General features: G+C 46.6%; 4 protein-coding genes, 5 long non-coding RNA genes, 244 other non-coding genes and 1 pseudogene across 265 annotated transcripts; 249 read left to right on the top strand and 5 right to left on the bottom strand.

Moving 5' to 3' along the window:
* The first annotated feature begins 905 nt into the window (after positions 1–905).
* Positions 906–8,215, top strand: LOC146288702 (uncharacterized). Its single transcript, XR_014755193.1, has 2 exons — positions 906–2,050; positions 7,705–8,215. It is a non-coding gene; the product is annotated as an uncharacterized LOC146288702 (long non-coding RNA).
* A 44,096-nt stretch (positions 8,216–52,311) lies between these two features.
* lig3 (ligase III, DNA, ATP-dependent) lies at positions 52,312–60,789 on the top strand. 5 transcript variants are annotated; one of them, XM_084698319.1, is made up of 21 exons: positions 52,312–52,330; positions 53,212–53,781; positions 53,963–54,091; positions 54,310–54,519; positions 54,717–54,868; positions 55,145–55,311; positions 55,454–55,531; positions 55,742–55,910; positions 56,142–56,297; positions 56,621–56,752; positions 56,855–56,934; positions 57,197–57,284; positions 57,662–57,739; positions 57,948–58,071; positions 58,313–58,455; positions 58,578–58,652; positions 58,961–59,107; positions 59,371–59,515; positions 59,775–59,893; positions 60,066–60,149; positions 60,286–60,789. In XM_084698319.1, the coding sequence occupies exons 2-21, from the start codon at positions 53,241–53,243 to the stop codon at positions 60,514–60,516; spliced, it is 3,048 nt and encodes a 1,015-aa protein (XP_084554445.1). In that variant the 5' UTR covers positions 52,312–52,330; positions 53,212–53,240; the 3' UTR covers positions 60,517–60,789. The 5 variants fall into 5 exon arrangements, with proteins under 5 accessions (XP_084554445.1, XP_084554444.1, XP_084554446.1 ...); XM_084698318.1 differs by lacking the exon at positions 52,312–52,330 and adding an exon at positions 52,469–52,590; XM_084698320.1 differs by lacking the exon at positions 52,312–52,330 and adding an exon at positions 52,485–52,636 and having other exon boundaries at positions 59,796–59,893.
* A 155-nt stretch (positions 60,790–60,944) lies between these two features.
* Positions 60,945–64,286, bottom strand: rad51d (RAD51 paralog D). Of its 2 annotated transcripts, none has more exons than XM_084698323.1 (10): positions 63,886–64,286; positions 63,718–63,779; positions 63,373–63,491; positions 63,155–63,236; positions 62,828–62,962; positions 62,625–62,720; positions 62,272–62,362; positions 61,925–61,995; positions 61,682–61,846; positions 60,945–61,470 (listed from the first exon to the last, which is right to left on the bottom strand). In XM_084698323.1, the coding sequence occupies exons 1-10, from the start codon at positions 63,965–63,967 to the stop codon at positions 61,378–61,380; spliced, it is 996 nt and encodes a 331-aa protein (XP_084554449.1). In that variant the 5' UTR covers positions 63,968–64,286; the 3' UTR covers positions 60,945–61,377. The 2 variants fall into 2 exon arrangements, with proteins under 2 accessions (XP_084554449.1, XP_084554448.1); XM_084698322.1 differs by having other exon boundaries at positions 61,925–62,010; positions 63,886–64,278.
* Positions 64,287–75,439: 11,153 nt separating this feature from the next.
* Positions 75,440–75,511, top strand: trnah-gug (transfer RNA histidin (anticodon GUG)). The gene has a single exon. It is a non-coding gene; the product is annotated as a tRNA-His (tRNA).
* Positions 75,512–75,746: 235 nt separating this feature from the next.
* trnar-acg (transfer RNA arginine (anticodon ACG)) lies at positions 75,747–75,819 on the top strand. Its single transcript has one exon. It is a non-coding gene; the product is annotated as a tRNA-Arg (tRNA).
* A 528-nt stretch (positions 75,820–76,347) lies between these two features.
* Positions 76,348–76,419, top strand: trnah-gug (transfer RNA histidin (anticodon GUG)). Its single transcript has one exon. It is a non-coding gene; the product is annotated as a tRNA-His (tRNA).
* A 235-nt stretch (positions 76,420–76,654) lies between these two features.
* trnar-acg (transfer RNA arginine (anticodon ACG)) lies at positions 76,655–76,727 on the top strand. The gene has a single exon. It is a non-coding gene; the product is annotated as a tRNA-Arg (tRNA).
* Positions 76,728–77,256: 529 nt separating this feature from the next.
* On the top strand, positions 77,257–77,328 carry trnah-gug (transfer RNA histidin (anticodon GUG)). Its single transcript has one exon. It is a non-coding gene; the product is annotated as a tRNA-His (tRNA).
* A 235-nt stretch (positions 77,329–77,563) lies between these two features.
* Positions 77,564–77,636, top strand: trnar-acg (transfer RNA arginine (anticodon ACG)). Its single transcript has one exon. It is a non-coding gene; the product is annotated as a tRNA-Arg (tRNA).
* A 528-nt stretch (positions 77,637–78,164) lies between these two features.
* trnah-gug (transfer RNA histidin (anticodon GUG)) lies at positions 78,165–78,236 on the top strand. Its single transcript has one exon. It is a non-coding gene; the product is annotated as a tRNA-His (tRNA).
* Positions 78,237–78,471: 235 nt separating this feature from the next.
* Positions 78,472–78,544, top strand: trnar-acg (transfer RNA arginine (anticodon ACG)). Its single transcript has one exon. It is a non-coding gene; the product is annotated as a tRNA-Arg (tRNA).
* Positions 78,545–79,094: 550 nt separating this feature from the next.
* trnah-gug (transfer RNA histidin (anticodon GUG)) lies at positions 79,095–79,166 on the top strand. The gene has a single exon. It is a non-coding gene; the product is annotated as a tRNA-His (tRNA).
* A 235-nt stretch (positions 79,167–79,401) lies between these two features.
* trnar-acg (transfer RNA arginine (anticodon ACG)) lies at positions 79,402–79,474 on the top strand. The gene has a single exon. It is a non-coding gene; the product is annotated as a tRNA-Arg (tRNA).
* Positions 79,475–80,023: 549 nt separating this feature from the next.
* Positions 80,024–80,095, top strand: trnah-gug (transfer RNA histidin (anticodon GUG)). Its single transcript has one exon. It is a non-coding gene; the product is annotated as a tRNA-His (tRNA).
* A 235-nt stretch (positions 80,096–80,330) lies between these two features.
* Positions 80,331–80,403, top strand: trnar-acg (transfer RNA arginine (anticodon ACG)). The gene has a single exon. It is a non-coding gene; the product is annotated as a tRNA-Arg (tRNA).
* A 550-nt stretch (positions 80,404–80,953) lies between these two features.
* Positions 80,954–81,025, top strand: trnah-gug (transfer RNA histidin (anticodon GUG)). Its single transcript has one exon. It is a non-coding gene; the product is annotated as a tRNA-His (tRNA).
* Positions 81,026–81,260: 235 nt separating this feature from the next.
* Positions 81,261–81,333, top strand: trnar-acg (transfer RNA arginine (anticodon ACG)). Its single transcript has one exon. It is a non-coding gene; the product is annotated as a tRNA-Arg (tRNA).
* Positions 81,334–81,883: 550 nt separating this feature from the next.
* On the top strand, positions 81,884–81,955 carry trnah-gug (transfer RNA histidin (anticodon GUG)). The gene has a single exon. It is a non-coding gene; the product is annotated as a tRNA-His (tRNA).
* A 235-nt stretch (positions 81,956–82,190) lies between these two features.
* Positions 82,191–82,263, top strand: trnar-acg (transfer RNA arginine (anticodon ACG)). Its single transcript has one exon. It is a non-coding gene; the product is annotated as a tRNA-Arg (tRNA).
* An 857-nt stretch (positions 82,264–83,120) lies between these two features.
* On the top strand, positions 83,121–83,193 carry trnar-acg (transfer RNA arginine (anticodon ACG)). The gene has a single exon. It is a non-coding gene; the product is annotated as a tRNA-Arg (tRNA).
* Positions 83,194–84,050: 857 nt separating this feature from the next.
* On the top strand, positions 84,051–84,123 carry trnar-acg (transfer RNA arginine (anticodon ACG)). Its single transcript has one exon. It is a non-coding gene; the product is annotated as a tRNA-Arg (tRNA).
* A 529-nt stretch (positions 84,124–84,652) lies between these two features.
* trnah-gug (transfer RNA histidin (anticodon GUG)) lies at positions 84,653–84,724 on the top strand. The gene has a single exon. It is a non-coding gene; the product is annotated as a tRNA-His (tRNA).
* A 235-nt stretch (positions 84,725–84,959) lies between these two features.
* On the top strand, positions 84,960–85,032 carry trnar-acg (transfer RNA arginine (anticodon ACG)). Its single transcript has one exon. It is a non-coding gene; the product is annotated as a tRNA-Arg (tRNA).
* A 528-nt stretch (positions 85,033–85,560) lies between these two features.
* On the top strand, positions 85,561–85,632 carry trnah-gug (transfer RNA histidin (anticodon GUG)). Its single transcript has one exon. It is a non-coding gene; the product is annotated as a tRNA-His (tRNA).
* Positions 85,633–85,867: 235 nt separating this feature from the next.
* On the top strand, positions 85,868–85,940 carry trnar-acg (transfer RNA arginine (anticodon ACG)). Its single transcript has one exon. It is a non-coding gene; the product is annotated as a tRNA-Arg (tRNA).
* A 550-nt stretch (positions 85,941–86,490) lies between these two features.
* On the top strand, positions 86,491–86,562 carry trnah-gug (transfer RNA histidin (anticodon GUG)). The gene has a single exon. It is a non-coding gene; the product is annotated as a tRNA-His (tRNA).
* Positions 86,563–86,797: 235 nt separating this feature from the next.
* trnar-acg (transfer RNA arginine (anticodon ACG)) lies at positions 86,798–86,870 on the top strand. The gene has a single exon. It is a non-coding gene; the product is annotated as a tRNA-Arg (tRNA).
* An 857-nt stretch (positions 86,871–87,727) lies between these two features.
* Positions 87,728–87,800, top strand: trnar-acg (transfer RNA arginine (anticodon ACG)). The gene has a single exon. It is a non-coding gene; the product is annotated as a tRNA-Arg (tRNA).
* An 857-nt stretch (positions 87,801–88,657) lies between these two features.
* Positions 88,658–88,730, top strand: trnar-acg (transfer RNA arginine (anticodon ACG)). The gene has a single exon. It is a non-coding gene; the product is annotated as a tRNA-Arg (tRNA).
* Positions 88,731–89,259: 529 nt separating this feature from the next.
* On the top strand, positions 89,260–89,331 carry trnah-gug (transfer RNA histidin (anticodon GUG)). Its single transcript has one exon. It is a non-coding gene; the product is annotated as a tRNA-His (tRNA).
* Positions 89,332–89,566: 235 nt separating this feature from the next.
* Positions 89,567–89,639, top strand: trnar-acg (transfer RNA arginine (anticodon ACG)). Its single transcript has one exon. It is a non-coding gene; the product is annotated as a tRNA-Arg (tRNA).
* A 529-nt stretch (positions 89,640–90,168) lies between these two features.
* trnah-gug (transfer RNA histidin (anticodon GUG)) lies at positions 90,169–90,240 on the top strand. Its single transcript has one exon. It is a non-coding gene; the product is annotated as a tRNA-His (tRNA).
* A 235-nt stretch (positions 90,241–90,475) lies between these two features.
* Positions 90,476–90,548, top strand: trnar-acg (transfer RNA arginine (anticodon ACG)). Its single transcript has one exon. It is a non-coding gene; the product is annotated as a tRNA-Arg (tRNA).
* A 550-nt stretch (positions 90,549–91,098) lies between these two features.
* trnah-gug (transfer RNA histidin (anticodon GUG)) lies at positions 91,099–91,170 on the top strand. Its single transcript has one exon. It is a non-coding gene; the product is annotated as a tRNA-His (tRNA).
* Positions 91,171–91,406: 236 nt separating this feature from the next.
* On the top strand, positions 91,407–91,479 carry trnar-acg (transfer RNA arginine (anticodon ACG)). Its single transcript has one exon. It is a non-coding gene; the product is annotated as a tRNA-Arg (tRNA).
* Positions 91,480–92,029: 550 nt separating this feature from the next.
* trnah-gug (transfer RNA histidin (anticodon GUG)) lies at positions 92,030–92,101 on the top strand. Its single transcript has one exon. It is a non-coding gene; the product is annotated as a tRNA-His (tRNA).
* A 236-nt stretch (positions 92,102–92,337) lies between these two features.
* On the top strand, positions 92,338–92,410 carry trnar-acg (transfer RNA arginine (anticodon ACG)). Its single transcript has one exon. It is a non-coding gene; the product is annotated as a tRNA-Arg (tRNA).
* A 550-nt stretch (positions 92,411–92,960) lies between these two features.
* On the top strand, positions 92,961–93,032 carry trnah-gug (transfer RNA histidin (anticodon GUG)). The gene has a single exon. It is a non-coding gene; the product is annotated as a tRNA-His (tRNA).
* Positions 93,033–93,268: 236 nt separating this feature from the next.
* On the top strand, positions 93,269–93,341 carry trnar-acg (transfer RNA arginine (anticodon ACG)). The gene has a single exon. It is a non-coding gene; the product is annotated as a tRNA-Arg (tRNA).
* Positions 93,342–93,891: 550 nt separating this feature from the next.
* Positions 93,892–93,963, top strand: trnah-gug (transfer RNA histidin (anticodon GUG)). The gene has a single exon. It is a non-coding gene; the product is annotated as a tRNA-His (tRNA).
* A 236-nt stretch (positions 93,964–94,199) lies between these two features.
* Positions 94,200–94,272, top strand: trnar-acg (transfer RNA arginine (anticodon ACG)). The gene has a single exon. It is a non-coding gene; the product is annotated as a tRNA-Arg (tRNA).
* Positions 94,273–94,822: 550 nt separating this feature from the next.
* Positions 94,823–94,894, top strand: trnah-gug (transfer RNA histidin (anticodon GUG)). The gene has a single exon. It is a non-coding gene; the product is annotated as a tRNA-His (tRNA).
* A 236-nt stretch (positions 94,895–95,130) lies between these two features.
* On the top strand, positions 95,131–95,203 carry trnar-acg (transfer RNA arginine (anticodon ACG)). The gene has a single exon. It is a non-coding gene; the product is annotated as a tRNA-Arg (tRNA).
* Positions 95,204–95,753: 550 nt separating this feature from the next.
* On the top strand, positions 95,754–95,825 carry trnah-gug (transfer RNA histidin (anticodon GUG)). The gene has a single exon. It is a non-coding gene; the product is annotated as a tRNA-His (tRNA).
* Positions 95,826–96,060: 235 nt separating this feature from the next.
* trnar-acg (transfer RNA arginine (anticodon ACG)) lies at positions 96,061–96,133 on the top strand. The gene has a single exon. It is a non-coding gene; the product is annotated as a tRNA-Arg (tRNA).
* A 550-nt stretch (positions 96,134–96,683) lies between these two features.
* On the top strand, positions 96,684–96,755 carry trnah-gug (transfer RNA histidin (anticodon GUG)). Its single transcript has one exon. It is a non-coding gene; the product is annotated as a tRNA-His (tRNA).
* A 235-nt stretch (positions 96,756–96,990) lies between these two features.
* Positions 96,991–97,063, top strand: trnar-acg (transfer RNA arginine (anticodon ACG)). Its single transcript has one exon. It is a non-coding gene; the product is annotated as a tRNA-Arg (tRNA).
* An 849-nt stretch (positions 97,064–97,912) lies between these two features.
* On the top strand, positions 97,913–97,985 carry trnar-acg (transfer RNA arginine (anticodon ACG)). The gene has a single exon. It is a non-coding gene; the product is annotated as a tRNA-Arg (tRNA).
* Positions 97,986–98,842: 857 nt separating this feature from the next.
* On the top strand, positions 98,843–98,915 carry trnar-acg (transfer RNA arginine (anticodon ACG)). The gene has a single exon. It is a non-coding gene; the product is annotated as a tRNA-Arg (tRNA).
* A 550-nt stretch (positions 98,916–99,465) lies between these two features.
* On the top strand, positions 99,466–99,537 carry trnah-gug (transfer RNA histidin (anticodon GUG)). Its single transcript has one exon. It is a non-coding gene; the product is annotated as a tRNA-His (tRNA).
* Positions 99,538–99,771: 234 nt separating this feature from the next.
* trnar-acg (transfer RNA arginine (anticodon ACG)) lies at positions 99,772–99,844 on the top strand. Its single transcript has one exon. It is a non-coding gene; the product is annotated as a tRNA-Arg (tRNA).
* Positions 99,845–100,394: 550 nt separating this feature from the next.
* Positions 100,395–100,466, top strand: trnah-gug (transfer RNA histidin (anticodon GUG)). The gene has a single exon. It is a non-coding gene; the product is annotated as a tRNA-His (tRNA).
* A 235-nt stretch (positions 100,467–100,701) lies between these two features.
* trnar-acg (transfer RNA arginine (anticodon ACG)) lies at positions 100,702–100,774 on the top strand. The gene has a single exon. It is a non-coding gene; the product is annotated as a tRNA-Arg (tRNA).
* Positions 100,775–101,316: 542 nt separating this feature from the next.
* Positions 101,317–101,388, top strand: trnah-gug (transfer RNA histidin (anticodon GUG)). The gene has a single exon. It is a non-coding gene; the product is annotated as a tRNA-His (tRNA).
* Positions 101,389–101,623: 235 nt separating this feature from the next.
* On the top strand, positions 101,624–101,696 carry trnar-acg (transfer RNA arginine (anticodon ACG)). Its single transcript has one exon. It is a non-coding gene; the product is annotated as a tRNA-Arg (tRNA).
* A 550-nt stretch (positions 101,697–102,246) lies between these two features.
* On the top strand, positions 102,247–102,318 carry trnah-gug (transfer RNA histidin (anticodon GUG)). Its single transcript has one exon. It is a non-coding gene; the product is annotated as a tRNA-His (tRNA).
* A 235-nt stretch (positions 102,319–102,553) lies between these two features.
* trnar-acg (transfer RNA arginine (anticodon ACG)) lies at positions 102,554–102,626 on the top strand. Its single transcript has one exon. It is a non-coding gene; the product is annotated as a tRNA-Arg (tRNA).
* A 542-nt stretch (positions 102,627–103,168) lies between these two features.
* trnah-gug (transfer RNA histidin (anticodon GUG)) lies at positions 103,169–103,240 on the top strand. Its single transcript has one exon. It is a non-coding gene; the product is annotated as a tRNA-His (tRNA).
* A 235-nt stretch (positions 103,241–103,475) lies between these two features.
* On the top strand, positions 103,476–103,548 carry trnar-acg (transfer RNA arginine (anticodon ACG)). Its single transcript has one exon. It is a non-coding gene; the product is annotated as a tRNA-Arg (tRNA).
* Positions 103,549–104,096: 548 nt separating this feature from the next.
* On the top strand, positions 104,097–104,168 carry trnah-gug (transfer RNA histidin (anticodon GUG)). Its single transcript has one exon. It is a non-coding gene; the product is annotated as a tRNA-His (tRNA).
* Positions 104,169–104,404: 236 nt separating this feature from the next.
* Positions 104,405–104,477, top strand: trnar-acg (transfer RNA arginine (anticodon ACG)). The gene has a single exon. It is a non-coding gene; the product is annotated as a tRNA-Arg (tRNA).
* Positions 104,478–105,334: 857 nt separating this feature from the next.
* On the top strand, positions 105,335–105,407 carry trnar-acg (transfer RNA arginine (anticodon ACG)). Its single transcript has one exon. It is a non-coding gene; the product is annotated as a tRNA-Arg (tRNA).
* A 550-nt stretch (positions 105,408–105,957) lies between these two features.
* On the top strand, positions 105,958–106,029 carry trnah-gug (transfer RNA histidin (anticodon GUG)). The gene has a single exon. It is a non-coding gene; the product is annotated as a tRNA-His (tRNA).
* A 234-nt stretch (positions 106,030–106,263) lies between these two features.
* Positions 106,264–106,336, top strand: trnar-acg (transfer RNA arginine (anticodon ACG)). Its single transcript has one exon. It is a non-coding gene; the product is annotated as a tRNA-Arg (tRNA).
* A 550-nt stretch (positions 106,337–106,886) lies between these two features.
* trnah-gug (transfer RNA histidin (anticodon GUG)) lies at positions 106,887–106,958 on the top strand. The gene has a single exon. It is a non-coding gene; the product is annotated as a tRNA-His (tRNA).
* A 236-nt stretch (positions 106,959–107,194) lies between these two features.
* On the top strand, positions 107,195–107,267 carry trnar-acg (transfer RNA arginine (anticodon ACG)). The gene has a single exon. It is a non-coding gene; the product is annotated as a tRNA-Arg (tRNA).
* Positions 107,268–107,817: 550 nt separating this feature from the next.
* Positions 107,818–107,889, top strand: trnah-gug (transfer RNA histidin (anticodon GUG)). Its single transcript has one exon. It is a non-coding gene; the product is annotated as a tRNA-His (tRNA).
* A 235-nt stretch (positions 107,890–108,124) lies between these two features.
* Positions 108,125–108,197, top strand: trnar-acg (transfer RNA arginine (anticodon ACG)). The gene has a single exon. It is a non-coding gene; the product is annotated as a tRNA-Arg (tRNA).
* A 550-nt stretch (positions 108,198–108,747) lies between these two features.
* trnah-gug (transfer RNA histidin (anticodon GUG)) lies at positions 108,748–108,819 on the top strand. The gene has a single exon. It is a non-coding gene; the product is annotated as a tRNA-His (tRNA).
* A 235-nt stretch (positions 108,820–109,054) lies between these two features.
* Positions 109,055–109,127, top strand: trnar-acg (transfer RNA arginine (anticodon ACG)). The gene has a single exon. It is a non-coding gene; the product is annotated as a tRNA-Arg (tRNA).
* A 550-nt stretch (positions 109,128–109,677) lies between these two features.
* trnah-gug (transfer RNA histidin (anticodon GUG)) lies at positions 109,678–109,749 on the top strand. Its single transcript has one exon. It is a non-coding gene; the product is annotated as a tRNA-His (tRNA).
* A 235-nt stretch (positions 109,750–109,984) lies between these two features.
* trnar-acg (transfer RNA arginine (anticodon ACG)) lies at positions 109,985–110,057 on the top strand. Its single transcript has one exon. It is a non-coding gene; the product is annotated as a tRNA-Arg (tRNA).
* A 549-nt stretch (positions 110,058–110,606) lies between these two features.
* trnah-gug (transfer RNA histidin (anticodon GUG)) lies at positions 110,607–110,678 on the top strand. Its single transcript has one exon. It is a non-coding gene; the product is annotated as a tRNA-His (tRNA).
* A 235-nt stretch (positions 110,679–110,913) lies between these two features.
* Positions 110,914–110,986, top strand: trnar-acg (transfer RNA arginine (anticodon ACG)). The gene has a single exon. It is a non-coding gene; the product is annotated as a tRNA-Arg (tRNA).
* Positions 110,987–111,528: 542 nt separating this feature from the next.
* Positions 111,529–111,600, top strand: trnah-gug (transfer RNA histidin (anticodon GUG)). Its single transcript has one exon. It is a non-coding gene; the product is annotated as a tRNA-His (tRNA).
* Positions 111,601–111,835: 235 nt separating this feature from the next.
* On the top strand, positions 111,836–111,908 carry trnar-acg (transfer RNA arginine (anticodon ACG)). The gene has a single exon. It is a non-coding gene; the product is annotated as a tRNA-Arg (tRNA).
* A 537-nt stretch (positions 111,909–112,445) lies between these two features.
* Positions 112,446–112,517, top strand: trnah-gug (transfer RNA histidin (anticodon GUG)). The gene has a single exon. It is a non-coding gene; the product is annotated as a tRNA-His (tRNA).
* A 235-nt stretch (positions 112,518–112,752) lies between these two features.
* Positions 112,753–112,825, top strand: trnar-acg (transfer RNA arginine (anticodon ACG)). Its single transcript has one exon. It is a non-coding gene; the product is annotated as a tRNA-Arg (tRNA).
* A 550-nt stretch (positions 112,826–113,375) lies between these two features.
* Positions 113,376–113,447, top strand: trnah-gug (transfer RNA histidin (anticodon GUG)). Its single transcript has one exon. It is a non-coding gene; the product is annotated as a tRNA-His (tRNA).
* Positions 113,448–113,682: 235 nt separating this feature from the next.
* trnar-acg (transfer RNA arginine (anticodon ACG)) lies at positions 113,683–113,755 on the top strand. The gene has a single exon. It is a non-coding gene; the product is annotated as a tRNA-Arg (tRNA).
* Positions 113,756–114,305: 550 nt separating this feature from the next.
* On the top strand, positions 114,306–114,377 carry trnah-gug (transfer RNA histidin (anticodon GUG)). Its single transcript has one exon. It is a non-coding gene; the product is annotated as a tRNA-His (tRNA).
* Positions 114,378–114,612: 235 nt separating this feature from the next.
* trnar-acg (transfer RNA arginine (anticodon ACG)) lies at positions 114,613–114,685 on the top strand. Its single transcript has one exon. It is a non-coding gene; the product is annotated as a tRNA-Arg (tRNA).
* Positions 114,686–115,222: 537 nt separating this feature from the next.
* Positions 115,223–115,294, top strand: trnah-gug (transfer RNA histidin (anticodon GUG)). The gene has a single exon. It is a non-coding gene; the product is annotated as a tRNA-His (tRNA).
* Positions 115,295–115,529: 235 nt separating this feature from the next.
* On the top strand, positions 115,530–115,602 carry trnar-acg (transfer RNA arginine (anticodon ACG)). The gene has a single exon. It is a non-coding gene; the product is annotated as a tRNA-Arg (tRNA).
* An 846-nt stretch (positions 115,603–116,448) lies between these two features.
* trnar-acg (transfer RNA arginine (anticodon ACG)) lies at positions 116,449–116,521 on the top strand. The gene has a single exon. It is a non-coding gene; the product is annotated as a tRNA-Arg (tRNA).
* A 550-nt stretch (positions 116,522–117,071) lies between these two features.
* Positions 117,072–117,143, top strand: trnah-gug (transfer RNA histidin (anticodon GUG)). The gene has a single exon. It is a non-coding gene; the product is annotated as a tRNA-His (tRNA).
* A 235-nt stretch (positions 117,144–117,378) lies between these two features.
* On the top strand, positions 117,379–117,451 carry trnar-acg (transfer RNA arginine (anticodon ACG)). Its single transcript has one exon. It is a non-coding gene; the product is annotated as a tRNA-Arg (tRNA).
* A 549-nt stretch (positions 117,452–118,000) lies between these two features.
* On the top strand, positions 118,001–118,072 carry trnah-gug (transfer RNA histidin (anticodon GUG)). The gene has a single exon. It is a non-coding gene; the product is annotated as a tRNA-His (tRNA).
* Positions 118,073–118,307: 235 nt separating this feature from the next.
* trnar-acg (transfer RNA arginine (anticodon ACG)) lies at positions 118,308–118,380 on the top strand. Its single transcript has one exon. It is a non-coding gene; the product is annotated as a tRNA-Arg (tRNA).
* A 550-nt stretch (positions 118,381–118,930) lies between these two features.
* trnah-gug (transfer RNA histidin (anticodon GUG)) lies at positions 118,931–119,002 on the top strand. The gene has a single exon. It is a non-coding gene; the product is annotated as a tRNA-His (tRNA).
* A 235-nt stretch (positions 119,003–119,237) lies between these two features.
* Positions 119,238–119,310, top strand: trnar-acg (transfer RNA arginine (anticodon ACG)). Its single transcript has one exon. It is a non-coding gene; the product is annotated as a tRNA-Arg (tRNA).
* A 550-nt stretch (positions 119,311–119,860) lies between these two features.
* On the top strand, positions 119,861–119,932 carry trnah-gug (transfer RNA histidin (anticodon GUG)). The gene has a single exon. It is a non-coding gene; the product is annotated as a tRNA-His (tRNA).
* Positions 119,933–120,167: 235 nt separating this feature from the next.
* On the top strand, positions 120,168–120,240 carry trnar-acg (transfer RNA arginine (anticodon ACG)). The gene has a single exon. It is a non-coding gene; the product is annotated as a tRNA-Arg (tRNA).
* Positions 120,241–121,170: 930 nt separating this feature from the next.
* On the top strand, positions 121,171–128,085 carry LOC146288609 (uncharacterized). Of its 2 annotated transcripts, XM_084698634.1 has the most exons (13): positions 121,171–121,350; positions 122,088–122,237; positions 122,392–122,478; positions 122,575–122,679; positions 122,765–123,052; positions 123,159–123,634; positions 123,739–124,066; positions 124,165–124,966; positions 125,089–125,298; positions 125,509–126,005; positions 126,093–126,197; positions 126,298–126,675; positions 126,836–127,029. In XM_084698634.1, exons 1-13 carry the CDS (start codon positions 121,216–121,218, stop codon positions 126,887–126,889), a joined length of 3,615 nt encoding a protein of 1,204 aa, XP_084554760.1. In that variant the 5' UTR covers positions 121,171–121,215; the 3' UTR covers positions 126,890–127,029. The 2 variants fall into 2 exon arrangements, with proteins under 2 accessions (XP_084554760.1, XP_084554759.1); XM_084698633.1 differs by having other exon boundaries at positions 121,173–121,350; positions 126,298–128,085.
* A 522-nt stretch (positions 128,086–128,607) lies between these two features.
* On the top strand, positions 128,608–135,520 carry LOC146288608 (uncharacterized). Of its 2 annotated transcripts, XM_084698645.1 has the most exons (13): positions 128,608–128,787; positions 129,525–129,674; positions 129,829–129,915; positions 130,011–130,115; positions 130,201–130,488; positions 130,595–131,070; positions 131,175–131,502; positions 131,601–132,402; positions 132,524–132,733; positions 132,944–133,440; positions 133,528–133,632; positions 133,733–134,110; positions 134,271–134,464. In XM_084698645.1, exons 1-13 carry the CDS (start codon positions 128,653–128,655, stop codon positions 134,322–134,324), a joined length of 3,615 nt encoding a protein of 1,204 aa, XP_084554771.1. In that variant the 5' UTR covers positions 128,608–128,652; the 3' UTR covers positions 134,325–134,464. The 2 variants fall into 2 exon arrangements, with proteins under 2 accessions (XP_084554771.1, XP_084554770.1); XM_084698644.1 differs by having other exon boundaries at positions 128,610–128,787; positions 133,733–135,520.
* Positions 135,521–136,888: 1,368 nt separating this feature from the next.
* Positions 136,889–136,961, top strand: trnar-acg (transfer RNA arginine (anticodon ACG)). The gene has a single exon. It is a non-coding gene; the product is annotated as a tRNA-Arg (tRNA).
* A 550-nt stretch (positions 136,962–137,511) lies between these two features.
* Positions 137,512–137,583, top strand: trnah-gug (transfer RNA histidin (anticodon GUG)). Its single transcript has one exon. It is a non-coding gene; the product is annotated as a tRNA-His (tRNA).
* Positions 137,584–137,818: 235 nt separating this feature from the next.
* trnar-acg (transfer RNA arginine (anticodon ACG)) lies at positions 137,819–137,891 on the top strand. Its single transcript has one exon. It is a non-coding gene; the product is annotated as a tRNA-Arg (tRNA).
* Positions 137,892–138,441: 550 nt separating this feature from the next.
* Positions 138,442–138,513, top strand: trnah-gug (transfer RNA histidin (anticodon GUG)). The gene has a single exon. It is a non-coding gene; the product is annotated as a tRNA-His (tRNA).
* A 235-nt stretch (positions 138,514–138,748) lies between these two features.
* Positions 138,749–138,821, top strand: trnar-acg (transfer RNA arginine (anticodon ACG)). Its single transcript has one exon. It is a non-coding gene; the product is annotated as a tRNA-Arg (tRNA).
* Positions 138,822–139,371: 550 nt separating this feature from the next.
* On the top strand, positions 139,372–139,443 carry trnah-gug (transfer RNA histidin (anticodon GUG)). Its single transcript has one exon. It is a non-coding gene; the product is annotated as a tRNA-His (tRNA).
* Positions 139,444–139,678: 235 nt separating this feature from the next.
* Positions 139,679–139,751, top strand: trnar-acg (transfer RNA arginine (anticodon ACG)). Its single transcript has one exon. It is a non-coding gene; the product is annotated as a tRNA-Arg (tRNA).
* Positions 139,752–140,301: 550 nt separating this feature from the next.
* Positions 140,302–140,373, top strand: trnah-gug (transfer RNA histidin (anticodon GUG)). The gene has a single exon. It is a non-coding gene; the product is annotated as a tRNA-His (tRNA).
* Positions 140,374–140,608: 235 nt separating this feature from the next.
* trnar-acg (transfer RNA arginine (anticodon ACG)) lies at positions 140,609–140,681 on the top strand. The gene has a single exon. It is a non-coding gene; the product is annotated as a tRNA-Arg (tRNA).
* Positions 140,682–141,231: 550 nt separating this feature from the next.
* On the top strand, positions 141,232–141,303 carry trnah-gug (transfer RNA histidin (anticodon GUG)). The gene has a single exon. It is a non-coding gene; the product is annotated as a tRNA-His (tRNA).
* A 235-nt stretch (positions 141,304–141,538) lies between these two features.
* trnar-acg (transfer RNA arginine (anticodon ACG)) lies at positions 141,539–141,611 on the top strand. Its single transcript has one exon. It is a non-coding gene; the product is annotated as a tRNA-Arg (tRNA).
* Positions 141,612–142,161: 550 nt separating this feature from the next.
* Positions 142,162–142,233, top strand: trnah-gug (transfer RNA histidin (anticodon GUG)). The gene has a single exon. It is a non-coding gene; the product is annotated as a tRNA-His (tRNA).
* A 235-nt stretch (positions 142,234–142,468) lies between these two features.
* On the top strand, positions 142,469–142,541 carry trnar-acg (transfer RNA arginine (anticodon ACG)). Its single transcript has one exon. It is a non-coding gene; the product is annotated as a tRNA-Arg (tRNA).
* Positions 142,542–143,398: 857 nt separating this feature from the next.
* Positions 143,399–143,471, top strand: trnar-acg (transfer RNA arginine (anticodon ACG)). The gene has a single exon. It is a non-coding gene; the product is annotated as a tRNA-Arg (tRNA).
* A 550-nt stretch (positions 143,472–144,021) lies between these two features.
* trnah-gug (transfer RNA histidin (anticodon GUG)) lies at positions 144,022–144,093 on the top strand. The gene has a single exon. It is a non-coding gene; the product is annotated as a tRNA-His (tRNA).
* Positions 144,094–144,328: 235 nt separating this feature from the next.
* trnar-acg (transfer RNA arginine (anticodon ACG)) lies at positions 144,329–144,401 on the top strand. The gene has a single exon. It is a non-coding gene; the product is annotated as a tRNA-Arg (tRNA).
* Positions 144,402–144,930: 529 nt separating this feature from the next.
* On the top strand, positions 144,931–145,002 carry trnah-gug (transfer RNA histidin (anticodon GUG)). The gene has a single exon. It is a non-coding gene; the product is annotated as a tRNA-His (tRNA).
* Positions 145,003–145,237: 235 nt separating this feature from the next.
* trnar-acg (transfer RNA arginine (anticodon ACG)) lies at positions 145,238–145,310 on the top strand. The gene has a single exon. It is a non-coding gene; the product is annotated as a tRNA-Arg (tRNA).
* Positions 145,311–145,860: 550 nt separating this feature from the next.
* On the top strand, positions 145,861–145,932 carry trnah-gug (transfer RNA histidin (anticodon GUG)). The gene has a single exon. It is a non-coding gene; the product is annotated as a tRNA-His (tRNA).
* A 235-nt stretch (positions 145,933–146,167) lies between these two features.
* Positions 146,168–146,240, top strand: trnar-acg (transfer RNA arginine (anticodon ACG)). Its single transcript has one exon. It is a non-coding gene; the product is annotated as a tRNA-Arg (tRNA).
* A 550-nt stretch (positions 146,241–146,790) lies between these two features.
* Positions 146,791–146,862, top strand: trnah-gug (transfer RNA histidin (anticodon GUG)). Its single transcript has one exon. It is a non-coding gene; the product is annotated as a tRNA-His (tRNA).
* A 235-nt stretch (positions 146,863–147,097) lies between these two features.
* trnar-acg (transfer RNA arginine (anticodon ACG)) lies at positions 147,098–147,170 on the top strand. The gene has a single exon. It is a non-coding gene; the product is annotated as a tRNA-Arg (tRNA).
* Positions 147,171–147,699: 529 nt separating this feature from the next.
* Positions 147,700–147,771, top strand: trnah-gug (transfer RNA histidin (anticodon GUG)). Its single transcript has one exon. It is a non-coding gene; the product is annotated as a tRNA-His (tRNA).
* Positions 147,772–148,006: 235 nt separating this feature from the next.
* On the top strand, positions 148,007–148,079 carry trnar-acg (transfer RNA arginine (anticodon ACG)). Its single transcript has one exon. It is a non-coding gene; the product is annotated as a tRNA-Arg (tRNA).
* An 836-nt stretch (positions 148,080–148,915) lies between these two features.
* Positions 148,916–148,988, top strand: trnar-acg (transfer RNA arginine (anticodon ACG)). Its single transcript has one exon. It is a non-coding gene; the product is annotated as a tRNA-Arg (tRNA).
* Positions 148,989–149,832: 844 nt separating this feature from the next.
* trnar-acg (transfer RNA arginine (anticodon ACG)) lies at positions 149,833–149,905 on the top strand. Its single transcript has one exon. It is a non-coding gene; the product is annotated as a tRNA-Arg (tRNA).
* A 550-nt stretch (positions 149,906–150,455) lies between these two features.
* On the top strand, positions 150,456–150,527 carry trnah-gug (transfer RNA histidin (anticodon GUG)). The gene has a single exon. It is a non-coding gene; the product is annotated as a tRNA-His (tRNA).
* A 235-nt stretch (positions 150,528–150,762) lies between these two features.
* On the top strand, positions 150,763–150,835 carry trnar-acg (transfer RNA arginine (anticodon ACG)). Its single transcript has one exon. It is a non-coding gene; the product is annotated as a tRNA-Arg (tRNA).
* Positions 150,836–151,364: 529 nt separating this feature from the next.
* On the top strand, positions 151,365–151,436 carry trnah-gug (transfer RNA histidin (anticodon GUG)). Its single transcript has one exon. It is a non-coding gene; the product is annotated as a tRNA-His (tRNA).
* A 235-nt stretch (positions 151,437–151,671) lies between these two features.
* Positions 151,672–151,744, top strand: trnar-acg (transfer RNA arginine (anticodon ACG)). Its single transcript has one exon. It is a non-coding gene; the product is annotated as a tRNA-Arg (tRNA).
* Positions 151,745–152,273: 529 nt separating this feature from the next.
* trnah-gug (transfer RNA histidin (anticodon GUG)) lies at positions 152,274–152,345 on the top strand. Its single transcript has one exon. It is a non-coding gene; the product is annotated as a tRNA-His (tRNA).
* Positions 152,346–152,580: 235 nt separating this feature from the next.
* trnar-acg (transfer RNA arginine (anticodon ACG)) lies at positions 152,581–152,653 on the top strand. The gene has a single exon. It is a non-coding gene; the product is annotated as a tRNA-Arg (tRNA).
* An 836-nt stretch (positions 152,654–153,489) lies between these two features.
* On the top strand, positions 153,490–153,562 carry trnar-acg (transfer RNA arginine (anticodon ACG)). Its single transcript has one exon. It is a non-coding gene; the product is annotated as a tRNA-Arg (tRNA).
* Positions 153,563–154,406: 844 nt separating this feature from the next.
* On the top strand, positions 154,407–154,479 carry trnar-acg (transfer RNA arginine (anticodon ACG)). Its single transcript has one exon. It is a non-coding gene; the product is annotated as a tRNA-Arg (tRNA).
* Positions 154,480–155,029: 550 nt separating this feature from the next.
* On the top strand, positions 155,030–155,101 carry trnah-gug (transfer RNA histidin (anticodon GUG)). The gene has a single exon. It is a non-coding gene; the product is annotated as a tRNA-His (tRNA).
* Positions 155,102–155,336: 235 nt separating this feature from the next.
* Positions 155,337–155,409, top strand: trnar-acg (transfer RNA arginine (anticodon ACG)). The gene has a single exon. It is a non-coding gene; the product is annotated as a tRNA-Arg (tRNA).
* Positions 155,410–156,245: 836 nt separating this feature from the next.
* trnar-acg (transfer RNA arginine (anticodon ACG)) lies at positions 156,246–156,318 on the top strand. Its single transcript has one exon. It is a non-coding gene; the product is annotated as a tRNA-Arg (tRNA).
* Positions 156,319–156,847: 529 nt separating this feature from the next.
* Positions 156,848–156,919, top strand: trnah-gug (transfer RNA histidin (anticodon GUG)). Its single transcript has one exon. It is a non-coding gene; the product is annotated as a tRNA-His (tRNA).
* A 235-nt stretch (positions 156,920–157,154) lies between these two features.
* trnar-acg (transfer RNA arginine (anticodon ACG)) lies at positions 157,155–157,227 on the top strand. Its single transcript has one exon. It is a non-coding gene; the product is annotated as a tRNA-Arg (tRNA).
* Positions 157,228–157,756: 529 nt separating this feature from the next.
* trnah-gug (transfer RNA histidin (anticodon GUG)) lies at positions 157,757–157,828 on the top strand. The gene has a single exon. It is a non-coding gene; the product is annotated as a tRNA-His (tRNA).
* A 235-nt stretch (positions 157,829–158,063) lies between these two features.
* Positions 158,064–158,136, top strand: trnar-acg (transfer RNA arginine (anticodon ACG)). Its single transcript has one exon. It is a non-coding gene; the product is annotated as a tRNA-Arg (tRNA).
* A 529-nt stretch (positions 158,137–158,665) lies between these two features.
* Positions 158,666–158,737, top strand: trnah-gug (transfer RNA histidin (anticodon GUG)). Its single transcript has one exon. It is a non-coding gene; the product is annotated as a tRNA-His (tRNA).
* A 235-nt stretch (positions 158,738–158,972) lies between these two features.
* trnar-acg (transfer RNA arginine (anticodon ACG)) lies at positions 158,973–159,045 on the top strand. Its single transcript has one exon. It is a non-coding gene; the product is annotated as a tRNA-Arg (tRNA).
* Positions 159,046–159,574: 529 nt separating this feature from the next.
* trnah-gug (transfer RNA histidin (anticodon GUG)) lies at positions 159,575–159,646 on the top strand. Its single transcript has one exon. It is a non-coding gene; the product is annotated as a tRNA-His (tRNA).
* Positions 159,647–159,881: 235 nt separating this feature from the next.
* trnar-acg (transfer RNA arginine (anticodon ACG)) lies at positions 159,882–159,954 on the top strand. The gene has a single exon. It is a non-coding gene; the product is annotated as a tRNA-Arg (tRNA).
* Positions 159,955–160,483: 529 nt separating this feature from the next.
* Positions 160,484–160,555, top strand: trnah-gug (transfer RNA histidin (anticodon GUG)). Its single transcript has one exon. It is a non-coding gene; the product is annotated as a tRNA-His (tRNA).
* Positions 160,556–160,790: 235 nt separating this feature from the next.
* Positions 160,791–160,863, top strand: trnar-acg (transfer RNA arginine (anticodon ACG)). The gene has a single exon. It is a non-coding gene; the product is annotated as a tRNA-Arg (tRNA).
* A 550-nt stretch (positions 160,864–161,413) lies between these two features.
* trnah-gug (transfer RNA histidin (anticodon GUG)) lies at positions 161,414–161,485 on the top strand. The gene has a single exon. It is a non-coding gene; the product is annotated as a tRNA-His (tRNA).
* A 235-nt stretch (positions 161,486–161,720) lies between these two features.
* On the top strand, positions 161,721–161,793 carry trnar-acg (transfer RNA arginine (anticodon ACG)). The gene has a single exon. It is a non-coding gene; the product is annotated as a tRNA-Arg (tRNA).
* Positions 161,794–162,639: 846 nt separating this feature from the next.
* Positions 162,640–162,712, top strand: trnar-acg (transfer RNA arginine (anticodon ACG)). Its single transcript has one exon. It is a non-coding gene; the product is annotated as a tRNA-Arg (tRNA).
* A 529-nt stretch (positions 162,713–163,241) lies between these two features.
* Positions 163,242–163,313, top strand: trnah-gug (transfer RNA histidin (anticodon GUG)). The gene has a single exon. It is a non-coding gene; the product is annotated as a tRNA-His (tRNA).
* Positions 163,314–163,548: 235 nt separating this feature from the next.
* trnar-acg (transfer RNA arginine (anticodon ACG)) lies at positions 163,549–163,621 on the top strand. Its single transcript has one exon. It is a non-coding gene; the product is annotated as a tRNA-Arg (tRNA).
* Positions 163,622–164,150: 529 nt separating this feature from the next.
* Positions 164,151–164,222, top strand: trnah-gug (transfer RNA histidin (anticodon GUG)). The gene has a single exon. It is a non-coding gene; the product is annotated as a tRNA-His (tRNA).
* Positions 164,223–164,457: 235 nt separating this feature from the next.
* Positions 164,458–164,530, top strand: trnar-acg (transfer RNA arginine (anticodon ACG)). The gene has a single exon. It is a non-coding gene; the product is annotated as a tRNA-Arg (tRNA).
* A 529-nt stretch (positions 164,531–165,059) lies between these two features.
* On the top strand, positions 165,060–165,131 carry trnah-gug (transfer RNA histidin (anticodon GUG)). The gene has a single exon. It is a non-coding gene; the product is annotated as a tRNA-His (tRNA).
* Positions 165,132–165,366: 235 nt separating this feature from the next.
* trnar-acg (transfer RNA arginine (anticodon ACG)) lies at positions 165,367–165,439 on the top strand. Its single transcript has one exon. It is a non-coding gene; the product is annotated as a tRNA-Arg (tRNA).
* An 836-nt stretch (positions 165,440–166,275) lies between these two features.
* trnar-acg (transfer RNA arginine (anticodon ACG)) lies at positions 166,276–166,348 on the top strand. Its single transcript has one exon. It is a non-coding gene; the product is annotated as a tRNA-Arg (tRNA).
* Positions 166,349–167,205: 857 nt separating this feature from the next.
* On the top strand, positions 167,206–167,278 carry trnar-acg (transfer RNA arginine (anticodon ACG)). Its single transcript has one exon. It is a non-coding gene; the product is annotated as a tRNA-Arg (tRNA).
* An 857-nt stretch (positions 167,279–168,135) lies between these two features.
* On the top strand, positions 168,136–168,208 carry trnar-acg (transfer RNA arginine (anticodon ACG)). The gene has a single exon. It is a non-coding gene; the product is annotated as a tRNA-Arg (tRNA).
* Positions 168,209–169,065: 857 nt separating this feature from the next.
* trnar-acg (transfer RNA arginine (anticodon ACG)) lies at positions 169,066–169,138 on the top strand. Its single transcript has one exon. It is a non-coding gene; the product is annotated as a tRNA-Arg (tRNA).
* An 848-nt stretch (positions 169,139–169,986) lies between these two features.
* Positions 169,987–170,059, top strand: trnar-acg (transfer RNA arginine (anticodon ACG)). The gene has a single exon. It is a non-coding gene; the product is annotated as a tRNA-Arg (tRNA).
* Positions 170,060–170,908: 849 nt separating this feature from the next.
* On the top strand, positions 170,909–170,981 carry trnar-acg (transfer RNA arginine (anticodon ACG)). Its single transcript has one exon. It is a non-coding gene; the product is annotated as a tRNA-Arg (tRNA).
* A 550-nt stretch (positions 170,982–171,531) lies between these two features.
* trnah-gug (transfer RNA histidin (anticodon GUG)) lies at positions 171,532–171,603 on the top strand. The gene has a single exon. It is a non-coding gene; the product is annotated as a tRNA-His (tRNA).
* A 235-nt stretch (positions 171,604–171,838) lies between these two features.
* trnar-acg (transfer RNA arginine (anticodon ACG)) lies at positions 171,839–171,911 on the top strand. Its single transcript has one exon. It is a non-coding gene; the product is annotated as a tRNA-Arg (tRNA).
* A 550-nt stretch (positions 171,912–172,461) lies between these two features.
* Positions 172,462–172,533, top strand: trnah-gug (transfer RNA histidin (anticodon GUG)). The gene has a single exon. It is a non-coding gene; the product is annotated as a tRNA-His (tRNA).
* A 235-nt stretch (positions 172,534–172,768) lies between these two features.
* On the top strand, positions 172,769–172,841 carry trnar-acg (transfer RNA arginine (anticodon ACG)). Its single transcript has one exon. It is a non-coding gene; the product is annotated as a tRNA-Arg (tRNA).
* An 856-nt stretch (positions 172,842–173,697) lies between these two features.
* On the top strand, positions 173,698–173,770 carry trnar-acg (transfer RNA arginine (anticodon ACG)). The gene has a single exon. It is a non-coding gene; the product is annotated as a tRNA-Arg (tRNA).
* Positions 173,771–174,312: 542 nt separating this feature from the next.
* trnah-gug (transfer RNA histidin (anticodon GUG)) lies at positions 174,313–174,384 on the top strand. The gene has a single exon. It is a non-coding gene; the product is annotated as a tRNA-His (tRNA).
* A 235-nt stretch (positions 174,385–174,619) lies between these two features.
* trnar-acg (transfer RNA arginine (anticodon ACG)) lies at positions 174,620–174,692 on the top strand. Its single transcript has one exon. It is a non-coding gene; the product is annotated as a tRNA-Arg (tRNA).
* A 550-nt stretch (positions 174,693–175,242) lies between these two features.
* Positions 175,243–175,314, top strand: trnah-gug (transfer RNA histidin (anticodon GUG)). The gene has a single exon. It is a non-coding gene; the product is annotated as a tRNA-His (tRNA).
* A 235-nt stretch (positions 175,315–175,549) lies between these two features.
* On the top strand, positions 175,550–175,622 carry trnar-acg (transfer RNA arginine (anticodon ACG)). Its single transcript has one exon. It is a non-coding gene; the product is annotated as a tRNA-Arg (tRNA).
* A 550-nt stretch (positions 175,623–176,172) lies between these two features.
* On the top strand, positions 176,173–176,244 carry trnah-gug (transfer RNA histidin (anticodon GUG)). Its single transcript has one exon. It is a non-coding gene; the product is annotated as a tRNA-His (tRNA).
* A 235-nt stretch (positions 176,245–176,479) lies between these two features.
* Positions 176,480–176,552, top strand: trnar-acg (transfer RNA arginine (anticodon ACG)). The gene has a single exon. It is a non-coding gene; the product is annotated as a tRNA-Arg (tRNA).
* A 537-nt stretch (positions 176,553–177,089) lies between these two features.
* On the top strand, positions 177,090–177,161 carry trnah-gug (transfer RNA histidin (anticodon GUG)). The gene has a single exon. It is a non-coding gene; the product is annotated as a tRNA-His (tRNA).
* Positions 177,162–177,388: 227 nt separating this feature from the next.
* trnar-acg (transfer RNA arginine (anticodon ACG)) lies at positions 177,389–177,461 on the top strand. Its single transcript has one exon. It is a non-coding gene; the product is annotated as a tRNA-Arg (tRNA).
* A 529-nt stretch (positions 177,462–177,990) lies between these two features.
* On the top strand, positions 177,991–178,062 carry trnah-gug (transfer RNA histidin (anticodon GUG)). The gene has a single exon. It is a non-coding gene; the product is annotated as a tRNA-His (tRNA).
* Positions 178,063–178,297: 235 nt separating this feature from the next.
* Positions 178,298–178,370, top strand: trnar-acg (transfer RNA arginine (anticodon ACG)). Its single transcript has one exon. It is a non-coding gene; the product is annotated as a tRNA-Arg (tRNA).
* A 537-nt stretch (positions 178,371–178,907) lies between these two features.
* trnah-gug (transfer RNA histidin (anticodon GUG)) lies at positions 178,908–178,979 on the top strand. The gene has a single exon. It is a non-coding gene; the product is annotated as a tRNA-His (tRNA).
* A 227-nt stretch (positions 178,980–179,206) lies between these two features.
* Positions 179,207–179,279, top strand: trnar-acg (transfer RNA arginine (anticodon ACG)). Its single transcript has one exon. It is a non-coding gene; the product is annotated as a tRNA-Arg (tRNA).
* Positions 179,280–180,115: 836 nt separating this feature from the next.
* Positions 180,116–180,188, top strand: trnar-acg (transfer RNA arginine (anticodon ACG)). The gene has a single exon. It is a non-coding gene; the product is annotated as a tRNA-Arg (tRNA).
* An 857-nt stretch (positions 180,189–181,045) lies between these two features.
* On the top strand, positions 181,046–181,118 carry trnar-acg (transfer RNA arginine (anticodon ACG)). The gene has a single exon. It is a non-coding gene; the product is annotated as a tRNA-Arg (tRNA).
* Positions 181,119–181,666: 548 nt separating this feature from the next.
* trnah-gug (transfer RNA histidin (anticodon GUG)) lies at positions 181,667–181,738 on the top strand. Its single transcript has one exon. It is a non-coding gene; the product is annotated as a tRNA-His (tRNA).
* Positions 181,739–181,973: 235 nt separating this feature from the next.
* Positions 181,974–182,046, top strand: trnar-acg (transfer RNA arginine (anticodon ACG)). Its single transcript has one exon. It is a non-coding gene; the product is annotated as a tRNA-Arg (tRNA).
* A 550-nt stretch (positions 182,047–182,596) lies between these two features.
* Positions 182,597–182,668, top strand: trnah-gug (transfer RNA histidin (anticodon GUG)). Its single transcript has one exon. It is a non-coding gene; the product is annotated as a tRNA-His (tRNA).
* A 235-nt stretch (positions 182,669–182,903) lies between these two features.
* Positions 182,904–182,976, top strand: trnar-acg (transfer RNA arginine (anticodon ACG)). Its single transcript has one exon. It is a non-coding gene; the product is annotated as a tRNA-Arg (tRNA).
* Positions 182,977–183,832: 856 nt separating this feature from the next.
* trnar-acg (transfer RNA arginine (anticodon ACG)) lies at positions 183,833–183,905 on the top strand. The gene has a single exon. It is a non-coding gene; the product is annotated as a tRNA-Arg (tRNA).
* Positions 183,906–184,761: 856 nt separating this feature from the next.
* trnar-acg (transfer RNA arginine (anticodon ACG)) lies at positions 184,762–184,834 on the top strand. The gene has a single exon. It is a non-coding gene; the product is annotated as a tRNA-Arg (tRNA).
* An 849-nt stretch (positions 184,835–185,683) lies between these two features.
* trnar-acg (transfer RNA arginine (anticodon ACG)) lies at positions 185,684–185,756 on the top strand. The gene has a single exon. It is a non-coding gene; the product is annotated as a tRNA-Arg (tRNA).
* Positions 185,757–186,306: 550 nt separating this feature from the next.
* trnah-gug (transfer RNA histidin (anticodon GUG)) lies at positions 186,307–186,378 on the top strand. Its single transcript has one exon. It is a non-coding gene; the product is annotated as a tRNA-His (tRNA).
* A 235-nt stretch (positions 186,379–186,613) lies between these two features.
* On the top strand, positions 186,614–186,686 carry trnar-acg (transfer RNA arginine (anticodon ACG)). Its single transcript has one exon. It is a non-coding gene; the product is annotated as a tRNA-Arg (tRNA).
* An 844-nt stretch (positions 186,687–187,530) lies between these two features.
* Positions 187,531–187,603, top strand: trnar-acg (transfer RNA arginine (anticodon ACG)). The gene has a single exon. It is a non-coding gene; the product is annotated as a tRNA-Arg (tRNA).
* Positions 187,604–188,153: 550 nt separating this feature from the next.
* trnah-gug (transfer RNA histidin (anticodon GUG)) lies at positions 188,154–188,225 on the top strand. The gene has a single exon. It is a non-coding gene; the product is annotated as a tRNA-His (tRNA).
* Positions 188,226–188,460: 235 nt separating this feature from the next.
* Positions 188,461–188,533, top strand: trnar-acg (transfer RNA arginine (anticodon ACG)). Its single transcript has one exon. It is a non-coding gene; the product is annotated as a tRNA-Arg (tRNA).
* A 537-nt stretch (positions 188,534–189,070) lies between these two features.
* trnah-gug (transfer RNA histidin (anticodon GUG)) lies at positions 189,071–189,142 on the top strand. The gene has a single exon. It is a non-coding gene; the product is annotated as a tRNA-His (tRNA).
* A 227-nt stretch (positions 189,143–189,369) lies between these two features.
* trnar-acg (transfer RNA arginine (anticodon ACG)) lies at positions 189,370–189,442 on the top strand. The gene has a single exon. It is a non-coding gene; the product is annotated as a tRNA-Arg (tRNA).
* A 542-nt stretch (positions 189,443–189,984) lies between these two features.
* On the top strand, positions 189,985–190,056 carry trnah-gug (transfer RNA histidin (anticodon GUG)). Its single transcript has one exon. It is a non-coding gene; the product is annotated as a tRNA-His (tRNA).
* A 235-nt stretch (positions 190,057–190,291) lies between these two features.
* On the top strand, positions 190,292–190,364 carry trnar-acg (transfer RNA arginine (anticodon ACG)). Its single transcript has one exon. It is a non-coding gene; the product is annotated as a tRNA-Arg (tRNA).
* Positions 190,365–191,220: 856 nt separating this feature from the next.
* Positions 191,221–191,293, top strand: trnar-acg (transfer RNA arginine (anticodon ACG)). The gene has a single exon. It is a non-coding gene; the product is annotated as a tRNA-Arg (tRNA).
* Positions 191,294–192,142: 849 nt separating this feature from the next.
* On the top strand, positions 192,143–192,215 carry trnar-acg (transfer RNA arginine (anticodon ACG)). Its single transcript has one exon. It is a non-coding gene; the product is annotated as a tRNA-Arg (tRNA).
* A 550-nt stretch (positions 192,216–192,765) lies between these two features.
* trnah-gug (transfer RNA histidin (anticodon GUG)) lies at positions 192,766–192,837 on the top strand. The gene has a single exon. It is a non-coding gene; the product is annotated as a tRNA-His (tRNA).
* A 227-nt stretch (positions 192,838–193,064) lies between these two features.
* On the top strand, positions 193,065–193,137 carry trnar-acg (transfer RNA arginine (anticodon ACG)). Its single transcript has one exon. It is a non-coding gene; the product is annotated as a tRNA-Arg (tRNA).
* Positions 193,138–193,679: 542 nt separating this feature from the next.
* On the top strand, positions 193,680–193,751 carry trnah-gug (transfer RNA histidin (anticodon GUG)). The gene has a single exon. It is a non-coding gene; the product is annotated as a tRNA-His (tRNA).
* Positions 193,752–193,986: 235 nt separating this feature from the next.
* Positions 193,987–194,059, top strand: trnar-acg (transfer RNA arginine (anticodon ACG)). The gene has a single exon. It is a non-coding gene; the product is annotated as a tRNA-Arg (tRNA).
* An 856-nt stretch (positions 194,060–194,915) lies between these two features.
* Positions 194,916–194,988, top strand: trnar-acg (transfer RNA arginine (anticodon ACG)). The gene has a single exon. It is a non-coding gene; the product is annotated as a tRNA-Arg (tRNA).
* Positions 194,989–195,837: 849 nt separating this feature from the next.
* Positions 195,838–195,910, top strand: trnar-acg (transfer RNA arginine (anticodon ACG)). Its single transcript has one exon. It is a non-coding gene; the product is annotated as a tRNA-Arg (tRNA).
* A 550-nt stretch (positions 195,911–196,460) lies between these two features.
* Positions 196,461–196,532, top strand: trnah-gug (transfer RNA histidin (anticodon GUG)). Its single transcript has one exon. It is a non-coding gene; the product is annotated as a tRNA-His (tRNA).
* Positions 196,533–196,767: 235 nt separating this feature from the next.
* trnar-acg (transfer RNA arginine (anticodon ACG)) lies at positions 196,768–196,840 on the top strand. The gene has a single exon. It is a non-coding gene; the product is annotated as a tRNA-Arg (tRNA).
* Positions 196,841–197,377: 537 nt separating this feature from the next.
* On the top strand, positions 197,378–197,449 carry trnah-gug (transfer RNA histidin (anticodon GUG)). Its single transcript has one exon. It is a non-coding gene; the product is annotated as a tRNA-His (tRNA).
* Positions 197,450–197,684: 235 nt separating this feature from the next.
* trnar-acg (transfer RNA arginine (anticodon ACG)) lies at positions 197,685–197,757 on the top strand. Its single transcript has one exon. It is a non-coding gene; the product is annotated as a tRNA-Arg (tRNA).
* Positions 197,758–198,307: 550 nt separating this feature from the next.
* On the top strand, positions 198,308–198,379 carry trnah-gug (transfer RNA histidin (anticodon GUG)). The gene has a single exon. It is a non-coding gene; the product is annotated as a tRNA-His (tRNA).
* A 235-nt stretch (positions 198,380–198,614) lies between these two features.
* trnar-acg (transfer RNA arginine (anticodon ACG)) lies at positions 198,615–198,687 on the top strand. Its single transcript has one exon. It is a non-coding gene; the product is annotated as a tRNA-Arg (tRNA).
* A 535-nt stretch (positions 198,688–199,222) lies between these two features.
* On the top strand, positions 199,223–199,294 carry trnah-gug (transfer RNA histidin (anticodon GUG)). Its single transcript has one exon. It is a non-coding gene; the product is annotated as a tRNA-His (tRNA).
* A 235-nt stretch (positions 199,295–199,529) lies between these two features.
* On the top strand, positions 199,530–199,602 carry trnar-acg (transfer RNA arginine (anticodon ACG)). The gene has a single exon. It is a non-coding gene; the product is annotated as a tRNA-Arg (tRNA).
* A 550-nt stretch (positions 199,603–200,152) lies between these two features.
* trnah-gug (transfer RNA histidin (anticodon GUG)) lies at positions 200,153–200,224 on the top strand. Its single transcript has one exon. It is a non-coding gene; the product is annotated as a tRNA-His (tRNA).
* A 235-nt stretch (positions 200,225–200,459) lies between these two features.
* On the top strand, positions 200,460–200,532 carry trnar-acg (transfer RNA arginine (anticodon ACG)). Its single transcript has one exon. It is a non-coding gene; the product is annotated as a tRNA-Arg (tRNA).
* A 537-nt stretch (positions 200,533–201,069) lies between these two features.
* trnah-gug (transfer RNA histidin (anticodon GUG)) lies at positions 201,070–201,141 on the top strand. Its single transcript has one exon. It is a non-coding gene; the product is annotated as a tRNA-His (tRNA).
* A 235-nt stretch (positions 201,142–201,376) lies between these two features.
* trnar-acg (transfer RNA arginine (anticodon ACG)) lies at positions 201,377–201,449 on the top strand. The gene has a single exon. It is a non-coding gene; the product is annotated as a tRNA-Arg (tRNA).
* A 536-nt stretch (positions 201,450–201,985) lies between these two features.
* On the top strand, positions 201,986–202,057 carry trnah-gug (transfer RNA histidin (anticodon GUG)). The gene has a single exon. It is a non-coding gene; the product is annotated as a tRNA-His (tRNA).
* Positions 202,058–202,284: 227 nt separating this feature from the next.
* trnar-acg (transfer RNA arginine (anticodon ACG)) lies at positions 202,285–202,357 on the top strand. Its single transcript has one exon. It is a non-coding gene; the product is annotated as a tRNA-Arg (tRNA).
* Positions 202,358–203,206: 849 nt separating this feature from the next.
* On the top strand, positions 203,207–203,279 carry trnar-acg (transfer RNA arginine (anticodon ACG)). Its single transcript has one exon. It is a non-coding gene; the product is annotated as a tRNA-Arg (tRNA).
* A 537-nt stretch (positions 203,280–203,816) lies between these two features.
* trnah-gug (transfer RNA histidin (anticodon GUG)) lies at positions 203,817–203,888 on the top strand. Its single transcript has one exon. It is a non-coding gene; the product is annotated as a tRNA-His (tRNA).
* Positions 203,889–204,123: 235 nt separating this feature from the next.
* On the top strand, positions 204,124–204,196 carry trnar-acg (transfer RNA arginine (anticodon ACG)). Its single transcript has one exon. It is a non-coding gene; the product is annotated as a tRNA-Arg (tRNA).
* Positions 204,197–204,733: 537 nt separating this feature from the next.
* Positions 204,734–204,805, top strand: trnah-gug (transfer RNA histidin (anticodon GUG)). The gene has a single exon. It is a non-coding gene; the product is annotated as a tRNA-His (tRNA).
* Positions 204,806–205,039: 234 nt separating this feature from the next.
* On the top strand, positions 205,040–205,112 carry trnar-acg (transfer RNA arginine (anticodon ACG)). Its single transcript has one exon. It is a non-coding gene; the product is annotated as a tRNA-Arg (tRNA).
* Positions 205,113–205,649: 537 nt separating this feature from the next.
* Positions 205,650–205,721, top strand: trnah-gug (transfer RNA histidin (anticodon GUG)). Its single transcript has one exon. It is a non-coding gene; the product is annotated as a tRNA-His (tRNA).
* Positions 205,722–205,955: 234 nt separating this feature from the next.
* On the top strand, positions 205,956–206,028 carry trnar-acg (transfer RNA arginine (anticodon ACG)). The gene has a single exon. It is a non-coding gene; the product is annotated as a tRNA-Arg (tRNA).
* Positions 206,029–206,565: 537 nt separating this feature from the next.
* Positions 206,566–206,637, top strand: trnah-gug (transfer RNA histidin (anticodon GUG)). The gene has a single exon. It is a non-coding gene; the product is annotated as a tRNA-His (tRNA).
* Positions 206,638–206,871: 234 nt separating this feature from the next.
* Positions 206,872–206,944, top strand: trnar-acg (transfer RNA arginine (anticodon ACG)). The gene has a single exon. It is a non-coding gene; the product is annotated as a tRNA-Arg (tRNA).
* A 542-nt stretch (positions 206,945–207,486) lies between these two features.
* Positions 207,487–207,558, top strand: trnah-gug (transfer RNA histidin (anticodon GUG)). The gene has a single exon. It is a non-coding gene; the product is annotated as a tRNA-His (tRNA).
* Positions 207,559–207,793: 235 nt separating this feature from the next.
* Positions 207,794–207,866, top strand: trnar-acg (transfer RNA arginine (anticodon ACG)). Its single transcript has one exon. It is a non-coding gene; the product is annotated as a tRNA-Arg (tRNA).
* A 550-nt stretch (positions 207,867–208,416) lies between these two features.
* On the top strand, positions 208,417–208,488 carry trnah-gug (transfer RNA histidin (anticodon GUG)). Its single transcript has one exon. It is a non-coding gene; the product is annotated as a tRNA-His (tRNA).
* Positions 208,489–208,723: 235 nt separating this feature from the next.
* On the top strand, positions 208,724–208,796 carry trnar-acg (transfer RNA arginine (anticodon ACG)). The gene has a single exon. It is a non-coding gene; the product is annotated as a tRNA-Arg (tRNA).
* Positions 208,797–209,333: 537 nt separating this feature from the next.
* trnah-gug (transfer RNA histidin (anticodon GUG)) lies at positions 209,334–209,405 on the top strand. The gene has a single exon. It is a non-coding gene; the product is annotated as a tRNA-His (tRNA).
* A 235-nt stretch (positions 209,406–209,640) lies between these two features.
* trnar-acg (transfer RNA arginine (anticodon ACG)) lies at positions 209,641–209,713 on the top strand. Its single transcript has one exon. It is a non-coding gene; the product is annotated as a tRNA-Arg (tRNA).
* Positions 209,714–210,543: 830 nt separating this feature from the next.
* Positions 210,544–210,616, top strand: trnar-acg (transfer RNA arginine (anticodon ACG)). Its single transcript has one exon. It is a non-coding gene; the product is annotated as a tRNA-Arg (tRNA).
* A 550-nt stretch (positions 210,617–211,166) lies between these two features.
* Positions 211,167–211,238, top strand: trnah-gug (transfer RNA histidin (anticodon GUG)). The gene has a single exon. It is a non-coding gene; the product is annotated as a tRNA-His (tRNA).
* A 227-nt stretch (positions 211,239–211,465) lies between these two features.
* On the top strand, positions 211,466–211,538 carry trnar-acg (transfer RNA arginine (anticodon ACG)). The gene has a single exon. It is a non-coding gene; the product is annotated as a tRNA-Arg (tRNA).
* Positions 211,539–212,387: 849 nt separating this feature from the next.
* Positions 212,388–212,460, top strand: trnar-acg (transfer RNA arginine (anticodon ACG)). Its single transcript has one exon. It is a non-coding gene; the product is annotated as a tRNA-Arg (tRNA).
* Positions 212,461–213,296: 836 nt separating this feature from the next.
* Positions 213,297–213,369, top strand: trnar-acg (transfer RNA arginine (anticodon ACG)). The gene has a single exon. It is a non-coding gene; the product is annotated as a tRNA-Arg (tRNA).
* Positions 213,370–214,204: 835 nt separating this feature from the next.
* Positions 214,205–214,277, top strand: trnar-acg (transfer RNA arginine (anticodon ACG)). Its single transcript has one exon. It is a non-coding gene; the product is annotated as a tRNA-Arg (tRNA).
* A 537-nt stretch (positions 214,278–214,814) lies between these two features.
* trnah-gug (transfer RNA histidin (anticodon GUG)) lies at positions 214,815–214,886 on the top strand. Its single transcript has one exon. It is a non-coding gene; the product is annotated as a tRNA-His (tRNA).
* Positions 214,887–215,120: 234 nt separating this feature from the next.
* trnar-acg (transfer RNA arginine (anticodon ACG)) lies at positions 215,121–215,193 on the top strand. The gene has a single exon. It is a non-coding gene; the product is annotated as a tRNA-Arg (tRNA).
* Positions 215,194–215,730: 537 nt separating this feature from the next.
* trnah-gug (transfer RNA histidin (anticodon GUG)) lies at positions 215,731–215,802 on the top strand. Its single transcript has one exon. It is a non-coding gene; the product is annotated as a tRNA-His (tRNA).
* Positions 215,803–216,036: 234 nt separating this feature from the next.
* Positions 216,037–216,109, top strand: trnar-acg (transfer RNA arginine (anticodon ACG)). Its single transcript has one exon. It is a non-coding gene; the product is annotated as a tRNA-Arg (tRNA).
* Positions 216,110–216,646: 537 nt separating this feature from the next.
* Positions 216,647–216,718, top strand: trnah-gug (transfer RNA histidin (anticodon GUG)). Its single transcript has one exon. It is a non-coding gene; the product is annotated as a tRNA-His (tRNA).
* Positions 216,719–216,952: 234 nt separating this feature from the next.
* Positions 216,953–217,025, top strand: trnar-acg (transfer RNA arginine (anticodon ACG)). Its single transcript has one exon. It is a non-coding gene; the product is annotated as a tRNA-Arg (tRNA).
* A 542-nt stretch (positions 217,026–217,567) lies between these two features.
* trnah-gug (transfer RNA histidin (anticodon GUG)) lies at positions 217,568–217,639 on the top strand. The gene has a single exon. It is a non-coding gene; the product is annotated as a tRNA-His (tRNA).
* A 235-nt stretch (positions 217,640–217,874) lies between these two features.
* Positions 217,875–217,947, top strand: trnar-acg (transfer RNA arginine (anticodon ACG)). Its single transcript has one exon. It is a non-coding gene; the product is annotated as a tRNA-Arg (tRNA).
* A 542-nt stretch (positions 217,948–218,489) lies between these two features.
* On the top strand, positions 218,490–218,561 carry trnah-gug (transfer RNA histidin (anticodon GUG)). The gene has a single exon. It is a non-coding gene; the product is annotated as a tRNA-His (tRNA).
* A 235-nt stretch (positions 218,562–218,796) lies between these two features.
* On the top strand, positions 218,797–218,869 carry trnar-acg (transfer RNA arginine (anticodon ACG)). Its single transcript has one exon. It is a non-coding gene; the product is annotated as a tRNA-Arg (tRNA).
* Positions 218,870–219,419: 550 nt separating this feature from the next.
* trnah-gug (transfer RNA histidin (anticodon GUG)) lies at positions 219,420–219,491 on the top strand. The gene has a single exon. It is a non-coding gene; the product is annotated as a tRNA-His (tRNA).
* A 235-nt stretch (positions 219,492–219,726) lies between these two features.
* trnal-aag (transfer RNA leucine (anticodon AAG)) lies at positions 219,727–219,799 on the top strand. Its single transcript has one exon. It is a non-coding gene; the product is annotated as a tRNA-Leu (tRNA).
* A 550-nt stretch (positions 219,800–220,349) lies between these two features.
* On the top strand, positions 220,350–220,421 carry trnah-gug (transfer RNA histidin (anticodon GUG)). The gene has a single exon. It is a non-coding gene; the product is annotated as a tRNA-His (tRNA).
* A 235-nt stretch (positions 220,422–220,656) lies between these two features.
* On the top strand, positions 220,657–220,729 carry trnar-acg (transfer RNA arginine (anticodon ACG)). Its single transcript has one exon. It is a non-coding gene; the product is annotated as a tRNA-Arg (tRNA).
* A 2,481-nt stretch (positions 220,730–223,210) lies between these two features.
* Positions 223,211–225,768, bottom strand: LOC146288453 (uncharacterized). The gene is made up of 3 exons (XR_014755202.1): positions 225,498–225,768; positions 224,189–224,376; positions 223,211–224,043 (listed from the first exon to the last, which is right to left on the bottom strand). It is a non-coding gene; the product is annotated as an uncharacterized LOC146288453 (long non-coding RNA).
* Positions 225,769–230,787: 5,019 nt separating this feature from the next.
* LOC146288452 (uncharacterized) lies at positions 230,788–231,936 on the bottom strand. Of its 3 annotated transcripts, XR_014755213.1 has the most exons (4): positions 231,897–231,936; positions 231,748–231,807; positions 231,121–231,642; positions 230,788–230,966 (listed from the first exon to the last, which is right to left on the bottom strand). It is a non-coding gene; the product is annotated as an uncharacterized LOC146288452 (long non-coding RNA). The 3 variants fall into 3 exon arrangements; XR_014755212.1 differs by having other exon boundaries at positions 231,748–231,929; XR_014755211.1 differs by having other exon boundaries at positions 231,121–231,929.
* A 5,521-nt stretch (positions 231,937–237,457) lies between these two features.
* Positions 237,458–239,934, bottom strand: LOC146288451 (uncharacterized; annotated as a pseudogene). The gene is made up of 6 exons (XR_014755210.1): positions 239,434–239,934; positions 239,210–239,348; positions 238,450–239,129; positions 238,152–238,347; positions 237,899–238,066; positions 237,458–237,596 (listed from the first exon to the last, which is right to left on the bottom strand). The product of XR_014755210.1 is annotated as an uncharacterized LOC146288451 (transcript).
* Positions 239,935–240,555: 621 nt separating this feature from the next.
* Positions 240,556–242,025, bottom strand: LOC146288450 (uncharacterized). Its single transcript, XR_014755214.1, has 4 exons — positions 241,725–242,025; positions 241,380–241,497; positions 241,242–241,274; positions 240,556–240,907 (listed from the first exon to the last, which is right to left on the bottom strand). It is a non-coding gene; the product is annotated as an uncharacterized LOC146288450 (long non-coding RNA).
* A 5,795-nt stretch (positions 242,026–247,820) lies between these two features.
* On the top strand, positions 247,821–251,934 carry LOC146288449 (uncharacterized). Of its 3 annotated transcripts, none has more exons than XR_014755135.1 (3): positions 247,821–247,984; positions 249,349–249,888; positions 250,170–251,934. It is a non-coding gene; the product is annotated as an uncharacterized LOC146288449 (long non-coding RNA). The 3 variants fall into 3 exon arrangements; XR_014755134.1 differs by having other exon boundaries at positions 249,271–249,888; XR_014755133.1 differs by having other exon boundaries at positions 247,821–249,888.
* The last annotated feature ends 3,531 nt before the right edge of the window (positions 251,935–255,465 follow it).

The raw sequence follows: 255,465 nt of genomic DNA, 5'->3' as shown, positions 1-255,465 counted from the left end.
TACATGGTAGTAGTTCATGTAACCTTGACATAAAGTGTCAAATGTAATGTTTTTTTTACTTTACTTCGCTGAATGTGAGCTGAGGTGAGATATATCCTCATTGCTTCATAAAGTGCATTACAAAAATCATCCTATCAAATCATCATCCTAAACATGAGTTAAATACCTTATCATTACCACAACCCTACATGAGTACAATATGAAAAAATATTATATTGCACCTAAAAATTCAAGTTTACTTCAAAATCCCCATCCAAAATATTAAAGTTAACCACCTTAGCCTCTTTCTTCTGTGTTCACTGTTAATTTTGTCTGTTGAAGGGGGGTGACAAAGCCCATGCGGTGAAGCATTTCTAATGGAGTGACCAGACAGCCTGCTGCACCAGTGTGTTTACTCTGATGTGCTGGGAGGAAGTTCAATAGTAAAGTGGTGGACAAGCTCTGGGGAGTTGTGTTTACAGATGGAGATAATTACTTGCACAGAGGCAGTGCCGCAAATGATGAAATACCTTAGGGTGCTTGGCAGTAAATCTTTTAAGCCTGGAGTTTGAGGCCCTGCATGCATCTGTATCAACTCTGAGAGCATAATGGGAGAGCTAATAAAATACTGCGAAGCTCTGCCAAAGGACAAAATGTTGAAAAAACACAAAAAAACTATTGACTACTCAAAATGACCTTTTCACAAGTGGTATGGAGAAAGGACGATAGTTGTTGTTCCTTGGAACTAGACTTGAGGGATGGTCTGGAAATGTCTTAAGACAGCCATGAGGATCTTAAGGTTTTGTGCCTTTTGTACTGTTTTTGCTCTTTCCAGCACATACTATTTAAACCTGGGGAGTGTTCCAGAATTCGGGTTTAACAAACTGTAAGCCTAACCCTGAACTCTGAGTTGATGTGACAGGTGGGAGGGGGATAAACCAGGGAGCCATTTGGTTCACCTGGTTCTGTCACATGACCACCTTAATTTCAATTAAATGCAGGTAGATGGCATACCACAGTTAGTGTTGTTTTCAATCAGAGCTGGCCGGCGGTGATAAATTGGAAGCGGGTAAGGACAAGCGTCACCACGTAACCCATGTTTACAAATGTTTGTGTTTTAATTGAGATTTTAAGACAGTAAATGTGAGGTGAATTAAACAGAGTAAATTGTGGGAGTAAATGAGTAATGTTTATACTGTTGTATTGATTATGCATTGATTGTTGTTGTAGTGTCCTGTGCTAGAAACGCATGGTTCCCATCTGAAATCGGACCTCAGCACAGACGTAAAGGTATTAATTGACCAGTGTAATATTATGTAAAACCTGTATGTTTTGATACACAAGTGGCTAAAATAATGTCTGCTATTTTCAGGGATCATTAGTAGCCACTGTTTTTCCCACCGTAGAATTTCAACTAGTTAAAACATTCGCTGTTCCCCAGCCTAATGCCTATTACAGGACAGCAGTTCAGGGCTTGCAGTTTGCCGTTGAGTGCCTTTGTTATGTAAACCACCTCCAAGTTTTGTGTGTCATTTATTTTATTGGACGGGCGTTATTCTGTCCTTTTTGTTTCTTTGCAGTGAGAGTGCCCCCCTTGTGTTTGGATTGATTTAATTATATTAGTTTGATTTGACTTTATGTAACAGGCAACGTAATAAGATCGCAGCCTTGGTGCAGCTTGTTGTGCTAGTGGCTCGAGGGAACACCAACTGTACCATAAATAAAGTGCATTATTTTTGTACGCCGCCTCCTCCCCTTTTCATTTAATTGAACACACCTTCGTGATAACTACTGTTCTAGCTTACCGCTGGCTCTTGGTGAAGAGCCAGTAGGGTGTAGGTTACATTTGGCGCTGCGAGTAGGGTTGGAGGTGGTGTGAAATTTTGCCTGGCTACTTGTGTATATTTTGTTGTTTGTTAGATACATATATTTATTTCCTTTGTGGAGGTGGTTATTTTAAAAGGCATTAGATTGGTGGGGAAAACAGTGGTTACCACGAGGAAGATTCATCACACTTCGCTCTCAAGGTTGGCTCCTCATCATCAACATGTCTGATACCTTGGAGGAACAGGTTAGGGCTTTGACAGAGCTGGTTAAACAGCTTCAAGCTGATAACCAGCAACTTAGAGGACAGGCAGGTCCTTCAAATATATCAGACTCTGACCAGGATTCTCTCAACAATCCTACTAGGCGAACCTCTGTTGAGCGTCTGTTATGTCTACCTAGAGAAAGAAAATGTCCAAGGTTTTCTGGTAAAATGTCTGTTGACAATATGTCTGTAGAAGACTGGTTTGAGGAGGCAAAGCGGTCATTGGCGGTCCGTCCTATGCCTGGACTTGAGCAGGCTTTGTTTCTGTATGATTTATTGGATGGAGAGGCTAAGCGGGAAATTAAGTTTAGTCCAGCAGCTGATCGCAATGACCCACAGAGAATTTTTGCCATTTTGAAAAATAACTTTCGTTGCTCCAAATCTCTTAATGCTTTACACCGCCAGTTTTATCACCGCCGGCAGTTTGAAAGTGAATCTGTGAGGGAATATTCCCATGTTTTAATGGAGTTAATGGAACAGATTAAGGAGAGGGATGATGATTTAGAGCATTCGGATCGCGTCCTCCGTGACCAGTTTGTCGAAGGTCTCCGTAATGATAAACTGCAGGGTGACTTGCTGGATAAAATCTCAGCTAACCAGCGGTTACTTTTTAGGGATATACGAAATGAAGCCCTCGATTGGCTTAATAGGCGTACACAAACCACCCCCCGAGCCCGTGCATATTCCTGCAATTCCTATGAGGCAGACACTAATGCCGTTACAGCCAGTCCCTCCTCTGAGTTTACAGAACTGAAGGAGTGCCTTCGCAAACAACAGTCTCAGCTTGATGTAATTTTAGCCCAACTAGGACAGTCACGCAGTCTTACCAGTTCCACTCACAGACCGGCAGCAGCTCAGCCTAGGCCCTACAAGTTCCAGGCAGATGGGAAGCCCATATGCTTACGTTGTAACCAAGCTGGCCATATAGCTAGAATGTGCAGGGTTTTCATTCCAGGAGGTCAGGGGGTAGCAACACGGAGTGACTACCCTGGCGGGGTGCAGACTACGGTAACCACCAACAGTGTGATGCAGCCGGAAAACTAGCGCCCTCTGGTGTTGGGAGCTTGACACCGGGGGGGGGTTTGATGGGCTCAAAACAGAAGACTTCCTCTACTAACACCCGTCTTATCGGAAGTTGTCCAGTCATTGACATTCGTCTTGGGGGTGTACTTACACGCTGCCTCCTCGATACTGGCTCCATGGTAACAACGGTGACTGAGAGTTTTTTTCGGCAGCATGTACAACCTCAGACCACTGAAGCGATGCAGCCATGTGATTGGCTACAGCTTAAAGCAGCTAATGGGATAGCCATTCCCTACCTGGGTTATCTTGAGCTTGACTTAGAGGTGCTGGGCAAAGCCCTCCCAAAAATAGGAGTGTTGGTGGTTAGAGATGCACTGGACCCCACCACGCGGCAACAGAAGTTGGCTGTACCAGGCTTGCTGGGAATGAACGCTATTAGTCCCTGCTACCAAGAACTGTTCAAGGAACATGGGCAGGATCTCTTCCATTGCCCGCCAGTACAGGCCGCGGAGAATGGATGGAAACAAGCGTTATCTGAATGCCAAAGCTTGGAGCGCATCTCTGGCTCTGGGTGCATTGGGAAGGCAGTAGTACAGCCAGGTCCCACTCTTCGTATACCGGCTGGGTGCCTTAAGTTTGTGCAGGCCACTTGCTCGCTTGTCCCAGGCTCTATTGTGTCATGCTTCCTCGAGCCCCTACCCTATGGAGAAGGGCAGTTGCCTGTGCATCTCCTTATCTCGTCTGCCTTATTGCCCATTACTCAGGGCAAAGTGAATGTACCAGTGGTTAACGTAGGGATAGAAGACCAGTGGCTCCAACCCCGCAGTATACTGGGAACCCTTCACATAGTAGACTCCACCTCTGGTGATGGTACAGGTAACGAGCAGGTAGCTCTTGTTCAAGCAGCAGGGGCTAGCACCATAGCCCCGGTAGATTTCGGGGGGGTACCTTGGCCAAACCTTTCATGTTCACAACAGCAGGAAGCTAGGGCCCTTCTAGAGCAGTACCGAAGGGTATTCAGTGAACACGACGGGGACTTGGGTTGTACAGCACTAGTCCAACATGAGATACACTTAGTAGAAACAACCCCAGTACGGCAACGTTACCGGCGTCTGCCTCCATCTCAGTTTGCACAAGTCAAGGCTCATGTACATGAACTGGTAGGGAAGGGGATAGTTCAACCTAGTTGTAGTCCATACGCTTCACCTATCGTAGTGGTCCAAAAGAAAGATGGTACAATCCGCCTTTGTGTGGACTATAGACAACTTAATGCCAAAACAAGAAAGGACGCATACCCTCTTCCAAGAATAGAGGAATCCTTGGATGCACTAACGGGGGCCACACTGTTTTCGACTCTAGATCTGGCCTCTGGATACCATCAAGTTCCCATGGCTGAAAAGGATAAAGATAAGACTGCCTTCTGTACACCCTTTGGGTTATTTGAATTTAATCGCATGCCCTTTGGCCTATGTAATGCCCCGAGTACATTCCAGCGCCTGATGGAAAGAATCTTTGGCGACCAAAGTTTCCACTCATTGTTGTTGTACTTGGATGATATTGTGATTTTTTCATCCTCGTTTCAACAGCATTTACAACGATTACAAGTGGTATTGGGTAGACTCGAGGAACACAACTTAAAACTTAAATTGAGCAAATGCCATTTTTTCCAAGAGGAAGTACAATATTTAGGACATGTAATATCAGCTCGTGGAGTGGCAACTGACCCAGATAAGATCCGGACTGTCCTGCAGTGGAAACGCCCTTCCACCCTGACTGACCTGCGTTCATTTTTGGGGTTTGCCTCTTATTACCGCAGGTTCGTGGCAGGCTTTGCCAGGCATGCAGGGCCTTTACACAAGCTCGTTGCAGCAGTCCAAGGGAAAGGAAAGAAAAGGGGTGGATCTAACGCTATGCTGGGGAATCTCTGGAATGACCACTGTGAACAAGCATTCGAAACACTGAAACAGAAACTTGTAAGTGCCCCAGTTCTCAAGTATGCAGACTTCTCAAAGCCATTTATCCTTGAGATTGATGCCAGTCACCAGGGCCTGGGTGGGGTCCTGTCTCAGGAAGTGGACGGAAAGAGACGTCCCAGTGCCTTTGCCAGTAGAACCTTGCGACCATCTGAAAGAAACATGTCGAACTACAGTTCGATGAAGCTAGAGTTTCTGGCATTGAAATGGGCGGTGACGGAGAGGTTCAGGGAATATTTGCTCGGGGCCAAATTTATTGTCTATACAGACAACAATCCCTTAAGCCACCTGCAGACTGCCAAGTTAGCTGCAGTTGAACAGAGGTGGGCCTCCCAGTTGGCAAGTTTTGACTTTCAGCTGAAATATCGCCCTGGTACAGCAAACCAGAATGCCGACGCCCTGTCACGTCAAAATCGTGATTTGTCTCCACAGCTTGTCACAGCAGTCGTCTCTGGCATCACGGTCCCAATGGAGTTGAGGGTGCCCGAGGTACTAACGGAACACCTGACACGACAAGCAGTGATCGCCACCATCGATGCAGCTCCCATCCGCTTGCCAGCAGACCTACGAGCACTCCAGGCAAAAGACGTGGTGATTGGGGCCTTTTTGGCGTACTGGAGGAGGGCCCGGCCGCCAAATAGACAGGAGAGACCACAGGAAGCCACGATGGTACTGGAGCTAGCTCGTCAGTGGCGCAGAATCCGAGAGCAGGATGGCATCTTGTATCGTGAGATTCAACGACCCCCAGCGCGGAACCTTAAACTACAGCTACTACTACCAAAAGTTCTGCTCAAGGAGGTATTAACAAGCTTGCATGACAATCATGGCCACCAAGGGGTGGAAAGAACTACTGAACTAGTCCGTCAGAGGTGTTACTGGCCTAGGATGCGTCGGGACATTGAGCAGTGGTGCAAAGAATGTGAGCGGTGTTCTCTAGCCAAGGGAGTGGTTCCTACTGCACGCACCTATGCAGGCCACCTGTTGGCCACCAAACCACTGGAAGTTGTCGCTATTGACTTCTCAACCATGGAAAAAGCAAGTAATGGCTATGAAAATGTTTTAATTGTTACAGATGTGTTTTCCAAATTCACCCAAGCTTATCCAACTGCTAATCAGCAGGCAGAGACTGTGGCCAAGGTCCTTACGGAAAAGTGGTTCTACTCCTTTGGGGTGCCAAAAAGAATCCACTCAGACCAAGGCCGGTCCTTTGAGGGAGAATTGCTGAAGCGTTTGTGCAAGTTGTACGGGATCAACAAAAGCAGAACCACTCCCTATCATCCGCAGGGAAACGGGCAATGTGAACGTTTTAATCGCACACTCCATGACCTTTTGCGGACCCTGCCCCCTGAGAAGAAGAAAAGGTGGCCCCAAGCCCTCCCACACTTGCTGTTTGCATACAACACATCTGTGCATCAGACCACGGGTCATTCCCCATACGAACTCATGTTTGGGCAGAAGCCCCAACTTCCGGTGGATTTCTTGCTGGGGCTGGGAGCAGCAGATCCAGATGATACACCCCCAGCCGATTGGGTCACTACCCACCAAGAACACCTTGCTGAAATTTACGCTGACGCCAAGAGCCGTCTGGAGGCAGCAGCGGCCACTAGAGAACGTTACAGTCACCTCCCACCCCTTATCCCAGTGAATACCAGGGTGTATCGTAGAAGCCATCCACTCGGCCGGCACAAAATCCAAGATTTTTGGGATCCAAGAATATACAGAGTGGTGAAATGCCGGGACGACAAGGGTCTCGTGTACCATCTTACACCTGAAGATGGGTTGGGTCCAGACATGAATGTCCACCGCTCCGAGTTGCAAGCTCTGCCAAGCCAGGATAAACCACCGGTGGATGCTCCTTGGGACATGCTATGTGGCACACCAGAAAATGAGAGACAAAATATTAATGAAGAGGATGAGGATGAGGTGTGGTTTCAAGCTCTACCTATTCTGCCAGATGCAAGGCCAGGCTGCGAAGTTGGACAAGATGGGACAGTGACTGGACCACAACTGGACAACAACTGCCCGCCACAAGTTGACCAGGCAACCCCAATGACAACAGTAGTTGGCACAGGTAGCTCCTCTCCAGAGGTGGAGTCAGACCCACCCCAAGAAATGATGCCGTTGGGAGAAGACCCAGTGAGACGCCCAAGACGGGCACGAGCAGGCCAACACTCCAACCCCTTCCGGTTGCCACAGTCAGTTACCCAACACCTAGAAGCCCAACAAAACGCCATTCGGTCAGTAAACCTTACCCCCAGCTACTATTTTAGGCCATGGCATTAGAAAGAATAGATCAACGGCACCGGGACGGTGACCTTTTAAAGTGGGGGAAATATGTGACAGGTGGGAGGGGGATAAACCAGGGAGCCATTTGGTTCACCTGGTTCTGTCACATGACCACCTTAATTTCAATTAAATGCAGGTAGATGGCATACCACAGTTAGTGTTGTTTTATCCGGCGGTGATAAATTGGAAGCGGGTAAGGACAAGCGTCACCACGTAACCCATGTTTACAAATGTTTGTGTTTTAATTGAGATTTTAAGACAGTAAATGTGAGGTGAATTAAACAGAGTAAATTGTGGGAGTAAATGAGTAATGTTTATACTGTTGTATTGATTATGCATTGATTGTTGTTGTAGTGTCCTGTGCTAGAAACGCATGGTTCCCATCTGAAATCGGACCTCAGCACAGACGTAAAGGTATTAATTGACCAGTGTAATATTATGTAAAACCTGTATGTTTTGATACACAAGTGGCTAAAATAATGTCTGCTATTTTCAGGGATCATTAGTAGCCACTGTTTTTCCCACCGTAGAATTTCAACTAGTTAAAACATTCGCTGTTCCCCAGCCTAATGCCTATTACAGGACAGCAGTTCAGGGCTTGCAGTTTGCCGTTGAGTGCCTTTGTTATGTAAACCACCTCCAAGTTTTGTGTGTCATTTATTTTATTGGACGGGCGTTATTCTGTCCTTTTTGTTTCTTTGCAGTGAGAGTGCCCCCCTTGTGTTTGGATTGATTTAATTATATTAGTTTGATTTGACTTTATGTAACAGGCAACGTAATAAGATCGCAGCCTTGGTGCAGCTTGTTGTGCTAGTGGCTCGAGGGAACACCAACTGTACCATAAATAAAGTGCATTATTTTTGTACGCCGCCTCCTCCCCTTTTCATTTAATTGAACACACCTTCGTGATAACTACTGTTCTAGCTTACCGCTGGCTCTTGGTGAAGAGCCAGTAGGGTGTAGGTTACATTGATTTACCCTAAAATGGGATACCAGAACATAACTATTTGAATTAGTTAAAATAGTGCACAGTGTCCGTGATGCAGTCGGTGATTAAGATGTCAGGTGAAATACACAAATACAGATTCCTTGAATTATATATAGTACATAGTGGCTGTGATTAAATTGGTGGCACACACACACACAGATTTCTGGAATTATAGAGGGCACAGTGCCCTCAATGATGCTGGTGACACATACACATTTCTGGAATTGTAGAAAGATAGTGCAGTGCCTGTGATGTAGCAGGTGATGAGAGTTCTTGTCAGTGGTTTTTGTACCTATATTTTTCAGATCACAATTGAAATTCTCTGTCAGCTGTAAAGTACTTGTTCAACTTGTTCGATTTTTCACATCTTTTCTAGTCAAATTGGCTGTGGTAGCCTACATTCATGCAAATGATTATGTAGCCTTAATTTGTCTGCTGTTTCCTACATTATAAATTGCTCATGTTATGTTGATCAAAATGTACTAGGCTAGGTTCACTGTTAAATTGTCTTACCACCACAAACATTTAGTTCATGACAGAAGTAATTACATGCACAATGGTTGAGCCAGTTGTCATAATTGTAGGCCAATTCAGCGCTTGTACATTTGCAATGTGCTGGCAATTTTGACATCAGTAAACACATTTATTTATGTAGCCTAACAAAATTCACTGATCTATACTAAAAGTAAATCCACTTTATATTGCCGTTCTGTTCGCTAGCCAGCCCATTTGAAAGCAGACGATTATCGGTTGTAAAAGCAAATTTGCTTCAAACTAACGAAACAGAATTTCCCTATTTTCCTTACAAGGCTAGCTTAGTTTCATTTAATTGCAAATGCTTTTGTTAATCGCATTAGTTCAATCGTGGTAGGCAACCTTGGCAGTTTTTACATCCGTAAACACATTAATTTATGTAACAAAATTATCTGATCGATACTGAAAGAAAATCACCCACTAGAGGACACTATTTAAAAGGATATTTTCTAAACATTTGATCTGGGGGAACATGCCCCCAGACCCCCCTATTTTGCTGGGTCACAGGAAAAATAATAGGTTTTATCAAGGGGCTTAGCCCCCCCAAAAGTGGGAACCTAGATTTGCCCCTATTAACTGGTTTATTCTGTTTATTGTGTTTACCTAACAGCAGCAGTTGTTGTCATTCGGTTAGCCGGACCAGAGCCATATAGAAAGTTAAAATTGTGTATATCTTTTTTATTGGCTCTGAGCCGGCCCATTTGAAAGCAGCTGATATGTTGTAAAACTGAATTGCTACCCAAGTCGATGCCTACATTTGATGTTCACGTAGGTGCATCCCACAGGCGCAAAGCGCCATTGGCAGCTGCTTAAATTGAAACATAAAAACATACTACGAACAGGTAATGTATACTTTGCTTTGGTCTATGACCTTGTGATTGTAGCCTACATTACATTGTTTTTTAAATTATATTTTACATGATAGAAAACAAATATCATTTAGTGCCTATTTCAACTCATAGGCTACTAGCTGGAACCCCATAAAATGTAGAGCTTAGGTGAATTGAAGGGAAGGAATATTGGTCACAACCATTTTAACAGCCGTATGAAAATGTCTTATCTTACTCACTTCGGACAGCATGGACAGCAATCTATCTAGATAACCTTCACAATCAGGGTGACTACGACTACTCAAATCATCCAAACTAACAGACCATAACGTTATACATATCAAAACGTAATAAACACAACAATAGAAACTCTAATAACGCTCATCTAACTAACTCTCTAAAATAAGTCGCCTTTCCAGCTTGCCGCAGGGCATTCTGGGTACCGAGGGCATTGTCGCTACAGTATTCTTTTCATCACAGTATGATGATTAGGATGATAAAGAGACTTTGACTGCTGCCACAGAGAGGGGTGCAGAGAGGCCTACTTGTATGGTAGCTACTGGTAGCTCTCCCCCCATGTAGACCTACTTTTATTTACAATCTTGTGTGGAATTGTTAGTTTTAAATGTGCACTGAAATAATGAGAACAATGAATAGAAAAATGATCAGCACATTCTGATCCTTTTGAACATGGCATGGATGGGCTTTTCCAGAAAAGGTGGTCCTCCTCCACTGTGTGCAGCCGGCATATCTGCATGTAGATGTGTGGATTTTTATGTAATCTAATGTATTCCTAGTCTTTGTAAATACCTCAGAATATATATTTAGGGGCACTGTAGGCGTATCCTCCCCTCTTTTTGGGTGGAACTCCCACTTTCCCCATGACCCTCCCACGAACGCATATTGAAAGCGCAACTTGCTTGTTCTGGTTCATGTGGCAGGCATCTGTGATTTGACCCAAGTGCGCCCTGTTTGTAAATAGCCCGCATTGTTAAGTCAGTCTTTGCAAACAATTAACGCCTGGAAAAAGGCGCAAACGGCTTGATAAATGAGGCCCTCAGGATTTTCACTAAACCTGCTTACTGGAATACTCCCCAGGTGGAAAGATTATCTTTTTTATATGCTATTTTGTTTATTTTCAGGAATCATTGTCAGAAGGCAATTCTGTCAATATTTTTCTTGGAAGGTTTACAATAGATTAGGTTCACATTTCAAACATTAGAATTTCATATGCTATCATCACATTGTATCTTAACCAATATTCTCTGACTATGTCATCTACATTTATACTGTGGTTTCTGGTTTGGGTTGGTATTTTTTTGGGACATTTCATTAGATATAGCATACTATATATGGCAGTGCATAGCCTGACGTTGTCATATTCATAATTCTAGTCAGAATATGAGTCTGATAGGGGAGACTGGGTATGGTTGAAACACTTTTTTCTTCAACACTTAAAACTACCTTTTTTCTTTGCTACATATCTGACACTTTTAGGCAAAGTACCCATATTTGTCTACTACAAATGGCAACAATTTAAATGTTCTTCAACTATATCACAGACTTGTGAGATGATGACAAATACAAGGTGGTTCCTTGTTACAACCAACCTCACTACCGGGGTAAGTTGTAACACATACTGGGGAACAGCTCCTGTTCGGACATACTTTTTCTCAAAACTAGCGACCCAGACCCAACTTCCCGACCCAATTTTTTGTAGGCGAGACTAAGTTGGGCTGGCAGCCAGGCAAGGCAGTGCAAACATTTTGCAATTTACAAATCAGACACATCAAATTAGACATATTTGGTAAGCTTATGTAAGTAAGTCAAGCTATGGAGACAGTCTGAACTGACTATATATAATTCATATATAATTCTTAGTTGGAGCCAGTGATCTCCTGGCCCTTGGCATGGCCACGCAAAGCCTGGTCAACCACATGCCTCCCAGATGGCAAGGCACCACGGGTCAGCCTTAACAGTGTGCCTCATTACCACAAGTCCATCATGTCGTCTGCACCTTTTAAACAAGACTTATGCGTGGACCACCTCTCCTTGTCTACGACGCCTTCTCAGCAGTGGCCTCTGCCTCACACAGAGACAGCAGAGTGTTCCACTCAGCACCGGTGGTGACAAGGTGGCAGATGTGTGCCACAGAGAACAGCTTGGCCCATCTTGGCCAGTAATTACTCCCCAAACTGGCACTGCTGGAGGGCGTCATTTGTTGATGCTGGCAGTGACTAGCGCCTTATGGGAGGAAGTTTTAATTAAGGGAGCGACATAAACAAGAGGTGGAGACGTCAATAATATGCGGCGGGCGACACATGGCTTGATTGGTGGTCAATTTTTTGTTTAATCTAGGTTGCTGATCTATTTGATCTGAGGTGCCCATGCCAATTAAGGCGGGTTGCAATCAACGGGATAGCACATAGCTAGACACCATGACATCCTTTTGTTAGAGATTTGGAAGAAGCCTGTTTTTCCCAAACAGCCCTCAGAAAGGATGGCTGCCTTCTAGTGTGTTGTCTCATTGGTGACACCAGTTACTTTGTTGGGTTAAAGGTTTCATGTATCTGATGTTAATCATTAAAATTAAGGATGAGCAATGTATATAAATAAATAACAAGCTGTATTTAAAGAGGTTAGTTCTTCATTGTGCAACTGGAGATTCAAATAATTTGCAGAGTGGGACTAACAAGACCAAGTTATTTGTTAATTATTTAAAAAAAAACACATGTGTATCCCAGTTTGGTACAGTATATCTAATATGCCCACACAAAATAATGAATCTTCATATTCAGCCATGGAATAAAACTCTGTGACCTTCCACTGGACGGTAGTGCATCTACCTTAACACATAAACAAGATCTAGCACACACAGACCCAGGTGCACCAGATAATTGAGGAGAAAAAACCCAGCAGGGCAGCAGCTGAAGTCAACATGGTGCTGTTTTGGAGTCAGTACATAGGAGACAAACAGAGAAGGCACTTGTTCATTGAGGTCACAAAGCCCTGTAAGTAAAGAGTTTTGTATGCACCAGGCTGCTCAGTGCTCAGTGGGTTGAAACTATCAGCACTGAGCACTCTTATCATTTGTTCCCCCAGGAGGTGCTCTGGTCAGTCTCCAGCTCATCTGTTGCAGTTAAAGGCTTCACTGCAGCCATTTATAATTCATACTCATGCAAGGCCCTAAAATAAGTCCCATCAGCAGCCCACTGTAAGTGGTGATTTTATTTATCATCTGGTGATCAAAATGGTGAGCAATGCTCACCATTTTACAAGTTTTATAGGTTTCAGGTGTTTAGGAAAGTGTACTGACTTTAAAATAACACTGCAAAGTTTCCGAAGCACCTAATCTTTTTTTCTTTCCATAGTTTAATGTAGTGGTAACCTTTTTGATCAAAGTTTTATTTGAAAATATAACAACATGTCACATTCATTGGCAGCTCATACACATTCTTAAGTAGAATACTGTTTTCACAGAAATAATTCTGATTTGTTTCCATTACATTTACATTTATGCATTTAGCAGACGCTTTTATCCAAAGCGACTTCCAAGAGAGAGTTTTACAAAAGTGCATAGGTCACTGCTCATAATAACGAGATTACAAACATTGCGGGTAGCCAAACATGAAGCATACATTGTGAAACCAAATAAGTCCCAAAGGGAAGAACAACAAGAGCATGTAGTTAGACAAGAACCTCAAAAGTGGAAGAGTGTACCTGTGGAAAAAGCAAGCAACAATAATATATTTCACAGGGAGTACAATAATTTTAAGACAGTTACAACAACCAACAGGAGCAACACGTCTCTCAATAAGAGTCATTGTGATTCTGGGGGAAACTAACATCAGGTCCAGCCAATAATTCCTTCTGTAAACATGGGGAGGTAGTTAAAGAGTACTGGCTATAGAATGCTGTGGCAAAAGAGATAGGAATTGGACCAGAGCTGACAAACTTATTTAAGAGGTTAATGAAGAGGTTACAGACATATTGGTTGGAATAAATCCCACCAATGTAGACGTCTCAAGGGTGATGATAAAGCTCCTGTGTGACTTGACCTCACTTGACTCTTTATCGTGTGCCTCCGTCAGACTGTGGTTGATACAGCAACTCTAGGCTTACTTAATTGGCTTGGTTTGGAGGGGAATTTGCTGTCTTCAATGAAATATTCAAAATGCAGGTTTGCAGACAGGACTCCATAATTTATGGGTGTAAAATGGAATGCTAAAATACAACAGACCAGCTGCAGAGGTCTAGCGCTTATTTTTTATTCATTTAAAAAATATCCTTAATTATTAAATATGCCCACGTATTTGTCACCAATGAAGTAGCACTGACCATAAAAGTGCAAATGAGTGACACAGCAGTTTTCTGTATCTAATTTATGTATTCACTTCAATTCCCTTCATTTTACTTCAAGCCATTTCCAAAGTCATTCAAAAGTCACTGTAATGTTTTTTGTGTGTTTGGCAGATGTTTCATATAGAGTTGTAGCGCTGTCAAATACTGTCACCACACCCAATAAAAATCTTAATTAGTATGCCATTGTTTATTCCAATTAGTCACATTGTAGTGCGTCTCTCTGAACAGTTTACTGACAATTTGGTTTATCTGGTGTGGTGATACAGTAGTGGATATCCATCCTCATTCAGAAACCCAAAACAAACTCTAAGCAGATCAATTGACCAACAAGTGTTAGAACTTGTAAAGACATTAGAAAATGGGTCCTAATTGTGTTTCAGAACAATTTACTAGTGAACCGTACCAGATGTACCAGATGATCAAAGACAAGTCAACCATAATCAGCATGCCTTGTGTCATTTTTGGTGGGAAGCTGATTATCATTAGATTAGGTTGATTTTCAGATGTGTTTTACCACACAGAAGCCTGGAGTAGTGTTTTTCAGGAACCAATTATAAGGTTTCAGTTTGATTCAGATGAAATGATAATGTTGCTAAATTCACACTGGAAGATTTAGTACTGAGCATTCCCCACAAATATCCACAAGCAAAGTTTTATACTGCATAATAGAAGCAAGTATAAATAAAATATATATTGATGTGTTCATCAGCATGTTGAGTTCTTTTGGATGTCTAATCTCTGTAACCAACCACTTGGTTAACACTTAATTCAAGTTTCACCACTCTATTGTGCAATCAAAATTTTATCATAATACATATCAAAGACATAAACACAAACCCATTGACATCATCACAGATAGGTGAGCATATACAAGGACTTCCTGTAACAGAGGAAGTGGTGAAAACTGAACAGAATGGGCAGCACCTGTTCTCTGTTCGTCCTCCAGGAAGGTGGCAGCCTGTCTTGTCATGTATAATGAATGGATTCAATGTGCTGGAAAATGACAAAGCCCAACCCAGTGTTCACTTTCAACCCTCTCACAGATGGAGAAAAGACAGAACTGATGGGTTAGGTGAACAGAAAGGAGGCTGCTGTGTATGACATGTTTGCAGTTCTTCATGGAAAAGTTTTAAGTGGAACTGAATGACTAGAATTATCAAGTGGCAGATCATCTTTGGCTTCAATAGTGTAATTGCCATTAACACAAATCTGTTATGATTAAATTACTAGGCAACATATTACTTTAAGGTTACATGAACTACTATGTAATTGAGTAGTAATACATTCAGTAAAAGCAATTTCTATGTAAATGAGTATAAGGGGCAGTTGAACGTTGTCACCATAGCATCCACTTACCCAACTTCCCCCATGCAAAGAGTCACTTATGCATTTATTTGTACCACAAAAAAACTTAAAGAAGCGTCACTACAAAGCAGTTCCTATATAACTACAATGCTATAGGTTTTGCTATGTAGTTACACAGTAGAACCTTAATGTAAAGCAATTTAAAGTCACCCCTTTCATCCAGGCAAGCTCAGAAATTACTCTTTGGTTGAGAAACCCCCTTAAGCATTTACGACTGTACCTTGATATGGTTTTGCTCTTTTGAGTGTTTCGTAAATACACAAAATCTTCCCCTTTTGAAGTATCCATAAAGCGTTGTTGATGCATGATCAGTTCTTCCTATTCTTTCTAATTGCAAGAATATATTTATTTAGATATTAGATATTAATAATTATTTAGATCATTATTTTCAAGTGGGGAATGGAAAGAATGTGAGTTTGTGTCAAATTCAGCAGGCAGTGAGCTCACTTAATATTGTAGAAGAGAAAATTAGATGTACATAATTCATGGTAATGGCTGTGTACTCAAGAAGTGTGAAATGATCAAAACAGCATCTAATGAGAAATAAAGAACACAAAAAAAAATCTTTCCAGATGACAAATGTGTTTATACACATTGATCTAAATAAAACCCAAAGCATCTATCAACACTGTTGTCTTCAATTTGTTGATATGTCATTTAAGCTTTAAGGTTGCATATACTGTATATTATTGCACATTTGGTGTATTTTTTCCAATAGGCTACTGAGAACATAGCTCCAGTGAATGAAATATATCCTATGCACTCTAAAGTTCCATGTTAAAAGGCTTAGGATCACAGTATTTATTGTATTGCCATTTTGTGTTAAAGCTGTTTTGTTGTTTTCTTAGAGAAATAATTACATTGTGGACAATCTGCTTACAGCCATGGTCTTTATACAGTATTTTAAAATTGGTTGTTCCCATCCTTGATTGTGATTGGCTATATCGCGTTCCATGCCGTTGTAAAATCCAGCATAACCTCACAGGTTGTCCTCATAACATTCTTTAACGTTCCATATTACTGCGCATCGAATATTTCAAATTGAAAAAGACGGCAAAGATGTCCATCTGGCTGTTGCGTGGCAACGATTTATGTAGGAACTATACTTTGTAGTAGCGGAAGAATGACGGTTTATTATTAAACTATTTAGTTTTAATTGTTTTTATTGATGAAACCATATCAAATATTTGTAGTTACAGTTTTAGAAAAGCAATAAGCCCCAAGAGGCCGTGGTTTACGCTGATTTTAGAACAGGTAAGGGGAGTTGTTAGGCACGACGCGAAGCGGACCGCTTCGCGTCGTGCCTAACAACTCCCCTTACCTGTTCTAAAATCAGCGTAAACCACGGCCTCTTGGGGCTTATTGCTTAATTATACAGTGCTCTGCATCATATGGATCATAAGTCATGAAGTGCAAAGAGGGAACAACACTGATTTGTGTGCTAAAAGGTGCAAGAATATTAAAAGTTATTCGGCCTAATTGTTGCAGCATATGGAAATTAGCCTCTATGTTACCCAAGAATATTACATGGACAGAATCTACAAGAACTATTTGACCAATGGTTATCAAGACTATAACTAACGGCCATTACTGCCCCCAACCGCCCCTCAAGCGGGGACCCCAATCTTATACTTTGATATTAGGATAATGTGTTTTTTATACGAAGTCTATGCAGCTGTCATGCAGCTTGGCACAGAGACAAATGTATTCTTTAATAATCATTCAAATTGTAACAGAGCTACTGATGTTCTTTGTCCAGACAGAATGAAAATCTGTGATTGAACAAAAAAGAGTTTACTGAGTAACTCACAAAGGTTGTAACTAGCCATTTGACTTGAAGGTCGTGCTCAAGCCACCCTCGTTCCCAAATAGCAGTGTAATTAATTTTGCTCCAGATGTTTAGGGCAAATAATTGGTTTCTACTGTAAATGCTTAGGTTATTCCAATTTAGTGCAAAAAACTACAAACCAAACCATTTTATATAAAAAACTTCCGAAGATTCCGAAAAAAATATTTGCACAAATTTGCAAAACTCGTTTGTATTATTGTTAGTCGCCCAGAAAAGTGAAAACTACATTTCCAAGTTAACCAATGCGCCCTCGAGCCTGCAAGACAAGATGATGTCATTTAATTGGCTGAAGTGGCAGAGTCAGAATCAATTCGTGAATTTTGACTTGCAGAAAGAGAGCTGTCAGTAGTCTGACATGGTAAACTACTAAATACGACAGGAAACAATAAAGCCTCATATTAGTATTTTGTTTGGTCTCAGCATTGATATACTTTTGTGCTTTGTCACCCAAAAAATCAAAGCTGAGACCAAACCTTCGCCCTTGGGTCTTTGATTTATATCTTGATGCACTGTGCCATTAACAAAAACTTGGAAACTAACAATTTCAGCACAATCATTGATTCTCCATATTCAGGATCAAAGCAAGCTTGACTGTCTTCCCCTCATTATATCACAGCAAAAGGTTTCTCTTATGAGAGACATGTGATAAAGAGAGGACATTGTTTGCCGTAGGATTTTCAAAGTATATAATTGAGACTGGTTCTCTTATAGAGCTGCAAAAATGGTTCAGACATGTCCCAGACAATCTCCACAAATTGACTTTATTCATCAGAGTAATATAAACCATAGGAAAAAACAGGGAATATCCTAATTCACAGTGGACCACAGCTGAAAACAGGCACACTGTCAAATTAAGACACTTGTTACAGAATGAGTAATCCTGAGTGTCTTTGCAAAGGTAAATACTAATCAGAGCTGAAAGGACTCCCCTCAAAATGAACATTAGCTCCCTCACCAAGAAAGCACAACAGAGGATGTACTTCCTGCGGCAGCTGAAGAAATTCAACCTGCCAAAGACAAGGATGGTGCACTTCTACACAGCCATCATTGAGTCCATCCTCACCTCCTCCATCACCACCTGGTGCGCTGCTGCCACTGCCAAGGACAAGAGCAGGCTGCAGCGTATCATCCGCACTGCAGAGAAGGTGATTGGCTGCAATCAACCTTCCCTCGAGGACCTGCACACCTCGAGGTCCCTGAGACGAGCGAGGAAGATTGTGGCGGACTCCTCCCACCCTGGACACTCCCTGTTTCCCAAATTCCTTGTCTGTGCAAACATTCATGGCGAATAAATCAATTTCTGATTCTGATTCTGATAAACAGACTATTAAATATTCTGTATTCGCAAATGGATTACGTTAAGCCTTTGAGTAATTGAATGAGTATGAGCAAGAAATCTGGGTGGGGAGCAGTGACGGTCCTAGCACATTTTGCGCTCAGGGCGAGTTTGTAGTATTATTAAGTTGTTACAGACAGTTTTTGGTGCCCACAAGCCAAAAAGTCCCTCGGAAAATTGGGTAACACTTTAGAATAATGGTCCGTTGTTAACGAGTAGCTATGCAGGAAGTAATAAGTATACTACAGTAACACCAAACTTAATACTATTAACTAATATGGAACCAAGATTAACTAAGCAGTAAGTAATAGCAAATTTAGTACAAAGGTAGTTCCTTGGTAGGTATTTGATTATTACTTAGTGTTACCGAAAATTGTGTAGCCTACAGCTAGCATCAATCCACAACTTATGTGCAACAAGTTACTCAACATCTTTCAGGATGAGAGCAGGAGGAGGACTCAAATGCCGAGGAAGGCAGGCAAGGCAGGATCAAAGAACAATATTTTTTAGTCCAACTTGGTCTGAAGATAACCACGTCCCTCTCGTTTGCATGTGAGATTGGAAAATGGATTCAGCGGTAAATGGATATAATAATATGCTATATTTATATATTTATTGCCATCTTTTTTTATTTCAGAGTTTATTTCAATGCCATATTTATTTATATATGTATTTATCTATTTATTTATTTAATTTTAACTAACTCGGCGTTCCATAAAGTTCAGCCTGTAATGTGATATTACAGATATATCTCATACATTAGGTACTGGAAATTACAATCATTTTACGGTTAATTGATGTTAATGAAAAACCGTAATTTTTTCACCGTAATTTCATGGGTCTAATCTGGCGTCCCATCTGCCAGTTGATTTAAATCTGGTCAAATTGTCCCCCCCAATATATTAATATAAAAATATAAATGAAATATAAATGTGCTACGGTACGACAGGCAACCACACATGCTGTCCGAAATGATCATTAGAAAATGTAATCATGTTCATAACTAAATGTAAAAATTGCAATTTTATAACTACTAGTATTACTGATACCGGTGGTAGCAGATTTTGTCCCCCCCAATGTTGACTGCGTGGCTACGGCCTTGCAATACAGAAAGACCAGGGGCCTGTACCACAAATCAAGATCAACATGCTCTGGATTACTTTCAATACCTTACCGGCTACGCAAAGCCTAACAATCGCAATCACGATAAGTGGTACTACGACGGCGGTTATCAATTCTCTAACTCAACCCAGATCTTTCCAATCTGGAGACGTGCGCGTTCACATAAAGGGCGGTGTTTGCACCGTATGTCCAATCGCAAAGATGGACGAAACAAGAGCCGCATATTTCACGCAGGAGGAGCAGAAAACAATCTTACAAACTTTGTCTCTTCCTCTCTTCCTGCCTGAAATATTGTAATACAAGCATATAAGGAATACAGGAGGAGCTGGCCCTCTCCAGCTATCAGGGTCACCCTTTGATGGAAAGAGTGGAAGGGGGCATTTCTTCAGACCCTGGTGGCAGCAGGTTGGAAGCCCAGGCATATGTATGTTTCAAGTAATCTATGTGACCATGTTCATTCAACAATTATTTATGAATATTGTAGGAGTGAAATGTATTACTGTTCTCTGCAGTGATAGGAAATACAGTGGTGTTGCTGCCACCACCCACTGTCGTCCCACTCTGCCATACAGAGGTAACAGTGAAACTAATAGTCATACGCCAGTATGTATGCCATGTGTGGTTGCTGAATATTGATCAAATATACCATTTACTTTCTCAAGTGGAGGTCCTAGATGATCAGGAAACTATGTCTGCGTGCTCATTTCGGGTGTACACTTTTGAGGTTTTTTTACCACTTGCATCACAGATAGTGAGAGTGTGTGAATGTGTGGCTGTGATTTAAGTGTCTGTAATGACTTACTAATGGTGGTGGTCTCAACATAAAACAAAAGTCCTTAAAGTGCTCATTTCAAATATGACTCAATTGATTAAATTGCTATGGTGTTAAACTCAGCAGGAAGAGGAACTTCTTCCTCCCATTGAGCCGAGGGCCTCCACTTCAAGGCCAAGACAAAGACACAAGGTATAAGCAATGAACCTTGAAACACAGTAGTCAAATGGACACCTTCAACTTTCTCCAAATGTGCCTTGCAAAGGGACAATGTTCTTAATTTTTTTCAGGTTGGAGCAGACAATGTGAGGGCCCTGTATAAAAGAACCCTGGAGCTCGATTATAAGAGGCTTTTATTTTAAAAAACAAGGCTGGAGACAGACTGACAAACTGGAATATGAGAAGAGATAGTACATGACTGAATGAATGACACTAAACTTAGTTACACTGACATATTTTTCTGTGTTCCTAGGGAAGGGAGAACACCAGGATGTATTTGTTAAACTTTTTTCTACGTTTTGGTCTTTTTATACCTTTTTGTGGCTTTTTTGTTATGCCTTTTGAATCTTTTGTGGGGGGTTTCACCACTTCTCTCTTTCAATGTCATATTTACTATATTTGAAAAATGCTATCAAAGTGAATGAAACATCAAATGAAAGTAGTGAAATGATCATTTATATATCACTTGTGAAGAGCTTTGTACAGATACCCATTGCTCTTTTTGGTTTGAAAGGTTTTGGTTGAAAGAAACCCCAATTTCTGATATGGAAATTATTAGAAAATGGGTCAAAGCAACCCAAGGACAAAAGGGTAGAGGGGAGACACACCAGTGAACAGGGATAACATATCAACATGAAATCACCCCAGTTACATTACATTTAGTAGATGCTCTTATCCAGAGCGACTTACAGTGAGAACAGGGACATTCCCTTGGAGCAAGTAGGGTGATAGTAGGTCAAAATAATGTTTTCATTGTTAGTTTCCTGTAAATGTATGTTTAAATAAGCAAAGGATTAAGTTGTAAAATATGATATTATTTGCATACATTTCCAGAACGGAAATCAGAACATTGAGTGAAAAACCTTGTTTCATTTTGTCAACATATTAGAGTCCAAGGTTTTTACAAAGGGCACTTTGGATATCTCTTTTTCATCACTCCATTAATCAGAATATGGTGGCGACAGCCATTAAAAAAATCCGTTGCAAATTGCGCTGCAGACCCTGTTCTTGCTCAGGTTCTCCGTATCACCCACACTATAGAAGTACCCATAGCGAAAAGCTATGCATACACTCTGTGGGACTGTGACTGCACAGTTTCAATGTGTCGCAGACATCCCAACCTGCAGAGACTCATTCCCCCCCCCCCCCGGGACGCAATGCACACGCGTGATGTACTCCCTCAGCCAGCACGTACCACCACCCCCCCACCCCATTGCACAGTCCCCCACCCCCCCCTGGCCATTGCACAGTCTCACGCTCGCTCTAAATACAAAATCCGCGAATTCCGGGAGATTGTATAGCGTTTGCGGGTGTCCGGGAGCCGCTATTGAAATGCGGGAAACTCCCGGAACTTCCGGGACACTTGGGATGTCTGGTGTTGCATTGGCAACATACGGCTCAAGAAGCTGTCAATATACGTAATTCCCTCTGCTAAGAATCCATATCTTTCAGAAAGATATGTTACGGAGCCTAGTTGATAGGTAATCAACTAGCTGGACTGTTCCCCCGGACTCCGCGTGTAGGGACTTGTACAATGTTGGAACACGGCTTGTGAACTTGACATTGGTGTATGTCTTTATTCATACATTCAAAACATCATACTGAAACATGGTATCAGAAGTGGCTCGACAACCACACGTTTGTTACTTTTTGTAGCTAAGTACGGTGGGCGCAGTTACGTTCCATGTGAGAACAGGCCGTTTCAGGGTTCAATTCGTTGTTAGCTGGCTAGCTAGCATCACTACATACATCGATGGCTGAAGGCAAGGAAATCTCATATTCCATCGCTATGGCAGCCAACATTCAGCCACCAAATCCCATGGTTCTCACAGGGGACTGGAATACTAATTGGGACAACTTCAGGGATGAATTCGAGGACTATGCGCTGACAACCGGTCTACATGAGAAACCTAACGAAGTACAGGCGGCAACTCTGAGGACTTTAATGGGCAGCGATTGCAGGCATATCTACCGGCATAATGTCACCCTCACAGCACGAAAACAGTGTGATGCAAAGGCTATATTGGATGCATTGGACAATTACTTTAAACCCGCCATTTTACCGCTACTTGTGAATATGCGTCTACTGAGAGAGAGAGGCTTAACATTAGTAATTGCCATTGAAATGTGCCGCACTGCAGAAGTCACTGACATGAGAATGAGAGCAATGGAAATCGAAACCTCGCGCTCCGATGTTGATGCTATTCACGCTGTTGCCAGGCAGCCATTCAGACATAATCAATCGAGGCCGAGCAGTTCACCACGAACGGTGACCTCAGAGAGCCCCATAGCATGTAAATACTGTGGGACTACACACTCCCGTGGCAAAGAGCACTGCCCTGCCTATGGAAAACCATGCAAAGCTTGTGGGACTAATAATCACTTTGCAAAAGTGTGTCTCAAAAGCAGAAGGAGGGTGAGTGAGGGCAAGATTCACTGTGTTGATGATGTCACTCAATGCTCAGAGCAGAACCGTGAAAGTGACATTTACATGCATGAATCCATTGGGGCTGTACACTCAAGAGGGAAGAAATGGTTTGTGACACTACGATTACGCAACAAGCAACAGCAATGTCAACTGGATTCCGGTGCTACATGCAACGTAATGAGTTACAAAGACAAAATCAATCTGGCACCTGATACACACCTATTCAGCTATACATGTCCATAAAGCCTGGAGAATTTCCACATGCAATGGAAAAATGTGTTTCCGGGTTGAGAACTTGGATGACAGCAAATTTCCTTCTTCTTAATTCGGATAAAACCGAGGTTCAAATTTTCGGCCCTAAAAAATACAGAAATAATTAATCCAATCTGACCTTAAACTTAGATGGTGTCAAAGTATCTCAAAGCCAGTTGGTAAAAAATTTAGGAGTCACATTGGACCCAGACCTTTCGTTTGAGTACCATATTAAACAAATCACCAGAACTGCATTTTTCCATCTACGTAATATTGCCAAAATACGAAAATTCCTCTCAAAGGATGATGCTGAAAAACTAATACATGCTTTTGTTACGTCCCGATTGGACTACTGCAATGTGTTGTTCTCTGGCCTCCCAATTACCTACTTGAAAAATTTACAGCGGGTACAAAATGCTGCTGCTAGACTATTGACAAAAACAAGAAAGTTTGATCATATAACATCTACTCTTATCTCTTTACACTGGCTCCCTATCCAAGCCAGAGCTGATTTCAAAGTTTTACTACTAACTTACAAATCTTTACATGGATTGGCACCACTGTACCTCTCCGGTCTCCTTGCACCCTATTGCCCTGCAAGGACTTTAAGATCTCAAGATGCCGGCTATCTGGTAATACCCAAAATTAAGAAAAAACTGCTGGAGGTAGGGCGTTCTCATATAGAGCACCTCTTCTCTGGAACAAATTACCTGTCTCAATTAGGGAGGCTGATACTGTTTCGACATTTAAAACTAGATTAAAAACGTTCCTGTTTAGTCAATCCTATGATTGTTAAATGTGTGTACTTTCTATGTAAACCTGGGGTGTGCGTTTGCCTATGTGTGTATCACATGTAACTTTTAAATTGTAATTTTAGCTTATGTTCACACTGCCCATTTAAATGTTACAAATAAAGTAAACCTGTTATTGTATATTGTTACTTTAATAGTTCCGTTGCTGTATATTTTAATTGTTATAGTTTACTAGTTGGAGACAACGGGGGGCTGGTTGTTTTCATCCTTATTCGTATAAATATAACCTATTTTAGAGTTGTTTCCCCTGGAACAGATTTCATGTTCCAACCAAGGGGGGCTGTCGCTGTCTTGGTGTGTGGGGCTGCATCAAATACCCTCTTAGCTTTGTTAAATTGCTGCACTAGTCCACACTTGACCGGTGGGGATCTCATTCTATTACGACTGAAACTGTTAGCTGCTCCTGGCATTCTCTAATCCCTGTTCTCCTCTCTGTCCCCCCCACACATCCCTTGTGGTGTGGGGGGTCTGAGCTGTCAGGACCTGCCTGGTCGTCGGTCTACCAACGCTGGACCAGGTCGTCAACCGGAAACCAGCCTCCATGACGGCCAACAGCGAGTTTCCAGGTCCCATCCAACGTCTATAAAGCCAAACAATGGATTTTTGGTGTTTCAAAACCCATTGACACTGTATGACTATGTTTAGCTTGTGTTCTGCTCCTCTCTCTTGCCAACCGTCTCTGGAGGAGGGGATCCCTCTCTGAATTGCTCCTCCCAAGGTTTCTTCCATTTTTTCTCCCGTTGGGAGTTTTTCTGGGAGTTTTTCCTTGTCTTCCTTGAGGGGTTTAGGTTGGTTGAGGGGCAGTTCTATGGGCGTATGTGAAGCCCTCTGTGACATGCTTGCGTGTAAAAAGGGCTATACAAATAAATTTGATTTGATTTGATTTGACCTATTGCCCAGCGACACTAAACTGAAGCTGTACTCAGGAGAGCAAATGAGCTCTATGGGCACCTTTGAGACTGAATGTGTCATTCGGGGACGTAAACACAAGCTGGAATTTGAGATTGTGAAAACCAGTCAACATCCTCTCCTCTCCGGCTCTACATGTGAACCCCTGGGCCTGATGCAGTTCACTGTACCAAATGACCTGCATATTATGGAGCATGTCCAGCATGGACCCCTGCCCAAAGAACAACTACTCATTAAATATGACGATGTATTCAACTGGCCCGTTGAATCAGTGCCTGGGGAGGTACACTTTGAATTGGATGAGAGCATCACTCCGGTTCAGTGCGCTCCTCGCAATGTGCCCATTGCAATGAGAGTGGCTGTGAAGGCTCAGCTTGACAAGTATGAGGCAGAAGGTCACATGATACCTGTGACTGAACCAACTGATTGGATCAGCAATATGGTCATAGTAAAGAAACCAGACAAGTTGAGGGTCTGCATTGACCCAAAGCATCTGAACTAAGCACTAAAACGATCCCACTACATCATGACAACACTAGAGGATGTCCTCTACAAGCTTCCCAAAGCCAGGATTTTCACTTTGGTGGATGCCCGAGATGCATTTCTTCAATGCAAACTGGATGAAGAAAGCAGCTTCATGAATACCTTCAGGACCCCTTGGGATCGAAAACGCTGGCTCAAGCTCCCGTTTGGTGTCTCGGTGGCGCCTGAGGTATACCAACGCAAGCAGCATGAGTTACTGTCTGGCCTCAAGGGTATTGAACCCATTGCTGATGATGTCCTGATCGTAGGCTGTGGTGACACAGACGAGGAAGCGGAACGCGACCACAATGTGAAGCTCCTGGTACTGATGGAGCGCTGCTGATCAGTGAAGCTTCGTCTTGGCCTGAAGAAGCTACAGTTCAAGGTGAAAGACGTCCACTTCCTCGAGAGCGCTCTACACCACGGAACAAAACTATGCGCAAATTGAGAAAGAGTGCCTCAGCATCGTCTTCTCCTGCCAGCGCTTCCATCACTACTTATATGGTCGAGACCTGGTCACCGCTGAAACTAACCATAAAACACTCATTTCCATATTCAGTAAGCCTCTCCTCAATGTGCCCAAGAGGCTTCAAAGCATGCTCCTGACTCTGCAGAACTACAGCCTGAAGGTCATTTACAAGCCGGGACCAGAGATGTACAGGCAGAGACACTGCCTATCGGCGGCATGCCACCTGTTCGCTACAGCAGGAACAACAAGATGTTCAACAGATCAATCAGGCAGACCACTTAAACGTCACAGATCACCGCCTAGCCCAGATCAAGCAGCACACTGACAAGGACGAACACCTACAGTCACTGAAGTCCATGGCTCTCGCAGGTTGGCCACACCTGAAAGAGGAGACACCTTTCACAGTGACAGAATACTGGACCTTTCGAGATGAGATCAGCATACAAAATGGCGTCTTGTTCAGAAGTCAGAAGGTCATTATTCCCAAATCGCTACGTCCAGAGATGCTTACTCGCATACACTCCAGTCATGTTGGAGGTGACGCATGCTACCGCCAGGCTTGTGAAACATTATGCTGGCCAAACGTGCAGGCAGAAATTAAGGACTTTGTCAGCAGCTGTACCACATGCAACGAGTACGCTATGAACAGCAAAAGGAAACCATGATGTCACACAAACTGCCCCCAAGGGACTGGCAAATCGTCAGCATTGACTTGTTCAACCACAGACAAAAGGACTATCTCCTCCTAGTTGATCACTACTCTGACTTTTGGGAAATTTAACTGCTCCCTGACTTGTCGGCAGAGACAGTCATAAAGCGCTGCAAGGCACAGTTTGCTAGGCAAGGTCAGCTGTGTCAGATTCAGCTGTGAGTCAGCTGTGAAGATTGCAAAAAAACCTGTTAAGCAGGGCCTTGCGTGACAGCAACGACCCATCGAAAATGATCTTACAGTGGAGGAACACGCCCACCGAAAACCTGGACAGCAGCCCGGCACAACGCCTTCTGTCCAGGCGTCTGAAGACTACCATCCCCGTAGCTAACAAGCTGCTTGAGCCTTGCGTTGTGGTTGGCGTCACGGACAAACTGCATCACAGAAAGCAGCTTGCTAGTCCTTCTATGACCGCTGCTCGAGACCTACCAGAGCTGGAGGTGGGTGAAGCGATACGGATGAAACTGCTGCCTGGAGACCACACAGGACACGAGGCTGGGCACCTGCCTACAGAGGGTTGCACCACGTTCTTACCTGGTGGATGTTGGTGGCTCCCTCTATCATCCCAATCGGGTGGATCTGCGCGTAGCCGAGCAGACAACCCAGAACACACTACACTCTCACCTAGTGAAGCTGGATGACGGTCCAGGCGTAAGGGTAAGGGGCGCAGAATTGGTACATGAGCCAACTGAAGGTGAGGCTTCTGCCCCACCAAGCTCTCCGGCTCGTGCCCCTAATCCTACCCCTGTCAGAGCCAATACTTACTCACGGGGGGTCGGCTTTGCAGGCCACCGGACAGGCAAGAGACTGTGTTAACTTGTCCTCTGTTTATATATATATATATATATATATATATATATATAGTCTTAACAATTGAAAAGCATAACATTTTCTTTTTTTATATATTGTAATTATATATTTTTATATGTATATATATATATATATACATAAAAGATTATAATTATAATATGAAGAAAAAAAAAATGTTATGCTTTTCAATTGTTAAGACTTGACTGTTAAGAACTTAATGTTATGCCATTATGTTTGCACCTTCTATTAAAAAGGATGATGTTACGGAGCCTAGTTGATAGGTAATCAACTAGCCGGACTGTTCCCCGGACTCCGCGGGTAGGGACTTGTACAATGTTGGAACACGGCTTGTGAACTTGACATTGGTGTCTGTCTTTATTCATACATTCAAAACATCATACTGAAACAAGATACTCATGAGGGAATGCAACCCAACCAGGTTAGCCGTTCAGCACGTGTTACCATGGCGATCTACCCTGGTAACAAGTGATCCTCCATTGCAGTACAGAAAACCCTGGGTTAAACCTGAAGTTACCTCGTTAACGCCAAATCTTGATTCGTAGTACAGGCCTCTGGATGAGTAAAGGGATGTTTATTTACAGAATGATAAATGTACTACAAGTGTTTGGAGCCCATGGGGAAATATAGTTTTTTACAATCACTTTGACACTAATTTCAGAACCTTGATGTCCTTTTTCAAAACTCTAGATACAAAACTCGAAACAGTTATTACTTGTATACACACACCTTCGCATGTTCAAAGCATAGCATTGTATGTTTATATCTTTAAAGACACCTTGCGCATGCAGAATCATTTGTTCAAAAAACTAAACATTGATCATGAAATACCATTGGAACATTCACTTAGATCATCCGCACACAAGATACCCATAGTTTCACCATGTAGTTGTTTGTACAATCATTAAATATTGTAATACAAAATATGTAAAACATGTTTCATAAGATACTACATCAACATAAATGGACTAAGAGAGAATACTACAGACAGTGTAATCATCAAGCAAAATCAGATTTTTTTGATGAAATACAATCAAATTACAACATTTCTTAGTGTTTTTGTATCAAAGCAAACATAATTAGCTACAAAAAAAACTTTGCTACAGTATGTAAAATACGTACAGCAATGTTCCTCACCTGGCTCAAAAAACAAACAAACAAAGGATTTACAGTTTTTTTACAATCACTTTGACATACATTTCAGAACCTTGATGTCCTTTTACAAAATTCTAGACACAAAACTCACAACTGATGATCACAATGCACATTTTTCAAAACGCTAATGCAATTTTCAATTTCTTGGATACAATACACATTCACCTTAGATCATTTGTTCATTGAACTATATTCATCTGTTCAAAATGACACAACTAAACACAGGGCCGGCCTAAGGCATAAGCGAACTAAGCGGCTGCTTAGGGCCCCCATGACCACCAGGGGGCCCCCAAGAGCACTTAAAGTTACAGTTTAATTTTTAATTTATATTATGTTAATGGTAATTATACAAATTTGCAATAAACTCAATATTATGTTTACCGGCTGGCAAGGAAGATAATAGCCTACTACTACTGTCAGCACTCATAAGCAACAACATTGTCGATTGTTCAAGAACAGAAAAGATCAGTCAGCAATCACAATCTGACACAGCAAAAAGCAATGTCACAAAAAAATACATTCCTCTGGTGCAGAGAAAAGAAAACATAGGAAGAGAAAAAACAGCAAGATCAAGGAATGTTTGCATGATTAATTCGTTTTTAACCATAAACATTTACTGTCTAGAGATACATGTGTCAAACAAGCCTTCAACGTTAGCTAGAGCTAGCTAGCTATCATTTTAGTGTAACACTTAGACTAGCTAGCTAACAAAATATAACAATAAAAGCTAGATCCCCCCGTTAAAACTGGCTTTTCCTTTGCTAGTATGCATTCACCTAGGTGGATTTACTTAGGCTAATGCATACTAGCTAAATACATTTCAAAATAAATTTTGATTGCCATTGAACTTTGCTATAAGGTAGGTTTGCTAACTAGGCTACGTTGTGAGCTAACGTAAACTGGCTAGTTGACAGTTAAGCACGCCAACAAAGCTAAGCTAGAGTAACTTGACCTAGATCCTACCCTTTTGGGGTCATTGTTATAATATTTCAATATCATTATGCCTCAATTAGCTAGTTAATTAGTTATAGATTAAGAGTTGTGCTTTCAAGTGTACAGATGGCTTGCTGCTGTGTAAAATCATTTATGTTGTTAAATGAATGGTCTGATCCGTCTACTATGTACTCATATAAATCTTCCCTAGGAGCACTGTTGAAATATTTTGGAGCTGGGCCACAACCAACGCCTCCTGCCCAGAAGTGCCAGTGCTACAGTTGATGATACAGCAGGTCCGTTTTCAACAATCCCAGATTAGTATATTATGGTGGCCCTGAAGTGCAAAACACACCCCGTAATATGAGTACATGTACATCCCCCAAATGAAAACACTCCCCCCGAATATGAGTCAACTATCCCCAAATCGGATGACTTGTTCACCTCCCCCCAATACAAAAACACGCTCCCCCAAATGAAAAACGACATTACATTAACTCAAAAACACATTATATTAACTCTGAAAGGAAAGGGTAGGTACTACACTTTAGCGCTAATTCGATGCAGTAGGCCAACTAACAAGACATGAAATTGATCGACAGAAGTAGGCTACAAAATGCAATAGCCTGGCAGAGTTACGTGCACCAGAACATTTGTTTGGCTATCGAAGAATGTAGCAAATAGTAGGCCACTTAGGCAAAAGTATTTCGTATTAAATGTAAAAATCGATAGCCAATCAACTATCCTGGTCCACGTTACTCGCTACACCCCTTACAAAAAAGAAGTATACTTCAAGTTTATTTTGTAAGTATACTTAGTATAAAAAAGTATACTATTATCATGTTACTTAAAGTATACTAGCAGTGCACTTATTTATATACTTTTTTTGTACTAAGTAAACTGAATTGGCCCACTTTTTAGGTCATTTAGTACACTTTAAAGTACACTTGTAGTGTATTTTAAGGTTTACTTTTGAATACTGCAAAGTAGCCTGTGTAGTGCACTTTCAGTTCATCAAGTATACTTCCTCAAGTACTTCAAAGTATACTTTGGAATACTCTAAAGTAACCTGTGTAGTGCACTTTGAGTTCATGAAGTATACTTCCTGAAGAACCTCAAAGTATACTTCGCAATACTTTCAAGTGCACTTTCATTTAATGCATGTACGTCAACAAGTAAACTTATAAATGTAATTTTACTATTATTTACCAATGTTAAAATGTTTATGGGCCCCTCAAACGCCTCAGATCTTCAGTCACTTGGTGAGAACGGGGCCCTTGTAACAATTTGCTGCAGATTCGCAGCTCTTCACTGCATACTCAATGACGATCTAAGAATCCAGCTGTTCTTATCAAATGTAACAGTCATATAACTCATGGTTACAATGGTAAACCAGCACAACAATGACAATTACCACGCAACAAAACTCTACATTCTAAGCAGACATATTTAAAAAACGAAATTCATGAAGTTACATTTGTATTTCGAACAAACGGCAAACTTATCAGCAAATTTTAACACTATTTACCGCCTTGCATCATGGGAATTGACAAGCCAATGAGCCACACTATCTTCATTATTTTACGTTGTTATTTCGTTCTTCAGTCAGTTTGACAGTATAACCTTCAAATTCTCAAGTAGCTTTTTCGTTTTTTTCCATTAATACTCCAATTGATAATTATAAGTATAAGAGTATAGGGTTTCAGAATGTTTTAGCAGTAATTAAGGTTACAGCTTCAGTAACAAAAAAAGATTCAATGTGCAATGCATTAGATTTTCATAGACATGAATAATTAGAATGAGATGGATCTAAAAAATGTAACCTGTAATGTACTTTAAATTTATAATAGTAAAATTACATTTAGAAGTTTACTTGTTGACGTACTTACATTAAATGAAAGTGCACTTGAAAGTATTGCAAAGTATACTTTGAGGTACTTTGAAGTACTTGAGGAAGTATACTTGGTGAACTGAAAGTGCACTACACAGGCTACTTTGCAGTATTCAAAAGTGAACTATTTTCAAAGCATACTTAAAAGTATATTAAAAGTAAACTATGTTCTAAGTATGCTTCTTAAAAGTATATTAAAAGTGAACTATTTTCTAAGCATACTTCTTAAAAGTATATCAAAAGTGAACTAAAAGTGCACTATCCATATTTTAGTATACTTATAGTATACTTTAATATACTTCTTTTTTGTAAGGGACGCTACTGTCATTGTGGCATTTCGTTCTTCTGTAGTGGACTATTAGTTTTTTCTTCTGAAAAGTCTTGCTTCCTTCGACTGCGTTTTAGCGTGCGCACCTACTCATATTGTGAAACGTTAACAGCATATCTAAGATTAGTTCATAGGAATGACCCTGATTAAAATAAAGAGTAGTGTCATGACTCTGAATTGTTAACTCAAATGTTTCCTCTTTCCTTCCAAACAAAACGATTAAGTTCATGATAATGACAAGAGTTACGTGGACTAGTTGTTTGGCTATCGATGTTTACGTTTAACACGCAATTTATGCTTTTGCATACGTAGCCTATGCTACATGCTTCAATACCCAAATACATGTCCTGGTGCACGTAACTCTGTCAGCCTATTGCATTTTGTACTTCTGTTGATCAATTTCTTATTTCTTGTTAGTTAGCCTACTGCATCCAATCAGCGCTGTTTTTGAGTTAATGTAATATTGTTTTCCATTTGGGGGAGCGTGTTTTTGTATTAGGGGGAGGTGAACAAGTCATCCGATTTGGGGGAGTTGACTCGTATTGGGGGGGGGGGGGGTAGGAGTGTTTTCATTTGGGGGATGTACTCAAATTAGGGGGGGTGTTTTGCACTTCAGGGCCACCATAGTATATATTGTAGGTATTTAATTTAATATCAGTTTTGTAAGAAATAAGAAAATACTGTATCTTAAAGTTATTTGGAGTTGAATGTTTTGCACATTGCTAGTTTAAACCATAAGCTATTAAAGTGGTTAACTTGTTAAAATTAGAAACTGTATAAGGGCGAAATAAATCTATGTTATCATGTAAGCAACATAACTAATAACATTGCTAATTAGTGCATTAGATTAATAGTGTGCGAATAATCAAGCATTAAAATTAATCAATAATATTTGCGTCACAGGGGGGCTCCTAAATCAATTCTGCTTAAGGCCCCATAAAGGCTTGGGCCGGCCCTGACTAAACATCAAAGTATCACCATTTCAAAATGCAAATTCACACATTACATCTGAAATGTCTGTAATTTCTTTACATTACAATGATCGGTCAATTGATACTACTACTCAAAATGATAAGGAACTGTTGCATAACTCTTACAGTTTTTTACAGTCGCTAGGACACATTTATCAATACTTAGGTCACTTTTTCAAAACTCTTCACACAGTTCTCCTAACCAACTTTCAGCTCGACACAGCAGTTAATTTCACATTCAAAATGCACTAAAACTACTAAATCACTTCATACATGTCTCAAATCAACTCATTCTTCCATAACACTAGCAAAGGTTGACAGCCAACAAACATACTTTGTCACCCACAAAACAATGACCTAAAAATCAGGTAGCATTATACAAAGTTTTCTTATGTAAAACAAGGACACCTATCTACTGTTTAGAATTCAATGCAATATATGTTACTGGAATGAATCAGACATGATGCAGTATGCTTCAATATGTTGTATATCTTTCTTTTTTTTCTCACTCATTCCAGAATACAATAATTTGTATACACACTGATACAGATACAATAGGAATGGTATTGTAATCTTCTGCATTTAGCCATAGGTTCTTTTCCACATCACATTTTATGTCATCTAGGGCAATACACCTAGGGAAGAATCTTATGGCATGCCTGATCCATCCTTGGCAATGTCCAGGCATTCAGCATTCATTGCATCCAGGAGGGACATTTGATCATGTGGATGGTGGTCATACAGCAAACCTTCCACCTCCATGAGGAAAATGATTATTCTATGGAGTTGAGGAATGGAGAGTAAGGTGGGAAGAAAAGTGACTCCATTCTGGGATGGGCTGCGAACCACTCGGTTACTGCACTGGAGTGGTGAAATGCCACATTGTCCCATACAAATGTTGGCTTTCTTCTCTCTGCATTCTTTTCCTCAACAAGCACAGCCTTTCCGTAGAGATCATTTTACAGCATTGAATTTTTTGATTCAAAATATATTTCATTACAATATAACTGTACAAATGTAGCAAATTTCTGTGTATTCAGTTTTGTATTATGTTATTGTTTTGAACTGAAGTATAACAGTTTTGAAAACAGTATGTAGGCATGTGCAAATTGGCCAGTAGGTACATAGAGTTTTGGCAGTTGTTGTGTCAAAGTGAGAAAAGAATGAATGTAATTTGAAAGATGTAGTCATTGAATGCATTTTGTGCCAAAACAATGATAAAATATAGCTGCAAGCAGCAATGCGGGTTCCTCCGCAAAATGGCAAAATATTATAAACATTTACACTGTAGAAGATCGAGACTTGGACAACAAGAGAGCAAAACTACTTCATGTTTTGCCAACAACAATAGGCTGAACGGGGATTTGAATAAGGTTACAAGTCAGTGTCTTTAGCCTCTCTGCTACACACCAACCACTGAGATTTAATGATTAGTAAGGGCTCATTATTAACTTTCCATAGGATAGTGAAACTCTTCTTGAGTTGATCTCTTTCCAGAAGCTCAGTCAATGCACAACTAAATAAAGTCATGTGGGAAACTGGGCTAGGGCAGCGTTCATTTTCAGCTCCTTGCAAGTATAGCCTGTGACAGTTTAACAGCCGACTCTCTGGTCCCATTAAACTACACAACATACACAATCAGGGTGACCAACAAGATTATATTAACTAACCAACAATAACATTACAAATATCTAACTGAACGAACACAACAACTGAAATCCCTCGCAAGGCTGTTGTAACCAAACTATTTTCCACAAGTGCGTTTTTGGACATGCCACACTGCATGCTGGGTACCCAAGGGTGCTGACGCTGATTATCTAGCTGTGCTCTGACTGCGTGATATGAGTATTAGTTTTTTGTCAGCTTTGGGACAAAGGTTAAGAAACGATTGACATTTCAAGGTTAAATTGCATGAAATTGTGCATGGTATTTCAGAATGATGTCTGCCTGTTTAACTAAACAAATAATCAAAATTATGAAAGGCCAAAAAACAGTGCCTGGATTTGAACCTGTGACCTTATGCTTTGCAGTACAACGAAAATTAGTTACCAATACCATGTTGAGTTATTGTGGTGCAAGGAGAAGAGGAATAATAATAATAACAATAAATATAGCTGCAAGCAGCGATGCGGGTTCCTCCTCAAAATGGCAAAATATTATTAACATGTACACTGCAGAAGATCGAGATTAGGACAACAAGAGAGCAAAACAACTTCATGTTTGGCCAACAACAATTCCAGACTCTCAGTCAATGCACAACTAACTAAATTCATGTGGGCAACTGGGCTTGGGCAGCGTTCATATTCAGCTCCTTGCAAGAATAGCCTGTGACGTTTTAGCAGCCGACTCTCTGGTCCCATTAAAGTCCACAACGTACACAATCAGGGTGACCAACAAGATTTTATTAAAGGGGCAATTGACTGTTTTTTGGGGGTATTTCATACTATTCCTTAAGGTCTCCAAATAGGGTATGTAACATTGGTTGGGTTGAAAATGGCCCGGGTGCTGTTCTATGCCCACTGACAGATCCTCTGAAATGTTCCCTTGAAAAAACACTTGCTTTTCTCCTTTTATTGTATGCTCATTAATATTTAGATGAGCTGCGTGCTGATTGGTTGGTTTTCAACGAGTGAAGCTGGGGAGCAAAAACGCAACACGGCCAACAGCAGCACTCGCTGAAACTGGATTGACTTGGGCGGGTAGAACGTTAGGCTACAGCTTAGCAACCACACCATATCCTGATTCTACTCGGCTTCAGTTAGCTAGCTAGCTCTAAATAACTTGCTGAAAAATAACATGACCAAGATCTGGAAAAACATGCATTGTGAATTGTAGATTTACATTACACAGGTTATTTATTTGAATGAAACACAGTCAGGAACATGAATCAACGTTAGCCCCATTGCCAATAAACTAGGCTAAATGATCACACATTCTACCTATGCTCTTGCGTTAGCAAGCTAAACTTGTTTACATGCCTACAGTCTAGGTGTTACTAGTAACAGTTACTAGCAATGCTACCGTATCCTGTATCAAGCACCTGCCTTTCTCCAGTTCTTTGAAATAGATTATCTAGACAGGCGTTAGCAATAAGCCAAACTGCTGTTTGTTTTCTGGCTATTTTTTGGAAGTTTCCCTTCTAATGCCGACTACAGCTAGTCTAGCTAGAGTCATTTGATGTGTGTAGAAACTTTTTAGCATTCTTCCTGGTATGCTATATTATACAGGAAACATTAGCATTGCTAATAACTGTTAGTATAACATCATACTGTCCTTATATGCGGTTGCAATTAGCATACGGTCGGACCAGCACCTCTTTCCAGGTTCAGCTTCCTAGCAAATCCTGCTTGCAATTGTCCAAGGTTGTCAAAACTGTCTTGGGTGAAATGTTCAGAGCAAATGAATGATTGAGTGTCGAACTTCGCCGGGATCTTCTCATAAGACAACAGCAGCCATACCTGTTGAATGTTTGGCTCCTTGGGAAGACTGTGAGTGTTAGCCTTACCTGTACAGCCTGGAACACAGCATTTACGACCGTGGTCCATTTTCGATATCCTTGTTATAATTCAAAACGTTCTTCTTTGTAATTCCTTATAAGTAGCTTACACACAGCAGCGCGCAGCTAAACTAGTATCGGAGATAGACGCTACCTCGGGCTGGTCTGGATGTAAATTCGGGGGCGTGACAAAGATTCAGACCAGAGCCAATAAGAGGGCGATCACCGGTCCTACGTAGGACCGGTAGCTTTGTTGAAAAGCTAGCGTTTTACAGCCACATTTTTTCTTTTTGAGATTTGAATAGGAAAGATGTGTCAATGGACTTTGATATTCACGGTATGTTAATTTTACCCTCCGAACTGTCGTTATTCAACTATGACAAGGTAAAATCGGTTTTGCAGTCAATTGCCCCTTTAACTAACCAACAATAACATTACAAACATCTAACTGAACGAGCACAACAACTGAAATCTCTCTCAAGGCTGTTGTAACCAAACTATTTTCCACAAGTCTTTGCGTTTTTCGACATACCACACTGCATGCTGGGTACCCAAGGGTGCTGACGCTGATTATCTAGCTGTGCTCTGACTGCGTGATATGAGTATTCGTTTTTTGTCAGCTTTGGGACAAAGGTTAAGAAATGGTTGACATTTCAAGGTTGAATTGCATGAAATTGCGCATGGTATTTCAGAATGATGTCTGCCTGTTTAACTAAACAAGTAATCAAAATTATGACAGGCCAAAAGACTGTGCCTGGATTCGAACCTGTGACCTTGCGCTTTCTAGAACAAGGTTTCAACCCATTGAACTACCCTGAAGGCTGAGAACTTCTGATCAGTTTCTGTAAAAAAAAAAAAAAACGTGGCTTGTTCAATTCGGACAAAGTTTAAAGAGCTGTAATTCAATGATCTTTTGACATATCAAGGTGAAATTGCGCATGGTACTTCAGAACGATGTCATCCTGTTTAACTAAACATATATTCAAATTTAAGACAGACTCAGTGTGGCTGGATTCAAACCTACGATTTTATACTTTGCAGGTCACCAGTCCAGCTCGTTGAGCTATTCTCAGGGCTGAGTATTGGCAAAAAAAAAAAGCTGATTTTCCAATGGTGAGCATTGTCAGATTTGGTCCAAGTTCAAACAGCTGTAATTCAGTCCTATTTTGACATACCAAGGTGAAATTGTGTACGGTAAGAGAGATGTCACCTTAAAGCCTATTAGGTTTGAAAAACCATCATTGAAAATGAAATTTGATTTAGTGACACAAACATAATGAGTTAATGTTGAAATTTACATAAATACACCCCTTTCAGCCATTTTGTACTTGATTCAGTACAATTACGTAACATTTTTCAATACGTCAATGATACACATATGTACCAAATTCCAAGTCAATTAGACTTTTGGTTCAAGAGAAGAGGAATTTTGAATGTTTTCCCAAATTATCACTGTACAGGAAAATCCATCATGGCGGACCTTTTGGGTCTTTGAGGCTTTTTTGTTCCTCATGAAAAATGAGGCATGCACACCAAGTTTCAGAAGAATTGGAGCAATGGGGTGGAAATGCAACCACTCTGAAAAGTGGACATTTGGGCGTCGCCTGTGGCGCCCCCTATGGTCTGATGTGGGCCAGTCTGTGTTTGGGCCGTAGTTGTGGCCATAGTTTCCTCCTTATGGAGGAACCCTAATAATAATACCAACAATCACAATAGGGCCCTTCTTACGGAGGAACCCTAATAAAACTAACAAAAACAATAGGTTTCCTCCTTATGGAGGAACCCTAATAATAATAATAATAATAATGAAACTAACGAAAACAATAGGTTTCCTCCTGACGGAGGAACCCTAATAATAATAATAATAATACCAACAATTACAATAGGGTCCTCCTGACGGAGGAACCCTAATGATCCACAGTTTAGCCCACATGTACTTCTGCTGTGCTCACTGTGTGAAGAGTTTTGAAAACATGACTTAAGTATTGAGAAATGTGTCCTTGCGACTGTAAAAAACTGTAATGCATAGTTTTATAGGAACTGACAAACAATATTCAAAGTTTAGAACATGAAAGTTTCAGTTTAACGAGATCCATTGACACCAATTACTATGAAACATGAAGAAATTGGACTAAACCATAATGTTTTCAGATTTGAAAACCAGCAGCACCTGTTGGTATGCGGGCCTTGTACTGTAATTGCTTTGTCAGTTTATAGCCTTGTACTTGACCCCATACTCTCCCTTCCTCAACCATATTTAGATTTTTTTCTTCACATGGAGGTGTACAATAGGCACTCTCGTGAACAAGTTCCTCTTCTCCAGGCCATGGATGAGGGATACAATTACATCACCGCAGACCAGTGTCAGGCCTGGATTCGCTACGCCTGGAGATTCTTTCATAGATGTTTGTCAAATGAAAACATTTATTGCGATGTTAATGAAAACTTGTGGCCAAATCCACAAGACAGGGGTGATGGAAATGTAGGAGAGTAATAAATCTTTTATTTTGCTTTGTTTGTTTGTTTTTTGAGCCAGGTGAGGAACACGGCAGTACATGTTCACATACTGTAGCATCGTTTTCTTTTGTAGCTAATTATGTTTGCTTTCATACAAAAAAACTCTATATGCTGTATTTTGATTGTATTTAATCAATACATTTCTGATTTTGCTCAATGATTCCACTGTCTGTAGTATTTTCTCTTAGTCCATTTATGGTGATGTAGTGTCTTATGAGTTATGAAATATGTATCACACATTTTGTAGTACAATATTTAATGATTGTACAAACAACTACATGTTGAAACTATGGGTATATTGTGTGTGGATGATCTAAGTGAATGTTCCTATGGCATTTCATGATCAATTCATTTTTTGAACGAATGATTCTGCATGCGCAAGGTATGTTTAAAGATATAAACATACAATGCTATGCTTTGAACATGTGGCAGTGTGTGTTACAAGTAATGACTGTTTCTAGTTATGTATCTAGAGTTTGGAAAAAGGACATCAAGGTTCTGAAATTAGTGTCAAAGTGATTGTAAAAAACAAAAATTCCCCATGGGCTCCAAACACTTGTTTATCATTCTGTAAATAAACATCTTTACTCTTCCAGGGGCCTGTACTACGAATCAAGATTTGGCGTTAACGAGGTAACTTCAGGTTTAACCCAAACTGTATTACTCTCCTACATTTCCATCAACCCTGTCTTGTTTTTTTCATCCACATCGCAATGGATGTTTTCATTTGACAAACATCTCTGAAAGAGTCCAGGCCTGACAGGTCTGCCGTGATGTAATTGCATGCCTCATCCATGTTCTGGAGAAGGGTAACTTGTTCATGAGGATGCCTATCGTACACCTTCCACCTTCATGTGGAAAAGTACAAGGCTGTAAATTGTGGATGGGCCTGAAAGGTGGGAGTAATGGTCCAAATGGCAATGAATGCACTCAACAACACCAATAAGTAACATGATTGTAGTATCACTGATTCATCACAGATTCAAGTATCACTCCCCCCTTTCATTGTATACTTTGTGGGCACAGTAGTGTAGTGGGAGCTTAAAGTGTATGCAGAGATCTCATCAGTAAATCAATAGGTGGGAATGAGGCCACAGATTAGATGAAATTCTTCTCAGTTTTTCTATTTCTATACTATTTGCGTGGCTCTTATTTGAACAACTGAATCATGCTGACAAAGGTTTACTCCAGGCTTATGAATAAACAATTAAAACAAGCCCATTGGTTGCAGTCCTCACAATGCTAATAAAGTTGTAGAGGTAAGGCTATTGTTAAGTTTCCCAAGTGTGTAATTCAGTTCTGGAAACGTAATTTAAGTATGTATTAGCCAAAGCTCGAACATGAGTGTCGCTACCAGACAATAATATCACAGTATGTCGATAATACTGATCTGCTCGTCCTACTGTAGAATAGCTTTAATCAATCATTTAAAATGTTCATTAATTGATATAACTGTATTAATCAGTTATCAGTCAATGGCACATATACTTTCATATCACATGATGACTTGGAGTACTATGGTAAAATTAACATCACCTTCTAATATATTAAAGTTCAATAGGATTTGTGGATATGTTCCACAGTTTGTTTCCATAAGCCATTATGTAACCACATGTTCTGAATTACAATTTGAAATGCATTCACAATTCATCAACATCTATACTCACACAACCTTGTTTTTCTTTTTCCAAATTCACAGTAACTTGAAATGGGGTCAGTAGGCGTATTAATGATTTACCAGTTTTGAATAGAGCTTCTAAATCCATGAGACAGCTGACTTATGGCAAACATTTGATAACATATGTTTACATTGTATTTCGTAAACAGTGTCCAACATAAACAATGTCATCTGCACAATAATGTTACAAAACATCCTTGCTTGACTTACTATATGAACAAAATATCTTACACTTTTTTCATGATCAAACAGTACTTCTATAATATATACCATTATACAACTAGATGTGTGTGTGTTTTTAAGATAATGATATTCTCAGGCACTAGGTAGGCAATACTATATAATTCAAAAACTGGTAGGTCACTTGATCAATTTTTTATGTGGCTGTCTATACAAAGACAGCCACCCATACAGCCAACGACCTGAACCAATTCTACTGTCGCTTTGAAAGACAATTGGACTGTCTTGACCCACACCTGCCTACCTCAAAGGATCTCCTCCTCAGGGTTACGTCCTTTTCCCTCTGCTCTTCTCCCTGTACAGCAACAGCTGCACCTCCAGTCCCCAGTCTGTCAAACTTCTGAAGTTTGCGGATGACACCACCCTCATTGGGCTCATCTCTGGTGGGGATGAGTCTGATTACAGGTGGGAAGTTGACAACGTGGTAACCTGGTGCAGCCAGAGAAACTTGGAGCTAAATGCTCTCAAGACAATGGAGATGGTTGTGGACTTCAGGAAGAACCCAGCCCCCACTCAGCCCCATCACCCTGTGCTGGGCTTCCTTGTCATTATCCTCTCCCAGGACATAAGTGAGAACTGAACATCAGTTCCCTCACCAAAAAGCACTATTAGAGGATGTACTTCCAGCAGCAGCTGAAGAAGTTCAACCTGCCAAAGACAATGATAGTGCACTTCCACACAGCCATTATTGAGTCCATCCTCACCTCCTCCATCACCATCTGGTACACTGCTGCCACTGCCAAGGACAAGGACAGACTTCAGTGTGTCATCCGCGCTGCCGAGAGGGTGATCGGCTGCAATCTCTCTAGGACCTGCAGACCTCTAGGTCCCTGAGGCGAGCAAGAAAGATTGTGGCCGACCCCTCCCATCCTTGACACACGCACTGGTCCAGCCACTCCCGTCCAGCAGGAGGCTGCAGTCCAATAGGACCAAAGCCTCATGCCATAAGAACAGTTTCTTTCCATCCGCAGCTTGCCTCATCAACAAGGCTAAGGACTCCCAACTGTCACTAACACATTTATGAAGTCCATCTGTCACTTTATTGCATGTTGCACAACATTTCTAGTCCTCGTACTTTCTTTCTTATTTAATATCTTGTTTTATATTTTATATTTTACATTGTATAGGATTGTTATTGTTTTAACTCTATAGATTATTTAGACTGTTGTAAATTTTCAACTTTTTATATTTAAGAGACTTATATGTTTATCGTATGCACCTTTCTGTCACAGTAAATTACTTGTTTGTGTAAATAAAGCAGATTCTAATCTGATTCTGATGAAAAAAAAAGTTGTGAAAGAGGGGAATAATTTTTCGATATGTAGGATTTAGATGCAAGCTAAAAAGGAATCTCTTATGAAAAAATAGACTCAATCTATGACTGTTTCACTTTCCTCTCAGCTATACTTGCTCATTAACCTCCACTGCAAATGTGGAACATTTTTATCAGAGATTTCACCTTTTCAACTGACTAATGGCTACTGTAACCAAGAGAACATATAGTACTGTAAGATGCCAGAATGGCCCACCAGGGACCCATTCCAGAAGCCCGGCCAAGCACAGCAGGCCTCCACCCCTCTCTAATTACCATTAATTATTTTCTCCACCTAACTTTATACATTGCTGTAGGTACTTAAACGAGCATATCATGTATTTAATGGCATGAAAAGTTTGCAAGAGGGAATTAGAGAGTGAGTTACAATAGCAGACAGCTGAAAGGGCCATTTGATACTTAATGAACCACAGGGCCTGTACTAAAGGGTGAGATGATGTAATTTGGCGTCTGTGTGACACTTGGACTTTACATTAAATTTAACCATCTTTCCTTTAACACATATCAAAGAACAAAAAGGCTTGCCACGCTAATTAATGGAATTTCTAGCATAACATCTGGAGATTCCTCCCCAGCTTATCAGTGGCCTGGTGCATATTTGTTTCAATCACAGAACACTAAATATGCAGCTGAAATTTTCTAAATTTCATTATTTGCCATAGGACGTAGTGGGTGAACACTGCTGAGTAAACAAAAAAGTCTGCAAAGTCAAGTGTGGGGCTTGCTTACAGGATTCAGTAATACCTGTCAATACTTGTAAAGGAGAGGGCAAATGATACCAAACCACCTGCATCTCAAGAGGATGGAGCACACGGGGTAGCATTTTACCTTTCCTTTATGTAGATGCTAAAGTAAGCTCCTTTTTTGGTAATTTTGTCAGGTTGAGTAAAACGTTTTTGTTTATGTCAAGCACTTTAGTGTCTTGTGCCTTTGCTTCCCTATAGTTTTTGATCTCTTAGTCTCTTAGTCTTAATGTTGATTTAGGTTTGCCTTTTAGGAATCTTTCATTTCACTATGCATTTGTTGTTTATGCTTTTCTTGTCCTTTGCATTCATTTAACCATTAGTGTTTTTGCTTTCTTAGAGAACCACACACTCACACACGTCTACACAGCCTCCACCTGTGAGAGACCACAGTGTGGCATTTCAGAGCCGTTTTGAAATTGTCTACATAAATCATGATGTAAGTGTGCAAGTTATTGCTAGTCAGCCATGGCAAGTGCCTTGCAGAGGAAGTCTGTCAGAGAATATATGTAAAATACTGCATCGTGGGACTATGCACTGTGCATTTCATAGTCCCAGAGGATGTCCTTTTTGTTTCTCTCTATTTGAAGGTAATTATACTACCTTGCCTGTTGAGCAAGCTGTTAAAACACATCAGATAAAATCCCCAAGTGGCAAATCAAACCGTTTGAGAAAAGAGCCATTCGTTCCAAACATTTCAAAAATAGACCCGCATCTATTCAAAATGGGTGTACATGTTTATCAGTTTACCACCTGAATAACACATAATAGCAAGTACTAACCAATACTTTGTTCACTTAGCAAACATTGAATGAGGTATTTACCGGCAGCTGTTTCTTGATAGAGAACAGTGCTCAGAGATGCAAAATACATTTGGTGGTATAATGTTTTCACCATCTCTCTAATAATGCCAGGAATGTATGTATGTATGTATATATGTATGTATCTATGTATCTATGTATCTGTATCTGTATCTATGTATCTATCTATCTATCTATCTATCTATCTATCTATCTATCTATCTATCTATCTATCTGGTTGTGAATCTGTGTGAATGGGATTTTAGGGCAGCGAGTTTCCAACGGTTATCTCACCGGATACTGTACTGACATCATTTCAATTTTGATCTGAGAAGCCACTGAGGAGAACTGTTCTCACCAGCTGCATCATGGCCATTGAACTGTCTATCTATAATTCCAAAATTCTCTGTGTCACCGATATGCACTAGTTTGTTTAAATGCAGCATTCTGGTTAAAACTGCTCGTGAAGACTGCAGAAAAAGCAAGAGTGCAATAAGAGTGGTATAAAAGAAAAGAAATGCATCACGTTCCAACTGTAATCAAACCATTCGGCACTGAGAACCAATTTAATGGCTGGATGATTCTCAACTCAATACTGTGTGTGTGCACGTGTGTGTGTACGTGTGTGTGTGTACGCATTTGTACATCTGGGCATGTGAATGTGTGTGAATGAGTAGACTAGACAATGAAAATAGAAAATTGATCTTCCCAAGGGATTTAAGGATGTGAAGGGTCTTCATGGTTTTTGAGCCTGTAGGTGAGTGGGGTTCTGTGAATCTTGTCTATTTGTGCCACTTTGTTGTTTGTGTTACATTTCTGGGAGCTAAGTTTTTAATGGAATCGGCCAAGAAAAGGTTACACCACTTCACAGTTTGCACACGTTTTCTATTCCTTGCAGCTGCACCAGTTGCTGGGTTTTGACCACAGGGAAAGATCATCAAGGAAGACTGACAATTTACCAGAATGATTTCCACTACACCAGCATCCATTCTTGCTACTTGTCTGGAAAAATTATACTATACATGTTATTCAGCTATCTGCCATCAGCTTTTTATTGCTGAGCAAATTACATGCAGACAAGGGTTGTTTTTTTGGCAAATTTGAAACTGAAAAAGAATGACAGCAACATGGAATTTCATTCATCTAATATTCAGTCAATTGAATCTGATTGACTGAAATACCTTTGAATAAAGGCAAGCTTTCAAGTGAGACATGTAACAGTTTTAAGTATTGTCTTTTTACTTGCTTCACGTGTATCTTTTACCTATTATACATACTGTACCTTATACTGTTACCTTCTAAAATACTCTCCATCAAAATAAAAAGTAAAATCTTGATATAATGGTTTGTTATACTACTTACAATGAAAAACAACTATATTCAATAAACTGTTATTTAAGTGTGATACATTTAGACTTTAATACATTTCTTTATTAGAACATAATGCAACCGAAAGACACATTGTGACTGTGAAGTCTTTTTGGTTGACAGTTTTTTCACTATGAACTTTGTAGCATCACTTTAAGCATTTTATTACGTCAAAAAGGCATTGATAACAGTTTGTTTGTTAATAGTTTGTTTAAATCATCCACAATTCTCCTGGCTCTGACAAGACATTTCTAACTATCAACCATGATAGTTGGTATTTAACTCTAGAGCTAATCAGTCCTCAGCTTTTCTAACTCTTTCTCTGGCAATTTCACGCTATTAATTGTGTCTTGGCTATTTATTCGTTGTCCTTTGTTGACATTGACAATAATCTAAATAACAATCAACTATATTTTTTGTTTAGTCCATGGCCCCACTTAGAAGACAAATTTTCTCCGCCTTCATTCTGTCTCATTCACACACTATGCCCCTGCATGAGATTATCTTCACTCCTTGCACTCATTGTAATCTCTACTCCAATCTCAGATGCTGTATCAGCCGAGTCCCACCATCTGTAATCAAACTTTAATCTCAGGTAATTAGGAAACCATCGATATCCTCCCCTTTCTACATTATTTTAGCTGCAGCTCATCTATCTTCCTTCAATTGTTATTGTTTTTCCCGCCATGTGGAACACATTCTTCTCATGAGTGCTCTCTCTGTAAATAAACTCAACAGGTTAGCACCTTCAAACACTTTACATTCCGTTCCACTGTTCCTAATAAGAAGAGAACACATGAACCATGTGCCTTTTTACACCCTAAACACACAAAAGGAGGGAAGGAAAGAAAATAGATAATTTGGTTGGTATGTTATTTATCTTCACACCACAAATCTTTATATTGTCTGTGTTCACGCAGACAAAGATAGTACTGGTGTACTTGGGGAAACAGCAGTTTCTTCGATTGTATTCATTCCACAATTGGAAGCTAAAAATAGATGGCAAACCCTCTTTTCTCTAATGACTAACCACGTGTTACACAGCAACAGTGTCAGTTTGTCACCTGTCTGTCAATGGGATTAAAGATACCAAGCCCTCAGGTTATCCATGTCTGAGGTTGGTATGTTTTTTTAAGAGACGGAAAATCAGGCTGTGTTGTTATCTCAATTGTAAATGCTTCTCTGTGGATCTTTTATCAACATGGTGTCCTTTTAAAAATAAGGTTCGGTCTCCTGGGGAAAGACAAAAGCAAGGAGCAACTGATGTCATAAAAAGAGGCAAATGTACGCTGCAGGTGAGACTGAACGGTAACAGCAGACAGCTGTCTCTTGCTCTATCATGTTTATACTTCACTAAAGACTTACTTTGGGACCTCAATCCGATTTCTCCTATTTTTTACTTATTTTTATCTTTTCACTCACATAACAAACAAGAGAGGCTTCAGATGTATTTTCACCATGGCTCTTTAACTAACCTTAAAGGTTAGAAACGGCAGTACTACAGATACTTAACTTCCCCATTTTGTCTTTTCCTATAATTACATCTCGTAATTGAGTGCGCCTCAATCACAGCAGAGTGCCAAATGTTGACTTTTTCAAACAGTCCCCTGTTAACCTGCTGTAAAATTCCTTCCAAAATTCCATTATTAGAAGACAAAGATATACAGTAAGGCCATAAGTGTTGTAACAAAAACAATACTTGTTCTAATTTTTTATGTAGCAAATATCAAGTATCTTATTTAATGCTGACATCCAGCCTCAATAAAATATGTTGTCTATGTACAGTATGAAACTGTATGAGAACTGCAGGATTTGAAGGATCTAAACTAGTTAGTGTTCTAAATAACGGTCCTTTGAGCAGGTGTACATCACTTCAATGAAATCACGATATGACCTGTAACAATTACCATGTTGTAAACCTTGACATTGATGACTTAAATTACACTGTACCGAGTGCTCTCTACAAAATAAAAACTTTTCATGTCACAGGAGCATACGACACCGTCATTCTCCCTACTAGAGCTCGTAAGCCTAAATAACCACTGATGACACAAGACCCCGGCAGTTTTCAGTCTTCAGAGTTCATGGAGACTGCGAATCTAGCCTTACTTAAGGGATCTACACCAAAAGGCTCTATTCTATGTCTTTTATCTTACAAGCAATTGAGCTTGTAAGATATATTGAACTAATTGAGAAAATGTCAGTGGTGTCACTGGTTGCATACTTAGCTTACCATTTAGTCTATTCAACATGGAATCTTGACTTGGGTGTACGTAGAGTTGAAAGCATATAGAAAGAATTTAAAGTAAGAGAAAGAAGAAAAAACATAGGAATAATCCAAAATCCCTCACCAAACAACTCATCTTCCTTAAGGCTGGAAACACGAGTGGGGACTTCTGGGGTTGGCTTAGAGTTGTGGAGCTTTCAGAGAGGACCAAAACTGTAGGCCTTCTTATTTCTTTTGTCTTTTATCAAAGTTATTTTACTCACACTCCTTTATCATTCATTGTATTGAAAGATCTCTTCTGCCACATCATTATGTATAAAAACAAAAACAAGACGTTCTTACTTATGCCACAATAAAATGAATGATTGTGAAATGTGATTGTGTAGTCTATCTGATTACAGTAAACAATTCCCAACACATAGTTAATGATTGAGTTGTGCAAGATTATACACAGTCCATCCGTAATAGAATTGCTCAACGTCTCCAACCTAGAATTCAGTACATTCTAACAAGTCAAAATAAGCCTGTCGCTATTTCTACGTCATGTACAAATCTATTACATTATCCACAGTATATTCTTTGTCTTAGCTGGGACTTTGGGTTGGTGACCTGGTATATCATTACACCATGCTTGAATTACTCAACGAGGATAAAACTCAGGAGGGATGGGACAACAGGATGGCTTAATTAGAAATCAAATAACCTAAACAGACAAAGTGAAACAGAGAGCAGAAATTCATTGTGAGTTGCTGTGGGGACATGGCTGGGAAAAAGGCTGGGAAAAACAGTTAACTTTCAAGGCCAATGTCAATTGATGTTGTGTGGAAAAATGCTACAGGGAGTGAGATGAATAGAGGCAGAGCATACTAAATACCAAGGCAGAGCATAGATTAAATGCCCAGCCATTTGAGTGGCCTGGAATCAATGAAAATAATAATGTTATAATGCCCATTTTATTATCTGACGGGAGAGGAAAAAAACCAACAGGCTCATTTTCCATAGATTTTGTCAGAGCAAACCACATGCATGTCCTTCAAACATTTTTAGTTTTTCGTGCTGGATTGATACAATGCCTAAATGACAGTTCCAGCACATTTTATTTTGATGTAGTAAATAGAAAATTATTGAACACAGTAATAATGCATTTGTTAAGAACATGTGTCTTTGTATACCTATTGTCTGTATGCATACTTGTAGTAGAACTAGTAAAGGTGCTGGATCTAAACACTATACATTTAAAACATGTCATCATGGTTAATGAACCCATATGATTCAGTATCTTTTCTCTTTGTCTGTGTATCTGTATTTTCCACAAATATCAATGTTATTTTTGTTTCTATAAGCCTTTGCAATACATGAGTTTAGCTGCAGTATTAGCCCCTCATGAGTCTGATTTCAGTGTTATTTACTTTGTTCTTAATTGTGGCCCAGTGACCATAGAATGCTGAGTCATTTAATTAGTTCCTCCTTGCACTGTCCTGTGGGACCTGTGCCCGCTATCCCGTAATTGAGTTTGGTAGAGCGCTTGGATGCTTTTCACCACATCCAAATGTGAAATTATCAAATGAAACACAAGATTTCAAGGAGGGTTGCATGTTGTCTTTGACTAAGCCAGATTTGTATGCAACAGTCTCATTACTTTAATGTACTGGTAACCACATTAAACCTTTCTACATTCATTTGAAATCCAGGATGTTTGTGTATTCTGCTGTCCGTCACACAGGACCATGTGCAAATTAAAGAAAAAAAAACTGTGTGTTGAGGTGTCCTTAATTGCAATTCAGAGCAAAGCCTAGTGATATGTTAATTTGATTTTGAAGTTATCCTCAACGCAAGCCCTGTATTTATTTCACAGGAAAATTTGTGAAATGCAAATCAACAGGGAGGGTTGTTTCTTCAGGCCATGGTTCTCTTGGGCCCTGTGCACGAGCGACTGAAACACATTTAGACTGCATGACCAGAATTCAACTTGCATACGATTACCTAAATATGGTTGCTGCTGTAAAATTAATTTGACACTGTATTTTAATCCGTCTTAAGTTGACAGATGTTTTTATGGCATGTGGCATGTCACATTCTCACCCATACATAAGACAATTAATCTTTTAAGTATGACAAAGGGATTTGCTAATAAACAGAATGACCAACAAGATCCTGTGGTACTCTGGTTGGAAACAACTGCCTCTAGCTTCCATCCCCCTTGACCTGCAAGCCAGTCTCTGCCAATTGTCAACACATTAAAGTAATTTTTAAAGTAGTTTTATGTTCTCCTTGGTGGGCTGTGTTCTACATCTTACCTTAAGCCAGCTAAAATGTTTAACCGTTTGATTGAACAAGGTATTTTCTCCCTGATGGCTGGCATTATATTTCTTTAGCAGTTGGAAGTCGCAGTATGGGGCCTTGGGTCCCACTGTCTCAAACAGCACTGACACTGCGGTTAAATCAAATTCCCTGGGGCCTCATGTATAAACGTTGCGTACGCACAAAAAGCTTGCGTAAGCTGGTTTACACGCACACTGTGTGTTGTATAAAGATGTACTTGACGTAAGAATGTGTGGGGCTTCACGGAAAGTTTTGAGCAGACGTGAGAAAGTCTTGTCTGGCTCTGTAACATGGCGAATTCTAACTTAAAAGTGCAGAAACTCAACAAACATAACTTACAAAATAAAGTTTCCGCTACTACGTTTATGACGTTGACTATTCAAAAAACTTAAAAATAAAAGTTTGATCATTAATGTTGATGGCCACATCAAAATGCCAAAACTTAAAACGGGAAATGCTATACACCCTTCTGTTTAATCCGCCACCACTTAATAACTTATGTTATACTTGAGGGTGTCAAACGAACGACAAAATCACTCAGGAAATGCATCACTCTAACCCTGCACTGCTGTTACAATGCGCCACCACTCGTTTCTTAATTTCAAGTTTTACATTGAACCATTTCTTCTTAATTTCTGCCATGGTCCGGTTCTCCGAACCAACAGCATTTATGGCCCTATAATAATAATAATGATTTTATTTGTAATGCACTTTACATTGAGCTAAATCTCAAAGTTCTACAGGTTAAAAACAAGAAAGGGCGCAAATAGTGACAGTTTCTCACTCCGCCGACTTTCTTTGGTCGCTAATACCTGATGACAGGCCGCCAAACATGACATTTTCTCGCCTCCACCTCTGTTGTCAGAACCTCAATCTCACAGTCTGTGATTTTTTTTCTTTTTTTGAGTGTTTAGCCATTTTACCGTATTTCTTCGAATAAACGCCGTGGCATTTATTAAATAACGTTCCTTGGTGAGGCGTTTATTTGAAGAAAGACGGTAATTCAGACAAAGAAAAGTTTTTGTTCAAAGAAGGTGGTATTTATGTCATTGATACTATTTTAATGTTTACAGAAGTATTAGTTTCTGAAATAGAGATTACTTTGAATTACATAACGGTGACATCACAGTGTCCTTCATGGTCAGTGAATGTATTAACCTTGATAAGCATAAGGTTGTCAACCTATTTGAGTCTCTTATAATAATTGTCAATCATCAACAGTTATGCTTCTTAGATCAATGCACTACTTATGTATTGGTGATACAATTTGTTTTGGCTCTGGCAGCAAATCTTAATGGGACCAATTATGTTTGTGACATCTGTCAGCAGTGTGTGACGGGGATCAGGGTGTATTGCTTAGGTCAACCTTTTCACCAGCTGCTTCAAGAACAAATGAGATGAATTGATCCTATGTCAAATGAAAGGTTCATTGCATATGGCTTGTGTCAATAAGATCATAAATTAGTGAATTATGTGAGCAAAATTAATATTACTCTTATCAGGAGAATGGTGGAATAGCTGGTTAAATGTGGACATTGTAAAGGTTCTTCAGCGATATACTCTTTAATGTCTCACTGGCTGCCTCTTGCAGCAATTTGATCCAAGCTATATGAAGAGGATTGGTTGTAGGAGTGGTAACACTTGTCCCAGAGTCAGTGCCCACAGCATCTGAGAAGTATTGGTTGTCTTGCTTTTAATCATGTTCCCTTGGGCAAGCAAAACCATTCTGCAAAGTTTATGCGGAAGACATTTTTTGTGGAAGGAATAGGTTTCCCTCTTTACCGCTCACAAATGCTCTATCTCTCAGAATGAAATATCTGTGTCCGTAATCGAGGCCATGCATGAGTTGAAGGAATATGAATGTTGGAACGATGGTTTCTATAGTGCAATTACTTTATTTAATGGCATTACTGCCACCCCTTGTGCATAGATGGAAATGCAAGCTAAATTTAAATGACGCCATAACATTTAGGATGCTATTTGCATTATAATTCCATTGTTTACACTATCCCAGGCCTATTTAATATGTTTACCACACATGAATGAGAAACATAAGAAATCCAATGGCTAACCTAAATCAGGGTTCCCCAAACTTTTCTTTGCGAGGGCCAGATCATTTTTCCTTTCTTTAATGTGGGGCCGGGTCGGTCTGTAACAGAAAATTCCATGGGCCGGAGTGACTACCATTATTATGATGGAGATTTTATTGTGATTTTAAATGTATTTATTATGCTAGATTAATTTATTATTTTGTTATGCACCATACAACCGTACATACGAAACAGATATATAACCTATTGAAAGAGCGTTATTACTACCGTAATGACCTTTTTTCATATTATTTGCTATTGAAATCACAACAGTTACGTATGCATATTAATCAGTGTGAACTGATTGTTTATTTTTATTTTTTTAAATCTTGAAAAAAAATGTATCTGGCATAGTTGAGAGGTCCGGTCCAAATGCGTGGTTGGGCCGTATTCGGCCCGTGGGCCGTAGTTTGGGGACCCCTGGCCTAAATCCGCCAAACGCCAAGAGCTTCTTAGGAGCGTTCTCGAGCGTTCTTAGAACGCTCTTAAGAAGCTCTTAGCGTTAAGAGCTTCTTAACTAATCTGGGACACCCGGCCATTATAATTTAAGACACCTCAACCTAAAGAGACATAGAAGAAAAGGTATTTGATTTAACACAAAATCATTTTTTTGTATAATTGCAGAACACAGATCAACGTTAACGTGAACAGATTTTCTGTCGGCATCATTATAATGTTTGTCAAAAAAGGACATGCGCAGAATACAGGAAATACAAGCAAACAAAGAGGAAGCATGGTAGCATTTAAAGGCATGTGTTTAAAGCGACAATGGACTAACGCTTGTCCATTAACTGAAAACTGAAATAGTTTTGTCATTTTTTAGCAAAGACGCTTATTTACAGGTGATTTTTTCCAAGGCAGATTATTAACTTTATTCGTTTTGTTACGGTAAAGAATATATTACATGAAAATACATATCACACTGACCAGTATTGTTTAGTTTGCTGGTGGAAGCTAGTGTGTTCCAGAGCCATGGCTCTGGTGTGTGCTAGCTAATATAGCCAGTCTAGTTTATGTACCAAAAGATTATACGTAGCTCACTAGCTAAGTAGACTGATATCTTGGCAACTTTGAAGACTTTCAACACACGTATTTGTATCGTATTTTCTGATACGTAATATCTTATGTAATCCTCTAGCTTCTTGTGATGTTACGATTGATTTATCTAACGCTGGCTGATAGTGAACATTGTGAGATTGATAATTGACTGTTTGTGATAGCTAATTTATCTGTAGCTGTCTTGCACTGGCTATCAGTCCTGTAAGGAAGCGCTTAGGTTAGCTTAGCTAGTAGTTGCATGCTAACATTTAGCCTTTCTAGAATCTGCATTTTCGAGTAAATATCTAGCTAGCTAGCTTCCGTGAAGTTTGGCTCGTTAGTTAAGCAAACGGTTTGATACTTTCCAAGTTACCTTTAAGTTTACCATGGAAATCAAACGATCTAATTGAACGTTTTGTTTCTAGGCATCACAAAATCCATCAGATCAGACTGGATGCAGAGATTATGCATTTCATGGACACTTGAGTCTCTTTGCAGAACACATCTAGGACAGGTCTGCAGTGTTCAGCCTCACAGGAGGTTATCGTTTTGGAAATATCCCTTCCAGAATTTACAACTCTTGTTCCGGTCCAAGGACTCATTCCCTTGGAACAGCCAACATTGCAGACAAGCACCCCCAAAACACAAACTCTCCTTAGACTCTCATTTAAAAGTTTTGTGGCATCAGTATTTCACTGACCAGCCAAATATGTCAGAACAGAGATTCTGTGTGGAGTATGCCAAACGTGGCACAGCTGGATGTAAGAAATGTAAGGATAAAATTGCAAAGGGCTTTGTCCGCATCGGAAAGATTGTGCCAAACCCGTTCAGCGAGTCTGCTGGGGAGATGAAGGAGTGGTACCACATGAAATGTATCTTTGAGAAGCTAGAGAGGGCGCGGGCCACCACAAAGAAGATTGAGGACATCACAGACTTGGAGGGCTGGGAGGAGCTGCAGGATGAGGACAAGGAGCTGATCAACAAGCAAGTCTCAGGTAGGATACAACCCCACCTCACTTATTCATCTACAGTAACTTAAGAACACCGAAGCCAGTCAATAGGCTCTGACAGAAATGTGTGGCTTGATCTGTAACTTCCAGATATCGAAAATGTGTTTACTGAGACAATGTCAAAGCACACAGTGTACTACTGTGCGTTTACCCTTATGCTATCCAGAGTTAATGGCCAAGGCTAACGCCAGCCCAAAGAAGAAGGTGCAAACCAAACTGAACACCAGTGGTCAGTTATCATCTCCACCAGCAGACCCGTCCATTAATGCCCCACGGAAATTCTCAGGCTTTACAGGTGAGAAATGATTCCGGTAGTTCAACATTACGCTTCTTTTAAAATATGGAGCACAGTCCTTTAGGCACATATATCTCTTTTATGAAACTGAGTTAAGAAGTATATATTTTGTAATCACTGAATTATCGTGGATGGAGTCAATATACTGTATTTACACACTAAGCTTTCTATAAAATCTATCTGGTGTTGTCAATTCTATCATCGTTTTGATTATTCAGCTACAAAGGCTGGGAGTTCAAGCAGTCCGGGACCCTCTTCAGCCCAACCCAGCCAAGGCAGTGCCCTATCCACCCAGCTGTGTGACCTCACTCATAAAGACTGCCTGCTCAGAGAGTTCCGGAAGCTCTGTGCCATGGTGGCAGACAAGAACAGCTACAATGTCAAGACTTCAATCATCCAGGATTTCCTGAGGAAAGGCTCTGGGGGAGGTGGGTCTGGCAGCATCTCAGTGGACTGCAGGGAATGTGTAGTCCCCAAACTTGTTTTGCCTCTTTGCTGAAAATTGACCAAAGATGGCCTATTATGGTTGAATCTTCTTGATTGCCAATCATGTCTTACAAATCCCCTTTCATAAGGAATTATTTAACCAAGATGGATGACTCACACTGACTTCATGCCCCTCCAGATAAGTTTAGGGGGGACCTGTACTTGACGGTGAAGCTTCTTCTCCCAGGGGTGGTGAAGAGCGTGTACAACCTCAACGACAAACAGATTGTAAAGCTTTTCAGCCGAATCTTCAACTGCAACCACGATGACATGGTGCGAGATCTGGAACAGGTCAGTATTCATAATATTCCATCCTGTTATGGATAAGCCTAATATGACATGGCTCATTGTCGTTTTAGGCATACACAAACATATGTCTTAGCTGTTGTCTTCCTTCCTTATGATCAATATGCTGTTGAGCCTTGTCCATCTTTCCATCAGGTTCCGTTTTGATGCCAGGCAAAGTTTAGCAAATTGGAAGAAGAAAAACAGGAATTAATCTAGTGAACCTTTTTTGAAGAAGAAGAAAAAGACTTGACCTATGTGTTTTTGTTTTTGATGCTGTAGGGGGATGTGTCTGAGACGGTGAGGATGTTTTTTGAGGAGAGCAAGTCTTTCCCACCGGCTGCCAAGAGTCTGTTGACCATCCAGCAGGTAGACTCCTCATTGACCCGCCTGGCTCAGTTAACCAAAGAGGATGAGCAGCAGAAAGAATTGGAAGACATCTCTAGAAAGTGAGACTTTGTGTTGTTGTGTAAAATCTTGGTATAAAGAATGAGCTAACTGTGGAGTGAAATGTTTTTTTTTTCTTTTTTTTTTCTCTTTCATAATTTAAATTTCAGTACTGAACCTCCCTTCCTTCTTTTCTCCCCCCAGATGTACAAGCAACGACTTAAAATGTATCATACGCCTCATAAAGCATGATTTGAAGATGAACTCTGGAGCAAAGCATGTGTAAGTTGCCTCATAATGGGACATAACCGTTTAACAGATTTTTAAACTGAGTCTTGGGGGTGCCCCGGTGGCTCACCGGGTAGAGCGGTAGGCGACGGCCTCACCGCAGGTCCCCTGTATGGTTCCTGAATGTCCTCTCGACATTTCCTGTTCCTCCACACTGTTGATACTGCAGTAAAGCTGAAATGCCGAAAATATATATTTTCACAGCTTGGATGCAGTGGACCCTAATGCCTACGATGCTTTCAAGGCCTCCCGTAACCTGGGAGACGTGGTGGAGCGCGTGTTAAGGAACCAGCAGGAGGCTTCCAACGGCTCGGGCCCCAAGAAGCTCCTGACTGTGGAGGCTTCACTGATGACCCCAGTGCAGCCCATGCTGGTGAGGGGTCTCACACACACATCTGTACACACCTATGCTCTGATGCACAACATGACCTAATTTGGCTACGCTGGTGGAAAATCAAACTTCTCAGTCCATTTATACAATAAATGCCGGTTATTGGCGTTGATAAAAACATTTCTACAGTTTTTTCTAATCTTGGCACCATGCTAGACATGCCTTCTGTTGACATCAGTTGCATTAGTATGTGCCACCATTTCCCTTCTCCAGGCAGAGGCATGCAAGTCCATTGATCAAGCCATGAAAAAGTGTCCAAATGGCATGTTCTCGGAAATTAAGTATGACGGTGAGCGTGTGCAGGTCCACAAAAACGGAGACCACTTCAGCTACTTCAGTCGCAGTCTCAAGCCAGTCCTTCCACACAAGGTCAGTCCACTCGCACACAAATACTCACACACACACTAACACTTACAGTAAATGCTAAACAAAAACGTTATGTATTCACTGAAGCATTGCAAGTCAAAGTGTAAATCCTCTTGTTTATTCTCTTCATGACTGGGCGACAAAGGTGATTTGTTTTTCCAAGGCTGCTGCTTTGGTTATTACCTCAGGAAGGGTGGAGTCGTATCTTTTGTACAAGGGCTACAGTTACTGTAGATTTTTTTTTTTTTTTGGGGGGGGGGGGGTTTCTTAGCGGTTCTTTCTGTTAGGATTTGTTTGCATACCCAACGTGTGTGTTTGTGTTGCAGGTGGCCCATTTTAAAGAGTTCATCCCCCAAGCGTTTGTAGGTGGCCACAGTATGATCCTGGATGCCGAGGTCCTCCTCATTGACACAAACACGAGCAAACCACTGCCTTTCGGGACTTTGGGAGTACACAAAGTGAGGATGGGTCAAGCAATTGGTCCTCCGTAAAATGTTTGCCGTTTGTTTTCGTGTATCATGGAAAATCAATGTCTCTCTCTATCAACCCTCTCATTTTAGAAAGCAGCCTTCCAAGACGCCAAAGTGTGCTTGTTTGTCTTTGACTGCATCTATTTCAACGGCGTGAGCCTGATGGAGAGGTAAGTTGTTTTTGTCAAGGGATACAGGCCTGTGGCCACTATTTTTCTCATCGTGAAGATTTCATTGGATTCATATTGATTAAGCTGTGACAACAGCCAACATGATTGGTCGCCTTAATAATTGATTTCTTGGCGAAGCTTTCTTTATCGAATGTACAGTTTTGTGCTTCTTTTTTCCCCGTCAACGATTCCTGGAAAGAAACCTCAGAGTGTATTTGTAGCGTTGACTAAGACGGATAACATCCTATTATCTCTGTTCCAGGCCATTGAACGAACGAAGGAAATTCCTAAATGACAACATGGTGGAAGTCCCTAACAGAATTCTGTTCTCTGAAATGAAACACGTCACTGTAGGTCTACCAATCACTGATTGTTACTTATCCCCTCATCCTTCTCAGGAAACAGGGTGGTCGGCATGCTAAGGAGTCTTTATATTACACTTCTGTCAATTTTTGCTGCACTGTACAATGCACTTTTACTGAGACATTATTGCATGACTGTATGTGAGGAATTGTGATCTTATTATTGCACTATTCTTTTTCATTCACCAGACAGTAATTAGTTAGTTACTGTAATTGAGATATTGTTGCCCCATATTTTAAATTGAAACTTTATTGTAGTTCTTTTATTATCTTTTTGTTTACCGTGCCTGGTATTGTGTTTTGACCATGTACGGTTGAAGCCGATGTACAGGTTGTGTGTGACAGCTGTGTGCTTTGGCCACCAGAGGGCAGCGGATCTGGCAGAGATGATCACACGGGTCATCAGAGAGGGACTGGAGGGGCTTGTCCTCAAAGACATCAAGGTGAGATTCCAAGAAAACCATCAAACTACTCTGGCCCAACAGATTCCTGGTTTCAAATTAGCTTTGCTTGTTTGGGGAACTTGTTTGGTTTATTTGTTGTTTACTTATTTTTGTTGCTTACTAATTTTTTACATGAAAAAATCCTGTTTATCTGCTAACATATCTGCCTAATGTGTGTTTGACTGGGTCCTGTCATGTGTGCCCTAAGGGAACCTATGAGCCAGGCAAGCGCCACTGGCTGAAGGTGAAGAAGGACTACCTGAACGAGGGGGCCATGGCTGACACTGCTGACCTGGTCGTTCTGGGTGCATTCTATGGGAAAGGTTCAAATGGTCAGTACACCAAAAGTGTCAGCAGCACTACAACATAATAACATGGACTTCCTGTTTAAATATGAAAAAGTTTTATATATAAAAAAAAAAGTTTTATTTTTTGCTACCAAGCTTCTTTTCAGTATGCTGTATTGTGACACGTCCAGTCATTCCTTCAAGACCAGTTTGAATAAAGTTTAATTTGAAAGATTGTTCTTGGGTGAAATACCAGATGTCATTGTGTCCTATTGCCATCCACCAGGTGGGATTATGTCCAGTTTCCTGATGGGCTGCTATGACCCTGATTCAAAGAAATGGTGCACTGTCACTAAGTGCTCTGGAGGATACGATGATGCCACGCTGGCTAGGCTCCAGAAAGAGCTGGACGTGATCAAAATCAGCAAGGTGAGGGGATTGGAACTTCAACACAAGAGTGGAACTTCATAGTTTGTCTGGCTATAGAGAGGGTATATTCTTGTGTGCGAACATATTGTTACAGCATGGGTGTCTCTATATTGTCTCTTCAGGAGCCCAGTAAAATCCCTGGTTGGTTGAAAATCATCAAGAACTATTATCCCGATTTCCTTATACGGGATCCTGAGGTAAGACTTAACTTAATTAAAAAATTCCCTTGTAGCTTTCTCAAGGACAAACTACAGGATTTCTTGAGGATTTTGAAGTTTTAGCTTAACTGATATATTTACTTTGGTAAATATGTTTGAATCTCAAAACCAGCTGCGAGAGAACAATTGATCAAAAATATAAAATAACAATATATGACAAATATAATATATTTATATCTCACTTATCAAATATGACACAATGTCATATATCTATATCTGTGTTAATTTGAACATAGGCTGTTTCTTGTAACTGTGTTCTGATTGATATGATTTATATTGATTATCAGACTGCACCAGTGTGGGAGATCACTGGGGCGGAGTTCTCAAAGTCAGAGATGCACACCGCCGACGGCATCTCCATCCGTTTCCCTCGCTGCACCCGCATTCGAGATGACAAAGACTGGAAGACCGCCACCAACCTCCACCAGCTCAGAGTACGATATCTCTCCTGCCAACTGTGCTCTTATTTGTGACATTCTAATCTGTTTATTAATTGGTTTGGGGATTTAATTCAATCATATTTAATAATCCATATACATTCACATAAAAGCCTTGGACAAGGAGGACATTACCAATAAGAGCACCATTTATTGTTGTGCCTTTACAACACAAATGTATAAACGCACATTTTATTTCAGTGTTCCGTTTACACGGCAGACCATTATACATGTATTTTTGATGTTCTGCGTCTTTCCAGGAGCTGTACCGTATCTCCAAGGAAAATTTTGACTTTGAGGTGACAGCTGGAACCTCCAAAGCCAACGATGATAAGAGTTCCTCTGGAGGCGACAGCAGGAGCGGTTCCCCGCCTTCCACTTCCCACAGACCTCCCAGCAAGCCCAGTGAGTCACTACCAGCTGCCTCCATGCTCACCCAGGATACAAGAACAACTCCCATTTAGCCGTTTACTCATTGTTGACCCAAGGGTCTACCACATTGTGCTCAAATAAGTTCACTTTGACTTGAAATCAGTCAAATTCCACAATGACAATACAGCTGCACCTGAGTTTGATCAAATAACAATCATTCGTGTTTTAAAATGTGCTTCATTCCGGCAGACATATTGTTCTTTATACGTCATTAGTATCTGTTTTTTCTCAGTGACATATTGTACTCTCACAGGCAAGAACAGTGCTCCCAAAGCAAAGACAGTGAAGAAAGAGCCTCCTTCTCCTGCTGCAAAGAGGAAAATGCCTGCCGAGGAGCCAAGTGCCAAGAAGGTAAAAACTAACAAATACCGCCAGGGACAGGTCTGACCTACCAAGTCCTCAGTTGTTTTATGACCATTGTGGCCGGCCTACTATGTTGACATGTACAGAGTACAAAGAGAACAATCATATTTCTTTTTTGTCAACATTTTAATTGCAACATCACAACTTGAATTTACCTCAGGCCAAGAAAACAGAAACTCTGCATAGCAACGGACAAAGCAAGCCAAAGGTTGAATCTCAGTTAGTAGAACCTAGGAACGACAAGGTAGGTGTCTCAGTATGACTGGGATGGTGTCTGACTGCCAAAACTAGTCGGACCAAACAACTGATAATTAATCTGTATAGCATGGTTTTGTGCATCTTCATAAGAACATTTGACACTATGCCCCTCACTCCCCCAGACTTTACTAGACATCTTCAGCGGGGTAAAACTCTTCCTGCCTGACTCGATTCCGGATTACGAGAAGCTGCGGCGCTACTTTGTAGCATACGACGGAGATTTGGTGGCGGAGTACGACGCCGCCTCGGCAACACACACCCTGGCAGATCCAGAGGACGGCCAGGCCCAGAGGGTCACTTCTGACTGGATCTGGGAATGTATCCGCAAGAGAAGAGTGGTCCCTCCCTGCTGATAAGACACACCAGTGTACCCCTCCTTCCCTTCAGCCCTGCTTTTTAACATGCTGCATTAGTGCTTTACTAAAAGCCAATGTATAGCTGACAGTCCAGTATATCTACAATAAGTATTCAACTTCTGAACCACTCAGAATACACAGTGCAACGCTAAACCTTGTGACTTTGGTTGAATGATTGATTGTGATGGACACTGAATCATGTTTCTTGTTTTGTTTTGTGCAACCTGGGGAAAGGTTTGCGTCTCTGCAAGTTGTGTGTCCATGGTGGAACCAGTTCTTTTTTTCTCTTTTATTCAAGCAATGGAATAATGTAGAAGTACTACTTTTTCCTATTAGGGTGAGTTTGTAAATGGTTGAGCGAGCTTAAGTAGTTTTTGTAACATCAATACACCATTTAAGCTTTGGCTCATGAACTCATGAACGACAAGGATATGAAACTACTTTATTTTACATGTGCAGAATGTGTTGGTGAATTTAACACAGCCTTTTTTATGGTTTGCAAAGCCAATGATTTTCCCACGGGAAAAGCTAAATGGATTGGTTTTCAAAGTTAAGGAACAGCCTTGAATTAAAACAATGTTTTTAGGTGCTAATAAAAGGCTTGAATATTCTGTTAAATCATTTTTTTTGTTCTTCATTATAATCCACGTGCGTGGCCTGAAACTTCTTTTAAATCAATACATTTAAGTCACACTTTTGTAACAAAACGCATTACATTTGTAGTATATATAGTATTACATAGCCACTGGGGCCTCGGTTGATTTCCAAACACACATGCGTTCCCTTCTTTCGAAGCTAGAATATATAGTCAACATACAGGCAACTCTGCAAACCTCTTCAGTTTGATATTCAGAATTATTAGTTCTCCAGCTTTCTCTTTCCAGATACAGCAGTCAAATCATCTGGTCTGCCCCAGCATTTTAAATCAAACTCTGTTTTGAGAAGACATGGCTAAGGAGGAAGAACAAGTTCATGAAACTTAACATGCATATTTAACAAATATTTCATTCAGGCCCATTTATTTTTAGTATTATGTCTAGTACATTACACATATAAGATTGAGGTAACTAGCATTTTAAACCTTAGTTTGTCATAGAATGAGGTCCCATGTCTAAGAATTGAATGCAGACATGTGTTCATTGGGGGTCTCAATATTACATACCTGTCTAGAAGACTTAGTTAAAGTTGCAGTGCGTAGGCTAGTACATGAGGAACCAGGCCTCTCCACCCGCTCCAGTAAAACTCTGGTTCTAGGCACATGACTCCAAGATAGACCCAATCCAGGTTTCGGCTGCCCACTGCCATCTCTTGTTGTGTGGTTGGTCACCTAAAAACACGTGATTTTTTGGTTTAAAGAAGATCTTAAATGGGTGGAAAATGATCCATCTGCATATATTTTGCTCACCAAAGCTGCTACATTGAAGTCCTTGGCTATAGTTTTCAGAACTTCAGCAACTTGCATCATTAATGACATGCCTGGAGAGATCTTCACTGTAAGTCAATATAGTGCTTGTGAGGCCCATACACACCATTTAATAAAAACTAGTAATGAACCAGTTGACAGATATAATCTTTGAACATTATCAATATCTTTAACTACCCCTGCCCTCAATAGGCTTATTTTATGAGATGCAACACCACTTGACAGAGAATTGGGCCATATTGATTTATCATAGACATACTATACTTTCACCTGCACCCTCTCTGAGTTGAAAAGGTATGTGATACTGTGCCAACTGATTGCCCTATTACCTTCATTATGTTTGCCTCCCAGTATGGGAGAGATTAAGGCTGACACTGAATCCACTATCACTGCTTTGACTGAGCCCCCACCAAGAGAAGCCTGGAAAGACAGATGAATAGCATATTCACAAATCCTACATTGGCGTATTTAGTTACATTAAGTTGAGATAATGGACTGGATAGGTGGATCATTGTGCTTCCCTAAACAACTGTTGTTGATCCGTGTCATAACATTGATTTCCCCAAGAAGGTAGGATGCATTTTACACAGTTGAACATGGGCCTTAGACATTCAAGTTAATAGTTTATCACAGGTAGAATGTTTACCAACAACAACAAAACAAAAACATGCATCTGTAATACCTGCTGTAGACCACTGCATCGCAGACTATGTAGACAGCCAAGTAAGGAAAATACATCAAACAAGCGGAAAATCTGGATTCTCTGTAGAGCCTCCATCTGAAAAGGGCCATAACAAGTGCCATGTAATAATATACCTGTCAGTAATTGCTTACCATTCTAATAACATAAAATGCCCTGTAGCTCATATGAGTCTCTCAGCTTACCTGTTCCTCCATATTACAGGATTTCGCTTGTAACACCTGAAGTAAGCGGCTAGCAGACATTCCTCCAGTGGAGTCAATATATACCACACTTTGCTTTAGTTGGTAAGATATATTCAATGCTACACTAAAACACACCTGAAAGATACAAACATGGTTGTATGAAGCACAACACTGTGCATTAAACACAGTAAATGCAGATGGAAAATGAATGGCAGCACTGGAAACAGTGGGATTGGATTATTAGGCTAATTTGTAGTCTGGAAAACCAGTCAGACAAATTAAGTGTTATCTTTGTCAATGATGTGTGTTATGGTGGAAAACGTTCACCTGGGTTTTACCACTTCCCGGGCCTCCTGCCAGCTCTGTTAATTCCCCAGTGTACAAACCTGAGTCTAGCATTTTATCAAGACTGGAATAAAACCAAAACACAAACCTTGATTAACCAAGCCAATAACATTATAGTAGGTGCTAAAGCTCAAAGTCAAATTAATCTATTTCTCATTACACAAGTCCCAATGTAGGTTATACATTGTGTAGATACTAACATAGGATTGCCAGTGGACAGGATGGCAGTGGAACTCAGCAGTTCCTCATACAGATCAGCACCTGAGACAGGAAAGGCTGCGTGTTGGGCAAGTAGAACCCTGCGCACAGCCAATAAAGCCTGAAACGCAAATCAATCATACCATAACATTCTTTGTCACCCATGATTTCACTTTTTTCACATTTCTGTTGTGTGTGTGGCATTAGACTCCGAATGCCTGATGTAATTCGTATGGAGAATTCGAAATTGACTTAACATTTTAGTGCTTGACACGAATGACGATCATCACTATTGAATCCTCTGTCAATAAAATCAGACAAATTAAACACTATGGTGCATGCTTTACCTTATAAGACACGGTGCATTTTTGTGACAGATCTTCAGTGTCAGATGACACCAGATCTTCCACTGTAAAAATAACACATGTGAGCACATAGTTTATGGTGTTTTAGCTAATTTTCCAGTAAAATTACTTATCGTGAGTTACACTGTACACGTGAGTAAACAAACACACCGGTTTTGACATCTTCTGCTCGTAGTGCTTGTATCAATTCCTCATCCAATCCAGGACACATGCCATCTCTGAGGACAACCATCGCATCATAAATCGGACGAGGTAACAGCAAAATTGAAAATGTTACAAAAGAAGAAATGTAATAAAAGATCACTTAGCTAACTAGCTATAACGACTGGCTGAGACGCCTCAAAAGGTTAAGGGTTTAATATTTCCCCGCCACAGGTTTGACTGACACTGCATTGTCTTCTTCTTCTAATCAGGTAAACGGCAGATTGACGATCCCACATGTATGAGGTGCATCACCGCCATCTACTGTTCGGGAGTGTAATGCAGTCGCTTAAACCGTAAAATAGTTTTTATGCTTATAGACACCTGCAGCTGACCAGAGGAGCTTCAGAAATAAAGACAGTGCTAAAGCTTTAGAGGGCATGGTGCAAAACCTTCACTGGACATCAGCATGCTTTACAGAGGGAGTTCATGCAGTGGATGGAGGAACATGAGGTGGCAAGTGAGAGCAGAGAGGAGAGAAGGCGACAGAAGGAAAGGGAGCATGAGATGCAGCTGTTCGGCATGCTGGGACAAATGTTGAGGGCAGCCTATTGCATGGTCCTACAGCATATGCATCTTTGTAATTCTATTAAGTTACAACCATCCTTCAGTCTTTTTACCCCGTTGCCTTCTGGCAGGCGATACCGAAGCATTTGGTCTCGCACATGTAGACTGGACAACAGTTTCTTTCCAAGGGCCATCAGGCTTCTGAATGGACATTGATACGGACATTGATACACTTCTCACTAGCCACTTTACACACTGTCACTTTCAGCAACTGGTTGCACTCAGCAATCAGCAATATTGCACTATTTGTACCCCAGTTGTCTTTCGGTTAGTATAGGTTTATAAGGTTAGGTTTAGTATACTGTATTGCATATTGTAATATTTTTTATATTTAGGAGGTTTATTATATTTGAGTTTATCATGGATGGAATCTATGTTCGGAGTACTTATATGTTATTCCAGGTTGCTTTGCGTTGTGTTGTTCTAAGAATTTCAGTGCCCAGTCTGATCTTGTGTTGTTCTGTGCATCTGACAATAAAAGACTGGAACTTGACCATTATTTATGTATCAATTCCTGCTTAATCGCAACACTTAATTGCCTCTATCACCAATCAGTTCTTGGTTAATCTCAACACTTTATCTTTCCATTCATCTCCATTACTTCAAAGTCACGTTAAAGTGGAAGGGTTTTCCCTCTCCTTTACTCGCAGTGCACCAGCGTGAGAATACAAACAATGTCATATGACTGGGGGCAGAGGGCAACGCTGACATTATGGTGGCAAAATACATTAACACAGAACTGGATGATATCGCATGTTAATTTTATTTAACTTTACTAATGATGGGCTTATTATTATTATGCAGCCACAAATAAAAACGTTTATCGAGGCTCTTTCTCCAGAGAGGCAGATCAGCTAATCAGGACAAACGGGCTGTTGCCCGGGCAACAAGCACCTGCCACATGTTTTGGGGCCCTTTGAGAGGTTTGAACGTGTCAGAGTTGAGGAAGCTGCTGCCATCCTGGTGCTGAATTAATGTCTAGTGAGATCAAAAGGGAAATTTAGAGTGTGAAAAATCGTCATATGTCTCGCATCCATAATTCAATTTTAAAAAGATTGCTAATTTCAACTGCTTGACAACCTCATACAAATTTTCAGTTTCAAGTTCAAAACTGGTGTGCACCGGTAACGTATTTTATTTTACTAGTGTAACGTTAACTTCGCTCTACCAATCAGATGCTCCGACTACAGGTGAAAAGTGAAGAATATGAAGCTGGTGATTGGCAAATGGCGATTATTCAAACAGAGCATGATATAGGAAGGTTTGATTTGCTGGATAAACCCGATATCATCTTTGTCTCGCTTTCAAAATAAAAGTTCCAAATGTACAGTTTTTGTACCTGTGGTATAGGCAATTTTTTGGGGTGGGCACATTCAGCATTTTCCAATATCGAGGGGGACACATCCCCCCCGTCTCCTCGGTTCCTACGACAATGGATGTATGATTCCCACCGTTTCATAAGTTAAAATCGAAGACATAATGCAACCACAATCATGACGGCTTATTTTTTGGATGAAGCCAAATGTGTGGGCGGGCCTACTGTTTACTTGAGTCACTCACAGCGATTCCAAATGACAAAGATAAGATGCGTATAATACAGATAACCGTTTAAAGTCCTTAATCAACCAAATGTGTTGCAAAGAAATCCCAGCAACATGCACTTACAAAACAGGAGGACAAATGACGACTGTCAAGTTAGCCTATAATTTGTATAAAATATCCGAGCACTAAGCACTTCGGCATTGAATTTCCCAAAATGTAGGCAGGGTGTCAGGGGAAGACTCATGAGAGGCCATCTGATTGGCCATTATAACGTTCAAGCCAGACCCATGTAAAGAGAGAGTTAAAAGGTCAAAAAATATTGTGTTGTGGTTCACACAGCGTCAAATAGCTCCTAGAAGTTATTTGCAGTCCATTTGAATAGCTTAAAACAGACAGACCAAGATTTTGGGTCATTATTAGTAAATAAATGCATACATTTTCAATATACCACACCAAAATGTGTATGTACAAGAAAACAACATTGGCAACTGGTTTAGGACACAGTCAGCTGCATGCAAGCATGACTTTTGATAGTAAACCAGCCGACTTTCTGTTCTGATTTCAAGGTAAAATTGCGCATGGTATATCAGAATGATGTCATCCTGTTTAACTAAACAGATAATGAAAATTATGACAGGCGAAAAGACTGTGGCTGAATTAGAACCTGTGACCTTGCTCCTTGCAGTGCACTGTCTTAGCCTACTGAGCTCTTCTCAGTGTTGAGAACCATTGTGGTCAGTTACTGTATAGAAAAGTAAGCTATTTGTTTTGTGGCAAGCATTTTGAGATTTGGCTGAAGTTTAAACAGCTGTAATTCAGTGATCTTTTGAGATATCAAGGCAGGGGCAGGCAGGCAGGGCAGGCCAGCTGGATGAAGATGTCTTGGGGTCAGGGCTGAAGAGAAGCCGTCCAGCTAGAGAGGGGAAGTCCAGCAAAGGGTCTGTGTTTCTCTCAGCATCTGTTGCATCCTCTGTTACACTCAGCATTCTCTGTTGTTGCTCTCGGCATGCTCTGTTGCACTCTGTTGAGCAGGCCTCTGCATGACCTGTAAAAGTGAAGAAAGGGTCCATGTCAGTGGTAAAAATGAAGCTTTTTCCATGTACACTTGATACAGACTTCAGTTTTGACTGTAAAATGCAGTGGCAATACTTGAACTTGAATCCAAATGTGTTGGAAACCCACGCAAAGTCACTCAAAACACTGGTTCGATTCCGCGCTCTAGCAAGAATATCTAGCTCTGAACTGGTCAATATACACATCAGACCAAAGACCAGCTCGACCTTTGCCTGTAAACAGTGATTCTGACTGTCAGAGACCTTGACCTTGTGAAATTGGCAAAACTAGCCTAGCTAACATAGGTCTCTTTCTCAGGGCATAGGACGAATGAAACAGGCTCACTTTGAAACATCCAAGATACTGGCTATCTTTAGCATGCTTTTGTCTACAAAAAACAGTCCTTCCTGGCGTTTTTGGAGTAGAATTGAGTGAAATACAAAATTGTTTACACACTGCCAGTGGGCGAGCCGAGTCTGACTCTGAGGCTAACTCGGCTAAGAATTCGCAGAGATATTGCTGCTGCAAAATATTGCAGATTGTTCCCTGAAGAGGGAACACATCTTCCTTGACCATACCGATTTATTTGCAGAGAGGGACGAGTAGGATACCTGTTGGAACGCTTTAGGCTATCAATAGCAGTGCTTGTCGATATGTGTAACAGTCACCTGTTTCTCGGCTTCAATGTTTTTTTGCTAAAGAATTCAGATTAAAGTTAAACCATTTATTTTTTCACTTCATCAGTTCTGCGCACTTCTCCAGATACAGTGTTCACTGCATGAGTAATTGCATTCCATGCATCGGTTTTATTTACTGCTTTGTATCCACAGCTGACTCTTTTAAATATGCCATATCATGCCCTTTTACGGGAATTAACAGGACGTTTACTTATGCTAAATAGGAGCAATGGGGAACGAGCTTTTAACTTACAAAATATTGGGATTCATCATTCTAAGAACACACCTGCAAACAATTCTGCTGTTTAAGGAAACTTTCTTTAATCATACGTAGATTTTTCTTAGGAATTGTCTTAAGAGCAAATTTATGAAATAAATATTGGTGAATGAGGCCCAATGGCCGCCGAAAAAGAATATATATTTGTAACGGCAAGCTGCGATTGAAAGCTAAATGAAACAGGAGCTAAAAACCGAGGGTGGGGGCTTGGTCAGTGTAACGGGTGTGAACCTGTGAAACTCACTCCTCAGGTATGTAATGGGCTACCCGCGTCAACGAATAGCTAGCTTTTCTTTGGCGTAGCTGGTAATGGTCGTGCTTGGCAAGTCAGAGGTTGTGCGTTCGAGCCCAGCGAGTGGCGAACGACGCCTTGTTATGATGGAGCGTGGCCACGTCCGTTACATACTGTCACATTGGTGCCGTGACTCGGATTCACAAGGTTAGCACTAGCTAACCGCCGGAGTGAATTTCAGAGGGGTGAATGTAACGGTTGTGAACCTGTGAAACTCACTCCTCAGGTATGTAACCTTCCCAGCTTTGCTCTGTCTTGTCTTGTCTGCCTCAAGATTCTCTCTCACCATCACTCTCCGAAAATTAGAAGCATGGAATTAATTAGCCGGTCTCTCAATGCAAGTGACACCATCTTCTCGAAGAGAAGCTTGGGTTTGGGGGAACCCAACTGTCCTGACGGGACGTTCGCAGCTGGCTACACGATGGACGCCTGGGCAAATTGGCGTGTTGTGTGTCTAGCGGCGCTTTCCATCGAGGATGTTGAAGACATCTTTATTTTCGGAACCATTATTACAGGCTTTCTGCTGTTTGGAATAGGTGGTTGGCTTGTATATCGGAAAGTCAAGGAAACGGCTGCGGCCATCAAAAGCCCCCTTAGGCTGCCTGACCTGATTGATTTGGTGGGTAGAGCTGTTGGAGCTCTGACTGTGAACTTACAGCGCAATATGGATTACAACAGGGATAAGTTTGCGGCTCTGCAAAGGAGGATCGAGGAGTTGGAGACCTTCCTGAAGGGTGGACATGAAATTTGAGTCGCGTCTACTCGTCTAAACAACTACACCAATCTTATCTACTTTCGGCCCCGTAACCAGCACAGGCCTTGGCCAAGGCCGTTGCTGGAAAACAACTCCCCTGGAGAGCGCTGAAGCGCTTCCCTTCCCCCTCCCACACCATCATCTGTGGCTTGGTCTCTACCAGGGTCATGACCAAGGACGTCTCCTTGCCAACACAATGTGCATAGGGAGACTCGGACTGATTGTGGCCTAGGTCGAGGGCGCCAACCCAGACCTACTCACACATTAACTTTCACCTACTACAGATACCACCACCCCCCCACCCCCATCCAATGCCTTCGACTGCTTGTTTCCCCTGGGTGGCTGGCGGGTCTGTGTCCAGCGCCTATTGTGGCTGCAGGTCCAGCAGTAGCGGAGCCAGAGGGGTGTCCGCCCCAAAATGTAATTCGCTGCTGGCAATTTGATGCTGATTGACATCTCATTTGACCTCTTGTTGAAAGAATCATTTATTTTGTTGTGGTGCTTTATTCAAATCGAAGAGACACGTTTGTTGCTAGATACAGAAGAATAAGAACAGACAGCAGAATAGAGAATGTTTCCACAACTCCACAAGCTCTTCGCGATTGAAAAAGGCATAATATTTGAAGGAAGTTTCAAGGTTTGCATTGGGTTTAGGTTTCCTGAACATTTTTTATGTAGGCTATGTTGATTAGCCTACAGTAGCTGTGTAAGTTAATGTTAGAACTTTGACTCCAATAACAGACAAACTGAGACAGTCAGTAATTGTACTCCGATTTTAGTTACAGTTTTCTTGTGCTTGTGCGTCTTCAATTTTGAAGCAGTTTATTATCCGGTTTTAGAACAAAAAAGTGTCTGTCTCAAGATCAGACCGTGCAGCTAATTTAATGCTCAACACTTAAATGGGGGCTTATTACTTGAAAGAGGAATTATTTAGGCTACTGTGTCATTTCAGTTAACTACACTATCAGGGCTTGGAAATACAGTGACTTGCTAAAGTAGGCAAATGGCTAGTAAAACATAACATTTTATAATTATTTCAGTTAATCAAACAGCTGCAAGACCCAGTGAAATGTTGTAGGCTAGCTATCTCTAGCAAAATAACGCTAGCATCGCTAACAACATTACTAATTAAACTTCGGTAGTGTAACCAAGCTCTTTGTAAGTTCGTTTTAGATCTAATTGTATATGATCCTGTGGACATAAAGACACGGACGCAGTCTCTTTTCAAAACTTGTATTTTACCACTGAGTGCCTTGACTTCATTGGCTTGGTTGGGCACCAAGTTATTTATATTTTTCAAGTCCATTTCTGCTTGATTTCTGCTACCTGTCAGGTCAAATTGCAGTGTTTTTTGGGGGTTTGTAAATTCACTTTGTTTTGTAAATAAACTATGCACTGTGTTATTTCTGTAACACAGAAATGCTATTATAAGTCCCTGGTGCTTGAGCTTTTTTTCCTAAAAATATTTATGATGTTCCAGCACTTATAGACCCAGATTATGCTGCATATATTAACAGTGTACCAAGACTCTGGACTATGGACCCCCTGAAATAGCCTTGGTCACCCCTTGGCCACCCCATGTATAAAACTCTAGTTCCACCACTGATGTCCAGATGCTGCTTGTCTACCCCCCCATTCCCCGTTGCAAGTGCCTTTGTAAATGTTGTGTTGTAAATGTTTGTGGGCTTATGTGCTGAGGTTTTTGCCTGTTCCCACGCTGTACTGCTGTAGGAGCATTGTATGGGGGTTGCCTTTTTCTCTCCTCCTCTCTCCTCATGTTATGCTTTGCTGTAACCTTTCTAGTTGGCGCTGCTAATAGCTGCCTAGGTAGGCTCTCCTGCCAAGGTAAATTCCGTGTCTGTGCAAATTTTCATGGCAAATAAACATCAATTCAATTCACATGACTTAACATTTTGACCACCTTGTTCGTGAATGATGACACAATGACTTTTAATTCTGATGACACTGATATGTTCATTGACATAAATATTTACTTTTGAGAGATGAACTAATGATTTTAAGTGAATTACTAGCTTTTGCAACATATCCATTGTGTAATTCTGTTTGTACAAATTGTTGTAGAAATGCACATACTATTTTGCACGTTAGGGATGACGTAAAAAATGCACCAAAGCAACTGACAAAAACTGTAAGTCTGGAGAGGTGTGCAGCTGACATTGGTTAACTTTGATGTAAGGTAACTTTATATTCATCCTGAGCTTCATAGCTTTATGTGGCCTGGCTCATCATTGTTTATCACAAACAGAAACTGGCAAGCAACTGAAACTAGTGCGCTGAAACATAGGCTATATAACGTATAGGTCGTTAATACTTGCTAAATCTCTTTAGGCAAAGGGGGAAGAGATTTCTGAAGAGTTTTGGTTCAGAGGCAGATAGCGAACGTTAGAGAGCTTTTCTAGCGTCACTTAGCTTACCCTTTTATGTTTTTTTTCTAAATGCCGGTAAAAGCTTGATGTAGTCTCAGCCATCTCAGTAAGTGTCTCTTTGCTGAATTTACACACTGCTGTAAGTTTTCTTTTGGACGCTATTGTAAACTCTTTCTGGTTCAGGTAACCAAATATAATTCAATGGGTGTGTTGTTCTATTAAGAATGCAGTAGGCTTCACCAAAATATATTTTTGTGGGTTTATTTTGTTCTGACACTGAGAAAAGTATTGGAACTAAGACTTACCTTTATTCCTACTCCAAAGCACCCAGACCGCAGGGAAATACGCAGGGACCTCCATATCCATCAGATTAAAATAATTGTATTATTTTAAATATGAAAGCCACTTTCCTCACATACCTTTTACAGACCCCTCCAGTTGGCTACCAAGGGAGGTGGCAACTGCTATCAAAACCCTGGTTCAGAAGGACTTGGAGTCCTTAGGAGGCTTTAGACCTAGACCGGTGAGAAAACATAATCTCAGCACAATAGAACTGCAAGACATTAAAACCTTGGCAGACAATGAGACCTCACCCCCAACCCCGCATAAACAAAAAAACAAAAAAAACCATAACAACCAAACAAAACAATAACAAGAAATAAAAAATAAAAAACACACAAAACCATCCACAGGGACCATTTATACACAAAAACAGGGGCTACATACAGGGGCAGGAAAACAGGGGTACAATACAGACATCTCTGGTCGTAGGCCGCTCACAGGGGCCAAACAATAAAACACAGACAGGGAGACTCTCCCACACAGAAATCAAACACAAACCCACCCAAAATAGCCCCTCACAAAATTCCCAGACCTCCCTTCCACCTCTCCCTGGCCGCGTGCATCCCCCACCGCCGCACGTCTACCCCCACCCTCACCCTTAAACTATCCTCCACCCTCTTGACACAACCCTCCACCCCCCAGTCCACCCCTCGCTGCACCCACTCCTTCCTCGCCTGCCACAACACCCATTTATACAAGCTGATGATCAGCCACAGGAGGAAGCGGTTACGCCCCCCCCCTGACCACCCCACACCCCTCTCCACCCTCACCCATGTGAGCCTAAACCCCGTGACCACCCTACCCAGCAACACCCTGGCCCACACTACCCCAGCAAAAGGACAGTCCCACATGACGTGTCTTATGGACTCGTCACCGCTGCAGGTGGCCCGCGGGCACACCGAGGTCCATGCCAGGCCGTGCCGGTGCATGATCTCACGCACTGGCAGGCCCTTGTGTAGGCACAGGCAATTCAGGTCTTTAAGACCGTTGTCAAGACCGGGCAGTTGTACTGACGACCAGACCGTGGCGGGTATCCCCCCCCCTGCACCAACTCGGCATACAGGGCCCTCTGACTCAGGCCCAGTACCGGGTCCCTGGCCGCAGGGTGCAACCCCATCCACCTGGCCGCCTGGCCAAAGTGCCATGGCAACTGCTCCGCCCGGGGGCCCAGGTTGGACCACTCTATCAGGTGCCTCACCTGATACGAAAAGAAAAACCGTAGGAAGTGCCCAGAAGCACCGGACTGAACAACTCTCCCAAAAGAAAACAAACGAACACGCAGTCAGCGGGAAGTGCGAACTTCACAGAAGACTTGGTGAGGTTGAAAACAACAGTTCTAATCCGGTTCACGGCACATTTTTCGTTTCTGCAGACAAGAGACGTTGCGCGCCGTGCCTATACGCTACACGCGACCAGTGCCATGCGCATAGCTACTCCCGCGCGTCCTCATTATGTTCTGATTGCAGAATATGCTAAAGGGGGGGTTGAGATTAATGGACATTGAAGTTAAACTGAAAGCCATGCGGTTTCAAGACAGTGAAGAAATGTTTGTATGGGGAGCAGGGTCATGGGTCGATGGAGTTTTTTCGCCACTGGGTACATAAGGTTAGTGGTTGTGGGGATTATGGCCTGTTAATGTGTCTGAAGCCAGGGATGTATGTATGGGCACCTGAGTTTTATAAGGAGGTGTTTAGGGCTTGGGGGGAGTTTTTGCTTGGCTTGGGGGGAGTGTTTTTAAATCCTGTGCTGAAATCAAGGGGGAGGCTTTTGGAGAGTAAGGTGTTCATGAAGGCAGGTATGGTGAGGGTTTGGGATTTTAGGTATGAGGTGATCCCAGGGTTCCTGACAGATCAGGCAATCCTGGACACTATCTGGGCAGTGGAGTGGGATATCGGCAGAGGGACAGTGTTAGGGGTCTTTGAGAGGTTAAAGGAGTGCTTCCCTAGGGAGTGGGTTGAGATTCTGGATAGTTCTGTGTGTGTGGGGTATGTGGGAACATTGCCTGACTTAAAGGTGGGGACGGGGGAGTCTAGCCGGGCACTGCACTTTGTCAGGGTAAAAGATATCTACTGGGCTCTGCTATCTGGGAAGGTTAGGGTACCTGCCTCGGAGAAAGTGTGGAGGTGTGTGTTTCTGGGGTTGGATATGGAATGTTTGTGGGGTAATTTAATGGTGAAACTTAATAGTCTTGAATGTACACATTTTGATTTCACGCTTAGGCACAACAGGATTTACACTATGGTGGTGATTCATCAGATCGACAGGTCAGTGTCACGGGTGTGTGAAGAGGAGGATGAAAACCTAATGCACATGATGTTTGAATGCAACTCTGTGTCTGGGTTTTATGTAAGGCTTAAGCTATTTTTGGCGTCATACTGGGGGGTGGAATGGATAGGAAGGTTTGATTGGAGGTGTTTAGTATTGTTTCGAGTGGGGAAGAGAGTGAGGGGTTTAAGTATAGAGTTATTGAACTATGTGTTGTCCCATGCAAGATATGCAGTGTACTTAAGACGGAACTTGGCACGTTTTGAGGCTAAAAGGGTAAAGGTGTGGGATATATTTGTGGGGATGTTAAAAAAGGATGTGGGACTGATATACAAGTATGGACATGGGGACTTTGAGAGGGTGTTTTTGAAGGATTGTAGATTTATAGAGAAAGAAGAGGGGGGGGCTTGGTGTTTAGGTTTTGAGTTTTCTTTTGGTGGACACTCAACTGTTTGTTTTCAGTTTATGGTTGCGTTGAGAGGGAACGTTAAAGCAGGAATTTAACATGTGATCAATCTGGTAAGTTGTACATGATGTTTTGACTGTGCTATATGTACATATATATATGCAATGTAAGCTGAAGTGTAAGCAAATATATGTATTTTTATAATAAAGAGAAAAAAAAACGCCTGATCTCATCTGATCTCGGAAGCTAAGCAGGGTCGGGCCTGGTTAGTACTTGGATGGGAGAATGCAGGGGAATACCAGGTGCGATATGCTCTTTTGCTGAAAAAAAAACATAAAAATGCTTCTGACTACGGATCAGAAGATTCCAGGTTCGACTCCTGGCTGGCTCGAGCATCCATTTAACCAATTCTGTATTTGGGCGATGAGGGAAAGATGTCTGTCAAGCAGTTGAGCGTAGCGCGCCAAAGTAAAACAACAGGCATTATGACGTTTTCACCAAAGCTCCTACTTTGATTCCGCACCGTTGCGCAGATACCCAGAAGGAAGCGCCCGAATGAACGTTTTGCTGCAGCAGGTATCGAAAGAGCCTTGGAAAAGGGAATGCTTTTCTTCACCGGTTTGGAAAAGAAGAAAAAAAGAGAAGAAAAAGCTGGCTGTGGCGTAACCCTACAAGGATTTGACGCAAACGAGAGAAAATGCATGTGCTTCCGCACCGTTCTTGTAAAATGCTCAACAATCTTGTCATAAACACATCAAAAATGGACGCCCCTTGAAATGTGCCAAAGAAAACAAGGTGGAAAATGCCTTGTTTGCAAATTAGGACAGCTTCGACAAAGGAAGAGAGGCTGGCAACTTATGTGTGTAGCTCATTCGTGTGGCACAGCACAGGTCACAACACCCGTGGCCACCACCTCTCGTGTGTCCTGCGACAAGCGGCGAGCCGTGATCGTATAGTGGTTAGTACTCTGCGTTGTGGTCGCAGCAACCCCGGTTCGAATCCGGGTCACGGCACATTTTTCGTTGTGCAGACAAGGGACGTTGCGCGCCGTGCCTGTACGCTACACGCGACCAGTGCCATGCGCATAGCTACTCCCCCTCGTGTCTGTTTAAAAAGAGCCTTTAGATATATGTAGTCTCGGTTAGTAAACCTGTGAAAGAGGAAGACCACTGTCTGCCGTTTCCCCGTCACTTCTTTCGCTCCAAGCGAGTGTCGTGGGTCGGTGACATGGCATGCAGCATACACATCGGGCCAGTGGCGCAATGGATAACGCGTCTGACTACGGATCAGAAGATTCCTGGTTCGACTCCTGGCTGGCTCGAGCATCCATTTAACCAATTCTGTATTTGGGCGATGAGGGAAAGATGTCTGTTGAGCGTAGCGCGCCAAAGTAAAACAACAGGCCTTATGACGTTTTGGCCAAAGCTCCTACTTTGATTCCGCACCGTTGCGCAGATACCCAGAAGGAAGCGCCCGAATGAACGTTTTGCTGCAGCAGGTATCGAAAGAGCCTTGGAAAAGGGAATGCTTTTCTTCACCGGTTTGGAAAAGAAGAAAAAGCTGGCTGTGGCGTAACCCTACAAGGATTTGACGCAAACGAGAGAAATGCATGTGCTTCCGCACCGTTCTTGTAAAATGCTCAACAATCTTGTCATAAACACATCAAAAATGGACGCCCCTTGAAATGTGCCAAAGAAAACAAGGTGGAAAATGCCTTGTTTGCAAATTAGGACAGCTTCGACAAAGGGAGAGAGGCTGGCAACTTATGTGTGTAGCTCATTCGTGTGGCACAGCACAGGTCACAACACCCGTGGCCACCACCTCTCGTGTGTCCTGCGACAAGCGGCGAGCCGTGATCGTATAGTGGTTAGTACTCTGCGTTGTGGTCGCAGCAACCCCGGTTCGAATCCGGGTCACGGCACATTTTTCGTTGTGCAGACAAGGGACGTTGCGCGCCGTGCCTGTACGCTACACGCGACCAGTGCCATGCGCATAGCTACTCCCCCTCGTGTCTGTTTAAAAAGAGCCTTTAGATATATGTAGTCTCGGTTAGTAAACCTGTGAAAGAGGAAGACCACTGTCTGCCGTTTCCCCGTCACTTCTTTCGCTCCAAGCGAGTGTCGTGGGTCGGTGACATGGCATGCAGCATACACATCGGGCCAGTGGCGCAATGGATAACGCGTCTGACTACGGATCAGAAGATTCCAGGTTCGACTCCTGGCTGGCTCGAGCATCCATTTAACCAATTCTGAATTTGGGCGATGAGGGAAAGATGTCCGTTGAGCGTAGCGCGCCAAAGTAAAACAACAGGCCTTATGACGTTTTGGCCAAAGCTCCTACTTTGATTCCGCACCGTTGCGCAGATACCCAGAAGGAAGCGCCCGAATGAACGTTTTGCTGCAGCAGGTATCGAAAGAGCCTTGGAAAAGGGAATGCTTTTCTTCACCGGTTTGGAAAAGAAGAAAAAGCTGGCTGTGGCGTAACCCTACAAGGATTTGACGCAAACGAGAGAAAATGCATGTGCTTCCGCACCGTTCTTGTAAAATGCTCAACAATCTTGTCATAAACACATCAAAAATGGACGCCCCTTGAAATGTGCCAAAGGAAACAAGGTGGAAAATGCCTTGTTTGCAAATTAGGACAGCTTCGACAAAGGGAGAGAGGCTGGCAACTTATGTGTGTAGCTCATTCGTGTGGCACAGCACAGGTCACAACACCTGTGGCCACCACCTCTCGTGTGTCCTGCGACAAGCGGCGAGCCGTGATCGTATAGTGGTTAGTACTCTGCGTTGTGGTCGCAGCAACCCCGGTTCGAATCCGGGTCACGGCACATTTTTCGTTGTGCAGACAAGGGACGTTGCGCGCCGTGCCTGTACGCTACACGCGACCAGTGCCATGCGCATAGCTACTCCCCCTCGTGTCTGTTTAAAAAGAGCCTTTAGATATATGTAGTCTCGGTTAGTAAACCTGTGAAAGAGGAAGACCACTGTCTGCCGTTTCCCCGTCACTTCTTTCGCTCCAAGCGAGTGTCGTGGGTCGGTGACATGGCATGCAGCATACACATCGGGCCAGTGGCGCAATGGATAACGCGTCTGACTACGGATCAGAAGATTCCAGGTTCGACTCCTGGCTGGCTCGAGCATCCATTTAACCAATTCTGAATTTGGGCGATGAGGGAAAGATGTCCGTTGAGCGTAGCGCGCCAAAGTAAAACAACAGGCCTTATGACGTTTTGGCCAAAGCTCCTACTTTGATTCCGCACCGTTGCGCAGATACCCAGAAGGAAGCGCCCGAATGAACGTTTTGCTGCAGCAGGTATCGAAAGAGCCTTGGAAAAGGGAATGCTTTTCTTCACCGGTTTGGAAAAGAAGAAAAAGCTGGCTGTGGCGTAACCCTACAAGGATTTGACGCAAACGAGAGAAATGCATGTGCTTCCGCACCGTTCTTGTAAAATGCTCAACAATCTTGTCATAAACACATCAAAAATGGACGCCCCTTGAAATGTGCCAAAGGAAACAAGGTGGAAAATGCCTTGTTTGCAAATTAGGACAGCTTCGACAAAGGGAGAGAGGCTGGCAACTTATGTGTGTAGCTCATTCGTGTGGCACAGCACAGGTCACAACACCCGTGGCCACCACCTCTCGTGTGTCCTGCGACAAGCGGCGAGCCGTGATCGTATAGTGGTTAGTACTCTGCGTTGTGGTCGCAGCAACCCCGGTTCGAATCCGGGTCACGGCACATTTTTCGTTGTGCAGACAAGGGACGTTGCGCGCCGTGCCTGTACGCTACACGCGACCAGTGCCATGCGCATAGCTACTCCCCCTCGTGTCTGTTTAAAAAGAGCCTTTAGATATATGTAGTCTCGGTTAGTAAACCTGTGAAAGAGGAAGACCACTGTCTGCCGTTTCCCCGTCACTTCTTTCGCTCCAAGCGAGTGTCGTGGGTCGGTGACATGGCATGCAGCATACACATCGGGCCAGTGGCGCAATGGATAACGCGTCTGACTACGGATCAGAAGATTCCAGATTCGACTCCTGGCTGGCTCGAGCATCCATTTAACCAATTCTGTATTTGGGCGATGAGGGAAAGATGTCTGTCAAGCAGTTGAGCGTAGCGCGCCAAAGTAAAACAACAGGCATTATGACGTTTTCACCAAAGCTCCTACTTTGATTCCGCACCGTTGCGCAGATACCCAGAAGGAAGCGCCCGAATGAACGTTTTGCTGCAGCAGGTATCGAAAGAGCCTTGGAAAAGGGAATGCTTTTCTTCACCGGTTTGGAAAAGAAGAAAAAAAGAGAAGAAAAAGCTGGCTGTGGCGTAACCCTACAAGGATTTGACGCAAACGAGAGAAAATGCATGTGCTTCCGCACCGTTCTTGTAAAATGCTCAACAATCTTGTCATAAACACATCAAAAATGGACGCCCCTTGAAATGTGCCAAAGAAAACAAGGTGGAAAATGCCTTGTTTGCAAATTAGGACAGCTTCGACAAAGGGAGAGAGGCTGGCAACTTATGTGTGTAGCTCATTCGTGTGGCACAGCACAGGTCACAACACCCGTGGCCACCACCTCTCGTGTGTCCTGCGACAAGCGGCGAGCCGTGATCGTATAGTGGTTAGTACTCTGCGTTGTGGTCGCAGCAACCCCGGTTCGAATCCGGGTCACGGCACATTTTTCGTTGTGCAGACAAGGGACGTTGCGCGCCGTGCCTGTACGCTACACGCGACCAGTGCCATGCGCATAGCTACTCCCCCTCGTGTCTGTTTAAAAAGAGCCTTTAGATATATGTAGTCTCGGTTAGTAAACCTGTGAAAGAGGAAGACCACTGTCTGCCGTTTCCCCGTCACTTCTTTCGCTCCAAGCGAGTGTCGTGGGTCGGTGACATGGCATGCAGCATACACATCGGGCCAGTGGCGCAATGGATAACGCGTCTGACTACGGATCAGAAGATTCCAGATTCGACTCCTGGCTGGCTCGAGCATCCATTTAACCAATTCTGTATTTGGGCGATGAGGGAAAGATGTCTGTCAAGCAGTTGAGCGTAGCGCGCCAAAGTAAAACAACAGGCGTTATGACGTTTTCACCAAAGCTCCTACTTTGATTCCGCACCGTTGCGCAGATACCCAGAAGGAAGCGCCCGAATGAACGTTTTGCTGCAGCAGGTATCGAAAGAGTCTTGGAAAAGGAAATGCTTTTCTTCACCGGTTTGGAAAAGAAGAAAAAAAGAGAAGAAAAAGCTGGCTGTGGCGTAACCCTACAAGGATTTGACGCAAACGAGAGAAATGCATGTGCTTCCGCACCGTTCTTGTAAAATGCTCAACAATCTTGTCATAAACACATCAAAAATGGACGCCCCTTGAAATGTGCCAAAGGAAACAAGGTGGAAAATGCCTTGTTTGCAAATTAGGACAGCTTCGACAAAGGGAGAGAGGCTGGCAACTTATGTGTGTAGCTCATTCGTGTGGCACAGCACAGGTCACAACACCCGTGGCCACCACCTCTCGTGTGTCCTGCGACAAGCGGCGAGCCGTGATCGTATAGTGGTTAGTACTCTGCGTTGTGGTCGCAGCAACCCCGGTTCGAATCCGGGTCACGGCACATTTTTCGTTGTGCAGACAAGGGACGTTGCGCGCCGTGCCTGTACGCTACACGCGACCAGTGCCATGCGCATAGCTACTCCCCCTCGTGTCTGTTTAAAAAGAGCCTTTAGATATATGTAGTCTCGGTTAGTAAACCTGTGAAAGAGGAAGACCACTGTCTGCCGTTTCCCCGTCACTTCTTTCGCTCCAAGCGAGTGTCGTGGGTCGGTGACATGGCATGCAGCATACACATCGGGCCAGTGGCGCAATGGATAACGCGTCTGACTACGGATCAGAAGATTCCAGGTTCGACTCCTGGCTGGCTCGAGCATCCATTTAACCAATTCTGTATTTGGGCGATGAGGGAAAGATGTCTGTCAAGCAGTTGAGCGTAGCGCGCCAAAGTAAAACAACAGGCATTATGACGTTTTCACCAAAGCTCCTACTTTGATTCCGCACCGTTGCGCAGATACCCAGAAGGAAGCGCCCGAATGAACGTTTTGCTGCAGCAGGTATCGAAAGAGCCTTGGAAAAGGGAATGCTTTTCTTCACCGGTTTGGAAAAGAAGAAAAAAAGAGAAGAAAAAGCTGGCTGTGGCGTAACCCTACAAGGATTTGACGCAAACGAGAGAAAATGCATGTGCTTCCGCACCGTTCTTGTAAAATGCTCAACAATCTTGTCATAAACACATCAAAAATGGACGCCCCTTGAAATGTGCCAAAGAAAACAAGGTGGAAAATGCCTTGTTTGCAAATTAGGACAGCTTCGACAAAGGGAGAGAGGCTGGCAACTTATGTGTGTAGCTCATTCGTGTGGCACAGCACAGGTCACAACACCCGTGGCCACCACCTCTCGTGTGTCCTGCGACAAGCGGCGAGCCGTGATCGTATAGTGGTTAGTACTCTGCGTTGTGGTCGCAGCAACCCCGGTTCGAATCCGGGTCACGGCACATTTTTCGTTGTGCAGACAAGGGACGTTGCGCGCCGTGCCTGTACGCTACACGCGACCAGTGCCATGCGCATAGCTACTCCCCCTCGTGTCTGTTTAAAAAGAGCCTTTAGATATATGTAGTCTCGGTTAGTAAACCTGTGAAAGAGGAAGACCACTGTCTGCCGTTTCCCCGTCACTTCTTTCGCTCCAAGCGAGTGTCGTGGGTCGGTGACATGGCATGCAGCATACACATCGGGCCAGTGGCGCAATGGATAACGCGTCTGACTACGGATCAGAAGATTCCAGGTTCGACTCCTGGCTGGCTCGAGCATCCATTTAACCAATTCTGTATTTGGGCGATGAGGGAAAGATGTCTGTCAAGCAGTTGAGCGTAGCGCGCCAAAGTAAAACAACAGGCATTATGACGTTTTCACCAAAGCTCCTACTTTGATTCCGCACCGTTGCGCAGATACCCAGAAGGAAGCGCCCGAATGAACGTTTTGCTGCAGCAGGTATCGAAAGAGCCTTGGAAAAGGGAATGCTTTTCTTCACCGGTTTGGAAAAGAAGAAAAAAAGAGAAGAAAAAGCTGGCTGTGGCGTAACCCTACAAGGATTTGACGCAAACGAGAGAAAATGCATGTGCTTCCGCACCGTTCTTGTAAAATGCTCAACAATCTTGTCATAAACACATCAAAAATGGACGCCCCTTGAAATGTGCCAAAGAAAACAAGGTGGAAAATGCCTTGTTTGCAAATTAGGACAGCTTCGACAAAGGGAGAGAGGCTGGCAACTTATGTGTGTAGCTCATTCGTGTGGCACAGCACAGGTCACAACACCCGTGGCCACCACCTCTCGTGTGTCCTGCGACAAGCGGCGAGCCGTGATCGTATAGTGGTTAGTACTCTGCGTTGTGGTCGCAGCAACCCCGGTTCGAATCCGGGTCACGGCACATTTTTCGTTGTGCAGACAAGGGACGTTGCGCGCCGTGCCTGTACGCTACACGCGACCAGTGCCATGCGCATAGCTACTCCCCCTCGTGTCTGTTTAAAAAGAGCCTTTAGATATATGTAGTCTCGGTTAGTAAACCTGTGAAAGAGGAAGACCACTGTCTGCCGTTTCCCCGTCACTTCTTTCGCTCCAAGCGAGTGTCGTGGGTCGGTGACATGGCATGCAGCATACACATCGGGCCAGTGGCGCAATGGATAACGCGTCTGACTACGGATCAGAAGATTCCAGATTCGACTCCTGGCTGGCTCGAGCATCCATTTAACCAATTCTGTATTTGGGCGATGAGGGAAAGATGTCTGTCAAGCAGTTGAGCGTAGCGCGCCAAAGTAAAACAACAGGCATTATGACGTTTTCACCAAAGCTCCTACTTTGATTCCGCACCGTTGCGCAGATACCCAGAAGGAAGCGCCCGAATGAACGTTTTGCTGCAGCAGGTATCGAAAGAGCCTTGGAAAAGGGAATGCTTTTCTTCACCGGTTTGGAAAAGAAGAAAAAAAGAGAAGAAAAAGCTGGCTGTGGCGTAACCCTACAAGGATTTGACGCAAACGAGAGAAAATGCATGTGCTTCCGCACCGTTCTTGTAAAATGCTCAACAATCTTGTCATAAACACATCAAAAATGGACGCCCCTTGAAATGTGCCAAAGAAAACAAGGTGGAAAATGCCTTGTTTGCAAATTAGGACAGCTTCGACAAAGGGAGAGAGGCTGGCAACTTATGTGTGTAGCTCATTCGTGTGGCACAGCACAGGTCACAACACCCGTGGCCACCACCTCTCGTGTGTCCTGCGACAAGCGGCGAGCCGTGATCGTATAGTGGTTAGTACTCTGCGTTGTGGTCGCAGCAACCCCGGTTCGAATTTGGGTCACGGCACATTTTTCGTTGTGCAGACAAGGGACGTTGCGCGCCGTGCCTGTACGCTACACGCGACCAGTGCCATGCGCATAGCTACTCCCCCTCGTGTCTGTTTAAAAAGAGCCTTTAGATATATGTAGTCTCGGTTAGTAAACCTGTGAAAGAGGAAGACCACTGTCTGCCGTTTCCCCGTCACTTCTTTCGCTCCAAGCGAGTGTCGTGGGTCGGTGACATGGCATGCAGCATACACCTCGGGCCAGTGGCGCAATGGATAACGCGTCTGACTACGGATCAGAAGATTCCAGGTTCGACTCCTGGCTGGCTCGAGCATCTATTTAACCAATTCTGTATTTGGGCGATGAGGGAAAGATGTCTGTCAAGCAGTTGAGCGTAGCGCGCCAAAGTAAAACAACAGGCGTTATGACGTTTTCACCAAAGCTCCTACTTTGATTCCGCACCGTTGCGCAGATACCCAGAAGGAAGCGCCCGAATGAACGTTTTGCTGCAGCAGGTATCGAAAGAGCCTTGGAAAAGGGAATGCTTTTCTTCACCGGTTTGGAAAAGAAGAAAAAAAGAGAAGAAAAAGCTGGCTGTGGCGTAACCCTACAAGGATTTGACGCAAACGAGAGAAAATGCATGTGCTTCCGCACCGTTCTTGTAAAATGCTCAACAATCTTGTCATAAACACATCAAAAATGGACGCCCCTTGAAATGTGCCAAAGAAAACAAGGTGGAAAATGCCTTGTTTGCAAATTAGGACAGCTTCGACAAAGGGAGAGAGGCTGGCAACTTATGTGTGTAGCTCATTCGTGTGGCACAGCACAGGTCACAACACCCGTGGCCACCACCTCTCGTGTGTCCTGCGACAAGCGGCGAGCCGTGATCGTATAGTGGTTAGTACTCTGCGTTGTGGTCGCAGCAACCCCGGTTCGAATCTGGGTCACGGCACATTTTTCGTTGTGCAGACAAGGGACGTTGCGCGCCGTGCCTGTACGCTACACGCGACCAGTGCCATGCGCATAGCTACTCCCCCTCGTGTCTGTTTAAAAAGAGCCTTTAGATATATGTAGTCTCGGTTAGTAAACCTGTGAAAGAGGAAGACCACTGTCTGCCGTTTCCCCGTCACTTCTTTCGCTCCAAGCGAGTGTCGTGGGTCGGTGACATGGCATGCAGCATACACATCGGGCCAGTGGCGCAATGGATAACGCGTCTGACTACGGATCAGAAGATTCCAGGTTTGACTCCTGGCTGGCTCAAGCATCCATTTAACCAATTCTGAATTTGGGCGATGAGGGAAAGATGTCTGTTGAGCGTAGCGCGCCAAAGTAAAACAACAGGCCTTATGACGTTTTGGCCAAAGCTCCTACTTTGATTCCGCACCGTTGCGCAGATACCCAGAAGGAAGCGCCCGAATGAACGTTTTGCTGCAGCAGGTATCGAAAGAGCCTTGGAAAAGGGAATGCTTTTCTTCACCGGTTTGGAAAAGAAGAAAAAGCTGGCTGTGGCGTAACCCTACAAGGATTTGACGCAAACGAGAGAAAATGCATGTGCTTCCGCACCGTTCTTGTAAAATGCTCAACAATCTTGTCATAAACACATCAAAAATGGACGCCCCTTGAAATGTGCCAAAGAAAACAAGGTGGAAAATGCCTTGTTTGCAAATTAGGACAGCTTCGACAAAGGGAGAGAGGCTGGCAACTTATGTGTGTAGCTCATTCGTGTGGCACAGCACAGGTCACAACACCCGTGGCCACCACCTCTCGTGTGTCCTGCGACAAGCGGCGAGCCGTGATCGTATAGTGGTTAGTACTCTGCGTTGTGGTCGCAGCAACCCCGGTTCGAATCCGGGTCACGGCACATTTTTCGTTGTGCAGACAAGGGACGTTGCGCGCCGTGCCTGTACGCTACGCGCGACCAGTGCCATGCGCATAGCTACTCCCCCTCGTGTCTGTTTAAAAAGAGCCTTTAGATATATGTAGTCTCGGTTAGTAAACCTGTGAAAGAGGAAGACCACTGTCTGCCGTTTCCCCGTCACTTCTTTCGCTCCAAGCGAGTGTCGTGGGTCGGTGACATGGCATGCAGCATACACATCGGGCCAGTGGCGCAATGGATAACGCGTCTGACTACGGATCAGAAGATTCCAGGTTCGACTCCTGGCTGGCTCAAGCATCCATTTAACCAATTCTGAATTTGGGCGATGAGGGAAAGATGTCTGTTGAGCGTAGCGCGCCAAAGTAAAACAACAGGCCTTATGACGTTTTGGCCAAAGCTCCTACTTTGATTCCGCACCGTTGCGCAGATACCCAGAAGGAAGCGCCCGAATGAACGTTTTGCTGCAGCAGGTATCGAAAGAGCCTTGGAAAAGGGAATGCTTTTCTTCACCGGTTTGGAAAAGAAGAAAAAGCTGGCTGTGGCGTAACCCTACAAGGATTTGACGCAAACGAGAGAAATGCATGTGCTTCCGCACCGTTCTTGTAAAATGCTCAACAATCTTGTCATAAACACATCAAAAATGGACGCCCCTTGAAATGTGCCAAAGGAAACAAGGTGGAAAATGCCTTGTTTGCAAATTAGGACAGCTTCGACAAAGGGAGAGAGGCTGGCAACTTATGTGTGTAGCTCATTCGTGTGGCACAGCACAGGTCACAACACCCGTGGCCACCACCTCTCGTGTGTCCTGCGACAAGCGGCGAGCCGTGATCGTATAGTGGTTAGTACTCTGCGTTGTGGTCGCAGCAACCCCGGTTCGAATCCGGGTCACGGCACATTTTTCGTTGTGCAGACAAGGGACGTTGCGCGCCGTGCCTGTACGCTACACGCGACCAGTGCCATGCGCATAGCTACTCCCCCTCGTGTCTGTTTAAAAAGAGCCTTTAGATATATGTAGTCTCGGTTAGTAAACCTGTGAAAGAGGAAGACCACTGTCTGCCGTTTCCCCGTCACTTCTTTCGCTCCAAGCGAGTGTCGTGGGTCGGTGACATGGCATGCAGCATACACATCGGGCCAGTGGCGCAATGGATAACGCGTCTGACTACGGATCAGAAGATTCCAGGTTCGACTCCTGGCTGGCTCGAGCATCCATTTAACCAATTCTGTATTTGGGCGATGAGGGAAAGATGTCTGTCAAGCAGTTGAGCGTAGCGCGCCAAAGTAAAACAACAGGCGTTATGACGTTTTCACCAAAGCTCCTACTTTGATTCCGCACCGTTGCGCAGATACCCAGAAGGAAGCGCCCGAATGAACGTTTTGCTGCAGCAGGTATCGAAAGAGCCTTGGAAAAGGGAATGCTTTTCTTCACCGGTTTGGAAAAGAAGAAAAAAAGAGAAGAAAAAGCTGGCTGTGGCGTAACCCTACAAGGATTTGACGCAAACGAGAGAAAATGCATGTGCTTCCGCACCGTTCTTGTAAAATGCTCAACAATCTTGTCATAAACACATCAAAAATGGACGCCCCTTGAAATGTGCCAAAGAAAACAAGGTGGAAAATGCCTTGTTTGCAAATTAGGACAGCTTCGACAAAGGGAGAGAGGCTGGCAACTTATGTGTGTAGCTCATTCGTGTGGCACAGCACAGGTCACAACACCCGTGGCCACCACCTCTCGTGTGTCCTGCGACAAGCGGCGAGCCGTGATCGTATAGTGGTTAGTACTCTGCGTTGTGGTCGCAGCAACCCCGGTTCGAATCCGGGTCACGGCACATTTTTCGTTGTGCAGACAAGGGACGTTGCGCGCCGTGCCTGTACGCTACACGCGACCAGTGCCATGCGCATAGCTACTCCCCCTCGTGTCTGTTTAAAAAGAGCCTTTAGATATATGTAGTCTCGGTTAGTAAACCTGTGAAAGAGGAAGACCACTGTCTGCCGTTTCCCCGTCACTTCTTTCGCTCCAAGCGAGTGTCGTGGGTCGGTGACATGGCATGCAGCATACACATCGGGCCAGTGGCGCAATGGATAACGCGTCTGACTACGGATCAGAAGATTCCAGATTCGACTCCTGGCTGGCTCGAGCATCCATTTAACCAATTCTGTATTTGGGCGATGAGGGAAAGATGTCTGTCAAGCAGTTGAGCGTAGCGCGCCAAAGTAAAACAACAGGCATTATGACGTTTTCACCAAAGCTCCTACTTTGATTCCGCACCGTTGCGCAGATACCCAGAAGGAAGCGCCCGAATGAACGTTTTGCTGCAGCAGGTATCGAAAGAGCCTTGGAAAAGGGAATGCTTTTCTTCACCGGTTTGGAAAAGAAGAAAAAAAGAGAAGAAAAAGCTGGCTGTGGCGTAACCCTACAAGGATTTGACGCAAACGAGAGAAAATGCATGTGCTTCCGCACCGTTCTTGTAAAATGCTCAACAATCTTGTCATAAACACATCAAAAATGGACGCCCCTTGAAATGTGCCAAAGAAAACAAGGTGGAAAATGCCTTGTTTGCAAATTAGGACAGCTTCGACAAAGGGAGAGAGGCTGGCAACTTATGTGTGTAGCTCATTCGTGTGGCACAGCACAGGTCACAACACCCGTGGCCACCACCTCTCGTGTGTCCTGCGACAAGCGGCGAGCCGTGATCGTATAGTGGTTAGTACTCTGCGTTGTGGTCGCAGCAACCCCGGTTCGAATTTGGGTCACGGCACATTTTTCGTTGTGCAGACAAGGGACGTTGCGCGCCGTGCCTGTACGCTACACGCGACCAGTGCCATGCGCATAGCTACTCCCCCTCGTGTCTGTTTAAAAAGAGCCTTTAGATATATGTAGTCTCGGTTAGTAAACCTGTGAAAGAGGAAGACCACTGTCTGCCGTTTCCCCGTCACTTCTTTCGCTCCAAGCGAGTGTCGTGGGTCGGTGACATGGCATGCAGCATACACCTCGGGCCAGTGGCGCAATGGATAACGCGTCTGACTACGGATCAGAAGATTCCAGGTTCGACTCCTGGCTGGCTCGAGCATCTATTTAACCAATTCTGTATTTGGGCGATGAGGGAAAGATGTCTGTCAAGCAGTTGAGCGTAGCGCGCCAAAGTAAAACAACAGGCGTTATGACGTTTTCACCAAAGCTCCTACTTTGATTCCGCACCGTTGCGCAGATACCCAGAAGGAAGCGCCCGAATGAACGTTTTGCTGCAGCAGGTATCGAAAGAGCCTTGGAAAAGGGAATGCTTTTCTTCACCGGTTTGGAAAAGAAGAAAAAAAGAGAAGAAAAAGCTGGCTGTGGCGTAACCCTACAAGGATTTGACGCAAACGAGAGAAAATGCATGTGCTTCCGCACCGTTCTTGTAAAATGCTCAACAATCTTGTCATAAACACATCAAAAATGGACGCCCCTTGAAATGTGCCAAAGAAAACAAGGTGGAAAATGCCTTGTTTGCAAATTAGGACAGCTTCGACAAAGGGAGAGAGGCTGGCAACTTATGTGTGTAGCTCATTCGTGTGGCACAGCACAGGTCACAACACCCGTGGCCACCACCTCTCGTGTGTCCTGCGACAAGCGGCGAGCCGTGATCGTATAGTGGTTAGTACTCTGCGTTGTGGTCGCAGCAACCCCGGTTCGAATCTGGGTCACGGCACATTTTTCGTTGTGCAGACAAGGGACGTTGCGCGCCGTGCCTGTACGCTACACGCGACCAGTGCCATGCGCATAGCTACTCCCCCTCGTGTCTGTTTAAAAAGAGCCTTTAGATATATGTAGTCTCGGTTAGTAAACCTGTGAAAGAGGAAGACCACTGTCTGCCGTTTCCCCGTCACTTCTTTCGCTCCAAGCGAGTGTCGTGGGTCGGTGACATGGCATGCAGCATACACATCGGGCCAGTGGCGCAATGGATAACGCGTCTGACTACGGATCAGAAGATTCCAGGTTTGACTCCTGGCTGGCTCAAGCATCCATTTAACCAATTCTGAATTTGGGCGATGAGGGAAAGATGTCTGTTGAGCGTAGCGCGCCAAAGTAAAACAACAGGCCTTATGACGTTTTGGCCAAAGCTCCTACTTTGATTCCGCACCGTTGCGCAGATACCCAGAAGGAAGCGCCCGAATGAACGTTTTGCTGCAGCAGGTATCGAAAGAGCCTTGGAAAAGGGAATGCTTTTCTTCACCGGTTTGGAAAAGAAGAAAAAGCTGGCTGTGGCGTAACCCTACAAGGATTTGACGCAAACGAGAGAAAATGCATGTGCTTCCGCACCGTTCTTGTAAAATGCTCAACAATCTTGTCATAAACACATCAAAAATGGACGCCCCTTGAAATGTGCCAAAGAAAACAAGGTGGAAAATGCCTTGTTTGCAAATTAGGACAACTTCGACAAAGGGAGAGAGGCTGGCAACTTATGTGTGTAGCTCATTCGTGTGGCACAGCACAGGTCACAACACCCGTGGCCACCACCTCTCGTGTGTCCTGCGACAAGCGGCGAGCCGTGATCGTATAGTGGTTAGTACTCTGCGTTGTGGTCGCAGCAACCCCGGTTCGAATCCGGGTCACGGCACATTTTTCGTTGTGCAGACAAGGGACGTTGCGCGCCGTGCCTGTACGCTACGCGCGACCAGTGCCATGCGCATAGCTACTCCCCCTCGTGTCTGTTTAAAAAGAGCCTTTAGATATATGTAGTCTCGGTTAGTAAACCTGTGAAAGAGGAAGACCACTGTCTGCCGTTTCCCCGTCACTTCTTTCGCTCCAAGCGAGTGTCGTGGGTCGGTGACATGGCATGCAGCATACACATCGGGCCAGTGGCGCAATGGATAACGCGTCTGACTACGGATCAGAAGATTCCAGGTTCGACTCCTGGCTGGCTCAAGCATCCATTTAACCAATTCTGAATTTGGGCGATGAGGGAAAGATGTCTGTTGAGCGTAGCGCGCCAAAGTAAAACAACAGGCCTTATGACGTTTTGGCCAAAGCTCCTACTTTGATTCCGCACCGTTGCGCAGATACCCAGAAGGAAGCGCCCGAATGAACGTTTTGCTGCAGCAGGTATCGAAAGAGCCTTGGAAAAGGGAATGCTTTTCTTCACCGGTTTGGAAAAGAAGAAAAAGCTGGCTGTGGCGTAACCCTACAAGGATTTGACGCAAACGAGAGAAAATGCATGTGCTTCCGCACCGTTCTTGTAAAATGCTCAACAATCTTGTCATAAACACATCAAAAATGGACGCCCCTTGAAATGTGCCAAAGGAAACAAGGTGGAAAATGCCTTGTTTGCAAATTAGGACAGCTTCGACAAAGGGAGAGAGGCTGGCAACTTATGTGTGTAGCTCATTCGTGTGGCACAGCACAGGTCACAACACCCGTGGCCACCACCTCTCGTGTGTCCTGCGACAAGCGGCGAGCCGTGATCGTATAGTGGTTAGTACTCTGCGTTGTGGTCGCAGCAACCCCGGTTCGAATCCGGGTCACGGCACATTTTTCGTTGTGCAGACAAGGGACGTTGCGCGCCGTGCCTGTACGCTACACGCGACCAGTGCCATGCGCATAGCTACTCCCCCTCGTGTCTGTTTAAAAAGAGCCTTTAGATATATGTAGTCTCGGTTAGTAAACCTGTGAAAGAGGAAGACCACTGTCTGCCGTTTCCCCGTCACTTCTTTCGCTCCAAGCGAGTGTCGTGGGTCGGTGACATGGCATGCAGCATACACATCGGGCCAGTGGCGCAATGGATAACGCGTCTGACTACGGATCAGAAGATTCCAGGTTCGACTCCTGGCTGGCTCGAGCATCCATTTAACCAATTCTGTATTTGGGCGATGAGGGAAAGATGTCTGTCAAGCAGTTGAGCGTAGCGCGCCAAAGTAAAACAACAGGCGTTATGACGTTTTCACCAAAGCTCCTACTTTGATTCCGCACCGTTGCGCAGATACCCAGAAGGAAGCGCCCGAATGAACGTTTTGCTGCAGCAGGTATCGAAAGAGCCTTGGAAAAGGGAATGCTTTTCTTCACCGGTTTGGAAAAGAAGAAAAAAAGAGAAGAAAAAGCTGGCTGTGGCGTAACCCTACAAGGATTTGACGCAAACGAGAGAAAATGCATGTGCTTCCGCACCGTTCTTGTAAAATGCTCAACAATCTTGTCATAAACACATCAAAAATGGACGCCCCTTGAAATGTGCCAAAGAAAACAAGGTGGAAAATGCCTTGTTTGCAAATTAGGACAGCTTCGACAAAGGGAGAGAGGCTGGCAACTTATGTGTGTAGCTCATTCGTGTGGCACAGCACAGGTCACAACACCCGTGGCCACCATCTCTCGTGTGTCCTGCGACAAGCGGCGAGCCGTGATCGTATAGTGGTTAGTACTCTGCGTTGTGGTCGCAGCAACCCCGGTTCGAATCCGGGTCACGGCACATTTTTCGTTGTGCAGACAAGGGACGTTGCGCGCCGTGCCTGTACGCTACACGCGACCAGTGCCATGCGCATAGCTACTCCCCCTCGTGTCTGTTTAAAAAGAGCCTTTAGATATATGTAGTCTCGGTTAGTAAACCTGTGAAAGAGGAAGACCACTGTCTGCCGTTTCCCCGTCACTTCTTTCGCTCCAAGCGAGTCGTCGTGGGTCGGTCACATGGCATGCAGCATACACCTCGGGCCAGTGGCGCAATGGATAACGCGTCTGACTACGGATCAGAAGATTCCAGGTTCGACTCCTGGCTGGCTCGAGCATCCATTTAACCAATTCTGTATTTGGGCGATGAGGGAAAGATGTCTGTCAAGCAGTTGAGCGTAGCGCGCCAAAGTAAAACAACAGGCGTTATGACGTTTTCACCAAAGCTCCTACTTTGATTCCGCACCGTTGCGCAGATACCCAGAAGGAAGCGCCCGAATGAACGTTTTGCTGCAGCAGGTATCGAAAGAGCCTTGGAAAAGGAAATGCTTTTCTTCACCGGTTTGGAAAAGAAGAAAAAAAGAGAAGAAAAAGCTGGCTGTGGCGTAACCCTACAAGGATTTGACGCAAACGAGAGAAAATGCATGTGCTTCCGCACCGTTCTTGTAAAATGCTCAACAATCTTGTCATAAACACATCAAAAATGGACGCCCCTTGAAATGTGCCAAAGGAAACAAGGTGGAAAATGCCTTGTTTGCAAATTAGGACAGCTTCGACAAAGGGAGAGAGGCTGGCAACTTATGTGTGTAGCTCATTCGTGTGGCACAGCACAGGTCACAACACCCGTGGCCACCACCTCTCGTGTGTCCTGCGACAAGCGGCGAGCTGTGATCGTATAGTGGTTAGTACTCTGCGTTGTGGTCGCAGCAACCCCGGTTCGAATCCGGGTCACGGCACATTTTTCGTTGTGCAGACAAGGGACGTTGCGCGCCGTGCCTGTACGCTACACGCGACCAGTGCCATGCGCATAGCTACTCCCCCTCGTGTCTGTTTAAAAAGAGCCTTTAAATATATGTAGTCTCGGTTAGTAAACCTGTGAAAGAGGAAGACCACTGTCTGCCGTTTCCCCGTCACTTCTTTCGCTCCAAGCGAGTCGTCGTGGGTCGGTCACATGGCATGCAGCATACACCTCGGGCCAGTGGCGCAATGGATAACGCGTCTGACTACGGATCAGAAGATTCCAGGTTCGACTCCTGGCTGGCTCGAGCATCCATTTAACCAATTCTGTATTTGGGCGATGAGGGAAAGATGTCTGTCAAGCAGTTGAGCGTAGCGCGCCAAAGTAAAACAACAGGCGTTATGACGTTTTCACCAAAGCTCCTACTTTGATTCCGCACCGTTGCGCAGATACCCAGAAGGAAGCGCCCGAATGAACGTTTTGCTGCAGCAGGTATCGAAAGAGCCTTGGAAAAGGAAATGCTTTTCTTCACCGGTTTGGAAAAGAAGAAAAAAAGAGAAGAAAAAGCTGGCTGTGGCGTAACCCTACAAGGATTTGACGCAAACGAGAGAAAATGCATGTGCTTCCGCACCGTTCTTGTAAAATGCTCAACAATCTTGTCATAAACACATCAAAAATGGACGCCCCTTGAAATGTGCCAAAGGAAACAAGGTGGAAAATGCCTTGTTTGCAAATTAGGACAGCTTCGACAAAGGGAGAGAGGCTGGCAACTTATGTGTGTAGCTCATTCGTGTGGCACAGCACAGGTCACAACACCCGTGGCCACCACCTCTCGTGTGTCCTGCGACAAGCGGCGAGCCGTGATCGTATAGTGGTTAGTACTCTGCGTTGTGGTCGCAGCAACCCCGGTTCGAATCCGGGTCACGGCACATTTTTCGTTGTGCAGACAAGGGACGTTGCGCGCCGTGCCTGTACGCTACACGCGACCAGTGCCATGCGCATAGCTACTCCCCCTCGTGTCTGTTTAAAAAGAGCCTTTAAATATATGTAGTCTCGGTTAGTAAACCTGTGAAAGAGGAAGACCACTGTCTGCCGTTTCCCCGTCACTTCTTTCGCTCCAAGCGAGTCGTCGTGGGTCGGTCACATGGCATGCAGCATACACCTCGGGCCAGTGGCGCAATGGATAACGCGTCTGACTACGGATCAGAAGATTCCAGGTTCGACTCCTGGCTGGCTCGAGCATCCATTTAACCAATTCTGTATTTGGGCGATGAGGGAAAGATGTCTGTCAAGCAGTTGAGCGTAGCGCGCCAAAGTAAAACAACAGGCGTTATGATGTTTTCACCAAAGCTCCTACTTTGATTCCGCACCGTTGCGCAGATACCCAGAAGGAAGCGCCCGAATGAACGTTTTGCTGCAGCAGGTATCGAAAGAGCCTTGGAAAAGGAAATGCTTTTCTTCACCGGTTTGGAAAAGAAGAAAAAAAGAGAAGAAAAAGCTGGCTGTGGCGTAACCCTACAAGGATTTGACGCAAACGAGAGAAAATGCATGTGCTTCCGCACCGTTCTTGTAAAATGCTCAACAATCTTGTCATAAACACATCAAAAATGGACGCCCCTTGAAATGTGCCAAAGAAAACAAGGTGGAAAATGCCTTGTTTGCAAATTAGGACAGCTTCGACAAAGGGAGAGAGGCTGGCAACTTATGTGTGTAGCTCATTCGTGTGGCACAGCACAGGTCACAACACCCGTGGCCACCACCTCTCGTGAGTCCTGCGACAAGCGGCGAGCCGTGATCGTATAGTGGTTAGTACTCTGCGTTGTGGTCGCAGCAACCCCGGTTCGAATCCGGGTCACGGCACATTTTTCGTTGTGCAGACAAGGGACGTTGCGCGCCGTGCCTGTACGCTACACGCGACCAGTGCCATGCGCATAGCTACTCCCCCTCGTGTCTGTTTAAAAAGAGCCTTTAGATATATGTAGTCTCGGTTAGTAAACCTGTGAAAGAGGAAGACCACTGTCTGCCGTTTCCCCGTCACTTCTTTCGCTCCAAGCGAGTCGTCGTGGGTCGGTCACATGGCATGCAGCATACACCTCGGGCCAGTGGCGCAATGGATAACGCGTCTGACTACGGATCAGAAGATTCCAGGTTCGACTCCTGGCTGGCTCGAGCATCCATTTAACCAATTCTGTATTTGGGCGATGAGGGAAAGATGTCTGTCAAGCAGTTGAGCGTAGCGCGCCAAAGTAAAACAACAGGCGTTATGACGTTTTCACCAAAGCTCCTACTTTGATTCCGCACCGTTGCGCAGATACCCAGAAGGAAGCGCCCGAATGAACGTTTTGCTGCAGCAGGTATCGAAAGAGCCTTGGAAAAGGGAATGCTTTTCTTCACCGGTTTGGAAAAGAAGAAAAAAAGAGAAGAAAAAGCTGGCTGTGGCGTAACCCTACAAGGATTTGACGCAAACGAGAGAAAATGCATGTGCTTCCGCACCGTTCTTGTAAAATGCTCAACAATCTTGTCATAAACACATCAAAAATGGACGCCCCTTGAAATGTGCCAAAGAAAACAAGGTGGAAAATGCCTTGTTTGCAAATTAGGACAGCTTCGACAAAGGGAGAGAGGCTGGCAACTTATGTGTGTAGCTCATTCGTGTGGCACAGCACAGGTCACAACACCCGTGGCCACCATCTCTCGTGTGTCCTGCGACAAGCGGCGAGCCGTGATCGTATAGTGGTTAGTACTCTGCGTTGTGGTCGCAGCAACCCCGGTTCGAATCCGGGTCACGGCACATTTTTCGTTGTGCAGACAAGGGACGTTGCGCGCCGTGCCTGTACGCTACACGCGACCAGTGCCATGCGCATAGCTACTCCCCCTCGTGTCTGTTTAAAAAGAGCCTTTAGATATATGTAGTCTCGGTTAGTAAACCTGTGAAAGAGGAAGACCACTGTCTGCCGTTTCCCCGTCACTTCTTTCGCTCCAAGCGAGTCGTCGTGGGTCGGTCACATGGCATGCAGCATACACCTCGGGCCAGTGGCGCAATGGATAACGCGTCTGACTACGGATCAGAAGATTCCAGGTTCGACTCCTGGCTGGCTCGAGCATCCATTTAACCAATTCTGTATTTGGGCGATGAGGGAAAGATGTCTGTCAAGCAGTTGAGCGTAGCGCGCCAAAGTAAAACAACAGGCGTTATGACGTTTTCACCAAAGCTCCTACTTTGATTCCGCACCGTTGCGCAGATACCCAGAAGGAAGCGCCCGAATGAACGTTTTGCTGCAGCAGGTATCGAAAGAGCCTTGGAAAAGGAAATGCTTTTCTTCACCGGTTTGGAAAAGAAGAAAAAAAGAGAAGAAAAAGCTGGCTGTGGCGTAACCCTACAAGGATTTGACGCAAACGAGAGAAAATGCATGTGCTTCCGCACCGTTCTTGTAAAATGCTCAACAATCTTGTCATAAACACATCAAAAATGGACGCCCCTTGAAATGTGCCAAAGGAAACAAGGTGGAAAATGCCTTGTTTGCAAATTAGGACAGCTTCGACAAAGGGAGAGAGGCTGGCAACTTATGTGTGTAGCTCATTCGTGTGGCACAGCACAGGTCACAACACCCGTGGCCACCACCTCTCGTGTGTCCTGCGACAAGCGGCGAGCCGTGATCGTATAGTGGTTAGTACTCTGCGTTGTGGTCGCAGCAACCCCGGTTCGAATCCGGGTCACGGCACATTTTTCGTTGTGCAGACAAGGGACGTTGCGCGCCGTGCCTGTACGCTACACGCGACCAGTGCCATGCGCATAGCTACTCCCCCTCGTGTCTGTTTAAAAAGAGCCTTTAGATATATGTAGTCTCGGTTAGTAAACCTGTGAAAGAGGAAGACCACTGTCTGCCGTTTCCCCGTCACTTCTTTCGCTCCAAGCGAGTGTCGTGGGTCGGTGACATGGCATGCAGCATACACATCGGGCCAGTGGCGCAATGGATAACGCGTCTGACTACGGATCAGAAGATTCCAGGTTCGACTCCTGGCTGGCTCGAGCATCCATTTAACCAATTCTGTATTTGGGCGATGAGGGAAAGATGTCTGTCAAGCAGTTGAGCGTAGCGCGCCAAAGTAAAACAACAGGCGTTATGACGTTTTCACCAAAGCTCCTACTTTGATTCCGCACCGTTGCGCAGATACCCAGAAGGAAGCGCCCGAATGAACGTTTTGCTGCAGCAGGTATCGAAAGAGCCTTGGAAAAGGGAATGCTTTTCTTCACCGGTTTGGAAAAGAAGAAAAAAAGAGAAGAAAAAGCTGGCTGTGGCGTAACCCTACAAGGATTTGACGCAAACGAGAGAAAATGCATGTGCTTCCGCACCGTTCTTGTAAAATGCTCAACAATCTTGTCATAAACACATCAAAAATGGACGCCCCTTGAAATGTGCCAAAGGAAACAAGGTGGAAAATGCCTTGTTTGCAAATTAGGACAGCTTCGACAAAGGGAGAGAGGCTGGCAACTTATGTGTGTAGCTCATTCGTGTGGCACAGCACAGGTCACAACACCCGTGGCCACCACCTCTCGTGTGTCCTGCGACAAGCGGCGAGCCGTGATCGTATAGTGGTTAGTACTCTGCGTTGTGGTCGCAGCAACCCCGGTTCGAATCCGGGTCACGGCACATTTTTCGTTGTGCAGACAAGGGACGTTGCGCGCCGTGCCTGTACGCTACACGCGACCAGTGCCATGCGCATAGCTACTCCCCCTCGTGTCTGTTTAAAAAGAGCCTTTAGATATATGTAGTCTCGGTTAGTAAACCTGTGAAAGAGGAAGACCACTGTCTGCCGTTTCCCCGTCACTTCTTTCGCTCCAAGCGAGTGTCGTGGGTCGGTGACATGGCATGCAGCATACACATCGGGCCAGTGGCGCAATGGATAACGCGTCTGACTACGGATCAGAAGATTCCAGGTTCGACTCCTGGCTGGCTCGAGCATCCATTTAACCAATTCTGTATTTGGGCGATGAGGGAAAGATGTCTGTTGAGCGTAGCGCGCCATCGTAAAACAACAGGCCTTATGACGTTTTCGCCAGAGCTCCTACTTTGATTCCGCACCGTTGCGCAGATACCCAGAAGGAAGCGCCCGAATGAACGTTTTGCTGCAGCAGGTATCGAAAGAGCCTTGGAAAAGGGAATGCTTTTCTTCACCGGTTTGGAAAAGAAGAAAAAAAGAGAAGAAAAAGCTGGCTGTGGCGTAACCCTACAAGGATTTGACGCAAACGAGAAAAAATGCATGTGCTTCCGCACCGTTCTTGTAAAATGCTCAACAATCTTGTCATAAACACATCAAAAATGGACGCCCCTTGAAATGTGCCAAAGAAAACAAGGTGGAAAATGCCTTGTTTGCAAATTAGGACAGCTTCGACAAAGGGAGAGAGGCTGGCAACTTATGTGTGTAGCTCATTCGTGTGGCACAGCACAGGTCACAACACCCGTGGCCACCATCTCTCGTGTGTCCTGCGACAAGCGGCGAGCCGTGATCGTATAGTGGTTAGTACTCTGCGTTGTGGTCGCAGCAACCCCGGTTCGAATCTGGGTCACGGCACATTTTTCGTTGTGCAGACAAGGGACGTTGCGCGCCGTGCCTGTACGCTACACGCGACCAGTGCCATGCGCATAGCTACTCCCCCTCGTGTCTGTTTAAAAAGAGCCTTTAGATATATGTAGTCTCGGTTAGTAAACCTGTGAAAGAGGAAGACCACTGTCTGCCGTTTCCCCGTCACTTCTTTCGCTCCAAGCGAGTGTCGTGGGTCGGTGACATGGCATGCAGCATACGCATCGGGCCAGTGGCGCAATGGATAACGCGTCTGACTACGGATCAGAAGATTCCAGGTTCGACTCCTGGCTGGCTCGAGCATCCATTTAACCAATTCTGTATTTGGGCGATGAGGGAAAGATGTCTGTCAAGCAGTTGAGCGTAGCGCGCCAAAGTAAAACAACAGGCATTATGACGTTTTCACCAAAGCTCCTACTTTGATTCCGCACCGTTGCGCAGATACCCAGAAGGAAGCGCCCGAATGAACGTTTTGCTGCAGCAGGTATCGAAAGAGCCTTGGAAAAGGGAATGCTTTTCTTCACCGGTTTGGAAAAGAAGAAAAAAAGAGAAGAAAAAGCTGGCTGTGGCGTAACCCTACAAGGATTTGACGCAAACGAGAGAAAATGCATGTGCTTCCGCACCGTTCTTGTAAAATGCTCAACAATCTTGTCATAAACACATCAAAAATGGACGCCCCTTGAAATGTGCCAAAGGAAACAAGGTGGAAAATGCCTTGTTTGCAAATTAGGACAGCTTCGACAAAGGGAGAGAGGCTGGCAACTTATGTGTGTAGCTCATTCGTGTGGCACAGCACAGGTCACAACACCCGTGGCCACCACCTCTCGTGTGTCCTGCGACAAGCGGCGAGCCGTGATCATATAGTGGTTAGTACTCTGCGTTGTGGTCGCAGCAACCCCGGTTCGAATCCGGGTCACGGCACATTTTTCGTTGTGCAGACAAGGGACGTTGCGCGCCGTGCCTGTACGCTACACGCGACCAGTGCCATGCGCATAGCTACTCCCCCTCGTGTCTGTTTAAAAAGAGCCTTTAGATATATGTAGTCTCGGTTAGTAAACCTGTGAAAGAGGAAGACCACTGTCTGCCGTTTCCCCGTCACTTCTTTCGCTCCAAGCGAGTGTCGTGGGTCGGTGACATGGCATGCAGCATACACATCGGGCCAGTGGCGCAATGGATAACGCGTCTGACTACGGATCAGAAGATTCCAGGTTCGACTCCTGGCTGGCTCGAGCATCCATTTAACCAATTCTGTATTTGGGCGATGAGGGAAAGATGTCTGTCAAGCAGTTGAGCGTAGCGCGCCAAAGTAAAACAACAGGCGTTATGACGTTTTCACCAAAGCTCCTACTTTGATTCCGCACCGTTGCGCAGATACCCAGAAGGAAGCGCCCGAATGAACGTTTTGCTGCAGCAGGTATCGAAAGAGCCTTGGAAAAGGGAATGCTTTTCTTCACCGGTTTGGAAAAGAAGAAAAAAAGAGAAGAAAAAGCTGGCTGTGGCGTAACCCTGCAAGGATTTGACGCAAACGAGAGAAAATGCATGTGCTTCCGCACCGTTCTTGTAAAATGCTCAACAATCTTGTCATAAACACATCAAAAATGGACGCCCCTTGAAATGTGCCAAAGAAAACAAGGTGGAAAATGCCTTGTTTGCAAATTAGGACAGCTTCGACAAAGGGAGAGAGGCTGGCAACTTATGTGTGTAGCTCATTCGTGTGGCACAGCACAGGTCACAACACCCGTGGCCACCACCTCTCGTGTGTCCTGCGACAAGCGGCGAGCCGTGATCGTATAGTGGTTAGTACTCTGCGTTGTGGTCGCAGCAACCCCGGTTCGAATCCGGGTCACGGCACATTTTTCGTTGTGCAGACAAGGGACGTTGCGCCCGTGCCTGTACGCTACACGCGACCAGTGCCATGCGCATAGCTACTCCCCCTCGTGTCTGTTTAAAAAGAGCCTTTAGATATATGTAGTCTCGGTTAGTAAACCTGTGAAAGAGGAAGACCACTGTCTGCCGTTTCCCCGTCACTTCTTTCGCTCCAAGCGAGTGTCTTGGGTCGGTGACATTGCATGCAGCATACACCTCGGGCCAGTGGCGCAATGGATAACGCGTCTGACTACGGATCAGAAGATTCCAGGTTCGACTCCTGGCTGGCTCGAGCATCCATTTAACCAATTCTGTATTTGGGCGATGAGGGAAAGATGTCTGTCAAGCAGTTGAGCGTAGCGCGCCAAAGTAAAACAACAGGCGTTATGACGTTTTCACCAAAGCTCCTACTTTGATTCCGCACCGTTGCGCAGATACCCAGAAGGAAGCGCCCGAATGAACGTTTTGCTGCAGCAGGTATCGAAAGAGCCTTGGAAAAGGAAATGCTTTTCTTCACCGGTTTGGAAAAGAAGAAAAAAAGAGAAGAAAAAGCTGGCTGTGGCGTAACCCTACAAGGATTTGACGCAAACGAGAGAAAATGCATGTGCTTCCGCACCGTTCTTGTAAAATGCTCAACAATCTTGTCATAAACACATCAAAAATGGACGCCCCTTGAAATGTGCCAAAGGAAACAAGGTGGAAAATGCCTTGTTTGCAAATTAGGACAGCTTCGACAAAGGGAGAGAGGCTGGCAACTTATGTGTGTAGCTCATTCGTGTGGCACAGCACAGGTCACAACACCCGTGGCCACCACCTCTCGTGTGTCCTGCGACAAGCGGCGAGCCGTGATCGTATAGTGGTTAGTACTCTGCGTTGTGGTCGCAGCAACCCCGGTTCGAATCCGGGTCACGGCACATTTTTCGTTGTGCAGACAAGGGACGTTGCGCGCCGTGCCTGTACGCTACACGCGACCAGTGCCATGCGCATAGCTACTCCCCCTCGTGTCTGTTTAAAAAGAGCCTTTAGATATATGTAGTCTCGGTTAGTAAACCTGTGAAAGAGGAAGACCACTGTCTGCCGTTTCCCCGTCACTTCTTTCGCTCCAAGCGAGTGTCGTGGGTCGGTGACATGGCATGCAGCATACACCTCGGGCCAGTGGCGCAATGGATAACGCGTCTGACTACGGATCAGAAGATTCCAGGTTCGACTCCTGGCTGGCTCGAGCATCCATTTAACCAATTCTGTATTTGGGCGATGAGGGAAAGATGTCTGTTGAGCGTAGCGCGCCATCGTAAAACAACAGGCCTTATGACGTTTTCGCCAGAGCTCCTACTTTGATTCCGCACCGTTGCGCAGATACCCAGAAGGAAGCGCCCGAATGAACGTTTTGCTGCAGCAGGTATCGAAAGAGCCTTGGAAAAGGGAATGCTTTTCTTCACCGGTTTGGAAAAGAAGAAAAAAAGAGAAGAAAAAGCTGGCTGTGGCGTAACCCTACAAGGATTTGACGCAAACGAGAAAAAATGCATGTGCTTCCGCACCGTTCTTGTAAAATGCTCAACAATCTTGTCATAAACACATCAAAAATGGACGCCCCTTGAAATGTGCCAAAGAAAACAAGGTGGAAAATGCCTTGTTTGCAAATTAGGACAGCTTCGACAAAGGGAGAGAGGCTGGCAACTTATGTGTGTAGCTCATTCGTGTGGCACAGCACAGGTCACAACACCCGTGGCCACCATCTCTCGTGTGTCCTGCGACAAGCGGCGAGCCGTGATCGTATAGTGGTTAGTACTCTGCGTTGTGGTCGCAGCAACCCCGGTTCGAATCCGGGTCACGGCACATTTTTCGTTGTGCAGACAAGGGACGTTGCGCGCCGTGCCTGTACGCTACACGCGACCAGTGCCATGCGCATAGCTACTCCCCCTCGTGTCTGTTTAAAAAGAGCCTTTAGATATATGTAGTCTCGGTTAGTAAACCTGTGAAAGAGGAAGACCACTGTCTGCCGTTTCCCCGTCACTTCTTTCGCTCCAAGCGAGTGTCGTGGGTCGGTGACATGGCATGCAGCATACGCATCGGGCCAGTGGCGCAATGGATAACGCGTCTGACTACGGATCAGAAGATTCCAGGTTCGACTCCTGGCTGGCTCGAGCATCCATTTAACCAATTCTGTATTTGGGCGATGAGGGAAAGATGTCTGTCAAGCAGTTGAGCGTAGCGCGCCAAAGTAAAACAACAGGCATTATGACGTTTTCACCAAAGCTCCTACTTTGATTCCGCACCGTTGCGCAGATACCCAGAAGGAAGCGCCCGAATGAACGTTTTGCTGCAGCAGGTATCGAAAGAGCCTTGGAAAAGGGAATGCTTTTCTTCACCGGTTTGGAAAAGAAGAAAAAAAGAGAAGAAAAAGCTGGCTGTGGCGTAACCCTACAAGGATTTGACGCAAACGAGAGAAAATGCATGTGCTTCCGCACCGTTCTTGTAAAATGCTCAACAATCTTGTCATAAACACATCAAAAATGGACGCCCCTTGAAATGTGCCAAAGGAAACAAGGTGGAAAATGCCTTGTTTGCAAATTAGGACAGCTTCGACAAAGGGAGAGAGGCTGGCAACTTATGTGTGTAGCTCATTCGTGTGGCACAGCACAGGTCACAACACCCGTGGCCACCACCTCTCGTGTGTCCTGCGACAAGCGGCGAGCCGTGATCGTATAGTGGTTAGTACTCTGCGTTGTGGTCGCAGCAACCCCGGTTCGAATCCGGGTCACGGCACATTTTTCGTTGTGCAGACAAGGGACGTTGCGCGCCGTGCCTGTACGCTACACGCGACCAGTGCCATGCGCATAGCTACTCCCCCTCGTGTCTGTTTAAAAAGAGCCTTTAGATATATGTAGTCTCGGTTAGTAAACCTGTGAAAGAGGAAGACCACTGTCTGCCGTTTCCCCGTCACTTCTTTCGCTCCAAGCGAGTGTCGTGGGTCGGTGACATGGCATGCAGCATACACCTCGGGCCAGTGGCGCAATGGATAACGCGTCTGACTACGGATCAGAAGATTCCAGGTTCGACTCCTGGCTGGCTCGAGCATCCATTTAACCAATTCTGTATTTGGGCGATGAGGGAAAGATGTCTGTTGAGCGTAGCGCGCCATCGTAAAACAACAGGCCTTATGACGTTTTCGCCAGAGCTCCTACTTTGATTCCGCACCGTTGCGCAGATACCCAGAAGGAAGCGCCCGAATGAACGTTTTGCTGCAGCAGGTATCGAAAGAGCCTTGGAAAAGGGAATGCTTTTCTTCACCGGTTTGGAAAAGAAGAAAAAAAGAGAAGAAAAAGCTGGCTGTGGCGTAACCCTACAAGGATTTGACGCAAACGAGAAAAAATGCATGTGCTTCCGCACCGTTCTTGTAAAATGCTCAACAATCTTGTCATAAACACATCAAAAATGGACGCCCCTTGAAATGTGCCAAAGAAAACAAGGTGGAAAATGCCTTGTTTGCAAATTAGGACAGCTTCGACAAAGGGAGAGAGGCTGGCAACTTATGTGTGTAGCTCATTCGTGTGGCACAGCACAGGTCACAACACCCGTGGCCACCATCTCTCGTGTGTCCTGCGACAAGCGGCGAGCCGTGATCGTATAGTGGTTAGTACTCTGCGTTGTGGTCGCAGCAACCCCGGTTCGAATCCGGGTCACGGCACATTTTTCGTTGTGCAGACAAGGGACGTTGCGCGCCGTGCCTGTACGCTACACGCGACCAGTGCCATGCGCATAGCTACTCCCCCTCGTGTCTGTTTAAAAAGAGCCTTTAGATATATGTAGTCTCGGTTAGTAAACCTGTGAAAGAGGAAGACCACTGTCTGCCGTTTCCCCGTCACTTCTTTCGCTCCAAGCGAGTGTCGTGGGTCGGTGACATGGCATGCAGCATACGCATCGGGCCAGTGGCGCAATGGATAACGCGTCTGACTACGGATCAGAAGATTCCAGGTTCGACTCCTGGCTGGCTCGAGCATCCATTTAACCAATTCTGTATTTGGGCGATGAGGGAAAGATGTCTGTCAAGCAGTTGAGCGTAGCGCGCCAAAGTAAAACAACAGGCATTATGACGTTTTCACCAAAGCTCCTACTTTGATTCCGCACCGTTGCGCAGATACCCAGAAGGAAGCGCCCGAATGAACGTTTTGCTGCAGCAGGTATCGAAAGAGCCTTGGAAAAGGGAATGCTTTTCTTCACCGGTTTGGAAAAGAAGAAAAAGAGAAGAAAAAGCTGGCTGTGGCGTAACCCTACAAGGATTTGACGCAAACGAGAGAAAATGCATGTGCTTCCGCACCGTTCTTGTAAAATGCTCAACAATCTTGTCATAAACACATCAAAAATGGACGCCCCTTGAAATGTGCCAAAGAAAACAAGGTGGAAAATGCCTTGTTTGCAAATTAGGACAGCTTCGACAAAGGGAGAGAGGCTGGCAACTTATGTGTGTAGCTCATTCGTGTGGCACAGCACAGGTCACAACACCCGTGGCCACCACCTCTCGTGAGTCCTGCGACAAGCGGCGAGCCGTGATCGTATAGTGGTTAGTACTCTGCGTTGTGGTCGCAGCAACCCCGGTTCGAATCCGGGTCACGGCACATTTTTCGTTGTGCAGACAAGGGACGTTGCGCGCCGTGCCTGTACGCTACACGCGACCAGTGCCATGCGCATAGCTACTCCCCCTCGTGTCTGTTTAAAAAGAGCCTTTAAATATATGTAGTCTCGGTTAGTAAACCTGTGAAAGAGGAAGACCACTGTCTGCCGTTTCCCCGTCACTTCTTTCGCTCCAAGCGAGTCGTCGTGGGTCGGTCACATGGCATGCAGCATACACCTCGGGCCAGTGGCGCAATGGATAACGCGTCTGACTACGGATCAGAAGATTCCAGGTTCGACTCCTGGCTGGCTCGAGCATCCATTTAACCAATTCTGTATTTGGGCGATGAGGGAAAGATGTCTGTCAAGCAGTTGAGCGTAGCGCGCCAAAGTAAAACAACAGGCGTTATGACGTTTTCACCAAAGCTCCTACTTTGATTCCGCACCGTTGCGCAGATACCCAGAAGGAAGCGCCCGAATGAACGTTTTGCTGCAGCAGGTATCGAAAGAGCCTTGGAAAAGGAAATGCTTTTCTTCACCGGTTTGGAAAAGAAGAAAAAAAGAGAAGAAAAAGCTGGCTGTGGCGTAACCCTACAAGGATTTGACGCAAACGAGAGAAAATGCATGTGCTTCCGCACCGTTCTTGTAAAATGCTCAACAATCTTGTCATAAACACATCAAAAATGGACGCCCCTTGAAATGTGCCAAAGAAAACAAGGTGGAAAATGCCTTGTTTGCAAATTAGGACAGCTTCGACAAAGGGAGAGAGGCTGGCAACTTATGTGTGTAGCTCATTCGTGTGGCACAGCACAGGTCACAACACCCGTGGCCACCACCTCTCGTGTGTCCTGCGACAAGCGGCGAGCCTTGATCGTATAGTGGTTAGTACTCTGCGTTGTGGTCGCAGCAACCCCGGTTCGAATCCGGGTCACGGCACATTTTTCGTTGTGCAGACAAGGGACGTTGCGCGCCGTGCCTGTACGCTACACGCGACCAGTGCCATGCGCATAGCTACTCCCCCTCGTGTCTGTTTAAAAAGAGCCTTTAGATATATGTAGTCTCGGTTAGTAAACCTGTGAAAGAGGAAGACCACTGTCTGCCGTTTCCCCGTCACTTCTTTCGCTCCAAGCGAGTGTCGTGGGTCGGTGACATGGCATGCAGCATACACATCGGGCCAGTGGCGCAATGGATAACGCGTCTGACTACGGATCAGAAGATTCCAGGTTCGACTCCTGGCTGGCTCGAGCATCCATTTAACCAATTCTGTATTTGGGCGATGAGGGAAAGATGTCTGTCAAGCAGTTGAGCGTAGCGCGCCAAAGTAAAACAACAGGCGTTATGACGTTTTCACCAAAGCTCCTACTTTGATTCCGCACCGTTGCGCAGATACCCAGAAGGAAGCGCCCGAATGAACGTTTTGCTGCAGCAGGTATCGAAAGAGCCTTGGAAAAGGAAATGCTTTTCTTCACCGGTTTGGAAAAGAAGAAAAAAAGAGAAGAAAAAGCTGGCTGTGGCGTAACCCTACAAGGATTTGACGCAAACGAGAGAAAATGCATGTGCTTCCGCACCGTTCTTGTAAAATGCTCAACAATCTTGTCATAAACACATCAAAAATGGACGCCCCTTGAAATGTGCCAAAGGAAACAAGGTGGAAAATGCCTTGTTTGCAAATTAGGACAGCTTCGACAAAGGGAGAGAGGCTGGCAACTTATGTGTGTAGCTCATTCGTGTGGCACAGCACAGGTCACAACACCCGTGGCCACCACCTTTCGTGTGTCCTGCGACAAGCGGCGAGCCGTGATCGTATAGTGGTTAGTACTCTGCGTTGTGGTCGCAGCAACCCCGGTTCAAATCCGGGTCACGGCACATTTTTCGTTGTCAGACAAGGGACGTTGCGCGCCGTGCCTGTACGCTACACGCGACCAGTGCCATGCGCATAGCTACTCCCCCTCGTGTCTGTTTAAAAAGAGCCTTTAGATATATGTAGTCTCGGTTAGTAAACCTGTGAACGAGGAAGACCACTGTCTGCCGTTTCCCCGTCACTTCTTTCGCTCCAAGCGAGTGTCGTGGGTCGGTGACATGGCATGCAGCATACACATCGGGCCAGTGGCGCAATGGATAACGCGTCTGACTACGGATCAGAAGATTCCAGGTTCGACTCCTGGCTGGCTCGAGCATCCATTTAACCAATTCTGTATTTGGGCGATGAGGGAAAGATGTCTGTCAAGCAGTTGAGCGTAGCACGCCAAAGTAAAACAACAGGCGTTATGACGTTTTCACCAAAGCTCCTACTTTGATTCCGCACCGTTGCGCGGATACCCAGAAGGAAGCGCCCGAATGAATGTTTTGCTGCAGCAGGTATCGAAAGAGCCTTGGAAAAGGGAATGCTTTTCTTCACCGGTTTGGAAAAGAAGAAAAAAAGAGAAGAAAAAGCTGGCTGTGGCGTAACCCTACAAGGATTTGACGCAAACGAGAAAAAATGCATGTGCTTCCGCACCGTTCTTGTAAAATGCTCAACAATCTTGTCATAAACACATCAAAAATGGACGCCCCTTGAAATGTGCCAAAGGAAACAAGGTGGAAAATGCCTTGTTTGCAAATTAGGACAGCTTCGACAAAGGGAGAGAGGCTGGCAACTTATGTGTGTAGCTCATTCGTGTGGCACAGCACAGGTCACAACACCCGTGGCCACCACCTCTCGTCTGTCCTGCGACAAGCGGCGAGCCGTGATCGTATAGTGGTTAGTACTCTGCGTTGTGGTCGCAGCAACCCCGGTTCGAATCCGGGTCGCGGCACATTTTTCGTTGTGCAGACAAGGGACGTTGCGCGCCGTGCCTGTACGCTACACGCGACCAGTGCCATGCGCATAGCTACTCCCCCTCGTGTCTGTTTAAAAAGAGCCTTTAGATATATGTAGTCTCGGTTAGTAAACCTGTGAAAGAGGAAGACCACTGTCTGCCGTTTCCCCGTCACTTCTTTCGCTCCAAGCGAGTCGTCGTGGGTCGGTCACATGGCATGCAGCATACACCTCGGGCCAGTGGCGCAATGGATAACGCGTCTGACTACGGATCAGAAGATTCCAGGTTCGACTCCTGGCTGGCTCGAGCATCCATTTAACCAATTCTGTATTTGGGCGATGAGGGAAAGATGTCTGTCAAGCAGTTGAGCGTAGCGCGCCAAAGTAAAACAACAGGCGTTATGACGTTTTCACCAAAGCTCCTACTTTGATTCCGCACCGTTGCGCAGATACCCAGAAGGAAGCGCCCGAATGAACGTTTTGCTGCAGCAGGTATCGAAAGAGCCTTGGAAAAGGGAATGCTTTTCTTCACCGGTTTGGAAAAGAAGAAAAAAAGAGAAGAAAAAGCTGGCTGTGGCGTAACCCTACAAGGATTTGACGCAAACGAGAGAAAATGCATGTGCTTCCGCACCGTTCTTGTAAAATGCTCAACAATCTTGTCATAAACACATCAAAAATGGACGCCCCTTGAAATGTGCCAAAGAAAACAAGGTGGAAAATGCCTTGTTTGCAAATTAGGACAGCTTCGACAAAGGGAGAGAGGCTGGCAACTTATGTGTGTAGCTCATTCGTGTGGCACAGCACAGGTCACAACACCCGTGGCCACCATCTCTCGTGTGTCCTGCGACAAGCGGCGAGCCGTGATCGTATAGTGGTTAGTACTCTGCGTTGTGGTCGCAGCAACCCCGGTTCGAATCCGGGTCACGGCACATTTTTCGTTGTGCAGACAAGGGACGTTGCGCGCCGTGCCTGTACGCTACACGCGACCAGTGCCATGCGCATAGCTACTCCCCCTCGTGTCTGTTTAAAAAGAGCCTTTAGATATATGTAGTCTCGGTTAGTAAACCTGTGAAAGAGGAAGACCACTGTCTGCCGTTTCCCCGTCACTTCTTTCGCTCCAAGCGAGTGTCGTGGGTCGGTGACATGGCATGCAGCATACGCATCGGGCCAGTGGCGCAATGGATAACGCGTCTGACTACGGATCAGAAGATTCCAGGTTCGACTCCTGGCTGGCTCGAGCATCCATTTAACCAATTCTGTATTTGGGCGATGAGGGAAAGATGTCTGTCAAGCAGTTGAGCGTAGCACGCCAAAGTAAAACAACAGGCGTTATGACGTTTTCACCAAAGCTCCTACTTTGATTCCGCACCGTTGCGCGGATACCCAGAAGGAAGCGCCCGAATGAACGTTTTGCTGCAGCAGGTATCGAAAGAGCCTTGGAAAAGGGAATGCTTTTCTTCACCGGTTTGGAAAAGAAGAAAAAAAGAGAAGAAAAAGCTGGCTGTGGCGTAACCCTACAAGGATTTGACGCAAACGAGAAAAAATGCATGTGCTTCCGCACCGTTCTTGTAAAATGCTCAACAATCTTGTCATAAACACATCAAAAATGGACGCCCCTTGAAATGTGCCAAAGGAAACAAGGTGGAAAATGCCTTGTTTGCAAATTAGGACAGCTTCGACAAAGGGAGAGAGGCTGGCAACTTATGTGTGTAGCTCATTCGTGTGGCACAGCACAGGTCACAACACCCGTGGCCACCACCTCTCGTGTGTCCTGCGACAAGCGGCGAGCCGTGATCGTATAGTGGTTAGTACTCTGCGTTGTGGTCGCAGCAACCCCGGTTCGAATCCGGGTCGCGGCACATTTTTCGTTGTGCAGACAAGGGACGTTGCGCGCCGTGCCTGTACGCTACACGCGACCAGTGCCATGCGCATAGCTACTCCCCCTCGTGTCTGTTTAAAAAGAGCCTTTAGATATATGTAGTCTCGGTTAGTAAACCTGTGAAAGAGGAAGACCACTGTCTGCCGTTTCCCCGTCACTTCTTTCGCTCCAAGCGAGTGTCGTGGGTCGGTGACATGGCATGCAGCATACACATCGGGCCAGTGGCGCAATGGATAACGCGTCTGACTACGGATCAGAAGATTCCAGGTTCGACTCCTGGCTGGCTCGAGCATCCATTTAACCAATTCTGTATTTGGGCGATGAGGGAAAGATGTCTGTCAAGCAGTTGAGCGTAGCGCGCCAAAGTAAAACAACAGGCGTTATGACGTTTTCACCAAAGCTCCTACTTTGATTCCGCACCGTTGCGCAGATACCCAGAAGGAAGCGCCCGAATGAACGTTTTGCTGCAGCAGGTATCGAAAGAGCCTTGGAAAAGGAAATGCTTTTCTTCACCGGTTTGGAAAAGAAGAAAAAAAGAGAAGAAAAAGCTGGCTGTGGCGTAACCCTACAAGGATTTGACGCAAACGAGAGAAAATGCATGTGCTTCCGCACCGTTCTTGTAAAATGCTCAACAATCTTGTCATAAACACATCAAAAATGGACGCCCCTTGAAATGTGCCAAAGAAAACAAGGTGGAAAATGCCTTGTTTGCAAATTAGGACAGCTTCGACAAAGGGAGAGAGGCTGGCAACTTATGTGTGTAGCTCATTCGTGTGGCACAGCACAGGTCACAACACCCGTGGCCACCATCTCTCGTTTGTCCTGCGACAAGCGGCGAGCCGTGATCGTATAGTGGTTAGTACTCTGCGTTGTGGTCGCAGCAACCCTGGTTCGAATCCGGGTCACGGCACATTTTTCGTTGTGCAGACAAGGGACGTTGCGCGCCGTGCCTGTACGCTACACGCGACCAGTGCCATGCGCATAGCTACTCCCCCTCGTGTCTGTTTAAAAAGAGCCTTTAGATATATGTAGTCTCGGTTAGTAAACCTGTGAAAGAGGAAGACCACTGTCTGCCGTTTCCCCGTCACTTCTTTCGCTCCAAGCGAGTGTCGTGGGTCGGTGACATGGCATGCAGCATACACATCGGGCCAGTGGCGCAATGGATAACGCGTCTGACTACGGATCAGAAGATTCCAGGTTCGACTCCTGGCTGGCTCGAGCATCCATTTAACCAATTCTGTATTTGGGCGATGAGGGAAAGATGTCTGTCAAGCAGTTGAGCGTAGCGCGCCAAAGTAAAACAACAGGCGTTATGACGTTTTCACCAAAGCTCCTACTTTGATTCCGCACCGTTGCGCAGATACCCAGAAGGAAGCGCCCGAATGAACGTTTTGCTGCAGCAGGTATCGAAAGAGCCTTGGAAAAGGAAATGCTTTTCTTCACCGGTTTGGAAAAGAAGAAAAAAAGAGAAGAAAAAGCTGGCTGTGGCGTAACCCTACAAGGATTTGACGCAAACGAGAGAAATGCATGTGCTTCCGCACCGTTCTTGTAAAATGCTCAACAATCTTGTCATAAACACATCAAAAATGGACGCCCCTTGAAATGTGCCAAAGGAAACAAGGTGGAAAATGCCTTGTTTGCAAATTAGGACAGCTTCGACAAAGGGAGAGAGGCTGGCAACTTATGTGTGTAGCTCATTCGTGTGGCACAGCACAGGTCACAACACCCGTGGCCACCACCTCTCGTGTGTCCTGCGACAAGCGGCGAGCCGTGATCGTATAGTGGTTAGTACTCTGCGTTGTGGTCGCAGCAACCCCGGTTCGAATCCGGGTCACGGTACATTTTTCGTTGTGCAGACAAGGGACGTTGCGCGCCGTGCCTGTACGCTACGCGCGACCAGTGCCATGCGCATAGCTACTCCCCCTCGTGTCTGTTTAAAAAGAGCCTTTAGATATATGTAGTCTCGGTTAGTAAACCTGTGAAAGAGGAAGACCACTGTCTGCCGTTTCCCCGTCACTTCTTTCGCTCCAAGCGAGTGTCTTGGGTCGGTGACATGGCATGCAGCATACACATCGGGCCAGTGGCGCAATGGATAACGCGTCTGACTACGGATCAGAAGATTCCAGGTTCGACTCCTGGCTGGCTCGAGCATCCATTTAACCAATTCTGTATTTGGGCGATGAGGGAAAGATGTCTGTTGAGCGTAGCGCGCCATCGTAAAACAACAGGCCTTATGACGTTTTGGCCAAAGCTCCTACTTTGATTCCGCACCGTTGCGCAGATACCCAGAAGGAAGCGCCCGAATGAACGTTTTGCTGCAGCAGGTATCGAAAGAGCCTTGGAAAAGGGAATGCTTTTCTTCACCGGTTTGGAAAAGAAGAAAAAAAGAGAAGAAAAAGCTGGCTGTGGCGTAACCCTACAAGGATTTGACGCAATTGAGAGAAAATGCATGTGCTTCCGCACCGTTCTTGTAAAATGCTCAACAATCTTGTCATAAACACATCAAAAATGGACGCCCCTTGAAATGTGCCAAAGAAAACAAGGTGGAAAATGCCTTGTTTGCAAATTAGGACAGCTTCGACAAAGGGAGAGAGGCTGGCAACTTATGTGTGTAGCTCATTCGTGTGGCACAGCACAGGTCACAACACCCGTGGCCACCACCTCTCGTGTGTCCTGCGACAAGCGGCGAGCCGTGATCGTATAGTGGTTAGTACTCTGCGTTGTGGTCGCAGCAACCCCGGTTCGAATCCGGGTCACGGCACATTTTTCGTTGTGCAGACAAGGGACGTTGCGCGCCGTGCCTGTACGCTACACGCGACCAGTGCCATGCGCATAGCTACTCCCCCTCGTGTCTGTTTAAAAAGAGCCTTTAGATATATGTAGTCTCGGTTAGTAAACCTGTGAAAGAGGAAGACCACTGTCTGCCGTTTCCCCGTCACTTCTTTCGCTCCAAGCGAGTGTCGTGGGTCGGTGACATGGCATGCAGCATACACATCGGGCCAGTGGCGCAATGGATAACGCGTCTGACTACGGATCAGAAGATTCCAGGTTCGACTCCTGGCTGGCTCGAGCATCCATTTAACCAATTCTGTATTTGGGCGATGAGGGAAAGATGTCTGTCAAGCAGTTGAGCGTAGCGCGCCAAAGTAAAACAACAGGCCTTATGACGTTTTGGCCAAAGCTCCTACTTTGATTCCGCACCGTTGCGCAGATACCCAGAAGGAAGCGCCCGAATGAACGTTTGGCTGCAGCAGGTATCGAAAGAGCCTTGGAAAAGGGAATGCTTTTCTTCACCGGTTTGGAAAAGAAGAAAAAGCTGGCTGTGGCGTAACCCTACAAGGATTTGACGCAAACGAGAGAAAATGCATGTGCTTCCGCACCGTTCTTGTAAAATGCTCAACAATCTTGTCATAAACACATCAAAAATGGACGCCCCTTGAAATGTGCCAAAGAAAACAAGGTGGAAAATGCCTTGTTTGCAAATTAGGACAGCTTCGACAAAGGGAGAGAGGCTGGCAACTTATGTGTGTAGCTCATTCGTGTGGCACAGCACAGGTCACAACACCCGTGGCCACCACCTCTCGTGTGTCCTGCAACAAGCGGCGAGCCGTGATCGTATAGTGGTTAGTACTCTGCGTTGTGGTCGCAGCAACCCCGGTTCGAATCCGGGTCACGGCACATTTTTCGTTGTGCAGACAAGGGACGTTGCGCGCCGTGCCTGTACGCTACACGCGACCAGTGCCATGCGCATAGCTACTCCCCCTCGTGTCTGTTTAAAAAGAGCCTTTAGATATATGTAGTCTCGGTTAGTAAACCTGTGAAAGAGGAAGACCACTGTCTGCCGTTTCCCCGTCACTTCTTTCGCTCCAAGCGAGTGTCGTGGGTCGGTGACATGGCATGCAGCATACACATCGGGCCAGTGGCGCAATGGATAACGCGTCTGACTACGGATCAGAAGATTCCAGGTTCGACTCCTGGCTGGCTCGAGCATCCATTTAACCAATTCTGTATTTGGGCGATGAGGGAAAGATGTCTGTCAAGCAGTTGAGCGTAGCGCGCCAAAGTAAAACAACAGGCATTATGACGTTTTCACCAAAGCTCCTACTTTGATTCCGCACCGTTGCGCAGATACCCAGAAGGAAGCGCCCGAATGAACGTTTTGCTGCAGCAGGTATCGAAAGAGCCTTGGAAAAGGGAATGCTTTTCTTCACCGGTTTGGAAAAGAAGAAAAAAAGAGAAGAAAAAGCTGGCTGTGGCGTAACCCTACAAGGATTTGACGCAAACGAGAGAAAATGCATGTGCTTCCGCACCGTTCTTGTAAAATGCTCAACAATCTTGTCATAAACACATCAAAAATGGACGCCCCTTGAAATGTGCCAAAGAAAACAAGGTGGAAAATGCCTTGTTTGCAAATTAGGACAGCTTCGACAAAGGGAGAGAGGCTGGCAACTTATGTGTGTAGCTCATTCGTGTGGCACAGCACAGGTCACAACACCCGTGGCCACCACCTCTCGTGTGTCCTGCGACAAGCGGCGAGCCGTGATCGTATAGTGGTTAGTACTCTGCGTTGTGGTCGCAGCAACCCCGGTTCGAATCCGGGTCACGGCACATTTTTCGTTGTGCAGACAAGGGACGTTGCGCGCCGTGCCTGTACGCTACACGCGACCAGTGCCATGCGCATAGCTACTCCCCCTCGTGTCTGTTTAAAAAGAGCCTTTAGATATATGTAGTCTCGGTTAGTAAACCTGTGAAAGAGGAAGACCACTGTCTGCCGTTTCCCCGTCACTTCTTTCGCTCCAAGCGAGTGTCTTGGGTCGGTGACATTGCATGCAGCATACACCTCGGGCCAGTGGCGCAATGGATAACGCGTCTGACTACGGATCAGAAGATTCCAGGTTCGACTCCTGGCTGGCTCGAGCATCCATTTAACCAATTCTGTATTTGGGCGATGAGGGAAAGATGTCTGTCAAGCAGTTGAGCGTAGCGCGCCAAAGTAAAACAACAGGCGTTATGACGTTTTCACCAAAGCTCCTACTTTGATTCCGCACCGTTGCGCGGATACCCAGAAGGAAGCGCCCGAATGAACGTTTTGCTGCAGCAGGTATCGAAAGAGCCTTGGAAAAGGGAATGCTTTTCTTCACCGGTTTGGAAAAGAAGAAAAAAAGAGAAGAAAAAGCTGGCTGTGGCGTAACCCTACAAGGATTTGACGCAAACGAGAAAAAATGCATGTGCTTCCGCACCGTTCTTGTAAAATGCTCAACAATCTTGTCATAAACACATCAAAAATGGACGCCCCTTGAAATGTGCCAAAGAAAACAAGGTGGAAAATGCCTTGTTTGCAAATTAGGACAGCTTCGACAAAGGGAGAGAGGCTGGCAACTTATGTGTGTAGCTCATTCGTGTGGCACAGCACAGGTCACAACACCCGTGGCCACCACCTCTCGTGTGTCCTGCGACAAGCGGCGAGCCGTGATCGTATAGTGGTTAGTACTCTGCGTTGTGGTCGCAGCAACCCCGGTTCGAATCCGGGTCACGGCACATTTTTCGTTGTGCAGACAAGGGACGTTGCGCGCCGTGCCTGTACGCTACACGCGACCAGTGCCATGCGCATAGCTACTCCCCCTCGTGTCTGTTTAAAAAGAGCCTTTAGATATATGTAGTCTCGGTTAGTAAACCTGTGAAAGAGGAAGACCACTGTCTGCCGTTTCCCCGTCACTTCTTTCGCTCCAAGCGAGTGTCGTGGGTCGGTGACATGGCATGCAGCATACACATCGGGCCAGTGGCGCAATGGATAACGCGTCTGACTACGGATCAGAAGATTCCAGGTTCGACTCCTGGCTGGCTCGAGCATCCATTTAACCAATTCTGTATTTGGGCGATGAGGGAAAGATGTCTGTCAAGCAGTTGAGCGTAGCGCGCCAAAGTAAAACAACAGGCCTTATGACGTTTTGGCCAAAGCTCCTACTTTGATTCCGCACCGTTGCGCAGATACCCAGAAGGAAGCGCCCGAATGAACGTTTGGCTGCAGCAGGTATCGAAAGAGCCTTGGAAAAGGGAATGCTTTTCTTCACCGGTTTGGAAAAGAAGAAAAAGCTGGCTGTGGCGTAACCCTACAAGGATTTGACGCAAACGAGAGAAAATGCATGTGCTTCCGCACCGTTCTTGTAAAATGCTCAACAATCTTGTCATAAACACATCAAAAATGGACGCCCCTTGAAATGTGCCAAAGAAAACAAGGTGGAAAATGCCTTGTTTGCAAATTAGGACAGCTTCGACAAAGGGAGAGAGGCTGGCAACTTATGTGTGTAGCTCATTCGTGTGGCACAGCACAGGTCACAACACCCGTGGCCACCACCTCTCGTGTGTCCTGCAACAAGCGGCGAGCCGTGATCGTATAGTGGTTAGTACTCTGCGTTGTGGTCGCAGCAACCCCGGTTCGAATCCGGGTCACGGCACATTTTTCGTTGTGCAGACAAGGGACGTTGCGCGCCGTGCCTGTACGCTACACGCGACCAGTGCCATGCGCATAGCTACTCCCCCTCGTGTCTGTTTAAAAAGAGCCTTTAGATATATGTAGTCTCGGTTAGTAAACCTGTGAAAGAGGAAGACCACTGTCTGCCGTTTCCCCGTCACTTCTTTCGCTCCAAGCGAGTGTCGTGGGTCGGTGACATGGCATGCAGCATACACATCGGGCCAGTGGCGCAATGGATAACGCGTCTGACTACGGATCAGAAGATTCCAGGTTCGACTCCTGGCTGGCTCGAGCATCCATTTAACCAATTCTGTATTTGGGCGATGAGGGAAAGATGTCTGTCAAGCAGTTGAGCGTAGCGCGCCAAAGTAAAACAACAGGCATTATGACGTTTTCACCAAAGCTCCTACTTTGATTCCGCACCGTTGCGCAGATACCCAGAAGGAAGCGCCCGAATGAACGTTTTGCTGCAGCAGGTATCGAAAGAGCCTTGGAAAAGGGAATGCTTTTCTTCACCGGTTTGGAAAAGAAGAAAAAAAGAGAAGAAAAAGCTGGCTGTGGCGTAACCCTACAAGGATTTGACGCAAACGAGAGAAAATGCATGTGCTTCCGCACCGTTCTTGTAAAATGCTCAACAATCTTGTCATAAACACATCAAAAATGGACGCCCCTTGAAATGTGCCAAAGAAAACAAGGTGGAAAATGCCTTGTTTGCAAATTAGGACAGCTTCGACAAAGGGAGAGAGGCTGGCAACTTATGTGTGTAGCTCATTCGTGTGGCACAGCACAGGTCACAACACCCGTGGCCACCACCTCTCGTGTGTCCTGCGACAAGCGGCGAGCCGTGATCGTATAGTGGTTAGTACTCTGCGTTGTGGTCGCAGCGAATCCGGGTCACGGCACATTTTTCGTTGTGCAGACAAGGGACGTTGCGCGCCGTGCCTGTACGCTACACGCGACCAGTGCCATGCGCATAGCTACTCCCCCTCGTGTCTGTTTAAAAAGAGCCTTTAGATATATGTAGTCTCGGTTAGTAAACCTGTGAAAGAGGAAGACCACTGTCTGCCGTTTCCCCGTCACTTCTTTCGCTCCAAGCGAGTGTCTTGGGTCGGTGACATTGCATGCAGCATACACCTCGGGCCAGTGGCGCAATGGATAACGCGTCTGACTACGGATCAGAAGATTCCAGGTTCGACTCCTGGCTGGCTCGAGCATCCATTTAACCAATTCTGTATTTGGGCGATGAGGGAAAGATGTCTGTCAAGCAGTTGAGCGTAGCGCGCCAAAGTAAAACAACAGGCGTTATGACGTTTTCACCAAAGCTCCTACTTTGATTCCGCACCGTTGCGCGGATACCCAGAAGGAAGCGCCCGAATGAACGTTTTGCTGCAGCAGGTATCGAAAGAGCCTTGGAAAAGGGAATGCTTTTCTTCACCGGTTTGGAAAAGAAGAAAAAAAGAGAAGAAAAAGCTGGCTGTGGCGTAACCCTACAAGGATTTGACGCAAACGAGAAAAAATGCATGTGCTTCCGCACCGTTCTTGTAAAATGCTCAACAATCTTGTCATAAACACATCAAAAATGGACGCCCCTTGAAATGTGCCAAAGGAAACAAGGTGGAAAATGCCTTGTTTGCAAATTAGGACAGCTTCGACAAAGGGAGAGAGGCTGGCAACTTATGTGTGTAGCTCATTCGTGTGGCACAGCACAGGTCACAACACCCGTGGCCACCACCTCTCGTGTGTCCTGCGACAAGCGGCGAGCCGTGATCGTATAGTGGTTAGTACTCTGCGTTGTGGTCGCAGCAACCCCGGTTCGAATCCGGGTCGCGGCACATTTTTCGTTGTGCAGACAAGGGACGTTGCGCGCCGTGCCTGTACGCTACACGCGACCAGTGCCATGCGCATAGCTACTCCCCCTCGTGTCTGTTTAAAAAGAGCCTTTAGATATATGTAGTCTCGGTTAGTAAACCTGTGAAAGAGGAAGACCACTGTCTGCCGTTTCCCCGTCACTTCTTTCGCTCCAAGCGAGTGTCGTGGGTCGGTGACATGGCATGCAGCATACACATCGGGCCAGTGGCGCAATGGATAACGCGTCTGACTACGGATCAGAAGATTCCAGGTTCGACTCCTGGCTGGCTCGAGCATCCATTTAACCAATTCTGTATTTGGGCGATGAGGGAAAGATGTCTGTCAAGCAGTTGAGCGTAGCGCGCCAAAGTAAAACAACAGGCGTTATGACGTTTTCACCAAAGCTCCTACTTTGATTCCGCACCGTTGCGCAGATACCCAGAAGGAAGCGCCCGAATGAACGTTTTGCTGCAGCAGGTATCGAAAGAGCCTTGGAAAAGGAAATGCTTTTCTTCACCGGTTTGGAAAAGAAGAAAAAAAGAGAAGAAAAAGCTGGCTGTGGCGTAACCCTACAAGGATTTGACGCAAACGAGAGAAATGCATGTGCTTCCGCACCGTTCTTGTAAAATGCTCAACAATCTTGTCATAAACACATCAAAAATGGACGCCCCTTGAAATGTGCCAAAGAAAACAAGGTGGAAAATGCCTTGTTTGCAAATTAGGACAGCTTCGACAAAGGGAGAGAGGCTGGCAACTTATGTGTGTAGCTCATTCGTGTGGCACAGCACAGGTCACAACACCCGTGGCCACCATCTCTCGTTTGTCCTGCGACAAGCGGCGAGCCGTGATCGTATAGTGGTTAGTACTCTGCGTTGTGGTCGCAGCAACCCCGGTTCGAATCCGGGTCACGGCACATTTTTCGTTGTGCAGACAAGGGACGTTGCGCGCCGTGCCTGTACGCTACACGCGACCAGTGCCATGCGCATAGCTACTCCCCCTCGTGTCTGTTTAAAAAGAGCCTTTAGATATATGTAGTCTCGGTTAGTAAACCTGTGAAAGAGGAAGACCACTGTCTGCCGTTTCCCCGTCACTTCTTTCGCTCCAAGCGAGTGTCGTGGGTCGGTGACATGGCATGCAGCATACACATCGGGCCAGTGGCGCAATGGATAACGCGTCTGACTACGGATCAGAAGATTCCAGGTTCGACTCCTGGCTGGCTCGAGCATCCATTTAACCAATTCTGTATTTGGGCGATGAGGGAAAGATGTCTGTCAAGCAGTTGAGCGTAGCGCGCCAAAGTAAAACAACAGGCGTTATGACGTTTTCACCAAAGCTCCTACTTTGATTCCGCACCGTTGCGCAGATACCCAGAAGGAAGCGCCCGAATGAACGTTTTGCTGCAGCAGGTATCGAAAGAGCCTTGGAAAAGGGAATGCTTTTCTTCACCGGTTTGGAAAAGAAGAAAAAAAGAGAAGAAAAAGCTGGCTGTGGCGTAACCCTACAAGGATTTGACGCAAACGAGAGAAAATGCATGTGCTTCCGCACCGTTCTTGTAAAATGCTCAACAATCTTGTCATAAACACATCAAAAATGGACGCCCCTTGAAATGTGCCAAAGGAAACAAGGTGGAAAATGCCTTGTTTGCAAATTAGGACAGCTTCGACAAAGGGAGAGAGGCTGGCAACTTATGTGTGTAGCTCATTCGTGTGGCACAGCACAGGTCACAACACCCGTGGCCACCACCTCTCGTGTGTCCTGCGACAAGCGGCGAGCCGTGATCGTATAGTGGTTAGTACTCTGCGTTGTGGTCGCAGCAACCCCGGTTCGAATCCGGGTCACGGCACATTTTTCGTTGTGCAGACAAGGGACGTTGCGCGCCGTGCCTGTACGCTACGCGCGACCAGTGCCATGCGCATAGCTACTCCCCCTCGTGTCTGTTTAAAAAGAGCCTTTAGATATATGTAGTCTCGGTTAGTAAACCTGTGAAAGAGGAAGACCACTGTCTGCCGTTTCCCCGTCACTTCTTTCGCTCCAAGCGAGTGTCGTGGGTCGGTGACATGGCATGCAGCATACACATCGGGCCAGTGGCGCAATGGATAACGCGTCTGACTACGGATCAGAAGATTCCAGGTTCGACTCCTGGCTGGCTCGAGCATCCATTTAACCAATTCTGTATTTGGGCGATGAGGGAAAGATGTCTGTCAAGCAGTTGAGCGTAGCGCGCCAAAGTAAAACAACAGGCGTTATGACGTTTTCACCAAAGCTCCTACTTTGATTCCGCACCGTTGCGCGGATACCCAGAAGGAAGCGCCCGAATGAACGTTTTGCTGCAGCAGGTATCGAAAGAGCCTTGGAAAAGGAAATGCTTTTCTTCACCGGTTTGGAAAAGAAGAAAAAAAGAGAAGAAAAAGCTGGCTGTGGCGTAACCCTACAAGGATTTGACGCAAACGAGAGAAAATGCATGTGCTTCCGCACCGTTCTTGTAAAATGCTCAACAATCTTGTCATAAACACATCAAAAATGGACGCCGCTTGAAATGTGCCAAAGGAAACAAGGTGGAAAATGCCTTGTTTGCAAATTAGGACAGCTTCGACAAAGGGAGAGAGGCTGGCAACTTATGTGTGTAGCTCATTCGTGTGGCACAGCACAGGTCACAACACCCGTGGCCACCACCTCTCGTGTGTCCTGCGACAAGCGGCGAGCCGTGATCGTATAGTGGTTAGTACTCTGCGTTGTGGTCGCAGCAACCCCGGTTCGAATCCGGGTCACGGCACATTTTTCGTTGTGCAGACAAGGGACGTTGCGCGCCGTGCCTGTACGCTACACGCGACCAGTGCCATGCGCATAGCTACTCCCCCTCGTGTCTGTTTAAAAAGAGCCTTTAGATATATGTAGTCTCGGTTAGTAAACCTGTGAAAGAGGAAGACCACTGTCTGCCGTTTCCCCGTCACTTCTTTCGCTCCAAGCGAGTGTCGTGGGTCGGTGACATGGCATGCAGCATACACATCGGGCCAGTGGCGCAATGGATAACGCGTCTGACTACGGATGAGAAGATTCCAGGTTCGACTCCTGGCTGGCTCGAGCATCCATTTAACCAATTCTGTATTTGGGCGATGAGGGAAAGATGTCTGTCAAGCAGTTGAGCGTAGCGCGCCAAAGTAAAACAACAGGCGTTATGACGTTTTCACCAAAGCTCCTACTTTGATTCCGCACCGTTGCGCGGATACCCAGAAGGAAGCGCCCGAATGAACGTTTTGCTGCAGCAGGTATCGAAAGAGCCTTGGAAAAGGGAATGCTTTTCTTCACCGGTTTGGAAAAGAAGAAAAAAAGAGAAGAAAAAGCTGGCTGTGGCGTAACCCTACAAGGATTTGACGCAAACGAGAGAAAATGCATGTGCTTCCGCACCGTTCTTGTAAAATGCTCAACAATCTTGTCATAAACACATCAAAAATGGACGCCCCTTGAAATGTGCCAAAGAAAACAAGGTGGAAAATGCCTTGTTTGCAAATTAGGACAGCTTCGACAAAGGGAGAGAGGCTGGCAACTTATGTGTGTAGCTCATTCGTGTGGCACAGCACAGGTCACAACACCCGTGGCCACCACCTCTCGTGTGTCCTGCGACAAGCGGCGAGCCGTGATCGTATAGTGGTTAGTACTCTGCGTTGTGGTCGCAGCAACCCCGGTTCGTATCCGGGTCACGGCACATTTTTCGTTGTGCAGACAAGGGACGTTGCGCGCCGTGCCTGTACGCTACGCGCGACCAGTGCCATGCGCATAGCTACTCCCCCTCGTGTCTGTTTAAAAAGAGCCTTTAGATATATGTAGTCTCGGTTAGTAAACCTGTGAAAGAGGAAGACCACTGTCTGCCGTTTCCCCGTCACTTCTTTCGCTCCAAGCGAGTGTCGTGGGTCGGTGACATGGCATACAGCATACACATCGGGCCAGTGGCGCTACCTGGGGCAGGATCGGCTACCTAAACTCCAATCTCACCATCCAATCAGGATACTAACTGTCCAATGTGGATTGGATTTAGGCCAATCACGTCATTGAGTGAGAATGGATACAGCCAATCACAGCGCTTCTTTCCATTGTGAGTCCGTTAGAAAACTTTCTGTCAGAAGAAAAGTCCGTTGGCTGTCACTACTACACAAACTGTTTACTGTCGGTACAAACCTACAAGAAAGCATCAAAGTAAGTGAACATTAATTTTATTTTCTACTTAAATAGGAATATATTGTATTACATCCGTCAGGCAAAGTCACGTTAACATGTTGTTGTCCAGTGTCATGTTAAACTTTAGTCACCTTAGCTAATATTAGCAATCGCTACTAGTATTACTGTACTGTACAGTAACGCTAATTTCTAATGTAATCGTGAGAGGAAACAGGCAGGATATATTCGCAATAATTCAAGTTAGTGTTAGTATCAGATTCAGATTAGTTAATTAGTTAACGTGCTATAGCTCTACGTCTATTACGTCTGACAAGCGGAGGTACTGTACAGTAGGTACTGTACTAGTAGCTAGCTACAGTACAGACAGTGCAGTACAGTAACGTACAGTAACCAACATTCAGTATTATAACTTGTCGACATTGCGGGGTCTGCTTACAGTACCTAGTTTAAACTTCTACGGTTTTAGTGTAAATATTAACTAGTCCTTTACTGTAGGCACTTAGCTACTTACATTCATTTAAAGTGGGTCTACCTCCAATGAATAATGGAATTCATAATGATCCTACAGTACCTGAAGCTTTGGTAAGAATGACAGTTGTCAATCATTGTAGATACAGTAAGCTGTTAAAAACTAAACAAAAACCTTTAGCAGTCTAGTTTGCTTATGTTACTGTACTTATGAGCATGCACAAGTTGGTTCAGCACTTCCATACATAGTTGTAACTACAGTTATTAATATGTCTCTGTTATTGTAGATGAGCACCAAGCCTAAGAGCCACAAATCCATGGGAGTTGGAGAGTGGATGGCGAGGCTGAGGGCATTTGCTGGCTCAGGGGTTTGGCCTGCTGGAGGAGGCAATAGACCTGCCCCAAGGCAGCGGAAATGGCATGACCTCTATCAAAAGGTAAAGTACTGCAAAATATGTGCTTATTACTTCTTACAGACATTAGACTGCAGGTCACTTGATGAAAAATGGTCAATACAATGGTGCAGATAATATCAGACAATGGACTGTACACTGAGTGACTCTGGCTGAATAACTATTCTGATTGTTTCAGATTGAGAAATGCCCCATGCAGGCCCGTGGTCAGACTGCCCTTTTTGGAGGGTCCATGGTCTGTAATTGTGGATTCCATGCTGTTAAGGTGATGTATAAAAAAAAAAACATCGACTATCTTGCATCTCATGTCTCTTACAAGGCTGTTGCTGATACATTACATGACATGCTGTTGTTTTAGCAGACTGCCACTCAGCCACCTCAGGCACCACAGTCTGTGGCTTCAGACTTGCCCACTGGTGCTGCAGTCCAGCCTTCTTTCCTGCGGCCCCCTCTGAGTGTGGCAATGGTAAATCTTTTCTTGATTATTCATGTTTTATATAAATCATTTTGTATGTGCTGAATAACAAAATTAACTCTGTTTCTCCTTGCAGTTCACTAAATCACGCTTTGGTGGGTCACAGTCTGCCTCAGTGAAGCCCAATATTGTGGCGAGGAAGACCCCCAGCCCTGCTCCTCCTCCATCCTCTGTGAGGACCCCCAGCCCCGCTCCGCCTCTATCCTCTGTGAGGACCCCCAGCCCCGCTCCTCCTCTATCCTCTGTGAGGACCCCCAGCCCTGCTCCGCCTCTATCCTCTGTGAGGACCCCCAGCCCTGCTCCGCCTCTATCCTCTGTGAGGACCCCCAGCCCTGCTGTTAGCGCCAGCATGGAAGTAGCCACTGTGAGTACAGCGTCTCCTTTTTGTCTTGTTATGTTTCAAGTCATCTTGAGAGTAGCCTTTTTGAACGCAAAAAAAACATTCTTATTTGCTGTTGTCTCTCAAACAGGACGGGGCAGGAGAAATCCATCCAGCTGCTACTGGGGCGACAGCTTCTGTGTGGTTGCCGGGTGAGCTGAGCAAGTCAATCCCTGTGCAAGATCAGAGGTGGATTTCCAACACCCTCTTTCACTCCGGCAAACTGCGGCCAGATTTGAAGCTGTGGTACGAGCCCCCTGTTCCAGCACTGATTTATCATCAGACGCCAACACCCGACCGCTTCTTCACCCATCGGCTGATGGTGTGGATGCCCTACCGCCTGTGGAGGGTGAGGGTGTTCTGCCCAGCTTGTGGGAAGCAGTTGACGGGTGCTGGCATTCACAGGAGAGCTCGGAAGGTCCTTGACATCGACAGGTACTACCTAATGGTGACAGAGACACTCAGGTGCTCTGTGTGTTTCCTGACCACTCTGTCGACCAGTCAGACTGTCAGGGACCAGCTGGACCTGCCACACCAGAATCTGTTCCGGCTCATCCTGACCTGCAAGTGAGTAATGCATTTTTGAAAAGATGGTGATTGTGAAGCCTATAACAACTGACATTACCCTCCAATAAACATGTAACTAATCACTCCAACAATGGGCCTGTCAGGTATGCTTGTGACATTCGTGTCGTTCGGATGCTTCGGGAAAGGACCCTTGGCAACAGTCCAACACGCCTGGTAAAGCAGCTCAAGGAGAACCATGGGGAGGAATGGCTGACCCGGTTGGCACACTATCTTGGGGAGTGTGCTGACTTTGTGGATCGACCCAGTCTTTTCCCAGTGGTCTGCCAAGAGCCCCCTGAGCCCATCGACATTCCCACCAGTCGTTGGCTGTTGTCTGTGTATGGCAGGGACATCCTCTCCCGCATGGACCACATCAAGGCCAGCATCACATCCACGTTTGGCTCCATTTTAAAAATGGATTCAACCAAAAAGGTAATACATCATTTGACTGTGTAATTGTACATTACTGTGTACATTACCATGGATGTAATATATACTCATATAAACAAACAACTTTTGTCACATTCTAGATCACAAAGAAGCTGTCTGGCCATGGCAAGGGGACAGCTCTCTGGGTGACCTCCCTTGGGAACGAGGTTGGACAGATCCTGACCAGTGTCCTGACGGTGCAGGAGGGGCCGGGATTGGATCGCATGGTGTCTGGTGTGATGGAGCGGTACCGCCAGGCAGCTGTTCCACCCCCAGTGCTGCTGTATGTGGACTGTGGCTGCTGCAAAAGTGAGGGGCCGAGCAAGCTGCAGACCAGGTTTGGAGAGTGGCCAGACCTCCACATACGGCTGGACATCTGGCACTTTATGAGGAGGATGGCTATCGGCTGCACCACCGACGCTCACCCACTCTACCCCACCTTTATGGGATCGCTGTCTGCCTGCATCTTTGAGTGGGATTCAGGGGACCTCACTCTGTTGCGGCAGGCAAAGAGAGCACAGCTCAGGCAGGAGGGTGTGCCATCCATAACTGATCTTGTGGTGGACACCAAGATCTCCAAGATGGAGCTGAGCCTCTACTGCCGCAGGAAGACACGCGGCGAAGAGACCACCATCAGCCTCATCGACCGGCTGCTGCAGGAACTGGGGGGTGCCAGAGGTAGAGACCTCATGGGGGTGCCACTGCTGGACCAGGTGCGCATGGAGCACATCTGGCGTGTGCAGAAACACCACGTCAAGTGTATCCAGGACGTGCCAGGGGTACAGCTGTACACTGAGGTAGGAACCACCACCAAGGGGGGTGTCCTACTGACCAGGTACCGCTGTGCCAGGGGGTCCACATCCCTGGAGTCATTCCATTGCCACCTAAACAGGTTCATTCCAGGTTGGTGTCTCTCTTATGTATAATGTTTTCAATGATTGAATGTCTTTTTATGAAACCATTATTCAGATTCTAAAGCAAGACCTTTTTTTTATTGGCCGACATCATTTATATATTTTCTTCAGGAACCAGTGCAAACGCACTGAATTTCCAGCTGTACCTCCTGGAAGGCCTAAATAGGTGGAACCAGGATCGGGGGACTGCAGCAGTGACCAGCAAGCCATCGTCCCTCCTCACCTACTCCGGGGATGTGGCCCACTGTGTGAACACCAACAGCCTGAAAGTGTTTGGCCGGGCATTTGTGCCAACCTTCAGGCCACCTGCCAAATACACTGGTATGTCAAGCTGATATCTGGATATATAATACTGTTTGTGGGTTTTCTGTGTTCTAACTTAAACTTTATTTTTACTATGCCCATTACCAAAGCAAACCATACACTTACTTGCACATGATACAGATACACTACTCTGATATTAAACAGTATCTTTAAAGAATGCTACAAATACAGCTAATAATGTATGTGACTGTCTGTACTATTTTATAGGAGAGCTGATTGGTGTTGACTACCTGCTGAGTCAGACTGGGCAGTCTCTCAACGTGAACCCCGACTCAGAGGAGACAGAGGGCATGCTGGAGGATGTTCACGAGGGCGAGGAAGAAGAAGATGAGGGCTTCGAGGAAGAACCAAGTCTTGCTGTGTCAAGTCTCCTGGATGACCCAAGCTTCACTACTCCCACCCTGCCTCCTGCCTCCATGGCTGCTCCCACCCTGCCTCCTGCCTCCATGGCTGCTCCCACCCTGCCTCCTGCCTCCATGGCTGCTCCCACCCTGCCTCCTGCCTCCATGGCTGCTCCCACCCTGCCTCCTGCCTCCATGGCTGCTCCCACCCTGCCTCCTGCCTCCATGGCTGCTCCCACCCTGCCTCCTGCCTCCATGGCTACTCCCATCATGCCTTCTGCCTCCCAGGCTACTAACACCCTGCCTGCTGCCTCTCTGACTGCTCCCTCCCTGCCTGCTGCCTCCCTGGCTGCTCCCTCCCTGGTATCTTAAGAAAATCAATGTATCTGCGTTTTGTCCCACTTCACTGACCTTCCACTGTGATGCTCATTTTTGTTTATTTATTTTCAGGCTGTGGATGACTCTGGCATGCCGGGCTTAGACAGAGTTGACAGCTTGGCAGAGTGTTTGGTGGAGCTGAGGAACCAATCCTCTCTGGCCCTCACCAACCAGCAGGTCAATAACATTTATTGTCTTGCTACATTACCTCTGTGCCCTGCCAAAAATGTTCACACTTGCACATCTTTTTGTCTTCTCATGTGTTCTCTGTGTGTAGGTAAGCAACATTGTTGCTCTGTGGCAGAACCTGCTGGACTACGACCAGCAGAGGGTTACCTTTGCTGCCAGACACCAGAGCAGGCTGGACACAGGGAGGTTCAGGTCTCCAAAGAAAAGGCAGGAGTTCACTCCAGGGGTAGAGAGCATGAAGAGGCACGCACTCACCACCACTGCCCCACTTGCCCAATGGCCTGATTGCTGCCGCCTGATTGAACTGATCTTCGTCAGGCTCTGTGCCATCCATCGCTCTCCCAAGAAGAAGGGGACTGGCGCAGTGTCCAGATGGAATTTGATCCTGGATGACTACAGGAAAATCAGGCAGCGCATTTTGGCAAATGGGACAGTCATGCAGCAGACCACACTGCAGCTAGTGGATGTAAGCCACACCACCCTTGTGCAGTGGCACAACAAGAGGGTGAAGAAGCAGGACAACGCTGTGGTTATGCAGGGGCTGAACTTGCCCAGTCGCTTGTCTGCGGCAGCAGACCCACTCCCCCCTGCTAATGTGCGCCTTCCATCTGCGCTTCCCCACCCAGGCCCGGCTCTCCAGTACCAACTGCCCTGCAGCACCGTGGGCCAGGCACGGTTGAAGAGAAAGGTCCCGTCCACAGATGTGACACCGGTGGCTATAAAGATGCATGCTCAGCGTCAGCTCTTCCCTGCTCCACCCTCGGCCCCTCGTCTGTTGGTGCTGGCTCCGGTGACCTCACAGGTGCCTGTCTTCATCGCTGCTCCACAGGCCCTGGGAGGTATCTTCCCTGCACCTCCTGCTCCGGTCCGAAAACTAACCCGCCATGTACCCCACAACACGTGCAAGAAATGCGGGCAGTTCAGGACAGCCCAGACTGGACACAGTCAGTACAAAGGGACCGTGTACTGCCCCTCTGTAGAGGCTGTTCCCAAGGAGCAGTGGTTGGAGGACATGAAAAAAATGTAGATGCCCCTCTACCCCCCTCCCAGAGGCATGGACACTGGGCTAGTGCCCCTCTACCCCCCTCCCAGAGGCATGGACACTGGGCTAGTGCCCCTCTACCCCCTCCCAGAGGCATGGACACTGGGCTAGTGCCCCTCTACCCCCCTCCCAGAGGCATGGACACTGGGCTAGTGCCCCTCTACCCCCTCCCAGAGGCATGGACACTGGGCTAGTGCCCCTCTACCCCCCTCCCAGAGGCATGGACACTGGGCTAGTGCCCCTCTACCCCCCTCCCAGAGGCATGGACACTGGGCTAGTGCCCCTCTACCCCCCTCCCAGAGGCATGGACACTGGGCTAGTGCCCCTCTACCCCCCTCCCAGAGGCATGGACACTGAACACTTTAATTTTGTCAATAGTTCTGTTAATGTTTTCTGTTATTGTCTGTAGTTACTGTTGAATAAGTGAATGGAGGGATTCACTACTGTTCTGTATATATTTAAGTTAATGTCTGTAGTTACTGTTGAATAAGTGAATGGAGGGATTCACTACTGTTCTGTATATATTTAAGTTAATGTCTGTAGTTACTGTTGAATAAGTGAACGGAGGGATTCACTACTGTTCTGTATATATTTAACTTATTGTCTGTAGTTACTGTTGAATAAGTGAACGGAGGGATTCACTACTGTTCTGTATATATTTAAGTTATTGTCTATAGTTACTGTTGAATAAGTGAACGGAGGGATTCACTACTGTTCTGTATATATTTAAGTTATTGTCCATAGTTACTGTTGAATAAGTGAATGGAGGGATTCACTTACTGCTGTATAATGGCTTTGTGATGACTGAAAATAAAAGTTTTATCACAACAGAAATGTATTTTCCTGTGCTTCGTTTGTTTGTTTTGTGGATAAAGGTTTCTGCTAAATACATCAACTTAATTGTAAATATTATCTTAACAGTTATTAGTATCATCATTGTTTTGTTATTAACCAAACAGTGATTATGTGATTTCCAAGAATACAAAATAACCACTTGAATTTCTAGCAACAATTTAGCCAAACCAGAACCTTGGGATTAACTTTTATCCCATATATATGTCTATAGAAATAGAAATATAAGGTTTTAATTGTGATTCCTGATATACCTCAACATTTTAAAAACATTGGTGATGTAGGTATGGGCCATAAAAATCCCTTCCTTCCCTTTTTCTCTCCTTTTTTCTTTCTTTTTTCCTTTTTCCCCTCTTTTTTCCTCCTTTTTCTTCTTCCCCCTTTCTCCCCCTCCTTTCCTTTCTTCCCCCCCTCAGGTAGACGAATGTTCGCCAGCTTTGGCGCTACCTGGGGCAGGATCGGCTACCTAAACTCCAATCTCACCATCCAATCAGGATACTAACTGTCCAATGTGGATTGGATTTAGGCCAATCACGTCATTGAGTGAGAATGGATACAGCCAATCACAGCGCTTCTTTCCATTGTGAGTCCGTTAGAAAACTTTCTGTCAGAAGAAAAGTCCGTTGGCTGTCACTACTACACAAACTGTTTACTGTCGGTACAAACCTACAAGAAAGCATCAAAGTAAGTGAACATTAATTTTATTTTCTACTTAAATAGGAATATATTGTATTACATCCGTCAGGCAAAGTCACGTTAACATGTTGTTGTCCAGTGTCATGTTAAACTTTAGTCACCTTAGCTAATATTAGCAATCGCTACTAGTATTACTGTACTGTACAGTAACGCTAATTTCTAATGTAATCGTGAGAGGAAACAGGCAGGATATATTCGCAATAATTCAAGTTAGTGTTAGTATCAGATTCAGATTAGTTAATTAGTTAACGTGCTATAGCTCTACGTCTATTACGTCTGACAAGCGGAGGTACTGTACAGTAGGTACTGTACTAGTAGCTAGCTACAGTACAGACAGTGCAGTACAGTAACGTACAGTAACCAACATTCAGTATTATAACTTGTCGACATTGCGGGGTCTGCTTACAGTACCTAGTTTAAACTTCTACGGTTTTAGTGTAAATATTAACTAGTCCTTTACTGTAGGCACTTAGCTACTTACATTCATTTAAAGTGGGTCTACCTCCAATGAATAATGGAATTCATAATGATCCTACAGTACCTGAAGCTTTGGTAAGAATGACAGTTGTCAATCATTGTAGATACAGTAAGCTGTTAAAAACTAAACAAAAACCTTTAGCAGTCTAGTTTGCTTATGTTACTGTACTTATGAGCATGCACAAGTTGGTTCAGCACTTCCATACATAGTTGTAACTACAGTTATTAATATGTCTCTGTTATTGTAGATGAGCACCAAGCCTAAGAGCCACAAATCCATGGGAGTTGGAGAGTGGATGGCGAGGCTGAGGGCATTTGCTGGCTCAGGGGTTTGGCCTGCTGGAGGAGGCAATAGACCTGCCCCAAGGCAGCGGAAATGGCATGACCTCTATCAAAAGGTAAAGTACTGCAAAATATGTGCTTATTACTTCTTACAGACATTAGACTGCAGGTCACTTGATGAAAAATGGTCAATACAATGGTGCAGATAATATCAGACAATGGACTGTACACTGAGTGACTCTGGCTGAATAACTATTCTGATTGTTTCAGATTGAGAAATGCCCCATGCAGGCCCGTGGTCAGACTGCCCTTTTTGGAGGGTCCATGGTCTGTAATTGTGGATTCCATGCTGTTAAGGTGATGTATAAAAAAAAAACATCGACTATCTTGCATCTCATGTCTCTTACAAGGCTGTTGCTGATACATTACATGACATGCTGTTGTTTTAGCAGACTGCCACTCAGCCACCTCAGGCACCACAGTCTGTGGCTTCAGACTTGCCCACTGGTGCTGCAGTCCAGCCTTCTTTCCTGCGGCCCCCTCTGAGTGTGGCAATGGTAAATCTTTTCTTGATTATTCATGTTTTATATAAATCATTTTGTATGTGCTGAATAACAAAATTAACTCTGTTTCTCCTTGCAGTTCACTAAATCACGCTTTGGTGGGTCACAGTCTGCCTCAGTGAAGCCCAATATTGTGGCGAGGAAGACCCCCAGCCCTGCTCCTCCTCCATCCTCTGTGAGGACCCCCAGCCCCGCTCCGCCTCTATCCTCTGTGAGGACCCCCAGCCCCGCTCCTCCTCTATCCTCTGTGAGGACCCCCAGCCCTGCTCCGCCTCTATCCTCTGTGAGGACCCCCAGCCCTGCTCCGCCTCTATCCTCTGTGAGGACCCCCAGCCCTGCTGTTAGCGCCAGCATGGAAGTAGCCACTGTGAGTACAGCGTCTCCTTTTTGTCTTGTTATGTTTCAAGTCATCTTGAGAGTAGCCTTTTTGAACGCAAAAAAAACATTCTTATTTGCTGTTGTCTCTCAAACAGGACGGGGCAGGAGAAATCCATCCAGCTGCTACTGGGGCGACAGCTTCTGTGTGGTTGCCGGGTGAGCTGAGCAAGTCAATCCCTGTGCAAGATCAGAGGTGGATTTCCAACACCCTCTTTCACTCCGGCAAACTGCGGCCAGATTTGAAGCTGTGGTACGAGCCCCCTGTTCCAGCACTGATTTATCATCAGACGCCAACACCCGACCGCTTCTTCACCCATCGGCTGATGGTGTGGATGCCCTACCGCCTGTGGAGGGTGAGGGTGTTCTGCCCAGCTTGTGGGAAGCAGTTGACGGGTGCTGGCATTCACAGGAGAGCTCGGAAGGTCCTTGACATCGACAGGTACTACCTAATGGTGACAGAGACACTCAGGTGCTCTGTGTGTTTCCTGACCACTCTGTCGACCAGTCAGACTGTCAGGGACCAGCTGGACCTGCCACACCAGAATCTGTTCCGGCTCATCCTGACCTGCAAGTGAGTAATGCATTTTTGAAAAGATGGTGATTGTGAAGCCTATAACAACTGACATTACCCTCCAATAAACATGTAACTAATCACTCCAACAATGGGCCTGTCAGGTATGCTTGTGACATTCGTGTCGTTCGGATGCTTCGGGAAAGGACCCTTGGCAACAGTCCAACACGCCTGGTAAAGCAGCTCAAGGAGAACCATGGGGAGGAATGGCTGACCCGGTTGGCACACTATCTTGGGGAGTGTGCTGACTTTGTGGATCGACCCAGTCTTTTCCCAGTGGTCTGCCAAGAGCCCCCTGAGCCCATCGACATTCCCACCAGTCGTTGGCTGTTGTCTGTGTATGGCAGGGACATCCTCTCCCGCATGGACCACATCAAGGCCAGCATCACATCCACGTTTGGCTCCATTTTAAAAATGGATTCAACCAAAAAGGTAATACATCATTTGACTGTGTAATTGTACATTACTGTGTACATTACCATGGATGTAATATATACTCATATAAACAAACAACTTTTGTCACATTCTAGATCACAAAGAAGCTGTCTGGCCATGGCAAGGGGACAGCTCTCTGGGTGACCTCCCTTGGGAACGAGGTTGGACAGATCCTGACCAGTGTCCTGACGGTGCAGGAGGGGCCGGGATTGGATCGCATGGTGTCTGGTGTGATGGAGCGGTACCGCCAGGCAGCTGTTCCACCCCCAGTGCTGCTGTATGTGGACTGTGGCTGCTGCAAAAGTGAGGGGCCGAGCAAGCTGCAGACCAGGTTTGGAGAGTGGCCAGACCTCCACATACGGCTGGACATCTGGCACTTTATGAGGAGGATGGCTATCGGCTGCACCACCGACGCTCACCCACTCTACCCCACCTTTATGGGATCGCTGTCTGCCTGCATCTTTGAGTGGGATTCAGGGGACCTCACTCTGTTGCGGCAGGCAAAGAGAGCACAGCTCAGGCAGGAGGGTGTGCCATCCATAACTGATCTTGTGGTGGACACCAAGATCTCCAAGATGGAGCTGAGCCTCTACTGCCGCAGGAAGACACGCGGCGAAGAGACCACCATCAGCCTCATCGACCGGCTGCTGCAGGAACTGGGGGGTGCCAGAGGTAGAGACCTCATGGGGGTGCCACTGCTGGACCAGGTGCGCATGGAGCACATCTGGCGTGTGCAGAAACACCACGTCAAGTGTATCCAGGACGTGCCAGGGGTACAGCTGTACACTGAGGTAGGAACCACCACCAAGGGGGGTGTCCTACTGACCAGGTACCGCTGTGCCAGGGGGTCCACATCCCTGGAGTCATTCCATTGCCACCTAAACAGGTTCATTCCAGGTTGGTGTCTCTCTTATGTATAATGTTTTCAATGATTGAATGTCTTTTTATGAAACCATTATTCAGATTCTAAAGCAAGACCTTTTTTTATTGGCCGACATCATTTATATATTTTCTTCAGGAACCAGTGCAAACGCACTGAATTTCCAGCTGTACCTCCTGGAAGGCCTAAATAGGTGGAACCAGGATCGGGGGACTGCAGCAGTGACCAGCAAGCCATCGTCCCTCCTCACCTACTCCGGGGATGTGGCCCACTGTGTGAACACCAACAGCCTGAAAGTGTTTGGCCGGGCATTTGTGCCAACCTTCAGGCCACCTGCCAAATACACTGGTATGTCAAGCTGATATCTGGATATATAATACTGTTTGTGGGTTTTCTGTGTTCTAACTTAAACTTTATTTTTACTATGCCCATTACCAAAGCAAACCATACACTTACTTGCACATGATACAGATACACTACTCTGATATTAAACAGTATCTTTAAAGAATGCTACAAATACAGCTAATAATGTATGTGACTGTCTGTACTATTTTATAGGAGAGCTGATTGGTGTTGACTACCTGCTGAGTCAGACTGGGCAGTCTCTCAACGTGAACCCCGACTCAGAGGAGACAGAGGGCATGCTGGAGGATGTTCACGAGGGCGAGGAAGAAGAAGATGAGGGCTTCGAGGAAGAACCAAGTCTTGCTGTGTCAAGTCTCCTGGATGACCCAAGCTTCACTACTCCCACCCTGCCTCCTGCCTCCATGGCTGCTCCCACCCTGCCTCCTGCCTCCATGGCTGCTCCCACCCTGCCTCCTGCCTCCATGGCTGCTCCCACCCTGCCTCCTGCCTCCATGGCTGCTCCCACCCTGCCTCCTGCCTCCATGGCTGCTCCCACCCTGCCTCCTGCCTCCATGGCTGCTCCCACCCTGCCTCCTGCCTCCATGGCTACTCCCATCATGCCTTCTGCCTCCCAGGCTACTAACACCCTGCCTGCTGCCTCTCTGACTGCTCCCTCCCTGCCTGCTGCCTCCCTGGCTGCTCCCTCCCTGGTATCTTAAGAAAATCAATGTATCTGCGTTTTGTCCCACTTCACTGACCTTCCACTGTGATGCTCATTTTTGTTTATTTATTTTCAGGCTGTGGATGACTCTGGCATGCCGGGCTTAGACAGAGTTGACAGCTTGGCAGAGTGTTTGGTGGAGCTGAGGAACCAATCCTCTCTGGCCCTCACCAACCAGCAGGTCAATAACATTTATTGTCTTGCTACATTACCTCTGTGCCCTGCCAAAAATGTTCACACTTGCACATCTTTTTGTCTTCTCATGTGTTCTCTGTGTGTAGGTAAGCAACATTGTTGCTCTGTGGCAGAACCTGCTGGACTACGACCAGCAGAGGGTTACCTTTGCTGCCAGACACCAGAGCAGGCTGGACACAGGGAGGTTCAGGTCTCCAAAGAAAAGGCAGGAGTTCACTCCAGGGGTAGAGAGCATGAAGAGGCACGCACTCACCACCACTGCCCCACTTGCCCAATGGCCTGATTGCTGCCGCCTGATTGAACTGATCTTCGTCAGGCTCTGTGCCATCCATCGCTCTCCCAAGAAGAAGGGGACTGGCGCAGTGTCCAGATGGAATTTGATCCTGGATGACTACAGGAAAATCAGGCAGCGCATTTTGGCAAATGGGACAGTCATGCAGCAGACCACACTGCAGCTAGTGGATGTAAGCCACACCACCCTTGTGCAGTGGCACAACAAGAGGGTGAAGAAGCAGGACAACGCTGTGGTTATGCAGGGGCTGAACTTGCCCAGTCGCTTGTCTGCGGCAGCAGACCCACTCCCCCCTGCTAATGTGCGCCTTCCATCTGCGCTTCCCCACCCAGGCCCGGCTCTCCAGTACCAACTGCCCTGCAGCACCGTGGGCCAGGCACGGTTGAAGAGAAAGGTCCCGTCCACAGATGTGACACCGGTGGCTATAAAGATGCATGCTCAGCGTCAGCTCTTCCCTGCTCCACCCTCGGCCCCTCGTCTGTTGGTGCTGGCTCCGGTGACCTCACAGGTGCCTGTCTTCATCGCTGCTCCACAGGCCCTGGGAGGTATCTTCCCTGCACCTCCTGCTCCGGTCCGAAAACTAACCCGCCATGTACCCCACAACACGTGCAAGAAATGCGGGCAGTTCAGGACAGCCCAGACTGGACACAGTCAGTACAAAGGGACCGTGTACTGCCCCTCTGTAGAGGCTGTTCCCAAGGAGCAGTGGTTGGAGGACATGAAAAAAATGTAGATGCCCCTCTACCCCCCTCCCAGAGGCATGGACACTGGGCTAGTGCCCCTCTACCCCCCTCCCAGAGGCATGGACACTGGGCTAGTGCCCCTCTACCCCCTCCCAGAGGCATGGACACTGGGCTAGTGCCCCTCTACCCCCCTCCCAGAGGCATGGACACTGGGCTAGTGCCCCTCTACCCCCTCCCAGAGGCATGGACACTGGGCTAGTGCCCCTCTACCCCCCTCCCAGAGGCATGGACACTGGGCTAGTGCCCCTCTACCCCCCTCCCAGAGGCATGGACACTGGGCTAGTGCCCCTCTACCCCCCTCCCAGAGGCATGGACACTGGGCTAGTGCCCCTCTACCCCCCTCCCAGAGGCATGGACACTGAACACTTTAATTTTGTCAATAGTTCTGTTAATGTTTTCTGTTATTGTCTGTAGTTACTGTTGAATAAGTGAATGGAGGGATTCACTACTGTTCTGTATATATTTAAGTTAATGTCTGTAGTTACTGTTGAATAAGTGAATGGAGGGATTCACTACTGTTCTGTATATATTTAAGTTAATGTCTGTAGTTACTGTTGAATAAGTGAACGGAGGGATTCACTACTGTTCTGTATATATTTAACTTATTGTCTGTAGTTACTGTTGAATAAGTGAACGGAGGGATTCACTACTGTTCTGTATATATTTAAGTTATTGTCTATAGTTACTGTTGAATAAGTGAACGGAGGGATTCACTACTGTTCTGTATATATTTAAGTTATTGTCCATAGTTACTGTTGAATAAGTGAATGGAGGGATTCACTTACTGCTGTATAATGGCTTTGTGATGACTGAAAATAAAAGTTTTATCACAACAGAAATGTATTTTCCTGTGCTTCGTTTGTTTGTTTTGTGGATAAAGGTTTCTGCTAAATACATCAACTTAATTGTAAATATTATCTTAACAGTTATTAGTATCATCATTGTTTTGTTATTAACCAAACAGTGATTATGTGATTTCCAAGAATACAAAATAACCACTTGAATTTCTAGCAACAATTTAGCCAAACCAGAACCTTGGGATTAACTTTTATCCCATATATATGTCTATAGAAATAGAAATATAAGGTTTTAATTGTGATTCCTGATATACCTCAACATTTTAAAAACATTGGTGATGTAGGTATGGGCCATAAAAATCCCTTCCTTCCCTTTTTCTCTCCTTTTTTCTTTCTTTTTTCCTTTTTCCCCTCTTTTTTCCTCCTTTTTCTTCTTCCCCTTTCTCCCCCCTCCTTTCCTTTCTTCCCCCCCTCAGGTAGACGAATGTTCGCCAGCTTTGGCGCAATGGATAACGCGTCTGACTACGGATCAGAAGATTCCAGGTTCGACTCCTGGCTGGCTCGAGCATCCATTTAACCAATTCTGTATTTGGGCGATGAGGGAAAGATGTCTGTCAAGCAGTTGAGCGTAGCGCGCCAAAGTAAAACAACAGGCATTATGACGTTTTCACCAAAGCTCCTACTTTGATTCCGCACCGTTGCGCAGATACCCAGAAGGAAGCGCCCGAATGAACGTTTTGCTGCAGCAGGTATCGAAAGAGCCTTGGAAAAGGGAATGCTTTTCTTCACCGGTTTGGAAAAGAAGAAAAAAAGAGAAGAAAAAGCTGGCTGTGGCGTAACCCTACAAGGATTTGACGCAAACGAGAGAAAATGCATGTGCTTCCGCACCGTTCTTGTAAAATGCTCAACAATCTTGTCATAAACACATCAAAAATGGACGCCCCTTGAAATGTGCCAAAGAAAACAAGGTGGAAAATGCCTTGTTTGCAAATTAGGACAGCTTCGACAAAGGGAGAGAGGCTGGCAACTTATGTGTGTAGCTCATTCGTGTGGCACAGCACAGGTCACAACACCCGTGGCCACCACCTCTCGTGTGTCCTGCGACAAGCGGCGAGCCGTGATCGTATAGTGGTTAGTACTCTGCGTTGTGGTCGCAGCGAATCCGGGTCACGGCACATTTTTCGTTGTGCAGACAAGGGACGTTGCGCGCCGTGCCTGTACGCTACACGCGACCAGTGCCATGCGCATAGCTACTCCCCCTCGTGTCTGTTTAAAAAGAGCCTTTAGATATATGTAGTCTCGGTTAGTAAACCTGTGAAAGAGGAAGACCACTGTCTGCCGTTTCCCCGTCACTTCTTTCGCTCCAAGCGAGTGTCTTGGGTCGGTGACATTGCATGCAGCATACACCTCGGGCCAGTGGCGCAATGGATAACGCGTCTGACTACGGATCAGAAGATTCCAGGTTCGACTCCTGGCTGGCTCGAGCATCCATTTAACCAATTCTGTATTTGGGCGATGAGGGAAAGATGTCTGTCAAGCAGTTGAGCGTAGCGCGCCAAAGTAAAACAACAGGCGTTATGACGTTTTCACCAAAGCTCCTACTTTGATTCCGCACCGTTGCGCGGATACCCAGAAGGAAGCGCCCGAATGAACGTTTTGCTGCAGCAGGTATCGAAAGAGCCTTGGAAAAGGGAATGCTTTTCTTCACCGGTTTGGAAAAGAAGAAAAAAAGAGAAGAAAAAGCTGGCTGTGGCGTAACCCTACAAGGATTTGACGCAAACGAGAAAAAATGCATGTGCTTCCGCACCGTTCTTGTAAAATGCTCAACAATCTTGTCATAAACACATCAAAAATGGACGCCCCTTGAAATGTGCCAAAGGAAACAAGGTGGAAAATGCCTTGTTTGCAAATTAGGACAGCTTCGACAAAGGGAGAGAGGCTGGCAACTTATGTGTGTAGCTCATTCGTGTGGCACAGCACAGGTCACAACACCCGTGGCCACCACCTCTCGTGTGTCCTGCGACAAGCGGCGAGCCGTGATCGTATAGTGGTTAGTACTCTGCGTTGTGGTCGCAGCAACCCCGGTTCGAATCCGGGTCGCGGCACATTTTTCGTTGTGCAGACAAGGGACGTTGCGCGCCGTGCCTGTACGCTACACGCGACCAGTGCCATGCGCATAGCTACTCCCCCTCGTGTCTGTTTAAAAAGAGCCTTTAGATATATGTAGTCTCGGTTAGTAAACCTGTGAAAGAGGAAGACCACTGTCTGCCGTTTCCCCGTCACTTCTTTCGCTCCAAGCGAGTGTCGTGGGTCGGTGACATGGCATGCAGCATACACATCGGGCCAGTGGCGCAATGGATAACGCGTCTGACTACGGATCAGAAGATTCCAGGTTCGACTCCTGGCTGGCTCGAGCATCCATTTAACCAATTCTGTATTTGGGCGATGAGGGAAAGATGTCTGTCAAGCAGTTGAGCGTAGCGCGCCAAAGTAAAACAACAGGCGTTATGACGTTTTCACCAAAGCTCCTACTTTGATTCCGCACCGTTGCGCAGATACCCAGAAGGAAGCGCCCGAATGAACGTTTTGCTGCAGCAGGTATCGAAAGAGCCTTGGAAAAGGAAATGCTTTTCTTCACCGGTTTGGAAAAGAAGAAAAAAAGAGAAGAAAAAGCTGGCTGTGGCGTAACCCTACAAGGATTTGACGCAAACGAGAGAAAATGCATGTGCTTCCGCACCGTTCTTGTAAAATGCTCAACAATCTTGTCATAAACACATCAAAAATGGACGCCCCTTGAAATGTGCCAAAGAAAACAAGGTGGAAAATGCCTTGTTTGCAAATTAGGACAGCTTCGACAAAGGGAGAGAGGCTGGCAACTTATGTGTGTAGCTCATTCGTGTGGCACAGCACAGGTCACAACACCCGTGGCCACCATCTCTCGTTTGTCCTGCGACAAGCGGCGAGCCGTGATCGTATAGTGGTTAGTACTCTGCGTTGTGGTCGCAGCAACCCCGGTTCGAATCCGGGTCACGGCACATTTTTCGTTGTGCAGACAAGGGACGTTGCGCGCCGTGCCTGTACGCTACACGCGACCAGTGCCATGCGCATAGCTACTCCCCCTCGTGTCTGTTTAAAAAGAGCCTTTAGATATATGTAGTCTCGGTTAGTAAACCTGTGAAAGAGGAAGACCACTGTCTGCCGTTTCCCCGTCACTTCTTTCGCTCCAAGCGAGTGTCGTGGGTCGGTGACATGGCATGCAGCATACACATCGGGCCAGTGGCGCAATGGATAACGCGTCTGACTACGGATCAGAAGATTCCAGGTTCGACTCCTGGCTGGCTCGAGCATCCATTTAACCAATTCTGTATTTGGGCGATGAGGGAAAGATGTCTGTCAAGCAGTTGAGCGTAGCGCGCCAAAGTAAAACAACAGGCGTTATGACGTTTTCACCAAAGCTCCTACTTTGATTCCGCACCGTTGCGCAGATACCCAGAAGGAAGCGCCCGAATGAACGTTTTGCTGCAGCAGGTATCGAAAGAGCCTTGGAAAAGGGAATGCTTTTCTTCACCGGTTTGGAAAAGAAGAAAAAAAGAGAAGAAAAAGCTGGCTGTGGCGTAACCCTACAAGGATTTGACGCAAACGAGAGAAAATGCATGTGCTTCCGCACCGTTCTTGTAAAATGCTCAACAATCTTGTCATAAACACATCAAAAATGGACGCCCCTTGAAATGTGCCAAAGGAAACAAGGTGGAAAATGCCTTGTTTGCAAATTAGGACAGCTTCGACAAAGGGAGAGAGGCTGGCAACTTATGTGTGTAGCTCATTCGTGTGGCACAGCACAGGTCACAACACCCGTGGCCACCACCTCTCGTGTGTCCTGCGACAAGCGGCGAGCCGTGATCGTATAGTGGTTAGTACTCTGCGTTGTGGTCGCAGCAACCCCGGTTCGAATCCGGGTCGCGGCACATTTTTCGTTGTGCAGACAAGGGACGTTGCGCGCCGTGCCTGTACGCTACACGCGACCAGTGCCATGCGCATAGCTACTCCCCCTCGTGTCTGTTTAAAAAGAGCCTTTAGATATATGTAGTCTCGGTTAGTAAACCTGTGAAAGAGGAAGACCACTGTCTGCCGTTTCCCCGTCACTTCTTTCGCTCCAAGCGAGTGTCGTGGGTCGGTGACATGGCATGCAGCATACACATCGGGCCAGTGGCGCAATGGATAACGCGTCTGACTACGGATCAGAAGATTCCAGGTTCGACTCCTGGCTGGCTCGAGCATCCATTTAACCAATTCTGTATTTGGGCGATGAGGGAAAGATGTCTGTCAAGCAGTTGAGCGTAGCGCGCCAAAGTAAAACAACAGGCGTTATGACGTTTTCACCAAAGCTCCTACTTTGATTCCGCACCGTTGCGCAGATACCCAGAAGGAAGCGCCCGAATGAACGTTTTGCTGCAGCAGGTATCGAAAGAGCCTTGGAAAAGGAAATGCTTTTCTTCACCGGTTTGGAAAAGAAGAAAAAAAGAGAAGAAAAAGCTGGCTGTGGCGTAACCCTACAAGGATTTGACGCAAACGAGAGAAAATGCATGTGCTTCCGCACCGTTCTTGTAAAATGCTCAACAATCTTGTCATAAACACATCAAAAATGGACGCCCCTTGAAATGTGCCAAAGAAAACAAGGTGGAAAATGCCTTGTTTGCAAATTAGGACAGCTTCGACAAAGGGAGAGAGGCTGGCAACTTATGTGTGTAGCTCATTCGTGTGGCACAGCACAGGTCACAACACCCGTGGCCACCATCTCTCGTTTGTCCTGCGACAAGCGGCGAGCCGTGATCGTATAGTGGTTAGTACTCTGCGTTGTGGTCGCAGCAACCCCGGTTCGAATCCGGGTCACGGCACATTTTTCGTTGTGCAGACAAGGGACGTTGCGCGCCGTGCCTGTACGCTACACGCGACCAGTGCCATGCGCATAGCTACTCCCCCTCGTGTCTGTTTAAAAAGAGCCTTTAGATATATGTAGTCTCGGTTAGTAAACCTGTGAAAGAGGAAGACCACTGTCTGCCGTTTCCCCGTCACTTCTTTCGCTCCAAGCGAGTGTCGTGGGTCGGTGACATGGCATGCAGCATACACATCGGGCCAGTGGCGCAATGGATAACGCGTCTGACTACGGATCAGAAGATTCCAGGTTCGACTCCTGGCTGGCTCGAGCATCCATTTAACCAATTCTGTATTTGGGCGATGAGGGAAAGATGTCTGTCAAGCAGTTGAGCGTAGCGCGCCAAAGTAAAACAACAGGCGTTATGACGTTTTCACCAAAGCTCCTACTTTGATTCCGCACCGTTGCGCAGATACCCAGAAGGAAGCGCCCGAATGAACGTTTTGCTGCAGCAGGTATCGAAAGAGCCTTGGAAAAGGGAATGCTTTTCTTCACCGGTTTGGAAAAGAAGAAAAAAAGAGAAGAAAAAGCTGGCTGTGGCGTAACCCTACAAGGATTTGACGCAAACGAGAGAAAATGCATGTGCTTCCGCACCGTTCTTGTAAAATGCTCAACAATCTTGTCATAAACACATCAAAAATGGACGCCCCTTGAAATGTGCCAAAGGAAACAAGGTGGAAAATGCCTTGTTTGCAAATTAGGACAGCTTCGACAAAGGGAGAGAGGCTGGCAACTTATGTGTGTAGCTCATTCGTGTGGCACAGCACAGGTCACAACACCCGTGGCCACCACCTCTCGTGTGTCCTGCGACAAGCGGCGAGCCGTGATCGTATAGTGGTTAGTACTCTGCGTTGTGGTCGCAGCAACCCCGGTTCGAATCCGGGTCACGGCACATTTTTCGTTGTGCAGACAAGGGACGTTGCGCGCCGTGCCTGTACGCTACGCGCGACCAGTGCCATGCGCATAGCTACTCCCCCTCGTGTCTGTTTAAAAAGAGCCTTTAGATATATGTAGTCTCGGTTAGTAAACCTGTGAAAGAGGAAGACCACTGTCTGCCGTTTCCCCGTCACTTCTTTCGCTCCAAGCGAGTGTCGTGGGTCGGTGACATGGCATGCAGCATACACATCGGGCCAGTGGCGCAATGGATAACGCGTCTGACTACGGATCAGAAGATTCCAGGTTCGACTCCTGGCTGGCTCGAGCATCCATTTAACCAATTCTGTATTTGGGCGATGAGGGAAAGATGTCTGTCAAGCAGTTGAGCGTAGCGCGCCAAAGTAAAACAACAGGCGTTATGACGTTTTCACCAAAGCTCCTACTTTGATTCCGCACCGTTGCGCGGATACCCAGAAGGAAGCGCCCGAATGAACGTTTTGCTGCAGCAGGTATCGAAAGAGCCTTGGAAAAGGAAATGCTTTTCTTCACCGGTTTGGAAAAGAAGAAAAAAAGAGAAGAAAAAGCTGGCTGTGGCGTAACCCTACAAGGATTTGACGCAAACGAGAGAAAATGCATGTGCTTCCGCACCGTTCTTGTAAAATGCTCAACAATCTTGTCATAAACACATCAAAAATGGACGCCGCTTGAAATGTGCCAAAGGAAACAAGGTGGAAAATGCCTTGTTTGCAAATTAGGACAGCTTCGACAAAGGGAGAGAGGCTGGCAACTTATGTGTGTAGCTCATTCGTGTGGCACAGCACAGGTCACAACACCCGTGGCCACCACCTCTCGTGTGTCCTGCGACAAGCGGCGAGCCGTGATCGTATAGTGGTTAGTACTCTGCGTTGTGGTCGCAGCAACCCCGGTTCGAATCCGGGTCACGGCACATTTTTCGTTGTGCAGACAAGGGACGTTGCGCGCCGTGCCTGTACGCTACACGCGACCAGTGCCATGCGCATAGCTACTCCCCCTCGTGTCTGTTTAAAAAGAGCCTTTAGATATATGTAGTCTCGGTTAGTAAACCTGTGAAAGAGGAAGACCACTGTCTGCCGTTTCCCCGTCACTTCTTTCGCTCCAAGCGAGTGTCGTGGGTCGGTGACATGGCATGCAGCATACACATCGGGCCAGTGGCGCAATGGATAACGCGTCTGACTACGGATCAGAAGATTCCAGGTTCGACTCCTGGCTGGCTCGAGCATCCATTTAACCAATTCTGTATTTGGGCGATGAGGGAAAGATGTCTGTCAAGCAGTTGAGCGTAGCGCGCCAAAGTAAAACAACAGGCGTTATGACGTTTTCACCAAAGCTCCTACTTTGATTCCGCACCGTTGCGCGGATACCCAGAAGGAAGCGCCCGAATGAACGTTTTGCTGCAGCAGGTATCGAAAGAGCCTTGGAAAAGGGAATGCTTTTCTTCACCGGTTTGGAAAAGAAGAAAAAAAGAGAAGAAAAAGCTGGCTGTGGCGTAACCCTACAAGGATTTGACGCAAACGAGAGAAAATGCATGTGCTTCCGCACCGTTCTTGTAAAATGCTCAACAATCTTGTCATAAACACATCAAAAATGGACGCCCCTTGAAATGTGCCAAAGAAAACAAGGTGGAAAATGCCTTGTTTGCAAATTAGGACAGCTTCGACAAAGGGAGAGAGGCTGGCAACTTATGTGTGTAGCTCATTCGTGTGGCACAGCACAGGTCACAACACCCGTGGCCACCACCTCTCGTGTGTCCTGCGACAAGCGGCGAGCCGTGATCGTATAGTGGTTAGTACTCTGCGTTGTGGTCGCAGCAACCCCGGTTCGTATCCGGGTCACGGCACATTTTTCGTTGTGCAGACAAGGGACGTTGCGCGCCGTGCCTGTACGCTACGCGCGACCAGTGCCATGCGCATAGCTACTCCCCCTCGTGTCTGTTTAAAAAGAGCCTTTAGATATATGTAGTCTCGGTTAGTAAACCTGTGAAAGAGGAAGACCACTGTCTGCCGTTTCCCCGTCACTTCTTTCGCTCCAAGCGAGTGTCGTGGGTCGGTGACATGGCATACAGCATACACATCGGGCCAGTGGCGCAATGGATAACGCGTCTGACTACGGATCAGAAGATTCCAGGTTCGACTCCTGGCTGGCTCGAGCATCCATTTAACCAATTCTGTATTTGGGCGATGAGGGAAAGATGTCTGTCAAGCAGTTGAGCGTAGCGCGCCAAAGTAAAACAACAGGCATTATGACGTTTTCACCAAAGCTCCTACTTTGATTCCGCACCGTTGCGCAGATACCCAGAAGGAAGCGCCCGAATGAACGTTTTGCTGCAGCAGGTATCGAAAGAGCCTTGGAAAAGGGAATGCTTTTCTTCACCGGTTTGGAAAAGAAGAAAAAAAGAGAAGAAAAAGCTGGCTGTGGCGTAACCCTACAAGGATTTGACGCAAACGAGAGAAAATGCATGTGCTTCCGCACCGTTCTTGTAAAATGCTCAACAATCTTGTCATAAACACATCAAAAATGGACGCCCCTTGAAATGTGCCAAAGAAAACAAGGTGGAAAATGCCTTGTTTGCAAATTAGGACAGCTTCGACAAAGGGAGAGAGGCTGGCAACTTATGTGTGTAGCTCATTCGTGTGGCACAGCACAGGTCACAACACCCGTGGCCACCACCTCTCGTGTGTCCTGCGACAAGCGGCGAGCCGTGATCGTATAGTGGTTAGTACTCTGCGTTGTGGTCGCAGCAACCCCGGTTCGAATCCGGGTCACGGCACATTTTTCGTTGTGCAGACAAGGGACGTTGCGCGCCGTGCCTGTACGCTACACGCGACCAGTGCCATGCGCATAGCTACTCCCCCTCGTGTCTGTTTAAAAAGAGCCTTTAGATATATGTAGTCTCGGTTAGTAAACCTGTGAAAGAGGAAGACCACTGTCTGCCGTTTCCCCGTCACTTCTTTCGCTCCAAGCGAGTGTCGTGGGTCGGTGACATGGCATGCAGCATACACATCGGGCCAGTGGCGCAATGGATAACGCGTCTGACTACGGATCAGAAGATTCCAGGTTCGACTCCTGGCTGGCTCGAGCATCCATTTAACCAATTCTGAATTTGGGCGATGAGGGAAAGATGTCCGTTGAGCGTAGCGCGCCAAAGTAAAACAACAGGCCTTATGACGTTTTGGCCAAAGCTCCTACTTTGATTCCGCACCGTTGCGCAGATACCCAGAAGGAAGCGCCCGAATGAACGTTTTGCTGCAGCAGGTATCGAAAGAGCCTTGGAAAAGGGAATGCTTTTCTTCACCGGTTTGGAAAAGAAGAAAAAGCTGGCTGTGGCGTAACCCTACAAGGATTTGACGCAAACGAGAGAAAATGCATGTGCTTCCGCACCGTTCTTGTAAAATGCTCAACAATCTTGTCATAAACACATCAAAAATGGACGCCCCTTGAAATGTGCCAAAGGAAACAAGGTGGAAAATGCCTTGTTTGCAAATTAGGACAGCTTCGACAAAGGGAGAGAGGCTGGCAACTTATGTGTGTAGCTCATTCGTGTGGCACAGCACAGGTCACAACACCCGTGGCCACCACCTCTCGTGTGTCCTGCGACAAGCGGCGAGCCGTGATCGTATAGTGGTTAGTACTCTGCGTTGTGGTCGCAGCAACCCCGGTTCGAATCCGGGTCACGGCACATTTTTCGTTGTGCAGACAAGGGACGTTGCGCGCCGTGCCTGTATGCTACACGCGACCAGTGCCATGCGCATAGCTACTCCCCCTCGTGTCTGTTTAAAAAGAGCCTTTAGATATATGTAGTCTCGGTTAGTAAACCTGTGAAAGAGGAAGACCACTGTCTGCCGTTTCCCCGTCACTTCTTTCGCTCCAAGCGAGTGTCGTGGGTCGGTGACATGGCATGCAGCATACACATCGGGCCAGTGGCGCAATGGATAACGCGTCTGACTACGGATCAGAAGATTCCAGGTTCGACTCCTGGCTGGCTCGAGCATCCATTTAACCAATTCTGTATTTGGGCGATGAGGGAAAGATGTCTGTCAAGCAGTTGAGCGTAGCGCGCCAAAGTAAAACAACAGGCGTTATGACGTTTTCACCAAAGCTCCTACTTTGATTCCGCACCGTTGCGCAGATACCCAGAAGGAAGCGCCCGAATGAACGTTTTGCTGCAGCAGGTATCGAAAGAGCCTTGGAAAAGGGAATGCTTTTCTTCACCGGTTTGGAAAAGAAGAAAAAAAGAGAAGAAAAAGCTGGCTGTGGCGTAACCCTACAAGGATTTGACGCAAACGAGAGAAAATGCATGTGCTTCCGCACCGTTCTTGTAAAATGCTCAACAATCTTGTCATAAACACATCAAAAATGGACGCCCCTTGAAATGTGCCAAAGAAAACAAGGTGGAAAATGCCTTGTTTGCAAATTAGGACAGCTTCGACAAAGGGAGAGAGGCTGGCAACTTATGTGTGTAGCTCATTCGTGTGGCACAGCACAGGTCACAACACCCGTGGCCACCACCTCTCGTGTGTCCTGCGACAAGCGGCGAGCCGTGATCGTATAGTGGTTAGTACTCTGCGTTGTGGTCGCAGCAACCCCGGTTCGAATCCGGGTCACGGCACATTTTTCGTTGTGCAGACAAGGGACGTTGCGCGCCGTGCCTGTACGCTACACGCGACCAGTGCCATGCGCATAGCTACTCCCCCTCGTGTCTGTTTAAAAAGAGCCTTTAGATATATGTAGTCTCGGTTAGTAAACCTGTGAAAGAGGAAGACCACTGTCTGCCGTTTCCCCGTCACTTCTTTCGCTCCAAGCGAGTGTCGTGGGTCGGTGACATGGCATGCAGCATACACATCGGGCCAGTGGCGCAATGGATAACGCGTCTGACTACGGATCAGAAGATTCCAGGTTCGACTCCTGGCTGGCTCGAGCATCCATTTAACCAATTCTGTATTTGGGCGATGAGGGAAAGATGTCTGTCAAGCAGTTGAGCGTAGCGCGCCAAAGTAAAACAACAGGCGTTATGACGTTTTCACCAAAGCTCCTACTTTGATTCCGCACCGTTGCGCAGATACCCAGAAGGAAGCGCCCGAATGAACGTTTTGCTGCAGCAGGTATCGAAAGAGCCTTGGAAAAGGGAATGCTTTTCTTCACCGGTTTGGAAAAGAAGAAAAAAAGAGAAGAAAAAGCTGGCTGTGGCGTAACCCTACAAGGATTTGACGCAAACGAGAGAAAATGCATGTGCTTCCGCACCGTTCTTGTAAAATGCTCAACAATCTTGTCATAAACACATCAAAAATGGACGCCCCTTGAAATGTGCCAAAGAAAACAAGGTGGAAAATGCCTTGTTTGCAAATTAGGACAGCTTCGACAAAGGGAGAGAGGCTGGCAACTTATGTGTGTAGCTCATTCGTGTGGCACAGCACAGGTCACAACACCCGTGGCCACCACCTCTCGTGTGTCCTGCGACAAGCGGCGAGCCGTGATCGTATAGTGGTTAGTACTCTGCGTTGTGGTCGCAGCAACCCCGGTTCGAATCCGGGTCACGGCACATTTTTCGTTGTGCAGACAAGGGACGTTGCGCGCCGTGCCTGTATGCTACACGCGACCAGTGCCATGCGCATAGCTACTCCCCCTCGTGTCTGTTTAAAAAGAGCCTTTAGATATATGTAGTCTCGGTTAGTAAACCTGTGAAAGAGGAAGACCACTGTCTGCCGTTTCCCCGTCACTTCTTTCGCTCCAAGCGAGTGTCGTGGGTCGGTGACATGGCATGCAGCATACACATCGGGCCAGTGGCGCAATGGATAACGCGTCTGACTACGGATCAGAAGATTCCAGGTTCGACTCCTGGCTGGCTCGAGCATCCATTTAACCAATTCTGTATTTGGGCGATGAGGGAAAGATGTCTGTTGAGCGTAGCGCGCCAAAGTAAAACAACAGGCCTTATGACGTTTTGGCCAAAGCTCCTACTTTGATTCCGCACCGTTGCGCAGATACCCAGAAGGAAGCGCCCGAATGAACGTTTTGCTGCAGCAGGTATCGAAAGAGCCTTGGAAAAGGGAATGCTTTTCTTCACCGGTTTGGAAAAGAAGAAAAAGCTGGCTGTGGCGTAACCCTACAAGGATTTGACGCAAACGAGAGAAAATGCATGTGCTTCCGCACCGTTCTTGTAAAATGCTCAACAATCTTGTCATAAACACATCAAAAATGGACGCCCCTTGAAATGTGCCAAAGAAAACAAGGTGGAAAATGCCTTGTTTGCAAATTAGGACAGCTTCGACAAAGGGAGAGAGGCTGGCAACTTATGTGTGTAGCTCATTCGTGTGGCACAGCACAGGTCACAACACCCGTGGCCACCACCTCTCGTGTGTCCTGCGACAAGCGGCGAGCCGTGATCGTATAGTGGTTAGTACTCTGCGTTGTGGTCGCAGCAACCCCGGTTCGAATCCGGGTCACGGCACATTTTTCGTTGTGCAGACAAGGGACGTTGCGCGCCGTGCCTGTACGCTACACGCGACCAGTGCCATGCGCATAGCTACTCCCCCTCGTGTCTGTTTAAAAAGAGCCTTTAGATATATGTAGTCTCGGTTAGTAAACCTGTGAAAGAGGAAGACCACTGTCTGCCGTTTCCCCGTCACTTCTTTCGCTCCAAGCGAGTGTCGTGGGTCGGTGACATGGCATGCAGCATACACATCGGGCCAGTGGCGCAATGGATAACGCGTCTGACTACGGATCAGAAGATTCCTGGTTCGACTCCTGGCTGGCTCGAGCATCCATTTAACCAATTCTGAATTTGGGCGATGAGGGAAAGATGTCTGTTGAGCGTAGCGCGCCAAAGTAAAACAACAGGCCTTATGACGTTTTGGCCAAAGCTCCTACTTTGATTCCGCACCGTTGCGCAGATACCCAGAAGGAAGCGCCCGAATGAACGTTTTGCTGCAGCAGGTATCGAAAGAGCCTTGGAAAAGGGAATGCTTTTCTTCACCGGTTTGGAAAAGAAGAAAAAGCTGGCTGTGGCGTAACCCTACAAGGATTTGACGCAAACGAGAGAAAATGCATGTGCTTCCGCACCGTTCTTGTAAAATGCTCAACAATCTTGTCATAAACACATCAAAAATGGACGCCCCTTGAAATGTGCCAAAGAAAACAAGGTGGAAAATGCCTTGTTTGCAAATTAGGACAGCTTCGACAAAGGGAGAGAGGCTGGCAACTTATGTGTGTAGCTCATTCGTGTGGCACAGCACAGGTCACAACACCCGTGGCCACCACCTCTCGTGTGTCCTGCGACAAGCGGCGAGCCGTGATCGTATAGTGATTAGTACTCTGCGTTGTGGTCGCAGCAACCCCGGTTCGAATCCGGGTCACGGCACATTTTTCGTTGTGCAGACAAGGGACGTTGCGCGCCGTGCCTGTACGCTACACGCGACCAGTGCCATGCGCATAGCTACTCCCCCTCGTGTCTGTTTAAAAAGAGCCTTTAGATATATGTAGTCTCGGTTAGTAAACCTGTGAAAGAGGAAGACCACTGTCTGCCGTTTCCCCGTCACTTCTTTCGCTCCAAGCGAGTGTCGTGGGTCGGTGACATGGCATGCAGCATACACATCGGGCCAGTGGCGCAATGGATAACGCGTCTGACTACGGATCAGAAGATTCCAGGTTCGACTCCTGGCTGGCTCGAGCATCCATTTAACCAATTCTGTATTTGGGCGATGAGGGAAAGATGTCTGTCAAGCAGTTGAGCGTAGCGCGCCAAAGTAAAACAACAGGCGTTATGACGTTTTCACCAAAGCTCCTACTTTGATTCCGCACCGTTGCGCAGATACCCAGAAGGAAGCGCCCGAATGAACGTTTTGCTGCAGCAGGTATCGAAAGAGCCTTGGAAAAGGGAATGCTTTTCTTCACCGGTTTGGAAAAGAAGAAAAAGCTGGCTGTGGCGTAACCCTACAAGGATTTGACGCAAACGAGAGAAAATGCATGTGCTTCCGCACCGTTCTTGTAAAATGCTCAACAATCTTGTCATAAACACATCAAAAATGGACGCCCCTTGAAATGTGCCAAAGAAAACAAGGTGGAAAATGCCTTGTTTGCAAATTAGGACAGCTTCGACAAAGGGAGAGAGGCTGGCAACTTATGTGTGTAGCTCATTCGTGTGGCACAGCACAGGTCACAACACCCGTGGCCACCACCTCTCGTGTGTCCTGCGACAAGCGGCGAGCCGTGATCGTATAGTGATTAGTACTCTGCGTTGTGGTCGCAGCAACCCCGGTTCAAATCCGGGTCACGGCACATTTTTCGTTGTGCAGACAAGGGACGTTGCGCGCCGTGCCTGTACGCTACACGCGACCAGTGCCATGCGCATAGCTACTCCCCCTCGTGTCTGTTTAAAAAGAGCCTTTAGATATATGTAGTCTCGGTTAGTAAACCTGTGAAAGAGGAAGACCACTGTCTGCCGTTTCCCCGTCACTTCTTTCGCTCCAAGCGAGTGTCGTGGGTCGGTGACATGGCATGCAGCATACACATCGGGCCAGTGGCGCAATGGATAACGCGTCTGACTACGGATCAGAAGATTCCAGGTTCGACTCCTGGCTGGCTCGAGCATCCATTTAACCAATTCTGTATTTGGGCGATGAGGGAAAGATGTCTGTCAAGCAGTTGAGCGTAGCGCGCCAAAGTAAAACAACAGGCGTTATGACGTTTTCACCAAAGCTCCTACTTTGATTCCGCACCGTTGCGCAGATACCCAGAAGGAAGCGCCCGAATGAACGTTTTGCTGCAGCAGGTATCGAAAGAGCCTTGGAAAAGGGAATGCTTTTCTTCACCGGTTTGGAAAAGAAGAAAAAAAGAGAAGAAAAAGCTGGCTGTGGCGTAACCCTACAAGGATTTGACGCAAACGAGAGAAAATGCATGTGCTTCCGCACCGTTCTTGTAAAATGCTCAACAATCTTGTCATAAACACATCAAAAATGGACGCCCCTTGAAATGTGCCAAAGAAAACAAGGTGGAAAATGCCTTGTTTGCAAATTAGGACAGCTTCGACAAAGGGAGAGAGGCTGGCAACTTATGTGTGTAGCTCATTCGTGTGGCACAGCACAGGTCACAACACCCGTGGCCACCACCTCTCGTGTGTCCTGCGACAAGCGGCGAGCCGTGATCGTATAGTGGTTAGTACTCTGCGTTGTGGTCGCAGCAACCCCGGTTCGAATCCGGGTCACGGCACATTTTTCGTTGTGCAGACAAGGGACGTTGCGCGCCGTGCCTGTACGCTACACGCGACCAGTGCCATGCGCATAGCTACTCCCCCTCGTGTCTGTTTAAAAAGAGCCTTTAGATATATGTAGTCTCGGTTAGTAAACCTGTGAAAGAGGAAGACCACTGTCTGCCGTTTCCCCGTCACTTCTTTCGCTCCAAGCGAGTGTCGTGGGTCGGTGACATGGCATGCAGCATACACATCGGGCCAGTGGCGCAATGGATAACGCGTCTGACTACGGATCAGAAGATTCCTGGTTTGACTCCTGGCTGGCTCGAGCATCCATTTAACCAATTCTGTATTTGGGCGATGAGGGAAAGATGTCTGTTGAGCGTAGCGCGCCAAAGTAAAACAACAGGCCTTATGACGTTTTGGCCAAAGCTCCTACTTTGATTCCGCACCGTTGCGCAGATACCCAGAAGGAAGCGCCCGAATGAACGTTTTGCTGCAGCAGGTATCGAAAGAGCCTTGGAAAAGGGAATGCTTTTCTTCACCGGTTTGGAAAAGAAGAAAAAGCTGGCTGTGGCGTAACCCTACAAGGATTTGACGCAAACGAGAGAAAATGCATGTGCTTCCGCACCGTTCTTGTAAAATGCTCAACAATCTTGTCATAAACACATCAAAAATGGACGCCCCTTGAAATGTGCCAAAGAAAACAAGGTGGAAAATGCCTTGTTTGCAAATTAGGACAGCTTCGACAAAGGGAGAGAGGCTGGCAACTTATGTGTGTAGCTCATTCGTGTGGCACAGCACAGGTCACAACACCCGTGGCCACCACCTCTCGTGTGTCCTGCGACAAGCGGCGAGCCGTGATCGTATAGTGGTTAGTACTCTGCGTTGTGGTCGCAGCAACCCCGGTTCGAATCCGGGTCACGGCACATTTTTCGTTGTGCAGACAAGGGACGTTGCGCGCCGTGCCTGTATGCTACACGCGACCAGTGCCATGCGCATAGCTACTCCCCCTCGTGTCTGTTTAAAAAGAGCCTTTAGATATATGTAGTCTCGGTTAGTAAACCTGTGAAAGAGGAAGACCACTGTCTGCCGTTTCCCCGTCACTTCTTTCGCTCCAAGCGAGTGTCGTGGGTCGGTGACATGGCATGCAGCATACACATCGGGCCAGTGGCGCAATGGATAACGCGTCTGACTACGGATCAGAAGATTCCAGGTTCGACTCCTGGCTGGCTCGAGCATCCATTTAACCAATTCTGTATTTGGGCGATGAGGGAAAGATGTCTGTTGAGCGTAGCGCGCCAAAGTAAAACAACAGGCCTTATGACGTTTTGGCCAAAGCTCCTACTTTGATTCCGCACCGTTGCGCAGATACCCAGAAGGAAGCGCCCGAATGAACGTTTTGCTGCAGCAGGTATCGAAAGAGCCTTGGAAAAGGGAATGCTTTTCTTCACCGGTTTGGAAAAGAAGAAAAAGCTGGCTGTGGCGTAACCCTACAAGGATTTGACGCAAACGAGAGAAAATGCATGTGCTTCCGCACCGTTCTTGTAAAATGCTCAACAATCTTGTCATAAACACATCAAAAATGGACGCCCCTTGAAATGTGCCAAAGAAAACAAGGTGGAAAATGCCTTGTTTGCAAATTAGGACAGCTTCGACAAAGGGAGAGAGGCTGGCAACTTATGTGTGTAGCTCATTCGTGTGGCACAGCACAGGTCACAACACCCGTGGCCACCACCTCTCGTGTGTCCTGCGACAAGCGGCGAGCCGTGATCGTATAGTGGTTAGTACTCTGCGTTGTGGTCGCAGCAACCCCGGTTCGAATCCGGGTCACGGCACATTTTTCGTTGTGCAGACAAGGGACGTTGCGCGCCGTGCCTGTACGCTACACGCGACCAGTGCCATGCGCATAGCTACTCCCCCTCGTGTCTGTTTAAAAAGAGCCTTTAGATATATGTAGTCTCGGTTAGTAAACCTGTGAAAGAGGAAGACCACTGTCTGCCGTTTCCCCGTCACTTCTTTCGCTCCAAGCGAGTGTCGTGGGTCGGTGACATGGCATGCAGCATACACATCGGGCCAGTGGCGCAATGGATAACGCGTCTGACTACGGATCAGAAGATTCCTGGTTCGACTCCTGGCTGGCTCGAGCATCCATTTAACCAATTCTGAATTTGGGCGATGAGGGAAAGATGTCTGTTGAGCGTAGCGCGCCAAAGTAAAACAACAGGCCTTATGACGTTTTGGCCAAAGCTCCTACTTTGATTCCGCACCGTTGCGCAGATACCCAGAAGGAAGCGCCCGAATGAACGTTTTGCTGCAGCAGGTATCGAAAGAGCCTTGGAAAAGGGAATGCTTTTCTTCACCGGTTTGGAAAAGAAGAAAAAGCTGGCTGTGGCGTAACCCTACAAGGATTTGACGCAAACGAGAGAAAATGCATGTGCTTCCGCACCGTTCTTGTAAAATGCTCAACAATCTTGTCATAAACACATCAAAAATGGACGCCCCTTGAAATGTGCCAAAGAAAACAAGGTGGAAAATGCCTTGTTTGCAAATTAGGACAGCTTCGACAAAGGGAGAGAGGCTGGCAACTTATGTGTGTAGCTCATTCGTGTGGCACAGCACAGGTCACAACACCCGTGGCCACCACCTCTCGTGTGTCCTGCGACAAGCGGCGAGCCGTGATCGTATAGTGATTAGTACTCTGCGTTGTGGTCGCAGCAACCCCGGTTCGAATCCGGGTCACGGCACATTTTTCGTTGTGCAGACAAGGGACGTTGCGCGCCGTGCCTGTACGCTACACGCGACCAGTGCCATGCGCATAGCTACTCCCCCTCGTGTCTGTTTAAAAAGAGCCTTTAGATATATGTAGTCTCGGTTAGTAAACCTGTGAAAGAGGAAGACCACTGTCTGCCGTTTCCCCGTCACTTCTTTCGCTCCAAGCGAGTGTCGTGGGTCGGTGACATGGCATGCAGCATACACATCGGGCCAGTGGCGCAATGGATAACGCGTCTGACTACGGATCAGAAGATTCCAGGTTCGACTCCTGGCTGGCTCGAGCATCCATTTAACCAATTCTGTATTTGGGCGATGAGGGAAAGATGTCTGTCAAGCAGTTGAGCGTAGCGCGCCAAAGTAAAACAACAGGCGTTATGACGTTTTCACCAAAGCTCCTACTTTGATTCCGCACCGTTGCGCAGATACCCAGAAGGAAGCGCCCGAATGAACGTTTTGCTGCAGCAGGTATCGAAAGAGCCTTGGAAAAGGGAATGCTTTTCTTCACCGGTTTGGAAAAGAAGAAAAAGCTGGCTGTGGCGTAACCCTACAAGGATTTGACGCAAACGAGAGAAAATGCATGTGCTTCCGCACCGTTCTTGTAAAATGCTCAACAATCTTGTCATAAACACATCAAAAATGGACGCCCCTTGAAATGTGCCAAAGAAAACAAGGTGGAAAATGCCTTGTTTGCAAATTAGGACAGCTTCGACAAAGGGAGAGAGGCTGGCAACTTATGTGTGTAGCTCATTCGTGTGGCACAGCACAGGTCACAACACCCGTGGCCACCACCTCTCGTGTGTCCTGCGACAAGCGGCGAGCCGTGATCGTATAGTGATTAGTACTCTGCGTTGTGGTCGCAGCAACCCCGGTTCAAATCCGGGTCACGGCACATTTTTCGTTGTGCAGACAAGGGACGTTGCGCGCCGTGCCTGTACGCTACACGCGACCAGTGCCATGCGCATAGCTACTCCCCCTCGTGTCTGTTTAAAAAGAGCCTTTAGATATATGTAGTCTCGGTTAGTAAACCTGTGAAAGAGGAAGACCACTGTCTGCCGTTTCCCCGTCACTTCTTTCGCTCCAAGCGAGTGTCGTGGGTCGGTGACATGGCATGCAGCATACACATCGGGCCAGTGGCGCAATGGATAACGCGTCTGACTACGGATCAGAAGATTCCAGGTTCGACTCCTGGCTGGCTCGAGCATCCATTTAACCAATTCTGTATTTGGGCGATGAGGGAAAGATGTCTGTCAAGCAGTTGAGCGTAGCGCGCCAAAGTAAAACAACAGGCGTTATGACGTTTTCACCAAAGCTCCTACTTTGATTCCGCACCGTTGCGCAGATACCCAGAAGGAAGCGCCCGAATGAACGTTTTGCTGCAGCAGGTATCGAAAGAGCCTTGGAAAAGGGAATGCTTTTCTTCACCGGTTTGGAAAAGAAGAAAAAAAGAGAAGAAAAAGCTGGCTGTGGCGTAACCCTACAAGGATTTGACGCAAACGAGAGAAAATGCATGTGCTTCCGCACCGTTCTTGTAAAATGCTCAACAATCTTGTCATAAACACATCAAAAATGGACGCCCCTTGAAATGTGCCAAAGAAAACAAGGTGGAAAATGCCTTGTTTGCAAATTAGGACAGCTTCGACAAAGGGAGAGAGGCTGGCAACTTATGTGTGTAGCTCATTCGTGTGGCACAGCACAGGTCACAACACCCGTGGCCACCACCTCTCGTGTGTCCTGCGACAAGCGGCGAGCCGTGATCGTATAGTGGTTAGTACTCTGCGTTGTGGTCGCAGCAACCCCGGTTCGAATCCGGGTCACGGCACATTTTTCGTTGTGCAGACAAGGGACGTTGCGCGCCGTGCCTGTACGCTACACGCGACCAGTGCCATGCGCATAGCTACTCCCCCTCGTGTCTGTTTAAAAAGAGCCTTTAGATATATGTAGTCTCGGTTAGTAAACCTGTGAAAGAGGAAGACCACTGTCTGCCGTTTCCCCGTCACTTCTTTCGCTCCAAGCGAGTGTCGTGGGTCGGTGACATGGCATGCAGCATACACATCGGGCCAGTGGCGCAATGGATAACGCGTCTGACTACGGATCAGAAGATTCCTGGTTTGACTCCTGGCTGGCTCGAGCATCCATTTAACCAATTCTGTATTTGGGCGATGAGGGAAAGATGTCTGTTGAGCGTAGCGCGCCAAAGTAAAACAACAGGCCTTATGACGTTTTGGCCAAAGCTCCTACTTTGATTCCGCACCGTTGCGCAGATACCCAGAAGGAAGCGCCCGAATGAACGTTTTGCTGCAGCAGGTATCGAAAGAGCCTTGGAAAAGGGAATGCTTTTCTTCACCGGTTTGGAAAAGAAGAAAAAGCTGGCTGTGGCGTAACCCTACAAGGATTTGACGCAAACGAGAGAAAATGCATGTGCTTCCGCACCGTTCTTGTAAAATGCTCAACAATCTTGTCATAAACACATCAAAAATGGACGCCCCTTGAAATGTGCCAAAGAAAACAAGGTGGAAAATGCCTTGTTTGCAAATTAGGACAGCTTCGACAAAGGGAGAGAGGCTGGCAACTTATGTGTGTAGCTCATTCGTGTGGCACAGCACAGGTCACAACACCCGTGGCCACCACCTCTCGTGTGTCCTGCGACAAGCGGCGAGCCGTGATCGTATAGTGGTTAGTACTCTGCGTTGTGGTCGCAGCAACCCCGGTTCGAATCCGGGTCAGGGCACATTTTTCGTTGTGCAGACAAGGGACGTTGCGCGCCGTGCCTGTACGCTACACGCGACCAGTGCCATGCGCATAGCTACTCCCCCTCGTGTCTGTTTAAAAAGAGCCTTTAGATATATGTAGTCTCGGTTAGTAAACCTGTGAAAGAGGAAGACCACTGTCTGCCGTTTCCCCGTCACTTCTTTCGCTCCAAGCGAGTGTCGTGGGTCGGTGACATGGCATGCAGCATACACATCGGGCCAGTGGCGCAATGGATAACGCGTCTGACTACGGATCAGAAGATTCCAGGTTCGACTCCTGGCTGGCTCGAGCATCCATTTAACCAATTCTGAATTTGGGCGATGAGGGAAAGATGTCCGTTGAGCGTAGCGCGCCAAAGTAAAACAACAGGCCTTATGACGTTTTGGCCAAAGCTCCTACTTTGATTCCGCACCGTTGCGCAGATACCCAGAAGGAAGCGCCCGAATGAACGTTTTGCTGCAGCAGGTATCGAAAGAGCCTTGGAAAAGGGAATGCTTTTCTTCACCGGTTTGGAAAAGAAGAAAAAGCTGGCTGTGGCGTAACCCTACAAGGATTTGACGCAAACGAGAGAAAATGCATGTGCTTCCGCACCGTTCTTGTAAAATGCTCAACAATCTTGTCATAAACACATCAAAAATGGACGCCCCTTGAAATGTGCCAAAGGAAACAAGGTGGAAAATGCCTTGTTTGCAAATTAGGACAGCTTCGACAAAGGGAGAGAGGCTGGCAACTTATGTGTGTAGCTCATTCGTGTGGCACAGCACAGGTCACAACACCCGTGGCCACCACCTCTCGTGTGTCCTGCGACAAGCGGCGAGCCGTGATCGTATAGTGGTTAGTACTCTGCGTTGTGGTCGCAGCAACCCCGGTTCGAATCCGGGTCACGGCACATTTTTCGTTGTGCAGACAAGGGACGTTGCGCGCCGTGCCTGTACGCTACACGCGACCAGTGCCATGCGCATAGCTACTCCCCCTCGTGTCTGTTTAAAAAGAGCCTTTAGATATATGTAGTCTCGGTTAGTAAACCTGTGAAAGAGGAAGACCACTGTCTGCCGTTTCCCCGTCACTTCTTTCGCTCCAAGCGAGTGTCGTGGGTCGGTGACATGGCATGCAGCATACACATCGGGCCAGTGGCGCAATGGATAACGCGTCTGACTACGGATCAGAAGATTCCAGGTTCGACTCCTGGCTGGCTCGAGCATCCATTTAACCAATTCTGAATTTGGGCGATGAGGGAAAGATGTCCGTTGAGCGTAGCGCGCCAAAGTAAAACAACAGGCCTTATGACGTTTTGGCCAAAGCTCCTACTTTGATTCCGCACCGTTGCGCAGATACCCAGAAGGAAGCGCCCGAATGAACGTTTTGCTGCAGCAGGTATCGAAAGAGCCTTGGAAAAGGGAATGCTTTTCTTCACCGGTTTGGAAAAGAAGAAAAAGCTGGCTGTGGCGTAACCCTACAAGGATTTGACGCAAACGAGAGAAAATGCATGTGCTTCCGCACCGTTCTTGTAAAATGCTCAACAATCTTGTCATAAACACATCAAAAATGGACGCCCCTTGAAATGTGCCAAAGGAAACAAGGTGGAAAATGCCTTGTTTGCAAATTAGGACAGCTTCGACAAAGGGAGAGAGGCTGGCAACTTATGTGTGTAGCTCATTCGTGTGGCACAGCACAGGTCACAACACCCGTGGCCACCACCTCTCGTGTGTCCTGCGACAAGCGGCGAGCCGTGATCGTATAGTGGTTAGTACTCTGCGTTGTGGTCGCAGCAACCCCGGTTCGAATCCGGGTCACGGCACATTTTTCGTTGTGCAGACAAGGGACGTTGCGCGCCGTGCCTGTACGCTACACGCGACCAGTGCCATGCGCATAGCTACTCCCCCTCGTGTCTGTTTAAAAAGAGCCTTTAGATATATGTAGTCTCGGTTAGTAAACCTGTGAAAGAGGAAGACCACTGTCTGCCGTTTCCCCGTCACTTCTTTCGCTCCAAGCGAGTGTCGTGGGTCGGTGACATGGCATGCAGCATACACATCGGGCCAGTGGCGCAATGGATAACGCGTCTGACTACGGATCAGAAGATTCCAGGTTCGACTCCTGGCTGGCTCGAGCATCCATTTAACCAATTCTGAATTTGGGCGATGAGGGAAAGATGTCCGTTGAGCGTAGCGCGCCAAAGTAAAACAACAGGCCTTATGACGTTTTGGCCAAAGCTCCTACTTTGATTCCGCACCGTTGCGCAGATACCCAGAAGGAAGCGCCCGAATGAACGTTTTGCTGCAGCAGGTATCGAAAGAGCCTTGGAAAAGGGAATGCTTTTCTTCACCGGTTTGGAAAAGAAGAAAAAGCTGGCTGTGGCGTAACCCTACAAGGATTTGACGCAAACGAGAGAAAATGCATGTGCTTCCGCACCGTTCTTGTAAAATGCTCAACAATCTTGTCATAAACACATCAAAAATGGACGCCCCTTGAAATGTGCCAAAGGAAACAAGGTGGAAAATGCCTTGTTTGCAAATTAGGACAGCTTCGACAAAGGGAGAGAGGCTGGCAACTTATGTGTGTAGCTCATTCGTGTGGCACAGCACAGGTCACAACACCCGTGGCCACCACCTCTCGTGTGTCCTGCGACAAGCGGCGAGCCGTGATCGTATAGTGGTTAGTACTCTGCGTTGTGGTCGCAGCAACCCCGGTTCGAATCCGGGTCACGGCACATTTTTCGTTGTGCAGACAAGGGACGTTGCGCGCCGTGCCTGTACGCTACACGCGACCAGTGCCATGCGCATAGCTACTCCCCCTCGTGTCTGTTTAAAAAGAGCCTTTAGATATATGTAGTCTCGGTTAGTAAACCTGTGAAAGAGGAAGACCACTGTCTGCCGTTTCCCCGTCACTTCTTTCGCTCCAAGCGAGTGTCGTGGGTCGGTGACATGGCATGCAGCATACACATCGGGCCAGTGGCGCAATGGATAACGCGTCTGACTACGGATCAGAAGATTCCAGGTTCGACTCCTGGCTGGCTCGAGCATCCATTTAACCAATTCTGAATTTGGGCGATGAGGGAAAGATGTCCGTTGAGCGTAGCGCGCCAAAGTAAAACAACAGGCCTTATGACGTTTTGGCCAAAGCTCCTACTTTGATTCCGCACCGTTGCGCAGATACCCAGAAGGAAGCGCCCGAATGAACGTTTTGCTGCAGCAGGTATCGAAAGAGCCTTGGAAAAGGGAATGCTTTTCTTCACCGGTTTGGAAAAGAAGAAAAAGCTGGCTGTGGCGTAACCCTACAAGGATTTGACGCAAACGAGAGAAAATGCATGTGCTTCCGCACCGTTCTTGTAAAATGCTCAACAATCTTGTCATAAACACATCAAAAATGGACGCTCCTTGAAATGTGCCAAAGGAAACAAGGTGGAAAATGCCTTGTTTGCAAATTAGGACAGCTTCGACAAAGGGAGAGAGGCTGGCAACTTATGTGTGTAGCTCATTCGTGTGGCACAGCACAGGTCACAACACCCGTGGCCACCACCTCTCGTGTGTCCTGCGACAAGCGGCGAGCCGTGATCGTATAGTGGTTAGTACTCTGCGTTGTGGTCGCAGCAACCCCGGTTCGAATCCGGGTCACGGCACATTTTTCGTTGTGCAGACAAGGGACGTTGCGCGCCGTGCCTGTACGCTACACGCGACCAGTGCCATGCGCATAGCTACTCCCCCTCGTGTCTGTTTAAAAAGAGCCTTTAGATATATGTAGTCTCGGTTAGTAAACCTGTGAAAGAGGAAGACCACTGTCTGCCGTTTCCCCGTCACTTCTTTCGCTCCAAGCGAGTGTCGTGGGTCGGTGACATGGCATGCAGCATACACATCGGGCCAGTGGCGCAATGGATAACGCGTCTGACTACGGATCAGAAGATTCCAGGTTCGACTCCTGGCTGGCTCGAGCATCCATTTAACCAATTCTGAATTTGGGCGATGAGGGAAAGATGTCCGTTGAGCGTAGCGCGCCAAAGTAAAACAACAGGCCTTATGACGTTTTGGCCAAAGCTCCTACTTTGATTCCGCACCGTTGCGCAGATACCCAGAAGGAAGCGCCCGAATGAACGTTTTGCTGCAGCAGGTATCGAAAGAGCCTTGGAAAAGGGAATGCTTTTCTTCACCGGTTTGGAAAAGAAGAAAAAGCTGGCTGTGGCGTAACCCTACAAGGATTTGACGCAAACGAGAGAAAATGCATGTGCTTCCGCACCGTTCTTGTAAAATGCTCAACAATCTTGTCATAAACACATCAAAAATGGACGCCCCTTGAAATGTGCCAAAGGAAACAAGGTGGAAAATGCCTTGTTTGCAAATTAGGACAGCTTCGACAAAGGGAGAGAGGCTGGCAACTTATGTGTGTAGCTCATTCGTGTGGCACAGCACAGGTCACAACACCCGTGGCCACCACCTCTCGTGTGTCCTGCGACAAGCGGCGAGCCGTGATCGTATAGTGGTTAGTACTCTGCGTTGTGGTCGCAGCAACCCCGGTTCGAATCCGGGTCACGGCACATTTTTCGTTGTGCAGACAAGGGACGTTGCGCGCCGTGCCTGTACGCTACACGCGACCAGTGCCATGCGCATAGCTACTCCCCCTCGTGTCTGTTTAAAAAGAGCCTTTAGATATATGTAGTCTCGGTTAGTAAACCTGTGAAAGAGGAAGACCACTGTCTGCCGTTTCCCCGTCACTTCTTTCGCTCCAAGCGAGTGTCGTGGGTCGGTGACATGGCATGCAGCATACACATCGGGCCAGTGGCGCAATGGATAACGCGTCTGACTACGGATCAGAAGATTCCAGGTTCGACTCCTGGCTGGCTCGAGCATCCATTTAACCAATTCTGTATTTGGGCGATGAGGGAAAGATGTCTGTCAAGCAGTTGAGCGTAGCGCGCCAAAGTAAAACAACAGGCGTTATGACGTTTTCACCAAAGCTCCTACTTTGATTCCGCACCGTTGCGCAGATACCCAGAAGGAAGCGCCCGAATGAACGTTTTGCTGCAGCAGGTATCGAAAGAGCCTTGGAAAAGGGAATGCTTTTCTTCACCGGTTTGGAAAAGAAGAAAAAAAGAGAAGAAAAAGCTGGCTGTGGCGTAACCCTACAAGGATTTGACGCAAACGAGAGAAAATGCATGTGCTTCCGCACCGTTCTTGTAAAATGCTCAACAATCTTGTCATAAACACATCAAAAATGGACGCCCCTTGAAATGTGCCAAAGGAAACAAGGTGGAAAATGCCTTGTTTGCAAATTAGGACAGCTTCAACAAAGGGAGAGAGGCTGGCAACTTATGTGTGTAGCTCATTCGTGTGGCACAGCACAGGTCACAACACCCGTGGCCACCACCTCTCGTGTGTCCTGCGACAAGCGGCGAGCCGTGATCGTATAGTGGTTAGTACTCTGCGTTGTGGTCGCAGCAACCCCGGTTCGAATCCGGGTCACGGCACATTTTTCGTTGTGCAGACAAGGGACGTTGCGCGCCGTGCCTGTACGCTACACGCGACCAGTGCCATGCGCATAGCTACTCCCCCTCGTGTCTGTTTAAAAAGAGCCTTTAGATATATGTAGTCTCGGTTAGTAAACCTGTGAAAGAGGAAGACCACTGTCTGCCGTTTCCCCGTCACTTCTTTCGCTCCAAGCGAGTGTCGTGGGTCGGTGACATGGCATGCAGCATACACATCGGGCCAGTGGCGCAATGGATAACGCGTCTGACTACGGATCAGAAGCTTCCAGGTTCGACTCCTGGCTGGCTCGAGCATCCATTTAACCAATTCTGTATTTGGGCGATGAGGGAAAGATGTCTGTCAAGCAGTTGAGCGTAGCGCGCCAAAGTAAAACAACAGGCGTTATGACGTTTTCACCAAAGCTCCTACTTTGATTCCGCACCGTTGCGCGGATACCCAGAAGGAAGCGCCCGAATGAACGTTTTGCTGCAGCAGGTATCGAAAGAGCCTTGGAAAAGGGAATGCTTTTCTTCACCGGTTTGGAAAAGAAGAAAAAAAGAGAAGAAAAAGCTGGCTGTGGCGTAACCCTACAAGGATTTGACGCAAACGAGAGAAAATGCATGTGCTTCCGCACCGTTCTTGTAAAATGCTCAACAATCTTGTCATAAACACATCAAAAATGGACGCCCCTTGAAATGTGCCAAAGAAAACAAGGTGGAAAATGCCTTGTTTGCAAATTAGGACAGCTTCGACAAAGGGAGAGAGGCTGGCAACTTATGTGTGTAGCTCATTCGTGTGGCACAGCACAGGTCACAACACCCGTGGCCACCACCTCTCGTGTGTCCTGCGACAAGCGGTGAGCCGTGATCGTATAGTGGTTAGTACTCTGCGTTGTGGTTGCAGCAACTCCGGGTCACGGCACATTTTTCGTTGTGCAGACAAGGGACGTTGCGCGCCGTGCCTGTACGCTACACGCGACCAGTGCCATGCGCATAGCTACTCCCCCTCGTGTCTGTTTAAAAAGAGCCTTTAGATATATGTAGTCTCGGTTAGTAAACCTGTGAAAGAGGAAGACCACTGTCTGCCGTTTCCCTGTCACTTCTTTCGCTCCAAGCGAGTGTCTTGGGTCGGTGACATTGCATGCAGCATACACCTCGGGCCAGTGGCGCAATGGATAACGCGTCTGACTACGGATCAGAAGATTCCAGGTTCGACTCCTGGCTGGCTCGAGCATCCATTTAACCAATTCTGTATTTGGGCGATGAGGGAAAGATGTCTGTTGAGCGTAGCGCGCCATCGTGAAACAACAGGCCTTATGACGTTTTCGCCAGAGCTCCTACTTTGATTCCGCACCGTTGCGCAGATACCCAGAAGGAAGCGCCCGAATGAACGTTTTGCTGCAGCAGGTATCGAAAGAGCCTTGGAAAAGGGAATGCTTTTCTTCACCGGTTTGGAAAAGAAGAAAAAGCTGGCTGTGGCGTAACCTTACAAGGATTTGACGCAAACGAGAGAAAATGCATGTGCTTCCGCACCGTTCTTGTAAAATGCTCAACAATCTTGTCATAAACACATCAAAAATGGACGCCCCTTGAAATGTGCCAAAGAAAACAAGGTGGAAAATGCCTTGTTTGCAAATTAGGACAGCTTCGACAAAGGGAGAGAGGCTGGCAACTTATGTGTGTAGCTCATTCGTGTGGCACAGCACAGGTCACAACACCCGTGGCCACCACCTCTCGTGTGTCCTGCGACAAGCGGCGAGCCGTGATCGTATAGTGGTTAGTACTCTGCGTTGTGGTCGCAGCAACCCCGGTTCGAATCCGGGTCACGGCACATTTTTCGTTGTGCAGACAAGGGACGTTGCGCGCCGTGCCTGTACGCTACACGCGACCAGTGCCATGCGCATAGCTTCTCCCCCTCGTGTCTGTTTAAAAAGAGCCTTTAGATATATGTAGTCTCGGTTAGTAAACCTGTGAAAGAGGAAGACCACTGTCTGCCGTTTCCCTGTCACTTCTTTCGCTCCAAGCGAGTGTCTTGGGTCGGTGACATTGCATGCAGCATACACCTCGGGCCAGTGGCGCAATGGATAACGCGTCTGACTACGGATCAGAAGATTCCAGGTTCGACTCCTGGCTGGCTCGAGCATCCATTTAACCAATTCTGTATTTGGGCGATGAGGGAAAGATGTCTGTTGAGCGTAGCGCGCCATCGTTAAACAACAGGCCTTATGACGTTTTCGCCAGAGCTCCTACTTTGATTCCGCACCGTTGCGCAGATACCCAGAAGGAAGCGCCCGAATGAACGTTTTGCTGCAGCAGGTATCGAAAGAGCCTTGGAAAAGGGAATGCTTTTCTTCACCGGTTTGGAAAAGAAGAAAAAGCTGGCTGTGGCGTAACCTTACAAGGATTTGACGCAAACGAGAGAAAATGCATGTGCTTCCGCACCGTTCTTGTAAAATGCTCAACAATCTTGTCATAAACACATCAAAAATGGACGCCCCTTGAAATGTGCCAAAGAAAACAAGGTGGAAAATGCCTTGTTTGCAAATTAGGACAGCTTCGACAAAGGGAGAGAGGCTGGCAACTTATGTGTGTAGCTCATTCGTGTGGCACAGCACAGGTCACAACACCCGTGGCCACCACCTCTCGTGTGTCCTGCGACAAGCGGCGAGCCGTGATCGTATAGTGGTTAGTACTCTGTGTTGTGGTCGCAGCAACCCCGGTTCGAATCCGGGTCACGGCACATTTTTCGTTGTGCAGACAAGGGACGTTGCGCGCCGTGCCTGTACGCTACACGCGACCAGTGCCATGCGCATAGCTACTCCCCCTCGTGTCTGTTTAAAAAGAGCCTTTAGATATATGTAGTCTCGGTTAGTAAACCTGTGAAAGAGGAAGACCACTGTCTGCCGTTTCCCTGTCACTTCTTTCGCTCCAAGCGAGTGTCTTGGGTCGGTGACATTGCATGCAGCATACACCTCGGGCCAGTGGCGCAATGGATAACGCGTCTGACTACGGATCAGAAGATTCCAGGTTCGACTCCTGGCTGGCTCGAGCATCCATTTAACCAATTCTGTATTTGGGCGATGAGGGAAAGATGTCTGTTGAGCGTAGCGCGCCATCGTGAAACAACAGGCCTTATGACGTTTTCGCCAGAGCTCCTACTTTGATTCCGCACCGTTGCGCAGATACCCAGAAGGAAGCGCCCGAATGAACGTTTTGCTGCAGCAGGTATCGAAAGAGCCTTGGAAAAGGGAATGCTTTTCTTCACCGGTTTGGAAAAGAAGAAAAAGCTGGCTGTGGCGTAACCTTACAAGGATTTGACGCAAACGAGAGAAAATGCATGTGCTTCCGCACCGTTCTTGTAAAATGCTCAACAATCTTGTCATAAACACATCAAAAATGGACGCCCCTTGAAATGTGCCAAAGAAAACAAGGTGGAAAATGCCTTGTTTGCAAATTAGGACAGCTTCGACAAAGGGAGAGAGGCTGGCAACTTATGTGTGTAGCTCATTCGTGTGGCACAGCACAGGTCACAACACCCGTGGCCACCACCTCTCGTGTGTCCTGCGACAAGCGGCGAGCCGTGATCGTATAGTGGTTAGTACTCTGCGTTGTGGTCGCAGCAACCCCGGTTCGAATCCGGGTCACGGCACATTTTTCGTTGTGCAGACAAGGGACGTTGCGCGCCGTGCCTGTACGCTACACGCGACCAGTGCCATGCGCATAGCTTCTCCCCCTCGTGTCTGTTTAAAAAGAGCCTTTAGATATATGTAGTCTCGGTTAGTAAACCTGTGAAAGAGGAAGACCACTGTCTGCCGTTTCCCTGTCACTTCTTTCGCTCCAAGCGAGTGTCTTGGGTCGGTGACATTGCATGCAGCATACACCTCGGGCCAGTGGCGCAATGGATAACGCGTCTGACTACGGATCAGAAGATTCCAGGTTCGACTCCTGGCTGGCTCGAGCATCCATTTAACCAATTCTGTATTTGGGCGATGAGGGAAAGATGTCTGTTGAGCGTAGCGCGCCATCGTGAAACAACAGGCCTTATGACGTTTTCGCCAGAGCTCCTACTTTGATTCCGCACCGTTGCGCAGATACCCAGAAGGAAGCGCCCGAATGAACGTTTTGCTGCAGCAGGTGTCGAAAGAGCCTTGGAAAAGGGAATGCTTTTCTTCACCGGTTTGGAAAAGAAGAAAAAGCTGGCTGTGGCGTAACCTTACAAGGATTTGACGCAAACGAGAGAAAATGCATGTGCTTCCGCACCGTTCTTGTAAAATGCTCAACAATCTTGTCATAAACACATCAAAAATGGACGCCCCTTGAAATGTGCCAAAGAAAACAAGGTGGAAAATGCCTTGTTTGCAAATTAGGACAGCTTCGACAAAGGGAGAGAGGCTGGCAACTTATGTGTGTAGCTCATTCGTGTGGCACAGCACAGGTCACAACACCCGTGGCCACCACCTCTCGTGTGTCCTGCGACAAGCGGCGAGCCGTGATCGTATAGTGGTTAGTACTCTGCGTTGTGGTCGCAGCAACCCCGGTTCGAATCCGGGTCAGGGCACATTTTTCGTTGTGCAGACAAGGGACGTTGCGCGCCGTGCCTGTACGCTACACGCGACCAGTGCCTTGCGCATAGCTACTCCCCCTCGTGTCTGTTTAAAAAGAGCCTTTAGATATATGTAGTCTCGGTTAGTAAACCTGTGAAAGAGGAAGACCACTGTCTGCCGTTTCCCCGTCACTTCTTTCGCTCCAAGCGAGTGTCGTGGGTCGGTGACATGGCATGCAGCATACACATCGGGCCAGTGGCGCAATGGATAACGCGTCTGACTACGGATCAGAAGATTCCAGGTTCGACTCCTGGCTGGCTCGAGCATCCATTTAACCAATTCTGTATTTGGGCGATGAGGGAAAGATGTCTGTCAAGCAGTTGAGCGTAGCGCGCCAAAGTAAAACAACAGGCATTATGACGTTTTCACCAAAGCTCCTACTTTGATTCCGCACCGTTGCGCAGATACCCAGAAGGAAGCGCCCGAATGAACGTTTTGCTGCAGCAGGTATCGAAAGAGCCTTGGAAAAGGAAATGCTTTTCTTCACCGGTTTGGAAAAGAAGAAAAAAAGAGAAGAAAAAGCTGGCTGTGGCGTAACCCTACAAGGATTTGACGCAAACGAGAGAAAATGCATGTGCTTCCGCACCGTTCTTGTAAAATGCTCAACAATCTTGTCATAAACACATCAAAAATGGACGCCCCTTGAAATGTGCCAAAGAAAACAAGGTGGAAAATGCCTTGTTTGCAAATTAGGACAGCTTCGACAAAGGGAGAGAGGCTGGCAACTTATGTGTGTAGCTCATTCGTGTGGCACAGCACAGGTCACAACACCCGTGGCCACCACCTCTCGTGTGTCCTGCGACAAGCGGCGAGCCGTGATCGTATAGTGGTTAGTACTCTGCGTTGTGGTCGCAGCAACCCCGGTTCGAATCCGGGTCAGGGCACATTTTTCGTTGTGCAGACAAGGGACGTTGCGCGCCGTGCCTGTACGCTACACGCGACCAGTGCCTTGCGCATAGCTACTCCCCCTCGTGTCTGTTTAAAAAGAGCCTTTAGATATATGTAGTCTCGGTTAGTAAACCTGTGAAAGAGGAAGACCACTGTCTGCCGTTTCCCCGTCACTTCTTTCGCTCCAAGCGAGTGTCGTGGGTCGGTGACATGGCATGCAGCATACACATCGGGCCAGTGGCGCAATGGATAACGCGTCTGACTACGGATCAGAAGATTCCAGGTTCGACTCCTGGCTGGCTCGAGCATCCATTTAACCAATTCTGTATTTGGGCGATGAGGGAAAGATGTCTGTCAAGCAGTTGAGCGTAGCGCGCCAAAGTAAAACAACAGGCATTATGACGTTTTCACCAAAGCTCCTACTTTGATTCCGCACCGTTGCGCAGATACCCAGAAGGAAGCGCCCGAATGAACGTTTTGCTGCAGCAGGTATCGAAAGAGCCTTGGAAAAGGGAATGCTTTTCTTCACCGGTTTGGAAAAGAAGAAAAAAAGAGAAGAAAAAGCTGGCTGTGGCGTAACCCTACAAGGATTTGACGCAAACGAGAGAAAATGCATGTGCTTCCGCACCGTTCTTGTAAAATGCTCAACAATCTTGTCATAAACACATCAAAAATGGACGCCCCTTGAAATGTGCCAAAGAAAACAAGGTGGAAAATGCCTTGTTTGCAAATTAGGACAGCTTCGACAAAGGGAGAGAGGCTGGCAACTTATGTGTGTAGCTCATTCGTGTGGCACAGCACAGGTCACAACACCCGTGGCCACCACCTCTCGTGTGTCCTGCGACAAGCGGCGAGCCGTGATCGTATAGTGGTTAGTACTCTGCGTTGTGGTCGCAGCAACCCCGGTTCGAATCCGGGTCAGGGCACATTTTTCGTTGTGCAGACAAGGGACGTTGCGCGCCGTGCCTGTACGCTACACGCGACCAGTGCCTTGCGCATAGCTACTCCCCCTCGTGTCTGTTTAAAAAGAGCCTTTAGATATATGTAGTCTCGGTTAGTAAACCTGTGAAAGAGGAAGACCACTGTCTGCCGTTTCCCCGTCACTTCTTTCGCTCCAAGCGAGTGTCGTGGGTCGGTGACATGGCATGCAGCATACACCTCGGGCCAGTGGCGCAATGGATAACGCGTCTGACTACGGATCAGAAGATTCCAGGTTCGACTCCTGGCTGGCTCGAGCATCCATTTAACCAATTCTGTATTTGGGCGATGAGGGAAAGATGTCTGTCAAGCAGTTGAGCGTAGCGCGCCAAAGTAAAACAACAGGCATTATGACGTTTTCACCAAAGCTCCTACTTTGATTCCGCACCGTTGCGCAGATACCCAGAAGGAAGCGCCCGAATGAACGTTTTGCTGCAGCAGGTATCGAAAGAGCCTTGGAAAAGGGAATGCTTTTCTTCACCGGTTTGGAAAAGAAGAAAAAAAGAGAAGAAAAAGCTGGCTGTGGCGTAACCCTACAAGGATTTGACGCAAACGAGAGAAAATGCATGTGCTTCCGCACCGTTCTTGTAAAATGCTCAACAATCTTGTCATAAACACATCAAAAATGGACGCCCCTTGAAATGTGCCAAAGAAAACAAGGTGGAAAATGCCTTGTTTGCAAATTAGGACAGCTTCGACAAAGGGAGAGAGGCTGGCAACTTATGTGTGTAGCTCATTCGTGTGGCACAGCACAGGTCACAACACCCGTGGCCACCACCTCTCGTGTGTCCTGCGACAAGCGGCGAGCCGTGATCGTATAGTGGTTAGTACTCTGCGTTGTGGTCGCAGCAACCCCGGTTCGAATCCGGGTCAGGGCACATTTTTCGTTGTGCAGACAAGGGACGTTGCGCGCCGTGCCTGTACGCTACACGCGACCAGTGCCATGCGCATAGCTACTCCCCCTCGTGTCTGTTTAAAAAGAGCCTTTAGATATATGTAGTCTCGGTTAGTAAACCTGTGAAAGAGGAAGACCACTGTCTGCCGTTTCCCCGTCACTTCTTTCGCTCCAAGCGAGTGTCGTGGGTCGGTGACATGGCATGCAGCATACACATCGGGCCAGTGGCGCAATGGATAACGCGTCTGACTACGGATCAGAAGATTCCAGGTTCGACTCCTGGCTGGCTCGAGCATCCATTTAACCAATTCTGTATTTGGGCGATGAGGGAAAGATGTCTGTTGAGCGTAGCGCGCCATCGTGAAACAACAGGCCTTATGACGTTTTCGCCAGAGCTCCTACTTTGATTCCACACCGTTGCGCAGATACCCAGAAGGAAGCGCCCGAATGAACGTTTTGCTGCAGCAGGTATCGAAAGAGCCTTGGAAAAGGGAATGCTTTTCTTCACCGGTTTGGAAAAGAAGAAAAAAAGAGAAGAAAAAGCTGGCTGTGGCGTAACCCTACAAGGATTTGACGCAAACGAGAGAAAATGCATGTGCTTCCGCACCGTTCTTGTAAAATGCTCAACAATCTTGTCATAAACACATCAAAAATGGACGCCCCTTGAAATGTGCCAAAGAAAACAAGGTGGAAAATGCCTTGTTTGCAAATTAGGACAGCTTCGACAAAGGGAGAGAGGCTGGCAACTTATGTGTGTAGCTCATTCGTGTGGCACAGCACAGGTCACAACACCCGTGGCCACCACCTCTCGTGTGTCCTGCGACAAGCGGCGAGCCGTGATCGTATAGTGGTTAGTACTCTGCGTTGTGGTCGCAGCAACCCGGTTCGAATCCGGGTCACGGCACATTTTTCGTTGTGCAGACAAGGGACGTTGCGCGCCGTGCCTGTACGCTACGCGCGACCAGTGCCATGCGCATAGCTTCTCCCCCTCGTGTCTGTTTAAAAAGAGCCTTTAGATATATGTAGTCTCGGTTAGTAAACCTGTGAAAGAGGAAGACCACTGTCTGCCGTTTCCCCGTCACTTCTTTCGCTCCAAGCGAGTGTCGTGGGTCGGTGACATGGCATGCAGCATACACATCGGGCCAGTGGCGCAATGGATAACGCGTCTGACTACGGATCAGAAGATTCCAGGTTTGACTCCTGGCTGGCTCGAGCATCCATTTAACCAATTCTGTATTTGGGCGATGAGGGAAAGATGTCTGTTGAGCGTAGCGCGCCAAAGTAAAACAACAGGCCTTATGACGTTTTGGCCAAAGCTCCTACTTTGATTCCGCACCGTTGCGCAGATACCCAGAAGGAAGCGCCCGAATGAACGTTTTGCTGCAGCAGGTATCGAAAGAGCCTTGGAAAAGGGAATGCTTTTCTTCACCGGTTTGGAAAAGAAGAAAAAAAGAGAAGAAAAAGCTGGCTGTGGCGTAACCTTAAAAGGATTTGACGCAAACGAGAGAAAATGCATGTGCTTCCGCACCGTTCTTGTAAAATGCTCAACAATCTTGTCATAAACACATCAAAAATGGACGCCCCTTGAAATGTGCCAAAGAAAACAAGGTGGAAAATGCCTTGTTTGCAAATTAGGACAGCTTCGACAAAGGGAGAGAGGCTGGCAACTTATGTGTGTAGCTCATTCGTGTGGCACAGCACAGGTCACAACACCCGTGGCCACCACCTCTCGTGTGTCCTGCGACAAGCGGCGAGCCGTGATCGTATAGTGGTTAGTACTCTGCGTTGTGGTCGCAGCAACCCCGGTTCGAATCTGGGTCATGGCACATTTTTCGTTGTGCAGACAAGGGACGTTGCGCGCCGTGCCTGTACGCTACACGCGACCAGTGCCATGCGCATAGCTACTCCCCCTCGTGTCTGTTTAAAAAGAGCCTTTAGATATATGTAGTCTCGGTTAGTAAACCTGTGAAAGAGGAAGACCACTGTCTGCCGTTTCCCTGTCACTTCTTTCGCTCCAAGCGAGTGTCTTGGGTCGGTGACATTGCATGCAGCATACACCTCGGGCCAGTGGCGCAATGGATAACGCGTCTGACTACGGATCAGAAGATTCCAGGTTCAACTCCTGGCTGGCTCGAGCATCCATTTAACCAATTCTGTATTTAGGCGATGAGGGAAAGATGTCTGTCAAGCAGTTGAGCGTAGCGCGCCAAAGTAAAACAACAGGCATTATGACGTTTTCACCAAAGCTCCTACTTTGATTCCGCACCGTTGCGCAGATACCCAGAAGGAAGCGCCCGAATGAACGTTTTGCTGCAGCAGGTATCGAAAGAGCCTTGGAAAAGGGAATGCTTTTCTTCACCGGTTTGGAAAAGAAGAAAAAAAGAGAAGAAAAAGCTGGCTGTGGCGTAACCTTAAAAGGATTTGACGCAAACGAGAGAAAATGCATGTGCTTCCGCACCGTTCTTGTAAAATGCTCAACAATCTTGTCATAAACACATCAAAAATGGACGCCCCTTGAAATGTGCCAAAGAAAACAAGGTGGAAAATGCCTTGTTTGCAAATTAGGACAGCTTCGACAAAGGGAGAGAGGCTGGCAACTTATGTGTGTAGCTCATTCGTGTGGCACAGCACAGGTCACAACACCCGTGGCCACCACCTCTCGTGTGTCCTGCGACAAGCGGCGAGCCGTGATCGTATAGTGGTTAGTACTCTGCGTTGTGGTCGCAGCAACCCCGGTTCGAATCCGGGTCACGGCACATTTTTCGTTGTGCAGACAAGGGACGTTGCGCGCCGTGCCTGTACGCTACACGCGACCAGTGCCATGCGCATAGCTACTCCCCCTCGTGTCTGTTTAAAAAGAGCCTTTAGATATATGTAGTCTCGGTTAGTAAACCTGTGAAAGAGGAAGACCACTGTCTGCCGTTTCCCTGTCACTTCTTTCGCTCCAAGCGAGTGTCTTGGGTCGGTGACATTGCATGCAGCATACACCTCGGGCCAGTGGCGCAATGGATAACGCGTCTGACTACGGATCAGAAGATTCCAGGTTCAACTCCTGGCTGGCTCGAGCATCCATTTAACCAATTCTGTATTTAGGCGATGAGGGAAAGATGTCTGTCAAGCAGTTGAGCGTAGCGCGCCAAAGTAAAACAACAGGCATTATGACGTTTTCACCAAAGCTCCTACTTTGATTCCGCACCGTTGCGCAGATACCCAGAAGGAAGCGCCCGAATGAACGTTTTGCTGCAGCAGGTATCGAAAGAGCCTTGGAAAAGGGAATGCTTTTCTTCACCGGTTTGGAAAAGAAGAAAAAAAGAGAAGAAAAAGCTGGCTGTGGCGTAACCTTAAAAGGATTTGACGCAAACGAGAGAAAATGCATGTGCTTCCGCACCGTTCTTGTAAAATGCTCAACAATCTTGTCATAAACACATCAAAAATGGACGCCCCTTGAAATGTGCCAAAGAAAACAAGGTGGAAAATGCCTTGTTTGCAAATTAGGACAGCTTCGACAAAGGGAGAGAGGCTGGCAACTTATGTGTGTAGCTCATTCGTGTGGCACAGCACAGGTCACAACACCCGTGGCCACCACCTCTCGTGTGTCCTGCGACAAGCGGCGAGCCGTGATCGTATAGTGGTTAGTACTCTGCGTTGTGGTCGCAGCAACCCCGGTTCGAATCCGGGTCACGGCACATTTTTCGTTGTGCAGACAAGGGACGTTGCGCGCCGTGCCTGTACGCTACACGCGACCAGTGCCATGCGCATAGCTACTCCCCCTCGTGTCTGTTTAAAAAGAGCCTTTAGATATATGTAGTCTCGGTTAGTAAACCTGTGAAAGAGGAAGACCACTGTCTGCCGTTTCCCTGTCACTTCTTTCGCTCCAAGCGAGTGTCTTGGGTCGGTGACATTGCATGCAGCATACACCTCGGGCCAGTGGCGCAATGGATAACGCGTCTGACTACGGATCAGAAGATTCCAGGTTCAACTCCTGGCTGGCTCGAGCATCCATTTAACCAATTCTGTATTTGGGCGATGAGGGAAAGATGTCTGTCAAGCAGTTGAGCGTAGCGCGCCAAAGTAAAACAACAGGCATTATGACGTTTTCACCAAAGCTCCTACTTTGATTCCGCACCGTTGCGCAGATACCCAGAAGGAAGCGCCCGAATGAACGTTTTGCTGCAGCAGGTATCGAAAGAGCCTTGGAAAAGGAAATGCTTTTCTTCACCGGTTTGGAAAAGAAGAAAAAAAGAGAAGAAAAAGCTGGCTGTGGCGTAACCCTACAAGGATTTGACGCAAACGAGAGAAAATGCATGTGCTTCCGCACCGTTCTTGTAAAATGCTCAACAATCTTGTCATAAACACATCAAAAATGGACGCCCCTTGAAATGTGCCAAAGAAAACAAGGTGGAAAATGCCTTGTTTGCAAATTAGGACAGCTTCGACAAAGGGAGAGAGGCTGGCAACTTATGTGTGTAGCTCATTCGTGTGGCACAGCACAGGTCACAACACCCGTGGCCACCACCTCTCGTGTGTCCTGCGACAAGCGGCGAGCCGTGATCGTATAGTGGTTAGTACTCTGCGTTGTGGTCGCAGCAACCCGGTTCGAATCCGGGTCACGGCACATTTTTCGTTGTGCAGACAAGGGACGTTGCGCGCCGTGCCTGTACGCTACGCGCGACCAGTGCCATGCGCATAGCTTCTCCCCCTCGTGTCTGTTTAAAAAGAGCCTTTAGATATATGTAGTCTCGGTTAGTAAACCTGTGAAAGAGGAAGACCACTGTCTGCCGTTTCCCCGTCACTTCTTTCGCTCCAAGCGAGTGTCGTGGGTCGGTGACATGGCATGCAGCATACACATCGGGCCAGTGGCGCAATGGATAACGCGTCTGACTACGGATCAGAAGATTCCAGGTTTGACTCCTGGCTGGCTCGAGCATCCATTTAACCAATTCTGTATTTGGGCGATGAGGGAAAGATGTCTGTTGAGCGTAGCGCGCCAAAGTAAAACAACAGGCCTTATGACGTTTTGGCCAAAGCTCCTACTTTGATTCCGCACCGTTGCGCAGATACCCAGAAGGAAGCGCCCGAATGAACGTTTTGCTGCAGCAGGTATCGAAAGAGCCTTGGAAAAGGGAATGCTTTTCTTCACCGGTTTGGAAAAGAAGAAAAAAAGAGAAGAAAAAGCTGGCTGTGGCGTAACCTTAAAAGGATTTGACGCAAACGAGAGAAAATGCATGTGCTTCCGCACCGTTCTTGTAAAATGCTCAACAATCTTGTCATAAACACATCAAAAATGGACGCCCCTTGAAATGTGCCAAAGAAAACAAGGTGGAAAATGCCTTGTTTGCAAATTAGGACAGCTTCGACAAAGGGAGAGAGGCTGGCAACTTATGTGTGTAGCTCATTCGTGTGGCACAGCACAGGTCACAACACCCGTGGCCACCACCTCTCGTGTGTCCTGCGACAAGCGGCGAGCCGTGATCGTATAGTGGTTAGTACTCTGCGTTGTGGTCGCAGCAACCCCGGTTCGAATCCGGGTCACGGCACATTTTTCGTTGTGCAGACAAGGGACGTTGCGCGCCGTGCCTGTACGCTACACGCGACCAGTGCCATGCGCATAGCTACTCCCCCTCGTGTCTGTTTAAAAAGAGCCTTTAGATATATGTAGTCTCGGTTAGTAAACCTGTGAAAGAGGAAGACCACTGTCTGCCGTTTCCCTGTCACTTCTTTCGCTCCAAGCGAGTGTCTTGGGTCGGTGACATTGCATGCAGCATACACCTCGGGCCAGTGGCGCAATGGATAACGCGTCTGACTACGGATCAGAAGATTCCAGGTTCAACTCCTGGCTGGCTCGAGCATCCATTTAACCAATTCTGTATTTAGGCGATGAGGGAAAGATGTCTGTCAAGCAGTTGAGCGTAGCGCGCCAAAGTAAAACAACAGGCATTATGACGTTTTCACCAAAGCTCCTACTTTGATTCCGCACCGTTGCGCAGATACCCAGAAGGAAGCGCCCGAATGAACGTTTTGCTGCAGCAGGTATCGAAAGAGCCTTGGAAAAGGGAATGCTTTTCTTCACCGGTTTGGAAAAGAAGAAAAAAAGAGAAGAAAAAGCTGGCTGTGGCGTAACCTTAAAAGGATTTGACGCAAACGAGAGAAAATGCATGTGCTTCCGCACCGTTCTTGTAAAATGCTCAACAATCTTGTCATAAACACATCAAAAATGGACGCCCCTTGAAATGTGCCAAAGAAAACAAGGTGGAAAATGCCTTGTTTGCAAATTAGGACAGCTTCGACAAAGGGAGAGAGGCTGGCAACTTATGTGTGTAGCTCATTCGTGTGGCACAGCACAGGTCACAACACCCGTGGCCACCACCTCTCGTGTGTCCTGCGACAAGCGGCGAGCCGTGATCGTATAGTGGTTAGTACTCTGCGTTGTGGTCGCAGCAACCCCGGTTCGAATCCGGGTCACGGCACATTTTTCGTTGTGCAGACAAGGGACGTTGCGCGCCGTGCCTGTACGCTACACGCGACCAGTGCCATGCGCATAGCTACTCCCCCTCGTGTCTGTTTAAAAAGAGCCTTTAGATATATGTAGTCTCGGTTAGTAAACCTGTGAAAGAGGAAGACCACTGTCTGCCGTTTCCCTGTCACTTCTTTCGCTCCAAGCGAGTGTCTTGGGTCGGTGACATTGCATGCAGCATACACCTCGGGCCAGTGGCGCAATGGATAACGCGTCTGACTACGGATCAGAAGATTCCAGGTTCAACTCCTGGCTGGCTCGAGCATCCATTTAACCAATTCTGTATTTAGGCGATGAGGGAAAGATGTCTGTCAAGCAGTTGAGCGTAGCGCGCCAAAGTAAAACAACAGGCATTATGACGTTTTCACCAAAGCTCCTACTTTGATTCCGCACCGTTGCGCAGATACCCAGAAGGAAGCGCCCGAATGAACGTTTTGCTGCAGCAGGTATCGAAAGAGCCTTGGAAAAGGGAATGCTTTTCTTCACCGGTTTGGAAAAGAAGAAAAAAAGAGAAGAAAAAGCTGGCTGTGGCGTAACCTTAAAAGGATTTGACGCAAACGAGAGAAAATGCATGTGCTTCCGCACCGTTCTTGTAAAATGCTCAACAATCTTGTCATAAACACATCAAAAATGGACGCCCCTTGAAATGTGCCAAAGAAAACAAGGTGGAAAATGCCTTGTTTGCAAATTAGGACAGCTTCGACAAAGGGAGAGAGGCTGGCAACTTATGTGTGTAGCTCATTCGTGTGGCACAGCACAGGTCACAACACCCGTGGCCACCACCTCTCGTGTGTCCTGCGACAAGCGGCGAGCCGTGATCGTATAGTGGTTAGTACTCTGCGTTGTGGTCGCAGCAACCCCGGTTCGAATCCGGGTCACGGCACATTTTTCGTTGTGCAGACAAGGGACGTTGCGCGCCGTGCCTGTACGCTACACGCGACCAGTGCCATGCGCATAGCTACTCCCCCTCGTGTCTGTTTAAAAAGAGCCTTTAGATATATGTAGTCTCGGTTAGTAAACCTGTGAAAGAGGAAGACCACTGTCTGCCGTTTCCCTGTCACTTCTTTCGCTCCAAGCGAGTGTCTTGGGTCGGTGACATTGCATGCAGCATACACCTCGGGCCAGTGGCGCAATGGATAACGCGTCTGACTACGGATCAGAAGATTCCAGGTTCAACTCCTGGCTGGCTCGAGCATCCATTTAACCAATTCTGTATTTGGGCGATGAGGGAAAGATGTCTGTCAAGCAGTTGAGCGTAGCGCGCCAAAGTAAAACAACAGGCATTATGACGTTTTCACCAAAGCTCCTACTTTGATTCCGCACCGTTGCGCAGATACCCAGAAGGAAGCGCCCGAATGAACGTTTTGCTGCAGCAGGTATCGAAAGAGCCTTGGAAAAGGAAATGCTTTTCTTCACCGGTTTGGAAAAGAAGAAAAAAAGAGAAGAAAAAGCTGGCTGTGGCGTAACCCTACAAGGATTTGACGCAAACGAGAGAAAATGCATGTGCTTCCGCACCGTTCTTGTAAAATGCTCAACAATCTTGTCATAAACACATCAAAAATGGACGCCCCTTGAAATGTGCCAAAGAAAACAAGGTGGAAAATGCCTTGTTTGCAAATTAGGACAGCTTCGACAAAGGGAGAGAGGCTGGCAACTTATGTGTGTAGCACAGCACAGGTCACAACACCCGTGGCCACCACCTCTCGTATGTCCTGCGACAAGCGGCGAGCCGTGATCGTATAGTGGTTAGTACTCTGCGTTGTGGTCGCAGCAACCCCGGTTCGAATCCGGGTCACGGCACATTTTTCGTTGTGCAGACAAGGGACGTTGCGCGCCGTGCCTGTACGCTACACGCGACCAGTGCCATGCGCATAGCTACTCCCCCTCGTGTCTGTTTAAAAAGAGCCTTACATATATGTAGTCTCGGTTAGTAAACCTGTGAAAGAGGAAGATCACTGTCTGCCGTTTCCCCATCACTTCTTTCGCTCCAAGCGAGTGTCTTGGGTCGGTGACATGGCATGCACCTCGGGACAGTGGCGCAATGGATAACGCGTCTGACTACGGATCAGAAGATTCCAGGTTCGACTCCTGGCTGGCTCGAGCATCCATTTAACCAATTCTGTATTTGGGCGATGAGGGAAAGATGTCTGTTGAGCGTAGCGCGCCAAAGTAAAACAACAGGCCTTATGACGTTTTGGCCAAAGCTCCTACTTTGATTCCGCACCGTTGCGCAGATACCCAGAAGGAAGCGCCCGAATGAACGTTTTGCTGCAGCAGGTATCGAAAGAGCCTTGGAAAAGGGAATGCTTTTCTTCACCGGTTTGGAAAAGAAGAAAAAGCTGGCTGTGGCGTAACCCTACAAGGATTTGACGCAAACGAGAGAAAATGCATGTGCTTCCGCACCGTTCTTGTAAAATGCTCAACAATCTTGTCATAAACACATCAAAAATGGACGCCCCTTGAAATGTGCCAAAGAAAACAAGGTGGAAAATGCCTTGTTTGCAAATTAGGACAGCTTCGACAAAGGGAGAGAGGCTGGCAACTTATGTGTGTAGCTCATTCGTGTGGCACAGCACAGGTCACAACACCCGTGGCCACCACCTCTCGTGTGTCCTGCGACAAGCGGCGAGCCGTGATCGTATAGTGGTTAGTACTCTGCGTTGTGGTCGCAGCAACCCCGGTTCGAATCCGGGTCACGGCACATTTTTCGTTGTGCAGACAAGGGACGTTGCGCGCCGTGCCTGTACGCTACACGCGACCAGTGCCATGCGCATAGCTACTCCCCCTCGTGTCTGTTTAAAAAGAGCCTTTAGATATATGTAGTCTCGGTTAGTAAACCTGTGAAAGAGGAAGACCACTGTCTGCCGTTTCCCTGTCACTTCTTTCGCTCCAAGCGAGTGTCTTGGGTCGGTGACATTGCATGCAGCATACACCTCGGGCCAGTGGCGCAATGGATAACGCGTCTGACTACGGATCAGAAGATTCCAGGTTCAACTCCTGGCTGGCTCGAGCATCCATTTAACCAATTCTGTATTTGGGCGATGAGGGAAAGATGTCTGTCAAGCAGTTGAGCGTAGCGCGCCAAAGTAAAACAACAGGCATTATGACGTTTTCACCAAAGCTCCTACTTTGATTCCGCACCGTTGCGCAGATACCCAGAAGGAAGCGCCCGAATGAACGTTTTGCTGCAGCAGGTATCGAAAGAGCCTTGGAAAAGGAAATGCTTTTCTTCACCGGTTTGGAAAAGAAGAAAAAAAGAGAAGAAAAAGCTGGCTGTGGCGTAACCCTACAAGGATTTGACGCAAACGAGAGAAAATGCATGTGCTTCCGCACCGTTCTTGTAAAATGCTCAACAATCTTGTCATAAACACATCAAAAATGGACGCCCCTTGAAATGTGCCAAAGAAAACAAGGTGGAAAATGCCTTGTTTGCAAATTAGGACAGCTTCGACAAAGGGAGAGAGGCTGGCAACTTATGTGTGTAGCACAGCACAGGTCACAACACCCGTGGCCACCACCTCTCGTATGTCCTGCGACAAGCGGCGAGCCGTGATCGTATAGTGGTTAGTACTCTGCGTTGTGGTCGCAGCAACCCTGGTTCGAATCCGGGTCACGGCACATTTTTCGTTGTGCAGACAAGGGACGTTGCGCGCCGTGCCTGTACGCTACACGCGACCAGTGCCATGCGCATAGCTACTCCCCCTCGTGTCTGTTTAAAAAGAGCCTTACATATATGTAGTCTCGGTTAGTAAACCTGTGAAAGAGGAAGATCACTGTCTGCCGTTTCCCCATCACTTCTTTCGCTCCAAGCGAGTGTCTTGGGTCGGTGACATGGCATGCACCTCGGGACAGTGGCGCAATGGATAACGCGTCTGACTACGGATCAGAAGATTCCAGGTTCGACTCCTGGCTGGCTCGAGCATCCATTTAACCAATTCTGTATTTGGGCGATGAGGGAAAGATGTCTGTTGAGCGTAGCGCGCCAAAGTAAAACAACAGGCCTTATGACGTTTTGGCCAAAGCTCCTACTTTGATTCCGCACCGTTGCGCAGATACCCAGAAGGAAGCGCCCGAATGAACGTTTTGCTGCAGCAGGTATCGAAAGAGCCTTGGAAAAGGGAATGCTTTTCTTCACCGGTTTGGAAAAGAAGAAAAAGCTGGCTGTGGCGTAACCCTACAAGGATTTGACGCAAACGAGAGAAAATGCATGTGCTTCCGCACCGTTCTTGTAAAATGCTCAACAATCTTGTCATAAACACATCAAAAATGGACGCCCCTTGAAATGTGCCAAAGAAAACAAGGTGGAAAATGCCTTGTTTGCAAATTAGGACAGCTTCGACAAAGGGAGAGAGGCTGGCAACTTATGTGTGTAGCTCATTCGTGTGGCACAGCACAGGTCACAACACCCGTGGCCACCACCTCTCGTGTGTCCTGCGACAAGCGGCGAGCCGTGATCGTATAGTGGTTAGTACTCTGCGTTGTGGTCGCAGCAACCCCGGTTCGAATCCGGGTCAGGGCACATTTTTCGTTGTGCAGACAAGGGACGTTGCGCGCCGTGCCTGTACGCTACACGCGACCAGTGCCTTGCGCATAGCTACTCCCCCTCGTGTCTGTTTAAAAAGAGCCTTTAGATATATGTAGTCTCGGTTAGTAAACCTGTGAAAGAGGAAGACCACTGTCTGCCGTTTCCCCGTCACTTCTTTCGCTCCAAGCGAGTGTCGTGGGTCGGTGACATGGCATGCAGCATACACATCGGGCCAGTGGCGCAATGGATAACGCGTCTGACTACGGATCAGAAGATTCCAGGTTCGACTCCTGGCTGGCTCGAGCATCCATTTAACCAATTCTGTATTTGGGCGATGAGGGAAAGATGTCTGTCAAGCAGTTGAGCGTAGCGCGCCAAAGTAAAACAACAGGCATTATGACGTTTTCACCAAAGCTCCTACTTTGATTCCGCACAGTTGCGCAGATACCCAGAAGGAAGCGCCCGAATGAACGTTTTGCTGCAGCAGGTATCGAAAGAGCCTTGGAAAAGGGAATGCTTTTCTTCACCGGTTTGGAAAAGAAGAAAAAAAGAGAAGAAAAAGCTGGCTGTGGCGTAACCCTACAAGGATTTGACGCAAACGAGAGAAAATGCATGTGCTTCCGCACCGTTCTTGTAAAATGCTCAACAATCTTGTCATAAACACATCAAAAATGGACGCCCCTTGAAATGTGCCAAAGAAAACAAGGTGGAAAATGCCTTGTTTGCAAATTAGGACAGCTTCGACAAAGGGAGAGAGGCTGGCAACTTATGTGTGTAGCTCATTCGTGTGGCACAGCACAGGTCACAACACCCGTGGCCACCACCTCTCGTGTGTCCTGCGACAAGCGGCGAGCCGTGATCGTATAGTGGTTAGTACTCTGCGTTGTGGTCGCAGCAACCCCGGTTCGAATCCGGGTCAGGGAACATTTTTCGTTGTGCAGACAAGGGACGTTGCGCGCCGTGCCTGTACGCTACACGCGACCAGTGCCTTGCGCATAGCTACTCCCCCTCGTGTCTGTTTAAAAAGAGCCTTTAGATATATGTAGTCTCGGTTAGTAAACCTGTGAAAGAGGAAGACCACTGTCTGCCGTTTCCCCGTCACTTCTTTCGCTCCAAGCGAGTGTCGTGGGTCGGTGACATGGCATGCAGCATACACATCGGGCCAGTGGCGCAATGGATAACGCGTCTGACTACGGATCAGAAGATTCCAGGTTCGACTCCTGGCTGACTCGAGCATCCATTTAACCAATTCTGTATTTGGGCGATGAGGGAAAGATGTCTGTCAAGCAGTTGAGCGTAGCGCGCCAAAGTAAAACAACAGGCATTATGACGTTTTCACCAAAGCTCCTACTTTGATTCCGCACCGTTGCGCAGATACCCAGAAGGAAGCACCCGAATGAACGTTTTGCTGCAGCAGGTATCGAAAGAGCCTTGGAAAAGGGAATGCTTTTCTTCACCGGTTTGGAAAAGAAGAAAAAGAGAAGAAAAAGCTGGCTGTGGCGTAACCCTACAAGGATTTGACGCAAACGAGAGAAAATGCATGTGCTTCCGCACCGTTCTTGTAAAATGCTCAACAATCTTGTCATAAACACATCAAAAATGGACGCCCCTTGAAATGTGCCAAAGAAAACAAGGTGGAAAATGCCTTGTTTGCAAATTAGGACAGCTTCGACAAAGGGAGAGAGGCTGGCAACTTATGTGTGTAGCTCATTCGTGTGGCACAGCACAGGTCACAACACCCGTGGCCACCACCTCTCGTGTGTCCTGCGACAAGCGGCGAGCCGTGATCGTATAGTGGTTAGTACTCTGCGTTGTGGTCGCAGCAACCCCGGTTCGAATCCGGGTCACGGCACATTTTTCGTTGTGCAGACAAGGGACGTTGCGCGCCGTGCCTGTACGCTACACGCGACCAGTGCCATGCGCATAGCTACTCCCCCTCGTGTCTGTTTAAAAAGAGCCTTTAGATATATGTAGTCTCGGTTAGTAAACCTGTGAAAGAGGAAGACCACTGTCTGCCGTTTCCCCGTCACTTCTTTCGCTCCAAGCGAGTGTCGTGGGTCGGTGACATGGCATGCAGCATACACCTCGGGCCAGTGGCGCAATGGATAACGCGTCTGACTACGGATCAGAAGATTCCAGGTTCGACTCCTGGCTGGCTCGAGCATCCATTTAACCAATTCTGTATTTGGGCGATGAGGGAAAGATGTCTGTCAAGCAGTTGAGCGTAGCGCGCCAAAGTAAAACAACAGGCATTATGACGTTTTCACCAAAGCTCCTACTTTGATTCCGCACCGTTGCGCAGATACCCAGAAGGAAGCGCCCGAATGAACGTTTTGCTGCAGCAGGTATCGAAAGAGCCTTGGAAAAGGAAATGCTTTTCTTCACCGGTTTGGAAAAGAAGAAAAAAAGAGAAGAAAAAGCTGGCTGTGGCGTAACCCTACAAGGATTTGACGCAAACGAGAGAAAATGCATGTGCTTCCGCACCGTTCTTGTAAAATGCTCAACAATCTTGTCATAAACACATCAAAAATGGACGCCCCTTGAAATGTGCCAAAGAAAACAAGGTGGAAAATGCCTTGTTTGCAAATTAGGACAGCTTCGACAAAGGGAGAGAGGCTGGCAACTTATGTGTGTAGCTCATTCGTGTGGCACAGCACAGGTCACAACACCCGTGGCCACCACCTCTTGTGTGTCCTGCGACAAGCGGCGAGCCGTGATCGTATAGTGGTTAGTACTCTGCGTTGTGGTCGCAGCAACCCCGGTTCGAATCCGGGTCACGGCACATTTTTCGTTGTGCAGACAAGGGACGTTGCGCGCCGTGCCTGTACGCTACACGCGACCAGTGCCATGCGCATAGCTACTCCCCCTCGTGTCTGTTTAAAAAGAGCCTTTAGATATATGTAGTCTCGGTTAGTAAACCTGTGAAAGAGGAAGACCACTGTCTGCCGTTTCCCCGTCACTTCTTTCGCTCCAAGCGAGTGTCGTGGGTCGGTGACATGGCATGCAGCATACACCTCGGGCCAGTGGCGCAATGGATAACGCGTCTGACTACGGATCAGAAGATTCCAGGTTCGACTCCTGGCTGGCTCGAGCATCCATTTAACCAATTCTGTATTTGGGCGATGAGGGAAAGATGTCTGTCAAGCAGTTGAGCGTAGCGCGCCAAAGTAAAACAACAGGCATTATGACGTTTTCACCAAAGCTCCTACTTTGATTCCGCACCGTTGCGCAGATACCCAGAAGGAAGCGCCCGAATGAACGTTTTGCTGCAGCAGGTATCGAAAGAGCCTTGGAAAAGGGAATGCTTTTCTTCACCGGTTTGGAAAAGAAGAAAAAAAGAGAAGAAAAAGCTGGCTGTGGCGTAACCCTACAAGGATTTGACGCAAACGAGAGAAAATGCATGTGCTTCCGCACCGTTCTTGTAAAATGCTCAACAATCTTGTCATAAACACATCAAAAATGGACGCCCCTTGAAATGTGCCAAAGAAAACAAGGTGGAAAATGCCTTGTTTGCAAATTAGGACAGCTTCGACAAAGGGAGAGAGGCTGGCAACTTATGTGTGTAGCTCATTCGTGTGGCACAGCACAGGTCACAACACCCGTGGCCACCACCTCTCGTGTGTCCTGCGACAAGCGGCGAGCCGTGATCGTATAGTGGTTAGTACTCTGCGTTGTGGTCGCAGCAACCCGGTTCGAATCCGGGTCACGGCACATTTTTCGTTGTGCAGACAAGGGACGTTGCGCGCCGTGCCTGTACGCTACACGCGACCAGTGCCATGCGCATAGCTACTCCCCCTCGTGTCTGTTTAAAAAGAGCCTTTAGATATGTGTAGTCTCGGTTAGTAAACCTGTGAAAGAGGAAGACCACTGTCTGCCGTTTCCCCGTCACTTCTTTCGCTCCAAGCGAGTGTCGTGGGTCGGTGACATGGCATGCAGCATACACCTCGGGCCAGTGGCGCAATGGATAACGCGTCTGACTACGGATCAGAAGATTCCAGGTTCGACTCCTGGCTGGCTCGAGCATCCATTTAACCAATTCTGTATTTGGGCGATGAGGGAAAGATGTCTGTCAAGCAGTTGAGCGTAGCGCGCCAAAGTAAAACAACAGGCATTATGACGTTTTCACCAAAGCTCCTACTTTGATTCCGCACCGTTGCGCAGATACCCAGAAGGAAGCGCCCGAATGAACGTTTTGCTGCAGCAGGTATCGAAAGAGCCTTGGAAAAGGGAATGCTTTTCTTCACCGGTTTGGAAAAGAAGAAAAAAAGAGAAGAAAAAGCTGGCTGTGGCGTAACCCTACAAGGATTTGACGCAAACGAGAGAAAATGCATGTGCTTCCGCACCGTTCTTGTAAAATGCTCAACAATCTTGTCATAAACACATCAAAAATGGACGCCCCTTGAAATGTGCCAAAGAAAACAAGGTGGAAAATGCCTTGTTTGCAAATTAGGACAGCTTCGACAAAGGGAGAGAGGCTGGCAACTTATGTGTGTAGCTCATTCGTGTGGCACAGCACAGGTCACAACACCCGTGGCCACCACCTCTCGTGTGTCCTGCGACAAGCGGCGAGCCGTGATCGTATAGTGGTTAGTACTCTGCGTTGTGGTCGCAGCAACCCGGTTCGAATCCGGGTCACGGCACATTTTTCGTTGTGCAGACAAGGGACGTTGCGCGCCGTGCCTGTACGCTACGCGCGACCAGTGCCATGCGCATAGCTTCTCCCCCTCGTGTCTGTTTAAAAAGAGCCTTTAGATATATGTAGTCTCGGTTAGTAAACCTGTGAAAGAGGAAGACCACTGTCTGCCGTTTCCCCGTCACTTCTTTCGCTCCAAGCGAGTGTCGTGGGTCGGTGACATGGCATGCAGCATACACATCGGGCCAGTGGCGCAATGGATAACGCGTCTGACTACGGATCAGAAGATTCCAGGTTTGACTCCTGGCTGGCTCGAGCATCCATTTAACCAATTCTGTATTTGGGCGATGAGGGAAAGATGTCTGTTGAGCGTAGCGCGCCAAAGTAAAACAACAGGCCTTATGACGTTTTGGCCAAAGCTCCTACTTTGATTCCGCACCGTTGCGCAGATACCCAGAAGGAAGCGCCCGAATGAACGTTTTGCTGCAGCAGGTATCGAAAGAGCCTTGGAAAAGGGAATGCTTTTCTTCACCGGTTTGGAAAAGAAGAAAAAAAGAGAAGAAAAAGCTGGCTGTGGCGTAACCTTAAAAGGATTTGACGCAAACGAGAGAAAATGCATGTGCTTCCGCACCGTTCTTGTAAAATGCTCAACAATCTTGTCATAAACACATCAAAAATGGACGCCCCTTGAAATGTGCCAAAGAAAACAAGGTGGAAAATGCCTTGTTTGCAAATTAGGACAGCTTCGACAAAGGGAGAGAGGCTGGCAACTTATGTGTGTAGCTCATTCGTGTGGCACAGCACAGGTCACAACACCCGTGGCCACCACCTCTCGTGTGTCCTGCGACAAGCGGCGAGCCGTGATCGTATAGTGGTTAGTACTCTGCGTTGTGGTCGCAGCAACCCCGGTTCGAATCTGGGTCATGGCACATTTTTCGTTGTGCAGACAAGGGACGTTGCGCGCCGTGCCTGTACGCTACACGCGACCAGTGCCATGCGCATAGCTACTCCCCCTCGTGTCTGTTTAAAAAGAGCCTTTAGATATATGTAGTCTCGGTTAGTAAACCTGTGAAAGAGGAAGACCACTGTCTGCCGTTTCCCTGTCACTTCTTTCGCTCCAAGCGAGTGTCTTGGGTCGGTGACATTGCATGCAGCATACACCTCGGGCCAGTGGCGCAATGGATAACGCGTCTGACTACGGATCAGAAGATTCCAGGTTCAACTCCTGGCTGGCTCGAGCATCCATTTAACCAATTCTGTATTTAGGCGATGAGGGAAAGATGTCTGTCAAGCAGTTGAGCGTAGCGCGCCAAAGTAAAACAACAGGCATTATGACGTTTTCACCAAAGCTCCTACTTTGATTCCGCACCGTTGCGCAGATACCCAGAAGGAAGCGCCCGAATGAACGTTTTGCTGCAGCAGGTATCGAAAGAGCCTTGGAAAAGGAAATGCTTTTCTTCACCGGTTTGGAAAAGAAGAAAAAAAGAGAAGAAAAAGCTGGCTGTGGCGTAACCCTACAAGGATTTGACGCAAACGAGAGAAAATGCATGTGCTTCCGCACCGTTCTTGTAAAATGCTCAACAATCTTGTCATAAACACATCAAAAATGGACGCCCCTTGAAATGTGCCAAAGAAAACAAGGTGGAAAATGCCTTGTTTGCAAATTAGGACAGCTTCGACAAAGGGAGAGAGGCTGGCAACTTATGTGTGTAGCTCATTCGTGTGGCACAGCACAGGTCACAATACCCGTGGCCACCACCTCTCGTGTGTCATGCGACAAGCGGCGAGCCGTGATCGTATAGTGGTTAGTACTCTGCGTTGTGGTCGCAGCAACCCCGGTTCAAATCCGGGTCACGGCACATTTTTCGTTGTGCAGACAAGGGACGTTGCGCGCCGTGCCTGTACGCTACACGCGACCAGTGCCATGCGCATAGCTACTCCCCCTCGTGTCTGTTTAAAAAGAGCCTTTAGATATATGTAGTCTCGGTTAGTAAACCTGTGAAAGAGGAAGACCACTGTCTGCCGTTTCCCTGTCACTTCTTTCGCTCCAAGCGAGTGTCTTGGGTCGGTGACATGGCATAAGGCATGCACCTCGGGCCAGTGGCGCAATGGATAACGCGTCTGACTACGGATCAGAAGATTCCAGGTTCGACTCCTGGCTGGCTCGAGCATCCATTTAACCAATTCTGTATTTGGGCGATGAGGGAAAGATGTCTGTCAAGCAGTTGAGCGTAGCGCGCCAAAGTAAAACAACAGGCCTTATGACGTTTTGGCCAAAGCTCCTACTTTGATTCCGCACTGTTGCGCAGATACCCAGAAGGAAGCGCCCGAATGAACGTTTTGCTGCAGCAGGTATCGAAAGAGCCTTGGAAAAGGGAATGCTTTTCTTCACCGGTTTGGAAAAGAAGAAAAAAAGAGAAGAAAAAGCTGGCTGTGGCGTAACCCTACAAGGATTTGACGCAAACGAGAGAAAATGCATGTGCTTCCGCACCGTTCTTGTAAAATGCTCAACAATCTTGTCATAAACACATCAAAAATGGACGCCCCTTGAAATGTGCCAAAGAAAACAAGGTGGAAAATGCCTTGTTTGCAAATTAGGACAGCTTCGACAAAGGGAGAGAGGCTGGCAACTTATGTGTGTAGCACAGCACAGGTCACAACACCCGTGGCCACCACCTCTCGTATGTCCTGCAACAAGCGGCGAGCCGTGATCGTATAGTGGTTAGTACTCTGCGTTGTGGTCGCAGCAACCCCGGTTCGAATCCGGGTCAAGGCCCATTTTTCGTTGTGCAGACAAGGGACGTTGCGCGCCGTGCCTGTACGCTACACGCGACCAGTGCCATGCGCATAGCTACTCCCCCTCGTGTCTGTTTAAAAAGAGCCTTTAGATATATGTAGTCTCGGTTAGTAAACCTGTGAAAGAGGAAGACCACTGTCTGCCGTTTCCCTGTCACTTCTTTCGCTCCAAGCGAGTGTCTTGGGTCGGTGACATTGCATGCAGCATACACCTCGGGCCAGTGGCGCAATGGATAACGCGTCTGACTACGGATCAGAAGATTCCAGGTTCAACTCCTGGCTGGCTCGAGCATCCATTTAACCAATTCTGTATTTAGGCGATGAGGGAAAGATGTCTGTCAAGCAGTTGAGCGTAGCGCGCCAAAGTAAAACAACAGGCATTATGACGTTTTCACCAAAGCTCCTACTTTGATTCCGCACCGTTGCGCAGATACCCAGAAGGAAGCGCCCGAATGAACGTTTTGCTGCAGCAGGTATCGAAAGAGCCTTGGAAAAGGGAATGCTTTTCTTCACCGGTTTGGAAAAGAAGAAAAAAAGAGAAGAAAAAGCTGGCTGTGGCGTAACCTTAAAAGGATTTGACGCAAACGAGAGAAAATGCATGTGCTTCCGCACCGTTCTTGTAAAATGCTCAACAATCTTGTCATAAACACATCAAAAATGGACGCCCCTTGAAATGTGCCAAAGAAAACAAGGTGGAAAATGCCTTGTTTGCAAATTAGGACAGCTTCGACAAAGGGAGAGAGGCTGGCAACTTATGTGTGTAGCTCATTCGTGTGGCACAGCACAGGTCACAACACCCGTGGCCACCACCTCTCGTGTGTCCTGCGACAAGCGGCGAGCCGTGATCGTATAGTGGTTAGTACTCTGCGTTGTGGTCGCAGCAACCCCGGTTCGAATCCGGGTCACGGCACATTTTTCGTTGTGCAGACAAGGGACGTTGCGCGCCGTGCCTGTACGCTACACGCGACCAGTGCCATGCGCATAGCTACTCCCCCTCGTGTCTGTTTAAAAAGAGCCTTTAGATATATGTAGTCTCGGTTAGTAAACCTGTGAAAGAGGAAGACCACTGTCTGCCGTTTCCCTGTCACTTCTTTCGCTCCAAGCGAGTGTCTTGGGTCGGTGACATTGCATGCAGCATACACCTCGGGCCAGTGGCGCAATGGATAACGCGTCTGACTACGGATCAGAAGATTCCAGGTTCAACTCCTGGCTGGCTCGAGCATCCATTTAACCAATTCTGTATTTGGGCGATGAGGGAAAGATGTCTGTCAAGCAGTTGAGCGTAGCGCGCCAAAGTAAAACAACAGGCATTATGACGTTTTCACCAAAGCTCCTACTTTGATTCCGCACCGTTGCGCAGATACCCAGAAGGAAGCGCCCGAATGAACGTTTTGCTGCAGCAGGTATCGAAAGAGCCTTGGAAAAGGAAATGCTTTTCTTCACCGGTTTGGAAAAGAAGAAAAAAAGAGAAGAAAAAGCTGGCTGTGGCGTAACCCTACAAGGATTTGACGCAAACGAGAGAAAATGCATGTGCTTCCGCACCGTTCTTGTAAAATGCTCAACAATCTTGTCATAAACACATCAAAAATGGACGCCCCTTGAAATGTGCCAAAGAAAACAAGGTGGAAAATGCCTTGTTTGCAAATTAGGACAGCTTCGACAAAGGGAGAGAGGCTGGCAACTTATGTGTGTAGCACAGCACAGGTCACAACACCCGTGGCCACCACCTCTCGTATGTCCTGCGACAAGCGGCGAGCCGTGATCGTATAGTGGTTAGTACTCTGCGTTGTGGTCGCAGCAACCCCGGTTCGAATCCGGGTCACGGCACATTTTTCGTTGTGCAGACAAGGGACGTTGCGCGCCGTGCCTGTACGCTACACGCGACCAGTGCCATGCGCATAGCTACTCCCCCTCGTGTCTGTTTAAAAAGAGCCTTACATATATGTAGTCTCGGTTAGTAAACCTGTGAAAGAGGAAGATCACTGTCTGCCGTTTCCCCATCACTTCTTTCGCTCCAAGCGAGTGTCTTGGGTCGGTGACATGGCATGCACCTCGGGACAGTGGCGCAATGGATAACGCGTCTGACTACGGATCAGAAGATTCCAGGTTCGACTCCTGGCTGGCTCGAGCATCCATTTAACCAATTCTGTATTTGGGCGATGAGGGAAAGATGTCTGTTGAGCGTAGCGCGCCAAAGTAAAACAACAGGCCTTATGACGTTTTGGCCAAAGCTCCTACTTTGATTCCGCACCGTTGCGCAGATACCCAGAAGGAAGCGCCCGAATGAACGTTTTGCTGCAGCAGGTATCGAAAGAGCCTTGGAAAAGGAAATGCTTTTCTTCACCGGTTTGGAAAAGAAGAAAAAAAGAGAAGAAAAAGCTGGCTGTGGCGTAACCCTACAAGGATTTGACGCAAACGAGAGAAAATGCATGTGCTTCCGCACCGTTCTTGTAAAATGCTCAACAATCTTGTCATAAACACATCAAAAATGGACGCCCCTTGAAATGTGCCAAAGAAAACAAGGTGGAAAATGCCTTGTTTGCAAATTAGGACAGCTTCGACAAAGGGAGAGAGGCTGGCAACTTATGTGTGTAGCTCATTCGTGTGGCACAGCACAGGTCACAACACCCGTGGCCACCACCTCTTGTGTGTCCTGCGACAAGCGGCGAGCCGTGATCGTATAGTGGTTAGTACTCTGCGTTGTGGTCGCAGCAACCCCGGTTCGAATCCGGGTCACGGCACATTTTTCGTTGTGCAGACAAGGGACGTTGCGCGCCGTGCCTGTACGCTACACGCGACCAGTGCCATGCGCATAGCTACTCCCCCTCGTGTCTGTTTAAAAAGAGCCTTTAGATATATGTAGTCTCGGTTAGTAAACCTGTGAAAGAGGAAGACCACTGTCTGCCGTTTCCCCGTCACTTCTTTCGCTCCAAGCGAGTGTCGTGGGTCGGTGACATGGCATGCAGCATACACCTCGGGCCAGTGGCGCAATGGATAACGCGTCTGACTACGGATCAGAAGATTCCAGGTTCGACTCCTGGCTGGCTCGAGCATCCATTTAACCAATTCTGTATTTGGGCGATGAGGGAAAGATGTCTGTCAAGCAGTTGAGCGTAGCGCGCCAAAGTAAAACAACAGGCATTATGACGTTTTCACCAAAGCTCCTACTTTGATTCCGCACCGTTGCGCAGATACCCAGAAGGAAGCGCCCGAATGAACGTTTTGCTGCAGCAGGTATCGAAAGAGCCTTGGAAAAGGGAATGCTTTTCTTCACCGGTTTGGAAAAGAAGAAAAAAAGAGAAGAAAAAGCTGGCTGTGGCGTAACCCTACAAGGATTTGACGCAAACGAGAGAAAATGCATGTGCTTCCGCACCGTTCTTGTAAAATGCTCAACAATCTTGTCATAAACACATCAAAAATGGACGCCCCTTGAAATGTGCCAAAGAAAACAAGGTGGAAAATGCCTTGTTTGCAAATTAGGACAGCTTCGACAAAGGGAGAGAGGCTGGCAACTTATGTGTGTAGCTCATTCGTGTGGCACAGCACAGGTCACAACACCCGTGGCCACCACCTCTCGTGTGTCCTGCGACAAGCGGCGAGCCGTGATCGTATAGTGGTTAGTACTCTGCGTTGTGGTCGCAGCAACCCGGTTCGAATCCGGGTCACGGCACATTTTTCGTTGTGCAGACAAGGGACGTTGCGCGCCGTGCCTGTACGCTACGCGCGACCAGTGCCATGCGCATAGCTTCTCCCCCTCGTGTCTGTTTAAAAAGAGCCTTTAGATATATGTAGTCTCGGTTAGTAAACCTGTGAAAGAGGAAGACCACTGTCTGCCGTTTCCCCGTCACTTCTTTCGCTCCAAGCGAGTGTCGTGGGTCGGTGACATGGCATGCAGCATACACATCGGGCCAGTGGCGCAATGGATAACGCGTCTGACTACGGATCAGAAGATTCCAGGTTTGACTCCTGGCTGGCTCGAGCATCCATTTAACCAATTCTGTATTTGGGCGATGAGGGAAAGATGTCTGTTGAGCGTAGCGCGCCAAAGTAAAACAACAGGCCTTATGACGTTTTGGCCAAAGCTCCTACTTTGATTCCGCACCGTTGCGCAGATACCCAGAAGGAAGCGCCCGAATGAACGTTTTGCTGCAGCAGGTATCGAAAGAGCCTTGGAAAAGGGAATGCTTTTCTTCACCGGTTTGGAAAAGAAGAAAAAAAGAGAAGAAAAAGCTGGCTGTGGCGTAACCTTAAAAGGATTTGACGCAAACGAGAGAAAATGCATGTGCTTCCGCACCGTTCTTGTAAAATGCTCAACAATCTTGTCATAAACACATCAAAAATGGACGCCCCTTGAAATGTGCCAAAGAAAACAAGGTGGAAAATGCCTTGTTTGCAAATTAGGACAGCTTCGACAAAGGGAGAGAGGCTGGCAACTTATGTGTGTAGCTCATTCGTGTGGCACAGCACAGGTCACAACACCCGTGGCCACCACCTCTCGTGTGTCCTGCGACAAGCGGCGAGCCGTGATCGTATAGTGGTTAGTACTCTGCGTTGTGGTCGCAGCAACCCCGGTTCGAATCTGGGTCATGGCACATTTTTCGTTGTGCAGACAAGGGACGTTGCGCGCCGTGCCTGTACGCTACACGCGACCAGTGCCATGCGCATAGCTACTCCCCCTCGTGTCTGTTTAAAAAGAGCCTTTAGATATATGTAGTCTCGGTTAGTAAACCTGTGAAAGAGGAAGACCACTGTCTGCCGTTTCCCTGTCACTTCTTTCGCTCCAAGCGAGTGTCTTGGGTCGGTGACATTGCATGCAGCATACACCTCGGGCCAGTGGCGCAATGGATAACGCGTCTGACTACGGATCAGAAGATTCCAGGTTCAACTCCTGGCTGGCTCGAGCATCCATTTAACCAATTCTGTATTTAGGCGATGAGGGAAAGATGTCTGTCAAGCAGTTGAGCGTAGCGCGCCAAAGTAAAACAACAGGCATTATGACGTTTTCACCAAAGCTCCTACTTTGATTCCGCACCGTTGCGCAGATACCCAGAAGGAAGCGCCCGAATGAACGTTTTGCTGCAGCAGGTATCGAAAGAGCCTTGGAAAAGGAAATGCTTTTCTTCACCGGTTTGGAAAAGAAGAAAAAAAGAGAAGAAAAAGCTGGCTGTGGCGTAACCCTACAAGGATTTGACGCAAACGAGAGAAAATGCATGTGCTTCCGCACCGTTCTTGTAAAATGCTCAACAATCTTGTCATAAACACATCAAAAATGGACGCCCCTTGAAATGTGCCAAAGAAAACAAGGTGGAAAATGCCTTGTTTGCAAATTAGGACAGCTTCGACAAAGGGAGAGAGGCTGGCAACTTATGTGTGTAGCTCATTCGTGTGGCACAGCACAGGTCACAATACCCGTGGCCACCACCTCTCGTGTGTCATGCGACAAGCGGCGAGCCGTGATCGTATAGTGGTTAGTACTCTGCGTTGTGGTCGCAGCAACCCCGGTTCGAATCCGGGTCACGGCACATTTTTCGTTGTGCAGACAAGGGACGTTGCGCGCCGTGCCTGTACGCTACACGCGACCAGTGCCATGCGCATAGCTACTCCCCCTCGTGTCTGTTTAAAAAGAGCCTTACATATATGTAGTCTCGGTTAGTAAACCTGTGAAAGAGGAAGATCACTGTCTGCCGTTTCCCCATCACTTCTTTCGCTCCAAGCGAGTGTCTTGGGTCGGTGACATGGCATGCACCTCGGGACAGTGGCGCAATGGATAACGCGTCTGACTACGGATCAGAAGATTCCAGGTTCGACTCCTGGCTGGCTCGAGCATCCATTTAACCAATTCTGTATTTGGGCGATGAGGGAAAGATGTCTGTTGAGCGTAGCGCGCCAAAGTAAAACAACAGGCCTTATGACGTTTTGGCCAAAGCTCCTACTTTGATTCCGCACCGTTGCGCAGATACCCAGAAGGAAGCGCCCGAATGAACGTTTTGCTGCAGCAGGTATCGAAAGAGCCTTGGAAAAGGAAATGCTTTTCTTCACCGGTTTGGAAAAGAAGAAAAAAAGAGAAGAAAAAGCTGGCTGTGGCGTAACCCTACAAGGATTTGACGCAAACGAGAGAAAATGCATGTGCTTCCGCACCGTTCTTGTAAAATGCTCAACAATCTTGTCATAAACACATCAAAAATGGACGCCCCTTGAAATGTGCCAAAGAAAACAAGGTGGAAAATGCCTTGTTTGCAAATTAGGACAGCTTCGACAAAGGGAGAGAGGCTGGCAACTTATGTGTGTAGCTCATTCGTGTGGCACAGCACAGGTCACAACACCCGTGGCCACCACCTCTTGTGTGTCCTGCGACAAGCGGCGAGCCGTGATCGTATAGTGGTTAGTACTCTGCGTTGTGGTCGCAGCAACCCCGGTTCGAATCCGGGTCACGGCACATTTTTCGTTGTGCAGACAAGGGACGTTGCGCGCCGTGCCTGTACGCTACACGCGACCAGTGCCATGCGCATAGCTACTCCCCCTCGTGTCTGTTTAAAAAGAGCCTTTAGATATATGTAGTCTCGGTTAGTAAACCTGTGAAAGAGGAAGACCACTGTCTGCCGTTTCCCCGTCACTTCTTTCGCTCCAAGCGAGTGTCGTGGGTCGGTGACATGGCATGCAGCATACACCTCGGGCCAGTGGCGCAATGGATAACGCGTCTGACTACGGATCAGAAGATTCCAGGTTCGACTCCTGGCTGGCTCGAGCATCCATTTAACCAATTCTGTATTTGGGCGATGAGGGAAAGATGTCTGTCAAGCAGTTGAGCGTAGCGCGCCAAAGTAAAACAACAGGCATTATGACGTTTTCACCAAAGCTCCTACTTTGATTCCGCACCGTTGCGCAGATACCCAGAAGGAAGCGCCCGAATGAACGTTTTGCTGCAGCAGGTATCGAAAGAGCCTTGGAAAAGGGAATGCTTTTCTTCACCGGTTTGGAAAAGAAGAAAAAAAGAGAAGAAAAAGCTGGCTGTGGCGTAACCCTACAAGGATTTGACGCAAACGAGAGAAAATGCATGTGCTTCCGCACCGTTCTTGTAAAATGCTCAACAATCTTGTCATAAACACATCAAAAATGGACGCCCCTTGAAATGTGCCAAAGAAAACAAGGTGGAAAATGCCTTGTTTGCAAATTAGGACAGCTTCGACAAAGGGAGAGAGGCTGGCAACTTATGTGTGTAGCTCATTCGTGTGGCACAGCACAGGTCACAACACCCGTGGCCACCACCTCTCGTGTGTCCTGCGACAAGCGGCGAGCCGTGATCGTATAGTGGTTAGTACTCTGCGTTGTGGTCGCAGCAACCCGGTTCGAATCCGGGTCACGGCACATTTTTCGTTGTGCAGACAAGGGACGTTGCGCGCCGTGCCTGTACGCTACGCGCGACCAGTGCCATGCGCATAGCTTCTCCCCCTCGTGTCTGTTTAAAAAGAGCCTTTAGATATATGTAGTCTCGGTTAGTAAACCTGTGAAAGAGGAAGACCACTGTCTGCCGTTTCCCCGTCACTTCTTTCGCTCCAAGCGAGTGTCGTGGGTCGGTGACATGGCATGCAGCATACACATCGGGCCAGTGGCGCAATGGATAACGCGTCTGACTACGGATCAGAAGATTCCAGGTTTGACTCCTGGCTGGCTCGAGCATCCATTTAACCAATTCTGTATTTGGGCGATGAGGGAAAGATGTCTGTTGAGCGTAGCGCGCCAAAGTAAAACAACAGGCCTTATGACGTTTTGGCCAAAGCTCCTACTTTGATTCCGCACCGTTGCGCAGATACCCAGAAGGAAGCGCCCGAATGAACGTTTTGCTGCAGCAGGTATCGAAAGAGCCTTGGAAAAGGGAATGCTTTTCTTCACCGGTTTGGAAAAGAAGAAAAAAAGAGAAGAAAAAGCTGGCTGTGGCGTAACCTTAAAAGGATTTGACGCAAACGAGAGAAAATGCATGTGCTTCCGCACCGTTCTTGTAAAATGCTCAACAATCTTGTCATAAACACATCAAAAATGGACGCCCCTTGAAATGTGCCAAAGAAAACAAGGTGGAAAATGCCTTGTTTGCAAATTAGGACAGCTTCGACAAAGGGAGAGAGGCTGGCAACTTATGTGTGTAGCTCATTCGTGTGGCACAGCACAGGTCACAACACCCGTGGCCACCACCTCTCGTGTGTCCTGCGACAAGCGGCGAGCCGTGATCGTATAGTGGTTAGTACTCTGCGTTGTGGTCGCAGCAACCCCGGTTCGAATCTGGGTCATGGCACATTTTTCGTTGTGCAGACAAGGGACGTTGCGCGCCGTGCCTGTACGCTACACGCGACCAGTGCCATGCGCATAGCTACTCCCCCTCGTGTCTGTTTAAAAAGAGCCTTTAGATATATGTAGTCTCGGTTAGTAAACCTGTGAAAGAGGAAGACCACTGTCTGCCGTTTCCCTGTCACTTCTTTCGCTCCAAGCGAGTGTCTTGGGTCGGTGACATTGCATGCAGCATACACCTCGGGCCAGTGGCGCAATGGATAACGCGTCTGACTACGGATCAGAAGATTCCAGGTTCAACTCCTGGCTGGCTCGAGCATCCATTTAACCAATTCTGTATTTAGGCGATGAGGGAAAGATGTCTGTCAAGCAGTTGAGCGTAGCGCGCCAAAGTAAAACAACAGGCATTATGACGTTTTCACCAAAGCTCCTACTTTGATTCCGCACCGTTGCGCAGATACCCAGAAGGAAGCGCCCGAATGAACGTTTTGCTGCAGCAGGTATCGAAAGAGCCTTGGAAAAGGAAATGCTTTTCTTCACCGGTTTGGAAAAGAAGAAAAAAAGAGAAGAAAAAGCTGGCTGTGGCGTAACCCTACAAGGATTTGACGCAAACGAGAGAAAATGCATGTGCTTCCGCACCGTTCTTGTAAAATGCTCAACAATCTTGTCATAAACACATCAAAAATGGACGCCCCTTGAAATGTGCCAAAGAAAACAAGGTGGAAAATGCCTTGTTTGCAAATTAGGACAGCTTCGACAAAGGGAGAGAGGCTGGCAACTTATGTGTGTAGCTCATTCGTGTGGCACAGCACAGGTCACAATACCCGTGGCCACCACCTCTCGTGTGTCATGCGACAAGCGGCGAGCCGTGATCGTATAGTGGTTAGTACTCTGCGTTGTGGTCGCAGCAACCCCGGTTCGAATCCGGGTCACGGCACATTTTTCGTTGTGCAGACAAGGGACGTTGCGCGCCGTGCCTGTACGCTACACGCGACCAGTGCCATGCGCATAGCTACTCCCCCTCGTGTCTGTTTAAAAAGAGCCTTTAGATATATGTAGTCTCGGTTAGTAAACCTGTGAAAGAGGAAGACCACTGTCTGCCGTTTCCCTGTCACTTCTTTCGCTCCAAGCGAGTGTCTTGGGTCGGTGACATGGCATAAGGCATGCACCTCGGGCCAGTGGCGCAATGGATAACGCGTCTGACTACGGATCAGAAGATTCCAGGTTCGACTCCTGGCTGGCTCGAGCATCCATTTAACCAATTCTGTATTTGGGCGATGAGGGAAAGATGTCTGTCAAGCAGTTGAGCGTAGCGCGCCAAAGTAAAACAACAGGCCTTATGACGTTTTGGCCAAAGCTCCTACTTTGATTCCGCACTGTTGCGCAGATACCCAGAAGGAAGCGCCCGAATGAACGTTTTGCTGCAGCAGGTATCGAAAGAGCCTTGGAAAAGGGAATGCTTTTCTTCACCGGTTTGGAAAAGAAGAAAAAAAGAGAAGAAAAAGCTGGCTGTGGCGTAACCCTACAAGGATTTGACGCAAACGAGAGAAAATGCATGTGCTTCCGCACCGTTCTTGTAAAATGCTCAACAATCTTGTCATAAACACATCAAAAATGGACGCCCCTTGAAATGTGCCAAAGAAAACAAGGTGGAAAATGCCTTGTTTGCAAATTAGGACAGCTTCGACAAAGGGAGAGAGGCTGGCAACTTATGTGTGTAGCACAGCACAGGTCACAACACCCGTGGCCACCACCTCTCGTATGTCCTGCAACAAGCGGCGAGCCGTGATCGTATAGTGGTTAGTACTCTGCGTTGTGGTCGCAGCAACCCCGGTTCGAATCCGGGTCACGGCCCATTTTTCGTTGTGCAGACAAGGGACGTTGCGCGCCGTGCCTGTACGCTACACGCGACCAGTGCCATGCGCATAGCTACTCCCCCTCGTGTCTGTTTAAAAAGAGCCTTTAGATATATGTAGTCTCGGTTAGTAAACCTGTGAAAGAGGAAGACCACTGTCTGCCGTTTCCCCGTCACTTCTTTCGCTCCAAGCGAGTGTCGTGGGTCGGTGACATGGCATGCAGCATAAAAATCGGGCCAGTGGCGCAATGGATAACGCGTCTGACTACGGATCAGAAGATTCCAGGTTCGACTCCTGGCTGGCTCGAGCATCCATTTAACCAATTCTGTATTTGGGCGATGAGGGAAAGATGTCTGTCAAGCAGTTGAGCGTAGCGCGCCAAAGTAAAACAACAGGCATTATGACGTTTTCACCAAAGCTCCTACTTTGATTCCGCACCGTTGCGCAGATACCCAGAAGGAAGCGCCCGAATGAACGTTTTGCTGCAGCAGGTATCGAAAGAGCCTTGGAAAAGGAAATGCTTTTCTTCACCGGTTTGGAAAAGAAGAAAAAAAGAGAAGAAAAAGCTGGCTGTGGCGTAACCCTACAAGGATTTGACGCAAACGAGAGAAAATGCATGTGCTTCCGCACCGTTCTTGTAAAATGCTCAACAATCTTGTCATAAACACATCAAAAATGGACGCCCCTTGAAATGTGCCAAAGAAAACAAGGTGGAAAATGCCTTGTTTGCAAATTAGGACAGCTTCGACAAAGGGAGAGAGGCTGGCAACTTGTGTGTGTAGCTCATTCGTGTGGCACAGCACAGGTCACAACACCCGTGGCCACCACCTCTCGTGTGTCATGCGACAAGCGGCGAGCCGTGATCGTATAGTGGTTAGTACTCTGCGTTGTGGTCGCAGCAACCCCGGTTCGAATCCGGGTCACGGCACATTTTTCGTTGTGCAGACAAGGGACGTTGCGCGCCGTGCCTGTACGCTACACGCGACCAGTGCCATGCGCATAGCTACTCCCCCTCGTGTCTGTTTAAAAAGAGCCTTTAGATATATGTAGTCTCGGTTAGTAAACCTGTGAAAGAGGAAGATCACTGTCTGCTGTTTCCCTGTCACTTCTTTCGCTCCAAGCGAGTGTCTTGGGTCGGTGACATGGCATAAGGCATGCACCTCGGGCCAGTGGCGCAATGGATAACGCGTCTGACTACGGATCAGAAGATTCCAGGTTCGACTCCTGGCTGGCTCGAGCATCCATTTAACCAATTCTGTATTTGGGCGATGAGGGAAAGATGTCTGTCAAGCAGTTGAGCGTAGCGCGCCAAAGTAAAACAACAGGCGTTATGACGTTTTCACCAAAGCTCCTACTTTGATTCCGCACCGTTGCGCAGATACCCAGAAGGAAGCGCCCGAATGAACGTTTTGCTGCAGCAGGTATCGAAAGAGCCTTAGAAAAGGAAATGCTTTTCTTCACCGGTTTGGAAAAGAAGAAAAAGAGAAGAAAAAGCTGGCTGTGGCGTAACCCTACAAGGATTAGACGCAAACGAGAGAAAATGCATGTGCTTCCGCACCGTTCTTGTAAAATGCTCAACAATCTTGTCATGAACACATCAAAAATGGACGCCCCTTGAAATGTGCCAAAGAAAACAAGGTGGAAAATGCCTTGTTTGCAAATTAGGACAGCTTCGACAAAGGGAGAGAGGCTGGCAACTTATGTGTGTAGCACAGCACAGGTCACAACACCCGTGGCCACCACCTCTCGTGTGTCTTGCGACAAGCGGCGAGCCGTGATCGTATAGTGGTTAGTACTCTGCGTTGTGGTCGCAGCAACCCCGGTTCGAATCCGGGTCACGGCACATTTTTCGTTGTGCAGACAAGGGACGTTGCGCGCCGTGCCTGTACGCTACACGCGACCAGTGCCATGCGCATAGCTACTCCCCCTCGTGTCTGTTTAAAAAGAGCCTTTAGATATATGTAGTCTCGGTTAGTAAACCTGTGAAAGAGGAAGACCACTGTCTGCCGTTTCCCCGTCACTTCTTTCGCTCCAAGCGAGTGTCGTGGGTCGGTGACATGGCATGCAGCATAAAAATCGGGCCAGTGGCGCAATGGATAACGCGTCTGACTACGGATCAGAAGATTCCAGGTTCGACTCCTGGCTGGCTCGAGCATCCATTTAACCAATTCTGTATTTGGGCGATGAGGGAAAGATGTCTGTCAAGCAGTTGAGCGTAGCGCGCCAAAGTAAAACAACAGGCATTATGACGTTTTCACCAAAGCTCCTACTTTGATTCCGCACCGTTGCGCAGATACCCAGAAGGAAGCGCCCGAATGAACGTTTTGCTGCAGCAGGTATCGAAAGAGCCTTGGAAAAGGAAATGCTTTTCTTCACCGGTTTGGAAAAGAAGAAAAAAAGAGAAGAAAAAGCTGGCTGTGGCGTAACCCTACAAGGATTTGACGCAAACGAGAGAAAATGCATGTGCTTCCGCACCGTTCTTGTAAAATGCTCAACAATCTTGTCATAAACACATCAAAAATGGACGCCCCTTGAAATGTGCCAAAGAAAACAAGGTGGAAAATGCCTTGTTTGCAAATTAGGACAGCTTCGACAAAGGGAGAGAGGCTGGCAACTTATGTGTGTAGCTCATTCGTGTGGCACAGCACAGGTCACAACACCCGTGGCCACCACCTCTCGTGTGTCATGCGACAAGCGGCGAGCCGTGATCGTATAGTGGTTAGTACTCTGCGTTGTGGTCGCAGCAACCCCGGTTCGAATCCGGGTCACGGCACATTTTTCGTTGTGCAGACAAGGGACGTTGCGCGCCGTGCCTGTACGCTACACGCGACCAGTGCCATGCGCATAGCTACTCCCCCTCGTGTCTGTTTAAAAAGAGCCTTTAGATATATGTAGTCTCGGTTAGTAAACCTGTGAAAGAGGAAGATCACTGTCTGCTGTTTCCCTGTCACTTCTTTCGCTCCAAGCGAGTGTCTTGGGTCGGTGACATGGCATAAGGCATGCACCTCGGGCCAGTGGCGCAATGGATAACGCGTCTGACTACGGATTAGAAGATTCCAGGTTCGACTCCTGGCTGGCTCGAGCATCCATTTAACCAATTCTGTATTTGGGCGATGAGGGAAAGATGTCTGTCAAGCAGTTGAGCGTAGCGCGCCAAAGTAAAACAACAGGCGTTATGACGTTTTCACCAAAGCTCCTACTTTGATTCCGCACCGTTGCGCAGATACCCAGAAGGAAGCGCCCGAATGAACGTTTTGCTGCAGCAGGTATCGAAAGAGCCTTAGAAAAGGAAATGCTTTTCTTCACCGGTTTGGAAAAGAAGAAAAAAAGAGAAGAAAAAGCTGGCTGTGGCGTAACCCTACAAGGATTAGACGCAAACGAGAGAAAATGCATGTGCTTCCGCACCGTTCTTGTAAAATGCTCAACAATCTTGTCATGAACACATCAAAAATGGACGCCCCTTGAAATGTGCCAAAGAAAACAAGGTGGAAAATGCCTTGTTTGCAAATTAGGACAGCTTCGACAAAGGGAGAGAGGCTGGCAACTTATGTGTGTAGCACAGCACAGGTCACAACACCCGTGGCCACCACCTCTCGTATGTCCTGCAACAAGCGGCGAGCCGTGATCGTATAGTGGTTAGTACTCTGCGTTGTGGTCGCAGCAACCCCGGTTCGAATCCGGGTCACGGCCCATTTTTCGTTGTGCAGACAAGGGACGTTGCGCGCCGTGCCTGTACGCTACACGCGACCAGTGCCATGCGCATAGCTACTCCCCCTCGTGTCTGTTTAAAAAGAGCCTTTAGATATATGTAGTCTCGGTTAGTAAACCTGTGAAAGAGGAAGACCACTGTCTGCCGTTTCCACGTCACTTCTTTCGCTCCAAGCGAGTGTCGTGGGTCGGTGACATGGCATGCAGCATAAAAATCGGGCCAGTGGCGCAATGGATAACGCGTCTGACTACGGATCAGAAGATTCCAGGTTCGACTCCTGGCTGGCTCGAGCATCCATTTAACCAATTCTGTATTTGGGCGATGAGGGAAAGATGTCTGTCAAGCAGTTGAGCGTAGCGCGCCAAAGTAAAACAACAGGCATTATGACGTTTTCACCAAAGCTCCTACTTTGATTCCGCACCGTTGCGCAGATACCCAGAAGGAAGCGCCCGAATGAACGTTTTGCTGCAGCAGGTATCGAAAGAGCCTTGGAAAAGGAAATGCTTTTCTTCACCGGTTTGGAAAAGAAGAAAAAAAGAGAAGAAAAAGCTGGCTGTGGCGTAACCCTACAAGGATTTGACGCAAACGAGAGAAATGCATGTGCTTCCGCACCGTTCTTGTAAAATGCTCAACAATCTTGTCATAAACACATCAAAAATGGACGCCCCTTGAAATGTGCCAAAGAAAACAAGGTGGAAAATGCCTTGTTTGCAAATTAGGACAGCTTCGACAAAGGGAGAGAGGCTGGCAACTTATGTGTGTAGCACAGCACAGGTCACAACACCCGTGGCCACCACCTCTCGTATGTCCTGCGACAAGCGGCGAGCCGTGATCGTATAGTGGTTAGTACTCTGCGTTGTGGTCGCAGCAACCCCGGTTCGAATCCGGGTCACGGCACATTTTTCGTTGTGCAGACAAGGGACGTTGCGCGCCGTGCCTGTACGCTACACGCGACCAGTGCCATGCGCATAGCTACTCCCCCTCGTGTCTGTTTAAAAAGAGCCTTACATATATGTAGTCTCGGTTAGTAAACCTGTGAAAGAGGAAGATCACTGTCTGCCGTTTCCCCATCACTTCTTTCGCTCCAAGCGAGTGTCTTGGGTCGGTGACATGGCATGCACCTCGGGACAGTGGCGCAATGGATAACGCGTCTGACTACGGATCAGAAGATTCCAGGTTCGACTCCTGGCTGGCTCGAGCATCCATTTAACCAATTCTGTATTTGGGCGATGAGGGAAAGATGTCCGTTGAGCGTAGCGCGCCAAAGTAAAACAACAGGCCTTATGACGTTTTGGCCAAAGCTCCTACTTTGATTCCGCACCGTTGCGCAGATACCCAGAAGGAAGCGCCCGAATGAACGTTTTGCTGCAGCAGGTATCGAAAGAGCCTTGGAAAAGGGAATGCTTTTCTTCACCGGTTTGGAAAAGAAGAAAAAAAGAGAAGAAAAAGCTGGCTGTGGCGTAACCCTACAAGGATTTGACGCAAACGAGAGAAAATGCATGTGCTTCCGCACCGTTCTTGTAAAATGCTCAACAATCTTGTCATAAACACATCAAAAATGGACGCCCCTTGAAATGTGCCAAAGAAAACAAGGTGGAAAATGCCTTGTTTGCAAATTAGGACAGCTTCGACAAAGAGAGAGAGGCTGGCAACTTATGTGTGTAGCTGATTCGTGTGGCACAGCACAGGTCACAACACCCGTGGCCACCACCTCTCGTGTGTCCTGCGACAAGCGGCGAGCCGTGATAGTATAGTGGTTAGTACTCTGCGTTGTGGTCTTAGCAACCCCGGTTTGAATCCGGGTCACGGCACATTTTTCGTTGTGCAGACAAGGGACGTTGCGCGCCGTGCCTGTACGCTACACGCGACCAGTGCCATGCGCATAGCTACTCCCCCTCGTGTCTGTTTAAAAAGAGCCTTTAGATATATGTAGTCTCGGTTAGTAAACCTGTGAAAGAGGAAGACCACTGTCTGCCGTTTCCCCGTCACTTCTTTCGCTCCAAGCGAGTGTCGTGGGTCGGTGACATGGCATGCAACATACACATCGGGCCAGTGGCGCAATGGATAACGCGTCTGACTACGGATCAGAAGATTCCAGGTTCGACTCCTGGCTGGCTCGAGCATCCATTTAACCAATTCTGTATTTGGGCGATGAGGGAAAGATGTCTGTCAAGCAGTTGAGCGTAGCGCGCCAAAGTAAAACAACAGGCGTTATGACGTTTTCACCAAAGCTCCTACTTTGATTCCGCACCGTTGCGCAGATACCCAGAAGGAAGCGCCCGAATGAACGTTTTGCTGCAGCAGGTATCGAAAGAGCCTTGGAAAAGGGAATGCTTTTCTTCACCGGTTTGGAAAAGAAGAAAAAAAGAGAAGAAAAAGCTGGCTGTGGCGTAACCCTACAAGGATTTGACGCAAACGAGAGAAAATGCATGTGCTTCCGCACCGTTCTTGTAAAATGCTCAACAATCTTGTCATAAACACATCAAAAATGGACGCCCCTTGAAATGTGCCAAAGAAAACAAGGTGGAAAATGCCTTGTTTGCAAATTAGGACAGCTTCGACAAAGGGAGAGAGGCTGGCAACTTATGTGTGTAGCACAGCACAGGTCACAACACCCGTGGCCACCACCTCTCGTATGTCCTGCGACAAGCGGCGAGCCGTGATCGTATAGTGGTTAGTACTCTGCGTTGTGGTCGCAGCAACCCCGGTTCGAATCCGGGTCACGGCACATTTTTCGTTGTGCAGACAAGGGACGTTGCGCGCCGTGCCTGTACGCTACACGCGACCAGTGCCATGCGCATAGCTACTCCCCCTCGTGTCTGTTTAAAAAGAGCCTTTAGATATATGTAGTCTCGGTTAGTAAACCTGTGAAAGAGGAAGACCACTGTCTGCCGTTTCCCCGTCACTTCTTTCGCTCCAAGCGAGTGTCGTGGGTCGGTGACATGGCATGCAGCATACACATCGGGCCAGTGGCGCAATGGATAACGCGTCTGACTACGGATCAGAAGATTCCAGGTTCGACTCCTGGCTGGCTCGAGCATCCATTTAACCAATTCTGTATTTGGGCGATGAGGGAAAGATGTCTGTCAAGCAGTTGAGCGTAGCGCGCCAAAGTAAAACAACAGGCGTTATGACGTTTTGGCCAAAGCTCCTACTTTGATTCCGCACCGTTGCGCAGATACCCAGAAGGAAGCGCCCGAATGAACGTTTTGCTGCAGCAGGTATCGAAAGAGCCTTGGAAAAGGGAATGCTTTTCTTCACCGGTTTGGAAAAGAAGAAAAAAAGAGAAGAAAAAGCTGGCTGTGGCGTAACCCTACAAGGATTTGACGCAAACGAGAGAAAATGCATGTGCTTCCGCACCGTTCTTGTAAAATGCTCAACAATCTTGTCATAAACACATCAAAAATGGACGCCCCTTGAAATGTGCCAAAGAAAACAAGGTGGAAAATGCCTTGTTTGCAAATTAGGACAGCTTCGACAAAGAGAGAGAGGCTGGCAACTTATGTGTGTAGCACAGCACAGGTCACAACACCCGTGGCCACCACCTCTCGTGTGTCCTGCGACAAGCGGCGAGCCGTGATCGTATAGTGGTTAGTACTCTGCGTTGTGGTCGCAGCAACCCCGGTTCGAATCCGGGTCACGGCACATTTTTCGTTGTGCAGACAAGGGACGTTGCGCGCCGTGCCTGTACGCTACACGCGACCAGTGCCATGCGCATAGCTACTCCCCCTCGTGTCTGTTTAAAAAGAGCCTTACATATATGTAGTCTCGGTTAGTAAACCTGTGAAAGAGGAAGATCACTGTCTGCTGTTTCCCCATCACTTCTTTCGCTCCAAGCGAGTGTCGTGGGTCGGTGACATGGCATGCAGCATACACATCGGGCCAGTGGCGCAATGGATAACGCGTCTGACTACGGATCAGAAGATTCCAGGTTCGACTCCTGGCTGGCTCGAGCATCCATTTAACCAATTCTGTATTTGGGCGATGAGGGAAAGATGTCTGTCAAGCAGTTGAGCGTAGCGCGCCAAAGTAAAACAACAGGCGTTATGACGTTTTCACCAAAGCTCCTACTTTGATTCCGCACCGTTGCGCAGATACCCAGAAGGAAGCGCCCGAATGAACGTTTTGCTGCAGCAGGTATCGAAAGAGCCTTAGAAAAGGAAATGCTTTTCTTCACCGGTTTGGAAAAGAAGAAAAAAAGAGAAGAAAAAGCTGGCTGTGGCGTAATCCTACAAGGATTAGACGCAAACGAGAGAAAATGCATGTGCTTCCGCACCGTTCTTGTAAAATGCTCAACAATCTTGTCATAAACACATCAAAAATGGACGCCCCTTGAAATGTGCCAAAGAAAACAAGGTGGAAAATGCCTTGTTTGCAAATTAGGACAGCTTCGACAAAGGGAGAGAGGCTGGCAACTTATGTGTGTAGCACAGCACAGGTCACAACACCCGTGGCCACCACCTCTCGTATGTCCTGCGACAAGCGGCGAGCCGTGATCGTATAGTGGTTAGTACTCTGCGTTGTGGTCGCAGCAACCCCGGTTCGAATCCGGGTCACGGCACATTTTTCGTTGTGCAGACAAGGGACGTTGCGCGCCGTGCCTGCACGCTACACGCGACCAGTGCCATGCGCATAGCTACTCCCCCTCGTGTCTGTTTAAAAAGAGCCTTACATATATGTAGTCTCGGTTAGTAAACCTGTGAAAGAGGAAGATCACTGTCTGCTGTTTCCCCATCACTTCTTTCGCTCCAAGCGAGTGTCGTGGGTCGGTGACATGGCATGCAGCATACACATCGGGCCAGTGGCGCAATGGATAACGCGTCTGACTACGGATCAGAAGATTCCAGGTTCGACTCCTGGCTGGCTCGAGCATCCATTTAACCAATTCTGTATTTGGGCGATGAGGGAAAGATGTCTGTCAAGCAGTTGAGCGTAGCGCGCCAAAGTAAAACAACAGGCGTTATGACGTTTTCACCAAAGCTCCTACTTTGATTCCGCACCGTTGCGCAGATACCCAGAAGGAAGCGCCCGAATGAACGTTTTGCTGCAGCAGGTATCGAAAGAGCCTTAGAAAAGGAAATGCTTTTCTTCACCGGTTTGGAAAAGAAGAAAAAAAGAGAAGAAAAAGCTGGCTGTGGCGTAATCCTACAAGGATTAGACGCAAACGAGAGAAAATGCATGTGCTTCCGCACCGTTCTTGTAAAATGCTCAACAATCTTGTCATAAACACATCAAAAATGGACGCCCCTTGAAATGTGCCAAAGAAAACAAGGTGGAAAATGCCTTGTTTGCAAATTAGGACAGCTTCGACAAAGGGAGAGAGGCTGGCAACTTATGTGTGTAGCACAGCACAGGTCACAACACCCGTGGCCACCACCTCTCGTATGTCCTGCGACAAGCGGCGAGCCGTGATCGTATAGTGGTTAGTACTCTGCGTTGTGGTCGCAGCAACCCCGGTTCGAATCCGGGTCACGGCACATTTTTCGTTGTGCAGACAAGGGACGTTGCGCGCCGTGCCTGCACGCTACACGCGACCAGTGCCATGCGCATAGCTACTCCCCCTCGTGTCTGTTTAAAAAGAGCCTTACATATATGTAGTCTCGGTTAGTAAACCTGTGAAAGAGGAAGACCACTGTCTGCCGTTTCCCCGTCACTTCTTTCGCTCCAAGCGAGTGTCTTGGGTCGGTGACATTGCATGCAGCATACACCTCGGGCCAGTGGCGCAATGGATAACGCGTCTGACTACGGATCAGAAGATTCCAGGTTCGACTCCTGGCTGGGTCGAGCATCCATTTAACCAATTCTGTATTTGGGCGATGAGGGAAAGATGTCTGTTGAGCGTAGCGCGCCATCGTAAAACAACAGGCCTTATGGCGTTTTCGCCAGAGCTCCTACTTTGATTCCGCACCGTTGCGCAGTTACCCAGAAGGAAGCGCCCGAATGAACGTTTTGCTGCAGCAGGTATCGAAAGAGCCTTGGAAAAGGAAATGCTTTTCTTCACCGGTTTGGAAAAGAAGAAAAAAAGAGAAGAAAAAGCTGGCTGTGGCGTAACCCTACAAGGATTTGACGCAAACGAGAGAAAATGCATGTGCTTCCGCACCGTTCTTGTAAAATGCTCAACAATCTTGTCATAAACACATCAAAAATGGACGCCCCTTGAAATGTGCCAAAGAAAACAAGGTGGAAAATGCCTTGTTTGCAAATTAGGACAGCTTCGACAAAGGGAGAGAGGCTGGCAACTTATGTGTGTAGCGCATTCGTGTGGCACAGCACAGGTCACAACACCCGTGGCCACCACCTCTCGTGTGTCCTGCGACAAGCGGCGAGCCGTGATCGTATAGTGGTTAGTACTCTGCGTTGTGGTCGCAGCAACCCCGGTTCGAATCCGGGTCACGGCACATTTTTCGTTGTGCAGACAAGGGACGTTGCGCGCCGTGCCTGTACGCTACACGCGACCAGTGCCATGCGCATAGCTACTCCCCCTCGTGTCTGTTTAAAAAGAGCCTTTAGATATATGTAGTCTCGGTTAGTAAACCTGTGAAAGAGGAAGACCACTGTCTGCCGTTTCCCCGTCACTTCTTTCGCTCCAAGCGAGTGTCGTGGGTCGGTGACATGGCATGCAGCATACACATCGGGCCAGTGGCGCAATGGATAACGCGTCTGACTACGGATCAGAAGATTCCAGGTTCGACTCCTGGCTGGCTCGAGCATCCATTTAACCAATTCTGTATTTGGGCGATGAGGGAAAGATGTCTGTCAAGCAGTTGAGCGTAGCGCGCCAAAGTAAAACAACAGGCATTATGACGTTTTCACCAAAGCTCCTACTTTGATTCCGCACCGTTGCGCAGATACCCAGAAGGAAGCGCCCGAATGAACGTTTTGCTGCAGCAGGTATCGAAAGAGCCTTGGAAAAGGAAATGCTTTTCTTCACCGGTTTGGAAAAGAAGAAAAAAAGAGAAGAAAAAGCTGGCTGTGGCGTAACCCTACAAGGATTTGACGCAAACGAGAGAAAATGCATGTGCTTCCGCACCGTTCTTGTAAAATGCTCAACAATCTTGTCATAAACACATCAAAAATGGACGCCCCTTGAAATGTGCCAAAGAAAACAAGGTGGAAAATGCCTTGTTTGCAAATTAGGACAGCTTCGACAAAGGGAGAGAGGCTGGCAACTTATGTGTGTAGCTCATTCGTGTGGCACAGCACAGGTCACAATACCCGTGGCCACCACCTCTTGTGTGTCATGCGACAAGCGGCGAGCCGTGATCGTATAGTGGTTAGTACTCTGCGTTGTGGTCGCAGCAACCCCGGTTCAAATCCGGGTCACGGCACATTTTTCGTTGTGCAGACAAGGGACGTTGCGCGCCGTGCCTGTACGCTACACGCGACCAGTGCCATGCGCATAGCTACTCCCCCTCGTGTCTGTTTAAAAAGAGCCTTTAGATATATGTAGTCTCGGTTAGTAAACCTGTGAAAGAGGAAGACCACTGTCTGCCGTTTCCCTGTCACTTCTTTCGCTCCAAGCGAGTGTCTTGGGTCGGTGACATGGCATAAGGCATGCACCTCGGGCCAGTGGCGCAATGGATAACGCGTCTGACTACGGATCAGAAGATTCCAGGTTCGACTCCTGGCTGGCTCGAGCATCCATTTAACCAATTCTGTATTTGGGCGATGAGGGAAAGATGTCTGTCAAGCAGTTGAGCGTAGCGCGCCAAAGTAAAACAACAGGCCTTATGACGTTTTGGCCAAAGCTCCTACTTTGATTCCGCACTGTTGCGCAGATACCCAGAAGGAAGCGCCCGAATGAACGTTTTGCTGCAGCAGGTATCGAAAGAGCCTTGGAAAAGGGAATGCTTTTCTTCACCGGTTTGGAAAAGAAGAAAAAAAGAGAAGAAAAAGCTGGCTGTGGCGTAACCCTACAAGGATTTGACGCAAACGAGAGAAAATGCATGTGCTTCCGCACCGTTCTTGTAAAATGCTCAACAATCTTGTCATAAACACATCAAAAATGGACGCCCCTTGAAATGTGCCAAAGAAAACAAGGTGGAAAATGCCTTGTTTGCAAATTAGGACAGCTTCGACAAAGGGAGAGAGGCTGGCAACTTATGTGTGTAGCACAGCACAGGTCACAACACCCGTGGCCACCACCTCTCGTATGTCCTGCGACAAGCGGCGAGCCGTGATCGTATAGTGGTTAGTACTCTGCGTTGTGGTCGCAGCAACCCCGGTTCGAATCCGGGTCACGGCCCATTTTTCGTTGTGCAGACAAGGGACGTTGCGCGCCGTGCCTGTACGCTACACGCGACCAGTGCCATGCGCATAGCTACTCCCCCTCGTGTCTGTTTAAAAAGAGCCTTTAGATATATGTAGTCTCGGTTAGTAAACCTGTGAAAGAGGAAGACCACTGTCTGCCGTTTCCCCGTCACTTCTTTCGCTCCAAGCGAGTGTCTTGGGTCGGTGACATTGCATGCAGCATACACCTCGGGCCAGTGGCGCAATGGATAACGCGTCTGACTACGGATCAGAAGATTCCAGGTTCGACTCCTGGCTGGGTCGAGCATCCATTTAACCAATTCTGTATTTGGGCGATGAGGGAAAGATGTCTGTCAAGCAGTTGAGCGTAGCGCGCCAAAGTAAAACAACAGGCATTATGACGTTTTCACCAAAGCTCCTACTTTGATTCCGCACCGTTGCGCAGATACCCAGAAGGAAGCGCCCGAATGAACGTTTTGCTGCAGCAGGTATCGAAAGAGCCTTGGAAAAGGAAATGCTTTTCTTCACCGGTTTGGAAAAGAAGAAAAAAAGAGAAGAAAAAGCTGGCTGTGGCGTAACCCTACAAGGATTTGACGCAAACCGTTCTTGTAAAATGCTCAACAATCTTGTCATAAACACATCAAAAATGGACGCCCCTTGAAATGTGCCAAAGAAAACAAGGTGGAAAATGCCTTGTTTGCAAATTAGGACAGCTTCGACAAAGGGAGAGAGGCTGGCAACTTATGTGTGTAGCGCATTCGTGTGGCACAGCACAGGTCACAACACCCGTGGCCACCACCTCTCGTGTGTCTTGCGACAAGCGGCGAGCCGTGATCGTATAGTGGTTAGTACTCTGCGTTGTGGTCGCAGCAACCCCGGTTCGCATCCGGGTCACGGCACATTTTTCGTTGTGCAGACAAGGGACGTTGCGCCCGTGCCTGTACGCTACACGCGACCAGTGCCATGCGCATAGCTACTCCCCCTCGTGTCTGTTTAAAAAGAGCCTTTAGATATATGTAGTCTCGGTTAGTAAACCTGTGAAAGAGGAAGACCACTGTCTGCCGTTTCCCCGTCACTTCTTTCGCTCCAAGCGAGTGTCGTGGGTCGGTGACATGGCATGCAGCATAAAAATCGGGCCAGTGGCGCAATGGATAACGCGTCTGACTACGGATCAGAAGATTCCAGGTTCGACTCCTGGCTGGCTCGAGCATCCATTTAACCAATTCTGTATTTGGGCGATGAGGGAAAGATGTCTGTCAAGCAGTTGAGCGTAGCGCGCCAAAGTAAAACAACAGGCATTATGACGTTTTCACCAAAGCTCCTACTTTGATTCCGCACCGTTGCGCAGATACCCAGAAGGAAGCGCCCGAATGAACGTTTTGCTGCAGCAGGTATCGAAAGAGCCTTGGAAAAGGAAATGCTTTTCTTCACCGGTTTGGAAAAGAAGAAAAAAAGAGAAGAAAAAGCTGGCTGTGGCGTAACCCTACAAGGATTTGACGCAAACGAGAGAAAATGCATGTGCTTCCGCACCGTTCTTGTAAAATGCTCAACAATCTTGTCATAAACACATCAAAAATGGACGCCCCTTGAAATGTGCCAAAGAAAACAAGGTGGAAAATGCCTTGTTTGCAAATTAGGACAGCTTCGACAAAGGGAGAGAGGCTGGCAACTTATGTGTGTAGCTCATTCGTGTGGCACAGCACAGGTCACAACACCCGTGGCCACCACCTCTCGTGTGTCATGCGACAAGCGGCGAGCCGTGATCGTATAGTGGTTAGTACTCTGCGTTGTGGTCGCAGCAACCCCGGTTCGAATCCGGGTCACGGCACATTTTTCGTTGTGCAGACAAGGGACGTTGCGCGCCGTGCCTGTACGCTACACGCGACCAGTGCCATGCGCATAGCTACTCCCCCTCGTGTCTGTTTAAAAAGAGCCTTACATATATGTAGTCTCGGTTAGTAAACCTGTGAAAGAGGAAGATCACTGTCTGCCGTTTCCCCATCACTTCTTTCGCTCCAAGCGAGTGTCTTGGGTCGGTGACATGGCATGCACCTCGGGACAGTGGCGCAATGGATAACGCGTCTGACTACGGATCAGAAGATTCCAGGTTCGACTCCTGGCTGGCTCGAGCATCCATTTAACCAATTCTGTATTTGGGCGATGAGGGAAAGATGTCTGTTGAGCGTAGCGCGCCAAAGTAAAACAACAGGCCTTATGACGTTTTGGCCAAAGCTCCTACTTTGATTCCGCACCGTTGCGCAGATACCCAGAAGGAAGCGCCCGAATGAACGTTTTGCTGCAGCAGGTATCGAAAGAGCCTTGGAAAAGGGAATGCTTTTCTTCACCGGTTTGGAAAAGAAGAAAAAAAGAGAAGAAAAAGCTGGCTGTGGCGTAACCCTACAAGGATTTGACGCAAACGAGAGAAAATGCATGTGCTTCCGCACCGTTCTTGTAAAATGCTCAACAATCTTGTCATAAACACATCAAAAATGGACGCCCCTTGAAATGTGCCAAAGAAAACAAGGTGGAAAATGCCTTGTTTGCAAATTAGGACAGCTTCGACAAAGAGAGAGAGGCTGGCAACTTATGTGTGTAGCTGATTCGTGTGGCACAGCACAGGTCACAACACCCGTGGCCACCACCTCTCGTGTGTCCTGCGACAAGCGGCGAGCCGTGATAGTATAGTGGTTAGTACTCTGCGTTGTGGTCTTAGCAACCCCGGTTTGAATCCGGGTCACGGCACATTTTTCGTTGTGCAGACAAGGGACGTTGCGCGCCGTGCCTGTACGCTACACGCGACCAGTGCCATGCGCATAGCTACTCCCCCTCGTGTCTGTTTAAAAAGAGCCTTTAGATATATGTAGTCTCGGTTAGTAAACCTGTGAAAGAGGAAGACCACTGTCTGCCGTTTCCCCGTCACTTCTTTCGCTCCAAGCGAGTGTCGTGGGTCGGTGACATGGCATGCAGCATACACATCGGGCCAGTGGCGCAATGGATAACGCGTCTGACTACGGATCAGAAGATTCCAGGTTCGACTCCTGGCTGGCTCGAGCATCCATTTAACCAATTCTGTATTTGGGCGATGAGGGAAAGATGTCTGTCAAGCAGTTGAGCGTAGCGCGCCAAAGTAAAACAACAGGCGTTATGACGTTTTCACCAAAGCTCCTACTTTGATTCCGCACCGTTGCGCAGATACCCAGAAGGAAGCGCCCGAATGAACGTTTTGCTGCAGCAGGTATCGAAAGAGCCTTGGAAAAGGGAATGCTTTTCTTCACCGGTTTGGAAAAGAAGAAAAAAAGAGAAGAAAAAGCTGGCTGTGGCGTAACCCTACAAGGATTTGACGCAAACGAGAGAAAATGCATGTGCTTCCGCACCGTTCTTGTAAAATGCTCAACAATCTTGTCATAAACACATCAAAAATGGACGCCCCTTGAAATGTGCCAAAGAAAACAAGGTGGAAAATGCCTTGTTTGCAAATTAGGACAGCTTCGACAAAGGGAGAGAGGCTGGCAACTTATGTGTGTAGCACAGCACAGGTCACAACACCCGTGGCCACCACCTCTCGTGTGTCCTGCGACAAGCGGCGAGCCGTGATCGTATAGTGGTTGGTACTCTGCGTTGTGGTCGCAGCAACCCCGGTTCGAATCCGGGTCACGGCACATTTTTCGTTGTGCAGACAAGGGACGTTGCGCGCCGTGCCTGTACGCTACACGCGACCAGTGCCATGCGCATAGCTACTCCCCCTCGTGTCTGTTTAAAAAGAGCCTTACATATATGTAGTCTCGGTTAGTAAACCTGTGAAAGAGGAAGATCACTGTCTGCCGTTTCCCCATCACTTCTTTCGCTCCAAGCGAGTGTCTTGGGTCGGTGACATGGCATGCACCTCGGGACAGTGGCGCAATGGATAACGCGTCTGACTACGGATCAGAAGATTCCAGGTTCGACTCCTGGCTGGCTCGAGCATCCATTTAACCAATTCTGTATTTGGGCGATGAGGGAAAGATGTCTGTTGAGCGTAGCGCGCCAAAGTAAAACAACAGGCCTTATGACGTTTTGGCCAAAGCTCCTACTTTGATTCCGCACCGTTGCGCAGATACCCAGAAGGAAGCGCCCGAATGAACGTTTTGCTGCAGCAGGTATCGAAAGAGCCTTGGAAAAGGGAATGCTTTTCTTCACCGGTTTGGAAAAGAAGAAAAAAAGAGAAGAAAAAGCTGGCTGTGGCGTAACCCTACAAGGATTTGACGCAAACGAGAGAAAATGCATGTGCTTCCGCACCGTTCTTGTAAAATGCTCAACAATCTTGTCATAAACACATAAAAAATGGACGCCCCTTGAAATGTGCCAAAGAAAACAAGGTGGAAAATGCCTTGTTTGCAAATTAGGACAGCTTCGACAAAGAGAGAGAGGCTGGCAACTTATGTGTGTAGCACAGCACAGGTCACAACACCCGTGGCCACCACCTCTCGTGTGTCCTGCGACAAGCGGCGAGCCGTGATCGTATAGTGGTTAGTACTCTGCGTTGTGGTCGCAGCAACCCCGGTTCGAATCTGGGTCACGGCACATTTTTCGTTGTGCAGACAAGGGACGTTGCGCGCCGTGCCTGTACGCTACACGCGACCAGTGCCATGCGCATAGCTACTCCCCCTCGTGTCTGTTTAAAAAGAGCCTTACATATATGTAGTCTCGGTTAGTAAACCTGTGAAAGAGGACGATCACTGTCTGCTGTTTCCCCATCACTTCTTTCGCTCCAAGCGAGTGTCGTGGGTCGGTGACATGGCATGCAGCATACACATCGGGCCAGTGGCGCAATGGATAACGCGTCTGACTACGGATCAGAAGATTCCAGGTTCGACTCCTGGCTGGCTCGAGCATCCATTTAACCAATTCTGTATTTGGGCGATGAGGGAAAGATGTCTGTCAAGCAGTTGAGCGTAGCGCGCCAAAGTAAAACAACAGGCGTTATGACGTTTTCACCAAAGCTCCTACTTTGATTCCGCACCGTTGCGCAGATACCCAGAAGGAAGCGCCCGAATGAACGTTTTGCTGCAGCAGGTATCGAAAGAGCCTTAGAAAAGGAAATGCTTTTCTTCACCGGTTTGGAAAAGAAGAAAAAAAGAGAAGAAAAAGCTGGCTGTGGCGTAATCCTACAAGGATTAGACGCAAACGAGAGAAAATGCATGTGCTTCCGCACCGTTCTTGTAAAATGCTCAACAATCTTGTCATAAACACATCAAAAATGGACGCCCCTTGAAATGTGCCAAAGAAAACAAGGTGGAAAATGCCTTGTTTGCAAATTAGGACAGCTTCGACAAAGGGAGAGAGGCTGGCAACTTATGTGTGTAGCACAGCACAGGTCACAACACCCGTGGCCACCACCTCTCGTATGTCCTGCGACAAGCGGCGAGCCGTGATCGTATAGTGGTTAGTACTCTGCGTTGTGGTCGCAGCAACCCCGGTTCGAATCCGGGTCACGGCACATTTTTCGTTGTGCAGACAAGGGACGTTGCGCGCCGTGCCTGCACGCTACACGCGACCAGTGCCATGCGCATAGCTACTCCCCCTCGTGTCTGTTTAAAAAGAGCCTTACATATATGTAGTCTCGGTTAGTAAACCTGTGAAAGAGGAAGATCACTGTCTGCTGTTTCCCCATCACTTCTTTCGCTCCAAGCGAGTGTCGTGGGTCGGTGACATGGCATGCAGCATACACATCGGGCCAGTGGCGCAATGGATAACGCGTCTGACTACGGATCAGAAGATTCCAGGTTCGACTCCTGGCTGGCTCGAGCATCCATTTAACCAATTCTGTATTTGGGCGATGAGGGAAAGATGTCTGTCAAGCAGTTGAGCGTAGCGCGCCAAAGTAAAACAACAGGCGTTATGACGTTTTCACCAAAGCTCCTACTTTGATTCCGCACCGTTGCGCAGATACCCAGAAGGAAGCGCCCGAATGAACGTTTTGCTGCAGCAGGTATCGAAAGAGCCTTAGAAAAGGAAATGCTTTTCTTCACCGGTTTGGAAAAGAAGAAAAAAAGAGAAGAAAAAGCTGGCTGTGGCGTAATCCTACAAGGATTAGACGCAAACGAGAGAAAATGCATGTGCTTCCGCACCGTTCTTGTAAAATGCTCAACAATCTTGTCATAAACACATCAAAAATGGACGCCCCTTGAAATGTGCCAAAGAAAACAAGGTGGAAAATGCCTTGTTTGCAAATTAGGACAGCTTCGACAAAGGGAGAGAGGCTGGCAACTTATGTGTGTAGCACAGCACAGGTCACAACACCCGTGGCCACCACCTCTCGTATGTCCTGCGACAAGCGGCGAGCCGTGATCGTATAGTGGTTAGTACTCTGCGTTGTGGTCGCAGCAACCCCGGTTCGAATCCGGGTCACGGCACATTTTTCGTTGTGCAGACAAGGGACGTTGCGCGCCGTGCCTGCACGCTACACGCGACCAGTGCCATGCGCATAGCTACTCCCCCTCGTGTCTGTTTAAAAAGAGCCTTACATATATGTAGTCTCGGTTAGTAAACCTGTGAAAGAGGAAGATCACTGTCTGCTGTTTCCCCATCACTTCTTTCGCTCCAAGCGAGTGTCGTGGGTCGGTGACATGGCATGCAGCATACACATCGGGCCAGTGGCGCAATGGATAACGCGTCTGACTACGGATCAGAAGATTCCAGGTTCGACTCCTGGCTGGCTCGAGCATCCATTTAACCAATTCTGTATTTGGGCGATGAGGGAAAGATGTCTGTCAAGCAGTTGAGCGTAGCGCGCCAAAGTAAAACAACAGGCGTTATGACGTTTTCACCAAAGCTCCTACTTTGATTCCGCACCGTTGCGCAGATACCCAGAAGGAAGCGCCCGAATGAACGTTTTGCTGCAGCAGGTATCGAAAGAGCCTTAGAAAAGGAAATGCTTTTCTTCACCGGTTTGGAAAAGAAGAAAAAAAGAGAAGAAAAAGCTGGCTGTGGCGTAACCCTACAAGGATTAGACGCAAACGAGAGAAAATGCATGTGCTTCCGCACCGTTCTTGTAAAATGCTCAACAATCTTGTCATAAACACATCAAAAATGGACGCCCCTTGAAATGTGCCAAAGAAAACAAGGTGGAAAATGCCTTGTTTGCAAATTAGGACAGCTTCGACAAAGGGAGAGAGGCTGGCAACTTATGTGTGTAGCACAGCACAGGTCACAACACCCATGGCCACCACCTCTCGTATGTCCTGCGACAAGCGGCGAGCCGTGATCGTATAGTGGTTAGTACTCTGCGTTGTGGTCGCAGCAACCCCGGTTCGAATCCGGGTCACGGCACATTTTTCGTTGTGCAGACAAGGGACGTTGCGCGCCGTGCCTGTACGCTACACGCGACCAGTGCCATGCGCATAGCTACTCCCCCTCGTGTCTGTTTAAAAAGAGCCTTACATATATGTAGTCTCGGTTAGTAAACCTGTGAAAGAGGAAGATCACTGTCTGCTGTTTCCCCATCACTTCTTTCGCTCCAAGCGAGTGTCGTGGGTCGGTGACATGGCATGCAGCATACACATCGGGCCAGTGGCGCAATGGATAACGCGTCTGACTACGGATCAGAAGATTCCAGGTTCGACTCCTGGCTGGCTCGAGCATCCATTTAACCAATTCTGTATTTGGGCGATGAGGGAAAGATGTCTGTTGAGTGTAGCGCGCCAAAGTAAAACAACAGGCATTATGACGTTTTCACCAAAGCTCCTACTTTGATTCCGCACCATTGCGCAGATACCCAGAAGGAAGCGCCCGAATGAACGTTTTGCTGCAGCAGGTATCGAAAGAGCCTTGGAAAAGGAAATGCTTTTCTTCACCGGTTTGGAAAAGAAGAAAAAAAGAGAAGAAAAAGCTGGCTGTGGCGTAACCCTACAAGGATTAGACGCAAACGAGAGAAAATGCATGTGCTTCCGCACCGTTCTTGTAAAATGCTCAACAATCTTGTCATGAACACATCAAAAATGGACGCCCCTTGAAATGTGCCAAAGAAAACAAGGTGGAAAATGCCTTGTTTGCAAATTAGGACAGCTTCGACAAAGGGAGAGAGGCTGGCAACTTATGTGTGTAGCTCATTCGTGTGGCACAGCACAGGTCACAACACCCGTGGCCACCACCTCTCGTGTGTCATGCGACAAGCGGCGAGCCGTGATCGTATAGTGGTTAGTACTCTGCGTTGTGGTCGCAGCAACCCCGGTTCGAATCCGGGTCACGGCACATTTTTCGTTGTGCAGACAAGGGACGTTGCGCGCCGTGCCTGTACTCTACACGCGACCAGTGCCATGCGCATAGCTACTCCCCCTCGTGTCTGTTTAAAAAGAGCCTTTAGATATATGTAGTCTCGGTTAGTAAACCTGTGAAAGAGGAAGACCACTGTCTGACGTTTCCCTGTCACTTCTTTCGCTCCAAGCGAGTGTCTTGGGTCGGTGACATGGCATAAGGCATGCGCCTCGGGCCAGTGGCGCAATGGATAACGCGTCTGACTACGGATCAGAAGATTCCAGGTTCGACTCCTGGCTGGCTCGAGCATCCATTTAACCAATTCTGTATTTGGGCGATGAGGGAAAGATGTCTGTTGAGTGTAGCGCGCCAAAGTAAAACAACAGGCATTATGACGTTTTCACCAAAGCTCCTACTTTGATTCCGCACCATTGCGCAGATACCCAGAAGGAAGCGCCCGAATGAACGTTTTGCTGCAGCAGGTATCGAAAGAGCCTTGGAAAAGGAAATGCTTTTCTTCACCGGTTTGGAAAAGAAGAAAAAAAGAGAAGAAAAAGCTGGCTGTGGCGTAACCCTACAAGGATTAGACGCAAACGAGAGAAAATGCATGTGCTTCCGCACCGTTCTTGTAAAATGCTCAACAATCTTGTCATGAACACATCAAAAATGGACGCCCCTTGAAATGTGCCAAAGAAAACAAGGTGGAAAATGCCTTGTTTGCAAATTAGGACAGCTTCGACAAAGGGAGAGAGGCTGGCAACTTATGTGTGTAGCTCATTCGTGTGGCACAGCACAGGTCACAACACCCGTGGCCACCACCTCTCGTGTGTCATGCGACAAGCGGCGAGCCGTGATCGTATAGTGGTTAGTACTCTGCGTTGTGGTCGCAGCAACCCCGGTTCGAATCCGGGTCACGGCACATTTTTCGTTGTGCAGACAAGGGACGTTGCGCGCCGTGCCTGTACTCTACACGCGACCAGTGCCATGCGCATAGCTACTCCCCCTCGTGTCTGTTTAAAAAGAGCCTTTAGATATATGTAGTCTCGGTTAGTAAACCTGTGAAAGAGGAAGACCACTGTCTGACGTTTCCCTGTCACTTCTTTCGCTCCAAGCGAGTGTCTTGGGTCGGTGACATGGCATAAGGCATGCGCCTCGGGCCAGTGGCGCAATGGATAACGCGTCTGACTACGGATCAGAAGATTCCAGGTTCGACTCCTGGCTGGCTCGAGCATCCATTTAACCAATTCTGTATTTGGGCGATGAGGGAAAGATGTCTGTCAAGCAGTTGAGCGTAGCGCGCCAAAGTAAAACAACAGGCCTTATGACGTTTTGGCCAAAGCTCCTACTTTGATTCCGCACCGTTGCGCAGATACCCAGAAGGAAGCGCCCGAATGAACGTTTTGCTGCAGCAGGTATCGAAAGAGCCTTGGAAAAGGGAATGCTTTTCTTCACCGGTTTGGAAAAGAAGAAAAAAAGAGAAGAAAAAGCTGGCTGTGGCGTAACCCTACAAGGATTTGACGCAAACGATAGAAAATGCATGTGCTTCCGCACCGTTCTTGTAAAATGCTCAACAATCTTGTCATAAACACATCAAAAATGGACGCCCCTTGAAATGTGCCAAAGAAAACAAGGTGGAAAATGCATTGTTTGCAAATTAGGACAGCTTCGACAAAGAGAGAGAGGCTGGCAACTTATGTGTGTAGCTCATTCGTGTGGCACAGCACAGGTAACAACACCCGTGGCCACCACCTCTCGTGTGTCCTGCGACAAGCGGCAAGCCGTGATCGTATAGTGGTTAGTACTCTGCGTTGTGGTCGCAGCAACCCCGGTTCGAATCCGGGTCACGGCACATTTTTCGTTGTGCAGACAAGGGACGTTGCGCGCCGTGCCTGTACGCTACACGCGACCAGTGCCATGCGCATAGCTACTCCCCCTCGTGTCTGTTTAAAAAGAGCCTTTAGATATATGTAGTCTCGGTTAGTAAACCTGTGAAAGAGGAAGACCACTGTCTGACGTTTCCCTGTCACTTCTTTCGCTCCAAGCGAGTGTCTTGGGTCGGTGACATGGCATAAGGCATGCGCCTCGGGCCAGTGGCGCAATGGATAACGCGTCTGACTAAGGATCAGAAGATTCCAGGTTCGACTCCTGGCTGGCTCGAGCATCCATTTAACCAATTCTGTATTTGGGCGATGAGGGAAAGATGTCTGTCAAGCAGTTGAGCGTAGCGCGCCAAAGTAAAACAACAGGCCTTATGACGTTTTGGCCAAAGCTCCTACTTTGATTCCGCACCGTTGCGCAGATACCCAAAAGGAAGCGCCCGAATGAACGTTTTGCTGCAGCAGGTATCGAAAGAGCCTTGGAAAAGGGAATGCTTTTCTTCACCGGTTTGGAAAAGAAGAAAAAAAGAGAAGAAAAAGCTGGCTGTGGCGTAACCCTACAAGGATTTGACGCAAACGATAGAAAATGCATGTGCTTCCGCACCGTTCTTGTAAAATGCTCAACAATCTTGTCATAAACACATCAAAAATGGACGCCCCTTGAAATGTGCCAAAGAAAACAAGGTGGAAAATGCATTGTTTGCAAATTAGGACAGCTTCGACAAAGAGAGAGAGGCTGGCAACTTATGTGTGTAGCTCATTCGTGTGGCACAGCACAGGTCACAACACCCGTGGCCACCACCTCTCGTGTGTCCTGCGACAAGCGGCGAGCCGTGATCGTATAGTGGTTAGTACTCTGCGTTGTGGTCGCAGCAACCCCGGTTCGAATCCGGGTCACGGCACATTTTTCGTTGTGCAGACAAGGGACGTTGCGCGCCGTGCCTGTACGCTACACGCGACCAGTGCCATGCGCATAGCTACTCCCCCTCGTGTCTGTTTAAAAAGAGCCTTTAGATATATGTAGTCTCGGTTAGTAAACCTGTGAAAGAGGAAGACCACTGTCTGCCGTTTCCCCGTCACTTCTTTCGCTCCAAGCGAGTGTCGTGGGTCGGTGACATGGCATGCAGCATACACATCGGGCCAGTGGCGCAATGGATAACGCGTCTGACTACGGATCAGAAGATTCCAGGTTCGACTCCTGGCTGGCTCGAGCATCCATTTAACCAATTCTGTATTTGGGCGATGAGGGAAAGATGTCTGTCAAGCAGTTGAGCGTAGCGCGCCAAAGTAAAACAACAGGCGTTATGACGTTTTCACCAAAGCTCCTACTTTGATTCCGCACCGTTGCGCAGATACCCAGAAGGAAGCGCCCGAATGAACGTTTTGCTGCAGCAGGTATTGAAAGGTACTTCCGCTCAATTTGGATTTTGCTTCTGTACTAGGTCTGGGAGCTCGGCTCTGAAGTCGATTTCCAGAAACAAAAAAATTTTGTAGGTCCAATCAGCAAACAGAGGTAGTGGCTGAGAACGATGACGTTAACAAGACTACATGTTACGCCACCGGTCACTCAACCAGTTGTGTGTCGGCTGGGCTAGCAGTGGCAAAGAACGTAATGCAATGTTGCGATCGCCCCAATTCACGCAAATTCAACGATTCTCCGCAAATTCAGCGTGACGTTGCAATTTTTAACAATCACCACAATTTTTCCGCAACTTTGACCAATCATCGTCGTCTCCCAAAACGCTCTCCAGTAAGGGAACGAAAGTTCATGATCTCGTTCATAATTTTGGTGAACGAGTATTGTAGGCCTATTGTATATGCTGATGATTTTGGGGCAATTCAGTTTTTACTGCAAGGCCTTTCTACTGCAAGTGTTCGTTGTATCAGTTTTTCTTATCAATAAATCCTTAACTACCAGATACCCTTTCCAAAACTTGTAAGGGCATTAAAATAATAAACCTGTGTATATGCCTTGTGTATGAAATTATCACATGAAACGTGACGTGCTAACATGAATGCAGCTATGAAGCCACCTGGTTTCTTCAGGGAAAACATGTTTGTAAGGGAATTATGTTGTCGGTCTTCAGGCAACTAATTAAAGTCCCCTCATTGGAAGAGGCCTGTGCAACTGCAAAAATATTTGAAGAAGCATTCCATATTCCTCAAATAGTAGGATGTATTGATGGGAAACACATTCCCGTTTTGGCACTGACTGATGGACACTCAAATGTTGTCAACAGAAAGGGCTGGACCTCCTACATTCTCCAGGGAGTGGTGATGACAAGTACTGCTTCTGGAATATTAGTAGCAAAGGGCCAGGAAGTGCACATGACGCAAATGTTCTACAACATTCATTCAGTAAGTTTCCATGATGGTATCAATTCGAATCTAGCTTTATTCGGATAATGCAAATTTTTGAGGCAACTGCTATTATCCTAATATAAATGGCAGTGAATAAACCGAATCATTGGCTGAAATGTCATATCCCAGTACGATATGTGGCGCTGTTTTCATTACAACTAGTGGTGATACAGCCCTTCCCGCTTGACCTCTTCACCACTACCAACAATAACAACATCAACATTTCGAGAAAGACGGCAAACGGAGAGCAAGGTGAAGCTATGTCCCTCTACATTTCATGCATGATGACAATAGTACTGCGAATGCAAACGGCGCTATTGGCTCGAGTTGTTTGTTTTTTCTACCGGGCCGGCTCCCGGCAGCGACAACTTATCGTCTTTTTCGACTTCCAGGTCACGACCTGGGAGGGAGGGCGGCGGGATCTTAAGCAGGCGCAAAGACGCAGACTCAGAGCCCAGTTCATAGTCCAATTCACCTTTTACAAGCATGTGATGTCCGAATTATCAACCGACTCCGATCGAGTTATCTCGGGGTGTCGATCGGATCGTAGTCTGTCGGACCGCAATTAATAAAGGCACGAGGAGTTGTGCTAAATGGCCAAATATAACATGGCTAAGAGCTCTTCTTAGCATGATGCATCTCTGGTATATTGGCTATATATCACGAAACCCTGAGATGCCTCATTGCTGTAATAAACCAGTTTCCAAAACAAATAGTGCATTAAAAATAGATAACATATCATACATGTGATATACAGTCTCTTATACCACAGGTATCAATCAACCAAACAGCACTCAAATGCATATACAAAATAGCCCTTTGGAGCTGTTTAGTGCAACCTTTTATGGTTGTTAATGTTAGTTTATCTATTGTATATCCTACTGGCTAATAGTATATGTATCATTCAGATAATCTGAATGCAAAACGCGCAAAATGTAAAAATATCAGATCGATATCAAATATCAGAAAGTTTTGATGTTACTCATTTTGAATTACAGGTAGTGCAGAGTAACTTCAGTGTAGATGACAGCGGGCAGGAAGAACAGGTAGCAACAGAAGAGCTTGGAAATGAGTCAAATGTCCAGATAAGGGTAGATGAGAACAGACAAGATGAACAGGCATCAGAGGAGCTACGACATACCCCAAACCAGCCAAATGTCATGACCATCCCAACACAAGTTCTTACCAACAAAACTCTGTCTTTCCAGGAGAGGTGTTTTTTTTTAAATCCCTGGCTTCATTACTGCCCAATGCGCAGGGCAGTTCTGTGCTTTTACTGCTGTAGGGCATTCATAGGCAAAAAGCCAACAATTACTACAAAGGCAGACTCTGCATTTATTAATGTTGGATTCAAGAATTGGAGGAAGGCTGTTGAAAAATTTGAAAATCATGGGAAAAGCCAGAGCCATAAACATGCAGTGACCACATACATACATGAAGCCCAACCAATCACTGCAACATTATCTTGTGCACAAAAGAAACAACAAGAAGAAGCCAGGGAAAACCTTTTGAAAATAGTTGGTGCCATACAGTATTTGGTGAGGCAGGGCAATGCTTTCAGAGGTCATGAGCAGAACGAAGGAAACTTAAAACAGCAACTTCAATACAAGGCAGAGGATGATCCCAAGCTGGTCTCCTGGCTTGCAGGGAAACAGAATTTTACAAGTCCAATGATCCAAAACGAAATACTTCAGATAACAAGTAACTCTATTATCAAAGAAATAGCACAGGAAGTACAACATTTGTCTGTAGTGCAATATTCTGTGATCATTGATGGAACTCAAGATATTGCTGGGATAGAGCAAGAGTCAATATGTATAATTTATGTAGACGAAAATCTAGATCCTAGAGAAGAGTTTGTAGGGCTGTATGAAACTAACTCCACAACTGGAGAGAGCATTGCTTAAGTTGCCACTGACGTCATGCTCAGACTGAACCTGCCCATCTCACAGTTGAGAGGGCAGACTTACGATGGTGCAGCCAACATGTCCGGCAAGGTACAGGGAGTACAGGCTCTCTTGAGAAGGGAGTAACATCTGGCTCCATATATCCACTGTGGTCCACACTGCATAAACCTTGTAGCTCAGATGACAATTTCAGCTTCATCAGTTGTCAGGAACTCGCTCGACGCAGTCAATGAATTAGGAAGATTTTCTAACCAGTCTGGAAAATTTAAATCAATTTTCAGTGAAATATCTAAATCTAATAGTGTAAGATCTACATCCCTCAAGCCATTATGTCCCACTAGATGGACCGTACACACACCAGCCATCCAGTCTGTGCTCAGTCAGTACGACAGTGTACTCACATCACTTGAAGAGATGGCGACCTGTAGTTTGAGGGAGACTGCATCCAGGGCTAATGGACTTCATGAGGTGTTCCTCAAAGGAAACACAGTCTTGGGGCTTAAGATGGCTGCAGATGTCATGTCAGCCCTAGAAACCCTGAATAGCTCCCTTCAGAGTAAACGGCAGACAATCTCTGGTATGATGTTGGCTGTGGAGCATGTCAAAAGACATTTGGAGAACAGAAGAACAGAAGAGCATTTTCGAGGATTGTATGTGCAAGCCCAAGACATTGCCTCATCATTAGACCTGGTGCCCATCAAGATGCCCCATATCCGCTGCCCTCAAAAACGATTATCTGGACCAGCTGAGCCACATATATACCCCTCTGCAGAGTCGTTCCACAGAAGCCACTATATCAACATGCTTGACACAGCCACTCTGCAACTTACACAGCGCTTTGATGAGCCGGGTATTCATACACTCAGAAGTTTGGAGAATGTCCTTATCAGTGGAGAGATGGATGATATCATTAAGAGTTACCCAGAGTTGGACCAAGGAGCTTTAAAGGTAAGGTTGCAAATGCATATGGGTCCAAAGAATGTATTATTTGTATAGTACAGACAGTAGATATATGGTCATAGTGATATAGTATAAAAAGTAGGGCTGTGAAATGATTAAAATTTGTAATCAAATTAATCACAGGTTTCTGTGGATTAATCATGATTAATCACATATTACTGATTTTCCAAATTTTTGTCATTAGTGTGCGTCTTTGATTTTGCGTGTGCTCAAGCACTCCTCATATTTTTTACATATTTTCATAAATATATTGTTTATTATCATTTGATGCTGGTAGTTCATGAAGAAAGGGACATCCTTAGTTTTTTCATTCAATATTTTGCATAATAACACATACATGTATTAATTGTTATCCAGTGAAATTAGGGGTTTATATTAGCAAGGGGGTTTACGTTTAGCACTTTTGCAAGGCACTGTATTCATGTCACATTCTCATTGGGGGCTGAGCACCCCTTAAGGTCTGATCCTAGAATCGCCCCTGCGACGCACCATATAAGCTTGAGTTTAAATACATTAGCGTATATAATGTAACATTACGTACTGTACATGCAAGTCTTAGCTAAATGACTTAAATGTATGATGCACTTTTCGATCAGTCCTCCGACACCACAACACGATACTTGCCGAGTATAACAGCGCAACAGCTCAAACACAGGCAGGGATACAGTAACTAACAACGCTAATGCTAAATAAATGTTTAGCTGCTCGGCTCCATGACGCCGGGTAAGAAAGGCTCGTGAAACTGCTCACCAAAAGAACGAAGGGGCACCCACTTGTCTGGCAGATCGTAAGAACCTAGCGAAAAATATCCTAAACTTTCCAAGACTTCTAGCTAGGTTTATAGTTACCTAGCGAAAAATAGCCTCAACTTTCCTAGACTTTAAGCTACGGTACTAATGCAGAAGGAAAGCTGATAGTGCTGTCTTACTAGAACGTCGTATCTATGCATTGTTGCTAACGTGTGCACCCAATGAATTCAACATTTGTAGGTAGCACATGCCCGAGTGCTTGTAAAAAATGCTCGCACTGTCTCAAAAACTGGTCGCAAAATGCGATCATTTGGTAGCAGTCTGGAGCCTTGCCGCAGAGTGTGCATATCACTTTGGTTTTATTGGATGTTCCATCTTAGTTTTTTTGGAACACGAACTTCTCATCCAGACGTTGCAGATTGGGTGGAATTGTGGTAATATTACGTTAAATGCGTTTAACAAAAATAACGAATTAATCCTGTAATTTAATCATAACGCGTTAACGAGTTATTTTTCACAGCCCTAATTTAATGTATTATATATACACAATAATAAACAATAACAATCGCAGTATCACATCCATTAGGGTGACCATGGGGGTATTCGTCGTAGCTCGCTAGCGGTGCGTTCACACTGCAGACTTTTTTACCGCTCAGCACCGCCGGCCTTCCCACAGTGCACCACGCTCGGGGGCGTGCCAGACAGATTCATTCAGAGCTGTAGTTCTCTTAAATCACTGTTGTAGTTCTATAATGTCATGGCAAATGTGCAGACAAAATACAACTTTTACACACATTAAGCAAGCATCCGACGCGCTTTCTAGATCTGACATGATCTTATCTTCAGCACACAATAGGTTATCTTTTTCCACACTTTTTTTAGGCCGAGTGAAAGATTAAATGCCACCCGCACTCTATGTAACGGGTCTTTTTCCGGCTGGAAAAAAAGATGCATCAGACATAAACGTTGACATGTGTAACCTTTTATTATATTACTCGAAATCTGTGCAAATCATTTGCTAGATTATGACTTGCCTCTACACATTCACTGTATGGATAGCGAGTGGCCGCCAGCCAGCATTTCAGCATTGAATGTCAATCGTGTGCCGGGTGAGCTAGCTAGACTATGCAGCTAGCACAGAAGAAAGTTACGTAATGTGAAGAAACTGAATTAAAGTACAAAATACAACAAACCAAGGACGCCGACAACCTCAGCAACCCTGCGCCAGGCATATTTTTTTTTGTTTACGTCTCTGTAATCTAACATAGACGTATCATACAATACTGGGTATGAAGACACATACGATGAGTTGCTCTTCCATCTTGAAAATTGTCAAACCTAGAAATGTTTACCATTACCAACAGTTGCTACGTTACAAGAAACAAGAAACCAACCCGATTGGCCATCGCTGGCGTTTTCACGCTCCTCGTTTACATAAAGTTCAGAAAATCCAACTTTCGCTGCCCCGCTCGCCATCCCACAATGCCCTATGCGAGCGTCGCCGCCCCGCTCACCTTCCCACAATGCCCTACGCGGGCGTCAACGCCTGGTTTAATTGAAAATGAGTGGGAAGCCGACGCCCCGCTCTGCCCGCCCCGCTGCAGTGTGAACGCACCGTAAGCAGTTTAGCGAGCTAATTTTCAGGCTAAGATAAAACACGCCCCTATTTTTCAGTTCGTGGAAGCAAGTTTAGATAAATCACCCTAGTAACATATCAATTAGCACTAACCTGCTCGAGAGCGGGCTAACTTAAGTGTAGCTGGATAAGCTTGCCACACCCCCGGAAAATAATTGGCAGCTCCCTTTTTGAGAGACCCAGCTGACCAAGGAGATATAGTTCGATTAACTTTCCATACCAATAGAGTTCTTCACGATCGCCAAGATCCTTTATTTCACACGGATGAGTTCTTGTTTGAGCGATATCGATTCAGCTGACAAGGACTAATTTATTTGCAAGACCTTCTCGGGCCGTACATTGCAAATATCACACGCCGCAGCAAGCTATGCTTTATGAGCTTATGCTGCTGTATGTGAATATGTAACGCTATGTTCTAAGAAATGTCTTATCTGTTGTGCCTGTGCTTTTTATGTTTCACTGTGGTAGAGTGGGAAACGTTAGATTACTTCTTATGTCTTGACGTGAAGAAATGGACAATAAAGCTACTTGAAACTTTTACTGTGCTTCAGACTCTGCATAGCCTTCAGGTTTTTCGCGTCAGGTAGGCTACATTTTTATACAGTATAGGCGATGCAGAAAACATTGGCAAAGCCACAGCATGCGTTGGTGTAAGAAAAGTGTACTTGGTGCTTAACCAGCTGATCAATCAATTGATCATATTCCTGGCCATGCCCCAGTCAATGAAATCAAAGAGGGATTTACACATAGGCCTACATGCATATACACATATATAGGGTGATATCAGGTAAAATGGGCCATTTAAGGTTTGGGGATCCCAGCCCTGACAAGTAACAGGGGATTTGATTGCTTTATGGTTGCTATGGTGGGCGGGCCAATAATTCAAACAATACTGCACCAGAAAGCTGCATGGTAAGTAGCCTGGCATACCAAATCTAATTAAACTATTATAAGGATGATAAATCTTTTCTTTTTTTTTACATGCACATAAAAAACTGCATATCTGTCTTGATGGCATCAATCACAAATAATGTTGTTAGTTTGGTATATGAACATATTTTTTGAAAAAGTTATGTTTTTCTTGGTGGTCCAATTTACCTTAACCCACTGAGGTAAAATGGGCAACATGTTTTCAGATAAAATGGGCCATCATCTGTGTCACTCACAAACACACATACACGTGTTGGAGTGTGTGTGAGGGTGTGTGTGTGTGTCACACCATGACCCCCCCAACCGTAATAATGGTAGTAGATATTTTATGTACAGTGAGTATGGCGAAGGAGAAGGAAGAGAGAGGAGAGGAGAAAGGGAGAAGGAAAGAGAGAGAAAAGAGAGTAGGAGCAAGGACCAGAGAGGAAAGGATACAATGATAAAACAGGGATGGAAAGGAAGGCCAAACAATTACAATCTGTGTAGAGGAGAGGATGAAGGGGGCCTTAGATTAATACATGGAGGGAGAGAAGAAAGGAATTACAGTGAGTGTGCACCTCTTTTTCAAGAGCATGGGGTGTGCCGCAATCAACACTGCAAAGACGCATCAGTGGAAAGGTGACTGGCAGTGAACATGTGTCAGGGCAGAAGCCCTACCTTCCACAGGAGGCAGAAAGGGAGCTTGCTGCCACCCTCAACACATTGGCGCAGAGGGGGTTTCCCTTCACAAAACGTGATGTCCGGCAAGTGGCCTTTGATTTTGCAGCCAAGAACAACATTTCTGGTTTCTCCAAGACAGCAGGGAGGGCCGGATATTACTGGTTTAAGAACTTTCTAAAGCACAACCCAGAGCTTTGGATGTGCAAGCCAGAGGTCCTGTCTGCAGCACGGGCTGCTGGACTCAACAAAGAGGTGGTTAGCCAGTGGTTTAACCAGTATGAGAGCCTTTTGGTCAAGCTGGGTATTGAGGGCACATCGTCACATATATATGGAACTGTGACGAGTCTTGGCTTCAGGATCATTTTTTTAAAATTATGGCACATATGAATATGTTTGTTTAATGCAGTTTAAATGTTTTGTGGCTGTATAAGCAACTGTGTTTTAAAAGTACATTTGAGGATAAATTACAATTTCCCTTTGCAGTTTCACTGGCCCATTTTACCTGAACAGCTGGTCCATTTTACCTGAAAATGCTTGTGCCAAAAAAGTTGGCACAGCTGATGTTTCAAGAACTGTAGGGCCTAAATAATTATATTTTATTACATCATAAAAAAAAAGATCAAAAACAGTCATTAGTAATCATAAAAATACATGCAAAAGGCATATATGGTATTGTATTATTGTCCCAAACGATTTACCAAAAAGTGGCCCATTTGACCTGATATCACCCTAGTACATGCGCTTTCAGTAGGCCTACATATATCCTCATAAGTGTCTATGAATTCGTATCAATTATACTCTTTGGCCTTGTTTTTATACTTATTCTGAAAAAGTTGATATCATAATTTTCGCTAGCAAGATCTCATTCGAGGATTAATTTCCATTAAGCCTACTGCCAGCAGGCACATTTAAAGAAATGTGATCTGATTGATCGGGGTAATAAGGCACTAAAGATGAGCCATTTTACCAAAATACGCATTTAGTTTATCGGCAATTTTTTTGCCAAGATGCCTGTCTTGCTCTGGCAGTGGTGGCGGTGTTTGACTTAGCCATGATAATATGCTTATGCGTCTTCGTAGAGACTCATTATAATAGTTCGCTCAGATGGCGAGAATATCACCGCTCTCTCTTTCGTCTTTTCCGCCATCATACCGTTAGAAAATCACGGTTTTGGTGATCGACCTTTCCTGCCTTTTGAAGTGTGGCGTGCTCGTGCACTTGCCCTGATAAGTTTAGCCTGATTGAAATTAACCACATGATTTGGATGCGGATCAGCCGTCAACGAACCGATATTTGCGGTTCTCAGTTAGCTCGCTAAAGTTAACGGGCTAAAGGGACAATGGATTAGCTTAGCTTCAACTCTTACGACGAACGGGCCCCATGACCTCCTCTTTTACCCTGACATTTTTTAGACCTAAAAAATGCGTTCGGCCGGTATTCCAAAATTGTCCAGGATTTTGCCTCGTCGGATATTTGTGTTTCTCTGGGTCTTTCACAAACTAGTTACGTTCCACCTTCTTGCACGAGCTCTGACTGTAGAGAGAACTGTCATTGGTCAACCGCCTTCTCAATGTTGCCAGATGCACGATAATTATCCTCCAAATACGATCATTTTGAGCCTTTGGTATGATACCATTTCCTAAACTTTTCATTTTGAAATAAAAAAATGTATTTTACTCAGAGTAACTGAATGCACATGAGCCACCGCCGTAGACGTTATTATTGCATTATTGTTATCAGCGCCTTCTAGTGACGGTGTGTATATCATTAATTTTGATAATTAAAGTCAACATAGGCTATAGGTTACCTACATTTGCAGTCAAGGTGTGTCATTTATTGACATTGTTCTTCATATGGAAATAATGAAGAATTATGTTTTCTTTCTTATTTTAAAGACAAAATGAAATATGGATGTGGTTATAATAACAAAGGGTTTGAGTATTTTCATTTTCCAAAACACTGTTAAATTGCAGTTCCCTGTCAGTCAGCACAGCCAGGTTACATTCGTTTATTTGTTTACAAGCATTTCTCTCAATAAAATAATAATCAATGCATACCATTAATATTTTCAATAAAAATGAATGTATTTGAAAACAGAAATAATACAATTCAAAACACCTTTTGTACATGTACAAAACACTGTAGAACACTATATATTCACTCAAACACAGTTCCTGAGGCAAGACACATCTCAGCCATGTACCGGCAAACACCGTCGTTCTTTCTGACGATGTGGATGGTGACCTTAACAAAGACATCAACAATTGAAATGCTTGAAATGTTTTAAATCAAAAACAACGGAAACAGAATATATTATTCAAATTATTTTGACCAGGGCCAATGTAGGCATATACATTACATAAAAGGTGTGAAATAAATTGACTTGATTTTTCCTTACTTCAGGCATCATCACAGAAAATCAAGTGTGTCCAGGTCACCATCCAACTCCAAAGTACCCTTTATTCTGTCTAGTAGTTTGATACTCTGGGGATGGACATAAAATGTTAAGAAAATAGAAAAATAGTCTATTATAAAAATGTATGTTTCCGGATAAAGCACACAATGAGTTTTCATATTAATCTGTGAAGATTATATAATGTAATGTCCGGATCATTAAATGTCTTCTTGACATATGTACATTATTTGACCACATAGGCTACTTTGGCAAACGCATGCAGTATATATTTTTGTTCAAAGATATGTAATGGTCATAGCAGAATCAAATGACTAATAAATTAATCCAAGGCATTTGTGGAATATTTTGTTAATAACCAAATGCATTAAACTTATATTTTCTTCATTGAAAAGGAAACGCTTTGGCCTTAAAAGCTGCTTCAGTTTCAACGAGGTTCCAGGATTTCTCCAAAGATACATCCGGCTCGACTTAATTTCATCAGACACCAGTGCTTGATGTATTTTTCTGTGAGGACATATTTTTGCAGACCATAAGACACACAAGCCAATACAATAATGTGTGTTTATTATAATTATTGTTGATTACTATTGTTTAGTGAACCAGATTTACCTGGAGCTCATCTTCACCAATGAGACCCTGCACTCCATCCTGCTGCAGAACTCTTAGAGTCTTATAAAGTAATATGTCAATAACAAGTCATTGACATCCATTTAATTTGTAAAATGAATTTAGGAAAGTATACCAAACCAGCCACATACCCATCAAAGTTCAAAGGCAAAGGTCTCTTGCAACCACACACTGTAGCCAGAGGAGTCTTTACATCTGGATAGAGTGAACTGCAGGTGGAATAAATATAAGAATATTACAACACCTACAACCAACACATACTCCCTCATGCAGGCATATGCTCAGTAAATACATTTCCTTCCCTTCTGTCCCCAGCTTCTGGAAAACACAGACGTTCAGGTCAGCCGCCATACACTCATGTTGCCTACTGCTTTTCACAGTGTCCGAGGAGTACAAATCGGTCCATATTTAAATTGCATGTATTTACATTATATTTATAAAACCAGCCTTTATTATTTATGTGGTTTAAAAATGTTATTGCAAAAGCATTATGAATTGTAAATACAATAAATTGTCACTCACATCAACATCACACATTAAGGAGGTTGCATGATAGCGAGGAAGATGGTGTAACTGAAGTTCTCTCAGTGTCTCTTGCCTAGATTTTATCCCCCTGACTTCCAATTCAGCCATCTAAGAATTACATTACAAATGATGTAGGGAACAAGATACTACAAGTAAAATGAAACATACAATTTGTTACTTACTGTGCATACAAACACGCCACAGTTTTGTGTATCGTTTTGATCCCATTACTGTGTATATCCAGTCTTGAATGGTCCATATGTCTTTAAAGGCTTGGCTGAATAGGATAATAAAACAGTACCTTGCTTTTTATTTTGACACAGATTTTATTTTATTTTGTTCTCATAACTAAACTAACTATCCTGTTTTATGTACCTCAAAATGTCCATCTCCTGGTCTTTCGGGGCAGCATAAAGGTGCAGGGAGTCATAGGCTCTGATCCTTTTTAAGGATCCATCTAACATCTGACATGTTGATTGGAAGAACAAACATGCCACACAATGGCAATGGTATGAAAAAAATAGGAATTTCATCCCAACATTAATGATGGTCCATATCTAAAAATGCCTTGGTATTATATATTTAACACTTACCGAAAGGATGAAGTGGTTGCTTCTTTCGGGTGTTGTACCACCAACAATCCTGGGGAACAACACCACTGTGTCTGGCTGAATGTCCTGTTGAAATTTGACTTTTCAATAGAGTAAAAGTGCAGTAAAAATATAAAATTTTCCAGGTGTTTGTCAAATTCCATGGGACAAATTGAGGCAATGAATCTTCACAGTTGCACACTTTTGCAGCTTCATAATGACTATTTGAATATGATAAGAAAACATGGCAAATCATACCTCCTACTATGGGTAACAGGTCACATAGCTCTCAAAATCAAAGAGTTGCTTAAGCAAAGAGATGTAAACAAAGTGCAATACCTTCAAGCACGAGAGGCTGGGTCCTGGAGGGGTGCTACGTTCCCCGGAGGTGGCTGCAGCCCTGAGCAGCTATAGCTCCCTCTGCTGGGGGAGTGGGGAGCTCCATCCCTCCCTCAAAGCGGGGCATTCCCGCACACCTGGGACTGATCAGACCCTAATGACCGAAAGGGTTCGGTTAAAGAAGGAGAGCCACAGTTAAGCGGTGTGGGGTGTGGAGAAGGAGGCCTGCAGAAGGAAGAGGCGGTATAAGTTTTCTGGCATTGTATGCAAGAGTTAAAGTTTTTTTGTCAATTCTGAGGATCAGTAATAAACCCCTTGTTTTCGTTCAACCCCGGTGTCCTTGCACTATTTTGAGTCGTCCCGCTGAGGGCTGTGTAGCCTCTCGTGGCATCACATATGGTGGAGGATAAGCAAGGCTCAAGCGGTATTAGTGCATGTCGGAGGAGGACCCTGACAATTTGACTCTTCAATTTTCCCAACTGGCCCTAGGCCCCCCACCCAATGGAGTCCATTTTGAGAGCCCTTGTTGCTGCCCAGCAAGCCCAGATGCAAGTTAATTCAGCTCTCCTTGAGGAGCAAAAGAAAGCCAACCTTCTGAAGGAAGAGGACTTACAGCTGCAGACACAGATGGCCGCCCGGAACGTCCAACCAATAAAGGCGAGTGACTTTATCCCCAAGATGGGGGCCACGGATGACGTTGAGGCGTACCTGCATGCTTTTGAAGCCACGGCCACTAGGGAAGCCTGGCCCAGGGAACAGTGGGTCGGACTGTTAGCCCCCTTCCTAACGGGGGAATCACTGAGTGCGGTTCGGGACCTGGGACCATACCAGGCGACTGACTATGATGCGCTAAAGACGGAGATCCTCAGCCGAACTGGGCTCACCAAGTTTGGTATGGCCCAGCGTTTCCACAGCTGGACCTTCCAACCAGACCAGCCTCCTCGGGTGCAGATGCACGAACTTGCCCGGATCACGCAGCACCCGCCCATCGTTTTGCCTCACTCGTGGGACTCACCGATGGCACCCCAGATCGACCGCCCACCTGCCCGGTGACGGTGAATCACCATGATGTGGAGGCCTTGCTAGATTCAGGTAGCCGGGCCACCCTGGTGCCCAAGGACCTGGTGGGTTCATCGTGTTTGGCGAAAGTCCTCCCGGTTTCCTGTGTCCATGGAGATTACCCCCTCACGGAACTCACCATAACCACTACCCGGGAAAACCATGCTCACGGATGTGGGCGTGGTTGATTCCCTTCCCGTTCCTGTCCTAATTGGACGGGACTTCCCGGCCTTTCATCCGCTGTGGAGGGAGACTCAGGAGAGGCTAGTCCGAGTACCCCGGAAGCGGAGAGGTAGGACTCGTACTGAGAATACTTCAGTGCAACCCTTAGAATCCCTCACTCCAGCCTGCGCTCTTGCAGGGATGGCAGGTGCCCAGGCTGACACAGAGACGGCACCAAAGAACTTCCCCCTCTCACAGGCCAGTGTGGTACGGCCCAGTTACAAGATCCCACTCTTACTAATGCCTTACGAAACGTGCAGGTGTTAGAGGGAGTTGTCCTGGGGGATAGGACCAGCCCTACTTACCCCCATTTCGCAGTAAGCCGGGGGTTAGTGTATCAGGTAGCACGGAAGAATGATGAGGTGCATGAACAGCTCCTCGTACCACAGCCCTATCGAGCCACTGTACTCCACCTAGCACACACGCACCCCCTAGGGGCCCACCTAGGGGTAGACAAGACCAAGGACAGAGTCCTGCAACAATTCTTTTGGCCAGGAGTACACAAAGAGATCGAGAATTACTGCCGTAGTTGCCCTGAGTGTCAGCAGGTGGCCCCAAAGCCCTAATATAGAAATCCGCTTGTTCCCTTGCCAATTATTGACACCCCTTTTGAGAGGCTTGGACTGGACATAGTCGGGCCCTTACCGAAAAGTGCAAGGGGGCATCAGTACATTCTGGTCATCCTGGACTATGCAACCCGGTATTCTGAGGCTATTCCCCTGCGGAAGGCCACATCCAGACACATCGCCAAGGAGCTGTTCCTTCTATCGACTAGTCTGGGAATCCCCAAGGAGATATTGACGGACCAAGGGACTCCGTTTATGTCCAGGGTGATGAAGGACCTCTGTGCTTTACTGAAGATTAAACAACTGACAACCTCAGTCTACCACCCCCAGACGGATGGGTTAGTCGAACGTTTTAACAAAACGCTAAAATCCACGCTGCGGAAGGCGGTTGGCGAAGATGGGCGCAACTGGGATCAGCTGCTACCATACCTGCTGTTTGCGGTAAGAGAGGTACCTCAGTCCCCAACTGGTTTTCCACCCTTTGAGCTCTTGCTTTCCTACAAGCCCAGGGGACTGCTGGACATTGCCAAGGAAGCCTGGGAGGAGCAGCCATGCCAGCAGCGGACCCTGATCGAGCATGTCAGGGCCATGAGGGAGAGGATGAAGGCCATCTATCCCATGATGCGGGAACACATGGAGACTGCTCAACGGCAACAGCAAGCCTCCTACAACAGATCGGCTCAACCCAGGGAGTTCAAGCCAGGGGACAGAGTGCTGGTCCTGGTGCCAACCATGGAGTGTAAATTCCTGGCAACCTGGCAAGGACCCTATGAGGTAATTGAACGTGTGGGCGAGGTAAACTACAAGGTGAGGCAACCTGATAAAAGAAAACCTGAGCAGATTTATCACGTTAACCTCTTAAAGAAGTGGCACGCCAGGGAAGTGCTGTTCAGTAGTCTACCCCCCACAGAGTCCCAGGAACCAGGGCGAGAAGAGGTTCAGGTGGGCCCAAGCCTGTCCCCACATCAACGACAGATGGCCCTGGAACTGGTGGACTGGAACCGAGATGTTTTCTCCTCCCTCCCCGGGCACACGGAGGTGATCCAACACGAGATCCGCACCGTGCCCGGCAAAACGGTAAACCAGCGCCCATACCGCGTGCCGGAGGATCGTAAAGTGGCCATCCAGGAGGAGGTAAGGAAGATGCTGGAGCTGGGAGTGATCGAAGAGTCCCAAGTGCCTGGGCAAGCCCTATCGTACTTACTCCCAAACCAGACGGGTCAGTACGGTTTTGTAATGACTTTCGGAAGTTGAACGAGGTGTCTGAATTTGATGCATACCCAATGCCTCGTGTCGATGAGTTGATAGACTCCTTAGGGCGTGCTCGCTTCCTAACCACTCTTGACCTCACCAAAGGATACTGGCAGGTGCCCCTGACCCCGGCGTCCAAGGAAAATACTTTTGCCACACCGGAGGGGCTCTACCAGTATACCCGGCTCCCCTTTGGTCTCCACGGGGCACCTGCCACGTTCCAACGCTTGATGGATCGAGTCCTTGCTCTCCACAAGAAGTACGCGGCAGCATACTTGGATGATGTGGTCATACACAGTCCAGATTGGGCCAGCCACATACCCCGAGTGTAAGCAGTGGTTGATTCGCTCAGGGAAGCAGGGCTTACAGCGAACCCCAAGAAGTGCAGGCTGGCCTTCAGCGAGACGAACTACCTGGGGTACACCATTGGGAGAGGGTTGGTCAAGCCTCAGGAAGCCAAGTTGCGGGCAATACAGGACTGGCCCCAGCCAATCACCAAGAAGCAGGTGAGGTCGTTTTTAGGCCTAGCCAGCTACTACCGACAATTTATTACGGATTTTGCAACAATAGCAACACCTTTAACGGAGCTGACGACCAAACGGCACTCACGAATGGTGAGGTGGAACCCTGCAGCGGAGGCGGCCTTTGTTAGCCTGAAGCGAGCTCTGTGCTCAGTACTGGTGGCGCCAGACTTCAAGAAATAATTCATTGTCCAGGCGGACGCGTCAGAGGTGGGTCTGGGTGCAGTACTCGCCCAGGCACATGACGGTGAGGAACATCCCGTTCTCTACATAAGCAGGAAGCTACTTCCAAGAGAGAAGAACTATTCCACGGTGGAAAAGGAATGTCTCGCTGTAACCTGGGCCCTCGAATCCCTGCGGTTCTACCTTCTGGGCCGACGTTTTACGGTGGTGTCTGATCATGCCCCTCTGCAGTGGATGGCCAGGAACAGAAAAACGAACAGTAGGATTACCAGATGGTTTTTGAGCCTACAAGCATTTCACTTTTCTGTTGTCCACAGGGCTGGCAAGTGCCACGGTAATGCAGACGCCCTCTCCCGGCATGACGCCTTCTTTACCTCCTTCACCCCGACGAGGACGTCGGTCTCGAGGGGGGGGGGGATGTGTGACGTCACGAGAGGCTGGGTCCTGGAGGGGTGCTACGTTCCCCGGAGGTGGCTGCAGCCCTGAGCAGCTATAGCTCCCTCTGCTGGGGGAGTGGGGAGCTCCATCCCTCCCTCAAAGCGGGGCATTCCCGCACGCCTGGGACTGATCAGACCCTAATGACCGAAAGGGTTCGGTTAAAGAGGGAGAGTCACAGTTAAGCGGTGTGGGGTGAGGAGAAGGAGGCCTGCAGAAGGAAGAGGCGGTATAATTTTTCTGGCATTGTATGCAAGAGTTAGTTTTTTTGTTAATTCTGAGGATCAGTAATAAACCCCTTGTTTTCGTTCAACCCCGGTGTCCTTGCACTATTTTGAGCCGTCCCGCTGAGGGCTGTGCAGCCTCTCGTGGCATCACAGTATATACAAATGTTAAATGATATCTTGACTTGACATAAGATCCCAACAAACCCTATACTTACTTCATCAGTTAGCCAAGGCAAAGCTCGTAGATCATCCTCTGAAGAATGTTCAAAGTACTGCAGAGGCAGCAAGGAGCGAAGATCCGGAAGTCGTACATGACAAAGGTCATATTTCACCAGTGGCTGTCTAGTGTTCTGTACTTTCTTATACAAAGTCTCGAGCTTGTCCTTAGTAAAGAACAACATTCATGATGCACTATAAAAAATACACTGTTACCATGAGAAACTGCTTAACTATTATAAAATGTCATACCTCGTTTTTTTCCACAATGGGGAACAGTGTCACAGAGAACAGTTGGCCTGCTTGATCAACTGCACCTTGTTCTTGAACATCTCTGTCTGTACACTTGTCTGTCTGTGCCTCTACCTCTTCTGTTGGCTCTCCATCCTCACCTCCCATATCATCTTCTAGTCCAACTATCATCTGTACTCCCCGTTGATCGGTGCTTCTGTGTAAAAAAAATAAGTCAACATTGGACAATGCCTCAGCTGTAATTCATTATCAGTATCAAAATGTCAATTTAGCAGTCGCAAACAATGAACATACATACCTGTGCCAAACAGGCATAATCTGCCATTGAGACCAATGGCTGCCTTTCCCTGAGCCAGTCTGTGCATTTTGTCAAAAAATGCATTATTCACCCGCTGGTTGTGAAGGTGAAAGACCATGCGGAGCATGAACATGTGGTGCATGTCTTTCAGCTGGCAGAGGAAATACCGGGCATTGGCAAGCTCTCTGTTCAGCTGTTCCGCCATTGAAGAGTTTAGGACACCTGTTAGTTCAGGGACAAGATTCAAACTCCTCAATTTCTCTTCTGGCATCTTCTGGTTTCCTTGGTGGAACCTGTCATATAACAAAAACCTATCATTTGTTCCTGTGATAGGTGTGGACACTGAAGGCCTTTGCCCACCAGTGCTTTCTCTACAGGTCCACCCAGTTCTTTAAGTTCCCTGACCCATGGAAAATCCAGCTGGAGTTTATTTTCCTTTGCCAGTGTCACATTTTCAGCAGTAGCATCACACAGCCTGCCATCAAATGGCTGAAATAACTGCTGCCTTGACCTGTTGTTGGTGTGTCTTGCCACCCTTCCGGCTACATTAGAAATATGCAGTGTTGGAGGGATCCGGAAGCTCAACAGGGCATCTGTGTGGTCTCTGGCTGACTCTTGCCACCACAGTGAAGAGCTGTAGTACACTACTGAGTGCATGCACCCAGCATGTAAGACACCACCTAAAAATTGATCAAAATTACATTAGTGAAATTGTATTTCTTGACCATTTCTTACAGAGTAGTTTGTTGATGATCCTTACCTCCTGTCTTCTCGAGTTTCATGAACATCTTGGCGTAGATGTTCTTGTAAAGGAGTCGTTCCTCCAACCTATTAAGGATGTCTGGCTGAGAGCCCTCAGCTGACACTCCCAAATCCTCACAGGAAGCAACTAATTCAGTCTTTTGGGGCCCAAAAAATTATGTATGTAAAAATGAACAAATAAACAACATTTACAACATTAGACATACCTGAGGTGTTACATACCTTTTTGGAGTCAAGCACTTTGAAAAGCACATCCTCTAGAGATGAGGATGAAGGGTGCTTTGCCACATTGTTCAAACGCTTTGACAGTCCTTTAAGAACCTCTGTCTTTGGAAGGAAAGGACCAACCCTGCTGGATTCCCCAACCCATGGAGCAAATCCTGTGTAGGTCAGCTCACTGCAAAATGTTTTTTTTTTTACCTGGTTCCTATTGTCAAACATAAAAAGCATTTTAAGTATTAGAGAATGTCAGTTGAAAAGACCTGCAAACTGTTGAGGCCAGCAAACCTGGAGCTGGTCTTTTTAGGAGACTTACCATAGTGTCATAGCAATAACATAATTTAGTCAAAGACTGATATACTTGTAATGGGTTATTTAATGGTTAATATTACATAACATATTACCCATCATATTACTCACCAGTTTGCATCATCAATGAGCACTGGAGGATTGTGTCTACATTGATTACAGAAAAAACTGTAACTGTAAAAACTGCTGTGTTGTTCTAATTTCGGAAAATAGGCAGTGCCATTTCTCTTAATATGTGTGCTATGTAACCATAATGGATGTAACCATGACACAGTAGGTATATGATCTGACATACCTTAATTGCTGTGGTAAGCATTGAACACAGTGGGATACTCAGCAGAATTCTGTTGTTGAAATTGTGGTAGCCCGAGGTACACTCCTGAAATCGAACCTGTGCTTTGCATACTGGGCAGGTTTTCACTGCAACTTTGACTCCTGAATAAAAGTAGAAAAAGAGTTAAGATATTGGCAATAAACAAATTAAACTTTGGCCTTAACTTGACCTCTGAGAGTTGACATGAAAAAGACTATTAAACTGACCTCTCTGAACTGAAAGCAATCCATATATTGACACATTGCTGGTAACCACTTTAGGTTCTGATAATTCAGGAGGTGTTGGCCCTGGACAGTATGGACAAATAGTCTCGTTTGGCTTAAACATCTCTGGGACATCTTTTGATTCCCGCTTTAAATCTGTTGGAAGGATTTCAGGGATCCTTTTATGTTCCCAGAGGTAATCTGTCATCACCTGAATCTGATTTTCAGACAATATTTCTATGGACTGGCCAGACACATTTTCTTTTTCCTCACTTTCACTACTGCTGGTGCCTCTCTCTTCGACTAGAAGCTTGTGTTTCTCCTGGAAGAGCTACCACATGGCCATATATATATGGGTGCAGCGATTTACTTATTTCACACCGCTGCACAGACAGAACCATTTTCCCTTGATCTTGTCAAAGGACACACGTGTTCTGCCAAAACAACTCCAGGCTTCAAAGGCCTTTCTGCACAGCAACACAAAAAACAGGCTCTGTGCTTCCAGCATGACGCTTACGTTCATGCCTTCTTAGACTGGCAGGATTTGCAAATGCTGCTTTGCAATATTTGCACTTATCCGACTGCAGTAACTCCTGGCCAACTGACTCCTGGTGGTCAATTTCTGGTTTAACTGCAATAGGACAATTAAAATATATATAATTATTGACTCCCCAATTTTGTATAAAATAACACATTGTAGACAGTTCTACACAACCAATAGCCTATTCTTAATTTATTTGCCGCCACGACATCTGTGGATCGGATTTGGTTCTGGAGCATATATGTTGTGCAGTATTAACTTTTCATTTAAAATGTGCCAAACTGTATTATTTTAACAAGAAAATTTAACGCTTTGATTTGTGGCAGGAAAATAAATTATGCAAGGTACTTGTTTTGATGTTTCCTATGTTGATTCTATGTAGATAAGTTGAAGTAGGTAAAGTAAAGGTAACGATAAGGCATACCTTGATCACCAGTTGTCTCACCAAGCAGACATCCTATAAGACAGTTGCCATAAAGTTATTATTTTCCATGCAGGTACAGATGACTCAGATTTGTCAACAAATATTTTCCTGTAGGCAATAATGCATTAGGCAAATTACCATGTTTGGACTTTAAAGGTTTTATTTCTCAAAATCACTTTCTCACACTTTGGACAGTGTCAGTGGCTCCATTTGTGATCTGTTCCTTTTTGACAAAGGCAAGGAATCGTGAACTTCTCTGTATAGAAATTGAGTAGGTTTTGGTTTTGCGTAGGTTGTTAACAAAATGATTCATAACTGCCAAGAAAAGCATGTACTTTAGTGACCATAATTATTATTGTCTAAACAGAAGGGATGCCTATCAGACTTCTTTTTGGGGGATCTCCCACAGTCCACTAAGGTCAAACTAGGCTAAAATGGGATTTAGTGTGACCAAATTAAAATGAGGAAAGAAAATAGGCTTACCTTTGCCACCATCTATAAAATACACAGCATACTGTCACAATTCCTAGTGATCGGACCCAAATGCAGACCGAGACTGGTAGGTGGTGAAAGAAAAAGGTGTTTATTGGTGACAGGTGGGTACAGGTGATGGTGGTACCAAATGTGCAGGTCGGTGGTGAGGGTGGTTAGGCGGGAGTGACCGGGTTCCAGGGTGCAGAGGCTGAAACAGAGGAGCAGGAGTCCGGTCAGAAATATAAATAAACAATTTGTAAGGCAACAGGATGACTAGGGATAATCCTTAAGATCCAGGCACTAAAGCGCAACGTACTGGTACGTCTAACGATCCGGCAGGGACTGGATGTCAGGCCACAGGTTAAGTAGAGTGATAACGATGATCAAGAGCAGGTGTGTAAGGGAAACAAGCTCAGAGGGGTGGGGTCGTGACAGTACCCCCCCTCCGACGTACGCCTCCGGGCGGACCACCCGGCGCACCTGGATGGAGACGGTAGAAGTTCCGCAGCAGGCCAGCGTCCAAGATCTGACGCCGAGGGATCCAGCACCTCTCTTCTGGCCCATAGCCCTCCCAGTCCACGAGGAACTGGAATCCCCGGCCCCGCCGACGGGAATCCACGATGCGGCGCACCGTGTAAACAGGACCACCGCCGATCATCCGAGGAGGGGGAGGCCGAGGGGGAGGAGGCAGCAGGGGACTGAGGAGGACAGGCTTGAGGCAGGAAACATGAAAGGCAGGATGTACCTTGAGGGCCTTGGGCAATTTCAACCGGACGACTGCGGGATTGATGATCCTCTCCACCACGAACGGGCCGATGTATTTGGGATTCAGCTTCCTGGACTCCGTTCGCAGTGGAAGGTTCCGGGTAGCCAGCCAGACCTTGTCCCCCACAGCATAGGTTGGTGCAGGAGTACGGCGACAGTTGGCCTGGACTTGATACCGACCGGAGACCTTCAACAGGGAAGCCCTGGCACGATGCCAGGTCCGGTGGCAGCGGCGGATGTGGGCTTGGACAGAGGGAACAGCGAGATCTTTCTCCTGTGAGGGGAACAAGGGGGGTTGATAACCGTAAAGGCATTGGAAAGGGGACATACCGGTGGCGGAGGTAGGAAGCGTATTGTGGGCGTATTCCACCCAAGGCAATTGGGAGGTCCAGGAGGTGGGGTTTGAGGAGACCAGGCAGCGAAGCGTTGTCTCCATCTTCTGGTTGGCCCTTTCAGCTTGGCCATTAGACTGGGGGTGGAATCCAGACGAGAGGCTGACAGTAGCTCCAATGGCTGTACAGAAGGCCTTCCATACCGCCGATGTGAACTGGGGACCTCGGTCTGATACGAGGTCTCCAGAAAGACCGTGGATCCAAAAAACCTCCTTGACAAGGATCGCAGCAGTCTCTGTAGCTGAAGGAAGCTTCGGGAGGGGCAGAAAGTGTGCAAACTTGCTGAATCTATCAATCACTGTTAGAACAACAGTGTTACCTTTGGACGGGGGCAGACCGGTTACAAAGTCCAGAGCCAGGTGGGACCAGGGCCGCCGGGGAATCGGTAGAGGGTGCAAAAGTCCTGCACTGGGTCGGTTGGTTCCCTTGTTCTGAGCACAGACAGGACAGGCAGAAACAAAAACCCGGGTATCTCTTCCCATGCCAGGCCACCAGAAGCGTCTGCGCAATCGAGCCATGGTACGGGCAACGCCCGGGTGACAAGCAATCTTAGCAGTGTGTGCCCACTGGAGCACAGCAGAATGGACAGAGTTGGGCACTTACAAGCGGCCCGGTGGGCCGTTACCTGGACCAGGCTGATCTAGAAGGGCCGTTTTAACCTCCTCCTCGATCTTCCAGACAACTGCCCCCACTACAATGTCCTGGGGCAGGATGGCCTCGGGTTTGGCTCCTGTCTCCTCTGTCCTAGAGAACACACGGGATAGGGCGTCTGCCTTGCCATTCCGAGAGCCTGGTCGATAGGTGAGGGTAAAGTTAAAGGGCCCAAAAAACAAAGACCACCTGGCCTGACGGGAGTTGAGTCGCCTGGCCGACTGCATGTATGCAAGGTTCTTGTGGTCGGTCCATACGATAAACGGTTGCTCCGCTCCCTCCAGCGGCGCCACTCCTCCATGGCGAGCTTCACGGCAAGTAGTTCCCGGTTCCCTACGTCATAGTTCCTTTCGGCTGGGGAAAGACGACGCGAAAAAAAAGCACACGGGTGGAGCTTACCATCAGCATCGCTGGGACAGGACGGCGCCAACTCCCACATCAGAGGCATCCACCTCCACCACGAACTGTAGAGAGGGGTCCGGCTGGGTGAGGATGGGTGCGTTGGTGAACCGGTTCCTCAAATCCAGGAATGCTCTGTTTGCCTTGGAAGTCCAGCAGAAGGGCCTGGCACTAGACGTCAGGGCTGACAAAGGGGAGGCCACCCGGTTGTAGTCTCTGATAAACCGTCGATAGAAATTTGCGAACCCCAGGAACCTCTGGAGCTGCAGTCTAGTACCAGGCTGAGGCCAGTCCAGAACCGCCCTCACCTTCTCCGGATCCATCTTCACCTGTCCCCCCGTAATAATGTATCCGAGAAAAGAGGTGGTGTGTGCGTGGAAGTCACATTTCTCTGCTTTCACAAAAAGGCGGTTCTCCAGCAAACGCTGGAGGACCTGTCGGACATGCTGGGTGTGGACAAGAAGGTTCTCAGAGAACACGAGGATATCATCCAGGTAGACAAACACAAAGCGACCAATCATGTCTCCAAGAACATCGTTTACCATACTCTGGAATACTGCAGGGGCGTTGGTGAGGCCAAACGGCATGACCAGGTACTCGAAGTGGCCCATGGGTGTGTTGAATCCGGTTAGCCATTCGTCCCCCTCTCTTATACGGACGAGATGGTAGGCATTGCGTAGATCGAGCTTGGTGAACACAGTGGCACCCTGCAGGGAGTCAAAGGCAGAATTCATCAACGGCAGAGGGTATTTGTTCTTGATGGTTATGTCGTTTAGCCCCCGGTAATCGATACAAGGCCGCAAGGTCCCATCCTTTTTACTAACAAAAAAGAATCCGGCACCCAAGGGGGACGACGAGGGACGAATGAGGCCTGCCGCCAGGGAATCCTTGATGTAGGCCTCCATGGCCTCACGTTCCGGCCGAGAGATGCTATAAAGGCGTCCCTTGGGAAAGGCGGCCCCAGGAATCAGGTTGATCGCACAGTCGTAAGGTCGGTGAGGGGGAAGTGACAGTGCCTGTTGCTTACTGAACACCTCACCCAAGCTGTGATAGACCTCCGGGACCAGGGACAAATCCGGGGGAGCAGAAGGCTTACTCGGGCTGGGAACATACAGGGAACAGGCAGATTTGAGGCAGTTAGCATGACATTCAACACTCCAACTGGTTACCTTGCCTGTCACCCAATCGAAGGTGGGGTTGTGTTTCCTCAGCCAGGGGTAACCAAGAATCAGGGGAACGCGTGGTGAGGACAGGATGTAGAAGGAGATGACTTCAGAGTGGTTGCCTGATAACAGCATCTTAACCGGTTGCGTCCTCATGGTCAGCCGTGCCAGCAGTCTGCCATCTAGGGTAGTAGCTTCTATGGCCTCCGGGAGTTGCTCCTTGGAGAGCCCCAGCTGTTCCACCAGGTCAGCATCCATAAAGCTGTCATCCGCTCCAGAGTCGACGAGGGCTTTAATCTCTACTGACTGGTCCTCCCTGATGAGGGTGGCAGGAAAAAGGGTTCTGGCTTGGGGTGAGGGGAACTGAGGAAGGCGGCTCGCTAGAAGACCCCCCATGCCTAGCGAGCCTGGGAGTTTCCCGGGCGCTGAGGACAGGAGGAGATGTAATGGCCCATGCGTCCGCAGTAGAGGCAGCTGTTGGTCTCCCGTCTACGCTGGCGCTCATCAGTGGATAACCCGTGTCTTCCCACCTGCATGGGTTCAGGGTCAGGCAGCCTCACCTCTCTTCCGGATTCTTGAGGTGTTGAACGATCAGGGTGCTCTGTTCCTTCTACAGGCTTGGTCGGTCTCAGGTGTGGCGGATGGTTAGGAGACCCCCATCGTCTCTCCCTCCTTCTCTCCCGGCACCTGTTATCCACCCGGATGGACAAGGCTACCAAGTCGTCCAGACCCTGAGGCTCAGGATAAGAAATCAACTCGTCCTTGAGTTGGTCGGTCAACCCCTGGTAGAATACTGCCTGTAGGGACTCTTCGTTCCATCCACTCTCCACAGACAGTGTTCTGAATTCAATCACGTATTCTGCGACACTGCGGGTTCCCTGACGAATAGCAAACAAACGCTTAGCAGCGTCCTTTCCTCGTACGGGGTGGTCGAATAGTTTCCTCATCTCAGCCGTGAACTCCTGGTATGAGCCAATGCAGGGGTCCTGTCGCTCCCAAACAGCTGACGCCCACTCCAGGGCTTTTCCCCGGAGAAGCCCAATCAGACAGGCTATCTTGGCCTTGTCCGAGACGTAGGTACGGGGCTGCAGGTCAAACACCAATCCACACTGCATGAGAAACGAGCGACACTTTCCCAAATCCCCCTCATACCTCTCAGGTGTAGGAACCTTGGGCTCCAGAACAGACATGGAAGCAGGTCCTGCTTCGGCAGGTGCGAGGAAAGGTGCATGCGGTTGTGGGTCCGCTGGAGCACTAAGCTGGTCCCGGATACTGGACACGCTGGTAGAGAGGTTTTGTACTGATGCCATTATCTCCTGCAGAGCCGTGCTGTGTTGGCCCAACAGATTGCCCTGTTGGGAGACGGCATGGCGCACAGCGTCCAGGGCTGCTGGGTCCATTGTAAGGCCGGATCGTTCTGTCACAATTCCTAGTGATCGGACCCAAATGCAGACCGAGACTGGTAGGTGGTGAAAGAAAAAGGTGTTTATTGGTGACAGGTGGGTACAGGTGATGGTGGTACCAAATGTGCAGGTCGGTGGTGAGGGTGGTTAGGCGGGAGTGACCGGGTTCCAGGGTGCAGAGGCTGAAACAGAGGAGCAGGAGTCCGGTCAGAAATATAAATAAACAATTTGTAAGGCAACAGGATGACTAGGGATAATCCTTAAGATCCAGGCACTAAAGCGCAACGTACTGGTACGTCTAACGATCCGGCAGGGACTGAATGTCAGGCCACAGGTTAAGTAGAGTGATAACGATGATCAAGAGCAGGTGTGTAAGGGAAACAAGCTCAGAGGGGTGGGGTCGTGACACATACTTCATGTGCCTTTGCTGGAAATGTTGTTGAGACGCTGCTGTCAGAGAGCGACAGTACCTGCAGTCATCTTCCCCAATAGGCAAGTCGTCGGGTGAGCTGAATTCAAATATTCACCAAAACAGTTCCTTGACATTAGACGGATCTTTCTGAATCCTGTGTGTTTTGTTAAGTGGATACTGAAACAATTGTAGCCTACTTTTTTACATTTACACAAACATACAGCATACTGCTTTTCTATGTTAAATTATTTGAGATTTATGTGTAATATACAATTAATAGCGGTTTAAATTCACTTACTCTGAGTAAAATAAGTTTTTACTAAGTCAATACGTGTGTACAAGTCTGCTTTACATTACAGTCACACCAACACAATGTATAAATTGACTACTTTGTATGATAAGCTTGTAGCGAGACGTCGAAAGTATGGTTTAGAGACAGTTTAACTTATATTTCGAAAATAAAAGTGTATAGCCTGTTCTCCCATTCTAAAATGTTATGCGACAGTTAACAAAAATGTATTGAACGCCAACTTTGCCAAAACGTCTGAAATCACGTTTACGTACACACGTCCGTTTTTGCCGTCTGTTTTTGACGTCTGTACACGTTTGGACCATCTATGCTTCCATGCTATTGGTTGGCTTCAACATAGCCACCCCCCTTTCTACGTAGTGTCTGCGCGAGGCTGTACATAGTCCTACTGTGACCTTGTGGGCTCTTACGTAGCTATCATTTAGTATTTGGGACAGTCCATTTGTGTGGGGGAGTGCCACTTGTGGGGTTTATCCAGTATCATACTCCAGTCCAGTAGGTGGCGATGATGCACCTATACATTGTTTGCCAACCGCCATTCAAAGAACCATCGAAGAAGACAAACACGTGTGTGTGTGTGTGTGTGTGTGTGTGTGTGTGTGTGGTGTGTGTGTGTGTGTGTGTGTGTGTGTGTGTGATTTCGAATTCTGGTGGAGGCAAATCTCAGAAAATTACGACCACAAACGTTCTCAACGATTGTGCCCTGACTTTTTCAGAATGTACTCGACTTTTATCTTCAGATGACCAGGATTCCATACAGATTGTTCTAACCAGGTAAGCTATCAATTAGCAACGTTAAGCCAAGTTACTTGTTTTGGATAGCTGTTTGGCTAGTCTTGTCCTCCTGGGGCCTATTCCATAAAGGCCGCTCAAAAAAGCTAGACTTAAAGTCCTAAACCAGACTTGAGTAAGTTTAATTAGTCAAGCAGGGCTTAAGCGGTTCCATAAAGGCCAATTTCAGCTCACGCTGACCTACTAATTCAAGTCAGATTTACGTAGTCAAGCTAATTGTGCGTGCAACCTATTTTTTTCTAACAGCCCGAGAGGTAAAACATGGATCATACAATCCACCATGGCAAAAGCAATGCACACGGCCACATGACTTCTTCCAGAAAGAAGGTCCCCTTTAAATCGTGTACAATGACAGCTCCCTCATTCACCGCTTCAATCAATGTAAAATGACACGCCATGATTGACGTCGTGAACGTAGACCTTGTTGATTAAAAAATACCCTCTAAACTAATCTAAATTGACTTTTTTTGACATCGTTTAAAATAAATAGCCTACTATTAATTCAAACATTATCCAGTAGCCAAGTGCTAACTTTTTAACATGGGTTTTGTATCGGGGAAACTGGGGGCGGATTTAGGTTCGTTCTGCAATTGTAGGCTACTGTTAACAATTATATTGCTATGATAATTATACACAGATAATTTAGATTGAGATGTAGGCCTATGCCTGATGCCTAAACATTTGAAATCACGAACTAACATCCATACATTTAACGGCTATGGTGCGTAGCCTATCAAAGCATTGTTCATCATTGCTTAATGCATTAGGCTAAATGTTGTAGCCTATGTAGGCTATTTACGTTGATTTTCTATCAATGTTGAACTGATGAGAATAAGAAAATGAGAATATACGTGGTAAATCATCGTCTTCCCGTTGGGTCAGTGTTACAGGGACGTCTGGTTAAGCACCAAGTCAAGCTAAGCCTGACAGTTAATCTGACCCTGACTAGACTAGTTTCGTATCCTAAATTGCCATAGTAACCGAGTTCGAACTACGTTGAGCTAGCTTTATGGAACCGAATGAACAAGAAATGAGTCAGACTAACTGACATAAGTCTGGCTTATTCGGTAAACTGGCTTTATGGAACAGGCCTCTGGAGTGGTAGATGACATGCTTTTGCTCATTAGCGAGTTAGTTCGGGAAGCCATTGATCAACAACAACAACCACCTGGTAATGTACTCGTCAGATTAAACATAATCTGAAGAAGCAAGAACTCTTTTGAACTGTAGTTGCTTCTGCTTTCACCGTATCTCGAATGGGAGGAAAGACTGGAGGAAGGCCGGTTTACCAAATCGCCCAAGAGCAGTTGCAGATGTTGTTGTCCTTTAACTTCTCTGCTAAACAGATTGCAGAGATCGTGGGTGTCTCAACAAGAACAGTGAACCGACGGTTAAGGTATGTGTCAATTGAAGGACTAGTTCAGGAGAGATCTGAATAATGTGACCCCTTTCTCACTGAGCCCTACACAATTCCTTTGTTTATTTACAAAGCACATGAAACACTGCAGAATTACACTTTCTATACATTTCATGAAGAATTTTATATACTTTGATAGAACTCTTTCATATCCCATATCTTTGGAGAAAAAAACTGTCATGCGCTTGTACCACATAGCTACCTTGTCACTGTTCCTTAAACACATTGTTTTATTGTGAGTTACTACTAGGGATGAATGTAAAAAATGTATCTAAGTCCTGATAAGTATACATTGTCTTCCATAGACAGTACAATTTGATCTGTTAGAGGTCGCTACACAGACCAGATGATGCATTTGATCTGAAGGTGCTGCTATTCGGAGTATGTCCCACAGGCTTCAGAGGAGAACACATCGAGTGGCAGGGTTAAATTTGCTGTGGCATCTTGATCGCAACCACAAGCTCTTAAAGTAAGTGGCTTATTTTACTGTGATTCGTTAATTTGCCCTAACTGTGTACCTAGCCAATGACAAGCTGATTATTTTATGAGTTTTGAATTTAAAATAAGATTTTCAGCTTCACATGAATGGAATAGAGGTTGGACTTTTCTTCTAGTTAAACGCCCAACATGTTGCACAGAAATGTATACAAATCATATTAGCTGCATTTAAGCAATTCATATTTTTTTTGTTATTTATAAAATAAGATGTGCAAGTGAAATCTTTTCTTTTCCCTTCCTTCATCTCTTAAGTGGAGGATTGTAATCCATGGAGGAATCGATGGGTTCAGCCGACTGGTGGTTTTCCTGAAGGCTTCTAACAACAGAAGTGACATTGTAATGGACCTGTTTTCGGAAGCAGTCGCCCAGTTTGGTCTCCCATCAAGAGTTGACTTTGTGGTGTTCTGTGTACCTGACAATAAGACTTGAAATGGATGTCTACCACTCCTTGTTTACATATCTATATAGAAAATGAAGGAATCATTATTGCCAACAACGAGAGGCATCTTTGGGCTCTTCACTTCGTTTACCTGCCTCGTTTAAAACGTGACCTGAGGACTGCCAGATACATGTCACCATATCAAATTTTTGTGCAAGGTTGTCTGACACAAGAGTTGCAACATCACACTGGTATCCAACGTATATTTGGAGCAGCCAGTTCCAGGGGGTGGCTGACCAGGGGGCGGCTGCACTTGCCTTTGACTGGCTACAAAGAGTTGTGGTTCCCCTAAACCAATTTCAACCAAGTGACGAACAGTTGGAACACCTCAGGCAACACACAAATTGTTTGGGTGGAAATAGAGACAGTTTGGGAACTGATCTGGGGCCTATTCCATAAAGGCCGCTCAAAAAAGCTAGACTTAAAGTCCTAAACCAGACTTGAATAAGTTGAATTAGTCAAGCGGGGCTAAAGCGGTTCCATAAAGGCCAATTTCAGCTCACGCAGTCCTACTAATTCAAGTCAGATTTAAGTAGTCAAGCTAATTGCGCGTGCACCCTATTCTTAAGCAGCCCGAGAGGTAAAACATGGATCATATAATCCACCACGGCAAAAGCAATGCACACGGCCATGTGACTTCTTCCAGAAAGAACGTTCACTTTAAATCCTATACTATGACAGCTCCCTAATCCACCGCTTCAATCAAAATAAAATGGCATGTCATGATTGACGTCGTGAACGACAGGCTACGTAGGTCGAGGACCTTTTTAGACCTTTACTTTGTTGATTAAAAGAAACCCTCAACTCATTTAAATTGGCTTTTTTGACATTGTTTAAAATAAAAAGCCTACTATTAATCAATAAATCCAGAAGCCTAACTTTTTTACATGGTTTTTGTGTCGGGGAAATTGAGGGCGGATTTAGGTTCGTTTTGCAATTGTAGGCTACTGTTAACAATTATATTGCTATGATAATTATACTCTGATAATTTAGATTGAGATATAGGCCTATGCCTGATGCCTAAACATTTGAAATCACAAACTAACATCCATACATTGACGGCTATGGTGTGTAGCCTATCAAAGCATTTTTCATCATTGTTTAATGCATTAGGCTAAATGTTGTAGGCTATTTAAGTTGATTTTCTATCCATGTTAAACAGATTGAATGGATGAGAATAAGAAAAGGAGAATATACGTGGTAAATTATCGTTTTCCCGTTGGGTCAGTGTTACAGAAACGTCTGGTGATCACCAAGTCACGCAAAGCCTGACAGTTATAGTCTGACCCTGACAAGACTAGTTTCGCAGCCTAAGTTGCCATAGTAACCAAATTCGAACTACGTTGAGCTAGCTTTGTGGAACCGAATGAACTAGAAATGAGTCCGACTAACTGACATAAATCCGTCTTATTTGGTAAACTCGCTTTATGGAACAGGCCTCAGGTCCTCAATGTCCTGCCTTAAATACAGTTCACACACACATAATTTAACTGTTGTAATCACATTGTCAATAGGCCTTGGAATGAGTAAGCAGCCTCCATCATGTCAATGTAATAAAGATGAGCAGACCAAATACAATTTTTGTGTGTTTAATGTTATTGCATTACGTAACTGAAAATAGGATACATGTAGGACAAACAATATTCCGCCCTCCCAACGGATCAGTAGATCACATACATAACATTCGAAGATGAGTATCACGCCTTTGAAATCCATACATTTAAACAGAACAAAACATGTGTTCATGTAAAATACAATTAATTTACGACTACATTTAGTCCTCTCCAAACTGATCTGCAGAACATATTCTAACCTATTCCAAGCTACACCTTTTAAAGTTTTCATAAGTCTTGCCCACAGGTATAGCACCAGCGTGCACTTGTTTGCATTTGGGAACCTGGCCAGTCCATCTTCTGGGTAGAGAAAAGGCGAGCTCTGTCTGTACTGGAAATATGTAATATATACATTTATTGTATGGCAACAACGGTACGAGCTTTCTGATTGGCTAATGGGGAGTCATGCCAGACGCGTATTGCCCTCCTCAGCGGTCAATACGGCTCCGTATTGCCCTCTGACGTCATCTTCAAAATGAGCGACGAGTCAGCTGCTGAGTTTTACTATCCAGATGATGCTGAAAAGATTTGTCATCGAAAGTGAGGATAAAGACTAGACTCTTTTAATCACTTGTGTCGTTATTTTGTGTTGAAATTAAAGTCATTTTAGCAGAACCATATTGTCCGCTTTCTATCAAAAGTGTTGAAAAGTTGCTAGGCAACACATGAAACACAGCGTGAGAAGACTTGAGAGCTAGCTACAATTAGCCTAGAGGTACCATTTATTTTCGTTTACAAAATTAAAAGAAGCTAAAAATGCCATATAATAAACTACTTACTAACCTCGACTGTTCGGTCATGCCGGGAAATATCAAACCTCGGCTTTGCCGGATCAACCTCGCTATCGCTCGGTCGATATGTTCCAGCCTCAGTTTGATATTTCCCGGCATGATCTCACTCTCGGTTAGTAAGTATTTAATAATAATAATAATTAAGCCTCTATAGTGCGTAGGCTAATTAATTCCTAGTAAAGACAATAGCCAGATTTTGCTGTAGCCTTGTTTTGTGGTGTGTTCGGCCTTCGACAGTAAAAAAAAAAAAAAGCAGAGAACTGATGTTTAAATATACAGTGCATTATGTACACTGCATAATATACTAACCCCCTTGGGTTAGAATATTAAGGTAGGCCTACATAATCTAAATTGGCCAACTTTAGACATTTCATAAACGTGTTCAACTTTATGCATAAATATATGTGACTCTGTAGCCTACACAAGCCTACAATTTGTTTTTGTAGTCAACAAGACAAGCATTTTATGGGAAACTATTCAGTGTCATTCATTTTACGAAAATGATGCACCTCGACTATGCAACCATAGCCTATAATGACTCAAGCGCAGAGCATGCAAAGAGATTGTGAATAATTGATGAAAGGTCATATACACATTTATTAAAGATTAGTTTTGGCATGAAAAAGTATTATGCTGAAACTTTACAACCACCAAAGTATGAGTGAAAAAAGAAATGAGTGTGCTATGCCCCATGTATGGTCGAGGGGATTCAAACATTCAATAGCCTACCAAATAGGCAAAGGAATGCACCAGATATCTGGCCAAAGGTGCTGCTCAGGCAATGCAACATAGCGGCATGGAGATTAAATCTGATCACATTATCTGGGCCATATGCGCTCCTTGCTCAGGTTTAATTAATGGTACTCTGTTCCTTACTCCACTAATTTACAACTCTGTTCAAACATGCTCTGACTAATGCTGGGTACACACCACAAGATAATCGGGCTGATTTTGGGCCGATTTCCCCGTTCCGACAATCCTAGGTAATGTCCCGACAATCCTAGGTTATGTCCCGATTATCTACAGATTATTTTATCAGATTTTCCCTTGATTTGAGGTGTGTTAAGAGTGGCCGAACTTGCTCGGAAGAACGTCGGAGCCGCTCCGAAATCATTTGTGAGGGGAACCCCGAGGACAAACACCACACACTATAGGATCAAAAAGGTTACATTTAGGATTTTCTTGTCCTCATGTTTGTGGTCTCTCACATTTAAAAAATCTTAAAAGATTTAAAAAGATTTTTACCAGCATAACACAGGTCTCTATCCTCTATAGACCTGTCCTGCATGTTTGAGATGTTTCCCTGCTCCAACACACCTGAATCAAATGAATGGGTCATTATCCAGTTCTGCAGAAGCCTGCTTATAACCATTTATTTAATTCAGGTGTGTTGGAGCAGGAAAACATCTCAAACATGCACATGGACCAGGGACCAGTGTTGGGAACCACTACTACTGATAGGTTCCCATCCCTATCCTGGGGGAAAAAAACAGACCCTGTACATGTTCATTTACTCTCAATCACATGAAAGGTATTTTGTACATTCCCTGTGTTGGATATTACTTGTATATATTGCCATGGGTATTACTTGTTTTATTTCTTGAATAAGGCTATTCTGTGTACTGTCCAGCTGTCTTCAACCCTGTGTATTCCTAACCTGTTTTATTGTAATGTTATTTTGCTTGCTGTTGCGCCACAATTTATCCTTGGCTATACCCATCACATTGACCAGAGGCTCTGCCCTTACTATTTGTGCACTCACACTGCCATCTAGTGGGCATTTTAACAAACTTAAATGTATACCTTTTTCGAAATGTGAATATGATATAGTATACAAAGTTTTTTTTTATTCTTTTGTTGGTACAAAATAGCCTACAGTTGTTGATAATGTCACTGCCAATTTATATTAGCCTATTTCTTAACCTTAATTCAATCAAGATTGGTTGAGTGTGGACAAGTTTTCTCTCTTGCAATGATCGTTATCTGGTTTCCCCTCAGAAACAAATGAAGTGGTAGCACCCAATTTTAAACGTGTACAGACGTCAAAACGTGTACAGACGTCAAAAACGGACGTGTACACTGCCGTGCAAAGGCAAAAGACCGTAACTTCAATTTTGTCGAAAATGATTTTTTTTCATTTTCGGAACAGTTAAGGTCTGCTTTATCATGTGGCCAAATATCTTAAATGAACTCGTCTGTTTTTCAGAGAAAATAAGGTTGTTGTCTTCACCGTACCTTCCAAAAGCCTGCTTTGGCTTTAGAAATCTAATGCAGAATGCCATAACATCAGTTACGGTTCTTTGCCTTTGTTTTGCGGCACTCAAAAACGTTCAAATGGAGTTATGGTTTCAATTGAACTAATACGTAACCTAGCAACAATAAACACATCTAGCATTAGCTTAGCCTACTCGCTGGCATTCAACACCAAACATCCCAAACATGAGTCGTTTGTAAGTATCTTACCCTGGCAGTTAAATCAAAAACACTCTTGTCTTGTGAGTCTTGTGACAGGTATCCACGTGTATGTTACATTGGCTTATAAAATACAGAGTTTATATCGTGATAAGCAACTAAGTGAGCGAAGAAACGGAAGTACTGTATTTTGCCTTGGCATGACCACTTATGATAGACTATGGTATACTACTGTAACTTCAAAATATGGGTCAAAAGTGCAGTTTAAGATCAACAATTTCAAAAATGTCTAG

This window comes from Hypomesus nipponensis, chromosome 5 (genome assembly GCF_054491055.1).
Source record: "Hypomesus nipponensis isolate SF chromosome 5, ASM5449105v1, whole genome shotgun sequence".
Lineage (NCBI taxonomy): Eukaryota > Metazoa > Chordata > Actinopteri > Osmeriformes > Osmeridae > Hypomesus > Hypomesus nipponensis.
Note: the sequence above shows the minus strand (reverse complement) of the source record. Positions and strands in the feature narration are given on the sequence as shown.

Bases quoted from the DNA above. Each gene is read 5' to 3' on its own strand.
- LOC146288609 (XM_084698633.1), top strand. From the start codon at position 121,216: ATGGATACAGCCAATCACAGCGCTTCTTTCCATTGTGAGTCCGTTAGA. The intron at 122,238-122,391 runs GTAAAGTACTGC...TGATTGTTTCAG, and splicing joins GGCATGACCTCTATCAAAAG to ATTGAGAAATGCCCCATGCA. The intron at 123,053-123,158 runs GTGAGTACAGCG...TCTCTCAAACAG, and splicing joins CCAGCATGGAAGTAGCCACT to GACGGGGCAGGAGAAATCCA.
- rad51d (XM_084698322.1), bottom strand. From the start codon at position 63,967: ATGGTTGTCCTCAGAGATGGCATGTGTCCTGGATTGGATGAGGAATTG. The intron at 62,721-62,827 runs GTAAGCTGAGAG...GGCCCTTTTCAG, and splicing joins CCTGTAATATGGAGGAACAG to ATGGAGGCTCTACAGAGAAT. The intron at 61,471-61,681 runs GTATGTAATATT...CTTCCTCCTTAG, and splicing joins TAACTAAGTCTTCTAGACAG to CCATGTCTTCTCAAAACAGA.
- lig3 (XM_084698319.1), top strand. From the start codon at position 53,241: ATGCAGAGATTATGCATTTCATGGACACTTGAGTCTCTTTGCAGAACA. The intron at 54,092-54,309 runs GTGAGAAATGAT...TTGATTATTCAG, and splicing joins GAAATTCTCAGGCTTTACAG to CTACAAAGGCTGGGAGTTCA. The intron at 58,072-58,312 runs GTCAGTACACCA...GCCATCCACCAG, and splicing joins CTATGGGAAAGGTTCAAATG to GTGGGATTATGTCCAGTTTC.
- LOC146288608 (XM_084698644.1), top strand. From the start codon at position 128,653: ATGGATACAGCCAATCACAGCGCTTCTTTCCATTGTGAGTCCGTTAGA. The intron at 129,675-129,828 runs GTAAAGTACTGC...TGATTGTTTCAG, and splicing joins GGCATGACCTCTATCAAAAG to ATTGAGAAATGCCCCATGCA. The intron at 131,503-131,600 runs GTAATACATCAT...GTCACATTCTAG, and splicing joins AAATGGATTCAACCAAAAAG to ATCACAAAGAAGCTGTCTGG.